The sequence below is a fragment of the Delphinapterus leucas genome, chromosome 4, assembly GCF_059928025.1.
Source record: "Delphinapterus leucas isolate spDelLeu-1000000601 "Yukka" chromosome 4, BTC_Dleu_Yukka2, whole genome shotgun sequence".
NCBI lineage: Eukaryota > Metazoa > Chordata > Mammalia > Artiodactyla > Monodontidae > Delphinapterus > Delphinapterus leucas.
The window spans coordinates 136,465,993-136,754,350 of record NC_143132.1 but is presented as its reverse complement, the minus strand read 5'-3'; the positions used below and the strand labels follow the sequence as shown (position 1 = coordinate 136,754,350).

The window sequence follows — 288,358 nt, the reverse complement described above, 5'->3', positions numbered from 1 at the left end:
TCTCTCTCTCTCGCTCGCTCGCTCGCTCTGCCAAGCAGAAGGTTGACTTCAGAGGCAGCCTGACAAATGTGCAATTTGCCCCTGAACGCTACCCCGGGTTTCGTAAGACACAAGGACAGTTTGGCCCATCCCCGGGAATTACGTCGTTGAGGCCATTCAGCCCACGCAGGACCACCCTGGTGCCAAAGTCTTATCAGCGAAGGTCCAGGGTGCTGCTTGAGTCTCTTTTTGTTGGTCAGAAAGTACAAGTGCATGTGCTGGGTTCAATTTTGATATTGGTTACCTAAAGCCAAGAGCATTATTTTCGCGGCGGGAGAGCTGAAAGTGCGGCCTCAGAGTGTCCTGAGAAACAGTGCGGTTCCTCGTGTTCTCTTCACAAGTAGAATGGCTACGTGCGGGGAAAGGGAGTTTGCCTAGAGAAACACTCTGTTTACTACGCCGTGCAGGAGGCCTCCCGGCGCCCTCTATACATCAAGGGAACACTCTACTGTTCCACAATGACCCAAGTGAGGTTCCGGTATTCCCTCCACGAATTGACGCGTGCAGAGGTTTGCCAGGAAACCTTGGGCGAGTAGTGCATTGATGTTAGTATGCCTTTCCTAGGGTCCCCGCTGCCTCACCACGTCCCTTGGAAGAACACTGTGTACCGAAACTCTTCTTAGCCCCCCGAGCACCTTTCCGCTGTCAAAGTCCTCCGGATCACCTCTTTGAATGCAGAGTGAGAAGCGACAAAGTCTCCTCTTTGCTGTACAGCTAGATAGGCACGACATTCAAAAGTGCCCCTGAACAGAGGTGTAGAAGGTCCTAGGGGGCATGCCAGGGGCTCCCACTGCTGACGCTGAGGAGCCATGTGAGACACGGTGCGTAGTGTACTTCCCTACCGGCTCTTCCTGGCAAGCGGTAACTCGACCTTTGCTGCAGTCTGGGAAATGGACAGTTTCCCCCCTGAACACTGCTAGGCTTTTGGCAGGTTCAGGGAGCACCTAAGTCTGATACCTAGCACCTTTAAGAGTTCATGCCATTCGCACAGTGCACAACTCCCTGGCTACAAAATTACTCAGAGAAGGTGCCACAGTCCTCCTCGGGTCCCCTTTGGTTCCTGAGAAACTATACGCACGTGGGCTGTGTGCCACTCTGAGACTGGGACCCTTAGAGAACTGTAGTACCTCCCAACGGGAAAGAAGGATCGTTCAGCGTGAAAGCTGCCTGAAATACAGTGCTCTGTCAGTCCATTCTTGCATGCTGGAATGTCTTTGGAAGGAAAGTGGAATGTTCTTGAGAGCAGTAGTGGGTTTCCACTTCCATTCCTGGGGCATCCCAGAGCCGCCTTTACATAAAAGGAACACGACACTGAGCGCCAAGCTGAAGGCAAGGTCCAGGGATTGCACCCACAAATGCCAGGCAGGCGTGCAGCATTTCCCAGGGAGCCCTACTCAAAGCAGTGGCTAAACGCTAGTGGGCTTTTCAGGACTCCTGGGACTCCCACGTCCTCGCCACGTCTCACGGAAACACCACGTGTACCGGTTGTCACGTCTTAGGCGACCTACCAACATACAGGCACCTAGGCCCTTCGCATCGTCTCTTGGAACGAAGAGTGAACTCAAGGCAAAACACTGCTCTCTTTGTTGCACCGTGGCATTGCCCGTCTTTCAGAAGTCCTCCCGAACACGGCTCTGGCAGGTCTCAGGTGGACCGCAAGCGGTCCCCGCTGCTGAACCAGGACCGCAACGAAAACACCCTCTGCTTAGCGTTCGCACTGGGAACACGAAGCTGCCCTCGCTTGCCAAGCAGACCGTCGACTTTAGGCGCAGCCTGACAAACGGACTTGTTGCCCCTGCAACACTGCCTGAGCTCTGGTAGGATAAAAGGACACTTTTTGGCCTCACCTAAGGAATTACGTCGGTCACGCCTTTCAGCTCCCTGCGTGCCAAAGTTTTATCAGGGAAGGTCCAGGGTGCTCCTTGAGTCTCTTTTCGCCGGTCAGAAGCTACACGTACGTGTGCTGCGTCAAGTCTGGCCTAGGGGCCTAATGAGAAAAGCATTATTTTCCCAACGGGAAAGCAGGACCCTTGCGGCCTCAGATTCGAGTGAAAAACAGCCCTCTTCACAGTGGTAATGCCGGTTGATTGAACGGCAGGTTTCCTAGGCTAACAGACAGTCTCCTACTCGTTACAGGAGGCCTCCAGCAGCCCTTGTTCACATAACGGGAAAGCCAGACCTGTCCCCCAGGCTCAACGGAATGTCAGGGTTTCCACGCACGCCTTGACGTGTACAAACGATTTCCATGAACGCTTAGGGAAAGTAGCGCATTAACGCTGGACTGCTTCTCCTAGGACTCCCTCTGCCCCACCATGTCCCTTTGGAGGAACACTGTGCACTCAATGACTCCTGTTGACCGATTGAGCACCGTTCGGCTACCCAGGTACCTCCGGATCATCTCTTGGAACGCAGTGTGAAAGGCAGCAAACTGTTGCCTTCGTTGGCTAGAGAGATTGACGAGCCTTTCAACTGTGCCCCGACCCGAGTTCTGGAAAGTCTTCGGTGTATTGCCAGTGGCTCTCAGGGCTGACCCTGAGCTGCAATGTAACAAACTCTGTGCTGACTGTTCATTCTCGGTTTACATACCTGCCCTCTCTCTCCCTGCCCAGCAGAAGCTCGACTTTAGATGCCGTCTGGAAAATGAACGGTTTCCTCCCGAACCCTGCTAGTCTTTTGGCAGGTTCAAGGACACCCAGATCCAGCTAGCGCCTTAAAACGCCTATGTCGCTCGGACAGTGCTCATCTCCCTGCGCAAGGTGTTATTCTGAGAAGGTACCACGGTGCTTCTTGTGTCTCTTCTGGTGCTTGAGAAACGACACGTACGTGGGGGCTGCGTTCCACCTTGATGCCGGGACCTTAGGAGAAACGTTGGCTTGTCCCTAGTTGAACGAAGAATCCTCGTAGCCTCAAAGGTGCCTAAACACAGCGTTCCGCTAGTCTTTCCTTGCATGCTGGAACGTGTCTCAAGGGAAAGGGTGCTATACAAGAAAGAAGAAAGGTCTTTCCACTTCCTTGCCTGAGGCGTGCCAGAGCCCCCTTCGCATAAAGGGCAGACCACACTGGTCACGAAGATCAAAACAGGGTCCAGGAACGGCATGCACAGTGCCTGCGGGCATGCAGCATTTGCCCAGAAGCCTTAGTCAAAGCAGTGGCTTGACGCTAGGGTGCTGGTTCAGGACTCCTAGGACTCCTGGGTCCTCACCACCTCGCATGGAAAAACACTGTGTACCCAACGTGTACCCAATTCTTAGGGGACCCAACCAAATACAGGTACCTAGGCCCTTCGGATCGTTTCTCTGCGAGAAGAATGAAAGGCAACACTCTGCTCCCTTCGCTGCCCGTCTAGACTGCCGAGCTTTCAAAAGTCCTCCCGAACACAGGCCTAGCAGGTCTTCGGTGTTATGCCAATGGTCCCCAACTGCTGAACAACTGCTGCAATGAAGAAACACAGTGTTTACGGTTCATGCTGGGAACACTTCCCTGCCGCCTCTCTCTCTCTCTCTCTCTCTCTCTCTCTCTCTCTCTGTCCCTCTCTCTCTGTCTCTCTCTCTCTGTCCCTCTCTCTCTGTCTCTCTCTCTCTGTCCCTCTCTCTCTGTCTCTCTGTCTCTCTCTGTCTCTCTCTCTCTCGCTCGCTCGCTCGCTCTGCCAAGCAGAAGGTTGACTTCAGAGGCAGCCTGACAAATGTGCAATTTGCCCCTGAACGCTACCCCGGGTTTCGTAAGACACAAGGACAGTTTGGCCCATCCCCGGGAATTACGTCGTTGAGGCCATTCAGCCCACGCAGGACCACCCTGGTGCCAAAGTCTTATCAGCGAAGGTCCAGGGTGCTGCTTGAGTCTCTTTTTGTTGGTCAGAAAGTACAAGTGCATGTGCTGGGTTCAATTTTGATATTGGTTACCTAAAGCCAAGAGCATTATTTTCGCGGCGGGAGAGCTGAAAGTGCGGCCTCAGAGTGTCCTGAGAAACAGTGCGGTTCCTCGTGTTCTCTTCACAAGTAGAATGGCTACGTGCGGGGAAAGGGAGTTTGCCTAGAGAAACACTCTGTTTACTACGCCGTGCAGGAGGCCTCCCGGCGCCCTCTATACATCAAGGGAACACTCTACTGTTCCACAATGACCCAAGTGAGGTTCCGGTATTCCCTCCACGAATTGACGCGTGCAGAGGTTTGCCAGGAAACCTTGGGCGAGTAGTGCATTGATGTTAGTATGCCTTTCCTAGGGTCCCCGCTGCCTCACCACGTCCCTTGGAAGAACACTGTGTACCGAAACTCTTCTTAGCCCCCCGAGCACCTTTCCGCTGTCAAAGTCCTCCGGATCACCTCTTTGAATGCAGAGTGAGAAGCGACAAAGTCTCCTCTTTGCTGTACAGCTAGATAGGCACGACATTCAAAAGTGCCCCTGAACAGAGGTGTAGAAGGTCCTAGGGGGCATGCCAGGGGCTCCCACTGCTGACGCTGAGGAGCCATGTGAGACACGGTGCGTAGTGTACTTCCCTACCGGCTCTTCCTGGCAAGCGGTAACTCGACCTTTGCTGCAGTCTGGGAAATGGACAGTTTCCCCCCTGAACACTGCTAGGCTTTTGGCAGGTTCAGGGAGCACCTAAGTCTGATACCTAGCACCTTTAAGAGTTCATGCCATTCGCACAGTGCACAACTCCCTGGCTACAAAATTACTCAGAGAAGGTGCCACAGTCCTCCTCGGGTCCCCTTTGGTTCCTGAGAAACTATACGCACGTGGGCTGTGTGCCACTCTGAGACTGGGACCCTTAGAGAACTGTAGTACCTCCCAACGGGAAAGAAGGATCGTTCAGCGTGAAAGCTGCCTGAAATACAGTGCTCTGTCAGTCCATTCTTGCATGCTGGAATGTCTTTGGAAGGAAAGTGGAATGTTCTTGAGAGCAGTAGTGGGTTTCCACTTCCATTCCTGGGGCATCCCAGAGCCGCCTTTACATAAAAGGAACACGACACTGAGCGCCAAGCTGAAGGCAAGGTCCAGGGATTGCACCCACAAATGCCAGGCAGGCGTGCAGCATTTCCCAGGGAGCCCTACTCAAAGCAGTGGCTAAACGCTAGTGGGCTTTTCAGGACTCCTGGGACTCCCACGTCCTCGCCACGTCTCACGGAAACACCACGTGTACCGGTTGTCACGTCTTAGGCGACCTACCAACATACAGGCACCTAGGCCCTTCGCATCGTCTCTTGGAACGAAGAGTGAATTCAAGGCAAAACACTGCTCTCTTTGTTGCACCGTGGCATTGCCCGTCTTTCAGAAGTCCTCCCGAACACGGCTCTGGCAGGTCTCAGGTGGACCGCAAGCGGTCCCCGCTGCTGAACCAGGACCGCAACGAAAACACCCTCTGCTTAGCGTTCGCACTGGGAACACGAAGCTGCCCTCGCTTGCCAAGCAGACCGTCGACTTTAGGCGCAGCCTGACAAACGGACTTGTTGCCCCTGCAACACTGCCTGAGCTCTGGTAGGATAAAAGGACACTTTTTGGCCTCACCTAAGGAATTACGTCGGTCACGCCTTTCAGCTCCCTGCGTGCCAAAGTTTTATCAGGGAAGGTCCAGGGTGCTCCTTGAGTCTCTTTTCGCCGGTCAGAAGCTACACGTACGTGTGCTGCGTCAAGTCTGGCCTAGGGGCCTAATGAGAAAAGCATTATTTTCCCAACGGGAAAGCAGGACCCTTGCGGCCTCAGATTCGAGTGAAAAACAGCCCTCTTCACAGTGGTAATGCCGGTTGATTGAACGGCAGGTTTCCTAGGCTAACAGACAGTCTCCTACTCGTTACAGGAGGCCTCCAGCAGCCCTTGTTCACATAACGGGAAAGCCAGACCTGTCCCCCAGGCTCAACGGAATGTCAGGGTTTCCACGCACGACTTGACGTGTACAAACGATTTCCATGAACGCTTAGGGAAAGTAGCGCATTAACGCTGGACTGCTTCTCCTAGGACTCCCTCTGCCCCACCATGTCCCTTTGGAGGAACACTGTGCACTCAATGACTCCTGTTGACCGATTGAGCACCGTTCGGCTACCCAGGTACCTCCGGATCATCTCTTGGAACGCAGTGTGAAAGGCAGCAAACTGTTGCCTTCGTTGGCTAGAGAGATTGACGAGCCTTTCAACTGTGCCCCGACCCGAGTTCTGGAAAGTCTTCGGTGTATTGCCAGTGGCTCTCAGGGCTGACCCTGAGCTGCAATGTAACAAACTCTGTGCTGACTGTTCATTCTCGGTTTACATACCTGCCCTCTCTCTCCCTGCCCAGCAGAAGCTCGACTTTAGATGCCGTCTGGAAAATGAACGGTTTCCTCCCGAACCCTGCTAGTCTTTTGGCAGGTTCAAGGACACCCAGATCCAGCTAGCGCCTTAAAACGCCTATGTCGCTCGGACAGTGCTCATCTCCCTGCGCAAGGTGTTATTCTGAGAAGGTACCACGGTGCTTCTTGTGTCTCTTCTGGTGCTTGAGAAACGACACGTACGTGGGGGCTGCGTTCCACCTTGATGCCGGGACCTTAGGAGAAACGTTGGCTTGTCCCTAGTTGAACGAAGAATCCTCGTAGCCTCAAAGGTGCCTAAACACAGCGTTCCGCTAGTCTTTCCTTGCATGCTGGAACGTGTCTCAAGGGAAAGGGTGCTATACAAGAAAGAAGAAAGGTCTTTCCACTTCCTTGCCTGAGGCGTGCCAGAGCCCCCTTCGCATAAAGGGCAGACCACACTGGTCACGAAGATCAAAACAGGGTCCAGGAACGGCATGCACAGTGCCTGCGGGCATGCAGCATTTGCCCAGAAGCCTTAGTCAAAGCAGTGGCTTGACGCTAGGGTGCTGGTTCAGGACTCCTAGGACTCCTGGGTCCTCACCACCTCGCATGGAAAAACACTGTGTACCCAACGTGTACCCAATTCTTAGGGGACCCAACCAAATACAGGTACCTAGGCCCTTCGGATCGTTTCTCTGCGAGAAGAATGAAAGGCAACACTCTGCTCCCTTCGCTGCCCGTCTAGACTGCCGAGCTTTCAAAAGTCCTCCCGAACACAGGCCTAGCAGGTCTTCGGTGTTATGCCAATGGTCCCCAACTGCTGAACAACTGCTGCAATGAAGAAACACAGTGTTTACGGTTCATGCTGGGAACACTTCCCTGCCGCCTCTCTCTCTCTCTCTCTCTCTCTCTCTCTCTCTCTCTCTCTCTGTCCCTCTCTCTCTGTCTCTCTCTCTCTGTCCCTCTCTCTCTGTCTCTCTCTCTCTGTCCCTCTCTCTCTGTCTCTCTGTCTCTCTCTGTCTCTCTCTCTCTCGCTCGCTCGCTCGCTCTGCCAAGCAGAAGGTTGACTTCAGAGGCAGCCTGACAAATGTGCAATTTGCCCCTGAACGCTACCCCGGGTTTCGTAAGACACAAGGACAGTTTGGCCCATCCCCGGGAATTACGTCGTTGAGGCCATTCAGCCCACGCAGGACCACCCTGGTGCCAAAGTCTTATCAGCGAAGGTCCAGGGTGCTGCTTGAGTCTCTTTTTGTTGGTCAGAAAGTACAAGTGCATGTGCTGGGTTCAATTTTGATATTGGTTACCTAAAGCCAAGAGCATTATTTTCGCGGCGGGAGAGCTGAAAGTGCGGCCTCAGAGTGTCCTGAGAAACAGTGCGGTTCCTCGTGTTCTCTTCACAAGTAGAATGGCTACGTGCGGGGAAAGGGAGTTTGCCTAGAGAAACACTCTGTTTACTACGCCGTGCAGGAGGCCTCCCGGCGCCCTCTATACATCAAGGGAACACTCTACTGTTCCACAATGACCCAAGTGAGGTTCCGGTATTCCCTCCACGAATTGACGCGTGCAGAGGTTTGCCAGGAAACCTTGGGCGAGTAGTGCATTGATGTTAGTATGCCTTTCCTAGGGTCCCCGCTGCCTCACCACGTCCCTTGGAAGAACACTGTGTACCGAAACTCTTCTTAGCCCCCCGAGCACCTTTCCGCTGTCAAAGTCCTCCGGATCACCTCTTTGAATGCAGAGTGAGAAGCGACAAAGTCTCCTCTTTGCTGTACAGCTAGATAGGCACGACATTCAAAAGTGCCCCTGAACAGAGGTGTAGAAGGTCCTAGGGGGCATGCCAGGGGCTCCCACTGCTGACGCTGAGGAGCCATGTGAGACACGGTGCGTAGTGTACTTCCCTACCGGCTCTTCCTGGCAAGCGGTAACTCGACCTTTGCTGCAGTCTGGGAAATGGACAGTTTCCCCCCTGAACACTGCTAGGCTTTTGGCAGGTTCAGGGAGCACCTAAGTCTGATACCTAGCACCTTTAAGAGTTCATGCCATTCGCACAGTGCACAACTCCCTGGCTACAAAATTACTCAGAGAAGGTGCCACAGTCCTCCTCGGGTCCCCTTTGGTTCCTGAGAAACTATACGCACGTGGGCTGTGTGCCACTCTGAGACTGGGACCCTTAGAGAACTGTAGTACCTCCCAACGGGAAAGAAGGATCGTTCAGCGTGAAAGCTGCCTGAAATACAGTGCTCTGTCAGTCCATTCTTGCATGCTGGAATGTCTTTGGAAGGAAAGTGGAATGTTCTTGAGAGCAGTAGTGGGTTTCCACTTCCATTCCTGGGGCATCCCAGAGCCGCCTTTACATAAAAGGAACACGACACTGAGCGCCAAGCTGAAGGCAAGGTCCAGGGATTGCACCCACAAATGCCAGGCAGGCGTGCAGCATTTCCCAGGGAGCCCTACTCAAAGCAGTGGCTAAACGCTAGTGGGCTTTTCAGGACTCCTGGGACTCCCACGTCCTCGCCACGTCTCACGGAAACACCACGTGTACCGGTTGTCACGTCTTAGGCGACCTACCAACATACAGGCACCTAGGCCCTTCGCATCGTCTCTTGGAACGAAGAGTGAATTCAAGGCAAAACACTGCTCTCTTTGTTGCACCGTGGCATTGCCCGTCTTTCAGAAGTCCTCCCGAACACGGCTCTGGCAGGTCTCAGGTGGACCGCAAGCGGTCCCCGCTGCTGAACCAGGACCGCAACGAAAACACCCTCTGCTTAGCGTTCGCACTGGGAACACGAAGCTGCCCTCGCTTGCCAAGCAGACCGTCGACTTTAGGCGCAGCCTGACAAACGGACTTGTTGCCCCTGCAACACTGCCTGAGCTCTGGTAGGATAAAAGGACACTTTTTGGCCTCACCTAAGGAATTACGTCGGTCACGCCTTTCAGCTCCCTGCGTGCCAAAGTTTTATCAGGGAAGGTCCAGGGTGCTCCTTGAGTCTCTTTTCGCCGGTCAGAAGCTACACGTACGTGTGCTGCGTCAAGTCTGGCCTAGGGGCCTAATGAGAAAAGCATTATTTTCCCAACGGGAAAGCAGGACCCTTGCGGCCTCAGATTCGAGTGAAAAACAGCCCTCTTCACAGTGGTAATGCCGGTTGATTGAACGGCAGGTTTCCTAGGCTAACAGACAGTCTCCTACTCGTTACAGGAGGCCTCCAGCAGCCCTTGTTCACATAACGGGAAAGCCAGACCTGTCCCCCAGGCTCAACGGAATGTCAGGGTTTCCACGCACGACTTGACGTGTACAAACGATTTCCATGAACGCTTAGGGAAAGTAGCGCATTAACGCTGGACTGCTTCTCCTAGGACTCCCTCTGCCCCACCATGTCCCTTTGGAGGAACACTGTGCACTCAATGACTCCTGTTGACCGATTGAGCACCGTTCGGCTACCCAGGTACCTCCGGATCATCTCTTGGAACGCAGTGTGAAAGGCAGCAAACTGTTGCCTTCGTTGGCTAGAGAGATTGACGAGCCTTTCAACTGTGCCCCGACCCGAGTTCTGGAAAGTCTTCGGTGTATTGCCAGTGGCTCTCAGGGCTGACCCTGAGCTGCAATGTAACAAACTCTGTGCTGACTGTTCATTCTCGGTTTACATACCTGCCCTCTCTCTCCCTGCCCAGCAGAAGCTCGACTTTAGATGCCGTCTGGAAAATGAACGGTTTCCTCCCGAACCCTGCTAGTCTTTTGGCAGGTTCAAGGACACCCAGATCCAGCTAGCGCCTTAAAACGCCTATGTCGCTCGGACAGTGCTCATCTCCCTGCGCAAGGTGTTATTCTGAGAAGGTACCACGGTGCTTCTTGTGTCTCTTCTGGTGCTTGAGAAACGACACGTACGTGGGGGCTGCGTTCCACCTTGATGCCGGGACCTTAGGAGAAACGTTGGCTTGTCCCTAGTTGAACGAAGAATCCTCGTAGCCTCAAAGGTGCCTAAACACAGCGTTCCGCTAGTCTTTCCTTGCATGCTGGAACGTGTCTCAAGGGAAAGGGTGCTATACAAGAAAGAAGAAAGGTCTTTCCACTTCCTTGCCTGAGGCGTGCCAGAGCCCCCTTCGCATAAAGGGCAGACCACACTGGTCACGAAGATCAAAACAGGGTCCAGGAACGGCATGCACAGTGCCTGCGGGCATGCAGCATTTGCCCAGAAGCCTTAGTCAAAGCAGTGGCTTGACGCTAGGGTGCTGGTTCAGGACTCCTAGGACTCCTGGGTCCTCACCACCTCGCATGGAAAAACACTGTGTACCCAACGTGTACCCAATTCTTAGGGGACCCAACCAAATACAGGTACCTAGGCCCTTCGGATCGTTTCTCTGCGAGAAGAATGAAAGGCAACACTCTGCTCCCTTCGCTGCCCGTCTAGACTGCCGAGCTTTCAAAAGTCCTCCCGAACACAGGCCTAGCAGGTCTTCGGTGTTATGCCAATGGTCCCCAACTGCTGAACAACTGCTGCAATGAAGAAACACAGTGTTTACGGTTCATGCTGGGAACACTTCCCTGCCGCCTCTCTCTCTCTCTCTCTCTCTCTCTCTCTCTCTCTCTCTCTCTCTCTGTCCCTCTCTCTCTGTCTCTCTCTCTCTGTCCCTCTCTCTCTGTCTCTCTCTCTCTGTCCCTCTCTCTCTGTCTCTCTGTCTCTCTCTGTCTCTCTCTCTCTCGCTCGCTCGCTCGCTCTGCCAAGCAGAAGGTCGACTTCAGAGGCAGCCTGACAAATGTGCAATTTGCCCCTGAACGCTACCCCGGGTTTCGTAAGACACAAGGACAGTTTGGCCCATCCCCGGGAATTACGTCGTTGAGGCCATTCAGCCCACGCAGGACCACCCTGGTGCCAAAGTCTTATCAGCGAAGGTCCAGGGTGCTGCTTGAGTCTCTTTTTGTTGGTCAGAAAGTACAAGTGCATGTGCTGGGTTCAATTTTGATATTGGTTACCTAAAGCCAAGAGCATTATTTTCGCGGCGGGAGAGCTGAAAGTGCGGCCTCAGAGTGTCCTGAGAAACAGTGCGGTTCCTCGTGTTCTCTTCACAAGTAGAATGGCTACGTGCGGGGAAAGGGAGTTTGCCTAGAGAAACACTCTGTTTACTACGCCGTGCAGGAGGCCTCCCGGCGCCCTCTATACATCAAGGGAACACTCTACTGTTCCACAATGACCCAAGTGAGGTTCCGGTATTCCCTCCACGAATTGACGCGTGCAGAGGTTTGCCAGGAAACCTTGGGCGAGTAGTGCATTGATGTTAGTATGCCTTTCCTAGGGTCCCCGCTGCCTCACCACGTCCCTTGGAAGAACACTGTGTACCGAAACTCTTCTTAGCCCCCCGAGCACCTTTCCGCTGTCAAAGTCCTCCGGATCACCTCTTTGAATGCAGAGTGAGAAGCGACAAAGTCTCCTCTTTGCTGTACAGCTAGATAGGCACGACATTCAAAAGTGCCCCTGAACAGAGGTGTAGAAGGTCCTAGGGGGCATGCCAGGGGCTCCCACTGCTGACGCTGAGGAGCCATGTGAGACACGGTGCGTAGTGTACTTCCCTACCGGCTCTTCCTGGCAAGCGGTAACTCGACCTTTGCTGCAGTCTGGGAAATGGACAGTTTCCCCCCTGAACACTGCTAGGCTTTTGGCAGGTTCAGGGAGCACCTAAGTCTGATACCTAGCACCTTTAAGAGTTCATGCCATTCGCACAGTGCACAACTCCCTGGCTACAAAATTACTCAGAGAAGGTGCCACAGTCCTCCTCGGGTCCCCTTTGGTTCCTGAGAAACTATACGCACGTGGGCTGTGTGCCACTCTGAGACTGGGACCCTTAGAGAACTGTAGTACCTCCCAACGGGAAAGAAGGATCGTTCAGCGTGAAAGCTGCCTGAAATACAGTGCTCTGTCAGTCCATTCTTGCATGCTGGAATGTCTTTGGAAGGAAAGTGGAATGTTCTTGAGAGCAGTAGTGGGTTTCCACTTCCATTCCTGGGGCATCCCAGAGCCGCCTTTACATAAAAGGAACACGACACTGAGCGCCAAGCTGAAGGCAAGGTCCAGGGATTGCACCCACAAATGCCAGGCAGGCGTGCAGCATTTCCCAGGGAGCCCTACTCAAAGCAGTGGCTAAACGCTAGTGGGCTTTTCAGGACTCCTGGGACTCCCACGTCCTCGCCACGTCTCACGGAAACACCACGTGTACCGGTTGTCACGTCTTAGGCGACCTACCAACATACAGGCACCTAGGCCCTTCGCATCGTCTCTTGGAACGAAGAGTGAACTCAAGGCAAAACACTGCTCTCTTTGTTGCACCGTGGCATTGCCCGTCTTTCAGAAGTCCTCCCGAACACGGCTCTGGCAGGTCTCAGGTGGACCGCAAGCGGTCCCCGCTGCTGAACCAGGACCGCAACGAAAACACCCTCTGCTTAGCGTTCGCACTGGGAACACGAAGCTGCCCTCGCTTGCCAAGCAGACCGTCGACTTTAGGCGCAGCCTGACAAACGGACTTGTTGCCCCTGCAACACTGCCTGAGCTCTGGTAGGATAAAAGGACACTTTTTGGCCTCACCTAAGGAATTACGTCGGTCACGCCTTTCAGCTCCCTGCGTGCCAAAGTTTTATCAGGGAAGGTCCAGGGTGCTCCTTGAGTCTCTTTTCGCCGGTCAGAAGCTACACGTACGTGTGCTGCGTCAAGTCTGGCCTAGGGGCCTAATGAGAAAAGCATTATTTTCCCAACGGGAAAGCAGGACCCTTGCGGCCTCAGATTCGAGTGAAAAACAGCCCTCTTCACAGTGGTAATGCCGGTTGATTGAACGGCAGGTTTCCTAGGCTAACAGACAGTCTCCTACTCGTTACAGGAGGCCTCCAGCAGCCCTTGTTCACATAACGGGAAAGCCAGACCTGTCCCCCAGGCTCAACGGAATGTCAGGGTTTCCACGCACGCCTTGACGTGTACAAACGATTTCCATGAACGCTTAGGGAAAGTAGCGCATTAACGCTGGACTGCTTCTCCTAGGACTCCCTCTGCCCCACCATGTCCCTTTGGAGGAACACTGTGCACTCAATGACTCCTGTTGACCGATTGAGCACCGTTCGGCTACCCAGGTACCTCCGGATCATCTCTTGGAACGCAGTGTGAAAGGCAGCAAACTGTTGCCTTCGTTGGCTAGAGAGATTGACGAGCCTTTCAACTGTGCCCCGACCCGAGTTCTGGAAAGTCTTCGGTGTATTGCCAGTGGCTCTCAGGGCTGACCCTGAGCTGCAATGTAACAAACTCTGTGCTGACTGTTCATTCTCGGTTTACATACCTGCCCTCTCTCTCCCTGCCCAGCAGAAGCTCGACTTTAGATGCCGTCTGGAAAATGAACGGTTTCCTCCCGAACCCTGCTAGTCTTTTGGCAGGTTCAAGGACACCCAGATCCAGCTAGCGCCTTAAAACGCCTATGTCGCTCGGACAGTGCTCATCTCCCTGCGCAAGGTGTTATTCTGAGAAGGTACCACGGTGCTTCTTGTGTCTCTTCTGGTGCTTGAGAAACGACACGTACGTGGGGGCTGCGTTCCACCTTGATGCCGGGACCTTAGGAGAAACGTTGGCTTGTCCCTAGTTGAACGAAGAATCCTCGTAGCCTCAAAGGTGCCTAAACACAGCGTTCCGCTAGTCTTTCCTTGCATGCTGGAACGTGTCTCAAGGGAAAGGGTGCTATACAAGAAAGAAGAAAGGTCTTTCCACTTCCTTGCCTGAGGCGTGCCAGAGCCCCCTTCGCATAAAGGGCAGACCACACTGGTCACGAAGATCAAAACAGGGTCCAGGAACGGCATGCACAGTGCCTGCGGGCATGCAGCATTTGCCCAGAAGCCTTAGTCAAAGCAGTGGCTTGACGCTAGGGTGCTGGTTCAGGACTCCTAGGACTCCTGGGTCCTCACCACCTCGCATGGAAAAACACTGTGTACCCAACGTGTACCCAATTCTTAGGGGACCCAACCAAATACAGGTACCTAGGCCCTTCGGATCGTTTCTCTGCGAGAAGAATGAAAGGCAACACTCTGCTCCCTTCGCTGCCCGTCTAGACTGCCGAGCTTTCAAAAGTCCTCCCGAACACAGGCCTAGCAGGTCTTCGGTGTTATGCCAATGGTCCCCAACTGCTGAACAACTGCTGCAATGAAGAAACACAGTGTTTACGGTTCATGCTGGGAACACTTCCCTGCCGCCTCTCTCTCTCTCTCTCTCTCTCTCTCTCTTCTCTCTCTCTCTCTCTCTGTCCCTCTCTCTCTGTCTCTCTCTCTCTGTCCCTCTCTCTCTGTCTCTCTCTCTCTGTCCCTCTCTCTCTGTCTCTCTGTCTCTCTCTGTCTCTCTCTCTCTCGCTCGCTCGCTCGCTCTGCCAAGCAGAAGGTTGACTTCAGAGGCAGCCTGACAAATGTGCAATTTGCCCCTGAACGCTACCCCGGGTTTCGTAAGACACAAGGACAGTTTGGCCCATCCCCGGGAATTACGTCGTTGAGGCCATTCAGCCCACGCAGGACCACCCTGGTGCCAAAGTCTTATCAGCGAAGGTCCAGGGTGCTGCTTGAGTCTCTTTTTGTTGGTCAGAAAGTACAAGTGCATGTGCTGGGTTCAATTTTGATATTGGTTACCTAAAGCCAAGAGCATTATTTTCGCGGCGGGAGAGCTGAAAGTGCGGCCTCAGAGTGTCCTGAGAAACAGTGCGGTTCCTCGTGTTCTCTTCACAAGTAGAATGGCTACGTGCGGGGAAAGGGAGTTTGCCTAGAGAAACACTCTGTTTACTACGCCGTGCAGGAGGCCTCCCGGCGCCCTCTATACATCAAGGGAACACTCTACTGTTCCACAATGACCCAAGTGAGGTTCCGGTATTCCCTCCACGAATTGACGCGTGCAGAGGTTTGCCAGGAAACCTTGGGCGAGTAGTGCATTGATGTTAGTATGCCTTTCCTAGGGTCCCCGCTGCCTCACCACGTCCCTTGGAAGAACACTGTGTACCGAAACTCTTCTTAGCCCCCCGAGCACCTTTCCGCTGTCAAAGTCCTCCGGATCACCTCTTTGAATGCAGAGTGAGAAGCGACAAAGTCTCCTCTTTGCTGTACAGCTAGATAGGCACGACATTCAAAAGTGCCCCTGAACAGAGGTGTAGAAGGTCCTAGGGGGCATGCCAGGGGCTCCCACTGCTGACGCTGAGGAGCCATGTGAGACACGGTGCGTAGTGTACTTCCCTACCGGCTCTTCCTGGCAAGCGGTAACTCGACCTTTGCTGCAGTCTGGGAAATGGACAGTTTCCCCCCTGAACACTGCTAGGCTTTTGGCAGGTTCAGGGAGCACCTAAGTCTGATACCTAGCACCTTTAAGAGTTCATGCCATTCGCACAGTGCACAACTCCCTGGCTACAAAATTACTCAGAGAAGGTGCCACAGTCCTCCTCGGGTCCCCTTTGGTTCCTGAGAAACTATACGCACGTGGGCTGTGTGCCACTCTGAGACTGGGACCCTTAGAGAACTGTAGTACCTCCCAACGGGAAAGAAGGATCGTTCAGCGTGAAAGCTGCCTGAAATACAGTGCTCTGTCAGTCCATTCTTGCATGCTGGAATGTCTTTGGAAGGAAAGTGGAATGTTCTTGAGAGCAGTAGTGGGTTTCCACTTCCATTCCTGGGGCATCCCAGAGCCGCCTTTACATAAAAGGAACACGACACTGAGCGCCAAGCTGAAGGCAAGGTCCAGGGATTGCACCCACAAATGCCAGGCAGGCGTGCAGCATTTCCCAGGGAGCCCTACTCAAAGCAGTGGCTAAACGCTAGTGGGCTTTTCAGGACTCCTGGGACTCCCACGTCCTCGCCACGTCTCACGGAAACACCACGTGTACCGGTTGTCACGTCTTAGGCGACCTACCAACATACAGGCACCTAGGCCCTTCGCATCGTCTCTTGGAACGAAGAGTGAACTCAAGGCAAAACACTGCTCTCTTTGTTGCACCGTGGCATTGCCCGTCTTTCAGAAGTCCTCCCGAACACGGCTCTGGCAGGTCTCAGGTGGACCGCAAGCGGTCCCCGCTGCTGAACCAGGACCGCAACGAAAACACCCTCTGCTTAGCGTTCGCACTGGGAACACGAAGCTGCCCTCGCTTGCCAAGCAGACCGTCGACTTTAGGCGCAGCCTGACAAACGGACTTGTTGCCCCTGCAACACTGCCTGAGCTCTGGTAGGATAAAAGGACACTTTTTGGCCTCACCTAAGGAATTACGTCGGTCACGCCTTTCAGCTCCCTGCGTGCCAAAGTTTTATCAGGGAAGGTCCAGGGTGCTCCTTGAGTCTCTTTTCGCCGGTCAGAAGCTACACGTACGTGTGCTGCGTCAAGTCTGGCCTAGGGGCCTAATGAGAAAAGCATTATTTTCCCAACGGGAAAGCAGGACCCTTGCGGCCTCAGATTCGAGTGAAAAACAGCCCTCTTCACAGTGGTAATGCCGGTTGATTGAACGGCAGGTTTCCTAGGCTAACAGACAGTCTCCTACTCGTTACAGGAGGCCTCCAGCAGCCCTTGTTCACATAACGGGAAAGCCAGACCTGTCCCCCAGGCTCAACGGAATGTCAGGGTTTCCACGCACGCCTTGACGTGTACAAACGATTTCCATGAACGCTTAGGGAAAGTAGCGCATTAACGCTGGACTGCTTCTCCTAGGACTCCCTCTGCCCCACCATGTCCCTTTGGAGGAACACTGTGCACTCAATGACTCCTGTTGACCGATTGAGCACCGTTCGGCTACCCAGGTACCTCCGGATCATCTCTTGGAACGCAGTGTGAAAGGCAGCAAACTGTTGCCTTCGTTGGCTAGAGAGATTGACGAGCCTTTCAACTGTGCCCCGACCCGAGTTCTGGAAAGTCTTCGGTGTATTGCCAGTGGCTCTCAGGGCTGACCCTGAGCTGCAATGTAACAAACTCTGTGCTGACTGTTCATTCTCGGTTTACATACCTGCCCTCTCTCTCCCTGCCCAGCAGAAGCTCGACTTTAGATGCCGTCTGGAAAATGAACGGTTTCCTCCCGAACCCTGCTAGTCTTTTGGCAGGTTCAAGGACACCCAGATCCAGCTAGCGCCTTAAAACGCCTATGTCGCTCGGACAGTGCTCATCTCCCTGCGCAAGGTGTTATTCTGAGAAGGTACCACGGTGCTTCTTGTGTCTCTTCTGGTGCTTGAGAAACGACACGTACGTGGGGGCTGCGTTCCACCTTGATGCCGGGACCTTAGGAGAAACGTTGGCTTGTCCCTAGTTGAACGAAGAATCCTCGTAGCCTCAAAGGTGCCTAAACACAGCGTTCCGCTAGTCTTTCCTTGCATGCTGGAACGTGTCTCAAGGGAAAGGGTGCTATACAAGAAAGAAGAAAGGTCTTTCCACTTCCTTGCCTGAGGCGTGCCAGAGCCCCCTTCGCATAAAGGGCAGACCACACTGGTCACGAAGATCAAAACAGGGTCCAGGAACGGCATGCACAGTGCCTGCGGGCATGCAGCATTTGCCCAGAAGCCTTAGTCAAAGCAGTGGCTTGACGCTAGGGTGCTGGTTCAGGACTCCTAGGACTCCTGGGTCCTCACCACCTCGCATGGAAAAACACTGTGTACCCAACGTGTACCCAATTCTTAGGGGACCCAACCAAATACAGGTACCTAGGCCCTTCGGATCGTTTCTCTGCGAGAAGAATGAAAGGCAACACTCTGCTCCCTTCGCTGCCCGTCTAGACTGCCGAGCTTTCAAAAGTCCTCCCGAACACAGGCCTAGCAGGTCTTCGGTGTTATGCCAATGGTCCCCAACTGCTGAACAACTGCTGCAATGAAGAAACACAGTGTTTACGGTTCATGCTGGGAACACTTCCCTGCCGCCTCTCTCTCTCTCTCTCTCTCTCTCTCTCTCTCTCTCTCTGTCCCTCTCTCTCTGTCTCTCTCTCTCTGTCCCTCTCTCTCTGTCTCTCTCTCTCTGTCCCTCTCTCTCTGTCTCTCTGTCTCTCTCTGTCTCTCTCTCTCTCGCTCGCTCGCTCGCTCTGCCAAGCAGAAGGTCGACTTCAGAGGCAGCCTGACAAATGTGCAATTTGCCCCTGAACGCTACCCCGGGTTTCGTAAGACACAAGGACAGTTTGGCCCATCCCCGGGAATTACGTCGTTGAGGCCATTCAGCCCACGCAGGACCACCCTGGTGCCAAAGTCTTATCAGCGAAGGTCCAGGGTGCTGCTTGAGTCTCTTTTTGTTGGTCAGAAAGTACAAGTGCATGTGCTGGGTTCAATTTTGATATTGGTTACCTAAAGCCAAGAGCATTATTTTCGCGGCGGGAGAGCTGAAAGTGCGGCCTCAGAGTGTCCTGAGAAACAGTGCGGTTCCTCGTGTTCTCTTCACAAGTAGAATGGCTACGTGCGGGGAAAGGGAGTTTGCCTAGAGAAACACTCTGTTTACTACGCCGTGCAGGAGGCCTCCCGGCGCCCTCTATACATCAAGGGAACACTCTACTGTTCCACAACGACCCAAGTGAGGTTCCGGTATTCCCTCCACGAATTGACGCGTGCAGAGGTTTGCCAGGAAACCTTGGGCGAGTAGTGCATTGATGTTAGTATGCCTTTCCTAGGGTCCCCGCTGCCTCACCACGTCCCTTGGAAGAACACTGTGTACCGAAACTCTTCTTAGCCCCCCGAGCACCTTTCCGCTGTCAAAGTCCTCCGGATCACCTCTTTGAATGCAGAGTGAGAAGCGACAAAGTCTCCTCTTTGCTGTACAGCTAGATAGGCACGACATTCAAAAGTGCCCCTGAACAGAGGTGTAGAAGGTCCTAGGGGGCATGCCAGGGGCTCCCACTGCTGACGCTGAGGAGCCATGTGAGACACGGTGCGTAGTGTACTTCCCTACCGGCTCTTCCTGGCAAGCGGTAACTCGACCTTTGCTGCAGTCTGGGAAATGGACAGTTTCCCCCCTGAACACTGCTAGGCTTTTGGCAGGTTCAGGGAGCACCTAAGTCTGATACCTAGCACCTTTAAGAGTTCATGCCATTCGCACAGTGCACAACTCCCTGGCTACAAAATTACTCAGAGAAGGTGCCACAGTCCTCCTCGGGTCCCCTTTGGTTCCTGAGAAACTATACGCACGTGGGCTGTGTGCCACTCTGAGACTGGGACCCTTAGAGAACTGTAGTACCTCCCAACGGGAAAGAAGGATCGTTCAGCGTGAAAGCTGCCTGAAATACAGTGCTCTGTCAGTCCATTCTTGCATGCTGGAATGTCTTTGGAAGGAAAGTGGAATGTTCTTGAGAGCAGTAGTGGGTTTCCACTTCCATTCCTGGGGCATCCCAGAGCCGCCTTTACATAAAAGGAACACGACACTGAGCGCCAAGCTGAAGGCAAGGTCCAGGGATTGCACCCACAAATGCCAGGCAGGCGTGCAGCATTTCCCAGGGAGCCCTACTCAAAGCAGTGGCTAAACGCTAGTGGGCTTTTCAGGACTCCTGGGACTCCCACGTCCTCGCCACGTCTCACGGAAACACCACGTGTACCGGTTGTCACGTCTTAGGCGACCTACCAACATACAGGCACCTAGGCCCTTCGCATCGTCTCTTGGAACGAAGAGTGAACTCAAGGCAAAACACTGCTCTCTTTGTTGCACCGTGGCATTGCCCGTCTTTCAGAAGTCCTCCCGAACACGGCTCTGGCAGGTCTCAGGTGGACCGCAAGCGGTCCCCGCTGCTGAACCAGGACCGCAACGAAAACACCCTCTGCTTAGCGTTCGCACTGGGAACACGAAGCTGCCCTCGCTTGCCAAGCAGACCGTCGACTTTAGGCGCAGCCTGACAAACGGACTTGTTGCCCCTGCAACACTGCCTGAGCTCTGGTAGGATAAAAGGACACTTTTTGGCCTCACCTAAGGAATTACGTCGGTCACGCCTTTCAGCTCCCTGCGTGCCAAAGTTTTATCAGGGAAGGTCCAGGGTGCTCCTTGAGTCTCTTTTCGCCGGTCAGAAGCTACACGTACGTGTGCTGCGTCAAGTCTGGCCTAGGGGCCTAATGAGAAAAGCATTATTTTCCCAACGGGAAAGCAGGACCCTTGCGGCCTCAGATTCGAGTGAAAAACAGCCCTCTTCACAGTGGTAATGCCGGTTGATTGAACGGCAGGTTTCCTAGGCTAACAGACAGTCTCCTACTCGTTACAGGAGGCCTCCAGCAGCCCTTGTTCACATAACGGGAAAGCCAGACCTGTCCCCCAGGCTCAACGGAATGTCAGGGTTTCCACGCACGCCTTGACGTGTACAAACGATTTCCATGAACGCTTAGGGAAAGTAGCGCATTAACGCTGGACTGCTTCTCCTAGGACTCCCTCTGCCCCACCATGTCCCTTTGGAGGAACACTGTGCACTCAATGACTCCTGTTGACCGATTGAGCACCGTTCGGCTACCCAGGTACCTCCGGATCATCTCTTGGAACGCAGTGTGAAAGGCAGCAAACTGTTGCCTTCGTTGGCTAGAGAGATTGACGAGCCTTTCAACTGTGCCCCGACCCGAGTTCTGGAAAGTCTTCGGTGTATTGCCAGTGGCTCTCAGGGCTGACCCTGAGCTGCAATGTAACAAACTCTGTGCTGACTGTTCATTCTCGGTTTACATACCTGCCCTCTCTCTCCCTGCCCAGCAGAAGCTCGACTTTAGATGCCGTCTGGAAAATGAACGGTTTCCTCCCGAACCCTGCTAGTCTTTTGGCAGGTTCAAGGACACCCAGATCCAGCTAGCGCCTTAAAACGCCTATGTCGCTCGGACAGTGCTCATCTCCCTGCGCAAGGTGTTATTCTGAGAAGGTACCACGGTGCTTCTTGTGTCTCTTCTGGTGCTTGAGAAACGACACGTACGTGGGGGCTGCGTTCCACCTTGATGCCGGGACCTTAGGAGAAACGTTGGCTTGTCCCTAGTTGAACGAAGAATCCTCGTAGCCTCAAAGGTGCCTAAACACAGCGTTCCGCTAGTCTTTCCTTGCATGCTGGAACGTGTCTCAAGGGAAAGGGTGCTATACAAGAAAGAAGAAAGGTCTTTCCACTTCCTTGCCTGAGGCGTGCCAGAGCCCCCTTCGCATAAAGGGCAGACCACACTGGTCACGAAGATCAAAACAGGGTCCAGGAACGGCATGCACAGTGCCTGCGGGCATGCAGCATTTGCCCAGAAGCCTTAGTCAAAGCAGTGGCTTGACGCTAGGGTGCTGGTTCAGGACTCCTAGGACTCCTGGGTCCTCACCACCTCGCATGGAAAAACACTGTGTACCCAACGTGTACCCAATTCTTAGGGGACCCAACCAAATACAGGTACCTAGGCCCTTCGGATCGTTTCTCTGCGAGAAGAATGAAAGGCAACACTCTGCTCCCTTCGCTGCCCGTCTAGACTGCCGAGCTTTCAAAAGTCCTCCCGAACACAGGCCTAGCAGGTCTTCGGTGTTATGCCAATGGTCCCCAACTGCTGAACAACTGCTGCAATGAAGAAACACAGTGTTTACGGTTCATGCTGGGAACACTTCCCTGCCGCCTCTCTCTCTCTCTCTCTCTCTCTCTCTCTCTCTCTCTCTCTCTCTCTCGTCCCTCTCTCTCTGTCTCTCTCTCTCTGTCCCTCTCTCTCTGTCTCTCTCTCTCTGTCCCTCTCTCTCTGTCTCTCTGTCTCTCTCTGTCTCTCTCTCTCTCGCTCGCTCGCTCGCTCTGCCAAGCAGAAGGTCGACTTCAGAGGCAGCCTGACAAATGTGCAATTTGCCCCTGAACGCTACCCCGGGTTTCGTAAGACACAAGGACAGTTTGGCCCATCCCCGGGAATTACGTCGTTGAGGCCATTCAGCCCACGCAGGACCACCCTGGTGCCAAAGTCTTATCAGCGAAGGTCCAGGGTGCTGCTTGAGTCTCTTTTTGTTGGTCAGAAAGTACAAGTGCATGTGCTGGGTTCAATTTTGATATTGGTTACCTAAAGCCAAGAGCATTATTTTCGCGGCGGGAGAGCTGAAAGTGCGGCCTCAGAGTGTCCTGAGAAACAGTGCGGTTCCTCGTGTTCTCTTCACAAGTAGAATGGCTACGTGCGGGGAAAGGGAGTTTGCCTAGAGAAACACTCTGTTTACTACGCCGTGCAGGAGGCCTCCCGGCGCCCTCTATACATCAAGGGAACACTCTACTGTTCCACAACGACCCAAGTGAGGTTCCGGTATTCCCTCCACGAATTGACGCGTGCAGAGGTTTGCCAGGAAACCTTGGGCGAGTAGTGCATTGATGTTAGTATGCCTTTCCTAGGGTCCCCGCTGCCTCACCACGTCCCTTGGAAGAACACTGTGTACCGAAACTCTTCTTAGCCCCCCGAGCACCTTTCCGCTGTCAAAGTCCTCCGGATCACCTCTTTGAATGCAGAGTGAGAAGCGACAAAGTCTCCTCTTTGCTGTACAGCTAGATAGGCACGACATTCAAAAGTGCCCCTGAACAGAGGTGTAGAAGGTCCTAGGGGGCATGCCAGGGGCTCCCACTGCTGACGCTGAGGAGCCATGTGAGACACGGTGCGTAGTGTACTTCCCTACCGGCTCTTCCTGGCAAGCGGTAACTCGACCTTTGCTGCAGTCTGGGAAATGGACAGTTTCCCCCCTGAACACTGCTAGGCTTTTGGCAGGTTCAGGGAGCACCTAAGTCTGATACCTAGCACCTTTAAGAGTTCATGCCATTCGCACAGTGCACAACTCCCTGGCTACAAAATTACTCAGAGAAGGTGCCACAGTCCTCCTCGGGTCCCCTTTGGTTCCTGAGAAACTATACGCACGTGGGCTGTGTGCCACTCTGAGACTGGGACCCTTAGAGAACTGTAGTACCTCCCAACGGGAAAGAAGGATCGTTCAGCGTGAAAGCTGCCTGAAATACAGTGCTCTGTCAGTCCATTCTTGCATGCTGGAATGTCTTTGGAAGGAAAGTGGAATGTTCTTGAGAGCAGTAGTGGGTTTCCACTTCCATTCCTGGGGCATCCCAGAGCCGCCTTTACATAAAAGGAACACGACACTGAGCGCCAAGCTGAAGGCAAGGTCCAGGGATTGCACCCACAAATGCCAGGCAGGCGTGCAGCATTTCCCAGGGAGCCCTACTCAAAGCAGTGGCTAAACGCTAGTGGGCTTTTCAGGACTCCTGGGACTCCCACGTCCTCGCCACGTCTCACGGAAACACCACGTGTACCGGTTGTCACGTCTTAGGCGACCTACCAACATACAGGCACCTAGGCCCTTCGCATCGTCTCTTGGAACGAAGAGTGAACTCAAGGCAAAACACTGCTCTCTTTGTTGCACCGTGGCATTGCCCGTCTTTCAGAAGTCCTCCCGAACACGGCTCTGGCAGGTCTCAGGTGGACCGCAAGCGGTCCCCGCTGCTGAACCAGGACCGCAACGAAAACACCCTCTGCTTAGCGTTCGCACTGGGAACACGAAGCTGCCCTCGCTTGCCAAGCAGACCGTCGACTTTAGGCGCAGCCTGACAAACGGACTTGTTGCCCCTGCAACACTGCCTGAGCTCTGGTAGGATAAAAGGACACTTTTTGGCCTCACCTAAGGAATTACGTCGGTCACGCCTTTCAGCTCCCTGCGTGCCAAAGTTTTATCAGGGAAGGTCCAGGGTGCTCCTTGAGTCTCTTTTCGCCGGTCAGAAGCTACACGTACGTGTGCTGCGTCAAGTCTGGCCTAGGGGCCTAATGAGAAAAGCATTATTTTCCCAACGGGAAAGCAGGACCCTTGCGGCCTCAGATTCGAGTGAAAAACAGCCCTCTTCACAGTGGTAATGCCGGTTGATTGAACGGCAGGTTTCCTAGGCTAACAGACAGTCTCCTACTCGTTACAGGAGGCCTCCAGCAGCCCTTGTTCACATAACGGGAAAGCCAGACCTGTCCCCCAGGCTCAACGGAATGTCAGGGTTTCCACGCACGCCTTGACGTGTACAAACGATTTCCATGAACGCTTAGGGAAAGTAGCGCATTAACGCTGGACTGCTTCTCCTAGGACTCCCTCTGCCCCACCATGTCCCTTTGGAGGAACACTGTGCACTCAATGACTCCTGTTGACCGATTGAGCACCGTTCGGCTACCCAGGTACCTCCGGATCATCTCTTGGAACGCAGTGTGAAAGGCAGCAAACTGTTGCCTTCGTTGGCTAGAGAGATTGACGAGCCTTTCAACTGTGCCCCGACCCGAGTTCTGGAAAGTCTTCGGTGTATTGCCAGTGGCTCTCAGGGCTGACCCTGAGCTGCAATGTAACAAACTCTGTGCTGACTGTTCATTCTCGGTTTACATACCTGCCCTCTCTCTCCCTGCCCAGCAGAAGCTCGACTTTAGATGCCGTCTGGAAAATGAACGGTTTCCTCCCGAACCCTGCTAGTCTTTTGGCAGGTTCAAGGACACCCAGATCCAGCTAGCGCCTTAAAACGCCTATGTCGCTCGGACAGTGCTCATCTCCCTGCGCAAGGTGTTATTCTGAGAAGGTACCACGGTGCTTCTTGTGTCTCTTCTGGTGCTTGAGAAACGACACGTACGTGGGGGCTGCGTTCCACCTTGATGCCGGGACCTTAGGAGAAACGTTGGCTTGTCCCTAGTTGAACGAAGAATCCTCGTAGCCTCAAAGGTGCCTAAACACAGCGTTCCGCTAGTCTTTCCTTGCATGCTGGAACGTGTCTCAAGGGAAAGGGTGCTATACAAGAAAGAAGAAAGGTCTTTCCACTTCCTTGCCTGAGGCGTGCCAGAGCCCCCTTCGCATAAAGGGCAGACCACACTGGTCACGAAGATCAAAACAGGGTCCAGGAACGGCATGCACAGTGCCTGCGGGCATGCAGCATTTGCCCAGAAGCCTTAGTCAAAGCAGTGGCTTGACGCTAGGGTGCTGGTTCAGGACTCCTAGGACTCCTGGGTCCTCACCACCTCGCATGGAAAAACACTGTGTACCCAACGTGTACCCAATTCTTAGGGGACCCAACCAAATACAGGTACCTAGGCCCTTCGGATCGTTTCTCTGCGAGAAGAATGAAAGGCAACACTCTGCTCCCTTCGCTGCCCGTCTAGACTGCCGAGCTTTCAAAAGTCCTCCCGAACACAGGCCTAGCAGGTCTTCGGTGTTATGCCAATGGTCCCCAACTGCTGAACAACTGCTGCAATGAAGAAACACAGTGTTTACGGTTCATGCTGGGAACACTTCCCTGCCGCCTCTCTCTCTCTCTCTCTCTCTCTCTCTCTCTCTCTCTCTCTCTCTCTCGTCCCTCTCTCTCTGTCTCTCTCTCTCTGTCCCTCTCTCTCTGTCTCTCTCTCTCTGTCCCTCTCTCTCTGTCTCTCTGTCTCTCTCTGTCTCTCTCTCTCTCGCTCGCTCGCTCGCTCTGCCAAGCAGAAGGTCGACTTCAGAGGCAGCCTGACAAATGTGCAATTTGCCCCTGAACGCTACCCCGGGTTTCGTAAGACACAAGGACAGTTTGGCCCATCCCCGGGAATTACGTCGTTGAGGCCATTCAGCCCACGCAGGACCACCCTGGTGCCAAAGTCTTATCAGCGAAGGTCCAGGGTGCTGCTTGAGTCTCTTTTTGTTGGTCAGAAAGTACAAGTGCATGTGCTGGGTTCAATTTTGATATTGGTTACCTAAAGCCAAGAGCATTATTTTCGCGGCGGGAGAGCTGAAAGTGCGGCCTCAGAGTGTCCTGAGAAACAGTGCGGTTCCTCGTGTTCTCTTCACAAGTAGAATGGCTACGTGCGGGGAAAGGGAGTTTGCCTAGAGAAACACTCTGTTTACTACGCCGTGCAGGAGGCCTCCCGGCGCCCTCTATACATCAAGGGAACACTCTACTGTTCCACAACGACCCAAGTGAGGTTCCGGTATTCCCTCCACGAATTGACGCGTGCAGAGGTTTGCCAGGAAACCTTGGGCGAGTAGTGCATTGATGTTAGTATGCCTTTCCTAGGGTCCCCGCTGCCTCACCACGTCCCTTGGAAGAACACTGTGTACCGAAACTCTTCTTAGCCCCCCGAGCACCTTTCCGCTGTCAAAGTCCTCCGGATCACCTCTTTGAATGCAGAGTGAGAAGCGACAAAGTCTCCTCTTTGCTGTACAGCTAGATAGGCACGACATTCAAAAGTGCCCCTGAACAGAGGTGTAGAAGGTCCTAGGGGGCATGCCAGGGGCTCCCACTGCTGACGCTGAGGAGCCATGTGAGACACGGTGCGTAGTGTACTTCCCTACCGGCTCTTCCTGGCAAGCGGTAACTCGACCTTTGCTGCAGTCTGGGAAATGGACAGTTTCCCCCCTGAACACTGCTAGGCTTTTGGCAGGTTCAGGGAGCACCTAAGTCTGATACCTAGCACCTTTAAGAGTTCATGCCATTCGCACAGTGCACAACTCCCTGGCTACAAAATTACTCAGAGAAGGTGCCACAGTCCTCCTCGGGTCCCCTTTGGTTCCTGAGAAACTATACGCACGTGGGCTGTGTGCCACTCTGAGACTGGGACCCTTAGAGAACTGTAGTACCTCCCAACGGGAAAGAAGGATCGTTCAGCGTGAAAGCTGCCTGAAATACAGTGCTCTGTCAGTCCATTCTTGCATGCTGGAATGTCTTTGGAAGGAAAGTGGAATGTTCTTGAGAGCAGTAGTGGGTTTCCACTTCCATTCCTGGGGCATCCCAGAGCCGCCTTTACATAAAAGGAACACGACACTGAGCGCCAAGCTGAAGGCAAGGTCCAGGGATTGCACCCACAAATGCCAGGCAGGCGTGCAGCATTTCCCAGGGAGCCCTACTCAAAGCAGTGGCTAAACGCTAGTGGGCTTTTCAGGACTCCTGGGACTCCCACGTCCTCGCCACGTCTCACGGAAACACCACGTGTACCGGTTGTCACGTCTTAGGCGACCTACCAACATACAGGCACCTAGGCCCTTCGCATCGTCTCTTGGAACGAAGAGTGAATTCAAGGCAAAACACTGCTCTCTTTGTTGCACCGTGGCATTGCCCGTCTTTCAGAAGTCCTCCCGAACACGGCTCTGGCAGGTCTCAGGTGGACCGCAAGCGGTCCCCGCTGCTGAACCAGGACCGCAACGAAAACACCCTCTGCTTAGCGTTCGCACTGGGAACACGAAGCTGCCCTCGCTTGCCAAGCAGACCGTCGACTTTAGGCGCAGCCTGACAAACGGACTTGTTGCCCCTGCAACACTGCCTGAGCTCTGGTAGGATAAAAGGACACTTTTTGGCCTCACCTAAGGAATTACGTCGGTCACGCCTTTCAGCTCCCTGCGTGCCAAAGTTTTATCAGGGAAGGTCCAGGGTGCTCCTTGAGTCTCTTTTCGCCGGTCAGAAGCTACACGTACGTGTGCTGCGTCAAGTCTGGCCTAGGGGCCTAATGAGAAAAGCATTATTTTCCCAACGGGAAAGCAGGACCCTTGCGGCCTCAGATTCGAGTGAAAAACAGCCCTCTTCACAGTGGTAATGCCGGTTGATTGAACGGCAGGTTTCCTAGGCTAACAGACAGTCTCCTACTCGTTACAGGAGGCCTCCAGCAGCCCTTGTTCACATAACGGGAAAGCCAGACCTGTCCCCCAGGCTCAACGGAATGTCAGGGTTTCCACGCACGACTTGACGTGTACAAACGATTTCCATGAACGCTTAGGGAAAGTAGCGCATTAACGCTGGACTGCTTCTCCTAGGACTCCCTCTGCCCCACCATGTCCCTTTGGAGGAACACTGTGCACTCAATGACTCCTGTTGACCGATTGAGCACCGTTCGGCTACCCAGGTACCTCCGGATCATCTCTTGGAACGCAGTGTGAAAGGCAGCAAACTGTTGCCTTCGTTGGCTAGAGAGATTGACGAGCCTTTCAACTGTGCCCCGACCCGAGTTCTGGAAAGTCTTCGGTGTATTGCCAGTGGCTCTCAGGGCTGACCCTGAGCTGCAATGTAACAAACTCTGTGCTGACTGTTCATTCTCGGTTTACATACCTGCCCTCTCTCTCCCTGCCCAGCAGAAGCTCGACTTTAGATGCCGTCTGGAAAATGAACGGTTTCCTCCCGAACCCTGCTAGTCTTTTGGCAGGTTCAAGGACACCCAGATCCAGCTAGCGCCTTAAAACGCCTATGTCGCTCGGACAGTGCTCATCTCCCTGCGCAAGGTGTTATTCTGAGAAGGTACCACGGTGCTTCTTGTGTCTCTTCTGGTGCTTGAGAAACGACACGTACGTGGGGGCTGCGTTCCACCTTGATGCCGGGACCTTAGGAGAAACGTTGGCTTGTCCCTAGTTGAACGAAGAATCCTCGTAGCCTCAAAGGTGCCTAAACACAGCGTTCCGCTAGTCTTTCCTTGCATGCTGGAACGTGTCTCAAGGGAAAGGGTGCTATACAAGAAAGAAGAAAGGTCTTTCCACTTCCTTGCCTGAGGCGTGCCAGAGCCCCCTTCGCATAAAGGGCAGACCACACTGGTCACGAAGATCAAAACAGGGTCCAGGAACGGCATGCACAGTGCCTGCGGGCATGCAGCATTTGCCCAGAAGCCTTAGTCAAAGCAGTGGCTTGACGCTAGGGTGCTGGTTCAGGACTCCTAGGACTCCTGGGTCCTCACCACCTCGCATGGAAAAACACTGTGTACCCAACGTGTACCCAATTCTTAGGGGACCCAACCAAATACAGGTACCTAGGCCCTTCGGATCGTTTCTCTGCGAGAAGAATGAAAGGCAACACTCTGCTCCCTTCGCTGCCCGTCTAGACTGCCGAGCTTTCAAAAGTCCTCCCGAACACAGGCCTAGCAGGTCTTCGGTGTTATGCCAATGGTCCCCAACTGCTGAACAACTGCTGCAATGAAGAAACACAGTGTTTACGGTTCATGCTGGGAACACTTCCCTGCCGCCTCTCTCTCTCTCTCTCTCTCTCTCTCTCTCTCTCTCTCTCTCTCTCTCTGTCCCTCTCTCTCTGTCTCTCTCTCTCTGTCCCTCTCTCTCTGTCTCTCTCTCTCTGTCCCTCTCTCTCTGTCTCTCTGTCTCTCTCTGTCTCTCTCTCTCTCGCTCGCTCGCTCGCTCTGCCAAGCAGAAGGTCGACTTCAGAGGCAGCCTGACAAATGTGCAATTTGCCCCTGAACGCTACCCCGGGTTTCGTAAGACACAAGGACAGTTTGGCCCATCCCCGGGAATTACGTCGTTGAGGCCATTCAGCCCACGCAGGACCACCCTGGTGCCAAAGTCTTATCAGCGAAGGTCCAGGGTGCTGCTTGAGTCTCTTTTTGTTGGTCAGAAAGTACAAGTGCATGTGCTGGGTTCAATTTTGATATTGGTTACCTAAAGCCAAGAGCATTATTTTCGCGGCGGGAGAGCTGAAAGTGCGGCCTCAGAGTGTCCTGAGAAACAGTGCGGTTCCTCGTGTTCTCTTCACAAGTAGAATGGCTACGTGCGGGGAAAGGGAGTTTGCCTAGAGAAACACTCTGTTTACTACGCCGTGCAGGAGGCCTCCCGGCGCCCTCTATACATCAAGGGAACACTCTACTGTTCCACAACGACCCAAGTGAGGTTCCGGTATTCCCTCCACGAATTGACGCGTGCAGAGGTTTGCCAGGAAACCTTGGGCGAGTAGTGCATTGATGTTAGTATGCCTTTCCTAGGGTCCCCGCTGCCTCACCACGTCCCTTGGAAGAACACTGTGTACCGAAACTCTTCTTAGCCCCCCGAGCACCTTTCCGCTGTCAAAGTCCTCCGGATCACCTCTTTGAATGCAGAGTGAGAAGCGACAAAGTCTCCTCTTTGCTGTACAGCTAGATAGGCACGACATTCAAAAGTGCCCCTGAACAGAGGTGTAGAAGGTCCTAGGGGGCATGCCAGGGGCTCCCACTGCTGACGCTGAGGAGCCATGTGAGACACGGTGCGTAGTGTACTTCCCTACCGGCTCTTCCTGGCAAGCGGTAACTCGACCTTTGCTGCAGTCTGGGAAATGGACAGTTTCCCCCCTGAACACTGCTAGGCTTTTGGCAGGTTCAGGGAGCACCTAAGTCTGATACCTAGCACCTTTAAGAGTTCATGCCATTCGCACAGTGCACAACTCCCTGGCTACAAAATTACTCAGAGAAGGTGCCACAGTCCTCCTCGGGTCCCCTTTGGTTCCTGAGAAACTATACGCACGTGGGCTGTGTGCCACTCTGAGACTGGGACCCTTAGAGAACTGTAGTACCTCCCAACGGGAAAGAAGGATCGTTCAGCGTGAAAGCTGCCTGAAATACAGTGCTCTGTCAGTCCATTCTTGCATGCTGGAATGTCTTTGGAAGGAAAGTGGAATGTTCTTGAGAGCAGTAGTGGGTTTCCACTTCCATTCCTGGGGCATCCCAGAGCCGCCTTTACATAAAAGGAACACGACACTGAGCGCCAAGCTGAAGGCAAGGTCCAGGGATTGCACCCACAAATGCCAGGCAGGCGTGCAGCATTTCCCAGGGAGCCCTACTCAAAGCAGTGGCTAAACGCTAGTGGGCTTTTCAGGACTCCTGGGACTCCCACGTCCTCGCCACGTCTCACGGAAACACCACGTGTACCGGTTGTCACGTCTTAGGCGACCTACCAACATACAGGCACCTAGGCCCTTCGCATCGTCTCTTGGAACGAAGAGTGAATTCAAGGCAAAACACTGCTCTCTTTGTTGCACCGTGGCATTGCCCGTCTTTCAGAAGTCCTCCCGAACACGGCTCTGGCAGGTCTCAGGTGGACCGCAAGCGGTCCCCGCTGCTGAACCAGGACCGCAACGAAAACACCCTCTGCTTAGCGTTCGCACTGGGAACACGAAGCTGCCCTCGCTTGCCAAGCAGACCGTCGACTTTAGGCGCAGCCTGACAAACGGACTTGTTGCCCCTGCAACACTGCCTGAGCTCTGGTAGGATAAAAGGACACTTTTTGGCCTCACCTAAGGAATTACGTCGGTCACGCCTTTCAGCTCCCTGCGTGCCAAAGTTTTATCAGGGAAGGTCCAGGGTGCTCCTTGAGTCTCTTTTCGCCGGTCAGAAGCTACACGTACGTGTGCTGCGTCAAGTCTGGCCTAGGGGCCTAATGAGAAAAGCATTATTTTCCCAACGGGAAAGCAGGACCCTTGCGGCCTCAGATTCGAGTGAAAAACAGCCCTCTTCACAGTGGTAATGCCGGTTGATTGAACGGCAGGTTTCCTAGGCTAACAGACAGTCTCCTACTCGTTACAGGAGGCCTCCAGCAGCCCTTGTTCACATAACGGGAAAGCCAGACCTGTCCCCCAGGCTCAACGGAATGTCAGGGTTTCCACGCACGACTTGACGTGTACAAACGATTTCCATGAACGCTTAGGGAAAGTAGCGCATTAACGCTGGACTGCTTCTCCTAGGACTCCCTCTGCCCCACCATGTCCCTTTGGAGGAACACTGTGCACTCAATGACTCCTGTTGACCGATTGAGCACCGTTCGGCTACCCAGGTACCTCCGGATCATCTCTTGGAACGCAGTGTGAAAGGCAGCAAACTGTTGCCTTCGTTGGCTAGAGAGATTGACGAGCCTTTCAACTGTGCCCCGACCCGAGTTCTGGAAAGTCTTCGGTGTATTGCCAGTGGCTCTCAGGGCTGACCCTGAGCTGCAATGTAACAAACTCTGTGCTGACTGTTCATTCTCGGTTTACATACCTGCCCTCTCTCTCCCTGCCCAGCAGAAGCTCGACTTTAGATGCCGTCTGGAAAATGAACGGTTTCCTCCCGAACCCTGCTAGTCTTTTGGCAGGTTCAAAGACACCCAGATCCAGCTAGCGCCTTAAAACGCCTATGTCGCTCGGACAGTGCTCATCTCCCTGCGCAAGGTGTTATTCTGAGAAGGTACCACGGTGCTTCTTGTGTCTCTTCTGGTGCTTGAGAAACGACACGTACGTGGGGGCTGCGTTCCACCTTGATGCCGGGACCTTAGGAGAAACGTTGGCTTGTCCCTAGTTGAACGAAGAATCCTCGTAGCCTCAAAGGTGCCTAAACACAGCGTTCCGCTAGTCTTTCCTTGCATGCTGGAACGTGTCTCAAGGGAAAGGGTGCTATACAAGAAAGAAGAAAGGTCTTTCCACTTCCTTGCCTGAGGCGTGCCAGAGCCCCCTTCGCATAAAGGGCAGACCACACTGGTCACGAAGATCAAAACAGGGTCCAGGAACGGCATGCACAGTGCCTGCGGGCATGCAGCATTTGCCCAGAAGCCTTAGTCAAAGCAGTGGCTTGACGCTAGGGTGCTGGTTCAGGACTCCTAGGACTCCTGGGTCCTCACCACCTCGCATGGAAAAACACTGTGTACCCAACGTGTACCCAATTCTTAGGGGACCCAACCAAATACAGGTACCTAGGCCCTTCGGATCGTTTCTCTGCGAGAAGAATGAAAGGCAACACTCTGCTCCCTTCGCTGCCCGTCTAGACTGCCGAGCTTTCAAAAGTCCTCCCGAACACAGGCCTAGCAGGTCTTCGGTGTTATGCCAATGGTCCCCAACTGCTGAACAACTGCTGCAATGAAGAAACACAGTGTTTACGGTTCATGCTGGGAACACTTCCCTGCCGCCTCTCTCTCTCTCTCTCTCTCTCTCTCTCTCTCTCTCTCTCTCTCTCTGTCCCTCTCTCTCTGTCTCTCTCTCTCTGTCCCTCTCTCTCTGTCTCTCTCTCTCTGTCCCTCTCTCTCTGTCTCTCTGTCTCTCTCTGTCTCTCTCTCTCTCGCTCGCTCGCTCGCTCTGCCAAGCAGAAGGTCGACTTCAGAGGCAGCCTGACAAATGTGCAATTTGCCCCTGAACGCTACCCCGGGTTTCGTAAGACACAAGGACAGTTTGGCCCATCCCCGGGAATTACGTCGTTGAGGCCATTCAGCCCACGCAGGACCACCCTGGTGCCAAAGTCTTATCAGCGAAGGTCCAGGGTGCTGCTTGAGTCTCTTTTTGTTGGTCAGAAAGTACAAGTGCATGTGCTGGGTTCAATTTTGATATTGGTTACCTAAAGCCAAGAGCATTATTTTCGCGGCGGGAGAGCTGAAAGTGCGGCCTCAGAGTGTCCTGAGAAACAGTGCGGTTCCTCGTGTTCTCTTCACAAGTAGAATGGCTACGTGCGGGGAAAGGGAGTTTGCCTAGAGAAACACTCTGTTTACTACGCCGTGCAGGAGGCCTCCCGGCGCCCTCTATACATCAAGGGAACACTCTACTGTTCCACAACGACCCAAGTGAGGTTCCGGTATTCCCTCCACGAATTGACGCGTGCAGAGGTTTGCCAGGAAACCTTGGGCGAGTAGTGCATTGATGTTAGTATGCCTTTCCTAGGGTCCCCGCTGCCTCACCACGTCCCTTGGAAGAACACTGTGTACCGAAACTCTTCTTAGCCCCCCGAGCACCTTTCCGCTGTCAAAGTCCTCCGGATCACCTCTTTGAATGCAGAGTGAGAAGCGACAAAGTCTCCTCTTTGCTGTACAGCTAGATAGGCACGACATTCAAAAGTGCCCCTGAACAGAGGTGTAGAAGGTCCTAGGGGGCATGCCAGGGGCTCCCACTGCTGACGCTGAGGAGCCATGTGAGACACGGTGCGTAGTGTACTTCCCTACCGGCTCTTCCTGGCAAGCGGTAACTCGACCTTTGCTGCAGTCTGGGAAATGGACAGTTTCCCCCCTGAACACTGCTAGGCTTTTGGCAGGTTCAGGGAGCACCTAAGTCTGATACCTAGCACCTTTAAGAGTTCATGCCATTCGCACAGTGCACAACTCCCTGGCTACAAAATTACTCAGAGAAGGTGCCACAGTCCTCCTCGGGTCCCCTTTGGTTCCTGAGAAACTATACGCACGTGGGCTGTGTGCCACTCTGAGACTGGGACCCTTAGAGAACTGTAGTACCTCCCAACGGGAAAGAAGGATCGTTCAGCGTGAAAGCTGCCTGAAATACAGTGCTCTGTCAGTCCATTCTTGCATGCTGGAATGTCTTTGGAAGGAAAGTGGAATGTTCTTGAGAGCAGTAGTGGGTTTCCACTTCCATTCCTGGGGCATCCCAGAGCCGCCTTTACATAAAAGGAACACGACACTGAGCGCCAAGCTGAAGGCAAGGTCCAGGGATTGCACCCACAAATGCCAGGCAGGCGTGCAGCATTTCCCAGGGAGCCCTACTCAAAGCAGTGGCTAAACGCTAGTGGGCTTTTCAGGACTCCTGGGACTCCCACGTCCTCGCCACGTCTCACGGAAACACCACGTGTACCGGTTGTCACGTCTTAGGCGACCTACCAACATACAGGCACCTAGGCCCTTCGCATCGTCTCTTGGAACGAAGAGTGAATTCAAGGCAAAACACTGCTCTCTTTGTTGCACCGTGGCATTGCCCGTCTTTCAGAAGTCCTCCCGAACACGGCTCTGGCAGGTCTCAGGTGGACCGCAAGCGGTCCCCGCTGCTGAACCAGGACCGCAACGAAAACACCCTCTGCTTAGCGTTCGCACTGGGAACACGAAGCTGCCCTCGCTTGCCAAGCAGACCGTCGACTTTAGGCGCAGCCTGACAAACGGACTTGTTGCCCCTGCAACACTGCCTGAGCTCTGGTAGGATAAAAGGACACTTTTTGGCCTCACCTAAGGAATTACGTCGGTCACGCCTTTCAGCTCCCTGCGTGCCAAAGTTTTATCAGGGAAGGTCCAGGGTGCTCCTTGAGTCTCTTTTCGCCGGTCAGAAGCTACACGTACGTGTGCTGCGTCAAGTCTGGCCTAGGGGCCTAATGAGAAAAGCATTATTTTCCCAACGGGAAAGCAGGACCCTTGCGGCCTCAGATTCGAGTGAAAAACAGCCCTCTTCACAGTGGTAATGCCGGTTGATTGAACGGCAGGTTTCCTAGGCTAACAGACAGTCTCCTACTCGTTACAGGAGGCCTCCAGCAGCCCTTGTTCACATAACGGGAAAGCCAGACCTGTCCCCCAGGCTCAACGGAATGTCAGGGTTTCCACGCACGACTTGACGTGTACAAACGATTTCCATGAACGCTTAGGGAAAGTAGCGCATTAACGCTGGACTGCTTCTCCTAGGACTCCCTCTGCCCCACCATGTCCCTTTGGAGGAACACTGTGCACTCAATGACTCCTGTTGACCGATTGAGCACCGTTCGGCTACCCAGGTACCTCCGGATCATCTCTTGGAACGCAGTGTGAAAGGCAGCAAACTGTTGCCTTCGTTGGCTAGAGAGATTGACGAGCCTTTCAACTGTGCCCCGACCCGAGTTCTGGAAAGTCTTCGGTGTATTGCCAGTGGCTCTCAGGGCTGACCCTGAGCTGCAATGTAACAAACTCTGTGCTGACTGTTCATTCTCGGTTTACATACCTGCCCTCTCTCTCCCTGCCCAGCAGAAGCTCGACTTTAGATGCCGTCTGGAAAATGAACGGTTTCCTCCCGAACCCTGCTAGTCTTTTGGCAGGTTCAAGGACACCCAGATCCAGCTAGCGCCTTAAAACGCCTATGTCGCTCGGACAGTGCTCATCTCCCTGCGCAAGGTGTTATTCTGAGAAGGTACCACGGTGCTTCTTGTGTCTCTTCTGGTGCTTGAGAAACGACACGTACGTGGGGGCTGCGTTCCACCTTGATGCCGGGACCTTAGGAGAAACGTTGGCTTGTCCCTAGTTGAACGAAGAATCCTCGTAGCCTCAAAGGTGCCTAAACACAGCGTTCCGCTAGTCTTTCCTTGCATGCTGGAACGTGTCTCAAGGGAAAGGGTGCTATACAAGAAAGAAGAAAGGTCTTTCCACTTCCTTGCCTGAGGCGTGCCAGAGCCCCCTTCGCATAAAGGGCAGACCACACTGGTCACGAAGATCAAAACAGGGTCCAGGAACGGCATGCACAGTGCCTGCGGGCATGCAGCATTTGCCCAGAAGCCTTAGTCAAAGCAGTGGCTTGACGCTAGGGTGCTGGTTCAGGACTCCTAGGACTCCTGGGTCCTCACCACCTCGCATGGAAAAACACTGTGTACCCAACGTGTACCCAATTCTTAGGGGACCCAACCAAATACAGGTACCTAGGCCCTTCGGATCGTTTCTCTGCGAGAAGAATGAAAGGCAACACTCTGCTCCCTTCGCTGCCCGTCTAGACTGCCGAGCTTTCAAAAGTCCTCCCGAACACAGGCCTAGCAGGTCTTCGGTGTTATGCCAATGGTCCCCAACTGCTGAACAACTGCTGCAATGAAGAAACACAGTGTTTACGGTTCATGCTGGGAACACTTCCCTGCCGCCTCTCTCTCTCTCTCTCTCTCTCTCTCTCTCTCTCTCTCTCTCTCTGTCCCTCTCTCTCTGTCTCTCTCTCTCTGTCCCTCTCTCTCTGTCTCTCTCTCTCTGTCCCTCTCTCTCTGTCTCTCTGTCTCTCTCTGTCTCTCTCTCTCTCGCTCGCTCGCTCGCTCTGCCAAGCAGAAGGTCGACTTCAGAGGCAGCCTGACAAATGTGCAATTTGCCCCTGAACGCTACCCCGGGTTTCGTAAGACACAAGGACAGTTTGGCCCATCCCCGGGAATTACGTCGTTGAGGCCATTCAGCCCACGCAGGACCACCCTGGTGCCAAAGTCTTATCAGCGAAGGTCCAGGGTGCTGCTTGAGTCTCTTTTTGTTGGTCAGAAAGTACAAGTGCATGTGCTGGGTTCAATTTTGATATTGGTTACCTAAAGCCAAGAGCATTATTTTCGCGGCGGGAGAGCTGAAAGTGCGGCCTCAGAGTGTCCTGAGAAACAGTGCGGTTCCTCGTGTTCTCTTCACAAGTAGAATGGCTACGTGCGGGGAAAGGGAGTTTGCCTAGAGAAACACTCTGTTTACTACGCCGTGCAGGAGGCCTCCCGGCGCCCTCTATACATCAAGGGAACACTCTACTGTTCCACAACGACCCAAGTGAGGTTCCGGTATTCCCTCCACGAATTGACGCGTGCAGAGGTTTGCCAGGAAACCTTGGGCGAGTAGTGCATTGATGTTAGTATGCCTTTCCTAGGGTCCCCGCTGCCTCACCACGTCCCTTGGAAGAACACTGTGTACCGAAACTCTTCTTAGCCCCCCGAGCACCTTTCCGCTGTCAAAGTCCTCCGGATCACCTCTTTGAATGCAGAGTGAGAAGCGACAAAGTCTCCTCTTTGCTGTACAGCTAGATAGGCACGACATTCAAAAGTGCCCCTGAACAGAGGTGTAGAAGGTCCTAGGGGGCATGCCAGGGGCTCCCACTGCTGACGCTGAGGAGCCATGTGAGACACGGTGCGTAGTGTACTTCCCTACCGGCTCTTCCTGGCAAGCGGTAACTCGACCTTTGCTGCAGTCTGGGAAATGGACAGTTTCCCCCCTGAACACTGCTAGGCTTTTGGCAGGTTCAGGGAGCACCTAAGTCTGATACCTAGCACCTTTAAGAGTTCATGCCATTCGCACAGTGCACAACTCCCTGGCTACAAAATTACTCAGAGAAGGTGCCACAGTCCTCCTCGGGTCCCCTTTGGTTCCTGAGAAACTATACGCACGTGGGCTGTGTGCCACTCTGAGACTGGGACCCTTAGAGAACTGTAGTACCTCCCAACGGGAAAGAAGGATCGTTCAGCGTGAAAGCTGCCTGAAATACAGTGCTCTGTCAGTCCATTCTTGCATGCTGGAATGTCTTTGGAAGGAAAGTGGAATGTTCTTGAGAGCAGTAGTGGGTTTCCACTTCCATTCCTGGGGCATCCCAGAGCCGCCTTTACATAAAAGGAACACGACACTGAGCGCCAAGCTGAAGGCAAGGTCCAGGGATTGCACCCACAAATGCCAGGCAGGCGTGCAGCATTTCCCAGGGAGCCCTACTCAAAGCAGTGGCTAAACGCTAGTGGGCTTTTCAGGACTCCTGGGACTCCCACGTCCTCGCCACGTCTCACGGAAACACCACGTGTACCGGTTGTCACGTCTTAGGCGACCTACCAACATACAGGCACCTAGGCCCTTCGCATCGTCTCTTGGAACGAAGAGTGAATTCAAGGCAAAACACTGCTCTCTTTGTTGCACCGTGGCATTGCCCGTCTTTCAGAAGTCCTCCCGAACACGGCTCTGGCAGGTCTCAGGTGGACCGCAAGCGGTCCCCGCTGCTGAACCAGGACCGCAACGAAAACACCCTCTGCTTAGCGTTCGCACTGGGAACACGAAGCTGCCCTCGCTTGCCAAGCAGACCGTCGACTTTAGGCGCAGCCTGACAAACGGACTTGTTGCCCCTGCAACACTGCCTGAGCTCTGGTAGGATAAAAGGACACTTTTTGGCCTCACCTAAGGAATTACGTCGGTCACGCCTTTCAGCTCCCTGCGTGCCAAAGTTTTATCAGGGAAGGTCCAGGGTGCTCCTTGAGTCTCTTTTCGCCGGTCAGAAGCTACACGTACGTGTGCTGCGTCAAGTCTGGCCTAGGGGCCTAATGAGAAAAGCATTATTTTCCCAACGGGAAAGCAGGACCCTTGCGGCCTCAGATTCGAGTGAAAAACAGCCCTCTTCACAGTGGTAATGCCGGTTGATTGAACGGCAGGTTTCCTAGGCTAACAGACAGTCTCCTACTCGTTACAGGAGGCCTCCAGCAGCCCTTGTTCACATAACGGGAAAGCCAGACCTGTCCCCCAGGCTCAACGGAATGTCAGGGTTTCCACGCACGACTTGACGTGTACAAACGATTTCCATGAACGCTTAGGGAAAGTAGCGCATTAACGCTGGACTGCTTCTCCTAGGACTCCCTCTGCCCCACCATGTCCCTTTGGAGGAACACTGTGCACTCAATGACTCCTGTTGACCGATTGAGCACCGTTCGGCTACCCAGGTACCTCCGGATCATCTCTTGGAACGCAGTGTGAAAGGCAGCAAACTGTTGCCTTCGTTGGCTAGAGAGATTGACGAGCCTTTCAACTGTGCCCCGACCCGAGTTCTGGAAAGTCTTCGGTGTATTGCCAGTGGCTCTCAGGGCTGACCCTGAGCTGCAATGTAACAAACTCTGTGCTGACTGTTCATTCTCGGTTTACATACCTGCCCTCTCTCTCCCTGCCCAGCAGAAGCTCGACTTTAGATGCCGTCTGGAAAATGAACGGTTTCCTCCCGAACCCTGCTAGTCTTTTGGCAGGTTCAAGGACACCCAGATCCAGCTAGCGCCTTAAAACGCCTATGTCGCTCGGACAGTGCTCATCTCCCTGCGCAAGGTGTTATTCTGAGAAGGTACCACGGTGCTTCTTGTGTCTCTTCTGGTGCTTGAGAAACGACACGTACGTGGGGGCTGCGTTCCACCTTGATGCCGGGACCTTAGGAGAAACGTTGGCTTGTCCCTAGTTGAACGAAGAATCCTCGTAGCCTCAAAGGTGCCTAAACACAGCGTTCCGCTAGTCTTTCCTTGCATGCTGGAACGTGTCTCAAGGGAAAGGGTGCTATACAAGAAAGAAGAAAGGTCTTTCCACTTCCTTGCCTGAGGCGTGCCAGAGCCCCCTTCGCATAAAGGGCAGACCACACTGGTCACGAAGATCAAAACAGGGTCCAGGAACGGCATGCACAGTGCCTGCGGGCATGCAGCATTTGCCCAGAAGCCTTAGTCAAAGCAGTGGCTTGACGCTAGGGTGCTGGTTCAGGACTCCTAGGACTCCTGGGTCCTCACCACCTCGCATGGAAAAACACTGTGTACCCAACGTGTACCCAATTCTTAGGGGACCCAACCAAATACAGGTACCTAGGCCCTTCGGATCGTTTCTCTGCGAGAAGAATGAAAGGCAACACTCTGCTCCCTTCGCTGCCCGTCTAGACTGCCGAGCTTTCAAAAGTCCTCCCGAACACAGGCCTAGCAGGTCTTCGGTGTTATGCCAATGGTCCCCAACTGCTGAACAACTGCTGCAATGAAGAAACACAGTGTTTACGGTTCATGCTGGGAACACTTCCCTGCCGCCTCTCTCTCTCTCTCTCTCTCTCTCTCTCTCCGTCTCTCTCTCTGTCCCTCTCTCTCTGTCTCTCTCTCTCTGTCCCTCTCTCTCTGTCTCTCTCTCTCTGTCCTTCTCTCTCTGTCTCTCTGTCTCTCTCTGTCTCTCTCTCTCTCGCTCGCTCGCTCGCTCTGCCAAGCAGAAGGTCGACTTCAGAGGCAGCCTGACAAATGTGCAATTTGCCCCTGAACGCTACCCCGGGTTTCGTAAGACACAAGGACAGTTTGGCCCATCCCCGGGAATTACGTCGTTGAGGCCATTCAGCCCACGCAGGACCACCCTGGTGCCAAAGTCTTATCAGCGAAGGTCCAGGGTGCTGCTTGAGTCTCTTTTTGTTGGTCAGAAAGTACAAGTGCATGTGCTGGGTTCAATTTTGATATTGGTTACCTAAAGCCAAGAGCATTATTTTCGCGGCGGGAGAGCTGAAAGTGCGGCCTCAGAGTGTCCTGAGAAACAGTGCGGTTCCTCGTGTTCTCTTCACAAGTAGAATGGCTACGTGCGGGGAAAGGGAGTTTGCCTAGAGAAACACTCTGTTTACTACGCCGTGCAGGAGGCCTCCCGGCGCCCTCTATACATCAAGGGAACACTCTACTGTTCCACAATGACCCAAGTGAGGTTCCGGTATTCCCTCCACGAATTGACGCGTGCAGAGGTTTGCCAGGAAACCTTGGGCGAGTAGTGCATTGATGTTAGTATGCCTTTCCTAGGGTCCCCGCTGCCTCACCACGTCCCTTGGAAGAACACTGTGTACCGAAACTCTTCTTAGCCCCCCGAGCACCTTTCCGCTGTCAAAGTCCTCCGGATCACCTCTTTGAATGCAGAGTGAGAAGCGACAAAGTCTCCTCTTTGCTGTACAGCTAGATAGGCACGACATTCAAAAGTGCCCCTGAACAGAGGTGTAGAAGGTCCTAGGGGGCATGCCAGGGGCTCCCACTGCTGACGCTGAGGAGCCATGTGAGACACGGTGCGTAGTGTACTTCCCTACCGGCTCTTCCTGGCAAGCGGTAACTCGACCTTTGCTGCAGTCTGGGAAATGGACAGTTTCCCCCCTGAACACTGCTAGGCTTTTGGCAGGTTCAGGGAGCACCTAAGTCTGATACCTAGCACCTTTAAGAGTTCATGCCATTCGCACAGTGCACAACTCCCTGGCTACAAAATTACTCAGAGAAGGTGCCACAGTCCTCCTCGGGTCCCCTTTGGTTCCTGAGAAACTATACGCACGTGGGCTGTGTGCCACTCTGAGACTGGGACCCTTAGAGAACTGTAGTACCTCCCAACGGGAAAGAAGGATCGTTCAGCGTGAAAGCTGCCTGAAATACAGTGCTCTGTCAGTCCATTCTTGCATGCTGGAATGTCTTTGGAAGGAAAGTGGAATGTTCTTGAGAGCAGTAGTGGGTTTCCACTTCCATTCCTGGGGCATCCCAGAGCCGCCTTTACATAAAAGGAACACGACACTGAGCGCCAAGCTGAAGGCAAGGTCCAGGGATTGCACCCACAAATGCCAGGCAGGCGTGCAGCATTTCCCAGGGAGCCCTACTCAAAGCAGTGGCTAAACGCTAGTGGGCTTTTCAGGACTCCTGGGACTCCCACGTCCTCGCCACGTCTCACGGAAACACCACGTGTACCGGTTGTCACGTCTTAGGCGACCTACCAACATACAGGCACCTAGGCCCTTCGCATCGTCTCTTGGAACGAAGAGTGAATTCAAGGCAAAACACTGCTCTCTTTGTTGCACCGTGGCATTGCCCGTCTTTCAGAAGTCCTCCCGAACACGGCTCTGGCAGGTCTCAGGTGGACCGCAAGCGGTCCCCGCTGCTGAACCAGGACCGCAACGAAAACACCCTCTGCTTAGCGTTCGCACTGGGAACACGAAGCTGCCCTCGCTTGCCAAGCAGACCATCGACTTTAGGCGCAGCCTGACAAACGGACTTGTTGCCCCTGCAACACTGCCTGAGCTCTGGTAGGATAAAAGGACACTTTTTGGCCTCACCTAAGGAATTACGTCGGTCACGCCTTTCAGCTCCCTGCGTGCCAAAGTTTTATCAGGGAAGGTCCAGGGTGCTCCTTGAGTCTCTTTTCGCCGGTCAGAAGCTACACGTACGTGTGCTGCGTCAAGTCTGGCCTAGGGGCCTAATGAGAAAAGCATTATTTTCCCAACGGGAAAGCAGGACCCTTGCGGCCTCAGATTCGAGTGAAAAACAGCCCTCTTCACAGTGGTAATGCCGGTTGATTGAACGGCAGGTTTCCTAGGCTAACAGACAGTCTCCTACTCGTTACAGGAGGCCTCCAGCAGCCCTTGTTCACATAACGGGAAAGCCAGACCTGTCCCCCAGGCTCAACGGAATGTCAGGGTTTCCACGCACGACTTGACGTGTACAAACGATTTCCATGAACGCTTAGGGAAAGTAGCGCATTAACGCTGGACTGCTTCTCCTAGGACTCCCTCTGCCCCACCATGTCCCTTTGGAGGAACACTGTGCACTCAATGACTCCTGTTGACCGATTGAGCACCGTTCGGCTACCCAGGTACCTCCGGATCATCTCTTGGAACGCAGTGTGAAAGGCAGCAAACTGTTGCCTTCGTTGGCTAGAGAGATTGACGAGCCTTTCAACTGTGCCCCGACCCGAGTTCTGGAAAGTCTTCGGTGTATTGCCAGTGGCTCTCAGGGCTGACCCTGAGCTGCAATGTAACAAACTCTGTGCTGACTGTTCATTCTCGGTTTACATACCTGCCCTCTCTCTCCCTGCCCAGCAGAAGCTCGACTTTAGATGCCGTCTGGAAAATGAACGGTTTCCTCCCGAACCCTGCTAGTCTTTTGGCAGGTTCAAGGACACCCAGATCCAGCTAGCGCCTTAAAACGCCTATGTCGCTCGGACAGTGCTCATCTCCCTGCGCAAGGTGTTATTCTGAGAAGGTACCACGGTGCTTCTTGTGTCTCTTCTGGTGCTTGAGAAACGACACGTACGTGGGGGCTGCGTTCCACCTTGATGCCGGGACCTTAGGAGAAACGTTGGCTTGTCCCTAGTTGAACGAAGAATCCTCGTAGCCTCAAAGGTGCCTAAACACAGCGTTCCGCTAGTCTTTCCTTGCATGCTGGAACGTGTCTCAAGGGAAAGGGTGCTATACAAGAAAGAAGAAAGGTCTTTCCACTTCCTTGCCTGAGGCGTGCCAGAGCCCCCTTCGCATAAAGGGCAGACCACACTGGTCACGAAGATCAAAACAGGGTCCAGGAACGGCATGCACAGTGCCTGCGGGCATGCAGCATTTGCCCAGAAGCCTTAGTCAAAGCAGTGGCTTGACGCTAGGGTGCTGGTTCAGGACTCCTAGGACTCCTGGGTCCTCACCACCTCGCATGGAAAAACACTGTGTACCCAACGTGTACCCAATTCTTAGGGGACCCAACCAAATACAGGTACCTAGGCCCTTCGGATCGTTTCTCTGCGAGAAGAATGAAAGGCAACACTCTGCTCCCTTCGCTGCCCGTCTAGACTGCCGAGCTTTCAAAAGTCCTCCCGAACACAGGCCTAGCAGGTCTTCGGTGTTATGCCAATGGTCCCCAACTGCTGAACAACTGCTGCAATGAAGAAACACAGTGTTTACGGTTCATGCTGGGAACACTTCCCTGCCGCCTCTCTCTCTCTCTCTCTCTCTCTCTCTCTCTCTCTCTCTGTCCCTCTCTCTCTGTCTCTCTCTCTCTGTCCCTCTCTCTCTGTCTCTCTCTCTCTGTCCCTCTCTCTCTGTCTCTCTGTCTCTCTCTGTCTCTCTCTCTCTCGCTCGCTCGCTCGCTCTGCCAAGCAGAAGGTCGACTTCAGAGGCAGCCTGACAAATGTGCAATTTGCCCCTGAACGCTACCCCGGGTTTCGTAAGACACAAGGACAGTTTGGCCCATCCCCGGGAATTACGTCGTTGAGGCCATTCAGCCCACGCAGGACCACCCTGGTGCCAAAGTCTTATCAGCGAAGGTCCAGGGTGCTGCTTGAGTCTCTTTTTGTTGGTCAGAAAGTACAAGTGCATGTGCTGGGTTCAATTTTGATATTGGTTACCTAAAGCCAAGAGCATTATTTTCGCGGCGGGAGAGCTGAAAGTGCGGCCTCAGAGTGTCCTGAGAAACAGTGCGGTTCCTCGTGTTCTCTTCACAAGTAGAATGGCTACGTGCGGGGAAAGGGAGTTTGCCTAGAGAAACACTCTGTTTACTACGCCGTGCAGGAGGCCTCCCGGCGCCCTCTATACATCAAGGGAACACTCTACTGTTCCACAACGACCCAAGTGAGGTTCCGGTATTCCCTCCACGAATTGACGCGTGCAGAGGTTTGCCAGGAAACCTTGGGCGAGTAGTGCATTGATGTTAGTATGCCTTTCCTAGGGTCCCCGCTGCCTCACCACGTCCCTTGGAAGAACACTGTGTACCGAAACTCTTCTTAGCCCCCCGAGCACCTTTCCGCTGTCAAAGTCCTCCGGATCACCTCTTTGAATGCAGAGTGAGAAGCGACAAAGTCTCCTCTTTGCTGTACAGCTAGATAGGCACGACATTCAAAAGTGCCCCTGAACAGAGGTGTAGAAGGTCCTAGGGGGCATGCCAGGGGCTCCCACTGCTGACGCTGAGGAGCCATGTGAGACACGGTGCGTAGTGTACTTCCCTACCGGCTCTTCCTGGCAAGCGGTAACTCGACCTTTGCTGCAGTCTGGGAAATGGACAGTTTCCCCCCTGAACACTGCTAGGCTTTTGGCAGGTTCAGGGAGCACCTAAGTCTGATACCTAGCACCTTTAAGAGTTCATGCCATTCGCACAGTGCACAACTCCCTGGCTACAAAATTACTCAGAGAAGGTGCCACAGTCCTCCTCGGGTCCCCTTTGGTTCCTGAGAAACTATACGCACGTGGGCTGTGTGCCACTCTGAGACTGGGACCCTTAGAGAACTGTAGTACCTCCCAACGGGAAAGAAGGATCGTTCAGCGTGAAAGCTGCCTGAAATACAGTGCTCTGTCAGTCCATTCTTGCATGCTGGAATGTCTTTGGAAGGAAAGTGGAATGTTCTTGAGAGCAGTAGTGGGTTTCCACTTCCATTCCTGGGGCATCCCAGAGCCGCCTTTACATAAAAGGAACACGACACTGAGCGCCAAGCTGAAGGCAAGGTCCAGGGATTGCACCCACAAATGCCAGGCAGGCGTGCAGCATTTCCCAGGGAGCCCTACTCAAAGCAGTGGCTGAACGCTAGTGGGCTTTTCAGGACTCCTGGGACTCCCACGTCCTCGCCACGTCTCACGGAAACACCACGTGTACCGGTTGTCACGTCTTAGGCGACCTACCAACATACAGGCACCTAGGCCCTTCGCATCGTCTCTTGGAACGAAGAGTGAATTCAAGGCAAAACACTGCTCTCTTTGTTGCACCGTGGCATTGCCCGTCTTTCAGAAGTCCTCCCGAACACGGCTCTGGCAGGTCTCAGGTGGACCGCAAGCGGTCCCCGCTGCTGAACCAGGACCGCAACGAAAACACCCTCTGCTTAGCGTTCGCACTGGGAACACGAAGCTGCCCTCGCTTGCCAAGCAGACCGTCGACTTTAGGCGCAGCCTGACAAACGGACTTGTTGCCCCTGCAACACTGCCTGAGCTCTGGTAGGATAAAAGGACACTTTTTGGCCTCACCTAAGGAATTACGTCGGTCACGCCTTTCAGCTCCCTGCGTGCCAAAGTTTTATCAGGGAAGGTCCAGGGTGCTCCTTGAGTCTCTTTTCGCCGGTCAGAAGCTACACGTACGTGTGCTGCGTCAAGTCTGGCCTAGGGGCCTAATGAGAAAAGCATTATTTTCCCAACGGGAAAGCAGGACCCTTGCGGCCTCAGATTCGAGTGAAAAACAGCCCTCTTCACAGTGGTAATGCCGGTTGATTGAACGGCAGGTTTCCTAGGCTAACAGACAGTCTCCTACTCGTTACAGGAGGCCTCCAGCAGCCCTTGTTCACATAACGGGAAAGCCAGACCTGTCCCCCAGGCTCAACGGAATGTCAGGGTTTCCACGCACGACTTGACGTGTACAAACGATTTCCATGAACGCTTAGGGAAAGTAGCGCATTAACGCTGGACTGCTTCTCCTAGGACTCCCTCTGCCCCACCATGTCCCTTTGGAGGAACACTGTGCACTCAATGACTCCTGTTGACCGATTGAGCACCGTTCGGCTACCCAGGTACCTCCGGATCATCTCTTGGAACGCAGTGTGAAAGGCAGCAAACTGTTGCCTTCGTTGGCTAGAGAGATTGACGAGCCTTTCAACTGTGCCCCGACCCGAGTTCTGGAAAGTCTTCGGTGTATTGCCAGTGGCTCTCAGGGCTGACCCTGAGCTGCAATGTAACAAACTCTGTGCTGACTGTTCATTCTCGGTTTACATACCTGCCCTCTCTCTCCCTGCCCAGCAGAAGCTCGACTTTAGATGCCGTCTGGAAAATGAACGGTTTCCTCCCGAACCCTGCTAGTCTTTTGGCAGGTTCAAGGACACCCAGATCCAGCTAGCGCCTTAAAACGCCTATGTCGCTCGGACAGTGCTCATCTCCCTGCGCAAGGTGTTATTCTGAGAAGGTACCACGGTGCTTCTTGTGTCTCTTCTGGTGCTTGAGAAACGACACGTACGTGGGGGCTGCGTTCCACCTTGATGCCGGGACCTTAGGAGAAACGTTGGCTTGTCCCTAGTTGAACGAAGAATCCTCGTAGCCTCAAAGGTGCCTAAACACAGCGTTCCGCTAGTCTTTCCTTGCATGCTGGAACGTGTCTCAAGGGAAAGGGTGCTATACAAGAAAGAAGAAAGGTCTTTCCACTTCCTTGCCTGAGGCGTGCCAGAGCCCCCTTCGCATAAAGGGCAGACCACACTGGTCACGAAGATCAAAACAGGGTCCAGGAACGGCATGCACAGTGCCTGCGGGCATGCAGCATTTGCCCAGAAGCCTTAGTCAAAGCAGTGGCTTGACGCTAGGGTGCTGGTTCAGGACTCCTAGGACTCCTGGGTCCTCACCACCTCGCATGGAAAAACACTGTGTACCCAACGTGTACCCAATTCTTAGGGGACCCAACCAAATACAGGTACCTAGGCCCTTCGGATCGTTTCTCTGTGAGAAGAATGAAAGGCAACACTTGCTCCCTTCGCTGCCCGTCTAGACTGCCGAGCTTTCAAAAGTCCTCCCGAACACAGGCCTAGCAGGTCTTCGGTGTTATGCCAATGGTCCCCAACTGCTGAACAACTGCTGCAATGAAGAAACACAGTGTTTACGGTTCATGCTGGGAACACTTCCCTGCCGCCTCTCTCTCTCTCTCTCTCTCTCTCTCTCTCTCTCTCTCTCTGTCCCTCTCTCTCTGTCTCTCTCTCTCTGTCCCCCTCTCTCTGTCTCTCTCTCTCTGTCCCTCTCTCTCTGTCTCTCTGTCTCTCTCTGTCTCTCTCTCTCTCGCTCGCTCGCTCGCTCTGCCAAGCAGAAGGTCGACTTCAGAGGCAGCCTGACAAATGTGCAATTTGCCCCTGAACGCTACCCCGGGTTTCGTAAGACACAAGGACAGTTTGGCCCATCCCCGGGAATTACGTCGTTGAGGCCATTCAGCCCACGCAGGACCACCCTGGTGCCAAAGTCTTATCAGCGAAGGTCCAGGGTGCTGCTTGAGTCTCTTTTTGTTGGTCAGAAAGTACAAGTGCATGTGCTGGGTTCAATTTTGATATTGGTTACCTAAAGCCAAGAGCATTATTTTCGCGGCGGGAGAGCTGAAAGTGCGGCCTCAGAGTGTCCTGAGAAACAGTGCGGTTCCTCGTGTTCTCTTCACAAGTAGAATGGCTACGTGCGGGGAAAGGGAGTTTGCCTAGAGAAACACTCTGTTTACTACGCCGTGCAGGAGGCCTCCCGGCGCCCTCTATACATCAAGGGAACACTCTACTGTTCCACAACGACCCAAGTGAGGTTCCGGTATTCCCTCCACGAATTGACGCGTGCAGAGGTTTGCCAGGAAACCTTGGGCGAGTAGTGCATTGATGTTAGTATGCCTTTCCTAGGGTCCCCGCTGCCTCACCACGTCCCTTGGAAGAACACTGTGTACCGAAACTCTTCTTAGCCCCCCGAGCACCTTTCCGCTGTCAAAGTCCTCCGGATCACCTCTTTGAATGCAGAGTGAGAAGCGATAAAGTCTCCTCTTTGCTGTACAGCTAGATAGGCACGACATTCAAAAGTGCCCCTGAACAGAGGTGTAGAAGGTCCTAGGGGGCATGCCAGGGGCTCCCACTGCTGACGCTGAGGAGCCATGTGAGACACGGTGCGTAGTGTACTTCCCTACCGGCTCTTCCTGGCAAGCGGTAACTCGACCTTTGCTGCAGTCTGGGAAATGGACAGTTTCCCCCCTGAACACTGCTAGGCTTTTGGCAGGTTCAGGGAGCACCTAAGTCTGATACCTAGCACCTTTAAGAGTTCATGCCATTCGCACAGTGCACAACTCCCTGGCTACAAAATTACTCAGAGAAGGTGCCACAGTCCTCCTCGGGTCCCCTTTGGTTCCTGAGAAACTATACGCACGTGGGCTGTGTGCCACTCTGAGACTGGGACCCTTAGAGAACTGTAGTACCTCCCAACGGGAAAGAAGGATCGTTCAGCGTGAAAGCTGCCTGAAATACAGTGCTCTGTCAGTCCATTCTTGCATGCTGGAATGTCTTTGGAAGGAAAGTGGAATGTTCTTGAGAGCAGTAGTGGGTTTCCACTTCCATTCCTGGGGCATCCCAGAGCCGCCTTTACATAAAAGGAACACGACACTGAGCGCCAAGCTGAAGGCAAGGTCCAGGGATTGCACCCACAAATGCCAGGCAGGCGTGCAGCATTTCCCAGGGAGCCCTACTCAAAGCAGTGGCTAAACGCTAGTGGGCTTTTCAGGACTCCTGGGACTCCCACGTCCTCGCCACGTCTCACGGAAACACCACGTGTACCGGTTGTCACGTCTTAGGCGACCTACCAACATACAGGCACCTAGGCCCTTCGCATCGTCTCTTGGAACGAAGAGTGAATTCAAGGCAAAACACTGCTCTCTTTGTTGCACCGTGGCATTGCCCGTCTTTCAGAAGTCCTCCCGAACACGGCTCTGGCAGGTCTCAGGTGGACCGCAAGCGGTCCCCGCTGCTGAACCAGGACCGCAACGAAAACACCCTCTGCTTAGCGTTCGCACTGGGAACACGAAGCTGCCCTCGCTTGCCAAGCAGACCGTCGACTTTAGGCGCAGCCTGACAAACGGACTTGTTGCCCCTGCAACACTGCCTGAGCTCTGGTAGGATAAAAGGACACTTTTTGGCCTCACCTAAGGAATTACGTCGGTCACGCCTTTCAGCTCCCTGCGTGCCAAAGTTTTATCAGGGAAGGTCCAGGGTGCTCCTTGAGTCTCTTTTCGCCGGTCAGAAGCTACACGTACGTGTGCTGCGTCAAGTCTGGCCTAGGGGCCTAATGAGAAAAGCATTATTTTCCCAACGGGAAAGCAGGACCCTTGCGGCCTCAGATTCGAGTGAAAAACAGCCCTCTTCACAGTGGTAATGCCGGTTGATTGAACGGCAGGTTTCCTAGGCTAACAGACAGTCTCCTACTCGTTACAGGAGGCCTCCAGCAGCCCTTGTTCACATAACGGGAAAGCCAGACCTGTCCCCCAGGCTCAACGGAATGTCAGGGTTTCCACGCACGACTTGACGTGTACAAACGATTTCCATGAACGCTTAGGGAAAGTAGCGCATTAACGCTGGACTGCTTCTCCTAGGACTCCCTCTGCCCCACCATGTCCCTTTGGAGGAACACTGTGCACTCAATGACTCCTGTTGACCGATTGAGCACCGTTCGGCTACCCAGGTACCTCCGGATCATCTCTTGGAACGCAGTGTGAAAGGCAGCAAACTGTTGCCTTCGTTGGCTAGAGAGATTGACGAGCCTTTCAACTGTGCCCCGACCCGAGTTCTGGAAAGTCTTCGGTGTATTGCCAGTGGCTCTCAGGGCTGACCCTGAGCTGCAATGTAACAAACTCTGTGCTGACTGTTCATTCTCGGTTTACATACCTGCCCTCTCTCTCCCTGCCCAGCAGAAGCTCGACTTTAGATGCCGTCTGGAAAATGAACGGTTTCCTCCCGAACCCTGCTAGTCTTTTGGCAGGTTCAAGGACACCCAGATCCAGCTAGCGCCTTAAAACGCCTATGTCGCTCGGACAGTGCTCATCTCCCTGCGCAAGGTGTTATTCTGAGAAGGTACCACGGTGCTTCTTGTGTCTCTTCTGGTGCTTGAGAAACGACACGTACGTGGGGGCTGCGTTCCACCTTGATGCCGGGACCTTAGGAGAAACGTTGGCTTGTCCCTAGTTGAACGAAGAATCCTCGTAGCCTCAAAGGTGCCTAAACACAGCGTTCCGCTAGTCTTTCCTTGCATGCTGGAACGTGTCTCAAGGGAAAGGGTGCTATACAAGAAAGAAGAAAGGTCTTTCCACTTCCTTGCCTGAGGCGTGCCAGAGCCCCCTTCGCATAAAGGGCAGACCACACTGGTCACGAAGATCAAAACAGGGTCCAGGAACGGCATGCACAGTGCCTGCGGGCATGCAGCATTTGCCCAGAAGCCTTAGTCAAAGCAGTGGCTTGACGCCAGGGTGCTGGTTCAGGACTCCTAGGACTCCTGGGTCCTCACCACCTCGCATGGAAAAACACTGTGTACCCAACGTGTACCCAATTCTTAGGGGACCCAACCAAATACAGGTACCTAGGCCCTTCGGATCGTTTCTCTGTGAGAAGAATGAAAGGCAACACTCTGCTCCCTTCGCTGCCCGTCTAGACTGCCGAGCTTTCAAAAGTCCTCCCGAACACAGGCCTAGCAGGTCTTCGGTGTTATGCCAATGGTCCCCAACTGCTGAACAACTGCTGCAATGAAGAAACACAGTGTTTACGGTTCATGCTGGGAACACTTCCCTGCCGCCTCTCTCTCTCTCTCTCTCTCTCTCTCTCTCTCTCTCTCTCTCTGTCCCTCTCTCTCTGTCTCTCTCTCTCTGTCCCCCTCTCTCTGTCTCTCTCTCTCTGTCCCTCTCTCTCTGTCTCTCTGTCTCTCTCTGTCTCTCTCTCTCTCGCTCGCTCGCTCGCTCTGCCAAGCAGAAGGTCGACTTCAGAGGCAGCCTGACAAATGTGCAATTTGCCCCTGAACGCTACCCCGGGTTTCGTAAGACACAAGGACAGTTTGGCCCATCCCCGGGAATTACGTCGCTGAGGCCATTCAGCCCACGCAGGACCACCCTGGTGCCAAAGTCTTATCAGCGAAGGTCCAGGGTGCTGCTTGAGTCTCTTTTTGTTGGTCAGAAAGTACAAGTGCATGTGCTGGGTTCAATTTTGATATTGGTTACCTAAAGCCAAGAGCATTATTTTCGCGGCGGGAGAGCTGAAAGTGGGGCCTCAGAGTGTCCTGAGAAACAGTGCGGTTCCTCGTGTTCTCTTCACAAGTAGAATGGCTACGTGCGGGGAAAGGGAGTTTGCCTAGAGAAACACTCTGTTTACTACGCCGTGCAGGAGGCCTCCCGGCGCCCTCTATACATCAAGGGAACACTCTACTGTTCCACAACGACCCAAGTGAGGTTCCGGTATTCCCTCCACGAATTGACGCGTGCAGAGGTTTGCCAGGAAACCTTGGGCGAGTAGTGCATTGATGTTAGTATGCCTTTCCTAGGGTCCCCGCTGCCTCACCACGTCCCTTGGAAGAACACTGTGTACCGAAACTCTTCTTAGCCCCCCGAGCACCTTTCCGCTGTCAAAGTCCTCCGGATCACCTCTTTGAATGCAGAGTGAGAAGCGACAAAGTCTCCTCTTTGCTGTACAGCTAGATAGGCACGACATTCAAAAGTGCCCCTGAACAGAGGTGTAGAAGGTCCTAGGGGGCATGCCAGGGGCTCCCACTGCTGACGCTGAGGAGCCATGTGAGACACGGTGCGTAGTGTACTTCCCTACCGGCTCTTCCTGGCAAGCGGTAACTCGACCTTTGCTGCAGTCTGGGAAATGGACAGTTTCCCCCCTGAACACTGCTAGGCTTTTGGCAGGTTCAGGGAGCACCTAAGTCTGATACCTAGCACCTTTAAGAGTTCATGCCATTCGCACAGTGCACAACTCCCTGGCTACAAAATTACTCAGAGAAGGTGCCACAGTCCTCCTCGGGTCCCCTTTGGTTCCTGAGAAACTATACGCACGTGGGCTGTGTGCCACTCTGAGACTGGGACCCTTAGAGAACTGTAGTACCTCCCAACGGGAAAGAAGGATCGTTCAGCGTGAAAGCTGCCTGAAATACAGTGCTCTGTCAGTCCATTCTTGCATGCTGGAATGTCTTTGGAAGGAAAGTGGAATGTTCTTGAGAGCAGTAGTGGGTTTCCACTTCCATTCCTGGGGCATCCCAGAGCCGCCTTTACATAAAAGGAACACGACACTGAGCGCCAAGCTGAAGGCAAGGTCCAGGGATTGCACCCACAAATGCCAGGCAGGCGTGCAGCATTTCCCAGGGAGCCCTACTCAAAGCAGTGGCTAAACGCTAGTGGGCTTTTCAGGACTCCTGGGACTCCCACGTCCTCGCCACGTCTCACGGAAACACCACGTGTACCGGTTGTCACGTCTTAGGCGACCTACCAACATACAGGCACCTAGGCCCTTCGCATCGTCTCTTGGAACGAAGAGTGAATTCAAGGCAAAACACTGCTCTCTTTGTTGCACCGTGGCATTGCCCGTCTTTCAGAAGTCCTCCCGAACACGGCTCTGGCAGGTCTCAGGTGGACCGCAAGCGGTCCCCGCTGCTGAACCAGGACCGCAACGAAAACACCCTCTGCTTAGCGTTCGCACTGGGAACACGAAGCTGCCCTCGCTTGCCAAGCAGACCGTCGACTTTAGGCGCAGCCTGACAAACGGACTTGTTGCCCCTGCAACACTGCCTGAGCTCTGGTAGGATAAAAGGACACTTTTTGGCCTCACCTAAGGAATTACGTCGGTCACGCCTTTCAGCTCCCTGCGTGCCAAAGTTTTATCAGGGAAGGTCCAGGGTGCTCCTTGAGTCTCTTTTCGCCGGTCAGAAGCTACACGTACGTGTGCTGCGTCAAGTCTGGCCTAGGGGCCTAATGAGAAAAGCATTATTTTCCCAACGGGAAAGCAGGACCCTTGCGGCCTCAGATTCGAGTGAAAAACAGCCCTCTTCACAGTGGTAATGCCGGTTGATTGAACGGCAGGTTTCCTAGGCTAACAGACAGTCTCCTACTCGTTACAGGAGGCCTCCAGCAGCCCTTGTTCACATAACGGGAAAGCCAGACCTGTCCCCCAGGCTCAACGGAATGTCAGGGTTTCCACGCACGACTTGACGTGTACAAACGATTTCCATGAACGCTTAGGGAAAGTAGCGCATTAACGCTGGACTGCTTCTCCTAGGACTCCCTCTGCCCCACCATGTCCCTTTGGAGGAACACTGTGCACTCAATGACTCCTGTTGACCGATTGAGCACCGTTCGGCTACCCAGGTACCTCCGGATCATCTCTTGGAACGCAGTGTGAAAGGCAGCAAACTGTTGCCTTCGTTGGCTAGAGAGATTGACGAGCCTTTCAACTGTGCCCCGACCCGAGTTCTGGAAAGTCTTCGGTGTATTGCCAGTGGCTCTCAGGGCTGACCCTGAGCTGCAATGTAACAAACTCTGTGCTGACTGTTCATTCTCGGTTTACATACCTGCCCTCTCTCTCCCTGCCCAGCAGAAGCTCGACTTTAGATGCCGTCTGGAAAATGAACGGTTTCCTCCCGAACCCTGCTAGTCTTTTGGCAGGTTCAAGGACACCCAGATCCAGCTAGCGCCTTAAAACGCCTATGTCGCTCGGACAGTGCTCATCTCCCTGCGCAAGGTGTTATTCTGAGAAGGTACCACGGTGCTTCTTGTGTCTCTTCTGGTGCTTGAGAAACGACACGTACGTGGGGGCTGCGTTCCACCTTGATGCCGGGACCTTAGGAGAAACGTTGGCTTGTCCCTAGTTGAACGAAGAATCCTCGTAGCCTCAAAGGTGCCTAAACACAGCGTTCCGCTAGTCTTTCCTTGCATGCTGGAACGTGTCTCAAGGGAAAGGGTGCTATACAAGAAAGAAGAAAGGTCTTTCCACTTCCTTGCCTGAGGCGTGCCAGAGCCCCCTTCGCATAAAGGGCAGACCACACTGGTCACGAAGATCAAAACAGGGTCCAGGAACGGCATGCACAGTGCCTGCGGGCATGCAGCATTTGCCCAGAAGCCTTAGTCAAAGCAGTGGCTTGACGCCAGGGTGCTGGTTCAGGACTCCTAGGACTCCTGGGTCCTCACCACCTCGCATGGAAAAACACTGTGTACCCAACGTGTACCCAATTCTTAGGGGACCCAACCAAATACAGGTACCTAGGCCCTTCGGATCGTTTCTCTGCGAGAAGAATGAAAGGCAACACTCTGCTCCCTTCGCTGCCCGTCTAGACTGCCGAGCTTTCAAAAGTCCTCCCGAACACAGGCCTAGCAGGTCTTCGGTGTTATGCCAATGGTCCCCAACTGCTGAACAACTGCTGCAATGAAGAAACACAGTGTTTACGGTTCATGCTGGGAACACTTCCCTGCCGCCTCTCTCTCTCTCTCTCTCTCTCTCTCTCTCTCTCTCTCTCTGTCCCTCTCTCTCTGTCTCTCTCTCTCTGTCCCTCTCTCTCTGTCTCTCTCTCTCTGTCCCTCTCTCTCTGTCTCTCTGTCTCTCTCTGTCTCTCTCTCTCTCGCTCGCTCGCTCGCTCTGCCAAGCAGAAGGTCGACTTCAGAGGCAGCCTGACAAATGTGCAATTTGCCCCTGAACGCTACCCCGGGTTTCGTAAGACACAAGGACAGTTTGGCCCATCCCCGGGAATTACGTCGCTGAGGCCATTCAGCCCACGCAGGACCACCCTGGTGCCAAAGTCTTATCAGCGAAGGTCCAGGGTGCTGCTTGAGTCTCTTTTTGTTGGTCAGAAAGTACAAGTGCATGTGCTGGGTTCAATTTTGATATTGGTTACCTAAAGCCAAGAGCATTATTTTCGCGGCGGGAGAGCTGAAAGTGCGGCCTCAGAGTGTCCTGAGAAACAGTGCGGTTCCTCGTGTTCTCTTCAAAAGTAGAATGGCTACGTGCGGGGAAAGGGAGTTTGCCTAGAGAAACACTCTGTTTACTACGCCGTGCAGGAGGCCTCCCGGCGCCCTCTATACATCAAGGGAACACTCTACTGTTCCACAACGACCCAAGTGAGGTTCCGGTATTCCCTCCACGAATTGACGCGTGCAGAGGTTTGCCAGGAAACCTTGGGCGAGTAGTGCATTGATGTTAGTATGCCTTTCCTAGGGTCCCCGCTGCCTCACCACGTCCCTTGGAAGAACACTGTGTACCGAAACTCTTCTTAGCCCCCCGAGCACCTTTCCGCTGTCAAAGTCCTCCGGATCACCTCTTTGAATGCAGAGTGAGAAGCGACAAAGTCTCCTCTTTGCTGTACAGCTAGATAGGCACGACATTCAAAAGTGCCCCTGAACAGAGGTGTAGAAGGTCCTAGGGGGCATGCCAGGGGCTCCCACTGCTGACGCTGAGGAGCCATGTGAGACACGGTGCGTAGTGTACTTCCCTACCGGCTCTTCCTGGCAAGCGGTAACTCGACCTTTGCTGCAGTCTGGGAAATGGACAGTTTCCCCCCTGAACACTGCTAGGCTTTTGGCAGGTTCAGGGAGCACCTAAGTCTGATACCTAGCACCTTTAAGAGTTCATGCCATTCGCACAGTGCACAACTCCCTGGCTACAAAATTACTCAGAGAAGGTGCCACAGTCCTCCTCGGGTCCCCTTTGGTTCCTGAGAAACTATACGCACGTGGGCTGTGTGCCACTCTGAGACTGGGACCCTTAGAGAACTGTAGTACCTCCCAACGGGAAAGAAGGATCGTTCAGCGTGAAAGCTGCCTGAAATACAGTGCTCTGTCAGTCCATTCTTGCGTGCTGGAATGTCTTTGGAAGGAAAGTGGAATGTTCTTGAGAGCAGTAGTGGGTTTCCACTTCCATTCCTGGGGCATCCCAGAGCCGCCTTTACATAAAAGGAACACGACACTGAGCGCCAAGCTGAAGGCAAGGTCCAGGGATTGCACCCACAAATGCCAGGCAGGCGTGCAGCATTTCCCAGGGAGCCCTACTCAAAGCAGTGGCTAAACGCTAGTGGGCTTTTCAGGACTCCTGGGACTCCCACGTCCTCGCCACGTCTCACGGAAACACCACGTGTACCGGTTGTCACGTCTTAGGCGACCTACCAACATACAGGCACCTAGGCCCTTCGCATCGTCTCTTGGAACGAAGAGTGAATTCAAGGCAAAACACTGCTCTCTTTGTTGCACCGTGGCATTGCCCGTCTTTCAGAAGTCCTCCCGAACACGGCTCTGGCAGGTCTCAGGTGGACCGCAAGCGGTCCCCGCTGCTGAACCAGGACCGCAACGAAAACACCCTCTGCTTAGCGTTCGCACTGGGAACACGAAGCTGCCCTCGCTTGCCAAGCAGACCGTCGACTTTAGGCGCAGCCTGACAAACGGACTTGTTGCCCCTGCAACACTGCCTGAGCTCTGGTAGGATAAAAGGACACTTTTTGGCCTCACCTAAGGAATTACGTCGGTCACGCCTTTCAGCTCCCTGCGTGCCAAAGTTTTATCAGGGAAGGTCCAGGGTGCTCCTTGAGTCTCTTTTCGCCGGTCAGAAGCTACACGTACGTGTGCTGCGTCAAGTCTGGCCTAGGGGCCTAATGAGAAAAGCATTATTTTCCCAACGGGAAAGCAGGACCCTTGCGGCCTCAGATTCGAGTGAAAAACAGCCCTCTTCACAGTGGTAATGCCGGTTGATTGAACGGCAGGTTTCCTAGGCTAACAGACAGTCTCCTACTCGTTACAGGAGGCCTCCAGCAGCCCTTGTTCACATAACGGGAAAGCCAGACCTGTCCCCCAGGCTCAACGGAATGTCAGGGTTTCCACGCACGACTTGACGTGTACAAACGATTTCCATGAACGCTTAGGGAAAGTAGCGCATTAACGCTGGACTGCTTCTCCTAGGACTCCCTCTGCCCCACCATGTCCCTTTGGAGGAACACTGTGCACTCAATGACTCCTGTTGACCGATTGAGCACCGTTCGGCTACCCAGGTACCTCCGGATCATCTCTTGGAACGCAGTGTGAAAGGCAGCAAACTGTTGCCTTCGTTGGCTAGAGAGATTGACGAGCCTTTCAACTGTGCCCCGACCCGAGTTCTGGAAAGTCTTCGGTGTATTGCCAGTGGCTCTCAGGGCTGACCCTGAGCTGCAATGTAACAAACTCTGTGCTGACTGTTCATTCTCGGTTTACATACCTGCCCTCTCTCTCCCTGCCCAGCAGAAGCTCGACTTTAGATGCCGTCTGGAAAATGAACGGTTTCCTCCCGAACCCTGCTAGTCTTTTGGCAGGTTCAAGGACACCCAGATCCAGCTAGCGCCTTAAAACGCCTATGTCGCTCGGACAGTGCTCATCTCCCTGCGCAAGGTGTTATTCTGAGAAGGTACCACGGTGCTTCTTGTGTCTCTTCTGGTGCTTGAGAAACGACACGTACGTGGGGGCTGCGTTCCACCTTGATGCCGGGACCTTAGGAGAAACGTTGGCTTGTCCCTAGTTGAACGAAGAATCCTCGTAGCCTCAAAGGTGCCTAAACACAGCGTTCCGCTAGTCTTTCCTTGCATGCTGGAACGTGTCTCAAGGGAAAGGGTGCTATACAAGAAAGAAGAAAGGTCTTTCCACTTCCTTGCCTGAGGCGTGCCAGAGCCCCCTTCGCATAAAGGGCAGACCACACTGGTCACGAAGATCAAAACAGGGTCCAGGAACGGCATGCACAGTGCCTGCGGGCATGCAGCATTTGCCCAGAAGCCTTAGTCAAAGCAGTGGCTTGACGCTAGGGTGCTGGTTCAGGACTCCTAGGACTCCTGGGTCCTCACCACCTCGCATGGAAAAACACTGTGTACCCAACGTGTACCCAATTCTTAGGGGACCCAACCAAATACAGGTACCTAGGCCCTTCGGATCGTTTCTCTGCGAGAAGAATGAAAGGCAACACTCTGCTCCCTTCGCTGCCCGTCTAGACTGCCGAGCTTTCAAAAGTCCTCCCGAACACAGGCCTAGCAGGTCTTCGGTGTTATGCCAATGGTCCCCAACTGCTGAACAACTGCTGCAATGAAGAAACACAGTGTTTACGGTTCATGCTGGGAACACTTCCCTGCCGCCTCTCTCTCTCTCTCTCTCTCTCTCTCTCTCGTCCCTCTCTCTCTGTCTCTCTCTCTCTGTCCCTCTCTCTCTGTCTCTCTCTCTCTGTCCCTCTCTCTCTGTCTCTCTGTCTCTCTCTGTCTCTCTCTCTCTCGCTCACTCGCTCGCTCTGCCAAGCAGAAGGTCGACTTCAGAGGCAGCCTGACAAATGTGCAATTTGCCCCTGAACGCTACCCCGGGTTTCGTAAGACACAAGGACAGTTTGGCCCATCCCCGGGAATTACGTCGTTGAGGCCATTCAGCCCACGCAGGACCACCCTGGTGCCAAAGTCTTATCAGCGAAGGTCCAGGGTGCTGCTTGAGTCTCTTTTTGTTGGTCAGAAAGTACAAGTGCATGTGCTGGGTTCAATTTTGATATTGGTTACCTAAAGCCAAGAGCATTATTTTCGCGGCGGGAGAGCTGAAAGTGCGGCCTCAGAGTGTCCTGAGAAACAGTGCGGTTCCTCGTGTTCTCTTCACAAGTAGAATGGCTACGTGCGGGGAAAGGGAGTTTGCCTAGAGAAACACTCTGTTTACTACGCCGTGCAGGAGGCCTCCCGGCGCCCTCTATACATCAAGGGAACACTCTACTGTTCCACAACGACCCAAGTGAGGTTCCGGTATTCCCTCCACGAATTGACGCGTGCAGAGGTTTGCCAGGAAACCTTGGGCGAGTAGTGCATTGATGTTAGTATGCCTTTCCTAGGGTCCCCGCTGCCTCACCACGTCCCTTGGAAGAACACTGTGTACCGAAACTCTTCTTAGCCCCCCGAGCACCTTTCCGCTGTCAAAGTCCTCCGGATCACCTCTTTGAATGCAGAGTGAGAAGCGACAAAGTCTCCTCTTTGCTGTACAGCTAGATAGGCACGACATTCAAAAGTGCCCCTGAACAGAGGTGTAGAAGGTCCTAGGGGGCATGCCAGGGGCTCCCACTGCTGACGCTGAGGAGCCATGTGAGACACGGTGCGTAGTGTACTTCCCTACCGGCTCTTCCTGGCAAGCGGTAACTCGACCTTTGCTGCAGTCTGGGAAATGGACAGTTTCCCCCCTGAACACTGCTAGGCTTTTGGCAGGTTCAGGGAGCACCTAAGTCTGATACCTAGCACCTTTAAGAGTTCATGCCATTCGCACAGTGCACAACTCCCTGGCTACAAAATTACTCAGAGAAGGTGCCACAGTCCTCCTCGGGTCCCCTTTGGTTCCTGAGAAACTATACGCACGTGGGCTGTGTGCCACTCTGAGACTGGGACCCTTAGAGAACTGTAGTACCTCCCAACGGGAAAGAAGGATCGTTCAGCGTGAAAGCTGCCTGAAATACAGTGCTCTGTCAGTCCATTCTTGCATGCTGGAATGTCTTTGGAAGGAAAGTGGAATGTTCTTGAGAGCAGTAGTGGGTTTCCACTTCCATTCCTGGGGCATCCCAGAGCCGCCTTTACATAAAAGGAACACGACACTGAGCGCCAAGCTGAAGGCAAGGTCCAGGGATTGCACCCACAAATGCCAGGCAGGCGTGCAGCATTTCCCAGGGAGCCCTACTCAAAGCAGTGGCTAAACGCTAGTGGGCTTTTCAGGACTCCTGGGACTCCCACGTCCTCGCCACGTCTCACGGAAACACCACGTGTACCGGTTGTCACGTCTTAGGCGACCTACCAACATACAGGCACCTAGGCCCTTCGCATCGTCTCTTGGAACGAAGAGTGAATTCAAGGCAAAACACTGCTCTCTTTGTTGCACCGTGGCATTGCCCGTCTTTCAGAAGTCCTCCCGAACACGGCTCTGGCAGGTCTCAGGTGGACCGCAAGCGGTCCCCGCTGCTGAACCAGGACCGCAACGAAAACACCCTCTGCTTTGCGTTCGCACTGGGAACACGAAGCTGCCCTCGCTTGCCAAGCAGACCGTCGACTTTAGGCGCAGCCTGACAAACGGACTTGTTGCCCCTGCAACACTGCCTGAGCTCTGGTAGGATAAAAGGACACTTTTTGGCCTCACCTAAGGAATTACGTCGGTCACGCCTTTCAGCTCCCTGCGTGCCAAAGTTTTATCAGGGAAGGTCCAGGGTGCTCCTTGAGTCTCTTTTCGCCAGTCAGAAGCTACACGTACGTGTGCTGCGTCAAGTCTGGCCTAGGGGCCTAATGAGAAAAGCATTATTTTCCCAACGGGAAAGCAGGACCCTTGCGGCCTCAGATTCGAGTGAAAAACAGCCCTCTTCACAGTGGTAATGCCGGTTGATTGAACGGCAGGTTTCCTAGGCTAACAGACAGTCTCCTACTCGTTACAGGAGGCCTCCAGCAGCCCTTGTTCACATAACGGGAAAGCCAGACCTGTCCCCCAGGCTCAACGGAATGTCAGGGTTTCCACGCACGACTTGACGTGTACAAACGATTTCCATGAACGCTTAGGGAAAGTAGCGCATTAACGCTGGACTGCTTCTCCTAGGACTCCCTCTGCCCCACCATGTCCCTTTGGAGGAACACTGTGCACTCAATGACTCCTGTTGACCGATTGAGCACCGTTCGGCTACCCAGGTACCTCCGGATCATCTCTTGGAACGCAGTGTGAAAGGCAGCAAACTGTTGCCTTCGTTGGCTAGAGAGATTGACGAGCCTTTCAACTGTGCCCCGACCCGAGTTCTGGAAAGTCTTCGGTGTATTGCCAGTGGCTCTCAGGGCTGACCCTGAGCTGCAATGTAACAAACTCTGTGCTGACTGTTCATTCTCGGTTTACATACCTGCCCTCTCTCTCCCTGCCCAGCAGAAGCTCGACTTTAGATGCCGTCTGGAAAATGAACGGTTTCCTCCCGAACCCTGCTAGTCTTTTGGCAGGTTCAAGGACACCCAGATCCAGCTAGCGCCTTAAAACGCCTATGTCGCTCGGACAGTGCTCATCTCCCTGCGCAAGGTGTTATTCTGAGAAGGTACCACGGTGCTTCTTGTGTCTCTTCTGGTGCTTGAGAAACGACACGTACGTGGGGGCTGCGTTCCACCTTGATGCCGGGACCTTAGGAGAAACGTTGGCTTGTCCCTAGTTGAACGAAGAATCCTCGTAGCCTCAAAGGTGCCTAAACACAGCGTTCCGCTAGTCTTTCCTTGCATGCTGGAACGTGTCTCAAGGGAAAGGGTGCTATACAAGAAAGAAGAAAGGTCTTTCCACTTCCTTGCCTGAGGCGTGCCAGAGCCCCCTTCGCATAAAGGGCAGACCACACTGGTCACGAAGATCAAAACAGGGTCCAGGAACGGCATGCACAGTGCCTGCGGGCATGCAGCATTTGCCCAGAAGCCTTAGTCAAAGCAGTGGCTTGACGCCAGGGTGCTGGTTCAGGACTCCTAGGACGCCTGGGTCCTCACCACCTCGCATGGAAAAACACTGTGTACCCAACGTGTACCCAATTCTTAGGGGACCCCACCAAATACAGGTACCTAGGCCCTTCGGATCGTTTCTCTGCGAGAAGAATGAAAGGCAACACTCTGCTCCCTTCGCTGCCCGTCTAGACTGCCGAGCTTTCAAAAGTCCTCCCGAACACAGGCCTAGCAGGTCTTCGGTGTTATGCCAATGGTCCCCAACTGCTGAACAACTGCTGCAATGAAGAAACACAGTGTTTACGGTTCATGCTGGGAACACTTCCCTGCCGCCTCTCTCTCTCTCTCTCTCTCTCTCTCTCTCTCTCTCTCTGTCTCTCTCTCTCTGTCCCTCTCTCTCTGTGTCTCTCTCTCTGTCCCTCTCTCTCTGTCTCTCTGTCTCTCTCTGTCTCTCTCTCTCTCGCTCGCTCGCTCGCTCTGCCAAGCAGAAGGTCGACTTCAGAGGCAGCCTGACAAATGTGCAAATTGCCCCTGAACGCTACCCCGGGTTTCGTAAGACACAAGGACAGTTTGGCCCATCCCCATGAATTACGTCGTTGAGGCCATTCAGCCCACGCAGGACCACCCTGGTGCCAAAGTCTTATCAGCGAAGGTCCAGGGTGCTGCTTGAGTCTCTTTTTGTTGGTCAGAAAGTACAAGTGCATGTGCTGGGTTCAATTTTGATATTGGTTACCTAAAGCCAAGAGCATTATTTTCCCGGTGGGAGAGCTGAAAGTGCGGCCTCAGAGTGTCCTGAGAAACAGTGCGGTTCCTCGTGTTCTCTTCACAAGTAGAATGGCTACGTGCGGGGAAAGGGAGTTTGCCTAGAGAAACACTCTGTTTACTACGCCATGCAGGAGGCCTCCCGGCGCCCTCTATACATCAAGGGAACACTCTACTGTTCCACAACGACCCAAGTGAGGTTCCGGTATTCCCTCCACAAATTGACGCGTGCAGAGGTTTGCCAGGAAACCTTGGGTGAGTAGTGCATTGATGTTAGTATGCCGAATCTGGTCTCTGTACCCTGAGACTGAATTAATTCTTGGAGACAGAGTTTTGGGTGAAGTAGAAAAGAATAGCTTTATTGCTTTGCCAGGCAAAGGGGGCCACAACAGGCTAATGCCCACAAAGCTGTGTCCTTACCTGGAGCGGGTAGTGAGGAGTTTTATAGTAATGACTCAAAGAGGGGATGATCAGCTTATGGACATTCTTCTGATTGGTTAGTGGTGAGGTAAGTGGGAGTCAGCATCTTCAACCTTCTGGTTCCAACTGGTCTGGTGTCTACTCCCGGCTTGTGGGCAGCATACAGTTAACTTCTCCCACCTGGTGGGGGGTTTCAAGTGTCTGCAAAACAACTCAAAGACATTGTACTGTATATCCCTTGAGGGGGAAACTGGACCCTGCCCCAAGGCTGCACTATTGTTACTTTTGACTGTTTCTCCCTTATCTCATATCCCCTCCCTTCCCTAATTAACATCTCTTTGAACCTGCCGTCAGGGAAGATCATGGAGGCTACATGAAGCTTATTTCCTATAATCAAGAAATGGGGGACAGGGGACTTTCCTGGAGGCACAGTGGATAAGTCTCTGTACTCCCAATGTAGGGAGCCCAGGTTTGATCTCTGGTCAGAGAACTAGATCTCACGTGCATGCCGCAACTAATGCATGCCACAAATGAGGAGTGTGCCTGCTGCAACTAAGACCCAGTGCAACCAAATAAATATTTTTTTTAAAGAAAAGAAATGGGGGACACAGAAAGACTTTTGTGCCCAGCAGCCCCACAGGGTTCTGTTTGTATCAATATCACCTCACGTCCATTAGGATAGCCACTATCAAAAAATAGAAGATAAGAAATGTTGGTGAGGATGCAGAGAAGTTAGGACCCTTGTACATCCCCCTGCTAGTGGGAATGTAAAATGGTGCAGCCATTATGGAAAACAGTGTGGAGATTCCTCAAAAATTTAAAAATGAAATTAGCATATGATACAGCAATCCCACTTCTGGTTATATATCCAAAAGAATTCAAAGCAGGATCTTGAAAAGATATTTTCACACTCGTGTGCACTACAGCATTATTTACAATAGTTAAAAAATGGAAGCAACCCAAAGGTCCATTGACGAATGGCTAAAGGTAATGTGATATATATATATATATACATATATATACATGGAATATTATTCAGCCTTTAAAAAGAAGGATATCCTACCTTTTGCGGCAAGGCAGATGGGCCTGGAGGACATTATGTTAAGTGAAATAAGCCAGACACAGAAGGACAAATACTGTATGATCCCACTTTTATGAGGAATCTAATAAACTCACAGAATAGGATAGTAGATAGAATAGTGGTTACCTGGGCCTGGACAGACAGGGAAATGGGAAGGTATTGGTCAAAGTGTACAAAGTTCCAGTTAGAGCAGAAGAATAAATTCTGGAGACCTCCTGTACAACATAAGGCCTATATGTAGTTGACAGTACTGTACTGTATACTTGAAAATTTGCTAGGTCAGTAGATCTTATGTTCAGTGCTCTTACCACAAAAGAAAAATTATATTAAAATAAAAATTTAAAAATATAAAGGGGGTAGGAGGGAGCTTTTGGAGGTGAGATGTTGGATGGCTTTGAATGTAGTAGAAGTTTCATGAGTGTATACTTATTTTCTAACTGATCAAATTATTGTTTCTTTTTTATAGATATGCACAGTTTTTTATGACAATCATACCTCAATAAAATGGCTTAAAAAAATGAAAGAAAAAGGAGTACTTGTCAAGGGCTGAGGGGAGGAAGGAATTGGTTTTTAATTAATGTAGAGTTTCATATACTTAATACTAATGAACTGTACACTTAAAAATGATTACAATGATAAAATTAATGTTATGTACTTTTTACCAAAAATGCAAACCAACGTCTATGTTCTGATATTAGAAAATATTCATTAATGAAGCATGCCACCTCAAAAAACCAAACGTATATTGTAGAAATGGCAGGAACATGTAAGCACTTGTCTCACTGGATGGTAAACTCCTCAGCCTCCAACTAAGTGAACAGACGTTGCCTGATTCACAGACCAAGATAAACTCTACCTCTATAGCAAACCCAATGCCTCTCACTGCTCCCAACAGGGCACAGCACCAGGTGATGCTGTTCATTCCCTAGATGGTCACTGGGACATTGATTTTAGTCCCTTTTTAGTATCCACCTAACAACAAAGCAAAATAAAGCTAATATTAGCCTCTGTTTTTCTGTTCTGGAAGAAATGGCCTCTGGATTTAGCCCCGTGAGCAAAGCTGCAAATCCACCTGTCCCGTGCCCAGAATTTCTCTTCTGTGGCATGTGGTCTAGGGAAGTCTTTCAAGTTTTGTTAAGCCTGCAGACGGATAAGAAAGTCGGGAACTGTGCATGTTAACTTTATTAAGAGCAAGGGTGGCGGTGTGGGGTGGTGTGGAGAATGTCCCAGTCAAAGGGCACCCAAGTGAATTGTCAAGCGGAAGATTAACCAAACGGTACTTTTAGTAATTGCCTTTGCAGTTCATATCTCAAGAACCTTCAAGGGAAATTTGTCTGCTCTACTTAGCCCTGAGGTCACAGTAAGTGCTGTATTTTATTTTCAAACTCTCTTTCTCCCTTTCTCTTTTCCTTTCCCTCTCTATTTCTATCAAATCTAGGTTTTCCCAAGGTTCAGTTTATTGTCTAAGTGAAACAAGAGCTCTTCTACAAAATACTTTCAAGTTATTCAGATTGCAGTGTCCTAGTTCAGAAGTTACAATTTCAGGTAGAGATGTGCCTCATTTATGTGAAAGTTTGGTCCTTAAAAGTTACTGTGTACACCGCTTTCAGTGTGGCCTTCCACGAATGCCTCTGCTAATTTCTTTCATGAAATATTGTCTTTGCTGACATACATGCCCCCCTCTAAGCGTTCCTAAAAATCTCCAAAAAATAGCCAACCTGCGAACCCTTTGGCTAGCACACTGAATATGACGTTTTTGGGAGGATAAGGAGGATAATTTAATTCATAGAGGTGGTGGTGGGTATGAAGTCTCTTTAGCTAAGATGGAACTACATCTCCCAGAATTCCCTTCCCTGCATGGTTCTGGGTTAGGGCTGCACTCACAGGAAAGGTGCAGGAGGCGTGAAAGTGTAAGTGACGTATTTCAGGGCAGGTGCAGCTACAGTCCACTCACACTCACCAATCTCATGGCCCACCTTGGCTTTGGGCAGCCCCAGGCTCACAACTCTGTCCACTTCCCACTGGAGCTTCTCCTTAACTTTCTGAATTCTGGGCCAAGTTCATGAGCAGCGTTAGAGTGTAGTGTGCCAGCAGGTCACCCACATTGTTGAGGTTGGAGGTTTGGAGACATTGACTGCTGTGGGTTCCAGTTTGTCTTTGTGATTCTAGTTTGTCCTTTATTGCCCCTGCTTCACATTCATCTTCCCTTCTGGACTGCAGGCCTCAGTGACCTCAGGCCCAGCACAGACACAGGGCAGCAGACTCACATACACTGCTCAACCAGCTCCCACAATTGCATGAGGTCTTGTCCCCTGCAATAAATCCTTTATATCACTTACATGGTCCTATCTTTCTGCTTGAATCCTAACTAGTTACTGGAGGAAATGTCAGCAAACAACATGTAGAAGCTGAAATTCTTTTTTATTTTTTTTTAATAAGCGCAAGCTCTTGCACGGCAATCCAAATTTATTGAACTACTGATGCTAAGTTACACAAAATTGTACCACTTTTTTTTTTGTGTGGTACGCGGGCCTCTCACTAAGGCTTTTAGTTTACATTTGGCCACCTCAAAGTAGTTGTAACATTAGGTTGGTCAGTTTAAATACTGTGGCTACCTGTTGGATTAGACACACAATCTGTACACCCAAATGTTAATGCATACAAGGCAACAAGTATTGTTAAATAAAATAGCAATCGTGACTGCAGCTTAGGCCTTGTGACCAATTACACATGATTAAAATTACTTCCCACATTCACATCCACAGTACTCGCTCACCATTTAACATCTCAACCAAAACATTACACATGTGAAACAATCACTAACAGGCAAAAATACTAAACCTGTTTATTTGGTATTGCAAATACACTTATGCATGAGCAAGCAGGGGAGTCACAGTGAAAATCTCCAGCTGCAGAAGCCTGAACATTATTTACAAAAATTAAAAAATTGTTTGAATATATACACTTGTTGTAGACCCCCACTGTACACACAACTATAAATGTTGTTCCCTATGTAAACAAAAGAAGAAACATATAATAAAAGATTTGGAAAGTCTGGACATTTTCTTCCCAACAGATATTGAAGGCAACGTCTTTAATCTAAGACATTTTCCTGAAAGGACTATCATATTTTAAAGACAAGATCGCTATCTCCACAGTTCTTTTAATTAAAAAAACTGTATAGCTGTGTTTAAGCGATTACAATACAAGGTAAGTGAGTAAAATACAATGATAATGACCTTGAATTTCTTAAAAAAGATTACAATAAACTACAAGTATCAAAGAAGCAAAGTTATCTGGAGTGGTCTATATAGGAGCTCTTTGGGCTTTCTTTTATCATGGTAAAATAGTGGTGCTTTTAGGATTTATATCATTATACTCTCCAATACAAAGTGTGTTCACCATTTTCATACATATACAACATTGGTGGATGAAAAATGTCTCTTAGCAGTAATACTGGATTGTAGCCTCTGGTTTTACCAGCTGCATACTCTAGGACTATTATATAAGTAAAAATCTCTCTTGTGATACTGGAAAGTGATTAGAATGTGCAAACTGATGTAGTAGCTTTCACCTGCCTCTTAAAGTGCTCCGCCACAGAAAATTTAACATGTTGGTAGGTTTAACAAAGTTGGAATGCTGGCACCGTTGAAGTGAGCAACAGTTCTTCAGACCTGGCTCAGAGCTGCAATGCATTTATCAATAGTATATTAAAGCAGCTGACATGATGACTTTTTGCGGTCCTTCCTAGGCACTGGAGTTTTTCGGTAAATTTGCTGCACTAGGTCATAAAAGATCTCATTAGCATTTATTTTATTTTGCAGAGGATTCTAAGATGGCATATTGTCTTGCTAGATGTTGACCTTGTTTCTTTCTACAACTCTTTCATCTATAATCATTGGAACATCATCAGTGTGTTTAACTCGAAGAATCTGTTCTCTCAGACATTGTAAATCATTAAATGTGGACTCTGCTGTGATGGAATAAACTAATGTAAAGTTCTGTCCGTTTTTCTTGTTTTTTTTTTTTGCGGTACGAGGGCCTCTCACTGCTGTGGCCTCACCCCTTGCGGAGCACCGGCTCCGGACGCGCAGGCCCAGTGGCCATGGCCCACAGACCCACCCGCTCTGCGGAATGTGGGATCTTTCCGGACCAGGGCACGGACCCGTGTCCCCTGCTTCGGCAGGCGGACTCTCAACAACTGCGCCACCAGGGAAGCCCTTTTTTTTTTGGCTTTGTCCGTCTTTCATGTACAAATCCCTCATTGCTGTAAATTGTTGCATTCCCACAGTATCCCAGATTTCAAGCATACACTGTTGTGCATCTACTTCAGCTTGCTTTCTATAAAAATCTATCATAGGACCATATTTTTCAACAAAAATTTCTTGAACAAATTGTACAGTCAGAGCAGATTTTTCAACTCCTCCCGAGCCAAGAACGACTAGCTTATACTCATGCATGTTGCAAACTTGTAAAACCTAGTACCTCTTGTGCTGTCACCGGGTCCCTGCAGCCAGCGTCGCCTCCTGCTCCCTCCGGGTCGCTGCTCCCAGAGCCACGCGGTCCTGCTGCTACTGCTGCCGCCGCAGATCCAGCTGGTTTACCGAAGCTGAAATTCTTGGACCTGATCAAATTCTGCTTTGTAAAGCCCTTCACCTCAGTGGAGGGTAGTGGCATCCAGACTCAATCTCTCATTCTCTCTGGAGCGTCCCTGCAAGGCAGTGACCAGAAGAATGACTTCTGGCTTCCTTGGGGCCTCCCTGCACAATCTCACCCTTATTGCTCTCTCTCGATTCCGCTACCTCAGTCCCCTGGTACTCACCACTGTCCAGCCATGCTGGTTCATGTTTCTTTAGAGTCCCTTTATATCTGAAATAAGACCAGTGTATAACAAAACATAACTTCTCACTGCAAATATATAGTTTTAATTTTTTTCTCGTTAAACTTTATTTAGAAGTAACTCTGAAAACTTCAGAGGTAAGAATCTCTCCTCTATGGTATAAGGGGAAGAATATGGAGCTAGCAGTCAACCCCAGCTCTGCTCAATCAGTCTGACCTATGAGCAAAGCCCTGAATCTCTTTAGATCTTCCAACCTTCATCTGTAGACAGAAAGAACCAAAATTGATGACCTCTCAACACCTCTCTAACTTCAAACATTCTATTCAGAATAAACTAAACAATGCTCTATATACACTAAGAGAAATTTCATCTTTAAAGGAACTGGAAGTAAATATTTCCAGAAGCAAATAGCTGTTTGTACATTTTCAAAGATATGTCAGACATAGCTGTGTTAAAGCTTTTTCTGGAATGAAGCTCAGAGCAAATTTAATATTTAATCACTAATGATAAATTAACTCTAATTTTTAGCATACAGTTTACATAGTTTTTGATCTTTTATTTTTATTTTGATAATCTTAGTTTTCTTTTAAGTATCCTGCCTCAATACTATTTAGGAGTATGTGAAATATAAACTGTAAGGAGGTAACTAAAATATCCTACTAGCTCTGAAGGAAAACTACCTCAGGTTAAAGCTCCTTTACTGTGTGACTTGGAAACAGCAAGTTAATGCATTATTTTAATATTACTGTGAAGAATACAGCCCTCAAAGGGCCCTGATTAACTTTTAGGAAGCAAAATAAGTTTGGGGAAAAAAGCAAGCATAAAGTTTTTGCTGATTTAACCTACTTCATATGGATTGAAATAGCTTCACTCTTTGTCTTATAATAATATTCTGCCATCGACCTGGATCCTCCACTCTACCTCACTTTGTGTGAGGGATGTTGGACACTAATTTCTATCTAGTCCCCTGAAGAAGGACCAGGGCTGAATGTCTCACTGTATCTCCAGTCTCTATGCCCAGGAATGGCCAGATCCCTGCTCCAAAACCAAACCCAGGGGCCAAAGTTCTGCTCCCTATGGACAAGTAGCCCAGGTGTCAGCTGCCTCCCTTCTCCAAACTCCTTGTGTTACCTGTGAGTCTATTTCTTGAGGACAAGGAAACGTAACTCTGAGGGTAAAACTAAGAGCCCAGAGAGCAGAGTCAAGGGCCACGGAATTAATATTCCCAGATAGTAGTATTGAGCTCTGATAAGAAACTAGTCAAATGTGCCTTGTTGGATTGCAGAATTTGAGAATTTCAGTGGCTGCTGTGTGCAACCTGTTTTCCCTCTTTTGGAATGGGAGTGTCAATTGCAGTTACCCCATGCCTATCCCACTACAGTGGGACAGATAATCTCTTCAGTTCACAGGTCTTCAGATTGAGATTAGTACTCAAGGAGCCGGATTTGAGGAACCAGACCCAGGGAACCTCATTTGCACTTAGACCTTGAGGCTGAACCTGATTTCATAATGGGGTGAGACTTCTGTAGGGACTTGGGAGGAGTAAATATATTTTGCACATGGAAGGAATGTAAACAACTGTGGTCAGAGGATATTGTGTTTTAAAACATGACCCCAAATTTCTTTATCACTCCTCCCATGGAAAAGTGGTGTCTGTGTCCCCGCTACATGATTCTGACCAGGGACTTGGAATTTCTACAGGAGAGTAGAGGTATCCAGGAGAGTATGGCAGAAGTAATGATGTGTTACTCCCAAGGTTAGGTCAGAAAGGGATATGCAGCTTCCACCTGCTTCTCTTGGTATTCTTGCTTTTGGATCCCAGCCACCGTGCTGTGAGGAAGCCCAAGCTGCCACGTGTAGGTATTCAGGCCAACAGTCCCAGCTAAAGTCTAACTACAAGATGTGAGGGATCAAGTCTTTAAGTCATTCTAGCTCTAGCTGTCAAGTCATCCTCAGCCTTCAAATCCTCCCAGCTGAGGCCCCAGACAATGTAGACAGAGACAAGCCATCTCCGTCATGCTCCTTCCAAATTCCTGACACACAGAATTCCTGAGCATAACAACTTTGGTTTTACACCATTAACTTTGGGATGGTTCAATTTACTACAGTACATAACCGGAACCACCTATCTATATTTGTAGTCACTGTTGTAGCTGCTGGGGCATTCCACCACTTCATGTTTCAACCAGGACTGGAGTTTGCAGTGCCATTGGGTCCTGTTCCTTTCCTGTCTTGCTATCTCCAACCACCATCACAACATATGAAGCTAAGATCCAGACCTTGTCCCTCCCCTTACTGGCTCTGATTTTACATGTTAAAATGCACTGCCTTATGGATGAAACCCAAGATAGCACAGAAACATTATCATGAGTAACATGATTATGAGTAGGCAGTAAATAAGGCAAAGGAAGAGTCTAATAGTAGACACTTGGCAATATGGGATGATGGGCTGAGCCTGAGACTTCCGAATTTTTTGTTTTGTTTTTATTTATCCTGGCATCTATATTTAGAAAGTTATTACATCTCCAGTTTCCATTTCATCCAGGACAAGGACCAATGACCAGTAGATGGTGAGTTTCTGGCAAATCACCAGCTTCATTTGACAGAACTCCACGCCAGATGCCATTGCCTCAGACTCCTCTAGACAAACTAGGATTCCCCATGAGGGAAAGAGAGCAGCTAGTAGCAATACTTTCTCACACTTTCAAATTTCCTTGTCAGCACCCACCATCCCTTCTACACAGTCTCAGTCTCCTTTGGGTCTGAGATATCAAGACTTCAAGGAAAGTGAGATGTTCTTCTCAAAATGGAATCTGGCACATAGCCCCTACACCAGTGCCATCAGTTCCTGTCACAGTAATACATGTCACACATGTACTACAAAGTCTTCAAAATAATGACAGCAATGCCAACAAGAAGACCTATGTTTCGGGGAGGTCTGCAGGATTAGATGAAATAACCACTAGATTCACTAGATTACCAGCTGCTAAATGTGACAGCAACTCCTTCCCACCGGCCTGAGACCTTGGATAGCATATCATAGAACCAGGTAACAAGGTCTGTGGAGGGCAATGTGGAAAACTGGGCAGCGGGTAGTGAGACTAAGGAGAAAAAGTGGAAATTGACAGGTGGTGGATCCTGCAGCTGAGAGCTGATTCTTCAGTTTGACATGGTTGACATATAGATTTCAAATGGAACTTGGTAAAGGTCAAGTTGTTTGACCATAGACCAAACCCTTGCTCTCCATAAGGTCTTGAATTTTTATTTGCTTTGCTCTCACTACTGTTTCTTTACTTCCCAAGAACTTCAGAAGGAGCTTAGGCAGTTGGGGGAGGAAGAAAGTGGGAGATCAAAGAGAATTTAGTTCCTAGATCTAAACTTTGGGACCCTAAAATATTGTGTTATTTTAAAAAAAGTGCCACTTCCAGGAACCCAGTTCTGTAAATAGTTTTCAGAAGTGAAGAGACTCACAGAGATTGGCTGATGAAATTTTCATTTGCCTCTAGCAAATATAATCAGAGCTGTCCTGCCACCACCAATTTGCAACCATAAAACCAAAAGAAGAAAAAGAAGGAGTAAACAAGAACAACTCAGCACAGCTTCCAGGAACAAGAACATTTCCCAACTAACCATCTTTAATCAGCCCCATCCTGCCTCCTCCCACTGTGTCTCAATCTAATGTCATAATTCAACTGCAAATATACTTAATAGGAAACATCAGTCCTAATCCTATTTGTTCTGGAATCACTCAAAAACCACCAAGGTTTGGTCAGAATAGAAAAGAAAAACAATGAAAACTACAACTTTGTGCACATAAAACTACACTCAAGGATTCTGTACATCCCCAACCATTTCAGCCACACATGCTTCTAATGAGGAGAATCTAACTCCTTCTGGGCAGGCTGGCACCTGGCTTCTGGCCTGATGGTAATTATTTGGTCTCCCTGACATGGCTTTGACTCTAAGCCAGAGCTGTTCATTGGAAATGTAATGTGAACTGCAAATGTGAGCTCCATATAAAATTTTAGATTTTCCTACAGCCACATTTAAAAAGTAAAAAGAAACAGGTGAAATTAATTTGCATAATACATTTTAATCCTATATATGAAAAATATTGTCATTTCAATATTTAATCAATATGTGACTAGTGTGCAGGTAAGCCCGTCCTTATTTTTGTTCCTTTCTGATAGGAAGTGACTCTCCTGAGTTAAGCAAATGAAATGGGAACCCCTGATCCCTGGAAGTAAGCTTGCCAGGTAAAATTTAAGACACGTAGTTAAATTTGAATTTCAGATAAACAATGAATACTTTTTTAGTATAAGTATGTCCCAAGTATTACATGGGACATACTTACACTACAAAAAATATTTCATTATTTATTTGAAATTCAATTTAACTGGGCTTCCTGTATTTCTATTTGGTAAATCTAGCAACCTGAAAGGCATTATTAGAATTGAGTCCTTCTTTAGCTAAAAGAGAGTATGTAAGTGGTGAGTGAAGATAGCTCTCTCTTATGAGAACCACAATTAAGGTAATGGGCGGGGGACATGTCTTCAGGTGGCCAGTAGAGGTAGGAAGGGCCAAGATGTGTTCTACCTTGGCCCAGCATAGACAGGAAGGTACTGGCAATCCCACAAAAGAAGGAGGAAATGGAGGCAAAGAGAGAAAATATGACCAGTACTTGGGGCAACAGAAGATGATGGAGCACAAGGAAGTCAGAGGCAGGCGTGCTGGGAGAGTCCTTGTGCTCAGGATGAGAAGCACCCTTATCAAGAATGAGTAATGAGGGCACCTGCTAGGAATGTACACAGGCTGAGCAGCTGGTGGTGCTGACTCTCTGGAGCCTACTCCTCTCTACCCTGTTTTCTTCTCTTTCCATGAATTTGACAAAATATCTGTATATCCCATAAGGATATACCTTTTGCAAGATGTTGATCTTAATGTGGCATCTGCTGCTTTCCAATTTGCTATGGATTTTCTTTAATAAAAAAAAGTCTTTTATTTTCATTTTATGTGCTAAGAGCTCTAAAAATAGGTGAGGAGAGAAACACTGAGGTTGTTCAATTTATTCCTTTGTATGCTACGTGAGAGGGGTGAAATATGCCCCCCCCAAATTCCTAAAAATTCTAAAAGGGTAACCTGGTTAAAGCTAAGGGGCATAGGGATTACAGAACTTTGAGGGTGATGTGTTTTCAATTGCTAGGTGTTGAGCACTTATAAGACTCAGAGTTAAGATCCAGAGTGTCTGATACAGTAGATTGGGGCTGGGTCTCGAGAATTTGCATTTCTAACCATTTCTCGGGTGATGCTAACACTGCTGGTCCAGGGACCACACTTTAAGAACCATTGCCTTAAACAATGAGAGAGTCTCCACAGGAATTTAAATAATACCTGTTGAGAGTTTTTGTTTTTTCATTAGAGACCAAAAGAATATAAACTGCATCAGCAGTGGTCCTGCAGAGCCAGTGGTCTCTGTTGCTGCTGTTGATGGTGCAGCTGAATTATGTGGGTTTTCACATCATGAGTCAGATGGTTTAATTGAAGCTCTGGAGGTTGGAGGAGGAAGTGTCTAAAAGGTGATCCTTTGCAATCCAAACCAGATGCTTACCACTCCTGGTCACGTCTGCTCTTTCTGCCCTATGTTGTTCATTGTGCTCCCTTCTAATTAGCCCTAAATTTCCCTAGTCTATCCCGCTGCCTCAGCCTCCAGCCAGTCCTACCCTGGGTCAGAGGAAGGTTATCTTCCTTAGCCAATATTCAAGATGATTGGCACCCAAAAATTTGCTTCTGGGTATAGGAAGCCTTCCATGCTCTTTTCCTGAGCATGGTGGTTAGAGGACCCACTTGGTAGTGACATCTTCCATTCCCTTGTTACATTTTTGTCTAGAAGGAGAGAGCCCATCAGTCCCAGACAAATGTGGAAGATGGAACTCTACATAAGGCCACTAACAATGAGACTCAGTGAGATTTTCAGCACTTACAAAAAGCATTTCCTTCTAACCTCTCCTGAGCCTATCCACTTCCTTCCCAGTAGGCTTCTGGGATGCAAGCCTATTCTCTCTTTCTCTTTAGGAATTTCGTCCTCTTAGAACTGTCTCCAAGACTTCCTGTCAACCCAGGTCCCCCGTGTCCATCCATGTTTAATTTAAGAACTTAGTAACTAAGTTAAATGGAGTTTTAAGGGATGTCCAAGATCAAACATAAAGAAACCACAAAGAAGCAGGGGAACAAGGCCTACACAAGGTCCCACCAGCTTGGAAAAGAAAGTCACACGTGTCCACCAAGATGATTGGACTCAATGTAAGCTTCCTGATTCCTTGGAATGGAGACCCCAAGAAGAAAGAGAAGTCTTCAAAAAGAGACAAGACTGGTTTCCCCCCTTCCTGTTAGGGAAGGCTCTGTGACCCGTCCTGGCCACTGCGGTGTCTTCTGCTGAGACTTCTGATTTCTTTGCTGAGGTTTTCCATTTTTCATCTGTTTCAAGTGTGTTCATGGGCAGTTGCTAGTTGGAACATTTTTTTTTTTTGCTTCAAAATCATTGTTAGGGGAGACCTTCAAGATGGCTGCGCGTAAGACGTGGAGATCAACTTCCTCCCCACAAATACATCTGAAATACATCTATATATGGAACAACTCCTAAAGAACACCTACTGAATACTGGCAGAACACCTCAGACTTCCCAAAAGGCAAGAAACACCCCACGGACCTGGGTAGGCCAAAAGAAAAAAGAAAAAACAGAGACAAAAGAATAGGGATGGGACCTGCACCAGGGGGAGGGACCTGTGAAGGAGGAAAAGTTTCCACACACTAGGAAGCCCCTTCATTGGCGGAGATGGGGGGGGGTGGCAAGGGGGAAGCTTTGGAGCCACAGAGGAGAGAGCAGCAACAGGGGTGCAGAGGACAAAGCGGAGAGATTGCCTCACAGAGGATCAGTGCCGACTAGGACTCACTGGCCCAAGAGGCTTGTCTGCTCACCTGCCGGGGCGGGTGGGGGGTGGTGGGAATTGAGGCTCAAGCTTCGGAGGTCAGATCCCAGGGAGAGGACTAGGGTTGGCTGCATGAACACAGCCTGAAGTAGACTAGTAGCCACAGCTAACCGGGAGGGAGACCAGGAAAACCTCTGACCTGCCTAAGAAGGAAGAGATCATTGTTTTGGGATGCGTGAGGAAAGGGGATTCAGAGCACTGCCTAAATGACCTCCAGAGATAGGCATGAGCCGTGGCTATCAGCGCGGACACCAGTGACAGGTATGAAATGCTAAGTTTGCTGCTGCAGCCACCAAGAAGCCTGTGTGCAAGCATAGGTCACTATCGGCACCTCCCCTCCTGGGAGCCTGTTCAGCGCAACACTGTGGGACAGTGACAATTTCTCCAGGAGAACACACTGTGTGTCTCAGGCTGTTGCAATGTCACGCTGGCCTCTGCTGCCACAGGCTCACCCTGCAGTCCGTAACAATCCCTCCCCCTGGCCTGAGTGAGCCAGAACCCCCTAATCAGCTGCCACTTTAACCCCATCCTGTCTGATCGAAGAACAGAGACACTTAGGCGACCTACACACAGAGGCGAGGCCAAATCAAAAACTGAGCTCTGCGAACAAAGGAGAGAAAGGGAAATCTCTCCCAGCAGTCTCAGAAGCAGCAGATTAAATTTCCAAAATCAACTTGATTTACCCTGCATCAGTGGAATACCTGAATAGACAATGAATCATCCGAAAATTGAGGCAATGGACTTTGGGAACAACAACATATGTATATTATTACTTTATCTCTTTCTGTGAGTGTGTATGTATATGCTTCTTTGGGTGATTTTGTCTGTATAGCTTTGCTTTTACCATTTGTCCTAGGGTGCCGTCTGTCCTTTTTTTTTTTTTTTAGTATAGTTACACTTCGTATCATTGGTGGATTTGCTTTTTGGTTTGGTTGCTCCCTTCTTTCTTTCTTTCCTTTTTAAAAATTTTTAAAATTACTTTAAAATTTTTTTATTTTTAATAATTATTTTTATTTTCTATTTTAATAACTTTTATATATATATATTTTTTCCCCCTTTTATTCTGAGCCATGTGGCAGACAGGGCCTTAGTGCTCTGGCCAGGTGTCAGGCCTGTGCCTCTGAGGTGGGATAGCCAGGTTCAGGACATTGGTCCACCAGAGACCTCCCAGCTCCACGTAATTATCAAACGATGTAAATATCCCAGAGATCTCCATCTGAACGCCAAGACCCAGCTCCACTCAACGACCAGCAAGCTACAGTGCTGGACACCCTATGCCAAACAACTACCAAGACAGGAACACAATCCCACCCATTAGCAGAGATGCTGCCTACAATCATGATAAGGTTACAGAAATCCTATAACACACCACCAGACGCAGACCTAACCACAAGAAAAGCAAGATACAGCCTCATCCGTCAGAACACAAGCAGTACTCCCCTCAACCAGGAAGCGTACACAACCCACTGAGCCAACCTTAGCCATTGCAGGCAGACACCAAAAACAATGGGAACTATGAACTGGCATCCTGTGAAAAGGGACCCCCAAACACAGTAAGATAAGCAAAATGAGAAGACAGAGAAACACACAGCACATGAAGGAGCAAGGTAAACACCCACCAGACCAAACAAATGAAGAGGAAATAGGCAATCTACCTGAAAAAGAATTCAGAATAATGATAGTAAAGATGATCCAAAATCTTAGAAATAGAATGGAGAAAATACAAGAAACGTTAAACAAGGACCTAAAAGAACAAAAAAGCAAGCAATGATGAACAACACAGCAAATGAATTTAAAATTCTCTGGAAAGAAAAAAAAAAGCAAGAATAAAAATAGAAAAAAAAATTCTCTGGAAGGAATCAATAGTAGAATAACTGAAGCCAAAGAATGGATAAGTGACTTGGAAGATAAAATAGTGGAAATAACTACAACAGAGCAGAATAAAGAAAAAAGATGAAAATAATTGAGGACAGTCTCAGAGACCTCTGGGACAATATTAAAAGCACCAACATTCGAAATATAGGGGTCCCAGAAGAAGAAGAGAAAAAGAAGGGACTGAGAAAATATTTGAAGAGATTATAGTTGAAAACTTCCCCAATATAGGAAAGGAAGGAATTAATCAACTCCAGGAAGAGCAGAGAGTCCCATACAGGATAAATCCAAGGAGAAACATGCCACGACCCATATTAATCAAACTATCAAAATATTAAAAGCAGCAAGGGAAAAACCACAAATAATATACAAGAGAATCCCCATAAGGTTAACAACAGATCTTTCAGCAGAAACTCTGCAAGCCAGTGGGCGTGGCAGGACATATTTAAAGTGATGAAAGGGAAAAACCTACAACAAAGATTATTCGACCCAGCAAGGTTCTCATTCACATTCGACAGAGAAATTAAAATCTTTACAGACAAGCAAAAGCTGAGAGAATTCAGCACCACCAAACCAACTTTACAACAAATGCTCAAGGAACTTCTCGAGGCAGGAAACACAAGAGAAGGAAAAGACTTACAATAATACACACAAAACAATTAAGAAAATCGTAATAGGAACATACATATTGATAATTACCTTAAATGTAAATGGATTAAATCCTCCCACCAAAAGACACAGACTGGTTGAATGGATAAAAAAAACAAGACCCATATATATGCTGTGTACAAGAGACCCACTTCAGACCTAGGGACACATATGGACTGAAAGTGAGGGGATGGAAAAAGATATGCCATGCAAATGGAAATCAAAAGAAAGCTGGAGTAGCAATTCTCATATCAAACAAAATAAACTTTAAACAAAGACTATTATAGGAGACAAGGAAGGACACTACATAACGATCAAGGTATCAATCCAAGAAGAAGGTACAACAATTGTAAATATTTATGCACCAAACATAGGAGCACCTCAATACATAAGGCAGGATGATAAATTTCGTCATTGGCAAAAGTAGAGAGATTACAAAAAGGAAATTGTTAAAAATGAAGAAGTGGAGTTCAGGTTTGTACATGTCAAATTTGAGGATGAAGAGAACATCCAACTGGTGATATCCACCAAAGGCTGAAAATACAGGACTAGCTCAGATGGAAAGTAAGAGCAACAAAATGAACTTGGGAGTCACCAGCCTATAGATTATAATTAAAACTACAAAAGATTGTCAAATTTAAACTCATTTTTGGATGATTATTTTGTCCTCATAATAGGTTTTCAAATATATTTTTCTATGTGTTTATTATGTTCCCTTATTTTAACAGTCTGCAAATTTGCAAGAACGTATTTCAGTGAATCGATCTCTTAAGATTCTTTCTGGAACCTCTAATTCACTTCTCTGTACTTGTGTTTGTGTTTGTGTGTGTGTATGTGTGTGCACGCATGCACATAGATGTACATCTAGTGCTAGAAATGAAAGAGGTCTGGAAGGAAGCAAGATAATTGTTATCATTTCCCAGGAAAAACTGGGAAGTGTGAATATTTACCAATAGCACAGTTCTATTTAGGCAAGTTCATGAAATGAAAAAGATAGATTTTGAGTTCTGGGTATATATCCTACTATTTAAGACCAGCCGATCATTGATCTCTTTTTCCTCAATTTTAGAATTCCATTCAGCTCAAAACACATTTGAATCTTTTACTCAGGTCACTTTATACCTAATGGCTGCAGCTTCTTTAGTTCTTTTGACTAATACAAAATTTACGATTTCTCTTTTTCCTCAGTTGCTATACCTGCCTTTCAGGAACTGCTCTCGTTTTCAAGAACTTGAGAGGAAGACTTTGAAATCAGAGGAATTCCAAAAGAGGCTGCATCCTTATAAGGTTAAAAAATGTGTTATTTAGTGGTATGCAGAAATAGTGGAAATTCTGCGACAATTTGAATATTATCAAATTACCCTTCAATCAGGTTATACCAATTTGTACTCCCATCAGAAATACATAAGAGTGCCTGTTTCTCCACAGCCTTCCGAACAGTGTGTAGACAACTATGAGGATATTTGCCAATCTGTAAGTGAAAGATGGTATCACTAGAAGCATTCCCTCCAAAATCAGGAATGAGACAAGAAAGACCAGTATCATCACTATTATAGAACACTGTGCTGTAGTACTTTTCTCTTACGATGAGTGAGCTTTGGGTATCTTCGTCTAGTTAAAAGCCATTTGTATTTCCTATTCTGTTCATATCCCTTCACCATTTTTCTTTTGGGTTATTGGTTTTCTTCTTTTTATAAAGTTTTAGGAGCTTTCTCTCTTAACTTTTTTTTTCCTGGGATACAAATGGCCCTCTTTTTATTGTTTGCCTATTGACTTGTTTACAGCGTTTTTGCCACATGGTTGTAAGTGTGTTGATATAGCCATCTATGGTTTGTATATTTGTAGTCATATTTAGAAAAGCCTTAGCCACTCCTTGGTTATAAAGGAAGTCTGCAATGCTTTCTTATAATTCTACTATAGCTTCATTTTTACATTTAGGACCCATTTACAGTTTATACTGGTGTTAGGTGTGAGGTATGTATCCTGCTGAAGTTTTTTCCAGAATATTACCTAATTGCTCTATCACTGTTTATTGAGTAGTTCATCTTTTCCCCACTAATTTGAGCTGTTACATATTAAAATTCCCATATGTATAAGGTCTATTTCTAGAATTTTTATTCTTTTTAATTATTCTTTCATTTTATTAGCCAAAACCACACTGTTATAATTATTAAAAATTTTATATGCTTTAATATTTAAAGCATATTACATATTCTCTCCCTCATTCTCTACTTTTTCTGAGTTTTCATGGGTATGTTTTCATTTAACTTTTCAGTGTTTCTGTTGGGGTTATATTAAATATATAAATTAACTTAGGGAGAATTTGCAACTTTGTTGCAAATTTGTTGAGTCTTCCTTTCCAAGAACATGATACATTTTCCTATTTGTTCTTATCGTCAAGATTGTTTTAAGGTTTTCTTCATATAGGTCTTTATATTTTTTGTTAAGTTTGTTCCAGGCTTATAAGATCTGCAAAAAAATCATGGCTTATGTCTACTTTTCCAATATTTATACCTCTTATTTATTTTGCCTATTTGTACTGGCCAGTACTTACAGTCCATTATTACATAATAGTATTGGTAGTGGGTATCCTTGTCTTACTCCTGATTTTAGAAGTATTTCCCTATTAAGCATTCTGGCTTTTGGACCAAATAGACATACTTTTATCAAGTTAAGGAATTAGCTATCTTTCCTATTTTCTTGAGTGTTTTTGTCAATATTGGTGTTTAATTTTTTTAAAGGTCTTTTCAACATTTTTAGTAAAATCAAGTTATTTTTCTCTTGGATCAATTACTAAGATTAATTATATTTATAGATTTACTATTATTGAACTATCTTTACATGTCTAGATTCAAGCCCCCCTTTTTTTAGTATGATATTGAATTATCTGTTAATATTTTACCTAGACTTTTTACACTGATATTCAAAGTAACTTTGGACAATAGTTTTCTTTTCTGGTAATTCTTTGTCAGTATCAATGCTTATACAAATTTTTTGGAAGTTTTCTTTCTTTTATTATGCTCCAGGTCAGTTAAAATAGCACAAAGCTTGGTAGAATTTCCCAATAAAATTACCTGGCCATGGAGCTTTTGTTTTGTTTTGTTCTGTTTTGTTGGGGGAAGTTGTGGGCTCTTTAATAATTATTTCTGTTTATTTTATGGAAATCCATTTGGGTTAATATTAGCAAATTATATTTTCCTAGAAAATTTATTCATCAGACAAACAGTATCTTCCAAAGGCTTCCCAGAAATTGCTACCAATTCATCATGCAGACAGCTGACCAATGGGTCTCATTACAATGACAATCCAAAAATAATACAGAACCTAGAGAAATGTTTGCATCCCATCCAAATCCCACATTTATAGCCAGATACCAGACCCAGTTTCTGTTGTGTCTTCCTGGGGTGCTTTGGTCTGAGACATGCTTTCCCTTCTCACCTTCCACTCATTTACATGTGAGTTATACTTCACCTACTTCCAAGATGAATTTGATGCAGTGCACTTCAGTCTGATTCCAGGACAAACCAGGAACATGTGGCAGTAAGCCAGCAGGTGCCCACATTTTTAATGTAATAATAAGAAATGATCAATTAGCATTTGTAAAAATCTTTGGTGCACTTAGCCAGTATTACTGGCGCACTTTCATGTGAAGAACAGCAGTTCTCAATGGGGGCAAGTTTGCCTCACAGGGACCCTTTGTCAATGCCTGGAGACATTTTGGGTTGTTGCAACTGAGGGACTAGGGATGATGTGGCATCTAGTTGGTAGAGGCCAGGGTTGCTGCTGAGCATCCTACAGTGCACAGGGTAGCCCCACAGCAAAGAATTATCCAGCCCAAATATCAATAATGCCCAAGTCGAGAAACCCTGGTGTAAAAATTTCTTCCCTCTGTGTGTGTTTCAGGATTTTATAGAAATCTTGCCAAAATTTACAGGATACCATGACCAGGACCTTTTTGGAATTTGGAGTAAAGTCTACGACCCTTTATTTTGTGAGGTAAAAGAAAAAATATCAAAGATTAACTTACCATCTGATTTTATGATTTATGTATTTTGAAACAGATGAATACATTTTCTTTTGCTTTTATACAGATGTATTATTTAGACTTCCTTTGACATTGAAACATAAGTCAAGACTTCTTTATATTAACTTGAAAATTCTGACTTCTTCTCTCTCTGATTTATGTATACACCCTTTAGAAAATTATTAGCAGTGACTTCCCTGGTGGTCCAGTGGTTAAGACTTTGCCTTCCAATGCAGGAAGTGTGGGTTTTATCCCTGGTTGGAGAAGTAAGATCCCACATGACTCATGGCCAAAAAACCAAAACATAAAACAGAAGCAATATTGTAAGAAATTCAATAAAGACTTTAAAACTGGTTCACATCAAGAAAAAAATCTTTAAAAAAAAAGAAATTTTAGACAAAATTGCTTTTTCTGTGCCTTACCACTTAACTTATTTTTCAGTTACTCAGGAACGCTGGGCTCCATTTCATTAAATAGACTTTAATGAAAAAAGCAATACTGTTGTACAGAAAGAAGAAGAAAAAAAATTACCTGATTTCTGTATGTAGAAATAAGCAAGCCAACTTTAAGCCAGGCTATTAAAATTGCTTTATCAGGAAAGAATTTCTCTTTTGCTATACAATGCATGTGAAATAACCTTTTTAGCTAGATAAATTACTATTTTTTCAGGCTTCATGATGTTTTTCTCAATCACCATTCTACACCTGCTGGCCAAAAGGAAAACTCTATAATCCTGTTTTCCCAGCCAGTTCACTGAATCTTGGGGCAAAATTCTGACCAGCCACAAGACTCCTATACACCTCTGATTTTGAGGTCATTGTGAGTGTCTGGGGATGACAATTACTTTCATAGTTCCATATTGATAGCAAATGACACAGTTTGCACCCCTCTATGTTAGAGTTCATTGACCCAAGCACACGCGACATTCCCAATATTTTCACTTTATCATCAGCATCTGTTTCAAGGAAGATTTGTTAGTCTTATAAAAGAGTCTTCAATAAAATCAATAACTCACTTTCTGGTTCAAGTCTTGGGTTTTTTTTTCCCTTACTACAGTTTGATCTGAGCTATTCCAAGTTGTGGCCACATTACTTTTTTTTTTTTTTTTTTTTTTTTACTTCTCTCTCACTTAATTCTTCTGTAGGCTACTTCACTTTGATCTCCTCTTTCATGAAATCTCCCTCTCTCCCAAGAAAGGCTGGACCCAGTACTTTTTGGGGGGAAGGGGGATTAAAAAGTCAGTAAAGAGGACAGTCAGAAATAAAAATATACATTTTCTTCCTTTGTCTTTGCTACAGGGTGTTCACAATTTCACTTTACCCTCCTGGGCCACAGAGGACACCATGACTAAGTTGGAGAAATATCAGAATTGTCCCTCCTGTCCCTCTATGGAATTCACAGGCAGAAAGAGAAATCTAGACTGCAGGGGGGTAAGTATTTTAAAAATGAGAGAAGCATTGTGGTTAAGTGATCTGTGTCTGAGTCCTGGTCCCACCGTTAATAAGTTATGTGACCTTGAATTAGACACGTAATCACCCCTGTACCAGTTTCCATTCTGCAAATTGGGGACAATAATAATACCCACTTCTTTAGTAGTAAGGATTAAAATGAATGTATGTATTCCAAAGGCTTACCACAAATAGTACCTGATACATAATACACTATCAAACATTATGTGTTTTTATGATCATTAATATTACCCACTCTGAGCCTTAGTTTTCCCATCTGGAAAACAGAAGCTTTGGGCTAAAGCTAAATGATACTTTTCATCCTTTCCAGATCAAAGAATCATGGATTTTATATCTGAGGCACATAAAAATCAATTGTGCCTGGTGGCCTATAGGGTGAATTTTTCAAGTGGGAGGTATAGCAAAAGTGGCCTGTTTTCCTAAAACCCTTGGTGGTAGCCACTGTTAAAGTTAATACAGTAATACAGTTAATACAGTTAATACAAAGTAAACTTTGCAGGCTAATTATGCCCTGTAGATTAATACCTATTGCAATTGACAAGCTAATGACACAGCTTAAATTTTTCCATTGGTGTTGAAAGATGTTTGCTTCTCAGTGATGCCTCTTCTCAGCTGGATTTGGCCCTCTGTAGAACAGGACCTCTAATCATAATGAAGGAGCCCAGCTCTTGTAATCAGGATAGATGGGTCGAAGAAAGAAGCCAAGATCAGGCAGGATGGGGATAAATGCTGAGGCTCTGAGGGCAGCTGAGTGGCAGGCCAAGACCCCTGAAGATATGACAGGTCTGAACCTGTGTTGTTAATGTAGACATTAAAACTAAAGATGGAGAGAAAGACATCTATTATGTCAGGCTGTCATAACAATGAAGAAAATTTAAGTCACAGGAGATGCTCTGAGTCATATACTCTAGAGACTTTGAAGAAAACAGTACAATCACATTAGGACTCCAACAATTGCCGGACACTATTCACCATGAGGTTGGACAAGTTCAGCAGACCCCCAGGAGAATACAGAGACAAAGCATCCTGGGGGTTGGACCAGACTGGGAGGATGTTCACTCAGGGCTGCAGAGCTAGAGAAAGAATTCAAGTCACCAGCCAGGAGAGGAGTCAATTATAGCTGCAAAAGCTCATATAAAGAGTGAAGTAAGCTGTACTAGAACAGCTAATGAGGTATGAAGTCAGGATGGTTGGGAGTAATTTCATATGAGGTGAACAAAGTACCTTGGGACAAATAATTTAGGGCAGTGGTCATGAATGATGTGATAGTGTTGCAGACCTGCTGTTACAGAGCCCTGGTTGCACAGTGCAGAGAGAGACTTGATGAGAATGTACAAGTCCTCACTCCGTGCTGAGGGCATGAACCACAAGACCCAGACCCTGGGGATGGGAGAGCATCCAGATATGAGTCATAGATGGAATCTAGTGTCTTAGGAAAAATTAGCAGGCAGGACACAGACTGTGTGTAGGAACAGAGCCCAAGACCCAACTCAATCTTACGTACCAAACAACAAAGGATGCGGAGGGTGAAAGTTGGGCCTCATTGGCCACATAAGCACCAGATCTCATTCCTGAACCAGCAGGAACCAGCAGTATGGTGGCCAAATGCATCAGATGGTAGAGACAAGAGTCTTCATTTCCCCAACCTAGTCATGATGGGCTCAGGAATTCATCCCCTCACTACTAAAGATGCAGTCCATGGACCAGCAACGTCAGCATCGCCAAGCCCCTAGAAAGAAATGCAGAATCCTAGGCCCCACCTCAGACTAGCTGAATCTGAATCTGCATTTTAATGAAATCCCTAGATACCTCACATGTACAATAAAGTTTCAGAAGCACTTCTCTAGATGTAAGAGATGGTGAAGAAAAGGGCAGGGAAAGCCAGGTAGGGGTTGACTAGAATCTGTTAATAAATGCAGGGGCCTGTATCCGAATATAAGATGGGTGTTTTCCCAGCAGCTTGCTTCATATTTCCTTTACTTATTTCCCTTGGCTACTAGAGATTGCATTTTGAGGAAGTCACTTCCCCTCTCTGGGTCTCAGTTTCCCCATCTGATGAGTTCACTAAACTAGATTTGTCTATCAGAGTCCTTCCCTAAGGTGGTCTCTGGGTCTTGGACTCTATAAGGACTGGCACTCATATGCATACACCTGTCCCATTTTCTACAGGAAGCCCAGTGCTATTGATAAGCCAGGAAATTGTTTCCTTAGTGATTTCTGCCAAGACACAAGCTCAGCATATTGTTCAGATCTGGCAAGGCAAGAGAGATTTGTCAACTACACGCTTGTTATGAAGCACCTGAACCCAACCCTGCAGAGAAAGCATGTACAGTCTGGGAGACAGAGACACAAGGGAACATCAGGACTTTGACTGGCATCTTCTTACCTTTGCCAAAACTTCTGTTCCATCACTTGGTTTCAAGGGTGACACTGTTCAGTAATATCCTGCTCCCATTGCCTTCCCCCACAACACATCCCCATACACACAAGAAAATCTCTAGGCTAATTCCTAAGGCGAATTTAGGGATATATGGCTGGTCCTGTTTGTGTTAATGCAAATTGTTTCTTGCTATAGATCAGATGTCGGCAGGCAACAGCCTGCAGGCCAAATCCAGGCTGCTGCCTATTTTTTGTAAATAAAATGCTGTTGAAGCTCAGCCACACTCATGCATTTAGGTAGTATCTTTGGCTGCTTTGGTGCTTCCACTTGAGAATTAATGGTTGTGACAGAACACCTGGCCCACGGAGCCTAAAGCATGTACTACTGGCCCTTTATAGAACAAGTTTGCCAACTCCTGATATAGCCCAATAGTGAGAGAAGTGAAGTTTATGTCTTCAAATCAATAGTATTCTGTCTAATGTATGCAGATTTAATAAATGATGCACCAGGGAACTTAGAAGCTAGCTACAGTGAGGCCTAATAATTAAGACCAAGGTTTTGAAGCTGGACAGACTGAGTTCAGTGAAACTCAGCCCCTCTACTTACAAGTTGTATGATCTTGGACAAGTTGCTGAACCTCTCTGAGCCTCAGTTTCCCCTCCTATAAAACATGACTAGTGGGCTTCCCTGGTGGCGCAGTGGTTGAGAGTCCACCTGCCGATGCAGGGGACACGGGTTCGTGCCCCGGTCCAGGAAGATCCCACATGCCACGGAGGAGCTGGGCCCGTGAGCCATGGCCGCTGAGCCTGCGTGTCTGGAGCCTGTGGCTCCACAATGGGAGAGGCCACAACAGTGGCCCACATACCGCAAAAAACCCAAAAAACAAAAAAACCAAAAAAACACCATGACTATTGGCATGCCAGAGCCTGTGGATTATTATGATAGTTACCCCTATTTTCTCCTGGGACAAGTTGCACAAGCACCCCAGAACCAAGAGCTGATCTATTCCGTCATCAACACTGAAAGCTGCTGCAAAGGCACCTGCTGACAAGGGACAAGTTGCTGATTGAAGGTGGCTGTCATGACTCCCAGAAACTCGGCCACAGAGTTTAGTTCCATCATGGCCCGAAGATCAAGCCTAAGCTCTGAAGGGCTCCCAGAAGGCAACCTTCCCTGAAGCAGAAAGGTGCAGACCTGTGGGAAGTGCAGCCTATAGTTCCCTCTATTCCTAGTCAAGGAAGCCCTAGCACCCACGGAAAGAGCAGATCACCTCCCTCTTTTATTGTGCTTATTGGTACACGACCAATAGACAGTCTCTTCTCACTGTTTTATGAGCTTTTTGAGGACAGGGACCATGTCTGATTCACCCATCGTAGCTGCTCAGTACGTGATTTGCTGAGTGGACCACAGAGTCTGGTATCATAATCTTCTGTTAACATCAATGCCCTGCTCATTACAAAAGAAAACTGGTCATCCTTAAGTGAGGACACCACATGCACTGTAGAGAGATGACCAACAGAGACACAAGGAGTCCTCGGTGGATGGTGTGGAAGCCCCTGGGGCAGCACGTCCTCAGGACAGCACCTGCACCACGAGGTATCCTCAGCCTCAGTGTCTGCTGATGGGATGGAGACTCTGTGCTGTGTCTGTGTGCCTTTTACCACCTCAGGAGCAACAAATGCAAAGGGCAAGAGCTTTCCTCTATTGATGACAGATGGAGCCCTCAGATGAAAACTAAAAGTGCTGGCTGCCCCCCTAATAGTGACACCCAGAGTAACCTGGAGCAATGGTCCACAGAAGACAGTCTGCACCCTTGCAGACATCCAGAGAGCTGCTTTCTCCCTTGGCCTCTCACAGGTGTGGCTGCCAGAGGGATGAAGACAGAGAGGTGCGTGCCACCCTGTGATTTCAGACCTGCCCTGGACAAGAGCAATGGCTAACAACTATCTGTAAAAACCTGTCTGAAATTCCAAGTTCATCAACCTCCTAACTTGAGTTTTAACAAAATCTGGTATACTAAAGTCCTAACATGCCAATCCAGCTCTCCTTCCCCAGCTGAGTAAGTCACTTAATGGCTCTGAGCCTCAGCTTCCTCACTTATGAATGGGGATAGAAGTCAGGATTCAGTGAAATAATGTATACAAATCATACTATTAGCACACAGCAGATGCTCCACCAAAATGAGTTCTTGCCCTCTCTTCTTAAGTCTTAAGAATCCTGGCAGAGAGAATCTCTGTATGAATGAGCAAAAAGCTTATGAACTAAAATATAAGCCCATATTTGGTTCAGCTCAATTGTTGATCTATCTTCTTTAAGGTGTCCTGGTCAAAGAAATCCTCTATCACATGAAGAGTGCAACTCAGCCATTGAACCACAGAAAACTCATTATATATTCTGCAGTATTTTGTTCCCATTCAGCATCTGTTTATTCAAGTGTGTGAGTTCTTTCAGGAGGGGCCTTCATCTTCTTCATCATCATTTCGCTGTTCAAATTCTTTAAAATTAAATACATAATTCTGGCTCTCAAGGAATTTACAGTTCAATACTGACAAGAAGAAAAGTAAGCACATAAATACCATGCAAAGCAGAATCGCAGTGTCATACAAGCCAGTGCTTTGGTGCCTCAGAGAAGGGAAACATCACTTCTGTTCCAAACTAAAACCAGAACAGAAACAGGAGAGGGAAAGTGATAGGAGAATTACAAGGAAAGCTGAGTGTACAGACTTGGTGATGAATTGGAATGTGGGCGGAGGGCAATTATCTGGAAGGTAAGCCACAGATGAAGGTAAATGTTTCAAGTCTCAACGACTGGAAGGAAGGTGGAACCATTAATAGAGGTGGTCATGGGTCAGGTGAATGTACCATTAGGCAATTGGGTTTGAAATGCCAGCTGCATCCAAGAGGAAACTTCAGATAGTAAAGGGGATATAAGAAGGAAAGGGAAGGAAAGCTACAACTTGAAGTCAGAGCTACAGTTGGGTATAGAAAGGAAAGAGAGAGAGATCTTGGAGAAGGCATCCATCTCGGAGCAGGAGCCAGGGAAAGAGGCATTGTTGGGGGAGAAGTCTAGAGATGTACTATGCACTGAAATGGGTGTCCCTTGAGTCTGGGATGAGCAGGGAAACAGGACATGGAGGGCTAAGTCGGTCTCCCATCCACTTCTGCAGGACAGAGGATTTCTCAGATGTGGTCTGGCTGGAGAAAGCCATGGTTTCATTCTGCAAGAAGATGGAAGAGATTATTAAGGATACAGGGAGTCTATCATCTGGGGTTCTAAATGGTATAGACTAGAGAACGAGCTCACGGAGGGAACAGAATGCAGTGCTTCTTTGATAAAGGCAGGCCTGAAATTAATTGATTCTGTCAGTGTTTCTAGTTTCTAATCTGGTTTCCAGTTCTAACTTGTGTGACTTTTGGCAAGTCATAAATCTGTCACTCCTTTTTTTTCTTTTTCTCTAGTAAATCAGTTCTAATCCCTTTGAGTATGTATATTTTGCCATAGAGTTTAGGCAACCAAATGTTATGCCCATTTTGTAGATATGAAAATTGAGGATTTCTTAAGATTAGATAACTAATAGGTGGCAAAACTGGGGCTGAAAACCAGTCTCCTATGCCTTCCAGCTATTCCGAGATAAACCTTTGACAATTCTTTTTAAGCTACACACTCTACTTCCTTACATTTTATTCTGTCTAAACATTTGTAACTTCATATATTCTTCCCCAACTTTAAAATCACAGATGATGCTAATCTGTAAAAAATATATAATCTAGCATTAATGTATGCCAAATTATTTTAAAATTTAATGAAAATCAATGAAACAGGCTAAAAGAGAGAGATGTTCTACTGGGGAAGGCATAGGACAAAATCAGAAGACTTGGCTCGGATTTTACTTTCTGTCACTTTGGAGATATATGACATAAAGCCAGTTACTAAATTTCTTTTTTTTTTTCTTTTTTTTTGGACATGCCATGAGGTTTGTGGGATCTTAGTTCCCCTACCAGGGATTGAACCCGGGCCCTCAGCAGTGAAAGTGCACAGTCCTAACCACTGGAAAGCCAGGGAATTCCACCCAAGTAACTTAATTCCTTTGGGTTTCAGTTTCTTCATCTTTTGAAAGGAAATAATTATATGTATGTAAATCTCACTGCCTAGCACCCAGTAGATGCACAATCAAAATTTGTCCTTTACCTCTCTACTTCTTAAGTCATTGGAGGTATGGATAATTTAATTGAATCAGAAACCATCATGGTGCTCTACAAATGCTTGATACACGTCTGTTGACTGTAAATTTGAACCAGAGATAAAGATCAAAAATGTTTGTTTCAAATCTCTGTAGCATGACACTACTGTGAGTGCCCTACAGATGGCGCTAGATGTTTACAACGGAATCCTTCCTCCCCATGCGTCTTGCCACTTGACGGAATTGTACTTTGAGAAGGGGTAAGTGTCTAAGAGGTGTTTTTCAAAATTAATATCAGTGGACCCTAGGTTTTGTTATCATTATTGTTGTTACTGACTTAAGATTTGTTTTGTCTGTCTGGTTGGTTTGGTTTTATATTCAGAGGGAAGAATGGTGGTGAGTAACACTTTGCTTAGTCATGACTTCCATTTTCTTTGTTTTCATGACGACTTTTATTGGGAAATAATGTACAGACACAGTAGACGAAAAATTTGAAAGAACCACCCTAAGTGACAGAAATTACATTTTTTAAAAAAGATTAAGGTATTCTAAGAAGGATGAGGACATTACACTGTTCTCTTGGAAAACACAGGCTGGTAAAAGATGCCAAGAGAAAAATTAAGTTTGTTGATGGTTATAAATAATGTTCTTTCAATTAAAGATGTCAAACATATCCATGCAGCTTCTGGCAATACATATCCATCAGGTAGGATTCTTAAAGTACAACCTCTGCTCAGTGTTCACCACTTTGCAATCTGGTGTGGCCCTCCCCAGCTGACCAAGGCTTGGCTCAAGCCCACTAGAAAGGCCAAGTTTAGAGAGACCAAGTGTCCTAGTATACCCAGAACTGGAGAGGTTCCCAGAACATGTAAGTTTCATTGTTAAAACCAGGAAACCCCTGGGCAAACCAGGAAGAGTTGGTCACTATAGCCAAGGTCATACCAAAAATTTGTACCTGCTGTGACACCGGCATTCTCGTTGGGATGAAGAGACCTCTTGAATATTATTGATGGAATAAGAACAAGGCAGGGGCTAAGTTAGGGCAGGGACCCCAAATTTTTGTTTCAGGGTTAGCTGGGGAGGTGCATTTTGCTCTCCCCTTACGGCATTCACCATAGCCGCAGTCAGGACGATCTTGACTGCAATTACACAGGGCCCTGAGCTCAGAAGAGCCCGTGCTTGGTTTAATGACCCAGTGTCACCATTCTGAAATTCTTAATAATTTTTAAACAAGGCACCCTGCATTTCTTTTTGCAAATTATAGTCCTGGCTATAGGTTTCTGGCCACCTGAATTTGTAGAGTAGGAAAATAGCAACACAGAGGCCTATTCTCTACCAAGATCTTCACTGCTTACAAAGAAAGTGAGTTCTGCACAGTTAGGGAGAGGTAAGTTCATCCTTTGTTGAACCTCTAACTGGGTGCCAAGCACAATGAAATAGAACTGAAATGTGGTCTTAGCAAGTTCTGCTCTCAAATATCTAGAGTCAGAATGGAGAGACAAATCCCATAACATGGAGAAAATCCAAACAGAGCTGAAAATGGGAATGAGAAGACTGTGGACAAGTGCTCTGTCAATACTGGCTTCAGGCACAGAGTCAATAAATCCAGTGAAAATTCCAGGATCAGCTCTAGGAGTAGGCTCTGTCTCTTTGGGATAAGACAAAAGAAACTACCCACTTTCCTCGAGCCTCCCTCCTCTCTGATTTCTGTACCCGGTAGTCCTGAGCCTGCTTTTATTTAGGTCACTGCAGCATTTTGTCCCACTGAATCGTTCTCTCACCACCTTGAATAAATCCATATTATGAATTAAGTGTGGGGTATTTTTCAACTAAGAGACACTGAACAACAGAAAAAAAAGTAACCAACTGTCACTCACAGGCAGAAGTCAAGTTTGTTGTTATATTAAGATTTTTTTTAACACTCCAGAGGAGTATCAAAAGTTAAACTTGCTTGCTTATAGATTAGGAACAAGGAGAACCCAAGTTAACAAATATAGGCATATGTATATACCAGCAAATTAGGGGATCCTCCGTGTAAGGTGATCCCACTTTATCCCTATGAGAAAATAGAGAAAAAGAGAATTTTTAGATTTTTATCCACCTTAAACATACAAACTTTTAAGTTTGTAGATAAGATAGCTAAATATATTCTAAAACTATTCCATTTTTGGTTACGTACATAAACTTAAAATCATATACTATATAAAATAATTCACTAAGTTAAATAGTGCTTCTCACTTTCATATTTTATGAAACACTTTTATTCAAACTCTTTGTATGCACCTTTACTTGTGTCTTTACCACTGGAGCCAATTTTGAGTCCCCTAAAAATGTTTTCCAAATATATTAATTAATAAGGGTAATTTTGGCTGCTGTACAGATGAACCTCAAATCTCAGAAGCTTAACTCAATGGAGATTTCTTTCTCGTTCATCTAACAGTCCAATGCAGATGTTCCTGGCCAATAGGAAGTGACTCATCCATGGTGTGATTCACACATGGTGATTTGGGGACCCAGGATTCCATCTTTTGGACCTACAGTCTTCAAGAGTGCTGTGCTCACCTGCAGAGAGCTTGTAGGAAAGAATGAGAGGGTGGAGAAGACAATCTGCTTAGCAAGCACCTCAGCCCTGAAGGGGCATATGTCACTTCTACTTACATTCTACGATACTAGCTAAAATTAGTCACTTGGTGCCTCCTGACTGCAAGGGAGTCTGGGAAGTGTACTCACTTCTCAGCTGTAACTTTATTCTATGTAAAGAGAATCATGAATTTTGATGGACTATTAGTCATCTTTGCCATATTATCATGATATAAAGGATACTGCCACTGAAAAAGTTATTCCAAGATATAAGTGCTCATTCATATAATATTAGGGAAGTTTTTAGAAACATATAAATGAATATTTGTGGTTACTACTGTTTATATGGTTTCTTAAAGTGATTTATTTGAAAGGCTTGTTTATAACAACATCCAAAAGTTGCAGTTGTGAGGTTACTGTACTTGAATTTCTCTCCTGTCTCTTTGGCAAATGACTTCCATAGGCAGCTTGTACTAGCTTTACAAGGTTGGTTTGGGCCAGTGGTCCTTCCCTAAACAGTGTATTTTTTTTAAAAAATAAAGTGGTGAGAGAGCCCTCCTCAACACGAGCAAATGTAAGGACTCGAATACACACCCACCCCCTCCTTCTGAGGTATCATTTTTATAAGTCTTGCTGTATATTCAAGCACATATGTTATATATTATTCAGTTCCATGTTTCTGGCCTGGTTAAGGAGAGGGAAGATACATTCATTCAGGGGGAAGACTGAAAGAAATATTGAGAGAGGAAAAAGAAAAGGAAAGAGCAAATGTGAAGCATGAAAGAGAGAGAATAGGAGAAAGAAAACCCAACAACCCACCTGCGCCCCACTTCTTACTTGAAGGTTCACCAAATCACCCCCAACTCCCCCAACCATTGCCCCTCAGCTCCTTCTCTGACTAAGCATCCCAGTCCCTGCCTCGCATGCCCCTGGTCATCTAACAAACCAGGCCTCCCATTTCCACCCTCCCAATCTGGCCCACCTGCCCCAGTCCCCCTCTTCCCACAGCTAAATTGGCTAATATGTACTCATTCCCATAAATTCTTCCACTAGTCCTTCAGCTGACATGGTACAGGCTAAGTAGAAAGAAATTCAATGGCAGTCCAACAACACAGAACTAACAGAGGTCTTTCCTCCTGTTCCTCTACCTTCCTCCACCAGGGAGTACTTCATAGAGATGTACTATCGGAATGAGACGCAGCATGAACCACATCCCCTCACGCTGCCTGGCTGCACCCCCAGCTGCCCTCTGACAAAGTTTGCTGAGCTGGTTGCCCCTGTGATCCCCCAAGACTGGTCCACAGAGTGTGCCATGAGCAACCATGAAGGTACTGAGGACGCTATGGATTAGGGTGCACACAGAGCTCTGCAGAGAGGGCAGAATACCCTTTCTCCAGACGGTTGGTGCTTTGAGCATATAAACTGGCTTCAACCCCATCTTTGGGGGAAATAGGTTTGGGGCAATAATTGTATGTTTCAGAGACCTCAAGTTCAGGCAACTCCTACCTCTTTATCTGGCCCTGCCCCTACTTGCCATAAACCTTGTCAACCTACATAAACCCAGGAGGCAGTAATGAAGCAGAAAACATTTACTTGGGATCAAAGAATTGCAATTCAAGGAACACGTATCAAACTGGAACAAAATTAGAAATGTAAGAATGGGGGCTTCCCTGGTGGTGCAGTGGTTGGGAGTCCACCTGCCAATGCAGGGGACATGGGTTCAGGCCCTGGCCCAGGAAGATCCCACGTGCTACTGAGCAACTAAGCCCATGCACCACAGCTACTGAACCTGCGCTCTACAGCCCACGTGCCACAACTACTGAGCCCACGTGCCACAACTACTGAAGCCCACTTGCTTAGAGCCCATGCTCCACAACGGGAGAAGCCACAGCAATGAGAAGCCCACACACCATAATGAAGATTAGCCCCGGCTCTCCGCAACTAGAGGAAGCCCGCGCACAGCAATGAAAACCCAAGGCAGACAAAAATAAATTAATAAAATAAATAAATTTTTAAAAAAGAAATGTAAGAATGTTCTATCTCCCAGGAAAAACTTATTGAATATTTAGGAATAAACCTACCTAAGGACACAAAAGACCTGTATGCAGAAAATTATAAGGCACTGATGAAAGAAATTAAAGATGATACAAATAGATGGAGAGATATACCATGTTCTTGGATTGGAAGAATCAACATTGTGAAAATGACTCTACTACCCAAAGCAATCTACAGATTCAATGCAATCCCTATCAAACTACCACTGGCATTTTTCACAGAACTAAAACAAAAGATTTCACAATTTCTATGGAAACACAAAAGACCCCGAATAGCCAAAGCAATCTTGAGAACGAAAAATGGAGCTGGAAGAATCAGGCTCCCTGACTTCAGACTATACTACAAAGCTCCAGTAAACAAGACAGTATGGTACTGGCACAAAAACAGAAATATAGATCAATGGAACAGTATAGAAAGCCCAGAGATAAACCCACGCACATATGGTAACCTTATCTTTGATAAAGGAAGCAAGAATATATAGTGGAGAAAAGATAGCCTCTTCAGTAAGTGGTGCTGGGAAAACTGTACAGGTACATGTAAAAGTATGAAATTAGAACACTCCCTAACACCATACACAAAAGTAAGCTCAAAATTGATTAAAGGCCTAAATGTAAGGCCAAAAACTATCAAACTATTAGAGGAAAACATAGGCAGAACACTCTATGACATAAATCACAGCAAGATCCTTTTTGACTCACCTCCTAGAGAAATGGAAATAAAAACAAAACTAAACAAATGGGACCTAATGAAACTTAAAAGCTTTTGCACAGTGAAAGAAACCATAAATAAGACCAAAGTACAACCCTCAGAATGGGAGAAAATATTTGCAAATGAAGAAACTGACAAAAGATTAATCTCCAAAATTTACAAGCAGCTCATGCAGCTCAATAACAAAAAAACAAACAACCCAATCCAAAAATGGGCAGAAGACCTAAATAGACATTTCTCCAAAGAAGATATACACATGGCCAACAAACACGTGAAAGAATGCTCAACATCATTAATCATTAGAGAAATGCAAATCAAAACTACAATGAGATATCATCTCACACCAGTCAGAATGGCTAGTGGGAAGCAACCACATAGCACAGGGAGATCAGCTCGGTGCTTTGTGACCACCTAGAGGGGTGGTATATAGAGGGTGGGAGAGAGGGAGACGCAAGAGGGACGAGATATGGGAACATGTATATATGTATAACTGATTCACCTTGTTATAAAGCAGAAACTAACACACCATTGTAAAGCAATTATACTCCAATAAAGATGTTTTAAAAAAAGAAATAAAATATTAAAATAAAAAAACTTATTGGAATGTTGAAAGTGTGGGTGTGATATCTGTTCTGAGGACAAAAGGAATGTATAAGGCTTCCATTCTGGTATCTTCAGAAAACCTAAGCAAACTCACAGGTCCTACTGAAGCCACTCACTATAAACGAAGAAATCATATTCAAATAACCCCCTTTAGAGTCCTGTAGATTTGCCATGTGCAGATGCAACTTGCCTAGAGAACACCATGCTACATTACCAGCAGGAATAAAGATGAAACAGTTTCTAGAGATGATTTCTACTGGATGCCAGAGTCTAGAGCAAAGCCATTCTCTCTCCTAGTTGGTCATGGGATGACTGACATGCGACATCAATTGATGTGTTTGTGTTCTTTCTTTTCCAAGTAAATATTTGGCCTTGGGGCCATCATTTAATTATCATTTCTCCTCCATGCATGTAAGCCAAATGAAAAATAATGAATAAAGTCATTTTAGGAAGTTCAAAAGCACTACTTTTATAATGCTTTTTAAAAAAATGTGTGTGTATGTACTTAGAATTAAATTCCTGAAGGACAGATTTTAGGGGCTATATTTTTATTTGGGGTTTTATTTTAATGTAACAAGAGGGAAAATATTAATGTAAAGTAAAATTACTTTGGTTTAAATGAATGTTCTAAATTAAAAGTATATTTAGTTTGGACTTTGCTACTTCAGATAAAGGCTAAGCTGATGGATGGCTCTGCTTCATCTATTTAAGATGGAACTGGCTAAGAAAGCAACCTCTGGAAATTTACAATGTAGTGGGGAAGTAAAGAGATACATATTACAAGGTATGTCTAATGACTCCAGGGGTTGCTATGGGAATAGAGTTACCTGGATTTGGAGGGAAGGAGGAAGCAAGAAGCGTCAGGGAAGGCTTCCTACAAGGGTTGACAGCATATGGAATCAATTTGGAAGGAGGTTTCTTCTAATGGTGTGGTACAAGGTGCTCAAAAGGCCTTTATCAAATGTACTAGTGGCTTGAAGTTGGAAAGGATAGGGGAGTTACTTGGCAGAAGATTCAGGATCCAAAGAGATTTCCACAGGTTTCCTTCAAGGGGCCAATTTTAATGAGATAAAATGTCATCTCCACAGGAGCAAGGATTTTTATTTGTGGTATTCTCTCTTGTATTGGTTCTCAGCACCCAGAAGTGCCTGTGCCTGGCATGGATTAGTGCTCAATAAATATTTGCTCATGATGGTATAAATTAGTTACCTTTCCTCCCTGAACCTACTCTTTCTATCTCGATTAGTAGCAATACCCAGTAACCTGGGAGTTATCTGGTTATCACTCTCTCCTTCATTCTCCACAGCCATCTGTCACCTCTTCTTATCAAATCTACCTGTAGTATGTTTGTAGAATTCTTTTCCTCAAAAGACCAACATCAACAATCCAATGTCCAAGTAGAGTGAAATATAATTAAGCAGAAGAATATATTAATAAAAAGAAAACTTAGGGATTGGTGTGCTGGATCTAGTTCATACAGATCTCAAGTGTAGAAAGTATGTATCACTTCCCAACTCTGAGATCAATGACTTCACTTTGGCAGTTTGAAATTGGTCATGATGTCATATAGGAGTATTTTCACCACAGAAAACAGCATATGCCACAAATTAGAGTTTTGTTTTGGGTTTTTTTTTTAAATCCAGTTTACCAGCACACCACTGGTTTTAGTTCATAGGAAATTTGTAACACAAAGTGGTCTCCAACAAAGTGAATTCAATATTTGAACTTCTTTAAGGAAAAAAGGATTCGATTTGTTCTATATGGTCTCAAAGAGTGATGTGAGAGGTAGCAGGTAAACATTTCAGGAAGACAGATTGTGTTCAATGCTGGGAAATCCCTGGGACCAGATATGTCCATTGGGGTGGATGCTCACTTGCCTTGGCAGAGACTCTACAGAGCAGGCTGAAGAATGGAAGGTGGTAGGGGTTGAATGACTCTTTAGTAGGGCCACCAAATATAGCAAATAAAAGTACAGGATGCCCAGATAAATAGCTCTAACTGCTGAATTTTTATAATTTATTGAAAAAAAGCTGAATTTGAGACACTAACAGTGCCTGAGAAAGCCAGTAGAGGAAGCAGTGCAAAACCATTAACAGGACATATCCTGTATATACAGAATGCCTGACCACCCTACTCCTTAGGGTATTTCCATCCATGAAATTCTCCTTATACCTATGAGCAGTGTTTTCACCTAGTGCTGGTAGGCCCAATTAACTTCATTCTCATATCAATTAAATTAACCAGAGGCTTTGCTGGGAAATTCATAAGTCTAAGTTTCATACTATGTTACTTGAAAATAATAAAATTCTTGTTTTAGAAAATGCTTCTTTAATTCCAAAATTTTACTAACATAGTCAGACTTTCTTCACTTGCATTCTCCCAACCCTACCTCAATCTCCAACTCCAGTTATTTGGTAGGAAAGAGATTTACTCTTAGGAGGTTCCAGTTTCCCCTCATAATCTTTGTAAAGCTGAGAATCTATAGCACATAAACACATGCCCAAGATTTAACCATGAGCTTCTTACAGGCAGGATCCATACTTTTTTCCTCCTTGAATCTTCAGCCAGTAGGCAATGCTGAGAACCTGGTGCCTTTAATCAATATTTGCTAATTGAACAAATGTTCCACCCTCCATACCTAGCCTGATTTCCTCATGGCTGGGCCCGGATGTCAGAAGCCTGGATGTCAGTTGTTCAATAAATGGGGGAGAGAAGCTATGAATGAGCCTTGAATGTAACTGTACTGTAAAGACCCACTCATTGACTATATATCTGTATAGTTATACCACTGTGTCTGTGTCTTTGGCCTCTGTTTCCAGCATAGTCACTTTGGCATTCTCCTGTTCTCCCATTTCTATTTAAAGCCCCTGTTCAATAATATCCCTTCCAGTACCCCTACTTCCTCAGAGATGAGACCATCTGATTACTATACCTTTTTCACATCCTTGTTATTATCATGAATTTCCCAGGAGATGTCTCATCATTCATTAGTGACATTGGTAACTTGCTTTGGTAAACCCCAACTCACTCATCACCCCCACTCCTGTCCTCAACCTAGGCAATTCTGACAGTCATAATAATGGCCTTCCCCATACCCTGACTGCTTCACTGATACCCACCCCTAGATCAAATCAACCACACAGCTTCTGCGTTCTGATCTGCTGAGTGGAGCTGAATGAAACCAACTATCACCATTTCAAACTATGAATGTGGACATTTCTAGTCCAACCTCAGCTGGATCTTTCAACACAGCATGATAAATGTATTCACCCTTACTGGACTCTTTCCCTGTTTTCTACAGGAAGGTCTTGTTGATTTTCCCAAACTTCTAATTCCATCTTTTCTTTAATTCTCATGAGGTGTCCTGAGAAAATCAAAATAATCCACTGAAAACTCTTTCAGTTCTCCTGTCACTGCCTCAAAATATCTCAGTAGCTTTCACCTGTCTTTCCTGCTGTCCCTCAGGAAAACATGCTCCTCCTTGAATAACTTAATTCCTCTCCTCAGGCATATGATCCCATCTCTACAGTCTCCTTGGACCTCGATGAATCTCCTAGTTAGCTTCATTTTCTTCCTCTTCTCTGGCTATGTCCCCTCTGCTAAGAAAATATTCAAGTCTCTTATCAAGAGCACCTTCAAGTGCCTGCTCCGTCTCATTCTCGTCAATCCCGATTTTCTCAAACTAAAACTTTACATTCTCCAACTCTATTTCCTCCTCTCCTTCTCACTCCTGAACTATTCTGTAAAATCATATTCGCCCTTCCTTCATCTCTTTTTTGAAACTTCCCTTTTGAAAGTCATCCATGCCTAATTCAGTGGCCTCTTTCCCTTTTCCTGTCAAAATCACACATCCCCATTTTATAGGGAAGAAGACTGAACGTCACAAAAGAACCATGAGTGGTAGTGTCGAGATTCAAGCCTATAACACTCTCCAGGCATTAAGTTTGATAAGGAAACAGCAGCAAGACCAGCAAAATCTCCCTATGTGACTTGTAGACTTTGTTACAGATGTGGGGAGGCAGGCAAGGAGGACAGAGAGATAGAGAATTTGACAAGCTCAAACAATCCAGCATAATGAGTACTATAATGAAGAACACACAGGTAACTATAAAAACATATAGCAGAGGCAACTAGCCTAATTCTAAGGGGTCAGAAAAGTCTTTTCAAAGTGGGAGATGTTTAAACACAAATCTGAAGGAGACAAGGAATTAACTAGGTGAGTGGAAATGAGGAGAGAGGAGAATGTTATAGACAAACAGGGAAAATACATAAAGGCCAAGAGGCTAAAGACAGCATGGGGCATTTTAGGTACTGGAAAAAGTATCTCTAGTGAGAGTGCAAAGATGCTAGAGAGGCAGGCATTAAGTGTCTCGTAGGTCAAGTTGAGTAGTTCTGGTCATTAAAAGATTTTAGGCAGCGGACAGATGATGTGACTGGCCTCTTGTTTTAGACAGACCTCTTTGGGTCCAGTGGGGAGAATGGATTGAACAAAAGTGGGTGGGAGAAGAACAGTTGGGAAGCTGTTGAAATAATCAAAAAAATTGGTAAAAGTGAAGGAGAAAAGCAAAAATATTCAAAGAGAGAAAAGTAGAGTAGACTGGACTTGGGGATTAATGGCACCAGGAAGAGGCTTTTGACACATATTGCCAAAATAGTTTTCCAAAAAGTAGTACCAATTCACACTGCCTTCAGCAGCTTTCATGTGTCCCCATGTAGTAGGACATCTTGTCAGTCATTACCCACATTAGACCTCTTTGAAATAAGATACAATTAATCACTCTCTTTTCTCAGATTCCAGGACATTCCTCTAACAAACTCACAAAATCTTTTACAGTACAAGGGAGCATATAATTTTTAAAAATAAGCATGAAGGAGAAGGAAAGAGAGAAAAAACCTCTTCTGAGTCTTCTCTTTGTTCTCAGAATTTTTTTGAGTTTCTGTTGGATTGGTAACTTCTATCAACCCCCTAAATGATGGTGTCCCTTGTTTTCTTATTCCAGTCACCATGCATCAGTATTACCCAGGACTCTATCTTCTACTTCTCTAATCCTTATTTTCATATCTATATATAGAATTCTAGACCTGTTTTTTTCCAGCTGTCTACTGATCATCTCTACCAGGATAATAACCCATCTCAATCCTACATTTGAAACAAATTTTATTATCTCCTCTACTCCAAATGGATCCTTTCTAATGTGCTTCCAATCTCACTTCACAGCTTAATCATCTTCTCATTCACCCAACCTGGAACCTATGGGTTGGCCTTGACCACAACCTCTCCTTTACCAGTATATTTAGTCCATGGCAAAGCCTTTCAATTATACTTTAGCAGTATCTCTTGAATTCCCTCATCTGCATTCTCAGGGCCACACTTCCAGTGCTGAGCCCTCAGTATCTTGTCAAAGGCATTTTAATAGCTATCAGGCCAAGAATATCTCCACCATCTTTTCTTTTTCCAGTTTTGCTGGGCCATGTCACTTCCATGTGTAATAATTGCTGATGATTTCCATTTGCCCCATGATAAACCAGACCTTCTAAAGCCTGAGCCTCAACCTACATATCTGGTCTCACCTCGCCACAACCTATATTCCAGGCACAGGCAATTGCTCATTATTGCCCAAAGACACTCTTGTGCAATTCATTCTGTCTCATGACAAAAGTTTATTTACGTCAAAGGCCAGCTCAAATCTTATCATTTTCTCAGAAGACTTTCCAAACTCTCTTCCAAATAGAACACTTTTTGTTCATTTCAACTTTCTCTCTGTTCCAATGGCATATCTTTTACACCTCTACTTTACTATTTATCACATCACCTCATAATTATCTATCTGGTTCTCACATTAGATATTTATCTCCTCACGAGCAAGGATCATGAAACCCCAGAACCCAACACACAGCTGGCCTGCCATATGGTGTGTGCTCACTGCATATCTAGGAAGGAAAAAAGGAAGAAAAAAGATTCGGAAAGCATATTACAACATAGACCAAAAAAAATTGAAAATAAATTTCCAAATACAGAAAGTCAGCCATGGCCATTAATTTTAAAGAATCATTAGTCTCTTGCCTTCTTCCCTCATTTTAATTTAGTCCTTTCCTTTCTTCCTCAATTCTGTTTATTTCCCTCCAACTTTACATTAACTCCATCTGCGGTGCTAATGGCACTGTTCCACCAAGATCTAATTTGATTAATATTCACCTTCTCACGGTACCAAGAGGCATCCTGACATCATGAGAAAAACACTGAACTAAGAATTGAGAACCTATGAGTTCTAGATCATTAATTCTTTCCACAAATATTTACTGAGTTCCTGCTATGTGTGAGGTACTGTTCTAAGTGCTTGGGGTATGTTCATGAACAAAAAAGACAAATGTTCCTCCCTTCATGAAGCATACATTCTGTTAGAGGGAAGGAGAGATGGATAATAAATAATAAACATAATAAATATTTTGGAAGGTGAGGATCACAAGTGTTAAGTGGGGATAGGTGCAGGGAGAGGACATATAGGTTGAGAAGATAAGATTTGAGCAAGGAAGGTGATGGAGTTACCTGGTGCAGGGATTTGTGAGAAGAGCATCTAGGCAATGGTAACAACTATAGCAAAGGTGGTAAGGGGGAGAATGCCTGGCGTGTTTGAGGAACAAGAAGGCCTGTGTTGCCAAAAGAGAGTAAGTGAAGGAAGAGTGTAGGAGAGGAAATCCAAGAGGTTAATAAGGCAAGATGATATAGAGCCTCGTAAACTGTTATCAGGATTTTGGCTTTCATTCTGAGTGAGATGAGCATTCATTGCAGACTTTGTTTTAAGTAGAGGAGTGGCATGATTTGACTTGAAGCCATTTGGCTACTGTGTTGAAAATAGATTGTAGGGAGAAAGGATAGAGGCTAGGAACAAGTAGGAGGGCATGGTACTGATCCCATAAAAAGATGATGGTGGTTGGGAATTTCCCTGGTGGTCCAGTGGTTAAGGCTGTACCTTCCAATGCAGGGGGTGTGGGTTCAATCCCAGGTCGGGGAGCTAAGATCCCCCATGACTTGTGACCAAAAAACCAAAACATAAAACAGAAGCAGTATTGTAACAAATTCAATAAAGACTTTAAAAATGGTCCACATCAAAAAAAAAAAATGATGGTGGTTCAAACCAGACTGGTGGCTGAATCATTGGTTTCTGGATATAGTTTTTGGTAGAACCAACAGGATTTCCTGAGAGATTAGGTATAGGATGTGAGAGAAAGGGAGGAATCAAGGGAGACTCCAAGATTTGGGGGCTGAGATTCTAGAAGTAGGAAGTTTCCATCAACTGAGATGGGGGAGGCTGTGGGAAGAACAGATTTGGCAGGGGAGGGTGGTGGGGAGCAAGGGGTCTAGGAGCTCAGTTTTGGACTTGTTGAGATTGAAGTGCCTATTAGATGTCCCAGGGAATGAGTCGAATAAACAGTTGGATATCTGAGCCTTGAGTTTGGGGAAGATTTAAATTTGGCAGTCATTAGTGAATAGATGGTTTTAAACTCATGAGACTTATAAGACCCCATGTATTTCAACCCAAATGCAATTATCTGCTTAATCTTAGCCAAATTATCTAGTCTCTCTGCTTCTCATTTTTTTCATCTCTACAATGATAAGGTTAGGCTAAATATGTGATTTTCAACTGTGTTCCATGGAGCAGTAGGGTTCTGTAGACAGGGCTGCCAGGATCAGAAATATGTTTCCTCTCCTATTGCCTAAACCAACTAGCAATCCCATATTTTTACAATGAAAATCAGACATACATTTAGAGATAGTGCAAGCTGATATTTATGGTGTATATACTATAGTGGACTAGGGTGTGTGTTGGGTGGGAGAAGTATCTTTCCAGATGAAATAATGAATAGCATCTCATAAAAAACAACCCCATAGATCTGCTTCATGACTGGTCAGCTATCAAAGGGATATGTGTAAATAAAGGTACAAAATAGCAATAATACACAGTTATCCTAAAAATTCTTACCATAGTCAACATGCGCTCAGGTTTCTTCTCTAAAAGATATTTACTGAAAATTAAATTCAAAGAGTATTGATATTCCATTTATTTTAGACCCAATTAACGATGGCAGTATTCAGAATTCCCTTTGACCCTGACACCATGAACAATTGATACTTTTTAAAAATAAATTTATTTATTTATTTTTGTCTGCATCAGGTCTTTGTTGCTGCACATGGGCTTTCTCTAGTTGCGGTGATCGGGCACTACTCTTCATTACCACGCAAAAGTTTCTCATTGTGGTGGCTTCTCTTGTTGCAGAGCACGGGCTCTAGGCACGTGGGCTTCAGTAGTTGTGGCACATAGGCTCAGTAGTTGTGGCTCACGGGCTCTAGAATGCAGACTCAGTAGTTGTGGCACACGGGCTTTGTTGCTCTGTGGCATGTGGGATCTTCCCGGACCAGGGCTCGAACCCATGTCCCCTGCATTGGCAGGCGGATTCCTAACCACTGAGCCACCAGGGAGGCCCAATAATTTTAACTGTAGAAAAATGCATGAAGTTATTGCTGAAAGAGGACCTTAGAAATACTTCAGTCAATTACCTTTACTTTATAGTGGAAGAGCTGAGGCCCAAAGGTCAAAAGTCATGCTGGAACTGGAACCTAGGTCATTTCCTATTTCTTAGTCCAGTGCTCTTTTCACCACACTGTGCTGATTTCATGGCTGTTTCAGAAATGGCACTGAAATTTTACATGAAAGCAGAAATCAGCACTGATATGTGATCTTCATATTTTCCTAATCAGTTAATTTTATTATCTTCATGTTTTCCTAATCCATTATTTTACAATAATGTTCTTCGTATTTTCTCACAGTTGTAAGGATCATCCTTGCCATTGTCTTTTGCCTGGTGTCTGGTGTCCTAATCGTGCTGCTGTTTATCCTCATCCGCCACAGGCCCTGCTGACAGAGAGACTCTGTGGAAACATCTGAACAGATGGCTGAATAAGGGCGGACATGCCAGGCCAATCCCCTGTGCTGCAGCATTCCTCAGTGATGCAGCATTCAAAGGACAGGTTTTCACCTTGTGGGCATCACCCCACCTTTTGAGCCTGCCTAGAGAAGGGTCTGAACTCACAGTGACCCAGGGACAGCTGCCAGACTGACTGATGAATGAACACCAGGTCATCCTGGTGTGGGCTTCTCATTCAGCTGGAAGGAAACTGTTCTGCAAAGGATAGTCATATTCTCTGGCACAAATGTCCAGAGAAAAGAAGTCAAATTCCAATCAGCCTTTTGCCTTCAAAGGGCAAAAGCTTACAAGGGGTGACAAAGACATAGATTAAAGAGGTCTGGATAATGGGAAAAATTAGACTAGAAGTAGTATGATATAGGATGATTCTTAAGAAATAGGACTCAATCAGAAGGTATAAATAAATCTCTTCTTTAACTCTTAAGTAGGTTTAATGCAAACATGCACACTAATTTTTCTTCTTATTAAATGTTTGAAGAAGGAATTTGACAACACATGTAGAAAATAAGTACTGCTATATTGCAAAGGGAGGGGGTGACTTTTTAAAGTTTTATTAAATTTTTATTACCAGTAATTGTATCCAAAACAAAAATAAATGCAGATAATAAAGAAGAGTATAAAATACAAAATAAAAGGTCTTCTTATCCACTTCCAATCATCAGAGGCAATGTTGTCAAGAATGTCTGGTTTTAGTTCTCCTAGCGATTAGCATGAATTTTATGAATTACTTTTATTTTATGAAATTTTTACATGTTTTACTGCTCTTATAACCCATGGAGTCCTCTTTCTTGTATTCTTTTTTCCCTTCCTTGAAGTTTGTTTGACTTTTTTTTTTTTATGGGTGCATGGGCTCTAAGTGTTCTGGTTCTAATATGTCTATATTATGCCCTCCCGCTTACCTATCAGTCAGCTGGGTATAAATTTTCCTATTGAAAAATCATTTCCCTCAGAATTTGAATTCAGTATTCTGTTGTCTTCTAGCATACAGGCTTGCTGACAAGAAGTCTGATATCAAGGAAACTCTATGTAGAACTTGAATTTCTTGGTATTCTCCATGCCTCAATTTTCTCTCACATTTTCCAGATTTTTGTCTTATTTTCTGCATTCTAAGAAATTTCATTTTTCAGAACACCAACTTGGTCTTCAGCAAAAATTATTTCTTTTTTATTTCCAAGAATTATTCCCTATTCATTGATTGTTCATTTTTCATTGTGGCCCCTTCTTATTTTAGGAATGCAATCTATTCTTGAATGTCTTCAAGAATGCTACTTAGAATTTTTTCAAGTTCTCCTCTGCTCCCTAAATTATCTCTGTTTTCTCCGGGTTCAGTTGTTTGAATTAATTAATCTTGGACCTTCTCTTTCATGCTCCAGGTTTGTCTCAAATTCTTGTGAATCATAATCCACAAATAAAGAACTTTGTAGATTAGTAGGGATGGCTGGTGTTGGTTTCCTAGTTTTGTATATCTATTTTCCCGACAAACATCTTTAACAACTGCTTTAAAATTCTCTTTTGCTAATTGCACCATCTTGGTTCTCTCATGACCAGTCTTAATTCATTGCCTTTTTAGGTTACATTTTCCTGTTTCTTTGTATATAGAATAATCTTGGATTGTGTTTTAAACATTGTAAATGATATGTTATAGAGGATCTGGATTCTAGTATGTTCCTCTAGAAAGTTGTGGGTATTTTTTAAGCAGTTAGTTAAATTGGTTGAATTCAAGATGCACACTATCTCCCCTGCAATGGATATCAACTAAAAGATAGGGACAGGGACAAGTTTCCAAACACCAGAACTCATGAAAATAAAATTAGTCCATCCAATGAAAACTTTCTTTTACCAAATTAACACAATAATTTTGTAGATCAGTGTTCTGTAGACCACAATTAATGATCTTTTCCAGGGAAACATGCTGAAATGAAAATATTACAGCTTTCCCCATTAAAGATACATTGCTCTTTTGGAAGGCAGATCTAGGCTTTAAATAGTGTGCCCATTATAGAGTGGTCAAATGTGAAATAAATAGACTGAGGCAAAGAACTGATGGCATTTGATGCTGGTTCATTGCACATGAATAAATGACTTCATTTCTCTGTTCCTCTCTCCTTTGCAGACTCCCAGATTTGCAGCTCCCACATGCCAATTTCAAGCATTTCAGTTTCATCTTTACCATTTGGGCCTTAGCTATACTATTTATGGCTTAATATATTTTATAATGTTATCCTATCCTATATATGAACTCAGAAATGCTGGCTATAAATTTTCTAATATAGATTAAACTAAATATAGACTACCATTATCATAAAAAGTTGATATGTGCAGTATCTAAAAACCACATGTGGCATTTAGGAACCACCTAAATAATTTAGGAACCACCTAAATAATTCAAGAGTCACTGAAAGTATTCAAGAGAGGTCCATTTGGTTTTCAGTGGGAGCTATATGTGCCAACCAAATGTATTAACTCATTTGAATCTCACTATACACCTATGAGGAGGATACTGTTTTATATACATTTTACAGATGTGTAAACTGAGACACAGAAAGACTTGCATGTCCTAGTCACAGAGCAGGCTCTACGGCTGACCCAGATTTCCACCATGACACACTGACTTCAGAGCCTGTGCTCATAGCCATGATACAATAGTGCCCCTTGAGGTCTGTTTCCAGACCTAGACCAAGTTTTCAGATGCACAGAGATTGCTTCCAGTACAACTACACCATTCTAATGTGCATTTTCATTATGTGCTCTTTAATCATCCTATATATACTCTTCCATGAAGAGACTGTAACCTTTGGAGACCAACCGAGGAGTCAGCACTTGGGAAGGATTTGGCTAACCTGAGGTCTTGGAAATGGGGCTGAGGTACCTTCGAACCATAGGCCATCTATTAGACAATATACTTTCATCACATTATATTACTCCCTGTGGTTCCTACTGACACCAAAATGCCACGCAAGTCTCAATTTGTCAACCATTCCTGAGCCCCTCATTTATGCCTGTCAGTTCGCTAATCAATGTGAAGGATACATGATTGCCCATTACCTATCACTGCCAAACTAACTACCCCAAAATTTAGTGGCTTAAAACAGGCAATTTATTTTGCCCACAATTTTATGGGTCAGGAATCCTGGAAGAGCCTAGAGGGACAGTTCACCTCTGATCCATGTGGCAGCAAGTAGGGTGGCAAGAACTAAAGGACCCACTTCCAAGATGGCTTCTTCACTTGGGGGTCTGATACTTGTGTTTCTTGGTCACCTTTTTCCTCCATATGGTATTTTATCCTCCAGGGCCTCTTCATATAGCTTGGGCTTTTTGCAGCATGGTGATCTAGGATAACTGCACATCTTACATGGTGTCTTGCTTCTATGAGGAAGGAAGCAGAAGTTGACAGCTCAGTTAAGAGTTATGCTCAGACTGGTATAGCATCACTTCTAACATATGCTGTTGTTCAAAAGTGTCATGGGCTCACCCAGATTCAAGGGGGTGGAAAAATATTCTACCTGCTGATGGGAGAGTATCAAGGTCATATAGTGAAAGAGCATGAGGGGGTGGGAAATATTATTGCTGTCATCTTTGGAACATACGTCTTCCACACCTCAAAAAGCTTTTACTCTAACTCACGGGTTCATCAATAAAAGTCCATGGATAAAATTTAGGAGGTCTGTGAACTTGGAAGGAAATAAATCATATTTTTATTTTCTCTAATCTCTAAACTTTAGCATTTCTATCCATTCTGAATGTAGGCACAAACTACAGGAGTTATAGCAATACCTGTGATTTTGTTACCAATAAAAATCACAGATATTTTTACAGCACATTCAGTTGGGTATCAGGGGCCTGATCCTGGCCTATGGGAGCTTCGATGGGGCTATATCCCTACTGACCTATTCCATGTTGGGCCAGTGGGAAGTGAAGAAGATCAATAATGCTCACACTACTGGCTTCAAAGCAGTGAGCTGGGCCCCTGCTGTCATGCCTGGAAGCTTCATAGACCAGCCATCTGGGCAGAAGTCCAACTACGTCAAGAAATATGCATCAGGCGGCTGTGACAACCTCATCAAACTGTGGAAGGAGGAGGAGGACGGCCAGTGGAAGGAAGAGCAGAAGTTGAAAGCACACAGTGACTGGGTTTGAGACATGGCCTGGGCCAGCTCCATTGGCCTGCCTACCAGCACCATTGCCAGCTGCTCCCAGGATGGTCGAGTGTTCAGTTGTACCTGTGATGATGCCACGGGCAATACATGGTCTCCCAAACTGTTGCACAAGTTCAATGATGTTGTATGGCATGTGAGCTTGTCCATCACAGCCAACATCCTGGCTATCTCAGGCAGAGACAATAACGTGACCCTGTGGAAGGAGTCAGTCAACTGACAGTGGGTGTGCATCAGTGATGCCAACAAGGGCCAGGGTTCCATGTCCACTTCAGTCACAGAAAAGTGACTGAGAATGAGGAGCGACAAGACAGGCAGGGCCTGGCTCTCTACCTGCTGCCTCCAGGACTGCCCTTTCCTGGGCCAACTGACCACACAGCTGGGAGGAAGAATGCCCAACTCCCACAATATCACTTGCTCCTGGGAGTCATAACAAATGCAACCAGATTCATCATCTGCCTTAACATGATTTGATAAGGTTTGTAATATACTGTCCAGCTGAATGCACTCTTGTTAAGAGGGAAAAACTACAAATGACCTTCAAATCTATTATTTTAAAATATTTTGGGTCATTTTTATGTAACTTTTAGGTGCAGGCATCATTTGTGGGGGCAGGGGGGTGTTTCCAAAGTATTTAAATAAATTCATATTACTTATAAACAACAAAACCAAAAATGCCTGGATGCTATAGCTTCAATTCTGAGAAAAAAAAATTATGAACTTAATATTATATATCCAGTAAACATGTCAATCAAATGAGAGGGAAAATTAAGTCACTTTCAGACTTTTAAAAATTCAGCAGGCTTATTCCTCATGCATCCTTTTAAGAAAATTACTTTTGAAGATATTCTTTAGCCAAAACAAGAATAAAATTCAAGAAAGGTAAAGACTGGAGATCCAAGATAACTGACTCCAATCCAGGACAAGAAGTCAGGATGACAGGTTGGCATCCATCCCAGAGAGCACCTGGTCCAGATTGAAATAAAAATTCAGAGGGTTCTGGGAAATGTATCTACAATAATTACATTGCATCCCTTACCATGAATAGAATATGTTTAGGAAGATAGATAATATTAGTGACTTGAAGACACATGATTAAAAATTAAATTAAAGACACTTTGAAATCAATATTAACACAATCACAATAATGAAAACAATGTGTATTGATATTTTCAATTTTAGACTCAACCAATGGACACACCATGAAAGGATTAATTATGCTTACAGAAGAGATGATAAAACCTCACAAAAGTTGGCAGAAGGGCATGAAGATAGAAGAGTGGTAAAAGAGGTAGAGAGAAGTATAGGAGTCCTAATTTACTCATTTTTAAAAATAATAGCTAACACTGGGTACTTACTATATGCCCACTCTAAGAGATAAACATGAATTAATTCATCTAATTTCCCAGTATAAGGAAAGCAAGGCACAGAGAAGCATCTAAATTTCTATCATATATTACTTCTTACTTCATGGAAAGTCAAAGAGATGCAAAAGTTATTTTGTGAATGACTAAGAAAATAAAAGATTTTTCTATATTATTTCTAAAAATAATAATATATCTACTAAAGGCACAAAAATAGGTATATATATTAACTTGGTGATTTTTATAGCTCTTCAGGAATTAAATCAGTTTTGTATAGTTCATGAATAGAGAGATCAATGAGGGGAAATAATATAAATTCCAGAAACATGCACACATGCATATAGAAAATTAATATATGGTAAAGTTGGTTTCAGTGAATAAGAGATATGGTTAAGAAAATGGCTAGTTTCTCCCTCCTGAAGCCACAAGCTCTCCCATGGGACCCGTCCCCACCAGGGCTCCCATGACCCCAGTGGCCACCACCTCCTCCTCTGTACCCAGTCCCCCCCATGGGGAGCACTCTCGTAACCCTGGCTGCCACCACCTCCATGCCCCCTCCTCACTGGGGCGGGCTCATGTGCTACAGGGAAGCCTCTGGAGCAGACCCCTGTTGGTGACCCACATGCAGAGGTGGGGCTGAAACCACAGCTGAGCCCCAGGGGCCATGTAGCTAAGGAAGAAAAGCTGACATCTCTCCTCACAGCTGCACAAACAGCAAATTGACACTCTCACGACTGGCTTTGTAAACTCAGCACCTACAGAACATCTAAATGGACAACGAATGCTCCCAGCCAAGGCAGGTCTATCTTTAGCAGCTGTAGACTTCGTGGGCACATACATATGGGTGTTAGGTCAGGCCACAGTCTGAGCTGCTCACATAGCACCCACAGCAGGTCCAAATCCATGATTACTGCAATCCTGGGACCTGACTTTAGTGGATCTATGCTGGTGGCATGGTGAAAACGATGTCTGAGAGACACCAGGGCCAATTGCCAGCATACCTATGGTTAAGGTGAGGCCAAGAGTGGGGCCAACAGTAGTGTAATCTGAGAGCTCACACAATGGGTGAAAGGTGACATGACAGAGCACACCTACAGGTGAACAGCTCCAGAAGAGGAATACTGAGTGGCTTCCCTCCCAGTGGGAGTGCTCCAATCCTGCCTACCTTGCACCACAGATCAGAAACACAGCTAAGGAACAGATCTTGGGGCCTATACTATGACAACTAAGGAACAGACCCCACCTCTGTCAGGGCAGTGACAACCACAGAGCAAAGGGGATGCCCTGTTCAATATCCAGTGCAGGCTCTGGTCACCATAACATCAGTTACACCTCCTAACAAGGGGATAATGACCAGCATACACTGAGGAAAGAGGTGGCAGACATCTGTACTAAAAATAGCCCTTGCATCAAAAAATATTAAACCTACTCAGGCTATACAGGGATGTTCCCACATAAAAATAGCCCGCCAAGACAGTCTAAGTGTCTGGCATTGAGAAGAAGAACCCCCAGAGCATTAAGCCTTGAAGCCCAGCAGGGCTTGAGTGCAGGAGCTCCACAGGGCTAGGGGAAACAGAGACTCAACTCTGCGAGGGTGCACACAAGGCCTCACATGAACTGGGACCCAGCACAAAGAAGTACCTCCATAGGACCCTGGGTGACACCTACATAGGAGTCTTGGTGGATCTCCTGGGGAGGCGAAGGTGGACTATAGTTCACTGTGGGCTCAAGGACACTGGTAGCAGAAGCCCCAGGGAATATTGATCAGCATGAGCTCTTCCAGAGGTCCCCATTTCAGCACCAAGACCTGACTCCACCCAACAACCTGTAGGCCTCAGTGGTGGAAAGCCTCAGGCCAAACAACAAGACAGGAACACAGCCACACCAATCAGGAGACAGGCTGCCTAAAGTCATACTGAGCTCACAGCCACCTCAAAACACACTCTTTGACAGGGCCCTGCCCATCAGAGGGACAAGGCCCAGGTCCACACACCACAGGGCAGGCACAAGTCCCTTCCACCAGTAAGCCTGCATAAATTCCTGGACCAACCTCAACTACCAGGAGCAGACATCCAAAGCAAGAGGAACTATGATCCTGCAGCCTGTGGAAAGAATATCAGAAACACAGAAAGTTAGACACATGAGATAACAGAGAAATATGAAGGAACAAGATAAAACCCCACAAGAACAAGATAAAAACCCATAAGAACACTAAATGAAGAGGAGACAGGCAATGTACCTGAAAAACAATTCAGAGTAATGATAGTAAAGATGATACAAAGGGCTTCCCTGGTGGTGCAGTGGTTGAGAGTCCACCTACTGATGCAGGGGACACGGGTTTGTGCCCTGGTCTGGGAAGATCCCACATGCTGCAGAGCAGCTGTACCCGTGAGCCATGGCTGCTGAGCCTGCGTGTCTGGAGCCTGTGCTCTGCAACGGGAGAGGCCACAACAGTGAGAGGCCCGCGTACCACAAAAAAAAAAAAAAAATCCAAAATCTCAGAAAAAGATAGGAGCACAGATTGAGAACATACAAGAAATGTTTAACAAGGAGCTAGAAGATTTAAAGAAAAACAAAGATGAAGAATACAATAGCTGAAATGAAAAATACACTAGAAGGAATCAATAGCAGAATATCTGAGGCAGAAGAATGGATACGTGACCTGGAAGACAGAATGGTGGAAATCACTGCCTCAGAACAGAATAAACAAAAAAGAATGAAAAGAAATGAAGACAGCCTCAGAGAATTCTGGGACAACATTAAACACACCAACATTTGTACTATAGGGGTCCCAGAAGGAGAAGAGATAAAGAAAAGGCCTGAGAAAATATTTGAAGATATTATAGCCAAAAACTTCCCTAACATGAGAAAGGAAACACTCACTCAAGTCCAGGAAGTGTAGAGTCCCATACAGGCTGAATCCAAGGAGGAACACACGAAAACACATATTAATCAAACTGACAAAAATTAAAGACAAAGAAAAAATATTAAAAACCACAAGGGGAAAGCAACAAATAACATACAACAGAATCCCCATAAGGTTATCAGATGATTTTTCAGCAGAAAGTCTGCATGCCAAAAGGGAGTGATTGATATATTTCCAGTGATGAAAGGGAAAAATCTACAACCAAGAATACTCTACCCAGTAAGGCTCTTATACAGATTTGACAGAGAAATCAAAAGTTTTAGACAAGCAAAAGCTAAAAGAATCCAGCAACACCAAATCAGCTTTACAACAAACGCTAAAGGAGCTTCACTACGTGGGAAAGAGACCAGCAACTTAAAACAACCTTGTACATGTATAGACTGCTATATCAAAACCTCATGGGAGCAGCAAACCAAAAACCTAAAATAGATATACATATACAAAAGAAAAAGCAAACCAGAAGCAAAACTAAAGATGTTCATCGAAAAAAAAAAAGATGTTCATCAAACCACAAGAGAAGAGAACAAAAGAGGAAGAGAAGAAGAAAGACCTACAAAAACAAACCCAAAGAAATTAAGAAAATGGTAATAGGAACATACATAACGATAATTACCTTCAATATGGATGGATTAAATGCTCCAACCAAAACACACAGACGGGCAGAATGGATACAAAAACAAGACCCATATACATGCTGTCTACAAGAGACCACTTTAGACGTAGGGACACATACAGACTGAAAGTGAGGGAATAGAAAAAGATATTCCATGCAAATGGAAATCAAAAGAAAAATGGAGTAACAATACTCATATCAGACAAAATAGATGTTAAAATAAATACTGTTACAAGTGACAAGGAAGGATACTACATAATGATCAAGGGATCAATTCAAAAAGAAGATATGGGCTTCCCTGGTGGTGCAGTGGATGAGAGTCCACCTGCCAATGCAGGGGACACGGGTTCATGCCCTAGTCCAGGAAGATCCCACATGCCATGGAGCGGCTGGGCCTGTGAGCCATGGCCACTGAGCCTGCACGTCCAGAGCCTGTTCTCCACAACGGGAGAGGCCACAACAGTGAGAGACCCACGTACCGCAAAAAAAAAAAAAAGAAGATATAACAATAATAAATATATGTGCACCCAACATAGGAGCACCTCAGTACATAAGGCAACAGCTAACAGCTATAAAAGAGGAAATTGACAGTAACATAATAATAGTGGGGGATGCTAACACCTCACTTACACCAATGGACAGATCATCCAAACCAAAAATTAATAAGGTAACACAATCTTTAAATGACACAAGCGACCAGGTAGATTTAATTGATGTTTATAGGACATTCCATCCAAAAACAGCAGATTACACTTTCTTCTCAAGTGCACACAGAACATTCTCCAGGATAGATCACATCTTGGGTCACAAATCAAGCCTCAGTAATTTAAGAAGATTGAAATCCTATGAATCATCTTTTCTGACCACAACACTATGAGATTAGAGATGAATTACAGGGGAAAAAATGTAAAAAGCACAAACACATGGAGACTAAACAATATGTTACTAAATATGCAAGAGATCACTGAAGATATTCAAAGAGGAAATCAAAAAATACCTAGAGACAAATGACAATGAAAACACGATGATCCAAAGCCTATGGCATGCAGCAAAAGCAGTTCAAAGAGGGAAGTTTATAGCTATACAAACTTGCCTCAAGAAACAAGAAAAATCTCAAATAAACAATCTAAACTTACACCTAAAGGAACTAGAGAAAGAAGAACAAACAAAACCCAAAGTTAGCAGAAGGAAAGAAATCATAAAGATCAGAGCAGAAATAAATGAAATAGAAACAAAGAAATAGCAAAGATCAATAAAACTAAAAGCTGGTTCTTTGAGAAGATAAACAAAACTGATAAACCATTAGCCAGACTCATCAAGAAAAAGAGGGAGAGGACTCAAATCAATAAAATTAGAAATGAAAAAGGGGAAGTTACAACAGACAAAGCATCCTAAGAGAATACTACAACAACTCTATGCCAATAAAATGGACAACTTGGAAGAAATGGACAAATTTCTCAAAAGGTATAACCTTCCAAGACTGAACCAGGAAGAAATAGAAAATATGAACAGACCAATCACAAGTAATGAAATTGAAACTGTGATTAAAAATCTTCCAACAAAATAAGTCCATGACCAGATGGCTTCACAGGTGAATTCTATCAAACATTTAAAGAAGAGCTAACACCCATCCTTCTCAAACTCTTCCAAAAAATTGCAGAGGAAGGAACACTCCCAAACTCATTTTATGAGGCCACCATCACACTAATATCAAAAACAGACAAAGATACTACGAAACAAGAAAATACAGGCTGATATCACTGATTAATAGAGATGCAAAAATCCTCAACAAAATACTAGCAAACAGAATCCAACAACACATTAAAAGGATCATACACCATGATCAAGTGGGATTTATCCCAGGGATGCAAGGATTCTTCAATATACGCAAATCAATCAATGTGATGCACCATATTGACAAATTGAGGAAGAAAAACCATATGATCTTCTCAATAGATGCAGACAAAGCTTTTGGACAAAATTCAACACCCATTTATGATAAAAACTCTCCAGAAAGTGGGCATAGAGGGAACCTACCTCAACATAATAAAGGCCATATACCACAAACCCAGAGCAAACATCATTCTCAATGGTGAAAAACTGAAAGCATTTCCTCTAAGATCAGGAACAAGGCAAGGATGTCCACTCTCACAACTATTATTCAACATAGTTTTGGAAGGCCTACCACAGCAATCAGGGAAGAAAAAGCAACAAAAGGAATATAAATTGGAAAAGAAGAAGTAAAACTGTCACTGTTTGCAGATGACATGATACTATACATAGAGAATACTGAAGATGCCACCAGAAAACTACTAGAGCTAGTCAATGAATTTGGTAACGTTGCAGAATACAAAATTAATGCACAGAAATCTCTTGCATTCCTATACACTAATGATGAAAAATTTGAAAGAGAAATTAAGGAAACACTCCCATTTACCATTGTAACAAAAAGAATAAAATACCTAGGAATAAACCTACCTAGGGAGACAAAGGTTTCTGTATGCAGAAAACTATAAGACACTGATGAAAGAAATTAAGTGATACCAACAGATGGAGAGATATACCATGTTCTTGCTTTGGAAGAAGCAACAATGTGAAAATGGCTATACTACCCAAAGCAATCTACAGATTCAGTGCAATCCCTATCAAATTACCAATGGCAATTTTTTTTTACAGAACTAGAACAAAAAAATCTTAAAATTTGTATGGAGACACAAAAGACCCTGAATAGCCAAAGCAGACTTCAGGAGAAAAAACAGAGCTGGAGGAATCAGACTCCCTGACTTCAGACTATACTACAAAGCTATAGTAATCAAGACAATATGGTACTGGCACAAAAACAGAAACATAGATCAATGGAACAAGATAGAAAGCCCAGAGATAAATCCATGCACCTATGGTCAACAAATATATGACCAAGGAGGCAAGGATATACAATGGAGAAAAACAGTCTCTTCAATAAGTGGTGCTGGGAAAACTGGACAGCTACATGTAAGAGAATGAAATTAGAACACTCCCTAACACCATACACAAAAATAAACTAAAAATGGATTAGAGACCTCAATGTAAGACCGGACACTATAAAACTCTTAGAGGAAAACATAGGAAGAAGACTCTTTGACATAAATCACAGCAAGATCTTTTTTGATCCATCTCCTAGAGTAATGGAAATAAAAATAAACAAATGGGACTAATGAAACTTCAAAGATTTTGTACAGCAAGGGAAACCATAAAAAATATGAAAAGACAACCCTCAGAATGGGAGAAAATATTTGCAAACAAATCAATGGACAAAGGATTAATCTCCAAAATATATAAACAGCCCATGCAGCTCAATATTAAAAAAACAAACAACCCTATCAAAAATGGGCAGAAGACCTAAATAGACATTTCTTCAAAGAAGACACACAGATGGTCAAGAATCACATGAAAAGCTGCTCAACATCAATAATTATTAGAGAAATGCAAATCAAAACTACAATGAGGTATCACCTCACACCAGTTAGAATGGGCATCATCAGAAAATCTACAAACAAAAAATGCTGGAGAGGGTGTGGAGAAAAGGGAACCCTCCGGTCCTGTTGGTGGGAATGTAAATTAATGCAGCCACTATGGAGAACAGTATGGAGGTTCCTTAAAAAACTAAAAGTAGAATTACCATATGATCCAGCAATCCCACTACTGGGCATATACCCAGAGAAAACCATAATTCAAAATGACACATGCACCCCAATGTTCATTGCACCAGTATTTACAATAGCCATGTCATGGAAACAACCTTAAAGCTCATCAACAGACCAATGGATAAAGAAGATCTGGTACATATATACCATGGAATATTAGCCATGAAAAGTAACGAAATTGGGTCATTTGTTGAGACGTGCATGAATCTAGATACTGTCATACAGAGTGAAGTAAGTCAGAAAGAGAAAAACAAATAACGTATATTAACACATACATGTGGAACCTAGAAAAATAGTACAGATGAACTGGTGTTCAGGGTAGAAATTGAGACACAGATGTAGAGAACATACGTATGGACACAAAGGGGGGAAAGCTGCAGGGGGTGGGGGGGGTGGTGTGATGAATTTGGCAATTGGGATTGACATGTATACACTGATGTGTATAAACTTGATGACTAACAAGAACCTGCTCTATAATAAAATAAATAAAATTAAATTTAAAAAAAAGAAAGAAAACACAATGATCCAAAACCTATGGGATGCAGCAAAAATAGTTCTAAGAGGGAAGTTTATAGCTATACAATGTTACCTCAAGAAACAAGAAAACTCTCAAATAATAAAACCTGACCTTACACCTAAAGCAACTAGAGAAAGAAGAACAAACAGAACCTAAAGTTAGTAGAAGGAAAGAAATCATAAACAGCAGCAATAGATGAAATAGAGATGAAAAAAACAATAGCAAAGATCAATGAAACTAAAAACTTGTTTTTGAGAAGGTAAACAAAATTGATAAACCTTTAGCCAGACTCATCAAGAAAAAAAGGGAGCAGACTCGAGTCAATAAATTTAGAAATGAAAAAAAAAGAAGTTACAATGGACACCACAGAAATACAAAGGATCACAAGAGAATACTACAAGCAATTATATGTCAATAAAATGGACAACCTAGAAGATAAGGAAAAATTCTTAGAAAGCTACAACCTTCCAAGACTGAACCAGGAAGAAATAGAAAATATGAACAATCACAATTAATGAAACTGAAACTGTGATTTAAAAATCTTCCAACAAAAAAAGTCCAGGACCAGATGGCTTCACAGGCAAATTGTATCAAACATTTAGAGAAGAGTTAATGCCTATCCTTCTGAAACTCTTCCAAAAAGTTGCAGAGGAAGGAACACTCACAAGCTCATTCTATAAGGCCGCCATCACCCTGATACCAAAACCAGACAAAGATATCACCAAAAAAGGAAACTACAGGCCAATATCACTGATGAAAATAGATGCAAATATCCTCAACAAAATACCAGCAATTTGAATCCAACAATACATTAAAAGGATCATACACCATGATCAAGTGGGATTTATCGCAGGGATGTGAGGATTTTTCAATATCTGCAAACAAATCAGTGTGATACACCACATCAACAAATTGAAGAATAAAAACCATATGATCATCACAATAGATATAGAAAAAGCTTGTGACAAAATTCAACACCCATTTTTGATAAAACCTCTCCAGAAAGTGGGCATAGAAGTAACATACCTGAACCTGATAAAGGGCATATATGACAAACCCACAGCAAACATCATTCTCAATGGTGAAAAACTGAAAGCATTTCCTCTAAGATCTGGAACAAGACAAGGATGTCCACTCTTGTCACTTTTATTCAACATAGTTTTGGAAGTCCTAGCCACGGCAATCAGAGAAGAAAAAGAAATAAAAGGAATCCAAATTGGAAAAGACTAAAACTGTCACTGTTTGCAGATGACATGATACTATACATAGAAAATCCTAAAGATGCTACCAGAAAATTATTAGAGCTCATCAATGAATTTGGTAAAGTTGAGGATACAAATTTAATGCACAGAAATCTCTTGCATTCCTATACACTAACAATGAAAGATCACAAAGAGGAGTTAAGGAAACAATCCCACTTATCATCACATCAAAAAGAATAAAACACCTAGGAATAAACCTACCTAAGGAGGCAAAAGACCTGTACTCAGAAAACTGTAAGATACTGATGAAAGAAATCAAAGATGACACAAACAGATGGAGAGATATATCATGTCCTTGGATTGGAAGAATCAACATTGTAAAAATGACTATACTACACAAGTAATCTACACATTCAATGTAATCCGTACCAAATTACCAATAGCATTTTTCACAGAATAAAAACAAAATTTTTACAATTTGTATGGAAACCCAAAAGACCCCAAATAGCCAAAGCAATCTTGAGAAAGGAAACCGGAGCTGGAGGAATCAGGCTCCCTGACCTCAGACTACACTACAAAGCCTACACTAATCAAAACTGTATGGTACTGGCACAAAAACAGAAATATAAATCAATGGAACAGGATAGAAAGTCCATAGATAAACCCACACACCTATGGTCACCTAATCTATCACAAAGGAGGTCAGAATATACAATGGAGCAAAGACAGTTTCTTCAATAATTGGTGGTGGGAAAACTGGACAGCTTTATGTAGAAGAATGAAATTAGAACATTCTCTAACACCATACACAAAAGTAAACTTAAAATGGATTAGAGACCTAAATGTAAGACTGCATACTATAAAACTCTTAGAGGAAAACATAGGCAGAACACTCTCTGACATCAATCAGAGCAAGATCTTTTTTGATCCACCTCCTAGAGTAATGAAAATGAAAACAAACAAAAAAAACAAATGAGACCTGATGAAACTTAAAAGCTTTTGCACAGCAAAGGAAACCATAAACAAAACAAAAAGGCAACCCACAGATTAGGAGAAAATATTTGCAAATGAAGTGACCCACAAGGGATTAATCTCCAAAATATACAAACTTTTTTTAAGCATTTTTGCCTCTATGTTCATCAGTGATATTGCCTTTAATTTTCTTTTTTTTCCTGATACCTTTGTCTGGTTTTGGTATCAGGGTGATGGTGGCCTCGTAGAATGAGCTTGGGAGTGTTCCTCCCTCTGCAATTTTTTGGAAGAGTTTGAGGTAACTAATGGGAACCTACTGTACAGCACAGGGACCTCTACCTAATGCTCTATGGTGACCTAAGTGGGAAGGAAATACAAAAGAGGCAAAATACATATAGCTGATTCACTTTGTTGTATGGCAGAAACTAACCCCACATTGTAAAGCAACTATATTCCAATAAAAATTAATTTAAAAAAACCCAAAACAAAATATACAAACAGCTCACACAGTTCAATATCAAAAAAAACCCCAATCATAAAATGGAAAGAAGATATAAAATAGACATTTCTCCAAAGAAGACATTCAGATGGCCAAAAAGCACATGAAAAGATGATCAACATCACTAATTATTAGCAAAATGCAAATCAAAATTACAATGAGATATCACCTCACACCAGTCAGAATGGCCATCATAAAAAAATCTATAAACTATAAATGCTGAAGAGGGTCTGAAGAAAAGGAAGAATGTAAATTACTACAGCCACTATGGAGAACAGTATGGAGGTTCCTTAAAAAACTAAAAATAGAATTACCCAGCAATCCCAGTACTGGGCATATACCCAGAGAAAACCATATTTCAAAAAGACACATGCACCACCAGGGAAGCCCAAACATTTCCTTTTACTGAAGTAGAGTTGATTTACAATGTTTTGTTAATGTCCAGTGCATACCAAAGTGATAGGTTTATATATATATATATATATATGTATGTATATTCTTTTCCTGTTTTAGATTCCACATGTAAGTGATATCCTATGATATTTGCTTTTCTCTGTCAGACTTACTTCATTTAGTGTGATAATCTCTAGGTCCATCCATGTTGCTGCAAATGACATTATTTCATTCTTTTTTATGGCTTAGTAGTATTCCAGTGTGTGTGTGTGTGTGTGTGTGTGTGTGTGTATCTCGCATCTTCTTTATCCATTCATCTTTCCATGGACATTTAGGTTGCTTCTGTGCCTTGGCTATTATAAACAGTCCTGCTATGAACATTGGGGTGCATTATTATTTTGAATTAGAGTCTTCTCCAGATGTATGTCCAGGAGTGTGGTTGCTGGATCATATGGTAATTCTATTTTTAGTTTTTTAAGGAACCTCCATACTGTTCTCCATGGTCTCTGCACCAACTTATATTCCCGCCAACAGTGTAGAAGGGTTCCTCCCCTCTTCTACACACCCTCTCCAGCATTTATTGTTTGCGGACTTTTTAATGATCGCCATTTTGACTGGTGTGATGGTATACCTCATTGTATTGATTTGCATTTCTCTAATAATTAGTGATGTGGAGCATCTTTTCACATGCCTGTTGTCCATCTGCATGTCTCCTTTGGAGAGATGTCTATTTAGGTTTTCTGCCCATTTTTTGATTAGGTTTTTTGTTTTTATTGTTATTGAGTTGTATGAGCCGTTTCTATATTTTAGAAATTAATCCCTTGTCGATCCCATAGTTTGTAAATATTTTCTCCCAGTTTGCAGGTTGCCATTTCATTTTGTTTATGGTTTCCTTTGCTGTGCAAAAGCTTATAAATTTGATTAGGTTCCATTAGTTTATTTTTCCTTTTATTTCTTTTGCCTTGGGAGACTGACCTAAGAAAACATTGCTACAATTTATGTCAGAGAATGTTTTGCCTAGGAGTTTTACGGTGTCCTGTCTTATATTTAGCTCTCTAAGCCATTTTGAAATTATTTTTGTGTATGGCATGAGGGAGTATTCTAACCTCATTGATTTATATGCAGTTGTCCAGCTTTCCCAATATCACTTGCTGAAGAGACTTTTTCTCCATTGTATATTCTTGCATCCTTTGTTGATTAATTGACTGTAGGTGTGTGGGTTTATTTCTGGGCTCTCTACTCTGTTCCATTGATCCTATGTCTGTTTTTGTGCCAATACCAGGCTGTTTTGATTACTGTAGATTTGTAGTATTGTCTGAAGTCTGGGAAAGTTATGCCTCCCTGTCTGTCTAGCTATTTAGAAAGAATATACCAGAACTTCAACCAAAAATAATTTTCAGATAAATAATACTTTATATTTCTAAATGAAATCATATAGAGTATACCAAGAAAACATGTAAGATTATACAGATAAATGTATGTATGTGTACATATGTATGTACAATTTTGGAATAGGAAAAGCTGAATTTCAAGCTTTTTAAAATTAGAAATGATAATTTATGAGATTAATAAATAAAACTACATATTTATTAAAAATTAGAGCACAGAAAAAGATGGCATAAACGAAGTTAACAAATGACAAATCTGAAGGGAAAATGGCAACATTTATGATAGTGGGCTTTTTACCTTCCATTTACAGTTAAGTAGCTCTTAGAAATTAAAAGAAGGTGGCCAAGAATCCAATAGAAAAACTAGCAAAGCACAATGCACAAAAAAGAAAATACAAATCTCTTCTGAATAGAAACCTTTTGAATGATCTACAGTTTGAAATGCAGCAGAACTATTCAGGAAATTAAGATATTTTGTGTGCATTAAATTTTGGAGTTGAACCAACCTTAACAACCCTCCTGAAAGCAATATATTGACTTGGCAGGATAAAAAGAATCAGTGAGGGATGAATTAATGGGGCATAAGGAAGTAAAAATGAAGAATGTAAAAAGGAAAAGGGAGTGGGACTGGACAGAACTGAAGGTCACTGGTCAAGGGAAGAAGAAGCTCACCCAAGAAACATTTTTAAATATGAAAGAAGAAAAAAGAGGGGCTGGTGTTTAAAAAAGTCAAATGATTAATCATGAACTTTAAGCTGGACAAGCAAAGAAGAGAAGTGGGAGAAGAGTGCAGAGCCAACTCAAAAGGGAAATGGAGAGATCAAGGGTACCAGAGGTTTTTATGAGGCTAAATGGAGTTTGAGCAGGAAAGAGCTAGAAGAATCAATCTAGTCAGTAACTGAGATTTTAGACTTTGATTTTTAAGCTGGATCAGCTTAAAATACAAAATATACAAATACAAAATATGACCCAATAAATGGGTCAACAAATACAAAATACAAAATATACAAATACAAAATATGACCCAATAAATGGGTAATTAAATTGATGTGAAAGTACTCATTGGAGCTGAATTCAAGCAAGACCTCATTGTAGTTTCGAGTTCCATTTCTCTAATAATTAGCAATGTTTAGCATCTTTTCATGTGCCTAGTGGCCACCCATATGTCTTCTTTGGAGAGACGTCTATTTAGGTCTTCTGCACATTTTTTGATTGGGCCAACTTCCTTCTTTTATTTAAGGACTTTTCAAAGGGAAGGGACATTATTATGGAGAATAATATTATAATATATAATTATATATTATGATAACATAATACTATTTATGTTATTTTTGAAAAATGTTATTGCCCTTTTCCTTTTGGTATACAGTCATATAGGTTTTAACACATGTATAAATCCATGTATCCACCACCATAATCAGGACACAAAATTATTCCAGATCCCCAGAAAAATCACTTAGAGCTATCTTTTTTTTTAAACATCTTTATTGGAGTACAATTGCTTGACAATGTTGTGATAGCTTCTGCTGTATAACAAAGTGAATCAGCTATACGTATACATATATCCCCATACCCCCTCCCTCTTGCATCTCCTTCCAACCCTCCCTATCCCACTGCTCTAGGTGGACACAAAGCATGGAACTGATCTCCCTGTGCTATGCGGCTGCTTCCCACTATCTATTTTACATTTGGTAGTGTATATGTGTCAATATCAATCTCTCACTTCGTCCCAGCTTATCCTTCCCCCTCCCTGTGTCCTCAAGTCTATTCTCTACGTCTGCGTCTTTATTCCTGTCCTGCCCATAGGTTCTTCAGAACCTTTTTTTTTTTTTTTTAGATTCCATATATTTGCGTTAGCATACGGTACTCTTTCTGACTTACTTCACTCTGTATGACAGACTCTACGTCCATCCACCTCACCGTAAAAAACTCAATTTCATTTCTTTTTATGGCTGAGTAATATACCATTGTATATATGTGCCACATCTTCTTTATCCATTCATCTGTCGATGGACACTTAGGTTGCTTCCATGTCCTGGCTATTGTAAATAGTGCTGCAATGAACACTGTGGTACATGACTCTTTTTGAATTATGGTTTTCTCAGGGTATATGCCCAGTAGTGGGATTGCTGGGTCATATGGTAGTTCTATTTCTATTTTTTTAAGGAACCTCCATACTGTTTTCCATAGTGGCTGTATCAATTTACATTCCCACCAACAGTGCAAGAGGGTTCCCTTTTCTCCACACCCTCTCCAGCATTTATTGTTCATAGATTTTTTTCATCTAGTTTATGGTTTCTTTTGCTGTGCAAAAGCTTTTAAGTTTCAATAGGCCCCATTTGTTTATTTTTGTTTTCATTTTCATTACTCTAGAAGGTGGATCAAAAAAGATCTTGCTCTGATTGATGTCAGAGAGTGTTCTGCCTATGTTTTCCTCTAAGTTTTATAGTACCTAGTCTTACATTTAGGTCTTTAATCCATTTTGAGTTTACTTTTATGTATGGTGTTAGAGAATGTTCTAATTTCATTCTTTTACATGTAGCTGTCCAGTTTTCCTGCACCATTTATTGAAGAGACTGTCTTTGGCCCATTGTACATTCTGACCTCCTTTGTGATAGATTAGGTGACCATAGCTGTGTGGGTTTATCTCTGACTTCCTATCGTGTTCCATTAATCTATATTTCTGTTTTTGTGTCAGTACTATACTGTCTTGATTACTGTAGCCTTGCAGTATAGTCTGAGGTCAGGGAGTTTGATTGCTCCAGCTCCGGTTTTCTTTCTCAAGATTGCTTTGGCTATTCGGGGTCTTTTGCGTTTCCATACAAACTGTGAAATTTTTTGTTATAGTTCTGTGAAAAATGCCAGTGGTAGTTTGATAGGGATTGCATTGAATCTGTAGATTGCTTTGGGTAGTAGAGTCATTTTCACAATGTTGATTCTTCCAAAACAAGAACATGGTATATCTCTCTATCTGTTTGTATCATCTTTAATTTCTCTCATCAGTGTCTTATAGTTTTCTGCATACAGGTCTTCTGTCTCCTTGGGTAGGTTTATTCCTAGGTATTTTATTCTTTTTGTTGCAATGGTAAATGGGAGTGTTTCCTTAATTTCCATTTCAGATTTTTCATCATTAGTGTGTAGGAATGCCAGAGATTTCTGTGCATTAATTTTGTATCCTGCTACTTTACCAATTCATTGATTAGCTCTAGTAGTTTTCTGGTAGCATCTTTAGGATTCTCTATGGATAGTATCATGTCATCTGCAAACGTGACAGTTTTACTTCTTTCCTGATTTGGATTCCTTTTATTTCCTTTTCTTCTCTGATTGCTCTGGCTAAAACTTCCAAAACTATGTTGAATAAGAGTGGTGAGAGTGGGCAACCTTGTCTTGTTCCTGATCTTAGTGGAAATGTTTTCAGTTTTTCACCATTGAGAACAATGAGGACTGTGGGTTTGTCATATATGCCCTTTATTATGTTGAGGTAAGTTCCCTCTATGCCTACTTTCTGGAGAGTTTTTTATCAGAAACGGGTGTTGAATTTTGTCAAAAGCTTTCTCTGCATCTATTGAGATGATCATATGGTTTTTCTCCTTCAATTTGTTAATATCGTGTATCACACTGATTTGTATATATTGAAGAATCCTTGCATTCCTGGGATAAACCCCACTTGATCACGGTGTATGATCCTTTTAAATGTGTTGTTAGATTCTCTTTGCTATTATTTTGTTGAGGATTTTTGCATCTATGTTCATCAGTGATATTGGCCTGTAGTTTTCTTTTTTTGTGACATCTTTGTCTGGTTTTGGTATCAGGGTGATGGCGGCCTTTTAGAATGAGTATGTGAGTGTTCCTCCCTCTACTATATTTTGGAAGAGTTTGAGGAGGATAGGTGTTAGCTCTTCTCTAAATGTTTGATAGAATTCGCCTGTGAAGCCATCTGTTCCTGGGCTTTTGTTTGTTGGAAGATTTTTAATCGCAGTTTCAATTTCAGTGCTTGTGATTGGTCTTTTCATATTTTCTATTTCTTCCTGGTTCAGTCTTGAAGGTTGTGCTTTTGTAAGAATTTGTCCATTTCCTCCAGGTTGTACATTTTATTGGCATATAGTTTCTTGTAGTAATCTCTCATGATCCTTTGTATTTCTGCAGTGTCAGTTGTTATTTCTCCTTTTTAATTTCTAGTTCTATAGATTTGAGTCTTCTCCCTTTTTTTCTTGATGAGTCTGGCTAATGGTTTATCAATACTGTTTATCTTCTCATAGAACGAGCTTTTGGTTTTATTGATGTTTACTATTGCGTCCTTCTTTCCATTTTCATTTATTTCTGATCTGATCTTTATGATTTCTTTCTTTCTGCTAACTTTGGGGCTTTTTTCTGATTTCTCTAATTGCTTTTTGTGTAAGGTTTGGTTGTTTATTTGAGATGTTTCATGTTTCTTGAAGTAGGATTTTATTGCTATAAACTTCCCTCTTAGAACTGCTTTTGCTGCATCCCATAGGTTTTGGGTCGTCCTGTTTCCATTGTCATTTGTTTCTAGGTATTTGTGGATTTCCTCTTTGATTTCTTCAGTGATATCTTGGTTATCAAGTAGTGTATTGTATAGCCTCCATGTCTCTGTATTCTTTACAGTTATTTCCCTGTAATTGGTATCTAGTTTCATAGCATTGTGGTCAGAAAAAATATTTGATAAAATTTCAATTTTCTTAAATTTACTATGGCTTGATTTGTGACTCAAGATATGATCTATCCTGGAGAATGTTCCATGAGCACTTGAGAAGAAAGTCTATTCTGTTGTTTTTGGATGGAATGTCCTATAAATATCAGTGAAGTCCATCTTGTTTATTGTATCATTTAAAGCTTCTGTTTCCCTCTTTTTTCATTTTGGATGATCTGTCCCTTGGTGAAAGTGGGGTATTAAAGTCCCCTACTATTATTGAGTTACTATCAATTTCCCCTTTTATGGCTGTTAGCATCTGCCTTATGTATGGAGCTGCTCTTATGTTGGGTTCATAAATATTTACAATTGTTATATCTTCTTCTTGGATTGATCCCTTGATCATTATGTAGTGTCCTTCTTTATCTCTTGTAATAGTCTTGAGAATTGCTACCCCAGCTTTCTTTTGATTTTCATTTGCATGGAATATCTTTTTCCATCCCCTTATTTTCAGTTTGTATGTATCCCTAAGTCTGAAGTTGGTCTCTTGTAGACAGCATATATATGGGTCTTGTTTTTGTATCCATTCCGCCAGTCTATGTCTTTTGGTTGGAGCATTTAATCCATTTACATTTAAGGTAATTGTTGATGTGTATGTTTCTGTTACGATTTTCTTAATTGTTTTGGTTTTTTATTGTAGGCCTTTTCCTTCTCTTGTGTTTCCTGCCTAGAGAAGTTCCTTTAGTATTTATTGTAAAGCTGGTTTTGTGGTGCTGAATTCTGTTAGCTTTTGCTTGTCTGTAAAGGTTTTAACTTCTCTGTTAATTCTGAATCAGATACTTGCTGGGTAGAGTAATCTTGGTCATAGGTTTTTCCCTTTCATAACTTTCAATATGTCCTGGCACTCCCTTCTGGCTTGCAGAGTTTCTACTGAAATTTCAGCTGGTAACCTTATGGGGATTCCATTGTATGTTATTTGTTGCTTTTCCCTTGCTGCTTTTAATATTTTTTCTCTGTATTTAATTTTTGATAGTTTGATTAATATGTGTCTTGGCATGTTTCTGCTTGAATTTATCCGGTATGGGACTCTCTGTGCTTCCTGGACTTGATTGACTATTTTCTTTCCCACATTAGGGAAGTTTTCAACTATAATCTCTTCAAATATTTTCTCAGTCCCTTCCTTTTTCTCTTCGTCTTCTGGGACCCCTATAATTCAAATGTTGGTGCATTTAATATTGTCCCAGAGGTCTCTATGAGTGTCCTCTATTCTTTTCATTCTTGTTTCTTTATTCTGCTCTGCAGTAGTTATTTCCACTATTTTATCTTCCAGGTCACTCTTCCGTTCTTCTGCCTCAGTTATTCTGCTATTGATTCCTTCTAGTGAATTTTTAATTTCATGTATTGTGTTGTTCACCATTGTCTGTTTGCTCTTTAGTTCTTCTAGGTTGTTGTTAAACATTTCTTGTATTTTCTCCATTCTATTTCCAAGATTTAGATCATCTTTACTATCATTACTCTGAATTCTTTTTCAGGTAGACTGCCTATTTCCTCTTCATTTATTTGATCTGGTGGGTTTTTACTTTGCTCCTTTATCTGCTTCATATTTCTCTGTCTTCTCATTTTGCTTAACTTACTGTGTTTGGGGGTCTCCTTTTCACAGGCTGCAGGTTTGTAGTTCCCGTTGTTTTTGGTGTCTGCCCCCAGTGGGTAATGTTGGTTCAGCAGGTTGTGTAGGCTTCCTGGTGGAGGGAACTGGTGCCTGTGTTCTGGTGGATGAGGCTGGATCTTGTCTTTCTGGTGGTCAGAACCATGTCCGTTGGTGTGTTTTGGGGTGTTTGTGACCTTATCATGATTTTAGGCAGCCTCTCTGCTAATTGGTAGGGTTTTGTTCCTGTCTTGCTAGTTGTTTGGCATGGGTTGTTCAACACTGGAGCTTGCTGGTCGTTGAGTGGAGCTGGGTGTTAGCGTGGACATGGAGATCTCTGGGAAAGCTCTCACCGATTGATAGTACGTGGGGCCAGGATGTGTCTGTGGTCCAATGTCCTGAATTCGGCTCTCCCACCTCAGAGGCTGAGGCCTGACACCCAGCTGGAGCACCAAGACTCTGTCAGCTGAATTTGCATTCCTTTTGTTGATGAGTTTTTCGTCTCCTTCCCCCGGTTCTCCGTTCCTTGTCACTCCCACCTTCTGGGTTTCTCTTAGCACCGTTTGGACTATCTATGGGATAAAGTCAGAGGTGCTTTCCCCCTGGGGTGTAAATATAGTTGTGGTAGGAGTTGGGGGTGAGGTTTTAGAACCGTTTCCCTTCACACTAAGACTTTTCTTTCACAGTTTTTGATAGTCTCTTCCCAGCCGCCCTGATTTAAAGGGGAAATGGATCATGGTCAAATTAGCCCTAATGCCTTCTAATGCATTTCTTAACCTTCTGAGCTATCTTTTAATAGTCACTACCTCCCCCTAACCATAAACCCTGACATCTAATCTGGTCTTCATCTTTGTCTTTTCAAGACAGTCATATAAATGAAACCACACAGTATGTAACCTTCTGTGACCAACTTCTTGCATTCAGCATGCTTCTGAGATTCATCCACATTGTTATGTGTATCAAGAGTTTGTTATGTGTTACTACTAAGTAGTATTCGTTAATATAGATTACCACACTTAGCTTACTCACTCACTGAAGGAAATTGTGTCATTTCCAATTGTGGACAATTATGAATAGAGCTATGATAAACATTTGTGTATAGGATTTTTTGTGGATATACATTTTCAATTGTTAAATCAGTTACCATGAGTGAAGTTTATGTTTAATTTTATAAGAAACAATCAAACAGTTTTACAGAATGTCAGTACCATTTTGCATTACCATGGAGGTTTTCATTTCTTTTAAAATATTTATTTAGTTGGCTGCACTGTGTCTTGGTTGCAGCTCACGGGATCATAAGTTGCAGCATGCGGGATCTAGCTCCCTGAGCAGGGATCGAACCTGGGCCCCCTGCATTTGGTGCATGGATTCTTAACCACTGGACCAGCAGTGAAGTCCCTACCATGGAGTTCTGATTGCTTCACATCCTCACCAGCACTTGGTGGCCTTGGCAATTCTTAAAAAACTACTCAGAAATGTAGTGCTATCTCATTGATTATTTTCATTTCCCTAATAGCTAATTATATTGAATGTTTTCTCACGTGCCTATTTGCTACCCATTTTATCTCTTTGGTGAAGTGTCCACGTCTTTGGTGGATTTTTAATTAGGTGTTTGCTTTCTTATTGTTGCCTTTTGAGAGTTCTTTATATAACGTGAATAGAAGTTCTTTGTCAATATGTAATTTGTAAACATTTTCATTCTCCTAGCAGTGTATTTGCAAAGAAAAAGATTTTTATTGTAATGAGGCTCAATTTATCATTTTTTATTTCATTAAGAATCATATTTTTGATTCCATGTATAAGAATTCATCACTAAATCCAAGATCTCTTATTTTTTTCTAAAAATTTTATAGTTTAACATTTTACATTTAGTTCTATGATCTATTTTGAATTAATTTTTGTGTACTGTGTGAGGTTTAGTTCAAGATATATATATTTTTAATCTATGGATGAATAATTGATATATATGTCTATCCCTTTAACAATACCACACTGTCTTAATTACTGTAGCTTTATAGTGAGTATATAAATCAGGTAGTATATGTTAAAACATTAAAAAATGTAAAAGTATGACTCTCATACAGGTATAAAAATGAACATATGTGAAATTCACTTGCTAGTAAGGGAACCAAACGGATGTTAAAATCAATCAAAGGGAAGGTCAAAAGAGCACACTGGAGTAAAGGAATATTGAAATGAGTCGCAAATGGAAACGAAACTGGTTTTTCCATAGGGTGTGAGAGAAGACATTTGAACCTCTACCAGATGAAAGAGAATGCCTCTCTATCTTACAGAGTAAAATAGTTCCCCTAGAATCAAAATCTGATAAAATGGAAAGATATGTTATAGACAATGCATGGTTTTCCATTGGAGTACATGGTTTTTTTCTACGGATTGCTCCAAATTTATTCTTCCCTTTAAAAACTTGCTTTACTTCCTTTTTTTTTTTTTTTTTTGCTTTTTCATATAAATGTTAGAATCAGCTTTTCTAATATCTACAAAAAAATCTTTCTTGTGTTTGTATTGGCATTGCATTAAATCTATAGTTCAATTTAGGAGGAATTTATATCTTTCCTTTGTTGAGCCTTGCAATTCAAGAATACAGTATATTTTTCCATTACTTAGGCCTTCTTTCATTTGTTTTATCTGCATTTTGTAGTTTTCAGTAGGCAGATCCTGTATATCTTTTGTTAGATTGAAACCAAGCATTAGATCTTTTGAGCTACTGTAAGTTGTATTTTAAAAATATTTTGCCTTCTAGTTTACATTGTTAGTATATAGAAATATGATTGGTTTTTGAGTGGTCGTGACCTTGTCCCACACATTTATTAGTTCTGGGAGTTCTGTAGATTGCTTGACATTTTCTACATAGAAAATTATGTTATCTGAGAATAGGATAACTAACAGGATAATTGTTTCTTCCTTTCAACGTGTATATGTTCTCCTTTTCCTTGCCTCATCGCACCAGCTAAAATTTCCAATACAATGTTGAATAAGAGTGGTGAGAAGACAACTGTGACTTATTCTTGAGCTTAGGGAGAAAGCATTTTACCATTAAGTATGATACTAGCTGTAGATTTTTAAAAAAAATAGATACTCTTTAGCAAGTTGAGGAAATTCCCTTCTATTCCTAGTTTGCTGGGAGTTTTTATACAGAATAGTTGCTGGATTCTCTCAAATAATTTTCTGCATTAATTGATATGCTCATAAAGTTTTTCTTCTTTAGATTAATTAGTAATTAATTAATTAGTTAATATGGTAGATTACATTGATTTATTTCTGAATAATGAGTTAGCCTTTCATCCTGGGATAAACTCCACTTAGTGTCTTGTATTATTCTTTTTTACATATTCCTCAATTCAATTTGGTAATTTTTGTTGAACATTTTTCCATCCATGTTCATGAGAAATATTCATCTGTAGTTATCTTTTCTTATAGTGCCTTTGCCTGCTTTTGGCATCAGAGTAATTCTGGCCTCATAAAATGACTTGAATGTGTTCCCTCTCCTATTTGACAGAAGTGTAGAACTGTGCTCTATTTCTCCTTTAAACATTCCTAGAATTCACCTGTGGAAGCATCTGGACTAGGAAATTTCTTTTTGGAAGATTATAAACTACAAATTTAATTTCTTTAATATTTATAGAACAATTCAAGTTACATATTTCATCATGGTTGAGTTTGCATAGTTTATGATTTTTAAGAAAATGGTCCATTTCATCTAAGGTATTGAATTTCTGAGCGTGGAATTGTTCATAGTATTTCCTTATATTATCCTTTTAACATCTACAGAGTCTATAGGGATCTCTCCTCTTTCAATCTAATATTGGTAATTTGCATCTTCTGTCTGTTTTTCTTTGTCAGTCTTGCTAGAAGTTAATCAATTTTATTGACCTCAAAACAAGCTTTAAGTTTGATTTTCTTTATTAATTTTCTATTTTTCAATTTTAATGATTTCTATTCTTATTTTTCCTTCCTACCTTGCCTTTGGTTTAGTTTGCTCTTCTTTTTCTATTTTCTAAGGTAAAAGCAACTGATTGATTTGATTACATTCTTCTTTTCTAACATAGCATTTTAATGCTATAAAATTTCCTCTAAGCACTATGTTAGTTGCACCCCACAAATTTTGATGTTATATTCATTCTCATTTTATTCAAAATATTTTATATAATTTATCCTGAGACTTCCTTTTTGACACACAGATTAATTAAAAGTATGTTGATTAACTTCAAGTGCTTGGATATTTTTCTGCTATATTTCTTTTACTGATTTCTAGTTTAATTCCGTTATGTTCTGAAATACACACTTTGTATATTTTGAATTCTTTTAAATTTTTTAAGGTTTGCTTTATGACTTTGGGTATGGTCTATCTTGGTAGATGTTCCATATGAACTGAAAAGAATGTATTTCTGCTATTGTTAGGTGAAGTGTTTTTCAAATGTCAGGTTCAGTTGGTTGATAGTATTGTTCAGTTATTCTATATTCTTGATTTTTTATCTATTATCTATACTACTGAGAAAGGAGTATCGATGTCTCTAATTCTAATTATGGATTTCTCCTACTTTCAGCTCCATCAGTTTTTGTTTACTGTATTTTGAAGCTCTGTTGTTGTATACACAGTTAGAATTGTTATGACTTCTTGGTGAATTAACAGTACTTATCCTCAGTAATTTTATTTTCTCTCAAGCCAGCTAGCTCTGATATCAATATAGCCACTCAGCTCTCTTTTGACTAGTGTCTGCATGGTATATTGTTTCCATCCATTTAATGTATACATATCACTATATCTGAACTGAGTTTCTTATAGATGGCATAAATTTAGATCATGGTTTTTTTAAATCCATTTTCACAATTCCTGTTTTTAAACTAGTATATTCAGATCATTCATATTAATATTATTGTTGATATGTTTGGATTTAGACTGATGGTACTCCAAATCCTGGTGTTCTTCCCCAATCTGCCTGTTGCTATTTACTTTCCAGAGTCTTCAAGTAGTTGTTCCATGCATTCTGTCCAGGTTTAGTAGTTATATTCAGTGAAAGAGAAGATATGAAATGTGCTTACTCCATCCTACGTATATGTGGAATTCTGGGAATAATTATTTTTAGAGCTTCTCTGAATCTGAGGATCAGATTCCAAGTTTCTGACTGTCATGCTAAAGTTCCTATCAATGCTAAACATCACTAATTATTAGAGAAATGCAAATCAAAACTACAATGAGATATCACCTCATGCTAGTCAGAATGGCCATCATCAGAATATGTACAAACAATAACTGCTGGAGAGGGTATAGAGAAAAAAGAACCCTCTTGCACTGGTGGTGGGAATGTAAATTGGTACAGCCACTATGGAGAACAGTATGGAGGTTCCTTAAAAATCTAAAAGCAGAGCTACCATAAGACCCAGCAATCCCACTTCTGGGCATATACCCAAGAAAACCATAATTCGAAAAGATACATGCACCCCAATGTTCATTGCAGCACTATTCACAATAGCCAGGATGTGGAAGCAACCTAAATGTCCATCGACAGATGAATGAATAAAGAAGATGTGGTACATACATACATACAATGGAATATTACTCAGTCATAAAAAAGAACAAAATAATGCCACTTGCAGCAACATGGATGGACCTAGAGATTGTCATATTGAGTGAAGTAAGTCAGACAGAGAAAGGCAAATATCATATGATATCACTTACATGTGGAATCTAAAGGAATGGTAAAAATAAACTTATTTGCAAAACAGAGTCACAGTAGAGAACAAACTTGTGGTTACCAAGGGGGAAAGGGGGGAGGGAGGGATAAGTTGGGAGATTGGGATTGACATATACACACTACTATATATAAAATAGATAGCACAGGGAACTCTATTCAATACTCCGTAATGACCTATGTGGGAAAAGAATCTAAAAGAGAGTGGATATATATATTTGTAGAACTGATTCACTTTGTTGTACACAGCAAAGTAACAAAACATTGTAAATCAGCTATACTCCAATAAAATTTTGTTTAAAAAGTTCCTATCAGATCACAAAATCTCAAAGTTGCTATTAAATCAACATATTTAAATAAACATTTTCCTTTAACAATTAAAAAAATAATTCTCGAGCACTTCTGGAATGGGCAGCTCATAAAGCTCTTCCCAGTTTGCTGCTGCAGCCTCAGAATTTCCCCACGGTTCAGAGATGCTTGGGGTGAGCATCCACAGTGATGCAGACATTTCTAAGACCAAACCAAACAAAATCTCTGGATTAGCAGATGACTGATGTCACAAAATCATGCCATTTATGAAAGTACCATTTTTGACGGTTTTACTGCCTTTTCCCACTGTAGTGCTTGAGTATATTACCTATTTTCTTTCAACCTAGAGAGTGAAAAATATTATTTCTCAGGACCCAGAGCCTCTGTCTACTGTGAGGAAGTAATTTCAGTGGTATCAGACTATAGAAACTTCCAAATTCTTTCAAAGTTTGTATATATCCTTGATATATACCCTTTGAATGGTCTAATCATTGTATGCAAGAAGCTGGGGCCCATCTCCTTTACCAAATATTTGTGAGGTTGCACAGAATCACCCACTAGTTTGTAGACACAGTCTGCCATCTATTGTCTATACGTGGTCTTTGCATGCTAACTTTCATAGTTTAAAAATATAACTCAAAATGCAAATTATGTTTTGGTGTTTCTTATGAATGGATGAGACTGCAAATCTGGATCTTTTATCCACAATCCAATGGTCTGTCTCCTTCATCCTAAACATCATATCTAGCTAAAATTTACCATTCTTAATTCCTTGATATTGGGCCAGAACTTGGGCTTTCAAAAAATATTATTGAGGGAATGGGTTGTATCAATCAAATTCCGGGGTGGCTTTTATTACCTATGCATAGTTTGAGGTTCAATAAGGTCTCCAGCTGCTGCAGGAAAAAATAACACAAATTTTCCTTATCTATATTTAAATTCTGTGGTCAGAAATGAAGAAGAGAATGTAGAAAAGGGTAGACCAAGGCTAGGCAATTCATTTCTCTCTTCTTGGAAACTTCTGTCCCCCAAATCTTCCCAGGTTCCCTCCTTATCAACATTCAGATCCCAAATGATCTCAAACGTCATTTCCTAGAGAGCCTTTCCCAACCACCTGGGTAAAGTAGTCACTCTGCCCCTCTCTCCAGCCCCATTACTCTCTAGACCATTATCCTGTTTTTATTCTTCAGAGAACTACCATTAACAAACCATTCGATGCATTTATTTGTCAATGTGTTTATTGACTTTCTTCCTCTCCCCGCCACCTCCCACTAGAGGTAAAGGCCATTTTCTTGTTCACTATTACATCCCCAACACTTAGAACAGGATCTGACCCATAATATTTGTTGAAAAAATTAATAAATATAATTATTTTGTGACATCAGCCATCTCCTAGCTTAGAGATTGTTTGATTTGGTCTTAGAAAAGTCTGCATCATTGTGGACACTCACCCCAACGATCTCTGAACTGTGGGGAACTTCTGAGGCTACAGCAGCAAACTGGAAAGCGCTTTATGAGCAGCACATTCTGGGAGTGCTTAGGATTTTTCTTTTAATTGCTAAAGGAAAATACTTATTTAAGTATATTGGATTAATGGCAACTTCAAGATTCTGTGATCTGATAGAAACTTTAACATGACAGCCAGAGACTTGGGATCTGATCCTCAGATTCAGAGAAGCTCTAAAAATAATTATTCCCAGAGTTCCACTTATAGGTAAGATGGAGTAAGCACATTTCATATCTTCTCTCTCACTGAATATAACTACCAAACCTGGACAGAATGCATGGAACAACTACTTGAAGACTCTGGAAAGTAAATAGCAACAGGCAGATTGGGGAAGAACACCAGGATTTGGAGCACCATCAATCTAAATCCAAACATATCAACAATAACATTAATGTGAATGATCTGAACATACTAATTTAAAGACAGGAATTTTCAGAATGGATAAAAAAAAACAAACATGGCCTAAATTTATGCCATCTATAAGAAACTCAGTTCAAATATAATGATATACGTACATTAAAAGTAAAAGGACAGAAACAATGTACATAATCCCAATAGGAGAGTATCATATCATATCAAGCACATATATCATTCATTTGTACTTTTAGTCATCAAATATTTATTGGAAATACACTAGACTTAAGACATTATGCTGCATACTTCTAAGTACTAACTCATCACCTTAGGAGCCATGTTTAAGAATTAATTATGTTGAAGAGTAGTCCCCGCTCACCACAGCTAGAGAAAGCCTGCACACTGCAACAAAGACCCAATGCAGCCATAAATAAATAAATAAATTTGAAAGAAAAGACACATCCTTAAAAAGAAAAGAAAAGAAAAATACACCATATTCCTACCACATGACATTTTATGTATATCTTTCCAGATATTTTCTGATGTGCATATATGTGGGTTTGTGTGTGTCTGTGTGTGTGTGTTGTGTATATACCAGTGCCTGTCTAAACTATTTTACTTGAAAATAGATGTATGACTACCTTATGTGAAATACTACACTCTGGGACTGTGTTTCTGGAGCTCTAACAAAGAATATTACATTAGATCAAATCAATTTGTTCAATAGAGAAACGTATATAATAAATTGAGAAGCTAAAAAAAAGAATTAATTATGTTGGTCAGGAAACTAGATGATGGTAGCTGGATCAGAGTGGGATAGGGTAGAAATGGCAAACAAATAAACAAAGAACCTACAACCCAATACCTGAGATAGCTTTTGATTCATAAAGGCAAAGTTTCCACCCATTAACCAAGATTACCAGGCAAAGTAAAGTGGAAATAAAATGGAAAGGGCAAAATCAGTTGAATAAAGGATACAAATATATCTTTATTGGGTTGTACACTTCCTTTTAACTAAGCATGGTAAACAAAACTAAACTAGAATACACATTAGTTAGTCCACCATTGTCGCCTAGAAAATAGTATTACAATTCGGAAGGAAGTTAAGACAAAGCTGGGAATCCTCACTGATGGGGGATATTATGTATATTTTCTATTTTGTTTAAACCAATACTCTTTACTTTAATGTAGGATTTTTTTTAAAACCATTTCTATCCTTCCCATCCTGATCCAGTATCATTATCTGGTCTACTGACTAATATAATGCATCTTAAGTGTGTCTTTTAAGATTATGAGTTAGTACCTTAAAAGTGCAGAACATAGGGCTTCCCTGGTGGCGCAGTGGTTGAGAGTCCGCCTGCCGATGCAGGGGACGCGGGTTCGTGCCCCGGTCCGCGAAGATCCCACATGCCGCGGAGCGGCTGGGCCCGTGAGCCATGGCCGCTGAGCCTGCGCGTCCGGAGCCTGTGCTCCACAACGGGAGAGGCCACAACACTGTGAGGCCCGCGTACCGCAAAAAAAGAAAAAAAAAAAGTGCAGAACATAAAATCATATCTTAAACTTAGTAAATTTTCAATAATGTTTGATAAATGAATGCATAAATAAATATGATACTTGTTTGATGTGAGATAAATGTTTGCTCCCCTACTGGGATTTGTAGATTCCAGTAACATTAAGTAGGATATTCTGACAATCCTAGAAGAATAGCAATAGGAAATACTTTCAGGGTATTTATTATGTGCCATAGACTGTTTCAAGGGCTTCATAAATATTAACTGCTTTGTAGTCTCAACAAACATGAAAAGAATATTATTAGCCCCATTTTTCAGATAAGAAAACTGAGGTACAGAGAGGTTTAATAACTTGCCTAAATTCAGCTTCCTTAATGAGCTAGTAAATGATAGAAATGAGTTTCACAACTATGTAGTGCGACTCCAAAGTTCATGCTCTAAACTGCTACCATGTGGTGGGCCAGTAGTTCTCAAAGTTAAGTGTACATCAGAATCACCTGAAAGGCTTGTTACACCATATTGTTGGGCTCAACCTACAGAGACTCTAATTTAGTAGGTCTAGGGTAAGAGCCTAGAAATGTGCTGCTCTAACACATACTCAGGTGATACTTGATTTGGTTGAGAAGGAAAAAAATTGCACCTGTGGACATTTCCTCTCTTTAATCCACTCTGGCTGAGGAAGTTCCTGATTCTGGCTGAACATTACTGAAACTTTTGATACCAACTGTGAAAGCCTAGTGGATTCGGGTAAACTAAAGTATAATTCAGTATTCCTTCTCCCTACTACTTGACCTTAAAAAGTATTTTCTTCTTTGTGGCGATAACAATGTCAATCCTAGATTCTAGCAATTACCCAAATGAAATGATACCATTGGCTGATGACCATTGGGACTTTGGGTTGATTTCTCCCTCATTACTCACCCCCTCCAATTTTACCTAAGGAATGCAGCAACTAGAAAATGACAGTATTCTGAAAAAATATTTCTTGCTGTTTTTCTTTGTTTAAGATAAAAATGTTTGAAAATATAGAAAAGCACAATGAAATTAAGAAACATTTCTTATAGTACCACCAGCAAATGTTAACTGATTTTGATGTATTTACTTTGTCATTTTCCCATTCATATCTTTTTTTAAAAAAATCAAGAATTGGGATCATCTTATTAAAGAATCTCAGCAAATAGTGTTTGAAGAGACTCCCTGATACAGGTGAGCTAACCTGGAGCAGTCCCATGCTGGTCTATAATCTCTTTACAGGTTGCTTCATTCAGGGTATAGCTGAGCAAAGAGGTACATCACCAGAGACACTGATCTAACCCTCATCAACAAAAGCCCAAGCTGCCTTAATGTGACTTTAGGTATTTGCTCATTGTTAAGAGGACAAGAATTAGGTGATTATATCTAGTTATGCTTTCGATCACAAAGAATTTCTCCCATTTTCATTGCTCAGATTATGTCACTAAACTCTGATCAAAAAATGAAACAAGGAACATTTAATGGAGACATGAGTGTTCCTATTAATATATGTCTAATACCTGGGTATTTTATTACTTTAAGCATCCAAACTGTAGTCCTGTATTACCTAATTAAGCTACTTATAGTGATTAACTTAATGGGCAAATTTCCATTTCATTTCATAGTGACAAGTAGAAAATATGAATCCTTCTGACATGCTGGTCAAGAGTCATGCTCTTCAAAGTTTTTTCACTGCTCTTGGTGTAGTTAATGAAAATTACTTGCTAGCTGGGGTTTCCCTGGTGGTGCAGCGGTTAAGAATCCACCTGCTAATGCAGGGGACACGGGTTCGATCCTTGGCCCAGGAAGATCCCACATGCCGCGGAGCAACTAAGCCCATGTGCCACAACTACTGAGCCTGTGCTCTAGAGCCCACGAGCCACAACTATTGAAGCCCACGTGCCAGAGTAGCCCCTGCTTGCTGCAACTAGAGAAAGCCCCCGCACAGCAGCAAAGACCCAACACAGCCAAAATAAAAACAAATTAATTAATTAATTTTAAAAAATTTCTTGCTAGCTAACGAAACTTGGACAATCTCTCTAATCTGTTTCCTCATCTGTAAAATGGGGATGATAGCATTATTTATTTCACAGAATTGGTTAAAGATTCTTATGAGTTGACTCATGCAAAGCACCTAACAAAATATCTGGCACTTGGTAAACACTCAGTAAATAGTAACTAATAGCTATTATTAACAATAAGGATTATATAATTCCTAACCTGTTTTCAGACAATCTCTGAGAAACAATGTTAGAGTTCATAATCATGTGATGGGTTCGGTAATGTGTAAAAATGGATGTAACAGCTACTTCAGTGGGTAAGTGTAATAGGATACTTAAGCAGAAGTGCTGTAATGAGCTGTGAGTTAAATGTACATGAAGAAATGTGCTTTGCTAAGAACATGAGGACATGCAGGACATAGGTCACTTCCTTTTTCAGAGTATTGTCTCTAAGCCTGGGTTCCACACCTTTAAAATGCCCAGAATAACAGAGAAGTTACAAAAATGAAATACAAAATAATTTATGTGTAGTATGTATAAATTATATCTGTTATATATAATAATATGTTAAATTATATGCAAATAATAAAGTTGACTTTAAAAATAATCTTTGGCACTTTACCATACAACTGAACAATTCCGCATTTAGGTATCTACCCCCCAAAAATGAAAAGATACCCAACCCAAATTTTGTACATCAATGTTCATAGCAACATTATTCAAAATCACCAAAAACTGGAAACAAGAGACTTCACTGGTGGCGCAGTGGTTAAGAATCTGCCTGCCAGTGCAGGGGATATGGATTTGATCCCTGGCCTGAGAAGATCCCACATGCCACGGAGCAACTAGGTCAGTGCACCACAACTACTGAGCCTGCACTCTAGAGCTTGTGAGCCACAACTACTGAAGCCCACATGCCTAGAGCCTGTGCTCTGAAACAAGAGAAGCCACCGCAAATAGAAGCCCTTGCACCACAATGAAGAGTAGCCACTGCTGGCCGCAACTAGAGAGAAAACCTGCGTGCAGAAACAAAGACCCAATGCAGCAAAAAAAAACAAAAAACAAAAAACAAAAAACCTGGAAACAATCCAAATGTCCATCAACTAGTAAAAGGACAAATAAATCGTGGTACATTCATACAATGGAATACTACTAGGAGATGATCAAGGGGTATAGCCAATGAGTCCAACTCCAAGATAGCCTGCAGATCTAGGATAAAACATGACTGGAGGCTATAGTCATTAAAGGGATTAAACACCTGGATTACAGGGTTGAAACTTAAAAGAATCAACATCAGAATTGGAAATCTTTTCATAGGAAATCTTTATAGACATTACCCATGTGTTTATGTACTTTATTTTTGCTACATGTTTGGCATATGTAATATATAATATAATATATAATATATTTAACATACTGTATATACATATTACAAAATAAAATAACTGTAGGAATACTCTAAACAATAAGGAAGGCTACAATTTACTGCAAAATGAGGAAGAACTGTACCAAATTGAATAATAAGAAAGTCAAGAGATATTCTTGCACATTTATTTGAAATGACCTATGTCCAAGGATGTTTATTCCAGCCTTGTTTTCAAAAAAGCAAAAAAATGGAAAGAACCTACATTTCCATCAATAGGAGAGAAGTTAAATTATGATTCATCTATATAATGGAATAATTTTCAGCCTTTACAATGAATGAGACAAATTATATAGACCAATCTTGAAGATATATTGTTAATAAAAAACATAAGATACTGAACTGTAGGTGTGGTTTGCCCATTTGTGTAAAAATCAACTATACATACATATATGTGTGTGTATATATGTATATATGTGTATATACATATATATCAATTTTTCATGTATATATATTTATGTATGCATATAAGATACTGAGAATCATGGAATGGTTGATGATTTCTAGTTCTGATTCTTATAACATCCTAGAATGGCTGGGATTTTAAAAAACTAAAGAAAAATTTAAATGCTATTAGTTAAAAAAAATTTATTTATTTATTTGGCTGCGCCGGGTCTTAGTTGTGGCACATGGTATCTTCATTGCCACATGAGGGATCTTTTAGTTGTAGCATGCAGGCTCTTAGTTGAGGCATGCAGGATGTAGTTCCCTGACCAGGGATCGAACCCAGGCCCCCAGCATTGGGAGTGGGGAGTCTTAACCACTGGACCATCATGAAAGTCCCTATCAGTTTTGTAAGTGTCATATTTTTTAGGGATCTGAGTTTAGACTCAGACTCACTGGTGCCTCAATGAAACAAATTATAATTTCATTAGTAGTACTAGTAGTTGCAGCAGCATTCACTGAACTCTTGCTATGTTCTAGGTACTTTTCCATGTACTTTAGATGTGCATGGAAACCTTCACAATAACTCTATGAAATATGTATTCCTTTTTTTAAATTCATTTTAAGATGAGGAAACTGAGGCACAGAGAGACTGGGTAATTTGCCTAACCCTCTCTCTCTCTTTCGTCTCTTAAGTGTACACTATGACTGGGTTCCTCACTCATCAAGGACAAGGGACAGTCAGAATCATTTTTATCATCAAAGTTCTCATCTGATTTCAGCAGGACCGCTGCCAGGATGAATTCCTTGATCACTCTGTGAACATAGTACTTGAAATGCTTGGCTCACCCTACCTCAGACAGATTTAATGAGCACTGAGAGGTGAACATATGTGAAATATGTTAACATTTTAAAGAAATATACAAAGAAAAAATACATTCTATGACTGTATGATTCTAAAATGCTTGAGACAGACAAGGTTTTACAACCTCAATACAGGTGATATTACTATTTACCAAGCTGGTAATTTCTTTAACAAGAAAAATCCTTTTTCTCTTTGGATCTCATGCATTTTAGGAAAACTATTATATTTCCCTTTTAAAATAAGTCTAAAGAAACTTGCAATTGAAGGGAAATCGCAGCAGAAATTCCTAAGAGAGGGCATGGGGACAACAGATGATAAGGAGACACTAAAGAAAAAGAAAAACATGGTAAAGGAAACAAAAAATAATAGCTCCCACTGACAAGCAATAAGAAAAAAAATCTGTCCAAACCAAACTGTTTAATAGCCCTCTACTCTTAATAAGAGCAGAACAGGCTCAAAACAGGCATAATTCAGAAATTATAAAGTATTATAATCTGATAGTGTCTTTCTTTTATAGGAGATTATCAAAATATTTTACCCAAAGAGCAAATTGACAACCTCCTTATTCTCTAGAGGAAATCTCTTGCCCAGAGTACTGGAGGTTTACTAGAGATGGTACAAAGCCTGAGAGAGATTTCTGCCCTTTGATATTACACTCAAACTCCCTCTCCTGTAGAAAACTGGGCTTGTGAAATATGCAGCATTCATACTTTAGCAAAACATAAGCAAGAAAACGGTAGACTGTATTGTGAGAGGGCATTGTGACTTATTCACGGAAAGCCTTTTCTCAGCACTGGCAGCTCTGAACTGTAAGCCAGAACACGGCTTATGGCAGCAGGAAGGTTACAAAGCAGTAAACATCTTTCCTCCCTAAATAGTCTGGCTTATAAAGAGAGTAATTATACTGAGCAGATAACAACGTGGAACACAGTGGGAAGAGAAGAGAGTCTGGAGCAGAACAGAGTTGGAACTGAAGAGCTGGAAGGAAGATGATTATTTACCTTTTTTTTTTTTACATCTTTATTGGAGTAAAATTGCTTTACAATGGTGTGTTAGTTTCTGCTTTATAACAAAGTGAATCAGTCATACATACACATATGTTCCCATATCTCTTCCCTCTTGCGTCTCCCTCCCTCCCACCCTCCCTATCCCACCCCTCTAGGGGGTTATATAGCACCGAGCTGACCTCCCTGTGCTATGTGGCTGCTTCCCACTAGCTATCTATTTTACGTTTGGTATATATGTCCATGCCACTCTCTCACTTTGTCACAGCTTACCCTACCCCCTCCCCATATCCTCAAGTCCATTCTCTAGTAGGTCTGTGTCTTTACTCCCGTCTTGCCCCTAGGTTCTTCATGACATTTTTTTTTCATAGATTCCATATATATGTGTTAGCATACGGTATTTGTCTTTCTCTTTCTGACTTACTTCACTCTGTATGACAGACTCTAGGTCCATCCACCTCACTACAAATAACTCAATTTCGTTTCTTTTTATGGCGAGTAATATTCCATTTTATATATGTGCCACATCTTCTTTATCCATTCATCTGTCGATGGACACTTAGGTTGTTTCCATCTAATGGCTATTGTAAAAAGAGCTGCAATGAACATTTTGGTACATGACTCTTTTTGAATTATGTTTTTCTCAGGGTATATGCCCAGTAGTGAGGTTGCTGGGTCATATGGTAGTTCTATTTGTAGTTTTTAAAGGAACCTCCATACTGTTTTCCATAGTGGCTGTACCAATTCACATTCCCACCAGCAGTGCAAGAATGTTCTCTTTTCTTCACACCCTCTCCAGCATTTATTGTTTCTAGATATTTTGATGATGGCCATTCTGACCGGTGTGAGATGATATCTCATTATAGTTTTGATTTACATTTCTCTAATGATTAATGATGTTGAGCATTCTTTCATGTGTTTGTTGGCAGTCTGTATATCTTCTTTGGAGAAATGTCTATTTAGGTCTTCTGCCCATTTTCGGATTCGTTTGTTTGTTTTTTTGTTATTGAGCTGCATGAGCTGCCTGTAAATTTTGGAGATTAATCCTTTGTCAGTTGCTTCATTTGCAAATATTTTCTCCCATTCTGAGGGCTGTCTTTTGGTCTTGTTTATGGTTTCCTTTGCTGTGCAAAAGCTTTGCAGTTTCATTAGGTCCCATTTGTTTAGTTTTGTTTTTATTTCCATTTCTCTAGGAGATGGGTCAAAAAGGATCTTGCCGTGATTTATGTCATAGAGTATTCTGTCTATGTTTTCCTCTAAGAGTTTGATAGTTTCTGGCCTTACATTTAGGCCTTTAATCCATTTTGAGCTTATTTTTGTGTATGGTGTTATGGAGTGTTCTAATCTCATACTTTTACATGTAGCTGTCCAGTTTGCCCAGCACCACTTATTGAAGAGGCTGTCCTTTCTCCACTGTACATTCCTGCCTCCTTTATCAAAGATAAGGTGTCCATATGTGCGTGGGTTTATCTCTGGGCTTTCTATCCTCTTCCATTGATCCATATTTCTGTTTTTGTGCCAGTACCATACTGTCTTGATTACTGTAGCTTTGTAGTATAGTCTGAAGTCAGGGAGCCTGATTCCTCCAGCTTCATTTTTTGTTATCAAGATTGCTTTGGTGATTCGGGATCTTTTGTGTTTCCCTACAAATTGTGAAATTATTTTGTTCTAGTTCTGTCAAAAATGCCAGTGGTAGTTTGATAGGGATTGCATTGAATTTGTAGATTGCTTTGGGTGGTAGAGTCATTTTCACAATATGATTCTTCCAATCCAGGACCATTTTATATGTCTCCATCTATTTGTATCATCTTTAACTTCTTTCATCAGTGTCTTATAATTTTCTGCATACAAGTCTTTTGTCTCCTTAGGTAGGTTTATTCCTAGATATTTTATTCTTTTTGTTGCAATGGTAAATGGGAGTGTTTTCTTGATTTCACTTTCAGATTTCTCATCATTAGTGTATAGGAATGCCAGAGATTTCTGTGCATTAATTTTGTATCCTGCTACTTTACCAAATTCATTGATTAGCTTTAGTAGTTTTGTGGTAGCATCTTTAGGATTCTCTATGTATAGTATCATGTCATCTGCAAACAGTGACAGCTTTACTTCTTTTCCGACTTGGATTCCTTTTATTTCCTTTTCTTCTCTGATTGCTGTGGCTAAAACTTCCAAAACTATGTTGAATAAGAATGGTGAGAGGGCTTCCCTGGTGGCGTGGTTGTTGAGAGTCTGCCTGCTGATGTGGGGGACACGGGTTCATGCCCTGGTCTGGGAGGATCCCACATGCTGTGGAGCGGCTGGGCCTGTGAGCCGTGACCACTGGGCCTGCGCGTCCAGAGCCTGTGCTCCGCAACGGGAGAGGCCACAACAGTGAGAGGCCTGCGTACCGCAAAAAAAAAAAAAGAAAAAAAAAGAGTGGTGAGAGTGGGCAACCTTGTCTTGTTCCTGATCTTAGTGGAAATGTTTTCAGTTTTTCACCACTGAGGACGATGTTCGCTGTGGGTTTGTCGTATATGGCCTTTATTATGTTCAGGAAAGTTCCTTCTATGCCTACTTTCTGCAGGGTTTTTATCATAAATGCGTGTTGAATTTTGTCGAAAGCTTTCTCTGTATCTATTGAGATGATCATATGGTTTTTCTCCTTCAATTTGTTAACATGGTGTATCACGTTGATTGATTTGCGTATATTGAAGAATCCCTGCATTCCTGGAATATACCCCACTTGATCATGGTGTATCATCCTTTTCATGTGCTGCTGGATTCTGTTTGCTAGTATTTTGTTGAGGATTTTTGCATCTATGTTCATCAGTTATATTTGGCCTGTAGTTTTCTTTCATTGTGACATCCTTGTCTGGTTTTGGTATCAGGGTGATGGTGGACTCGTAGAATGAGTTTGGGAGTGTTACTCCCTCTGCTATATTTTGGAAGAGTTTGAGAAGGATAGGTGTTAGATCTTCTCTAAATGTGTGATAGAATTCGCCTGTGAAGCCATCTGGTCCTGGGCTTTTGTTTGTTGGAAGATTTTTAATCACAGTTTCAATTGCAGTGCTTGTGATTGGTCTGTTCATATTTTCTATTTCTTCCTGATTCAGTCTTGGCAGGTTGTGCATTTCTAAGAATTTGTCCATGTCTTCCAGGTTGTCCATTTTATTGGCATAGAGTTGCTTGTAGTAATCTCTCATGATCTTTTGTATTTCTGCAGTGTCAGTTGTTATTTCTCCTTTTTCATTTCTAATTCTATTGATTTGAGACTTCTCCCTTTTTCTTTTGATGAGGTCTGGCTAATAGTTTATCAATTTTGTTTATCTTCTCAAAGAGCCAGCTTTTAGTTTTATTGATCTTTGCTATCGTTTCCTTCCTTTCTTTTTCATTTATTTCTGATCTGATATTTATGAGTTCTTTTTTTCTGCTAACTTTGGGGTTTTTGTTCTTCTTTCTCTAATTGCTTTAGGTACAAGGTTAGTTTGTTTATTCGAGATGTTTCCTGTTTCTTAAGGTAGGATTGTATTGCTATAAACTTCCCTCTTAGAAGTGCTTTTGCTGCATCCCATAGGTTTTAGGTCGTCATGTCTCCATTGTCATTTGTTTCCAGGTATTTTTTGATTTCCTCCTTGATTTATTCAGTGATCACTTCGTTATTAAGTAGTGTATTGTTTAGCCTCCATGGGCTTGTATTTTTTACAGATGTTTTCCTGTAATTGATATCTAGTCTCAAGCATTGTGTTCGGAAAAGATATTTGATACAATTTCAATTTTCTTAAATTTACCAAGGCTTGATTTGTGACCCAAGATATGATCTATCCTGGAGAATGTTCCATGAATACTTGAGAAAAATGTTTATTCTGTTGTTTTTGGATGGAATGTCCAATAAATATCAATAAAGTCCATCTTGTTTAATGTATCATTTAAAGCTTGTGTTTCCTTATTTATTTTCATTTTGGATGATCTGTCCATTGGTTAAAGTGGGGTGTTAAAGTCCCCTACTATGAATGTGTTACTGTTGATTTCCCCTTTTATGGTTGTTAGTATTTGCCTTATGTATTGAGGTGCTCCTATGTTGGGTGCATAAATATTTACAATTGTTATATCTTCTTCTTGGATCGATCACTTGATCATTATATGTAGTGTCCTTCTTTGTCTCTTCTAATAGTCTTTATTTTAAAGTCTATTTTGTCTGATAGGAGAATTGCTACTCCAGCTTTCTTTTGCTTTCCATTTGCATGGAATATCTTTTTCCATCCCCTCACTTTCAGTCTGTATGTGTCCCTGGGTCTGAAGTGGGTCTCTTGTAGACAGCATATATATGGGTCTTGCTCTTGTATCCATTCAGCCAGTCTGTGTCTTTTGGTGGGAGCACTTAATCCATTTATATTTAAGGTAATTATCAATATGTATGTTCCTATTCCCATTGTCTTGTTTTGGGTTTGTTATTGTAGGTCTTTTCCTTCTCTTGTGTTTCTTGCCTAGAGAAGTTCCTTTAGCATTTGTTGTAAAGCTGGTTTGGTGGTGCTGAACTCTCTCAGCTTTTGCTTGTCTGTAAAGGTTTTAATTTCTCCATCAAATCTGAATGAGTTCCTTGCTGGGTAAAGTAATCTTGGTTGTAGGTTTTTCTCCTTCATCACTTTAAATATGTCTTGCCAGTCCCTTCTGTGTTGCAGAGTTTCTGCTGAAAGATCAGCTGTTAACCTTATGGGGATTCCCTTTTGTGTTATTTGTTTTTTTTCCCTTGCTGCTTTTAATATGCTTCCTTTGTATTTAATTTTTGAAAGTTTGATTAATATGTGTCTTGGCATGTTTCTCCTTGAATTTATCCTGTATGGGACTCTCTGTGCTTCCTGAACTTGATTAACTATTTCCTTTCCCATATTAGGGAAGTTTTCTCCTATAATCTCTTCAAATATTTTCTCAGTCCCTTTCTTTTTCTCTTCTTCTTCTGGGACCCCTATAAGTCGAATGTTGGTGCATTTAATGTTGTCCCAGAGTTCTCTGAGACTGTCCTCAGTTCTTTTCATTCTTTTCTCTTTATCTGCTCTGCAGTAGTTATTTCCACTATTTTATCTTCCAGGTCACTTCTCCGTTCTTCTGCCTCAGTTATTCTGCTATTGATCCCATCTAGAGTCTTTTTAATTTCATTTATTGTGTTCTTCATCACTGCTTGTTTCACCTTTAGTTCTTCTAGGTCCTTGTTAAATGTTTCTTGCATTTTCTCTATTCTATTTCCAAGATTTTGGATCATCTTTACTATCATTATTCTGAATTCTTTTTCAGGTAGACTGCCTATTTCCTCTTCATTTGTTAGGTCTGGTGGTTTTTTATCTTGCTCCTTCATCTGCTGTGTGTTTTTCTGTCTTCTCATTTTGCTTATCTTAGTGTGTTTGGGGTCTCCTTTTTGCAGGCTGCAGGTTCATAGTTCCCGTTGTTTTTGGTGTCTGTCCCCAGTGGCTAAAGTTGGTTCAGTGGGTTGTGTAGGCTTCCTGGTGGAGGGGACTAGTGCCTGTGTTCTGGTGGATGAGGCTGGATCTTGTCTTTTTGGTGTCAGGTCCACGTCTGGTGGTGTGTTTTGGGGTGTCTGTGGCCTTATTATGATTTTAGGCAGCCTCTCTGCTAATGGGTCCGTTTGTGTTCCTGTCTTGCTAGTTGTTTGGCATAGGGTGTCCAGCACTGTAGCTTGCTGGTCGTTGAGTGAAGCTGGGTGTTGGTGTTGAGATGGAGATCTCTGGGAGATTTTCGCCATTTAATATTATGTGCAGGTGGGAGGTCTCTTGTGGACCAATGTCCTGAAGTTGGCTCTCTCACCTCAGAGGCACAGCACTGACTCCTGGCTGCAGCACCAAGAGCCTTTCATCCACACGGCTCAGAATAAAAGGGAGAAAAAGTAGAAAGAAAGAAAAAGGATAAGATAAAATAAAATAAAGTTATTAAAATAATTATTAAGAAAAAAAATTTTTTTTCAAGTAAAAACAAACAAAAAAAGGGCGTATAGAACCCTAGGACATATGGTGAAAGCAAAGCTATACAGAGAAAATCTCACACAGAAGCATACATACACACACTCACAAAAATAGGAAAAGGGGAAAGAATAATAAATCTTGCTCTCAAAGTCCACCTCCTCAATTTGGGATGATTCATTGTCTATTCAGGTATTCCACAGATGCAGGGTACATCAAGTTGATTGTGGAGATTTAATCTGCTGCTCCTGAGGTTGCTGGGAGAGATTTCCCTTTCTCTTCTTTGTTCGCGCAGCTCCTGGGGTTCAGCTTTGGATTTGGTCCCGCCTCTGCGTGTAGGTCGCCGGAGGGAGTCTGTTCTTCGCTCAGACAGGACGGGGTTAAAGGAGCCGCTGATTCGGGGGCTCTGGCTCACTCAGGCCGGCGGGAGGGAGGGGCACAGAGTGCGGGGCGAGCCTGCAGCGGCAGAGGCCTGCGGGACGTTGCACCAGCCTGAGGCGAGCCGTGCGTTCTCCTGGGGAACTTGTCCCTGGATCACGGGACCCTGGCAGTGGTGGGCTGCACAGGCTCCTGGGAGGGGAGGTGTGTAGAGTGACCTGTGCTTGCACACAGTCTTCTTGGTGGCGGCAGCAGCAGCATTAGCGTCTCACGCCCGTCTCTGCGGTCCGCGCTGTTAGCCGCGGCTCGCGCCAGTCTCTGGAGCTCCTTTAAGCAGCGCTCTTAATCCCCTCTCCTCACGCACCAGGAAACACAGAGGGAAGAAAAAGTCTCTTGCCTCTTCAGCAGCTCCAGAGTTTTTCCCGGACTCCCTCCCCGCTAGCCGTGGCGCACTAATCCCTTCAGGCTGTGTTCACTCCGCCAGTCCTCTCCCTGCGATCCCACCGAAACCCGAGCCTCAGCTCCCAGCCCCCACCCGCCCCAGCGGATGAGCAGGCAAGCCTCTCGGGCTGGTGAGTGCCGGTCGGCACCGATGCTCTGTGCGGGAATCTCCCCGCTTTGCCCTCCGCACCCCTGTTGCTGTGCTCTCCTCCGCGGCCCCAAAGCTTCCCCCCACTCCGCCACCCGCAGTATCCACCCGCGAATGTGCTCCTGGTGTGTGGAAACCTTTCCTCCTTCACAGCTCCCTCCCACTGGTGCAGGTTCCGTCCCTATTCTTTTGTCTCTGTTTATTCTTTTTCCTTTTGCCCTACCCAGGTAGATGGGGAGTTTCTTGCCTTTTGGGAGGTCTGAGGTCTTCTGCCAGCATTCAGTAGGTGTTCTGTAGGAGTTGTTCCACCTGTAGATGTAGTTCTGATGTATCTGTAGGGAGGAAGGTGATCTCCGCGTCTTACTCTTCCACCATCTTCCCCGTCTCTCCTCAATTTCATATTTACTTTTAAGGATTTTGTTTTTAAGCCTTTACTCAGAGATGGACCAAGTTCTTGGTCTTAAAACTTCCCGATGCCAGAAAAGGATGGAAAAGAGAGAAAATTCCTCGCCTTTTTGCAATAGAATTGGAAATGTCAGCAAAAGGTATTGGTTTGTTTTCTTTGTTCTTTTTATCAGCAAAGCCAGTGTGTTGCTATTGTTTGCTGGCCTGACAGAAAAGGAATCAAAGCTTTCACTGTACAGCCTTCTATTCTTCAGCCAAATGCTGAATCAACAGCCCAGATTCTGTAACAGCTTGGTTTACAGCCTAGACAGCTTCTGTTTGTGTCATGTACTGGGTCACAAAAAGGATAAAGGGAGAACAGAAAGGAACATGAGAGAGAAGTGAAATGAGCACTTTGAAGGTTATTTGGGCTGGTATTAAATTAGCTCCTCGGGAAGGCAGGACTGGAATTATTAGCTTCCTACTACATATGTTTTTAGTTATTTCATGTGTTGTGGTAAAAATTAATGTTTTGTAAAATCTCTAACCTCATTCAACAGAGTGCATTCAACTATTCTCAACAAATCCTTTTATGATCTTCATAACTCTTTTGGGAATTTTGATTTATTGATTTTTAAAACTGTTAGTGAAGGACTTCCCTGGTGGCGCAGTGGTTAAGAATCCTCCTGCCAATGCAGGGGACACGGGTTCGATCTGGGAAGATCCCACGTGCTGTGGAGCAACTAAGCCCATGCGCCACAACTACTGAGCCCACGTGCTGCAACTACTGAAGCCCACGTGCCTAGAGCCTGTGCTCCGCAACAAGAGAAGCCACTGCAATGAGGAGCCCGTGCACTGCAACGAAGAGTAGCCCCCACTCACTGCAACTAGAGAGAAAGCCTGTGCGCAGCAACAAAGACCCAATGCAGCCAAAAAAACAAACAAACAAAACTGTAACTGACTCTACCTAACAAGCACAGTCAAGGTTTTGATGCAAAATCAGATAAGCAGCCTCCAATCCAGAGGTTTGTTAGGGTCTCGGGGTGCCCTCACAGCAGCTCTCACAGTACAAGTTGCTAGAGGGGTTCAGTGACCCCAGGGCTATGAGTTAAAAATGATGACTTTTAATAATGATGGTTGCATTCTGAGCTAGAGGGAGTCAGGCTTTCTTTTGGGACATTCAAGTCACCACACCCTCCCATCTGGTTTGTGGCACTGAATTCCCCATCTTCCAGGAAACTTGCAGTAGAAGAGATGTTCAAGACCACAGTTATGAAAAAAGCAGCAGCAAGGAATGGTTGGCTGCCCTTTTCTACAAAAACCACTCTAATAATCTGAAATTGCATAATTGAAATGCCTCAAGTCAATGAGGACTCTTTTGAGCAACATTAATTAGGGTGTTTTTGTGATCAGTGTTGACTAAGTAGTGAGCTATGTAGGAGTCCTCTTTAACTCCCTTGATGACAGAATGCCTTCTGGTCATTTTTTATGTAAAAGTCCCCTTGACGGAAGTTGGGGGACTGATAAAAAGTGAAGAAAAAAGAAAAAATTAGAGCTGGAGAGAGTAAAAAAAGAGAGAGAGAGAGAGATCACTTAAACATGTTTGGAGATAAAACCACCTATCCTTGCTCATCCTTTGTATGGGTCACCACTGTTAACTGCTCATGTATATCCACCTGCTCACTTCTTAAAATATTGGGTGAGTGTTCCCAAAGTTGAACTAGGTTTTCCCCTTTTCCCAAGACATCTTTTACCAAATGGAAGAATAGGTGAATGAGTTAAGGAATGAAATTGAGGAAGGCAAAGGAAAGAACCAACAGCTTCTAGGACCTGATTTCTTAATCTACCTGATATACCATGTATACTTGGACTCTGGGCACAAGTCAACTGATAATGTGATAAATTAACTCAGACACTAAAATACTGCCATTTTACCGTTATAAAAGAAAAATATGAAAATTCCCTCTTTACTCCAACCATATGCAGCTTAATTTTAGTTGATTTTGGGTTATTTTGCAGTTTCACTTCACTCTTGTCATTTATATGATTTCATTAGAAACAGACTATTTACTTTCCGTTTCTTTTATTCCTAATTTAGGCTACAAATGGGCTGTAACTGAGGGAAACTGCAGATGAGGGTAAATCACATTTGCTGTTAATTTGAAATTACAGACCCTTGATCTTTTTGAGGAGGTAATTTATCTATAGGTAATTTTTTTTTTTTTGGTACGTGGGCCTCTCACTGTTGTGGCCTCTCCCGCTGCGGGGCACAGGCTCCGGCCGCGCAGGCTCAGCGGCCATGGCTCACGGGCCCAGCCGCTCCGCGGCATGTGGGATCTTCCCAGACAGGGGCACGAACCCGTGTCCCCTGCATCGGCAGGTGGACTCTCAACCACTGCGCCACCAGGGAAGCCCTAGGTCAAATTTTAATTTAAAAAATACAGTTTTATAAAATTGATGTTGATAAGAATAAAAAACATAGTCATAGGCATTCTATATTATTCTGAGAAAATGTTCTATAAAGTGTGAAAGAGTTGCACTATTTGTCTTTCCTTCATTTAAAAATTGCTAATATAAATTTTTAGTAGAATTATAACTAGAAGTAACTTCTGAATGAGCAAGGAAGGAGGTGATCATGGCTAGTAGAGCTTGTGTGTTAAATGATATGTAAGCAGTTTAGAGCATGGACTTTAAAATCCAAGAGACCTTTAAAGGCTTTGTGGCTTTCTGGTGAAAAGACGCTGGGAAAGCTAAATAACTTCTCTAAAGTCTTGGGCTCCTTGTCTATAAAATAGGGATAATAATAGCATCTTACTTTACATGGTTGTGATGAAAATTAAATGAGATGATGCATTAAAGTCCTTAGCACAGTACACAAAGTAACTACTCAATAAACAATAGACATAAGATAGGATGATATATGATATGAGATTTCTCTGAAACTGGCACAAAATTAATCAGAATTTTGAATTAACTAGAATATCTTTTCCTTGGTCATTTGAGAGAGTATAGAAACCCCTAAAATAAATTAATAACTTTTTTGGGAAGGTGCTAAAAATAATGATTTACTACATTTTGTTTGTTCTATTTGTTCTATTTCAATGTTTCACTATTATTATTATTCATCAGGGGTACTTTTGCAAAACCTGGTTGCTTTAGAACCAGTTTGGTTGGTGACAGAGATTTAAATTCAGGAATAAAAACGATTTCATTTTAATATTTGTAAAAAAATCTCAAATTGTTTAACATATGGAAATATAGAAAAAAACAGTTTTCTAATAGTTACATACTTTTCCAGTAATCAATACTGACATGCAGTCACATAGGTTAAAGAAATCCACATTAGAGAAAATATATGTCTCTAAGATTATATAGAAAAAAAAAGGGGGTAAGAAGGACATTAAACGTAATAATCTGGTGAATTTTTAAAGACTTCTTTAATCCAAGCTATCCATATGACTTTTGGAAGATTCTGTTATCAGACCATAAATGATACAACTAAGCCTACAGATGAGGCTATATGTTGGAAATTCCTCAGTGTGGAAATGTTAATAACTCTCAGGAAAAGCCTAACTCTCATACTTCTAAATAACTATTACTATATATATTTTCTCTCTGGTGGAAATCAGTGTTAATCATATTGTAATTCTCCTAAAACCACCTGTGACCCCCCTTAGGCATCTTTTCCTCCACCTGCTGATAGTAATAGTAATCACTACACAGTTTGTGTTCTGGTCATGGCAGAACATCTGAAATTTCCTAAGGAATACAGAGGAAGGACCAAAAGAAAATCTAACTTGTCTATTCCATTTGCTCAAAGTGTACCATTTCACCTATAAGTAAAAACAGTCATTGATTACTCTTAGAAAGTCCTGGGCTTTGGAACCAGGCAGATGTGGGTTCCAATTTAAATTCTAAGTAGGACTTACTTAATTGGGAGGTTTTGGGCAGGTCCTATAAGCTCTCTGAAACTTGAGGAGTTTCCTCATCTGTAGAAAACAGGTAACAGTATGTTGTAGCACAGGGCAGGGCTTATGGTAAACCCCTGATACACAGGAATGCCCTCCATTTGTAACTCTCCTCTGACCTCTCATGCCTATCTTCAACTCCTCTATTTTCCACATAGTTATATAAACAAATATGTATCCACAGATTAAAAAAAAAACTCCCCAACTCAGAGTTGTATTTAGCTCATTAGAGATTAGAGGTCCTCAATTTTACACCCATGAAAAAAATCAAGAAAACTCAACAAAATTCTGATTTTCCCCATGATTATTATTTTGATGTTTTTTTTATAAAACATTGACTAACAAATCCTTTCCAAGGTTTTTTTTTTTTTCTTTTTAAATTTGGCGGGGGTGGGGGTGGGGGCGTGCGTCTTTCCTTTGCTGGTGCCCTAAATACTTGTTTAAACTGCCTACTGTACAATCCAGCACTGCCCCAAATGTTGCATTATTTGCTTTTAGAATTAAGGAGAAAGAGAATAAAAACTACATAAGGAAGAGTGGAAGTTACCACTTTTGGAACATCAGTGGTGCTTACTAAATGACCTATAAAAGTTAGTTTCCAACAAACGTAAGGTAGATAGCTAGTGGGAAGCAGCCGCATGGCACAGGGATATCGGCTCAGTGCTTTGTGACTGTCTGGAGGGGTGGGATAGGGAGGGTGGGAGGGAGGGAGACACAAGAGGGAAGAGATATGGGAACATATGTATATGTATAACTGATTCACTTTGTTATAAAGCAGAAACTAACACACCATTGTAAAGCAATTATACCCCAATAAAGATGTTAAAAAAAAAAAGTTAGTTTCCTTTTGCTCTTCTTTCAGGGTTTTTAAATAGTATTAATTTACTCCTATTATGAAAGTTAAAGATTTGGCTCATTTAGACCATCTCCCTCTCCCTTACCCCATTTTTGAGAGTTTATGAGCTTTACTCTTCTATTATATACGTTTATAATATTAAATAATATTTAATAATATTTCTATCATTAGATAGAATATTTTGATTCTTCTCAAAACAACTGTAGTTGATATGTATATTACCTTTATCTCATTGATAAGGAATTAAGATTCAAAGGTTAAGTAGCTACCAAGTGGTAGAATTCAGATTTGAACATTTACAAGATAGAGCCAAGATAAAAGAAAAAATATATGCTCCCAAGTGAGTGAATACACTGTCAGAAGTGAATACAAATAGGAAAAAACTGGTACCTTACTTGCTGTAACTAAACTATTGTTACTTCCTAGCACAGTGTATTCTTTCTACTTTCAAAGGCTGTCTGACAGGCAGATCTATAATAGATCCAAAGTAACTATAACAGTTTTTGAAATTGGGTGGCTGCAATGACTAGTATATGTGAGTTACTTTTGTATCAGTAAGCTTTTTTCCAAATTGTATTTATTAGTTGCCTTTTATTTTGCTTTACATTGATTTACTATTTATCTTTTTGCCAAATCCACAGTATGGATTTGAGAACCAGTAACTTAATAAGCTAACTAGTTGAGCTTGAAATACTACTTCCAATATTAGTTTTATTTTCCTTCATGCTAAGTAGGTGGCTGCCACCTCATTTACAGCTGCTTACAAGAAAAATAAAGTTTTACATGAAATAGCAGTCATATCATCTCTATATGGTCAAAGTCAGCAAGAATTTGAGTAATTAAGTTTTATGTTCTTAGGTGAACATAATATGAATAAGTTATTATTCAATATTAATGAATAGACATCCTTTCCTTCTCGTTTCAATGAACTTTGACAAAATTCATGGGAAGTAAAAGCTTCTATTGCACCTAGTTAACTTTAGAGGATGTTTTCTCACCTTGATTTAGGTATGAGTGAGCCATTGGCATTCTAAGAACTTCTTCGTGGTCAAATCTTGGCTCCTTATTTCTCAAATATTATGTTGTACAGACAAAAAAACTGTATGCATCTACGTACTTTTTGCATTGTTAACATTCATGTATATGACTTCAGCAAGTTGACTCTCTCTGTGTTCTCTTGTAAGCAAAGAAATAACGACACCTTTTTTGCATGAACTATTTTACAATTTTTCATGATATATATATTCAAATATGGTTGTCAAGAATGAACACAAACTTCCCCCCTTTTCTGAATAATAGAATAGTCTAAATGTCTCTTTATATTGTCATGGTGAGTCCAAAGAAACTCATCACAAGGATAATACATATCAGTTGGAAACCCTGAGATTAGCTACATAGGGTGAGGAAATTAACAGTTATTGAGTGGTGAGTAAGCAAATGTTCTGCATATGTTACTTAACTCTCACTACTGTCTCTCAAGGAGCATATCAATATCCCTAGTTTACAGATAAGGGAACTGGGGCTCAAAGAGGTGTAGACTTGAAATAAATGGACTGGTAGGTATTTCTCCAGCAAAGACGGGCTTATTTGGGATCAGTAGAGAATTGCATTTCTGGGTCTGCAACCATGGTGAGCCATGTGCAAGTCCTCCACACAGCAAGGGATGGAGAATGCTTTTATACAGGGAAAAAAGAAGTTGGGAGGGCTATAGTAAACAATGTGTCTGTTAGGGAAACCACTGTCTGAAACCACCCACTCTGGCCAGGCCCGATAGCAACCACTTGCATGAGTTATCTTCAACAGGAGGTTCTGGCAAGGAACGTGGAACCAACAAGCTACCACCAACCAGAAGAATTCGGGAAAGGTCAAAAGGAGAGAGGAGACTCCAGTCCATATGTCCTATCAACCTCCCAGAATCCTTCTCGCTGAAATCCATCTTGGCTGAGTGATGCATGTGCCACCAAGAAGGACCCTGAGTCAGAATGATTGGCCAGAGACAACCCGGAAACTAATCCCATCACCATAAAACCCAAGACTGCGAGTCACATGGCAGAGCAGTCCTCCTGGGTTCCTTTACCATCCTGCTCTCCACCCAGGTGCCCCTTCCCAATAGAGTCTCTTGCTTTGTCAGCACGTGTATCTCTTCAGACAATTCATTTTGGAGTGTTAGACAAGAGCCCATCTCGGGCCCTGGAAGGGGTCCCCCTTCCTGCAACATGTCCATGGCTTTTCATTGGCTGAGTCCTTGCCAGGAAAAAAAAGGACTCTTACTTCCTCTTGAGCTTGGCTATCATCACAGGGTGAGAGAGCTCCCCCTTCTGGTCTCCTAACTCTATTTAACTGAGGTTTCTGTTTATTATCTTTTACAGAGGATAAGGGGCTTGCCTCAGTTCTTTTTACCACCTTTTATTTCCTTCAAGTGCTGATGGCTAAAAACGTCTGAATGTAATAATTTCACAATGGATTGGAAAACTTGTTCACTTCAAAACCCTCTATAGGAAAAATATGTAAGTTTCTAGATTTTTCTCAAATCTGGTAATACTGGAAGTGTTTGGATTAACTAGTAAGAATACGAACTGGAAAATCTTCATATTGAAATTGAGCAGGAACCTGAGGGGGCCTCCTGGGTACAAAAGCCTGTCCATGTCCTCCCTTTCTTGTTTGTAGAAAAAGGCTTTTGTCTCCTAGCCCTTCCCTGAGTTCCAAAGAACAGACCCAAGCAGTTACTAATTAGAGAATGAAGGAATGCAGAAACAAAGGAAAATCAGCCAAGCAAGAAAAGTAATGATAGCTTAAACTATAGTTCAGCAATAAAACAGAATCCTAGTTCCTCCCCAAGAAATATGCATAACAATCAGATGCATATCTTTGAGTTTTTCTGCAGAAACTAAGACCACCACACAGCTGGAGGATGGTGACTGCATGCTGACCACAAGCACGTAGACCCCAGACTGGTTGGAACCAGCAGGTCAATGATTAAGACTCCTGAAACGTCACACTGTTACCTCACCACCAACCAACCAGAAGAAAGTCATGCACCCTGCAGCTCTACAACAAATGTTTCCTTTAAAAGCATTTCCCTGAAAACCATTAGGAAGTTTGGGTCTTTTGAGCATTAGCTGCCCATGCTCCTTGCTTGGCACCCTGCAATAAAGGCTGTACTTTCCTTCACCACAACCCAGAGTCAGTAGATTGGCTTTATTGCACAGCAGTGAGTGAACCCAAGTTAAGTTCGGTAACCATTTTTTGCAAAAATAGCAGTTAAGGTTAATTTTATTAAGAGAGATGGACACAGAAAGGCCTTTTCCTTAATCAGTTAATATTTCAATAACAGTTTCAAATTGTTAAACCACAGAAAAGGTATTTCATTTTCCCTCTTTATCCAACTCTGATAATATAGTCAGAACTAAATAATTTCCTGTAATTGATTGGAAGTATTGGGGGGGAAGAAATTTTCCCCTTCCCTTCTAGATTCTTCTGGATGGTCTAAGCATTAAATGGACATGAGACAAATTAACAGGAGAAGATCAGAGTTTAATAACATGTTTACATGGGAGAGACCTAGGAAAACTGAGTAACCTGTCAAAATGGCTGAAGCCCTTACCTTAAATACCATCCTCAGCTAAAGATAAAAGTAAGTCGAGAATGAAGAGAGCCAGTTAAGAGAGGTTGCAGGAAAAGCACAGTAAACAAGGATGATTTTGTTACAGATTTAAGTCATCGCCTATTCCATTGATAAGAGTTTCTAGAGATTTGGTCATCCTCCTCTTCCAGAGTCAGAGAGGGGGATGCCCTTACAAATGGAGATTTCCCTTACAAATGTAATGTTTCTTACAAAAGTGCAAGTCCTACTTGGTTTTTAGAGCACTTCTAATGTGTGCTGTTTCTCAGAAAATAACCAGCTTAAAACAATTAATATGCCAAGGAACATATTTTAGGGTGGCAAATTCTGCTCTGGAAACTACATACATATATACAGATACATATGTATATATGTCAAGGGATTCTCATGTCAATTTGCCAAATGTTGTCAATAATTTCAAGTCTATATATTAGTAAGGTATAGAGAAACACAAAAACTAAATATATGTGGTGAGATAAACCTTGAGACAAACTACAGGAGACAAATAACAACCACATAAGAAATTAAAATGAAGTCCACTAGAGATCATGCTAAGTGAAGTAAGTCAGAAAGAGAAAGACAAATACCATATGATATAACTTATATGTGGAATCTAAAATATGACACAAATGAACTTATCTACGAAACAGAAACAAATTCACAGATATAGAGAACAAAGTTGTGGTTGTCAAGGACGGGGGTGAGGAAGGGATGGATTGGGAGTTTGGGATTAGCAGATGCAAACTATTATATGTAGAATGGATAAACAACAAGGTCCTAGTGTATAGCACAGGGAACTATTTCAATATCCTGTAATAAACCATAATGGAAAACAATATGAAAAAGAATATATACACACACACACACACATATAACTGAATCACTGAGTACAGCAGAAATTAACACAGCATTGTAAATCAACTATACTTCAATAAAATAAAATTTTCTAAAACAATAACAAAAAAATGAAGTCCAATAGAAAATGATTCTGTGGGAACTTCAAGCTTGCCAGCTCAACTGGAAAGTATTTTCTAACAGTATGTGTCTGCACAAGACCCTCTAATCAGCACCATCCAAGAGAAGTTTAACAGGAACCACATATACAATTTTACATTTTCTAGTAGCTACATTTTAAAAAAAGAAACCAGTGGGGGCTTCCCTGGTGGTGCAGTGGTTGAGAGTCCACCTGCCGATGCAGGGGACACGGGTTCGTGCCCCGGTCCGGGAGGATCCCACATGCTGCGGAGTGGCTGGGCCCGTGAGCCATGGCCGCTGAGCATGCGCGTCCGGAGCCTGTGCTCCGCAACGGGAGAGGCCACAACAGTGAGAGGCCCACGTACCGCAAAAAAAAAAAAAAAAGAAAAGAAACAAGTGAAGTTAATTTTAATAATGTCTTTTATTTAACTGAATATATATCTAAAATATTTTTTCAACATGTAATCAATATAAAAATTTTAATGCAATATTTTAGATTTTTTCATATTTGGTATTTTAACTTTAAAGTATTCGGTAGTATGGGGTTAGTGGTTACCATACTTGAAACAGTTCAAATCCTGCTGAATTATGCAGAGTTCTTAGGGATTCATTTAGGATCTGGGCTTTGATATAATTAGGCAGGTCCATTTAACAACAATAGGGAGCTTGACACGCAGGTGTTTGTCTTACGTCTAAAATCTTAAACCTCTCCTGTCTTTTATACTAACGTATGCCACTGATAAAAGCTATTGATATCTAAAAAGCTGTGAAATGTTGTAAATATATATCACATACTTTGTAAATTTGATATGTGTGCACTATGAAAGTATCAGAAAAGCTAATGCAAACTCGGATTCTGAATAAAAAGATAAATCCAGAAAGAGAAATTTGAGGGTCATGCCTTGTATTTGTCACTCTTTTTAAAGAGGCGGGGGCTTCCCTGGTGGCGCAGTCGTTGAGAGTCCACCTGCCGATGCAGGGGACACGGGTTCGTGCCCCGGTCCAGGAAGATCCCACATGCTGCGGAGCGGCTAGGCCCCTGAGCCATGGCTGCTGAGCCTGCGCGTCCGGAGCCTGTGCTCCGCAACGGGAGAGGCCACAACAGTGAGAGGCCCGCGTACCACAAAATAAATAAATAAATAATAAATAAAATAAAAAAAATTAAAAGGCGGGCAAAGACTAGGGAAAGAAGAGACAAGTCCTCCTACCCTTCCTGACTCTCATGCTTAGTGCTAGTCTTTTTTGGTTTTTTTTTTTTAACATCTTTATTGGAGTGTAATTGTTTTACAATGGTGTGTTAGTTTCTGCTGTATAACCAAGTGAATCAGCTATACATATCCATAGTGCTAGTGTTTTGAGAAGGATACTAACATGTGCAAATCAATTAACAGCAACCAGAGGAACTGTGAAAAGGCTTGAAACCACATCCTGTAAGCAACAGTGGAAAGCACTAGGAATATGGCTTCTGAAGACGGAGGGTGTGGCCAGGGTGGTTAAGCAGAGAGATAATAAGCAGAGGAGAGTGGGGTAGATACGAGGATTTGCTGTATTGGCAAATACTTAAAAGGGGTGTCACAGAAGAGGAATAGGCAAAAATAAATAAATAAATAAATAAAACTCGTGAAATAGAGGGCAAGTTGGCTGAATACAAAGAAAGTGGTTTCTAAAACTGCAATGAAAAAAATGCCTTGGAAGCCAGGGAATATCCCACTTTAGTGGAATTTAGGAGGGGTGGGTCAAGGCGGGGGAGGAGGGGAAATTCATGACTCCTAAGGCTCTTCCTAACTCCAAGTATGGATTTTATTTTTCCCAAATATTGAACAGAGAGGTAGTGTGGAGGTTTAATAGTTCACTGGCCTTGATGTTACAAGTCCTGTAGCTAAATCTCAGCTCAACTTTTAGGAGTTAGGTTACCCTGGGTAAGTTTCTTAGACTCTCTCGGTTTGTTTCCTCTATAAAATAAAAATAATACGTCCCATATCTACTTCTGGGATTACTGAAAGGCTTTGTAAGCTATAAAATGCTACATAAACACAAATTTCTGTTTCCCTGGGATAAACCAAAGAAGGCCCCTTAACTCAGCCCTCCTATTTCTTTTTCCTTCTCCTCCCTTTATACTGTATTTCAGGTCCTGTTGTGACCAAGCAGGACCCTATGGGGCCTTCCTGGGACATTACTTGCCCCCTCAAGTCCTCTGCCTGCCTCTTGTTTGTGAAAAAAAAACTTTAGCCTCCTAGGCCTTCCCACAGTTTCAAAGAATAAATTTAATCAAAGAAGTGAGAAGCTGCAGAAACAAAGGAAAACAGTCAACCAAGACAAAATAATAATAGTTTAGCCATTAAACAAAGTCAAGGACCTTTAGTTCCTTCTCAAGGGCTATAGATAATATTCTGAGACATATCCTTTAAGCTGTTTTGCAGATACTGAAACCCCCACCAGGTGGAAGAGGTTAACTGTACACTGCCTACAAGCATGCAGACCCCAGATGGATTGGAACCAGAAGGTTGATGATGTTGACTCCTGATTACCTCACCACCAAACAATCAGAAGAATGTCCCTGAGCTGATCACACACTCCACAACCCTCTCCCTCACCCTGCCTTTAAAAACCTTTCCCTGAAAGCCACAGGGGAGTTCAGGTCTTTTGAGCATTAGGGGCCTGCACTCCTTATTTGACACCTACAATAAACACTGCACTTTCCTTCCCCACAACCTGGTGTCAGTACATTGGCTTTACTATGCACCGCAGCCAGCGGGTCCAAGTTTGTTTCCGAAACAGTATTCCCACACCCAGCTATTCCTGGTGCCACCCCTTAGATGTACCTTATCTTACTGATGGAATACAGGAAAGTCTACTGTAAGGATAAATGCAGTCTTTTTCTACCTCAAGGTAGGGCAAAGGGTCAAAACAGTCAGGAAACAAAATCTGTAACAGCCATTGTCTACATTCTTCATCCTGCAATTGCCATCTCTAAAAACGAGCCAACCAGTGCAAGGACCGCCAAAGAAAATATTATACTATTTCAGGATTGCTCTACTGAGGATTAAACCTCTTACCAGAGACCTTTAACCCTCATTAAAAAAATGAATTCATGCCAGCCACCTACACCACCCATGTTTTGAAGTTTGCAGCAGAATTTTAAAGTTTGCACTGTTAAAACCAAAAAGAACTGGATTAACTTCAAATTATTTCTGAACTGTGGTCTTTAGATTTCAGGTCTGAGAGTGGAGACTGAACTTAATTAAACCCTTACCCACAGGTAACACATACTATCACGTCTTTTCTGTAACGTGATTCCCCTCCCCCAGCTTCCATATACGTTCAAGGAGATAGCATCGAAGGTACAGGTCCTAGAGTGAGATTGCTTGGGTCCACTGCTGTGGAGAGGGGCCTCAATTTATCTGCAACACAAAGATAATTCCTACTTCACAGAGTTTAGGATTAACTAAGTAAACCCCTTGACACGTGATCAGCAATAAAAGGGAGCTATCAGTACTATTCTGACACTCCCACCAGCAAAAGGCTGTCGGTATTTCCGAAGCTTTGGTCTCCGTGACTTCCCAAACCAACCGATATTTAAACCCTTTTCAGCTGTCTTCTGGGAGTGTCAACAGCAAGTGAAACTGCCGGCTCGCGATCCACCAAACCGGGTATAGACTGCCTCGAGGATACTCCATGGCACTTTAAGTCAAGACTAGGTAAATGCTTTAAAACAAGACCTCAGGGGATTAGGAGTGCAAAACCCGTGCCGCGTGACGACCACTGGCGGGACTCAGCCACACGCTGAAAGACGGGTTCCCTTCCCGCGCTGCAGGGACTGCAAATCCCACTGCCGGCCTCGACGTTCTGCGCATGCCTAACTGCATTGCGTGAGGGCGGGCGAAGCAGCTAGCAGAGTAGCGGGCGGAACGCGGAATTTCATTGAAAGTGGGCGAATAAGACGCGGAGGGCTGGATGCGAGAGGGCGAAGCAGAAAGCGGAAGAATTGAAATCAGCTGACCGGGTCTTGTGACCAGCCTGGGCGGGGGCGACGCAGGCGTATTGAAACGCGGTCGCTCAAAGCCTGTGCGAAGATGGCGGCCTCCAGAGTGAGCTTCTGAGAGGCAGAGGGAGGAGGCGGAGGGGGCGAAGGGGGCGAAGGGGGCGGAGGGGGCGGGGAGGCAGCGCCGCCGCGGCATCAGGACCCCGCGGGAGCAGAGCTACAGGGCCCTCGCGGGGGAAAGGGGAAGTGGCGAGGGGGAGGAGGCCGGAGGGCGCCTCATCCCACTCTGGACGTTGAGCCGGCGGCGGGAGGAGCTCGGGCTGGAGCCTCTCCAGCCTCCCGCGAAGGTAAATCACTACGGGCACCGAACTCTGGAGCTCTGCTTTACCCCCTTGCCACGCCGCGGGACTTGGGGGACCAACAGCAGGGAGAAGGAGGGGTGGTGTCTAGGCCGCAACTTCCTTCAGTTAAGGAAAGCAGATTACCTTCCCCCCAGACTGCTGGTCTGGTTCCTGCCCTCCGACCCCGCCCGCCCCCCGCGGTTCTGAGTGACAGTCGCCCAGGGCCCTGCCTTGTTCAGCCCCACCCCTCTTTTTGCCTCGTTTTCTGATTTTCTACCCACCACGGTCCCCCACTCCACTCTGCACATCTTTACCCCGCACAGCCCTTATTCCTTTCTGGGCTCCGCCCTCGGGATTCCCTTCCAGCTTCCTAGTCTGAGCACTCTTCCCGCTGGAGGCCGGGAACTCTTGTTTCCTTGGGTGGGCGACCCTCCTTCCTCCCACGCCCTGCATAGACTTTATTTGCTTAGCTTTGTTTCGTTTTGTTAGGAACTGGGGAGCATCCGCGTGGTTTCTTCTCTAGTCCCTCCCTTATCCAAAATGAAGTTTTCGTCCACAGCTTTTCCTTTTTGCAAGGTAGCTTATTCACAGGGGCCTTTCCTTCGCTGCTGTGATTTTGCCTCTGAATGCGGCCTTTGGAGTGGATGAAATAGGACTTAGACGCTTAGTTAAGAGGCTGTTAAACGCGGATTTTACTTAGGGCACGTAAGAAGAGTGTATTCCCTTAAATTGTCTCCTTACTATAGGATGTTAAGTTAACCACTCTTGTCTTGAGATTGTTACCTTTATCATTTGCTTAGGGGAGAAAATTAGAAATCTTCCCCAGATGTGGCGATGGTTTCCTGAAGTAATGATTTCTCAATTCCCCTCTCTGCTTTTCCCTTTGACCCGACCTTGATTTCTCTCAGGGCCTCTACCTGATGCTGTTGCCTCACTGTGAAGGACTTTATACTGTAGGGTTATTTTGAGCGTCTTGGAATATAGTGTCTTGGGTAAAAAGTTAAATTTCAGAATATTCTTCAGAACCTGTCCCGAGGATTGTCTTACTGTGTTTTCTTTCTTGCTTGATGGATCTGGTAGATTTCTAGGTTTGAAAGTACTGTCAGCAGAGGTTAAGGAAATTACTCACGGTGGTCAGGTTTTGTAGTTATGTTACCAGTACTCTGTGAGTTTATGGGAATATGAAACAGAACTTGCCTTTAAAAAAAAAAAAGGAAATTTAGAAAATTACTTGTCAGTAATTGGGTATCTCCAAAAGACTTGATTTCACTAGTCTTCAGAAAGTGCTTTATTGTTTGACTTAATTTAGGATATAACGTAAGATCTTGTTAACATTTTAAATGTAATGTGAAACAGTTTAAGCAGCTATGTCTCAAACTTGGCTTTTGCGATTAATATCACAATGGAACATAAGTCCATCCTTGTTTAGAAATATTACATTATACTCCTTGTTTGAAAACAGGAAGTAGAACATATTAAGGGAGGAAAAGAGGAGTCAGAAGGTTAAGAGAGAGGAATGTAAAGCTGTAGTGCAGTTCATGGAAAATACCACAATTTGTATTCCACTGGGAGGTAATGGATATTCCTGTTTTTCTAAAGTGGCAGTAGTAAATAGTCTAAAATATATGAATGGTATGAGAGGGAAAGTTATGGAATTATGGAAAGCATAAATTCTTATTTGTAAGAATTAACTTTATCCACAAAATGGAAGCTGGTTGCTTAGGTGGACCGAAACAATACTGGCTATATTACTGAATTTGTAAAAAGGTTGGTAGTGGAGTCAGGTTCTCAGTAGCTGTTAAATTCTGGTTGAAATAAAATGTTTTAACTAATTTGGCTCCATTCCTCAACCAGTTCTATTTACACAGGTGAATTTGAGGTTTCCTTCGCACATACCTTTCCCCTTCTTTTCTGATTGAAATACTTAAAATTGGTAAAATAGAAGTAAGGCTAAGCAGATAAAGTAGCAAAAATTTTGTTGCTACTAATACTGTAGTTTTAGGCCTAAATGTTAACTGTAATACTTATTAGTGGTTAAAGGGGAGTTGTTTTGAAAGAGATCCTTTAAGACAGTGTATCTCAACTTTATCAAACCCAATAAAGGCCAACTTTTTATTTCAAATAATTAGTAACAGCCCCTTTACTATCCTGAAATAATAGTTTATAAATAATATAACCACCTTCTGGCTTTGGCCCTGGGACAAAAAGAAGCTTTGCTTCCACTGTTAGAACAAAAAAGAACTGGACTAACTTCAAATTCATGACTTTTTTTTTGAAACCTATTAAAAAGCTGAGGCCACAGAGCAAACCACTGGCCCAAAGTTTAAGGAGAGAAAGAGTATGTATGAACTGACATTCACCTTCAGTAGACACAGCTGGACACTGTTAAGAAGTGTTCAGCTAGAATAGCTGACAAGAAAAGGAAGCCTGGGTGCACCTTCTTCCAATCTCTTTACCTACAAACCTCACTGGGTACTCCTAGAAAAGACTGGGTTGAGCTCTGGGGAGTGTCTGCTGTGGTGCTGACCTAAAGGAGGAGAAGAGCAGCAGAACTCTCTGGAGGGGCAAGAAAACTGTGCTCTGAGTCTTCCCCTCTGTCTGTTCTATGGAACAAAAGCCTTAATCTGTGGAGGGAAGGGCATCTCTGCTAGCAGGCCCTGCTGGTGAGCATTCATTGAGCTGGGGGAAGACAAAAGTAGGGGGAAAGAATCTTCTCTTGGGGGAGGGGCACTGAGCCCCAAACTGCAGCCTGGGGAAACAGGAAGATCACACCCCTGTGATCCAGAGACACAGTGTATGTCTAAGAGTAAACCTTAATCAGAACAACAGAGACTGTACCCCCAACTCACTGCCATCAAGCTAAGAAGCTGTGAATAATAAGCAACTGCAAAATAGTACAAGGTGAAGAACAAGATTATGCAAAGAGGCTCAGGGCAAAGAATCAAATAGACATTGCTTTAGTAAACCACCCCCCACCGTAGGCACAAGCTATTGTTTAGATATTCGAAGGCTGTGGTACACTGAGGATAACTGTAGCAACAGCAAAATCATAAACCCAGCCCAACTCCTAACACCCAGCACTAAAGACCTAGCAAAGAAAAGGTGTGCCCATTTCCTGTCACAAGAATTATTTACCTCTATCTCTACTGTCTTATACATGTCCAGCTTTCAACAAAAAATTACAAGTCATACAAAAGGCAAAAAAAAGTTCCCAAGAGAAAGAGCAATCATCAGAAATACTCTTTGATTAACGCAGATGCTACTATCTGGTAAGGAATTTAAAATGACTATAATTAATATGTTAAAGGTATGAAAAGTGGACAATGTACAAGATCAGGTGGGTAATTTCAGCTGAGAGACAGAAACTATAAGAAAGAATCAAAAGGAAATGTTAGAAGTTTCATTACATAGTAAAGAGCTGCAGAATGCCTTTGGGCTCATCAATAGATTTGACACAACCAAGGAAAGAATCAGTGAACTTGTAGATGTCAGAAATTATCCAACTGAAACACAAAAAAGAGTTCAAAAAAAGAACAAGATCTTGGGGATAATATCAAACATTTATTATAAATACATGCATAGTTAGAATCCCAGAAGAGAACAGAGCAGAAGAAATATTGAAATATTTGAGGAAATAATAGAAAATTTCCCCAAATTAATATCAGGCATTAAACCACAGGTGCAAGAAGCTTAGAGAACACCAAGCAGGATAAATACCTGCCCCTTAAAAAACCAACACAAAACATACCTAGACATAGCAAATTCAAGCTGATGTAAGCAAAGGACAAAGAGAAACTCTTGAAGGTAGCCAAAGAGAAGCATTACAGAGGAACAAAGGTAAGAGTTACAGCAGAGAAACCATGCAAGCAAGAAGACAGCTGAGTGACAACTTTAAAGTACTGAAAGAAAAAACAATAAGAAATATAAAAAATGAAGACAAAATATACTCTGAAAAGCCATGAGAATTCAAAGTATAATCTCTCAGTTTATATGATATATGTATTCCTGGAAAATTATGTGCATATTAAACTGCAAAACATACTTTGTGATTTGTATTTTAACATAAAACTAAATTCTGGGGTTAACTATAAATAGGCTTTTATCTATGTGAATGACCACTTGGATATTTGAAAGTCACTTGAGGACAATTCTTCAATCTATGGGACTGTCTTATACATTAAGGGGTATCTAGCCCCATCCAGTAAATCCTAGTAGTGTTTCTAATCATAGTGTCTCAAGGATCAGCATTCCCCCCCCACCTCCACCCCCACAACCATTACTTTAATTCAGAATTTTAATCAGTGTTTTCAGCACGTTTTTCTGCTTCAGCAGTGTTCACACATGCTTAGCACATGCCAGTCAGTAACGTCTCTTGTCATATGGTGTGATTCTTAGTTCTGGGAACTCCTTTGAGAATCACTGATTTAGGGGATATCTTTGTAGCAAGTAACTTAAGCCAACATGGTTGTGATCATTTTTGCAAACTTAAGACACAGTTACCTGTGCAAAGTTACATTTAAGTATGGTTCAGTCAATAAAGCTGAGCATAATTTGCTAGTAGTTCTTTTCAGATGCTCTTAAGTTTATTCAGCAGCCTACATATTTGAGTTTTACTTGTACTTTTATGGACAACTTAAGAGGAAGAGTGATCTCTAAAATAAAGTCTGAAATCAGTGGGGTTTTTATAGTTTCAGAACTTAAGTTGCCGGTAGAAGTAGGCCACACTGCTTAAGCAGTGTTCACATATTTAGCACATGCCCATTGGTAATATCTTTTTTGCAGTTGATCAATAAGAATTTGACCTTTTGATGAACAAATTGAAAACAAAATCCCTAAAGCAATCTAAATTATTTTAATGTTCTGATTTTGCCAAGTATAGTTGTGAAACATAATGCAAGGATTGATAAGGTTATGATTAGACTTTCTCTAATGTGTAATAAATTCTGTACTAATTATATTAAAATTTAAATTCTCTTACTAGTGCTGTGGGGTTTCTCTCTCCCTCAGACTTGTACAGAATGTATTTTGGATGTTTATCAAATCTTAGAGTAGATAAGCCATTTCTCTTGATAAGCCATTTCTCTCCCCAAACTAATAGGACTGAGTTTAATTTTAAAAGTAGAATTTTCCTTTTTTTTTTTTTTTTTAAGATAACTGGTAGATTTGGGAGTGTTCTGTAAACTGTGAAGCACTATGGCAGAGTTAGGAATAATAGGGATTTTTCGGAAAGAGCCAAACTAGAAGCCTACTGTTGTTGCTATTTTGTATTGGGTGAAAGAAAGGGAAATTGCAGCCACTTAAACTGTTTGTCTTTTACTAGTATAAAGAGCACAGGGTTTGGGTATTAAGATGCTTACTGTAAAACTTTATTCAAGTTATATTTGTTATATGCTTAGGAAATTTAGTCCCCCATTATGCGTTTATTGTTAAGAAAAACAAGCTAAAATGTGGAATTTTTTACCATTAGGGTCTATTTAGCATATTAGAGCAAGATTATTAAGTGCCTGTTTGTGAGCTGAAGAACAGTTTATTGAACTAGTACATTTTGTTCTTGCATAAGCCAAGTTAGCTTCAAAGATGAAATGAAATAGAAATTGTGTCTAGAAAGTTTTAAGAATGTGTGCAAACTAAAAATGTGTAAGTGATCAGTACCACTGATTTCACAGAATTGCTTAAGTGAACACATTTCTTAGTTGTTTTTTTGTTTTTCTCCAGGTGAATATTTTAAGGCATTTTTAAGTTTTGGAAAGGGAAGAGTAATAACCATGCATCTTTCCTGGCAAAAACATTAATTTTTTTTTTTTTACAACAGATAGACGTCTATTTTGTGAGAAATAAGAATTATTCCCTCAGATTGAATCTAAAATATGAAGAGATAGGTATCTTTTTCAATATCTGATTTACATTGAAGAGAAAAAGCCAGCAAAATTAACTGCTGTGGTATATATGCTTGCTTCTCCCCCCATTGAGATCATACTAAGTGTTTCTTCAGATTTAGGGGTTGCTTTTGAATTTCTCTTGCCCTTTTATTTCATGAATATATATTCAGTTTCTAATTGGAGAGGAATGGATTTTTTTAAAGAGAATGAGGGGATCTTAGATTATCTTGCCCTATGGTGGCAGAAGTATTTGAAAGTTTATTTTAATGTGGCAGACAATTCAGAGGTTTCAATATTGTAACTTCTGGGCAATTATTTGGAGATGTGATTGTCAGCTGAAATTTGGTGTTACCACTGGCTTTCTTACCACATTTATTTCTGGAGTTATCGGGTTCTTCAGCAAGTTAAGAAAGCTAAGATAGGGTGTACTAAAACCTTACTTTGTGATCTATTTTATAGTTATTTAAAGATCCCTGTATGGTAGGTGTCATACACATTACATATTACTGATTTGTTGTTTATTTAGAAGGAAATGCTTTTGCCTATACTTGAGTTATATATTAAAACATGAAAATTAAAAATTAAAAAAGAGGGTTAAGGTTCATATCAGTTTTCTTTCATACACAGCACATTCTAAGACAGTCTAGTTGTAGCTTTTTAATGTGGGTAAAAATTAATGTTCTGTTAACCATTTATATTTTTTACCTTTTATTTGAAACTGAACTAACCTAGTGATATAATTCACTTAGGTTTTGAATCTAGCTACAAATAAAACTAGGTGTTTAAGGGCTTCCCTGATGGCGCAGTGGTTGAGAGTCCGCCTGCCGATGTAGGGGACACGGGTTCGCACCGCGGTCGGGGAAGATCCCACATGCCGCGGAGCGGCATCCCACGGATCCCACGGCCCGTGAGCCATGGCCGCTGAGCCTGCGCGTCCGGAGCCTGTGCTCCGCAACGGGAGAGGCCACAACAGTGAGAGGCCCGCATACCACACACACACACACAAAAAAGTAATCAGTCCTAAAAAAAAAAAAAAAAAAAAAAAAAACTAGGTCTTTAAGGAGCCAGTAATAAGGGATTCTCTCTTCCGTCATTACTAAGGATTAGCCTTTGCCTTAGCAATCGTTCTCCTTCCTCCTGCATTTTCAGTAGGATATAGATGTATGAGGAAGTATTAAGTTCATAAATTAGCTTCTATCATGTGAATGTCTACCATATTTTCAGGTGTAGTTTTACAATGTAGCAGAAAAACTGTGTTTCTTTTGTAGGCGAGTTTGGTCAGAAAATAAAGGCAAATGTAGTTTTCCCCCAATTTAAAAGTTTTCACCTATAGCCAAGTTGAAAGAAATTTACATTAGGCTCCCATATATTCATCTCCAAGATTTACACATTAATATCTTGCTATACTTGATTTATCACGTATCTATCCATCTTTCTATTCACCTTATTTTTTGATGCATTTCAAGACAACCTCATGTTTTTAATTCATTATTTGAGAGCAGAGTTAATAATGAAAGAGTTCATTCTTTCATTTTATAGAGTCAAGCTGGAAAGTTAATATCTGCTCTCTGGAAGTTGTCATATTTGTGTAAAAATCATTTCCAGTTGGTCATGCAAAATGTATGCTTTGAAGGCAAGTAGCCTTGATTAAAGCCAATTCCTTCATTCATTCACTAGTGTATTATTTTTCTGAGCATACTCATTCAGCCCTGGCTAAGTGCTCTGTTTGAGTTTTTAATTAACACAAGCCATGCACATAGACTTAATTTTGCTATGTGTGCAAATTATTTTGCTTATTGCCTGGCCGTAATCTGCTTGGGTGCTTGTGGTGTTGAGTCCCTTCATTCTGCTTTTTGTTCTTAGTGTCATTTTGATGTAGTCTTCTCTCATTGGACTCTCAAATCCTGCAATTTTTTGTCAAAATCATACCATCCAAAAGATTGTTCTCATTTTATCCATAAATGATCTTAAATGGATTGTCAGTTTTGCTGCCAGTAATAAATTAAAGAATGTGAGAACGTTAAGTGTTGTTTGAAAGCATGAAGCAAGGGAGCTCATTGAAAAAGGTGAATCTAGCCAAAATGCCAGTTAACTTGAATTTGACTTTTTAACCCTTAGTATAGTTCTCTCAAAAGAACAAACTGAGAAGTTGCAGAAAAGCTCTGTTGGTGGTATAATATTAGGATATAGAATAAGAATAAGTAAAGCCAACTTTAGAGTTTAAGTGAAGCAGAATTACAGGGACTTCCCTGGTGGTGCAGTGGTTAAGAATCTGCCTGCCAATGCAGGGAACATGGGTTCGAGCCCTGGTCCGGGAAGATCCCACATGCCACGGAGCAGCTAAGCCCGTGTGCCACAACTACTGAGCCTGCACTCTAGAGGCTGCGAGTCACAACTACTGAAGCCTGCATGCCCTAGAGCCCGCGTACTGCAACAAAGAGAAGCCACCGCAGTGAGGAGCCTGCACACCACAATGAAGAGTAGCCCCCGCTCGCCGCAACTAGAGAAAAGCCCCTGCGCAGCAATGAAGACCTAACGCAGCCAAAAATAAATAAAACTAAAAAAAAATTAGAGATACTTTCAATATGATTTAGTTACAAAGGGCATGTAAACTTGAGTTTTTCTCATCAAAAAGGTCTTTGAGAATTTGAAGTGGGACAGTCCTGCAGGGAAGGAGATGAAATTTAAGCGGTAATTAGTTTGAACAGATAAATTCTTGTTAATTTGAATAGCACCTTAGCAACTGGCAGGATGGCAAATGCTGATGATACAGCTGCTACCAAGATCTCATCCAACAATTTTTACACTTTTTTAGCTGGACAATTTGTTGTTTTTTTAATCGAATATGCCTATAAATGACTTACGCTATTTTGCTTGATGCTAGAAATTCTGCAGATTTTTCATCACTATTAATGCGAATTATGGTTGCTTATGAGTTTTTGCCTGTAAGCAACAGTTCTAGAACCACTTCTAGAGCTTATTTAAGAACTATACAGAGGAGATAATTGAATGGGGATTAAATTATTTTTATGGAGTTTTATGGAAACTTTTTTTCCAACAGTTTCATAAGCTGTAACTTATAGGCATCAAACATAAATTTTAAAACATTAGGTTGGTTTCAGGTAAAGAAGCATTTCTAAGAGCTGAAATTCTAAATGCCTAAGTGGGAGATATTTTAAATGTAGTAAATAAGATGGACTTGCAAAGTAATAGTATTTTGTAGGAATAAAGTTGAAATAAAGAGAAGCTTATAGTTAAGATGATTTTTTTTTTTTTTTTTTTTTTGCGGTACGCGGGCCTCTCACTGTTGTGGCCTCTCCCGTTGTGCAATACAGGCTCCGGACGCGCAGGCTCAGCGGCCATGGCTCATGGGCCTAGCCGCTCCACGGCATGTGGGATCTTCCCGGACCGGGACACGAACCCGTGTCCCCTGCATCGGCAGGTGGACTCTCAACCACTGCGCCACCAGGGAAGCCCCTAAGATGATTTTTTTAAAATGTCATCTATCGTGGTTATCTTGGCTTTTATATTTTTTCTTTTTAAAAACACTTTAGGAAAGAAATTGTAAAGAATAAAATAATAATAATGATAATACCCTGATGTACTCCATCCAGTTTAAGAAATACGATATATTGGTATAGTTATTTTTGAATGAGCACATTAAAAACTATGAATACTGATTAAATCAATAGAACACTATTTTTGAAGGTAGAAGTTCTATGTGACACATATTGATGATATACATTGAATAGTACAAGGGCTGAAGTTAATAGATAAAAGATTTAGGATCAAGTAATTTAATAACAACTTTCCCTCCATAATGCCTTAAAAAGTACAGGGGCCTGTAGGTAATCTTGAAAATGAAATAATAATGCTCCAAAGAACTATTGCATATCTGGGGTAGTATATTTAAAGTACAGTAGTAATTATTATGATTGCTAACAAAAATATTAAGTATATTTTTGAGTGCTTACTCTGATCCAGACATCACACTGACCCGTTTATTCAAGTTATCTCACTTGGTCCTCACTATGGCCTTTTGAGACAGGTACTGTCATCCCTATTTTATAGATAAACTGATTCTGAGAAGATAGGAAACTTGTTCAAGGTCATGCAGCCAGTAAATGGCAGTTATCACTAGTTTGTCTTTGACCATAAGTAATATTTTTAAAACTCACTACTTTTATTTTGGTGATAGCTTATTAAAACTACTTCAGCTTGTGTCTTATTAACACTAGCTTCTTGTGCTCATCATTAGTTAATGTTTAGTGTGTGCAATAGCAACTCTAGTTATCTGTGCTACAGGGAGGTATTCCAAGTGGGTCTTCCCAGATTGAATTAACACTTGACCACGGCACTTGGGGGACCTCTAGACTTGCTTTTACTCATTTTCCAATGGTTCTTTTGAAGTTGTTCCAACTGTCACTTTAAATGATACATAGTCAAGCACAGAATATTTTTGTCTTAATTTTTCTGCATTTTTCTGATATCTGTGCATTACCATTATCCACTAGTGAATTATCTGTGTGTCTAGAAATATCCTCATGGTCTGAAAGAGTTAATGCAGTTTCCACACCAATTACCTTCATTAGATGAAATGACTTTATCGCAAAGTGATTGAGGTTTTATTGAGCATATAAAATAGATTTACTTGAAAATGGAGAGGTTAATATTGCACCATTGGGAAGTAGGTCCCAACCTATCTCATTAATCTGATTGTTTTAAAAGCTCATTGTTTGGGCTTCCCTGGTGGCGCAGTGGTTGAGAGTCCGCCTGCCGATGTAGGGGATGCGGGTTCGTGCCCCGGTCCGGGAAGATCCCACATACCGCGGAGCGGCTGGGCCCGTGAGCCATGGCCGCTGAGCCTGCGCTCCGCAGCGGGAGAGGCCACAACAGTGAGAGGGCCGCGTAACGGAAAAAAAAAAAAAAAAAAAAAGCTCATTGTTTGTTAGAATAGTATTTTTCTGTTGAATTCTCCTTAAAAATTATCCTGAAACCACATATTGGTAGCAGATTTCTGTTGTCATGTATTTGTTTTGAACACTTTGTTTTTTTAAAAATATGTAAGCTTATCTATAGATGGAAACGTTTAAAATGTTTATTTTTACATAGTAGAGTATTTCAGCATTGGCAACATCTTTTTTGTTTTATTTCTTTTGCCCTGTGTTAAGTACTGTAATTTGTTTCACTGCTTGAAATTGTGAGAAAGTTTCCAACAATTGCCTAATCATATTTCCAGGTGAAGATAATAATTGGAACTAGTTTTGAATTAATCTAGGAATGTGCTGTCAATGATAAGTCTGTAATTACATGGTCAGAATGAATTTATTTTGATTTTCTAAATTTGAAGGAAGGTATTATAGTTAAGCTTAAGTTCATAGAATGTGGAGTTAAGCAGGTTGAGTTCAAAAGCCTGGCCCAATCACTTACCAGTTGTTGTGACCTTAGAGAAGTGGTTTAATTTCTCTAATTCTGTTTTCTTGTCAATAAAACGGGGATCATCATTCCTGTATCTTAGTGTTGTTATGGGGACAGTGAGATACATAAATGGGTGGTAAATGCCCAGTGTCATCATTAACACATGATGAATACTTAATAAAAGTTGCATAATTTCAGGACATGTCATAATTTTTTGGTTAGGGTCACCTACCCTCCCCAATTTTAGGATAATCTTTACTGAGGATTCAGAATAGAAAAACATTATCCTAATTTCCATTTTGAGGCTGCGCAGGCACTAACATTAGCTTTGAATTATCCCATCATTTCTGGGGTTGACTTGGCTACTTAGGTAAGTATTTCCTGCCTTCATTATCTCTCCGGTATATCCTTACCTAAATATAACATGGCTGAAGGTGAGCTTTTCAGGTAGAGGAGTGATTTTCTTCCATAAAGAGCACTTCCATTTTACTAGCCTTAGCCTTTTTTGGATTGTTGTCATTCAGGGTTGGATGCAGAATAGCAATATCACTTGTTATCAAGTGTGCTGATTTTGGCCATAGGAACTTGTATGTCCAGAGAATCCTTTAATCCTACATTATATTTTTCTGTTAGCATTGTCATCTGCATCAGGAATACAGTATTTTTTTCCTGACAGGCCAGCTAGTGGTATACTTCTTAAATTTTTAAAATTTAATTTTTTGGGACTTCCCTGGTGGCACAGTGGTTAAGAATCCACCTGCCAGTGCAGGGGACATGGGTTCGATCCCTGGTTCAGGAAGATCCCACACGCCACGGAGCAACCAAGCCCATGCGCCACAACTACTGAGCCTGAGCTGTAGAGCCTGCGAGCCGCAACTGCTGAAGCCCACGTGGCCTAGAGCCCATGCGCTGCAGCTACTGAGCCCGCGTGCCTAGAGCCTGTGCTCCACAACAAGAGAAGCCTGCGCACCGGAATGAAGAGTAGCTCCTGCTCGCCACAACTAGAGAAAGCCCGTGCGCAGCAACAAAGACCCAAGGCAGCCAAAAAAAAAAAAAATTTAATTTTTTGAGGGTAAGAACACTTAACATGACATCTACCCTCTTAACAGATTTTTAAGTGTACAATACATTATTGTTAACTATAGGCACAGTACTGTACAGCAGACTCTAGAACTTACTCATCTTGCATAACTGAAACTTTATACCCGTTAATTAGCAACTCCCCATTTCCCCCTCACCCCGGTCCCTGGCAACCACCATTCTACCTTTCTGCTTCTGTGAGTTGGACTATTATAGATAACTCGTGTCAGTGGAATGATGCAGTATTTGTCTTTCTGTGACTGGCTTATTTCAGTTAGCATTATGTCCTCAAGTTTCACTGGTGGTGTTGAATATTGCAGGATATCCTTTTTTAAGACTGAATAATATTTCATTGTGTGTGTATACAACATTTTCTTTATCCATTCATCTGTTGATGGACATTTAGGTTGTTTACACATCTTGGCTTTTATAAATAATGTTGCAGTGAATATGGCCATGCTGTCTCTTAGTGGTCCTAATTTCAGTTCTTTTGGTTAAATACTCAGAAGTTTGATTGCTGGATTATATGATAATTCTTTTTTTTTTGGCCGTGCCATGCGGTTTGTGGAATCCTAGTTCCCTGACCAGGGATCAAACCCAGGCCCACGGCACTGAAAGCGCTGAGTCCTAACCACTGGACCGCCAGGGAATTCCCTAATCTATTTTTTAATTTTCTGAGCAACTTCCATACTGTTTTCCGTAGCGCACCATTTTACATTCCCATCAACAGTGTACAAGGGTTTTAGTTTCTGTACATCCTCACCAAAACTTGTTGTCTTTTATCTTTTTGATAATAGCCATTGAACAGGTGTGAGGCAGTATCTTGTAGTTTTGAGTTGCATCTCCCTGATAGTGACATTGAATATCTTTTCATATACCTGTTGGCCATCTGTATGTCTTCTAGTAGTTTAATTTTATATTAATGTGTTTTATCTTCTCTCCCTTTATCCTAACCTTGGAACTCTCTGGAGTCTAGTATTTTCATCACCCCCGAGTTCATAGGTCTCCAAAAAGTTGTAGATAAGCCTTCTTGATGTAAACTTGTTTTAATTCATTCCCCTCCTAAAAAATCCTTTTGAGTTACATATTCCCCCAAACCAGTGATACTTATGAGATCATTCTTTATGGTTTTTTTTTTAATTCTTAAATTTGCTTTGTTATTGTGAGATTTCCCCCTCCCCTTTGATTTATTAGGGATCTTTACTCCTGGGTCATGCCATAAGTTCTCTGTGGCTGTCATTTTAGACTCATATTATTTTTTCTCTCACTTTCCTTTTAAAGTCCCTTGATGAGGTCAGCCAGTCTTCACTCAAACACATTTTCTTTCTTGTCAGTTTTCTCTAGATAGGCCTTTGGTTCAGTCAGTCATTCTGATGTAAGAAATTGTGGACTCAGAATCCAAACTCCACTCTTCAATGTCAGCCATTTACCTGTTCTGTCCTCCTTTTTCTTACATTTTTCCAATCTTCAGTTACAGTATGTAAGGGGAAAATATCATCTGTAGACCTATAGTTTTTCACTTTTTTGGCACCTTTTCAGAGATCCAACCTAAGTTTCTTTTCAGCAATATCGTTTACTACAAGTAATTCAGGAGGCAGGGATGATGTGTGCTGGTGTAGTAATTCTTGGTTGGCTGCCTGTGTCATTTCAGATACACAATCCAGAAAAAACAAAACAGCACACCAAATGACAGGACTATATTTAACTTTCTCCATGCACACTAGTAGGAAGATGTCATTGACTGTTGAGAGATATTTCCTCTCTGGTAACAATAATGGTTTCTCTAAACTTGCTGTTACTTGTGGTTCTCCTATTATTCCTCAGAGCATGAATTGCTGTTTTTCTGGAAGGTTTGCCAAAACCTTATTTGGGAGTACCTGTTAGAATATCAAGTTTGAAGTGGCCATCAGAATTACTCATGGGGTTGCTGAATTTCATTCATTCACTCAGATACTCATTGAGCACCTGTTTTGTGTTAGGTACTCTTGCCAGCTCTGGAGAGCCTAGAGAAAATGAGCATAACAGACAAAAATACCTCTCTGGATATTCTAGTAGGATTAGATAAATAATAAATAGACTAAATTGCACGTTAGACTCTGAAAGGTACCCTAGAGAAAATATGAGCAGGAGTTAAGATAGAGAGTGTAGAATGAGGAGGGTAATCACAATTTAAAACAAGATAGTTAGGCTAGGCCTCATTGTAAAGGTGACATTTGGACAGAGTTGAAGGAGCTGAAGGTGTTAGCCATGTAGATATCTAGGGGAAGAGCGTTCTACAATACATAGAGTACAGAGGCCCTTGCTGATTTGCTGATAGAAAAACAAGAAGAATGAAGAAAGCAATGTCAAAATAGAGGTACCTTTAAAAATGTGTTTGCCTCTCAGATACATATCCAAGAGAAATGAAAACATTCACACAAAATGATTGTTCATAGCAGCATGATTGATAATAGCCAAAAAGTAGAAACAACACAAATGCCCATCAACTGATGATAAAATGTGTTGCATCTATACAATAGAAGGAAACTGATCCATGCCACAACATGGATAAACTTTGAAAATGTTATGCTAAGTGAAAGAAGCCAGTCACAAAGACCACATATTGTATGATTCTATTTGTATGGGATTCCAAAATAGGCAAGTGCGTAGTGACAGGAAGTAGATTAGTGGATGCCAGGTGGTGGGAGTGAGGGGGACTGGGGAGTGGCTCCTAGCAGGGGTTTCTTTTTGGGGTGATAAAAATACTGTGTTGGTTGTAGAACTCTGTGGATATGCTAAAAACCCATGAATTGTACACTTTTAAAAGGGTGAATTTTATAGTGTGTGAATTGTGTCTCAAAAAGCTGTTATAAAAATGTTTTTGGGGCTTCCCTGGTGGCGCAGTGGTTGAGAGTCCGCCTGCCGATGCAGGGGACACGGGTTCGTGCCCCGGTCGATCTGGGAAGATCCCACATGCCGCGGAGCGGCTGGGCCCGTGAGTCATGGCCGCTGAGCCTGCGCGTCCGGAGCCTGTGCTCCGCAACGGGAGAGGCCACAGCAGTGAGAGGCCCGCGTACCGCAAAAAAAAAAAAAAAAAAAAAAAAAATGTTTTTGGATAAAAATGGTTTTATTCTAATTATGAAAAGAATACTTGTTGACTAAAAAAAGTTTAGACATATAAAGATGTAAAGAAAGCTAAGTGAACCATACTTCTAACCATACTTCTAACCAGTTTGCATTATTGACCCTTTGGTATGTACCTTACAGTATTTTTTAGAGAGCATTTCTAATTATTAAGGGTAGGAAGCAATAGCCAAGTGACACAAGAAATAAATAACCATATTCATTTTTAACTTTTATTCAGTGTGAAGCAAATGATGCAGAATTTTCAAAATTTATCATCAGTCTTTCATTAGTAGCCAGTTTATGCAATTATTCTGTAAAATTAGCTAAATTGAAATTTTTTCATGAGATAAATGGATTCTGGATTTTTTACACCTCAAGGGTTATAGTCAACAAACTAATCTTGAAATATTGCACATAACATGGTCCCTCTGCCTGTGGCTGTTAGGAAGTTCAACAATCTTCAACTGTCCTGTTTAACTAGAGAGTTCACTAACCAAACTGTAACAAACATTTCTAAACAATTTCTGCACTCATCTTGATGTTTGCAACTACACTTTGAGTAGCATTGTTCTAGTATGGAATACCATGTGACTTAAAAATTATTTTCTCAAAGTATAATCCTGTGGAAAATGGTTAATATTCTGTAAAAACAGGTTAAGTGGTATGAATGACAATCTCAATTTTGTTTAAAAAGTTATTTTTTCTAGATAGAAGAAGGGAAGCTAGATTATCTTTGGATGCTAGGATGAAAGATGCTTTACTTTATGAACATTAAAATTTTTTTATTATATACTTGAATTACTTTTATAATGAGACTATTAAATTAAACCTTACTTACTTACAATAGGTTCCCTTTAAAGTGACAGGGACAGCAAGATGGCTGACACTTAGCAGCTAAGTGTTTAGCTAAGTGTTTTGTCTAATAGACAAAAACCTATTAGAATTGGTTTGACCCTTGGGTGCCCATCATGTGTTAAGACATTGTTTGGCAATGTGAGATTTAAAGATTCATTTACTTTAACATTTTTTTAATTAGGTTCTCTGCAATCGAGATGTTGATAGAGGGCGATTCTTGTCCTCAAGAAACCCAGTGTAGTGGAAGAGAGCTGTGACAATATGCTGTGCTAAAGGCTGTAATAGAGAGGTGAACAGACCATCCTTATCCTTTAATACCTTATGGTCGTGTAGAAAAATTGGTGTCTTAAAATCAGTGACATATGGCAGGCTATGAAATTATGGTATGGGAGATTCAGGGAAAACTCTTAAGGATAGCACTATTATGAAATTTATCCATATTTTTATCTTTCAGGTTTCAGCACAAAATGAACATAATTAGGGAAAATAAGGATTTAGCATGTTTCTACACAACAAAACATTCATGGAGGGGAAAGTAAGTATTTCTGTTGGCTTTACTTTTCTCTGCCTCTATAAAGTATTTTAAACATTACTTTTTTAGTGTCTTGAATAGTACTGCACAACTCAATAATGTCATTCAGCCCTTCTCTTCTGAAAAGCATATGTACATATTTTAAATGCAAATGCTACATTTAGAATAAATTATTGTTCTTTTTTCTTTTGATATGTCTGGTTTTCTCTGTCTGTCTTGGGAAGGAATTTGGTAGGAATTAAAAGGAATATAAACCAGTTATCCACTGTCTTGAATGCTATCAATTAACGATGAGGTTATGTAGTAGTGGAGTGTTAACTTCACAACTCTGTCGCTTAAAGATAAGCCTGTGTTATCAATACATATTCATTTCCATTTGACTCTCAGGGAAAATATGCCAATATTGTATTTTGTAATCTTTTTTTAAACCTGTAATGAAACGTAAAAATTGGGTTTGGTCTTTTCCTTGGGAGGGGATGATGACACTTTTCAGTAACTTGTGTGGTCAAAGCAAGGTGTACATGCTTATGTATCCTTTTGTAAAATGGATAGTAATTCCTACCCCTCAGACTGATACAAGGATTAAATGAATTGATATGGAGTATGTGAAGGTTTTAAAATTATACCTTAAATACATTGAGTATTCAGTGAATGGCACCTTTTGACCATTACAAAAAAGTTTAGTCTATGGTCATTTCGAGTAGTAATAAGTAAAATGAGTGTGCCACACTTTGACAGATAGGTAACCACATTATTCCAGATCAGACCTCAGACAGATAAAACATGACGTGTACAAAGCCAATAACTTTAGTTCTTATTCTTTTTTTTTTTTTTCCTCTGGAGGATGAGGAGAGAGGTTGGGGTAGTTCTTATTTTTAACTTTCCATTTTTTAGGTAATAGTGTTGTAACTTAGAATGGTGCAACATCTGAATTCTGTAGTGTTTCTGGTTTGCATTAAGAAACTGACTATAATTTTGAAAGATTTGAGTGTTTAATTTTGTTTCCTTTTAGTAGCTCAGTTGTATGAGCTACTTAATTGTTATCCTGTGGAATACTTGTCTTGAAATTTTTTTCTTCAGGTAATTTCATAGAGCAAAGTTAGAATATTGGCACATCCAGAATAGTATGAGTCTCTTTAGTTCTTTTAGCCTTAAAAAAAGTTGTATATTTAAATGATCTTTATTTTTTCCTCAAGAGTTAAATTGCTCTAATCATCATAATATAGCTTTTGTTTTTTAATACAATTATAGCATACTGTTGAATTAATTCTAAAGAACAAACTTCCAGTAATACTTTTTGCTTCGTGAGCTTATCAGTAACTGTGATCACCTGGAAAAACTTTTAATGTTCTTAGTAATGACTGTGACTTAAAACAATCCTTTTTTTTCTTTCCTTTTTTGTAATTATTTGGAGCAGAACTATTTCTGTGCTCCAAGCACAGTTCCTTACCTCCATCATTCACACCTTGAAACTTTTTTGTTTTGTTTTTATAACAGCTTTATTGATATAATTTACTTAACATAAAACTCACTCTTTTTAAGTGTACAATTCCGTGGTTTTTTTAGTATATTTGTAGAGTTGTGAACCATCACCACTAACTATTTATAGAACACTTTCCTCACCCCCCAAAAATACTCCTCTAAATATATTAGCAATTCCTCCCCTCTCCCCTCTTCCCTGTATCTGGCACCCACTAATCTATTTTTTGTCTCTGTATTGCTTATTTAGGACATCACATATAAATGGGCTCATCCAATATGTGATCTTTTCTGACTATCTTCTTTCACTTAGCATGTTTTCAAGGTTTATCCACATTGTAGCATGTGTTAGTACTTCATTTCTTTTTATTGCCAAATCTATTGTATGGATATTGCCACATTTTGCTTATCCATTCATCTGTTGATGGACACTTATAGTGTTTCTACGTTTTTACTGTTATGAATAGAATAGTGCTACTATAACACAAGTTTTTGGGTGAATCTATATTTCCAGTTCTCTTGGCTATATACCTAGGAGTGGAATTGATGGTATTGGGTTGGCCAGAGTTCATTGGGGTTTTTCCGTAACATCTTACCAAACACCCAAACGAACTTTTTGGCCAATCCAGTATATGGAGTTACATAGAATTATATGGTAACTATGTTTAACTTTTTGAGGAATAGCCAAACTGTTTTCCAAAGTGGCTGCAGCATTTTATAATCCTCTCATCAATGTATGAGGATTCCAATTTCTCCACATCCTTACCAACACTTGTTATTGTCTTTCTTTTCATTTTAGCCATCCTAGTGCACATGAAGTGGTATCTCATTGTGGTTTTGGTTTGCATTTCCCTAATAACTAAAATGTTGAGTATCTTTTCATGTGCTTATTGGCCATTTTTTGTATATTTCATGAAATGTCTTCAGATCATTTACCCAGTTTTTAATTGAGTTGTTTATTCTTCTGTTGTTGAGTTGCATAAGTTCTTTATGTATTATGAATACAATTTCCTTATACAGGTTTGATTTGCAACCCTCCTGCTCAGTGGGTTGTCTTTTCACTTTCTTGATGGTATGCTTTGAAGCACAAAGGTTTTAATTTTGATGAAATTTTGATGAATCCAATCTATTTTTTTCTATTGCCATTTGTGCTTTTGGTGTCACATCTAAGAAGCCATTACCTAATCCAAGGTCTCAAAGATTTATTCCTATGTTTTCTTCTAAGAGTTTTATAATTTTGATTTTGGGTTAATTTTTGTGTGCAGTGGGAAGTAGGGATCCAGCTTTATTCTTTTGCATGTGGATATCTAGTTATCCCAGCACCATTTGTTGAAAAAACTATTCTTTCCCCATTGAACTGTTTTGACAACCTTGTCAAAAATCAATTGACCATAAAAGTTTATTCCTGAATTCTCAGTTCTATTCCATTGATCTATATGCCTTGCCTACCGTTATGGCAGAACCATAGTCTTTTTTTTTTTTTTTGGCCGTGCCACACGGCTTGCGGGGTTTTAGTTCCCCTGACCAGGGATCAAACCTGGGCCCATGGCAGTGAAAGCGCCGAGTCCTAACCACTGGACTGCCAGGGAATTCCCAGAACCATATTGTCTTAATTACTGTAGCTTTGTACTAGGTTTCAAAACTAGAAAGTTTCAGGTTCCAACTTTGTTTATTTTCAAATTATGTTGCCTTTTCTGGGTCTCTTGCATTTCCAAATGAATCTTAGAGTCAGTAGTCAATTTTACAAAAAAGGCAACTGGAATTTTGATACGGATTGCATTGAATCTATAGATCAATTGGAGTATCGCCACCTTAAGAATGTTAAGTCTTCTGATCCACAAACATAGGATGTCTTAACATTGAAATCTTTTAAAATTTCTTTCAACAGTATTTTGCTTTCAGTGTACACACCTTGAAACTTTTAACTTCTTCTTGAAAGGTACTACATTTTCCAGATAATGAATCATTTCATTAGGTTATATACATTATTATGTGGCGCTGAATCTTTTATTATATTACCTATTTTATGTAGCCAATTCTAATCTAAGTTTAAAGTATTTCTCATTGGTCTTATGAAAAAAGTAAATGGTCAATATTAAAAATTTTCTGTTGTTTCAGAGTTGCTATTTGAACCCTCTCTCTAGCAACATATCTATATGCAACAAATTTTGTGTGTGATTTTGGGGTTTTAGGGCCTCAGTTTTAAGAGATTCCAACTCAACCCCAACATTTTAGAAAATGTTATTGATAGTGACAGTAAAGATGGACAAATATTTTTCTTTATCTTAATATACCTAAATTAAAGATAACCTTTCCAGACATTTCCCTTGGGGATATTCATGTGACCTATTTCATTCTACCGTTGTAATAGTTTTCATATGTTTACATTGCAGCCGCTACTCATGTTTTTAATGATTAAGGTCTCTTCACCCCTTGGCTAGCAGAAATGCTGTGTTTGTCATTTTCCCACTTGTAAAGTACACAGTTAAATTATATCTTTGTCTGGAAGGAGCAGGAAGGGGGAGGAGATTTCAGTGGTAAAAAGCACTTTTCTTTCATGAAAGAACAAAGTTTCCTTTTTGACCTGGCAAGTCATTTCTGATAGGAAGGAAGATGCATACATTTCAGTTAAAGCAGAAATGCAGATTCACTATGGAAAACTTCACAGTAATGTTGAAAATTAGATGCTTAATTTTTTTCTGGATGGAAATTACATGTAAAATCTACCTGTGGATCACTTTAATATTTGCATACATTAATTGTAGCAAATGCTCTGAATTTAAAAGTAGCATTTTAGTATCTGAACAGGATTTTAACTGCAGTACATTGGGATATATCATAATCAGTCTATGAAATTCATTGGCAGTTGCCCACTACATTCATAGGCAGCCTGTGTAATGACTAGATACAGGAAATTGAGAGAAGAGTTGAGGGAAAGGGAAGCTAGTGAATTTCTCATACCTTTCTTATAATGTAGGAATAGAGTCCTACAAGAGAAGAGAGACTCTTCTCTTTAGCTGCCTGGCATTTACACATCTCACCAACTCTGATAACTCTAGGAAACCTGGGGCTTTTTTCCCCTGCTTTGTTGATTTTAGTCCTTGTATCTGCCAGCCTCTAAACCTCACATGCGTCCATCCTGAATTCTCTTTGTGTTTTCTTTGTACATCTCTTTGTGCGTATTATCAAGCAGTCTGGTATTTGAATATCTTTCAAATGCAAATAGGATCACATCTGCTAGGAATTTTATATTTTACACACAATGCTCTATTAAAAGCTAGTTTTAGGAGCAGAGTCTTTCCAACAAATGATACTTGAACACCTGGACATCCACATGCAACAAAATGAATCTAGGCATGGATTCTACATCCTTCACAAAATTAACTCAAAGTGGATCACAGACCTAAGTGTGAAATGTAAAATTATAAAATTCCAAGAAGATAACATGGGAGAAAATCTAGATGACCTTGGGTTTGGTGATGACTTTTTAGATACAATACCAAATACATTAGCCATGAAAAAAATGAATTGATAAGTTGGACTGCATTAAAGTTGAAAACTTCTGCTTTGTGAAAGACACGATCAAGAGAATGTAAAGACAAGCTGGGAGAAAATATTTGCAAAAGACATATTTTATAAAGCACTGTTATACAAAGAATCCTTAAAACTCAACAATAAGAAGACAAACAACTCGATTAAAAAATGAGCCGCAGATCTTAACAGAGACCTCACCAAAGAAAATATTCAGGAAATTCCCTGGCGGTCCAGTGGTTAGGACTTCACACTTCCACTGCAGGGGGCACAGGTTTGATCCTTGGTCGGGGAACTAAGATCCCACATGCTGTGCGGTGCAGCCAAAAAAAAAAAAGGAAAGAAAATATACAGATGGCACATAATTCAGAGAAATGCATGCAAATGTAGAGATACCACTACACATCTACTAGAATGGCCAAAATCCAGAACACTGACAACTCCAAATGCTGGTGAGGATGTGAAACAACAGGAACTCACATTTATTGCTGGTGGAAATACAAAATGGTATAGCCGCTTTGGAAAATAGTTTGGTGGTTTCTTACAACACTCAACGTTCTCTTACCATATGATCCAGCAGTTACACTCAGTTTACCCAAAGGAGTTGAAAACTTATGCCCACACAGAAACCTGCACAAAGATGTTGATAGCAGCTTTATTCATGATTACCGAAACTTGAAAACAACCAAGATGTCTTTCAGTAGGTGAATGAGTAAACTGTAGTACATGCAGACAATGAATATTATTCAGCACTAAAAAAAATGAACCATCAAGTCATGAAAAGACATGGAGGAAATTTAAATGCATAATAATATTAAATGAAAGAAGCCCATCTGAAAAGGTCACGTGCTATATGATTCCAACTGCAGTATATGACATTGTGGAAAAGGCAAAACTTTGGAGACAGTAGAAAGATCATGGCTTTCAAGGTTTAGCAGGGAGGAAAGGATGAATAGGCAGAGTTCAGAGGATTTTTAGGACAGTGAAACTACTCTATGATACTGTAATGGTGGATACACGTCATTATACTTTGGTCCAAACCATAAGGCACCAAGAGTGAACTCTAATGTAAACTGTGGATTTTGTTGGATAATGATGTGTCAGTGTAGGTTCACCAGTTTTAACAAATGTATCACTATGGTGGGGCTTGTTGATAACGGGGGAGGCTGTGCATGGGTGTGAACAGGGAGTATACTGGGAATCTTTGGACCTTCTGCTTAATATTATTGTGAACCTAAAACTGCTCTAAAAAAGCCTGTTTAAAAGAAAGCTCCATCTGAGCTGGAAAAAATATGGACCCTGCATCACAGAAAATAAGTCCTTAAAATACTACGTTTCGGGCTTCCCTGGTGGCACAGTGGTTGAGAGTCCGCCTACCGATGCAGGGGACACGGGTTCGTGCCCTGGTCCGGGAAGATCCCACATGCCGCGGAGCGGCTGGGCCCGTGAGCCATGGCCGCTGAGCCTGTGCGTCCGGAGCCTGTGCTCCGCAACGGGAGAGGCCACAACAGTGAGAGGCCTGCGTACCGCAAAAAAAAAAAAAATACTACATTTCATGTGGGACATTTTCTCACTGAGTTACCGCAGAATGTTTCCTATACATTTCTTTTTTCTCTTTTCTGAGGAATACAACTTCTAATGTAAATGAGCCCTCTCAGGTGAAACTCATCTTTCAAGTGGAGTTTGACCAGAATGGAGCATCTCGGTAATATAATGAGATGAATGATCAATTAATTTTGTTCTGTATTTTAAATATGAATTCAGCAGTCATGGATACTTGAAACATAATGATAGTGATAATAATTAGTTCAGTGACTAGTGGAGTGTTGAACCCTCCCCCCCCATTATTCAGTCAACAGAATAAGAACAATAAGAATAACATTTATTGATTATAAACACTAAGTGACAAGCACTTTACATGGATTATTTAATTCTCACATTATGAGCTAAGTATGCATATTATCCACATCTTTCAGATGCGGAAACTGAAGCTTAGCGAGGTTAAGCAAGTTATCAGAGGATACACAGTAAGTGAACAGTTTAGGCAGTATTTGAACCCAGGCAGTGTGACTCCAGAGCTGATGGGCTTAACTGTCAGAGTGCTTACCATTGATCTCTTAACTCTTTGAGAAAACTTGCACTTCAGTTATCCCTAGTTATGTTATCTGATGGACTAAAATTTAGTTCAAGTAACTAGATTCTCAAGCTTTTAATAATAAAAGGAAAAACTCTAGATTCTGTGAGAATCCTAAAGCCTCCTAGAAATTGGTGTCCAAATCTTTTTGTTTATTTATTTTATTTTATTTTTGGCTGTGTTGGGTCTTTGTTGCTGCACGCAGGCTTTCTCTAGTTGCGGCCATTGCTGTGCGTGGGCTTCTCATTGTGGTGGCTTTTCTTGTTGCGGAGCACAGGCTCTAGGCACGCGGGCTTCAGTAGTTGTGGCACACGGGCTCAGTAGTGGCTCGTGGGCTCTAGAGCACAGGCTCAGTAGTTGTGGCGCACGGGCTGAGTTGCTCCGCGGCATGTGGGATCTTCCCTGGCCAGGGCTCAAACCCATGTCCGCTGCATTGGCAGGCAGATTCTTAGCCACCGCTCCACCAGGGAAGCCCCCAGATCTTACTTTTAAATGGTTGAGGCACCTAGGTATTCAACCTAGGAAAGAATTCGCACTGAAAGTCTGATTGGCAGAAAAATTAGGTATGCTTCATGTGAAGCTGAAAGACAGAACTTGGACGAGAGGGTGAAATTTGTGGAGAAGTATATATTGGCTTAGAACTAAGGGACAATAGTCAATATCTGCAGTACTGGAAAACAAATAGAAGGTTAGTTGGTTCTCTCGTACTGGTAGTCGTCAACTACTAAAAGTAGCCAACTTTACTCAAGGTACTATAAGGGTTCGAGCTGTATGTTATGAGGACTAGATGAGGTAACATAAAAGCTGTCTTCCAACTCTGATTAGATGTGTTTGGCTTATTTGAGACCTGTTGCATAGACTGTCCACTGAAAGGATTGAGGATCTTAACTTTAAAAGTAACACACAAAGGTTTTATTATCCCAAGAAATTTGAGAACCATTATTTTATAATAAACACAAGCTTTTTCTATACCTTACAAAAAAGTAATGTTTAATTTTCTCTATTTTGAGAGAACTGAATAATATGAATTTCTGTGCAGAAGGGTATGACATTGTGATGGTGGCCAATATTTTTGTAATATCTCTTGATACTATTGTACATGCCTAATTGATATAAGCTAGTTAAGAAATTCAAATCCGAAATAAACTTTCATACAATGACCGACAGGTATCTTAGCTATTACTACTTTGAAGTTTATCTCAGATGTCTGAATTAGTTAACTAAATAACAAACAAAATATCTGCCCAGAGGAAACCAGGTCTTTAAGGGACTCTTATTCACTGCCACACCATTCAACCCAGCACACTATGCTCATTTAATATTGGATCAATCCATGATAATATTTAATATGCAATATCTGACCTAATGTATTAGTTTTTTCTCTCCCCCCCCCAAAAAAATTTGCCATATGGAAAAAAATCGTGATATAAAAAGTTGTTTCAAAGAAGAAAGCAATATTCATAAGGACTAGAAAGTTTAAGAATAGCATAACATTTTTATTTGCAGGAATTAATACAGGAGTGTGTTTGTTTTCATGTAAGTTAATATAAATTTAATCTGTCTGTTAAAAAATCTGAACATCACTTATCAAGATCCAAAACTGGAGTACATCCCCAGTTTTTGCTTCAGCGGTCTTGCTTTGCTGTCAGATGATCTTTCGTATCTTATCAGCACTATTGTTAGCACATCTTTTGTTCTTATCACCCAGTTCTTTATCACCGATTGCTATGGGAGCAAAATGCCCCAACATAGAAAGCAGTTGTCTCAAATACTTTGTAATTTATTTGAGTATCATTAGTTTCCTGATTCTAAATAACCTTATAGTTAATGGGTAATGTAAATCATTTCTTAATAGGCTATCACATTGGAATAAATCTGTGAGTTAAGAAAACTTAAGGAGTGGAAGAAATGCCTACTCCCTACAGGCATTTAATGATGTGTGTGGCTTTAGTTCCTGAAGAAAAGGAAACAAGTGCAGTAAATATATTGAATATTATATATTTACTAATGAATATTAATTTCATTAATATTAATAATGAATATTAATTTCATTGGGGGCAAAGGTGTTTGCTTTCACATTTCATCATGTGTATGTCATCATCTGTCATATATTTCTCATTTTGTCTACTTTAGTCTTTATTCCTTTTGTAGTTGATTTTATGTAGCTGTATATTTTGTAATAAGAACTTGTTTTTAGTATGATAATTTTTAAGAATTAGCCAAGAGATTCATCTCAGACCCATAGAACTGCAAATTAAATTATTATGATTTAAAAACTGGCAATTTCATAGACTTCCCTGATGGTGCAGTGGTTAAGAATCCGCCTGCCAATGCAGGGGACACGGGTTCGAGCCCTGGTTCAGAAAGGTCCCACATGCTGCAGAGCAACTAAGCCCGTGTGCCACAACTACTGAGCCTGTGCTCTAGAGCCCGCGAGCCACAACTACTGAGCCGGCACACCACAACTACTGAGCCGGCGCACCACAACAACTGAAGCCCGCGTGCCTAGAGCCCGTGCTCCACAACAAGAGAAGCCACTGCAATGAGAAGCCCGCGCACCACAACGAAGAGTAGTCGCTGCTCGCCTCCACTAGAGAAAGGCCTCGTGCAGCAATGAAGACCCGATGCAGCCAAAAGAACAAACAAAAACCCCACAACATTGCAAATCAGCTATATTTCAATAAAAATTATTTTAAAAAAATGGCAATTTCTCATTACAGATAATGAATAAAATGTATTTTCTTCCTAAAGATATGAACTTAGTCTTTTCCTGGTGTCACAATGGTTATGAAGAAAAAAATTGGTGTGCTGTTAATTGCTATCTGATTTATATTGTGTTTTAAAAGCAAGAGTAAACTCATGGGTCATATAGATCTGAATGCATGGATTGGTCTATTTAGCTATTGGATAAACATTTATTGAGTACCTGGCTTTATGCAGTGCTGGGTACTATGCTAGGAGTTAGAGTTTCAAAGATAAGGAAGACATGTACCTCCTTGAATATATAGAGTATTTGTCTATTCTTTATGATTTAAGACACCAGTGACTTGGTGAAAGTAAAATTTAAGAGAAAAACCTTAAATTGCAGGTGTAACTAACATACCATACATGTGAGCTCATTCAGATTTTAATCTCTAAATCTGATCTCCAAGGGGCTTTTTAGATACTCTTTGAAGGTTTAGGGCTGCTTATAAAGGTTTTAAATGACCTAGAAGTATTTGCCCTAACGTTAAAGAGTAGTCCAGCAGCCATTCTAGAGGAGAGAGGCATGGGGAGCTCTTAGAAGAAAGGAAGGGGAAGAAAGGGGAATGGAAGGGAATTCTCCTGAGAATTTTCTTACAGCTCTCTTCTTAGGAAGGCTTTAGAGCTCTGTATTTATCTGAAAGATAGCTCTGAGTTTACCAGTCATGACAGTACTTTGGGCCTAATGAGCACCTCACTCCAGCATCCTTTTGCTGCAGGATCTAGACTGTGTTCTCTCCCATATGGTAGCCACTAAACATGCATGGCTATTTAAGTTTAAATAAAATTTAAAATTCAGTTGCTCATTAGCCACATTTCAAGTGCTCAATAGAGCTACCTAATTGGACAGTGTAGATACAGAATGTTTCCATCATTTTGGAAAGTTCTTTTGCACGGCACTAATCAGGATGAAAAAGTTACATGAGAAAAATGTTAGAAATTAGAAAGGGCTTCGTTGTGTGGAGATTAGTATAGAATTGAAAAGTATATTTTCTTAACTGAGATCCTCTAAGATTTTGAATATGACAACATTAGTTGACATTTGGAACATTTCAGGCATTTAATTCTTACACTTTTGCTCCCAGAGTAAAATAAGTAAGTTCTGTAGTTTTATTTCAGGATTATAAAAATTGGCATGTTTGAAATGAACTCATGTACAAAACAGAAATAGAGTCAAAGATGTAGAAAACAAACATGTTTACCGGGGGTTAAGGGGGGGGAGGGATAAATTGGAAGATTGGGATTGACATGTACACGCTACTATATATAAAATAGATAACTAATAAGGACCTATTGTATAGCACAGGGAATTCTACTCAGTACTCTGTAATGGCCTATATGGGAAAAGAATCTTTAAAAAAGTGGGTATAGGGCTTCCCTGGTGGCGCAGTGGTTGAGAGTCCGCCTGCCAGTGCAGGGGACGCGGGTTCGTGCCCCGGTCCGGGAGGATTCCGCGTGCCACGGAGCGGCTGGGCCCGTGAGCCATGGCCGCTGGGCTTGCGTATCTGGAGTCTGTGCTTCGCAACGGTAGAGGCCACAACAGTGGGAGGCCTGCGTACCGCAAAAAAAAAAAAAAAAAAAAGTGGATATATGTATAACTGATTCACTTTGCTGTACACCTGCAACTAACAACATTGTAAATCAACTATACTCCAATAAAAATTAAAAAAAACAAAAAGTGGCATGTTTGACTCTCAAGATGATTCTAAAAGTTAGAATTTGTGAATTCATATTTCTGTCATACATTTGATTTCATTATGCAATCTTCTGAGGCAAATATTGCTTTAATAAGATTTTCTTTGTTCCCATTAATTGATTAAGCTTCTGAAGTTTTGAGACTTTTTATCTGTTTAGATAAATCCTCATCCACTTCACCAATCCTTCAACTTCTCCCCACTTTAGAAAGCAGCAAATGAATGTTTTTATGTAAAAAGGAAGGGCTCTCATTCTTTAGTTTCCCATTCCACTTTAGACATATGAAATTAGGGAGAAAAATTTGTAATATAGCAATATGGAAGATTAATACAATCTATCGTTTTTCCCCAAAATGGAAATTTCATCATTTTTATTATATAATATTATGATTAGAAGAAATAATAGGGAAATTAAAATGTGAAAGAGAGCTCTCTTGATCTTAATGGGAATACTCCTAGTGTGTGACCCTTGAGTCAGCTAGTGGCTGCTGGATTAAGGTGCCTTTTTACTGTATTAGTAGTTTAAAGCAGAAAAGCACAGTCTTTTCCATACATTTAAAAAAGACATCTGGGGGGCTTCCCTGGTGGCGCAGTGGTTGAGAGTCTGCCTGCCGATGCAGGGGATGCGGGTTCGTGCCCCGGTCTGGGAGGATCCCGCGTGCCGCAGAGCGGCTGGGCCCGTGAGCCATGGCCACTGGGCCTGCACGTCTGGAGCCTGTGCTCTGTGACAGGAGAGGCCACAACAGTGAGAGACCCGTGTACCGCAAAAAAAAAAAAAAAAAAAAAAAGGCATCTGATTGTGTTTAACATACATTTTTGATCATTTAAAAATCTCTTATTAAAATACAAATAGATATTTCAATAAATATTATCAATTAATACATTCTTTTGATATTCAGCTGTTTTCCTAAAATGACTGTCTTTGGTCATGGTGTATTACTATTTGAATATGCCATTTGATTCATACTGATAGTATTTATTTAAAAATAGATTGGTGTATTTTTTTTCTTTTTTGTATTTACTTACCAGATTTTAGTATCACTGAAAGAATTGAGAGGCTGTCCTTAGTCTGTTTCTTGGAACAATTTAAGAAGCATAGGATTTACCTGTTCCTTTAAGATTTCATCTCCTTGTTTGAGCCTTGGTACTTTTTTAGGGTGTAATTGTTTGCAGCTTTCTTAAATTCTTCTATATAGGGGTTGATTTATTCGTAATTTTCAAATTTATCAGCACAGACTTACATCATTTTTTTCTTCTGTGTTTATGGTTATAAATTCTTTCCTAATTTTGTTTTTGTATTTTCTTAGACCTATTTTATTATTTTATTTCCAAAGAGCTAATTCTTCAGTTTTAAATAAATTTTTCTAATTCAGTTTCCACTTTTATCATTATGAATTGCTCTCTCTTCTAAAGGATTACTGATACCCAAATGGTTTTTCTCCTTCATATATGTTGCGTTAAGTGAAGGAAGTGAAGTGAGAAGTGAAAATTGCTTGTCTGTGATGTAGCCTTCCTACTTTTATAAAATTGCAGCACTTAAATGTAATAGGTAGTTGCTTAAATAGAAATTATTTAGATTCCAGAATAGTAGTGTGACAGACCAGTTGTAGGCCATAGCTTTTCCTTCATTTGCATCATGTTCTTGTCGAAAGGATATTTTGAAACAATTAGTAGTGTACAGTGTCTTTTTTATTTTAATAAAATTTTCCCATTTAGAATCTTTTGGCATCCTCTGGCAGTGATTTGCTAACTTCATGTATACTAACAGCACAAGATTGCTTGCATAGGTTTTACTTTTCTACTTAAGGATCTTACTGTTTCACAGTAAAATGAGTGATGGGTGGGTCTTAATACTAGTAGCATTTCAGAACATTAAAAATGTGAGAATATAAAACGAAGATATATTTAGTCACATTAATCAGTTAACACATTTCTGTTTATTTATTGAAATGTTCCTTTTGTGTTATATGTATTTTGTTATAAAATGTTTCTTTTATTTAAGACTAAACTTAAGTACTTCCTTTGTAGGTATAAGCGTGTCTTTTCAGTTGGAACCCATGCGATTACTACATATAATCCCAATACCCTAGAAGTAACAAATCAGGTAATTATGTTAGAAGCTATTAGGTGTTTGAACTCCATTTGAATTTTAAAAGCCAGGTTAAAACCTGACCCATGACTCCCTGTCTGAAATCAGTACTTTAGGGTAGAAGTGTCAAATCTGAAAAAGATTAATATGCTTATATAATGCTAAGTGCTCAGGACCAAGCATAAATAAAGGGGGCGTGTGTGTGCTTATTTCTAGGCTCTAAGGTGTATAACATTTTAATATGTTACTATTGATTACAGCAGTCTTTTTAATGTAAAATTTGTAAATTCTTTATAATTTTAAAGGTAGCCTTGTTACTGTAATACAGGCATACATAAGTCAGAAGTGCAGTGGTTGGAAAATACTTGTAATGAAAGTAAGGTTACTATCTATAAAGGCAAGACTAATGTGAATATGGATAAGTAAACATAAATATATTCTAGTTTATTTTAATTCTAAATTAGGTATGTTTTACAGATTCTTCTTTTTGTTGCTGTTTTTAACACATTTGTAGGTAATCATAAAATGCTATTCCCCAGTTCTTTTCACATCTATGTATTTTAATTGTTTTGGATTAATGTCATCAATCATTGAAGTTGGAAAACGGATAGGACTTCTTTATTGTCTCTGATGACTGAAAACTTTTAGAAGTTTGTTTTATAGAATTATTGTAAGACAAAACCGTTTCTAGACCTCAGTACTGTTTTATAAAATTTTCTCATTTAATCAGTGATTGTGAAATTAAAGTAGTAAAAATAAGTGTTGCATTTCCCCATAGTATAGCACAAGTTGAAAGAATTCCTTTCTTTTTGTTAGTGGCCTTATGGAGACATTTGCAGCATCAGCCCTGTTGGAAAAGGACAAGGAACAGAGTTCAACCTCACATTTCGTAAAGGCAGTGGAAAAAAGTCAGAAACATTAAAATTTTCTACAGAGCACAGAACAGAACTTCTTACAGAAGCATTGGTAAGAACCATTTCATGTTAATAAACTAAATTTCTCTCTTCTTTTTCTTTCTTTTTTTTTCTTCTTCTTCTTCTTTTTCTTAATGAAACAGTTACATTAAACTACAAATATTAATGTTCTGAGTCCCTGTTCCCACTATGCTTATTTTTTTCTTATTGACCCTTAACTTGACACTGTGAAACTTTCACTTTTTTCTTACTGACAGGCTGGTTAATCCCTTATATTTGATAGTTTTTAAATACATTATACAGAACAAAGCAGTTTTACGTTTAATTAATCTATCCTGTTTTTCAGTAAAATTTCACACTTTATTGAATATCCTTAAACTATAACTTTAATAACGTTTTTTGTAATAGATTTATTTATTTTGGCTGCATTGGGTCTTTGTTGCTGCACACAGGCTTTTTCTAGTTGCGGCGAGTGGGGGCTACTATTTGCTGCGGTGCGGTGGCTTCTCTTGTTGTGGAACACGGGCTTTAGGCGCACGGGCTTCAGTAGTTGTGGCACGTGGGCTCAGTAGTTGTGGCATACGGGCTTAGTTGCTCCGCGGCATGTGGGATCATCCTGGACCAGGGCTCGAACCTGTGTCCCCTGCATTGGCAGGCACATTCTTAACCACTGCGCCACCAGGGATGTCCCTAATAACATTTTTTAATATCAGGGTTACCAAGTTGGGATTTTAACTTTGGATAGAAAGTACTGAATTGAAATATGAGTCTTTCTTACCAATCTGTGGTTATAAACTATGCTTATATCTTCTCTTTCAGAGATTTAGAACTGATTTTTCAGAAGGAAAAATCACAGGAAGGGCAAGTATTTAACATTTATTAATATCTATCTTTATTATTTCAAATGTTGTGCTTTAGAAATCATTCCATGAACTGTGTGTTCCCTTTATGGCAAAGTTAAAGGGGAAAAAAATGAAACAACTTTAATGTCTCCTGATATCATGTGATAGACAGATGAGTGTAATTTAACAGGAAACTCAAATATGAATAATTAGACTTATGACTGTTACTGCTGATAGTTGGGAAAAAATCTTCAGCTAGAACTCAGCATTAAAAACAATGCTTCATTCACGAAGTCTTTATTCAGTATTCTAAAACAGCAAGAGAAAGCTTCACGCTGCTGATAATGTTAGACCATGCAATAGTTGTTTGGTGTAGGAGATTCCTATTTCAGAAGTATTAAAGTTTTAAGAATGTCTATGTATTGAAACTGTCTTATTACATGTTCTTGCACTGGATCTGGCCAATAATGAAGCTTTGCAGGGTGCACTGACAGCTTTCAGGAAGTCATGGTTACTCATTAGAATTTAACTTTTCCAGGCCTTCTCTAGTCATGTTACAGCAGCATTTAAACTAAATCAGAGTCTTCTGGGGACGGTAAATGGGTGTTGATACTTTTTTCACTCCCTTGAAATAGGGGGGATGTAGAGTAATGTGTAAACTCATAGCACTGTCCAGAACGCTAGCTTCTGGCAGAAGGCAGGATCTGAACTCTCATATGCTGGCAGCACTGTTCCCCTGTTTTTTTTGAAAGCCCTCATCCTGTATATAGATGTTCTATTCCTGTTTTAGTGTCCCAAAAGCCTCACTGATCTCAACTCAAGCAATTGACTGGTTGCCCAGGAGCCATTTAAAATAGCTTAATGGCGTTTGGTGAGCTGCTTGTTTCTTATACGTGATGAGGCACAATCAGATTTATATAAATCATAATTTGGTATGCTTATTATAGTTATTTTATGTTAGTGGGTGAGTTTTCTGTATATCTCATCTGTTTGGAAAACAACTGCTTCCAGAAGCATACTTAGAGATTTTGTTTATAAGCTTCCTTTTATATCCGTTAACTTCAGCAACTTAATACTTTTCAAAATTTTGTGGTGAAAACAGTATCCCTAGAAGATTGCCTGAAGGACAGCAATTTTACATAAGTTGAATTTGGCCTCAGGCCTCTCATTGCCCCTGGATGTACTCTAAATCAAGGTCTCTCAAGACTGTCTTGGCCTCCACAGTCCTGAAGGACAATGATTTGTTTCCCTTGGCAAATCTCTTTACTTGACAGTTGATTATCAGCTGGAGGAATGGAGAGTATCCTGTGCGAGTGGGCTGTGGGGCATGTAAACGAGCATAGTTGGGAAAAGCACCACTTTTTGTGGCCTCCCTTCTACCCCCACTTCTGCTGGAAAGGTGTGGCACTGCTCCATCCTTTAGTTCAGAATCAAGGCTCTAAATATATTCTTGGGTTAATGCAGGCCTTTTTGTCTTTCAGCAGAATTCCTTTTATGAAACCATAATGTGCATGATGCCATAGATCAGTAATGCTGAGGGGATTGATGTGGTATGATCCTATGAACTTCATTGCTGGGTTTAATGTTGGGGTATTAGCGGAGGTGTTTATTATCTAATGCCTTACTGTCTTTTCTGAACACCTGCAAGAGAATTTTTCTCTTATTTTAGTATTAGAAATAGTTGTACTCTTGAGCAGCAACCAGTTTATTTTTACCTTAAGAATCATGTAACTGACCATGCGTTCCTCTTCATATTGATGGGTAGAAAACTTTGTGGTCTTTTTGGGTAGACAAGGGAATGTTCACTACACATCTGACATTTTGTTATCCTTATTTTCTCTTTACCTCATTTTGCCTTTATTTTAAATTATTCTATACACATCATTTTAGTTAGCAGCCTCGATTAAACATTTTTTTCTTTTTAAGAGTAAAACTGGGTAGTAAATGGATGTTGACCATTGTAATTATTCCTGATACTAGGTACTTTAATTTACAAAGGAATGTTCTCTAAATGGAATTTTACTTGCTAATGAGATCAAACTTCTAAAGATAAGTTTCCAATGGTGTGATTAGAAAAGACTATGGTGTTTAAATTGAATACTGTAACAGCCCTGAAATGTGACTTAGCTCTTTTCTATATCTAACTTGGTTAAAAGAAGCATAGGGACCTCAGCTCAGTGCTCTGTGATGACCTAGATGGGTGGGATGGGGTCGGGGGGTGGGGGGTGGGGGGAGATCCAAGAGGGAGGGGATATATGTATAAATATAGCTGATTCACGTCGTTGTACAGCAGAAACTAACACAACATTGTAAAGCAACTATAATCTAATTTTTTTCTAAAATCCATTAACAAAAGTTGAAATCTTTTCTCCAATAGAACTCTTGAAGAATAACATTTCTATTTAGGATTTCCCTAAAAAAATTTTTTTATAGATTTGCATAAAGGTGACTTAAAATTGTTTCACAAAATATTGTAACCCAAACCTTCGTTAATTGTAAAAGGACATACTGTCTTCAGTTAGCATGAACATTCTTAATTGAATAAACATAAACCTCCAAATGTCTAAAATAAAAATGATTTTAACAATTTGGATAGTATCTCTACATATTTATAATTTTTGGTTGTTTCAGTAGTGACTGGTAAGTTAAATGTAACTGTGTTTTATGGTAAACTTAAATATGAATCTAAAAGTATTATTATCTTTCTCTCTAGAGATATAACTGCTATAAGCATCACTGGAGTGATATAAGAAAACCTGTCATTTTGGAAGTAACACCAGGAGGCTTTGACCAAATTAATCCTGCAACCAACAGAGTCCTCTGTTCCTATGACTATAGAAATATTGAAGGCTTTGTAGATCTCTCTGATTATCAAGGAGGGTTTTGTATACTTTATGGCGGATTTAGTAGATTGGTAAGTAGTGTTTTTAAAAAGCCATTTTAAAAGGGACATGACCATTTGAAGGACAGCAGAGTTAATTTTGAAATTTCCTGAGTCCTCAGGGAGGAAGTATGATATGTATTATGAGTGCAGGCTTTGGTATCAAAGAGACCTGAGCTTGAATCCCAATTTGCAGCTCTATAAAATGAGGAGAGTAATAGGTATGTTAATAGGTTTTTGTTTTTTGGATCGAATCAGATAATCTATGTAAAATGCTTAGCACAGTGTGTGGCTTAATATTCAATAAATGGTAGTTACAGTTTTATTTTCATTACTATTAATGTCTTACCTGAAGGTTTCTAAGCTTTCTTTGAAAAGGTATTTTAAAATCTTTTTTTTATAGTCTTCTTTCCTTTGCCCAGCTATTTGTAATCTGAAATCTGAATATTCATTGAAACTTCAAATTTGGAATTTATTGCATGTTTTTGTCTTGAAATTCTGAATTATATGTAAATTTTGGGGGTATGGCAGAATGCCCTGTATGTTGGCAGTAGAAGCTGAGCTGTAGAAGATGACCATCTTTTTTTATAAGAAACGTCCTGCCTTAATTAAACCCCACATCTCAAAGATGAGCATTAAGAGGGTCCACATGGAGAGGCTCAGCTGAACTTACTCTCAAGAATCCTTTCTCTTGAGAATTTTAATTCCCATAGCTACCTTAATGTCCTGGGAACACTACTCCAAGATTTAATGTTCTGTAGATAAATTATCCATCCCTGGGTAACAGGGCCAGGGCAAGTCTTTTGGATATACAAGAGGCTAGAGGGTAGCAAAAGGGAAGTAAAAAGAATGGTGGGGCTTCCCTGGTGGCGCAGTGGTTGAGAGTCCGCCTGCCGATGCAGGGGACACAGGTTCGTGCCCCGGTCCAGGAAGATCCCACATGCCGCGGAGCAGCTGCGCCCGTGAGCCATGGCCGCTGAGCCTGCGCGTCTGGAGCCTGTGCTCCGCAACCGGAGAGGCCACAACAGTGAGAGGCCCGCGTACCGCAAAAAAAAAAAAAAAAAAAAAAGTGGTGGATGGGGTGAACAATCTGACTTACAAAATATGTTAACTCTTCAGAGTTACAGGCCTTTACTCATCCTAGATTTCACTGCTTACCCAGATGATGGGTACCATCCTAGTGTCCCTCATCTAGGAATGTACATGTAGACATTTTGTTACCTCTGAGTCTAGACCCAAAAGGTGAAGGCCCAAAGAGAAAATTAGTTCCTTCTCCCACACTAAAGCAGCCTAAAGCCTGCTGTCATAGTGCTGTCCAAAGGTCTTTCTCTTCCCTGGGTGGTGGAAATTTATAATTAACACCTTGGTGGAAAACATACCTAATTACAGGAATATGGCCTCACAGACCTTAACAGAATCACAGTAATTCACCAAGCCTTACAATGCATAAGGTAAACATTAAGGATAAGAATTGCCAACATTTTTTATTGCTTGATGGCATCAAGCACTTTTAAATTTTAATCATCCACTTTCTGAGCATACTGTCTGCCTTTTAAAAGACACTAGCTAAGATGAGACATTCACTACAAATATGAGACCATGACAGATCCATTCAGCAAACCTTCATCTGGTACCTGTTGCATCCATAGTGACTAGATATGCTGCTGGGAATAAAATGAGGTTTTAAAACATGATCTGATCCAGTGTTTCTCAGCGGGGTAGTTAGTGACATTCTGGGCAGGACAGGTCTTTCTTGTGTGGGATTCTCCTGCCCTGCCCTTCACGGGATATTAAGCATTTCTGGCCTCCAGGTACCAAATGCAAGTAGCAATATATCCTTAACCTTTGTAATACACTCTGGAGGTTGGTTTGTAATATTCATAGGCCAATGACTTGTAAACATTTAAACATTCTTCAAGGTAATCTTGCAAGAAAGTCCACCATATAAAAACAGACGAAGTCAGAGCTACCTTAGTTGAAACTGGGAATCCTGTCCACATAGTACCCACACCCTGACTGGACTTAGCTGGGGTCCCTGGGGCCTCTTTTGGAAGTCCCAGAGCACTGTTTTCCACACGGTGATGAGAACCAGACTCTGAGAAGTTAGGAGATAATTTCTATTCAGTGATTATTTTGCCAGGCTCTCTATCTCAGACTTTGTGATTTTAATTTAATAATAGTATTTCAGCCACAGCACACTGCTTATTTACTTCTGATAAGATCTACCTTTTTTTGCTAGAAGTGCCCCTTCAGTCACTTTCCTATGAGTTGATTTCACTATGGTCACATTTTAGTTATTTCAACGCTGACTTTTTAAATTTCAAAATTTGTGCAGCATTTATTTGCATCAGAACAAAGAGAAGAAATTATCAAAAGTGCAATAGATCATGCTGGCAACTATATAGGTATTTCATTGCGGATCAGAAAAGAACCTTTAGAATTTGAGCAATATTTGAATCTTCGCTTTGGGAAATACAGCACTGATGAATCCATCACATCTTTAGCAGAGTTTGTAGTCCAAAAAATATCACCTAGACATTCGGTAAGCCCATATGTTAAAAGTAAAAATTTGTTCATCTGATTTTGACATTTTTCTTCAATAATTTTTTAATATGTATCAATTTTGTTTGAAGGAACCTATAAAAAGAATTCTAGCACTTACAGAAACATGTTTAGTGGAACGTGATCCAGCAACCTATAATATTGCAACATTGAAGCCCTTAGGAGAAGTAAGTTTCAACAATATTAGCTTCAATGAGATTTCTCCTTATTGATAAATTAGAATAATTTTCTTTCTATTTTAATATTTTTTAATGCCTAAAGAATAGGAAACAGGAAGAATCTGTATTCTTCATTGTATTTACTGATCTTAGAACAATGAATATTGCAAAATTTATTTTCCAAGTATACAATGAAAACTTTTTATTTGATATTGTGTGAAAATTTGAATGAGACTTTTAAGTGGCTCTTAAAGTCTGATATTATAAACAAGTTACATCTTTAAATATTGACTTCTGTTAGCTAAATGATGTGTAGTTTTTCTAATGAAATACTGTAAAACTAAATGTCTTTCGTGGAACTTGTGTTTTATTTTCCTTAGGTATTTGCATTGGTTTGTGACTCAGAAAACCCACAACTTTTTACCATTGAGTTTATAAAAGGCCAAATACGGAAATACTCTTCAACAGAGAGGTATTTTTTTAAATTCCTCTAGCTTTTAAGATCCTAGTATGTGCAAGGCAAAGTGCTTCATTAAAGTGCTTCATTACATAAGTTACATTAAAATTATGTAACTTAGGAAAAGACAACTCTATTTTGTTGCATATGTAAAATGTCCTTCATTTAGTTTTCAAGTTTCTAAAGAGTATAAAAATGGTGACTTGATTTTAAATGAAAGGATGAAAAATAAAGTGTATTTCTGAAACTTACACTTTTAAAGTATTTAAAAAATAGCACCTTTCACTTTCATTCTTAAATTGTTTGGATAATGGCAGCAAGTTACTTTAATATAAATATACTCAATGAAACTAACACAGCATTGTAAATCAGCTATAATTTTGTGCAGGTTTTGTGTGGATGTAAGTTTTAAACTCCTTTAGGTGAATACAAAGGAATGTAATCACTGGATCATAGGGTAAGAGGATGTTGAGTTTTGTAAGAACTGCCAAACTATCTTCCAAAAGTGGCTGTACCATTGTGCATTCCAACCATTTTGCATTCCAGCCAGCAGTGAATGAGAGTTCCTGTTGTTCCACATCCTCATCAGCATTTGGTGGTGTCAGTGTTCCAGATTTTGGCCATTCTAATATTGGTGTTGTGGTATCTTGTTGTTTTAATTAGTATTTTCCTGATGTCATATGATGTAGAGCACCTTTTCATGTGTTTATTTGCTGTCTGTATATCTTCTTTGGTGACGTCTCTGTTAAGGACTTTGGATCATTTTTTAATTGGATTGTTTTTCTTATTGTTGAATTTTAAGAGTTCTTTGTATATTTTGGGTAATAGTCCTTTATCAGATATGTCTTTTGTAAATATTTTCTCCCAAACGTGGCTTGTCTTTTCATTCTCTTGATGAAGTTTCTTGAAAAAGTAAAACTGTAGAGACAGAAGGAGATGAATGGTTGCCTTGGGGTGATGGAAGTGTACAAAAACTGGTTTGTGATAATGATTGCACAACTGTACAAATTTACTAAAAATTACCAGACTGTATGATTTAATTGAATGAATTTTGTGATTTGTAAGTTATACCTCAGCAAAACTGTTAAAAATCTTAAAAAACGAGGAAAACGTTAACACTCCATGCCTTTAGTAACTCATACATGGTATGTAACAGCAAACTGAAGAGCTAGTATTGGAATGTCAGGTTCTCTCCTAATGCCACTGCTCTTTTTAGCTTCCCTTGTACCCAGAGTGCCCCCCTGAGCAGGTAACCTGCTAAAGGGCCTATGCTTCCTTCTAAATCAAAATTTTCCTAAATTATCAATCCTAAAACCTTTTTATTTTTAACTTTGCTTAGAGATTCCTTATTAGCAAGTTTGCTGGATGGAGTAAGAGCCTCTGGTAACAGAGATGTTTGTGTAAAAATGACATCAACTCATAAAGGTCAACGATGGGGGTTACTCAGCATGCCCGTCGATGAAGAAGTAGAGAGCCTTCATCTCAGATTCTTGGCTACACCTCCAAGTAAGTATTGATTTAAACGTAATTGCATTTCCATCCATCTACTTAACAATAATTTAAGAAATATAATGCAGATCTCTAAATCTTTTTGAACATTTCATCTCCTTACAGATGGCAACTTTGCAGATGCTGTATTCAGGTTCAACGCTAATATTTCATATAGTGGAGTTCTCCATGCTGTAACGCAGGATGTAAGATAAATTGTATCATAATATGTTCATTGTCATTAACTTTTGGTATGGAAACTTCTTTGAACTATTCTTCCTTACCTAGGGTCTCTTCTCAGAAAACAAAGAAAAACTGATCAATAATGCCATAACGGCATTATTGTCCCAAGAGGGGGATGTTGTTGCTTCCAATGCAGAACTTGAGAGTCAGTTCCAGGCTGTGAGGAGGCTTGTGGCTTCCAAAGCTGGTTTTCTAGCCTTTACTCAGCTTCCAAAGTAAGTTGCCTTAATTTTTTTCTTCAGAGAATTTGAACAACTCAAAATAGCAAATAATCAACAGTTTACCTCTTTATATCTGAGTAAAACCTGATACCTTTTAATATGGTGATATAGTAGTTTCTATTCATGAGAAATAAAAAAGGAAGGTGAATGGAAATGATATTTCTGACTTATTTATTCATTCACCCGTGATATTACTGACTCTGTTTTAGTGAATTTGAATGGGAAATTTTATGCCTTTTAGTTTTAATTAACCTTAAAAAAAATCTTCCCCTTGAAAGAAAAAAATTATTGTGATAACTCATATGTTCCACAGATGGGATTCAGAATATGTAATTGCTATAGTAATGCAATAGAAACTTAAGATGATTTATGTTATATTTTAATAATAGAATAATAGAATAATGCTCAGGCATTGCTACTATATGCTGTTGTTTTATTCTACAAGGTTTCGGGAGCGTCTAGGAGTGAAGGTAGTAAAAGCACTCAAGAGGAGCAACAATGGAGTAATCCACGCAGCCGTTGATATGCTCTGTGCCCTCATGTGTGTAAGTACTAGTGTTTTTCTTAAGTAAACTGATTTTGTTTAAGTTGACTGATGGTTTAAACTTCCACAAATCCAGATTTTCATTGTACCAATCAAATTCAGTGTTTCTATATTTCCTAACTTGCTCTCATAGCAATCTACTTATTCAAATAAACATTTGTTTAGCATAAACTAGGCACCATGCTATGTACTAGAAATACAAAGATGTTAAGGCAAAGTTACTTCCTTGAAATTGCTAACAGTTTAGTAAGGTAGGCATACGTATACAATATAAAATAGTAGCAGCCATGGGATCCGTAAAAAGCAGCACTTAATTTTGGTTTTGTGATGAAGAGAAGATAAAAGATTCTAAGCCAGTCTTTCTGGAAGACATTACCTTGATCTGAATTTTGAGAGGCAGGCAGGTATTTTCTAGCTGTGAGAAGACTTTCCTAGGAAGAAGGAATAGCATGTGCAAAAGCATATTTGGGAAGCAGCAAATAATTGAATATGACTGGATCATAACATATGTATGGGGGCACATGGGATTAGGAGTTATAGCTAGAGATGTATGCAGAGACAGCCATAAAAAGCCTTTTGTATCAGACAGAGAAGCAAGATTTGTATGCTTTAGTAAGGAACAACTGAAGGATTTTTCAACAGGAGTGATAACATACCATGTTTGAATTTTAGAAAGCTCATGGATGGTATGTGGAGTGTAGATTAGAGGTCAAGTTAAGAGGCGGGTAGAGCAAATTATCATGTAAGACATGAGATGCTGAGGTAGGATGGGCTAAAGAAGGCACATTTGAAAGCTGTTTGAGAGGTAAAAATCTAACTTGATGACAGCTTGTTGGGGGGGAAAAGCAGCTGTTCAATATAACTTTCAAGTTTCTGATTTATCTCAATTTTGTGTAGAGTATATGAGACTTTATTCCTTATATTAAGTGTTTTTAGGCAGACTTAGTGGTATACAGTAAACATAAGTAATCACTTGTTTAAAACCTTGCATTTATTCCCCAAAGTGGATTTTATTATCTTTACTACAAATAATTCCATTAAAGAATTAGTGAGGGACTTCTCTGGTGATCCAGTGGTTAAGACTTCGTACTCCCAATTCAGGGGGTCTGGGGTTGATCCCTGGTCAGGGAACTAGATCCCACACACCGCAACTAAGAGTTCGCATGCCGCAACCAAAGATCCCGCATGCCACAATGAAGACCCTGCACACAGCAACGAAGATCCCGCATGCTGCAACTAAGACCCCCCATGCTGCAACTAAGATCCCGCATGCTGCAACTAAGATCCCGCATGCTGTAACTAAGACCCGATACAGCCAAATAAATTAATATTAAAATAATAAAAAGAATTAGTGGAATAACTAGAACATAAAATAACAGTAGTGTGAAGTAAACACACTGAGACCTCATTAAAAATTAGGTGTTTGCTGTGTATTTTACATGAATTATCTCATTTGAACTTCATAATAGTCCAGTGAGGTAAGTACTGTTATTCCCACTTTGTAGCTGAGGAAAATGAAACTAAGAGAGTTAAAATAATTTAACTGTATCTAAGCTTGGTTATAGTCAGTAGCAGAATTAGGATTTGATCTTTACTCTTAACTGTCATGCTGGAATCCTTTTTATGCTCTTAGTTTACTCCAGCAGTCAAAAGATAATCATCTTGAGACAGGAAGTATTTACTGCTAATACTTACTTACTTACTTTTTTTTTTTTTTTTTTTTACAAACCCTTGTGTCGAGGGCTGACTTTCAATAGATCGCAGCGAGGGAACTGCTCAGTACTTACTTTTAAATGCTAAGTTTTATCATTTCAAATTTATATTACAAAATTGGAGGAGGAAGAATGGATGTCATTTGCTTTTTAAGAAGGAGATCTGTGACTTTTTCTCTCAAAATTACCTTGTGCAGTACTACCTACAGTTACTTGTTAGGCAGATCATCCACGAAGTCTCATCAGACCCAGGAGAAATGATCACTTCTGCCCTCTTATCACGAGATTCCTTTCTGCCTTAAATTTTAAAGGCTATGGTTTTTAGTTCTTTCAGTGTTCAATGAGTACTCTTTATAAATGACTTTTGTGTGATGCCACTGCTTATGAATTATCACTGTTTTTAATCAATAGCCCATGCATGATGACTATGACTTAAGACAAGAACAGCTAAACAAAGCTTCTCTTCTCTCTTCAAAGAAGTTTCTGGAAAACTTACTGGAGAAATTTAATTCCCATGTGGTAAGTTATAATTAAATTTGTCTTAATGAGAGATACCATACATATTTAAAGGTATTGTGTAAGTACAGCATGGAGAGTTTTTTGTTTTGTTTTTAAATTGTGGCCCTCAACTTTTGGTCAGTATTGGTTTAGCTTGGACATTAATAATAAAATAATCTGTTTTAGGACTATATCCATTTATCTGGAAAGGGTAAGTTGCAAAGCCTTTAAATTTTTACAGTTATATCACAGATTTTTGCTTTTTTTCTCTCTCTTTAAAAATGTCATTATGAAATAAGTTGCTTAAAAAAAAACTAAGCCAAATCTTTGTTCCTCAGTCATTAGTAACAGTTTTGGAGATAGGCAGTATATAACATCTAGAAGGAATATGAACAAATTGCCAGAGTTTTGCAAGTGTTGTCAAAGATTGCTTATTATACAAATACACATTAACCTTAGTTATATATGTTTGAGGAGTCTTGGTTCTCTAGAAATTTGACAGAATTTTAATTATTTTCCCTTTGAGATATGGTAAGCACTGTGGATTTGATACATTAGTAAAACAAGTATTGCTTCCAGTAGTACTCAAGTTAAGAGTACTTTGAAACTCATGTAGGGAAATTAAGTGTTTACTTCTAACATATAGAATAACAGAAAGAAACCCATTACTGCTATGTTTTAAGTGAAGCTCTCTGTACTAAGCCAAGGCAATATGTTACTTTGTTTCAGGATCATGGGACTGGTGCCCTAGTTATTAGTTCACTCTTGGACTTCCTTACTTTTGCCCTCTGTGCTCCATATAGTGAGACAACAGAAGGGCAGCAGTTTGATATGCTCTTGGAGATGGTAGCATCCAATGGAAGAACACTTTTTAAACTCTTTCAGGTGAGAGCTTATACTTTTATCAGATCACAACTAATCTAAGAGAAACACTTTTTGGGTCAGTTTGTTTTTAAAATAGTACATGTATGCTTCTGTGGTAATATAAATAAATATAGCCTAAGTACATTATCATTTTAGGACATTTAATTCCATGAATTTCATTGTGTTTCACATAGAGCTCTGTTGATAGCCTTTGACCACTATTTGACACTGTTGCCCATCTTTTCCATCTTAGAAGTAGTGAAAAACTCATTTTTTTCTGTGGTAGACCCAAAGTTCCCTTTTGTAGTTTTTTGTAGTTCCCTACAAAATTTCCAAATAATAAGATGAGCTTTAGCAGGGCTGTTCGTAAGCAATTGAAAATATTTATTTCATATAATACCATAATATTTATTATGTACATGTGTGTATATGATATTTATATTTTATGTTTATATTATAAATGTTGATTTCTATTATCTCAATACCATAGTTATTTGATATCATTCCAGTAAGTAGAATATATATTCAAATAAGTGCCAGCTGTTTTCTACTACTATAAACTCTTTGTTTTAAGTATGTGTGAAGCTATATTGTAAGAATACCTAACATTTTTAAACCAAACTGTGAACTGACTTTGAGATGTAGCCTTTACTAATTTTATGGCTTTTATACCTTGCATAAAATTGTGTATCCCTCTTAAGAGCAACAGCTAAATATGTTGGGATAAGATTCTTTTATTCTATGATACTTTTCTCTCCCTATTTTGAAGCATCCTTCCATGGCAATTATAAAGGGAGCTGGATTGGTTATGAAGGCAATAATAGAGGTGAGAGAACAATTTTGAAATGTTAAACTTACTTGAATGTTGATTGGCTATTTTAACTTGGGCTGACAAAATTACCTTTCAGTCTTTTATGGAAAATATGCAGTTTTTCTGGGTAAGAAAAGTAATTTTAAATCCTTAGATTAGTTTTAAACTAGTTGCAGAAACAGTCCTCAATAATAAACTAAGAATTTAAAGTTCTTAAGTGGATTTAGAGCAAATGAATCTTTCTGGTCCTCCATTATTTGTTTGGTTTACTTTAAAAGAAAAGTTAGCATTTTTTCTCTCTTCCTCTTATTTTGGGGATGGTGGTGGTGATGGTATCGAAACTTTAGGTACTGAGTTTATATGGAAATCTGTTAATGGAGTTAGTTTGTAGCCAAGTAGTATCAAATAAGTATGGTAACAAAAAGTTCCTCATGTTAACCTGCATATGTAATTAAGCTCTAGAGATCAGGACATACTATTGGTGGACATGAGCTGTTGCTTCTCCAGGATAGATGCTTTAGCCTTATATGTTTTCTGGAAGATGAGATGGGGCTATGAATGTGAACTTACATACTGGATATTTACAATATCAGTCTAATGGCTTTTGAATTCTTGTATTCTTCTGTTGTCTTAGTAATAATTTGGTTAAAATGTAAGAGTGTTTGCTTCTTTTATCAAAAAATTCTGCCATTATAGCTCATAAATATAACAAGTAGCTAAATAATAAGCACAGAATTAGTATACTCATAAGCAGCTATTAAAAAAATTATAGACATTAGATTGATTGGAACATCAAGGTTTATTTGCATTTTTAGTGTATACATGCAGCTAAAGGCTAATTTTCCCCCTCCAGCTAATGGGTTCTATGCTCAATATTAGCTTCCAAAGTAAGAACCACATCTCTCACTTACAGAGCTTGAAGTAACCAAGGACAGTTAGGACCGTGAGACCATACAAAATTATCTTCCTGACCTTGATCCACTAATATATTGCCATTCATTCAGAAATATTTAATGAGTGGCAGGTATAACCAAAAAACCAACTTTGACTTCAGTGCAAGCCACATGTATCAGATTTGTAGCCAGTGACTACAGCCAGTGTCTGTGTAAGGAAGGCTTTATTTACACTGAAATCCTGGCAGGTATCTTAAATTATTGTTTTCTGATTGCGAAAGCAGTATATGATCTTTTAAGAAACATTGGGTTGTTCAGAAAAAAACAAGAAATAAATAAATCACCTGTATTTTTACCATCCAGAGACACCTGCTATTAGTATTTTGGTAAATTTCCTCTTAGACCATGTTCAAAATTATATATGTACATATACATACTATGTATATTTTATATACATACTACATGTTCATTTGTGTCAAAATGATATATGTACATATTCATACTGTGTATATTTGTATACTTCCTGCATATTCAGTTATTCTATTTACTTGTACTTTTTTTCAATAACGTGAGCATTTTTACTTTTTGACAGGTTGTCTTAAATATCACACTGCTTGCTTAATTCATAATTCTATGATTACCTTTGATTAATAGTTCTATCTGTCCTACCCTTTTGTCAAAGTGGGTCTAAATATGCAGAGTGACATCAGAATAGAAAGAACTACCTCAACATCACATCATTCTTTAAAAAAGATAAAGAATTGTATTCACCATGAAAATGAATATATCTTTAATAACAAAAGCAAACCAGGTTTGCAGATGTCTTTGGTAGGAATTGCTGATTTCTGTGAGTCACCTCTCCCCTTCGTTGGCTGATATTATATATACTAAGGGAATGAACCTAATTTTAATATTAAGCAAAGTATAATTCATAAGATAAATTTATCTGGGAACATTTAAACCTCATTCCAAAGGCAAATAATATTTTTTAAGTGACTTAGACTACTATTTGCTTATGTTATTTTTGGATAATTGAAGTGGCATTTTTAATTTTTATTATATTGTATACTGAATAATTTTATCTAGAGATGTAAAATTAGTTTTACAAAATCAGGATAGCTTGCTTTAGATTGTTGCTTTAGGGATCATCTTACCCTTTTTCCAAAGGAAGGTGACAAAGAAATTGCTACAAAAATGCAGGAGCTTGCCCTAAGTGAAGGTGCCTTACCTCGACATTTGCATACTGCGATGTTCACAATAAGCTCAGATCAAAGGATGCTTACAAATAGGTAGGTTAAATTTAATTTGCTATAAGTTAACTTGCTGTTTAGAGAAGGGGTTCAGATATTATGTAAAACAAACAGAATAAGTCTTTGAATTACACAAATGTTTCATTTTCTTTTGATTCACCCAGTTCTTTTCCTTTCCTTATGGAAGGATTTTACCTAAATGATCATTGTCCCTATCCCTGCATAACTTGGGAGGAAAAAAATAAAACTGCTTTTTTTCCCCCCACTCTCTGCTCATCAGGCTCTATACCCATAGTCATGGGACTGGAACATGGAAAAGAGTGCCTAGCAGCTTATGGAACTAGAGCCACATGTCCCCAGGGTTTTTCTCCTTTTATTTCTTCCTGACCATCTTGCATGTAGATGACCCACCTAGTCAATTTTCAAATAATTTTGGTCAGGTACTCTAAGAATAAAGAAAACTTTAATATCTAACCAGCCTAATCTAAGCCTATCCTAAATCTCTTGTAGTTAAACAGTTTTCCCTTTGGCAAGTCTTTTTTTTTAAATAATAATCCTTCAAATATGAGGAAACACATAAATCTGTTTACTCCAGGCTATATGAATTCCAGCCCTTTTAATTTTCTTTATAATTCCTGACATGTGATCCTTTCCTATATCCTTAGCATACCATATTATTACTCATGACTCATATTAGTTAAAAATATATATATAATAAATGTTTTAATCATGTTCTTTTTGGCCTTTTGAAATAACAAATTGCTGACTTAGGCTTACTTTGTTATGGAAATATAAATTTCATTTTTTTTATCACCTATGTTCGGTTATTGGATGTTGTAGTATGCTGCCCTGCCAATAGTTTTCTGCTGTTTATACTATTATAAGAAGCTATCTGCATCCCTCACTTGTAAATGTTAGTCAGAAAAGTAGTCTTCTGTGTTGCTTGTGAGGATAAAAAATATAAAAGGAAGGTTATTTCCTTGGTCTACTGCCTTATTAGCAATGCTAAGCACCATCTTTCGTTACACTAGAAACTATTTGATGTCTAATTCTATTAAACCCCTTCATGTTAGCCCTTTGCTTCTTGTGTTCCTTTTTATTATAATCAATTGCGTTCCCTACTGTGATCAATCACAATATTGAAAAGCTGTCAAATTATAATAGAAATACTACATTTCATTTGCATTGCTTTATCTTTTACAAATTGCTGCTATAAAATGTTATCTCTTATCCCTAATTAAAACCTTTTTAGGAATCATTGATATGATACCTACCAAATGCCAGTGAAGGAAATTACAAGTGTCATTACTTCAATATGTTAGCTTCCAAATAGGCATAAGAGTGAACAGTTTTAGTAGTTTTGTGTGTGTGTGTGTGTGTTTGTGTGTGTCAGAACAAAGCACAATTTGGGTTTTCCTATTGAACTTTTTTCTTTTGGGAATATAACATATAAATACATAAGCCTGTAGATGGTTATTTGGTTATTCCCCTCACAGGTTTCATGCTCATTCTTATTGCAAATGGCAGTTGAATCCTTATCAAAGCACAGAATGGTCTGTGGTGAATAAAATATATACCCTGTTTGTGAGGAGCTTCCAGTTTGTGTAGCAGATATCATCGTGGGGATTAAGATTAATAAATGACTAAGTCATAGCTTCAACGTGAATCTTAGATTTTCACTTTGAACCGAAATGTGCTTTTAGCTCAAAAATGCTTCAAGTCTTTGTTCAGACTCCAAAACTGAAAATATTTTCTATCTCTGACCTTGTCAAAAAGTATATATTAGGACATAGTTGACTTTTGCTCATGTTCAGAATTCCAAAGAATTCCAGAATGCTCTGGTCACTATAGCAGGATTTGTTATACAAACTTAATTATATTATCAAGTCTAATTGTTTCCCTATCTTTAAAAGTGGTAAGAACCTACTTCTTCATGTTCAGGTCCATTGAAAATTAGTGAGTTCATCAAGGAAGCATTTTAGTTTGGAGAAAATACTAAAACGTTAGTAGTATTTGAATTAACTATCTCATACATCTCTCCAAATTAAAATATTAATTTTTAGTATTTAACATCAGAATGATTTTTAAAACTTTTTATTGGAGTATAGTTGATTTACAGTGTTGTGTTAGATTCAGGTGTACAGCAAAGTGAATCAGTTATACATATATCCACTCTTTTTTAGATTCTTTTCCCATATAGGTTATTACAGAGTGATAGAATGTTTTTTTGATCCTTTTTTTTGTTTTACTGTAGTCTTATTTCTTATATTTTGTTCTTAAAAATTCCTTTTTGTTCTACCTGAGATAAAGAAGCAAACCTTTCTCAACGTCTGCTTTTTTCAGACAGCTGAGTAGACATTTAGTGGGACTCTGGACAGCTGATAATGTAACTGCAACAAACTTGTTGAAACGCATTTTGGTAAGTCAGTTGAGTAACTGGAGAAATGTATATATTCTTGCCCAATAAAATTTCATTGATAAGTTGTTTATACTGTTAAGGGTTTTTTTAGCTTATCTGTTTGTTTTTAATGTAAAAGATACTTATCAAAGGAGTTGTCATATAATAAATGCTATGCTTAATAGCTAAATCATAGTATTAATTTATTTGGGTTTTGAAGGCTAGGTTTTTTTTGTGTGTGTGTGCAGTTGTTTTGAAAATGGACTTTATATCTTGTTTTTGATTGTTGTTTTTAGCCACCAGGCTTGCTAGCTTACTTGGACAGCTCAGATCCAGTTCCTGAGAAGGATGCTGATCGGATGCATGTTAGAGATAATGTGAAAATAGCAATGGTAAATATGCTTGCCCTGAGTATCTTTTCGGGATGAAAGAGTACTTTTTTCTGAAACACATGTTAAATAGTAGTGTTCTTTTTAAATTATTATTATTAACAGCTTTATTGAGGTAAAATTTACATCCCCCAAATTTTAACCTGTTTTTACTGTCCAATTCTATAATCATTACATTTATGCAATTATCACCACAATCTAATTTTATGAATAATAGTAATCTTGTATTTCTTTTCTCTAACTCAGCATATTGGTATATTCACGAATGGATTTTTTAAAAAATTTCAAATGTATAAGGTGATATTTTGCACATAATATGTAATTGATAAATGTTGGTGAAGGTGATAATGTTGGTGATAAACGTTACTGAAAAAAATAATTTATGTACGGCTTTTTTTCTTTACAGAGCTATCTTAATTATTAATGTTGGGCTATCTTTGAGAAAATTACTTAACATCTTTCAAGATATGCTATTATAATAATGTCTTATATGTGTTCTTTTCCTGTCTTCACCCCACTTCTGTCTGCACCCATCTCCCACTTATATCTTGCCATCCCTCTAAAAGGATTCATCTTGAAAACTAGGTAGAAAAGTTTAAGATTTCTTGGACAAAATGTATAATTTGTTGTAGAAATTTTCACCTTGTTCTTTCACTATTTTTTTTCAGTATTCATTTAATCATGTAAAATAGTGCAACTTGGCTTTAATTAGATTTTTAAAATAAATTTGAAATTATAGGACTGTAATGGAATTCAACGTTATTTTATAGGATCAGTATGGAAAATTTAATAAAGTTCCAGAGTGGCAAAGACTAGCTGGTAAAGCTGCTAAAGAAGTTGAAAAATTTGCCAAAGAAAAAGTGGATCTTGTGTTAATGCATTGGAGGGATAGAATGGGCATTGCACAAAAAGAGGTAAAAATAAAGTCTTCTTCCGAATTTCTAGCACTTCCATATATCCTAGATTACTTCAATTGTTGCTGTTCACAAAAATGGTACAGATACTTTTGACCGAACACCTGAAGAAATGTCACTTAATTCTGATTATATTTTTATATAAATTTTTCTTAATTCATAGTTTTATGAGTCAGTGGTTAGGATTTTAGTTAGTTAATATAAAATTCCACTCTTTCTTACATAAGTTTCTCCCCATAACTTCCAGTTTCCAGACTTTTAAATTCATATGTATCTTTTTCCTTCCTTCTCTGAACTTTGTTTTGTAGCTAGACAAATAAAGTTGCCCTTCTTGTTTAGCTTTTTTATTGAGAGCTAGCTAGACAAGTATTTTGAAAATAAGATTCACATTGTTAAAATTAAATTTACTATATGTACTTAAATTTCAGTATTATTAGCTCCTCAAATCAAAATCAGATCTGAAACAGTTTTAGTCTCATTTTTCAGCATGTAGTATGTGCTACAGAACCTAATTCCAGTAATATTCATCCTTCTATCTAGGATGGAATGTGCAGTGGTTAAGAATGATTTAAGGTTTCATGGAGAAGTTGACTTGATCTCAGTTTTTGTTGACCACACTTATATTCTTTCCCTTTAACCATCTCTTTATTTATGGTAGCTATTTTCTTATTCAAGGAAAGTAATATAAGTAACTTTCTGAAACAAACATGTTTCTTTTGAATTTCCAGAATGTCTAAACATAAGGCATCAGGTGCAACAGAACAGAAATATTATTGTCTTGTGTATCCATCTGAAATTGATACCAAAATTGAGTTCTTTAGAAGTTGAGCATAATGAATTAATGCTAATTTGTATGAGTGACATATGCACTATAAAGAATCATTAAACAGGCTTTCAGAGGTCTAGGCTAGTAAAGAGAATACTGAACTTTGAATTGGTTAACCTACATCTGAGCCTGGTTCTGTCACTTACTACTAACCCATATGGCAAGTTACGGGTTTTCAGAATTTCACTTTCCTCTTTCATAAAATCAGAATTAACAGTACCTCCCTTCTCTGTCCTTTGGGGTTGCTTTGATGTACAAGGAAGTCAATAATAAAAGCACCTATAATAAAAGACAGTGCATGTCTTGTCATGATAATATTGCTATAGCATTTGAAAATTGAAAGTCTATAGATATGAAATGAATGATTTTCACAGTTGTTAAAAATTACAAGCTTTTGACTTCAGGAAGTTAAACCCATTTCTGAAATAACAATTGTTTCAAGCTGTTGGGTATAATTATACTGAAAATAAGTTTTTGGCATCAGATTTCATATATAACATTTATCCAGCATACACTTGAACACAAAGCTATTTTAGCTAGAAATGTGGATAGCACCTGTTATTTAAAGATAAAAAATTCAGAGGGAAAAGAATGTATTTTTAATATCAATAATGTTTTATTGGTCTGTTGGTTTCATTTACACGAGGTGTTATCTAAAGTGCTGAGCAATTATTTCTGCCAGGATACTGTTTTCAACATTAATTTCTTTATGAAACAGTGAATAATCTTTGTGACTATTTTATTCGTAGAAATATTAACACCAAAATATCTAATTAATGAACCTGTGCTTTAGCTAAAGTCTGAAAATTAACCATTGTCTAGATTAACTGTTTAGTCTTAAAATGAACTGCATTTCTTATATAATCAGAATGTTTAGGGAATCAGTTCCATTTGTAGCTAATGTTCTTTGTTGGATTAATAATAACCTTTGGCTAATGTATAAAATTGCTTTTTTTTAATTATGTTATTTTCAGTTTATGGATTTGTTTAGCCAGTTAGAACTTTTAACCTAAGTTTCTAAATCAGTCAGCTTAGTTTATGGAGAGCTGGTTGTCCTTTTTCTGTATAGTGTTTACATTTTCATAACTCTAGACTCCCAGCTTTTTGTCTTGAAGGCAGAGGAAATTGAAGAAAGTAGTACTTGATTAGAGGTTTTAAGGAAGGGTTTGTCATTAAAACCAAAAATATGAATTATTTATATACTTTGTTCAAGTCACCTAACATTAGTTTTCATGATAGTGTACAGAATTAAAATTTGTAGGGAATATTTCCTTAATTAATCAATATGTTTTACATTTCAAACAGCATTTACTTTTTAAAATTTACTTTACCTTTTTTCTTTCTGTGATATCTAGTCTGTTTTCTTGCTTTATTTTATATGATTTGCCACTTCCTTAATGAAGTTACAGACTTTCATGTTTTAATCTATAAATACTTTCTACTTTTTGCTTCTGTCACATTGAGGATTAGAATTTTCATGACTGAAATATCTACACATTTTACTCGGAGCAAAGATTCTTAACCTCCAGTCCGTATATAGACTTCCAAGAAATCTTTGAAATCTTCCCCTCCATTTGTAAACCTTATGTATGTGTCTTTCTCTGGAATAGGACCATAGCTTTCTTTGAATTCTCAAATGGGTTTATGACTGCCTAAAATTTGAGTCATAGAATTCAGAGAAGCAGGTGGGCCTTTTTCTGTCTTAAAGATGATTTATACTGGTGACATCCTTGTGGAATTTGTATAATAGAGATAGCATAGCAGATGTAGGCTCACTCTCTTATTTTTATTTCATTTAAAATTTTTTTTCCTTTTTTACAATTAAATTCAGGACAGAAACAATATGGTGAGTTTAAGTCCCTGCTACATGTGTGAAATGCATTAAACTGCCTGCATGTGGAGTTGTCTTTGATATTCTTTGTCTAGTAAATTAAAGTCTCACTTCACATGTGTCTGTAGATACTTATTTCTTGTGCATTAGCTATTTCAATTTATACTTGCTCCTCTTGGCTTTGGTAGCAATTTAATAACCTATAATCTTTTGTGTTTATTGTTTTGCCATGATTTTTGTATTAACTGCATGTAAATGTTTAAAATAAGTCACCTCTTTTTGACTGTTACAAATTTTATTAGTCATCACTGTAAACTTTAACAAAATTTGGATTTAAAACAATAACTTTAGGCTACATGGAAAATATTTCAGCTACACTATAGAAATATATGCTGGCAAAGTATTATATTGTGATATAACCTAATATTCTGTATTCATATTTTATAGATTTTGTTTCATTAATTTTGTCTCTGCCAAAATTTGATGAAGGAAATGTTTCTCATCACTTACAAAGTGATGATATTCTGACTGAGCTTGTTTGGTAGCTCCAGATTGAGCACTATGAAGTTTTTTTCTTTTCCAGAATATAAGTCAAAAGCCAGTAGTTCTTCGAAAGAGAAGACAGAGAATAAAAATAGAAGCAAACTGGGATCTCTTCTATTATAGGTAAACTTTAGGCCTCTCTTCCAATTAATTAAATTTGGTATTGCCAAATTTAATTTTTGGACAGTTGTTTTTTTGTTTTTGCCTGAATCTAGTGCTTTATGCTACAGGTATTTTTATGCTCTCAGGGTCAAGAATTATAACTGTTAAGATTGGTATGATTAGTGATGCTTTCATAAAATTAAGACCTTTTATAGAGTGTTGGTAGTCTGATGAGCCAAAGGTACTTTTAGCATTTTATTAAAGGCTTAGAGATGGTTACTTTAAAACACTTTATCATGACTTAGAAACAACTGTATTATAACTTCTTTCAGCCTTGTTGGAAATAGAGTCTTTAAAGAGTTGGATGATGAAACCATAAGGAGACTTGTGGGAAATGGGTATCCAAGTTAGCTGACCTGATATACTTTTCCAGCCTTTCTAATATGGTAACCCTTCCTCCCCATCTACTGCTCCCACCACCTCCCCAGCACCCTCCACCTCAACACCCGCCCCCCCCCCCCACAGTCATACACACATAGAAGGACTTTGGAACATTCTGGGCAGTTTGCAAAAACTTTTTTGAGATAACTCACAATACTCAGTCTGGAAGCTGACCTATTGATTATACCTTGGTTAATAAGGGAAAATATATGCTTTGGGAACTTCCCACAGTACTTTAAAAGTGTAGTATATATATAATACAGCCTTAAGAATATGCCTTGGTTTTCTTCCTCTGGAATCCCTCAGTTGTGTTGTCCTCCCTAGAATTCCCTTGGAATTCTGGCATCAGACTTTTTAGAAGGATTGCAGTTTGAAAGTGAATGGGTATAAAGCCCACCCACCCCAGTTTAGACTTGAATTCAAATTTATTATGATAGTTAAATAATTTCATGAATAAAAGGAAGGTATTTTGAAAATATCAATCAGAGCTTGACAGTTTAGCAGTATTTTTTCTTGGGTAGTTTGTAAGGTTCTAATCTAGAATGTTGCTCATCCCACACATTTCATACTCAATTATCCAGAAATTCTTATCCCCAATATGTAATTTGATATCTGTTTGTAATTCTTTTCTGACTAGAACTTATATTAGTAATAAATATTAAAATTGAAATATCAGTTCCTTGTTTTAAAATCCACACAGATTTGTCTTATAGTTTGGCTTCATTTTTTCCCCCATTTTATAATGAAAACTTTTAAACATACAGAAAAGGTGAAAGAATTTTACAATGAGCACCTATATACCTGTGACTAAAATTCTACCATTAACCTTTTACTATACTTACTTTACACAGTAGATTTTATTTTCTTTCTATGCTTGCTAAAGTTAATTAATTCCACTGTTTTGTTACTTATTATAAGTTGTAGTAGGGGAGATTTATAGATTTTTAAAACTGTTTATTGCTTCCCACTATTTTCTGATTACATGTGTATCTAGGTTTGGTCAGGACCATGCCAGGTCAAACTTAATTTGGAATTTCAAAACACGAGAAGAATTGAGAGATAGTCTTGAATCTGAAATGAGAGCATTTAATATTGATAGAGAGCTTGGTAGTGCTAATGTGATCTCCTGGAACCACCATGAATTTGAGGTAAATTTTAATTTTCGTAGTATAGTAGTTTTTTTTTGAAGCATGTATTAGTTTTGGAGTTTTTCTTTTTTTTTTAATTTGTAGTTGTTTGACATATATCTTTACCTTTCACTCATAATTTTATGAAGGAAATATTAGAAAACTTTCACTTTGCCTGAGACAAATGAAAAATTAATTTTGTTTAGTACCTCAGCTTTGTATGTGAAAATCATGTAGGAGTCAATAAATTTGATCCTATGCATTCTAGATCTGTTCCTTGCTTTTTTTTCCCCTTTAAATTCTTTATTGAAACATAGCCTGTTCTTATTTCTTTTAGCTTGTTTAATAGACTTTTCGTGGTAATTTGATTCTGAATGTAGCCTTTTTTTTGCTGCTTAATTAAAATACTGATGTGAAGAATGACAAAGTAAGAACAAGAAACATGTTGGTGGTAGATAATCTTGTGTGTGTGTGTAAATTTTTATTACAGGTGTAAATTTGAGCATGTTTGTGACCCTGCCGGCTTTGCTGTTTAACCCAACTGCATTTCTTAAACATGTTAATGATTTGTTTTTGCTCATTCCCACCTCTTTGTGAAAACTTTCTTTACTTTGGTTTTGGGAGTCTGTATTCTCTGGGATTTTCTCCTTCACTGTCCATTCCTCCTCCTTTGCTCATTTTTCCTTATTGCCCCAACTGCTAAATGCTGGTTGACCCTGAAGGACCAGTTCTTGGGCTTCTTTTCATTTATATTTATTGCCTCAGTTATCTCATCCATTCTCATGGCTTAAATGTTTTTTATTTGCTGATGGCTTCAAGATTTTTATCTCCTGCTTAGACTTTCTTTCCTAGACTTCATACTTTTACCTTATAAATTGGATATCTAATAAGCTTCTAGAACTTCGCTGTAAAACTCTGCTCTGGTTCTTCCCTCAAACCTACTTCACTTTCAGTCTTTCTGATCTTAGATAATGGCTATTCCTTATTTTCTAGTCAAAACCTTTGACATCATCTTTTTTTCTTATGCCCCAAATTCGGTTTGTCAGCAAGTCCTATTCAGTGCACCTTGAAAATTTACCCAGAACCCAGCCCTCTTCTCTCTATGGGATTGTAGCAGTTTCCCTGCTTCCACCATTGCCTTTCTGTAATCTGTTATCAACATAGTAGCAGTGTGATCTTGTTATAATGTAAGTAGATCTTGTTGCTTCTCTGCTCCAAGCCCTCCCTGGTGCTCTTATTGCTTCCCAACTCACTTAGTAAAAAGCCTGGGTCTTTAAAATAACTTACAAGGCAAGATCTGTAGCCCCTAAATCCAACCATTGTTTCTTTGATCTCATCTCCTAATATTCTCACCATTGCCTGTAGCCACACTGGCTTCCCTGAAAACACCAAATTCATGTTCTTAATTCAAGGTCTTTCTACTTGACGTTCCTTCTGCCTAAAATACTCTTTTCTACAGAGAGCCTCATTTTCTTCAGTTCTTTTCCCGAAGGTTGTCATCTGAGTGGGCCTTCCCTGGCCACCCTGTTTAAAAATATAGCCCTCCTCTCTCTCTCTCTCTCTCTCAATCTCTCTCTCTCTCTCTCTCTCTCTCTCTCTCTCTCACACACACACACACACACACACACACACACACCTGGCCACCCTGTTTAAAAATATAGCCCTTTTCTCACACACACACACACATCTGGCCACCCTGTATAAAAAATAGCCCTCTTCATACACACACACTTACACTCTCTCTCTTTCTCTCTCTCTCTCTTCCCCCCCTCCCCGCTTTATTTTACTCCATAGCACTTACTGTCATCCAACTACCATATGTATTTTACTTTTTTATCTGCTACGTCTGTAAGGATAGAACTTTTTACGTTTGCTTAATGCTATATCCCTGATGACTAGAACAGTGCACGGCACATACCTTATATTCTTAATAAATGGAGTTGAACAAATTAAAACTCAGAATTTATAGGAAAAAAATGAAATGGATATACATATATATTTGATTTTGTATAGTTTATATTTTTAGAAAACAGCCGTTTTAGGCTTTGGAAAGAGTTTTGATAATCTAGTCAAGAAATTCCTTTTTACAGCTGCTTGCAAATCTTTGCTTGAGACAAACCCCAGTTCCCAATCAGGGGCTACTCCCTCACATATCACTTCCAGTGTGTAACCTGGAGTAATTGTACATACAGAGAGTGCATAATGTATAAAAATGTACCATAAAACGTAGTTGATGTGTTGGGAGATCAGGGAAGACCTGAAGTGCCTTGTGTGAGTTTGGCAAACTGTGTGTAGTGTGGGATCATTTACTTCTTGCTAGATTGTAGCCAGCTGAGAAGGGAAGGAAGCACGTTATCCTTTAATGGTGTTTTTAGTGTTTTCTTCCCTTAAGTCTTCATGGACACCATATAGTCTTGTGACAGTTTTTATCAGCAAGTTTTACATTCATAAAATTAGTGTGTAATTCTGACTCTTGACATTTAACTAATGAATTACCAGATATTTTAAGAAATGACAAACTTTTTTGTTAAAGGCTGTCTCATCAAGAAAAGAAAAACACTCTGAACAGAAAGGATTTAAGAAGTGATTATGTGAAAATTGCCAATAAAAGTATTGTAAACTAAAATAATGTAATTTGCTTTTATTAATAAAGGTTAAATATGAGTGCTTGGCAGAGGAAATCAAAATAGGAGATTATTACCTGAGATTACTATTGGAGGAAGATGAGAGTGAAGACAGTGGATCAATTAAGAGATCGTAAGCTACTCTTCATATCTTGTTATGTTTGTTTTCACTGTTGGTTTCATGGCTAATTCTATTGTGAACTTTTTTTTTAATCTAGGTATGAATTTTTCAATGAGCTTTATCATCGTTTCCTGCTCACCCCAAAAGTAAACATGAAGTGTTTATGTTTACAAGCCCTTGCTATTGTTTATGGCAGATGTCATGAAGAAATAGGACCTTTTACAGATACAAGATATATCATTGGAATGTTAGAGAGGGTAAGGATATCATTAAAAAATAACTGCTACTTGATAGTGTCATTGGAGTATATGTTAAATTTTCAAAGCTAAATTTAAGTTCTGTTTGATCACATTGCTGCCATAACTTTCTACATGAGTTTTTCTGTAATTTACATTATACTTCTTTAAATAAAAGTTATATGAACAGGAAAATGACTAATGGGTTAGCGTTTGTCCATGTTGGTTTATTTTTTTCAGTTGCTGCTTTTGAACATCTTTAGTGACCTATTTGCCAATCTTTAATTTAAGTATGGATGAGCTGGACAGGTGTGTAAAAGAAATAGTGACTTTTAGAGTTGAATGTTCTTTTGCAATGGACATTTTGGAAAAATCTTAAATGATGCTAGCACACTAAACTTCAAAGTGAAAATAGAACTTTTTAGGACTACAATGATAAAGAAGGGGAACCTTGAGTTAGCACAGTTTTTTGGTGGGGGGGGGGTTGTTTTTTTTTTTAATTTAATAAAGTTTGTCATTGAACATTTCAGCAAGGTGGGAGAAGAACAAACAGATCAATTCATCCATTATGCAGCTCAAATTTGAGTGTTCCTTACCTGTATACACTTTATTCTTTCATTTGTATTTACATTCCTCTTACATTTAACAATTTAAATTTCAGTGAACTGACAGAATCATTTCACCAATTTTTAAAATGGTCATCAGTGCTTGCTATAATTGCCTTAACTGTCAGTCATGCTTTGTGGATTAGAAAACTGGTTCTGAATAAGTTTACAAAACACACCCAGGAAGTAACCAGATGAAAACCCTTATTTTTTGCTGTTACACGAGATTTCTCTATTGAATTCTAATTCACTCTTACTCCAGTGAACTGAGTACTTGTGGCATAGCATGTGTATTTTAGGCAGTTACATTTTTTCCTTCTTTTGTTCATGATGATGTGATTTATGTGAAACATCACTTACCAATTCTTTAGAATTTTTAACTTGGGAGTATCATTTGGGCCAATTCTTTCATTTACTTCAATTTTTATGTACATTCTTAAAGCTATGTATTAATCTGTTTGTGACTTAAAATATCTGCCTTTCTAGGGAAATTAAATAAGGTTTATCAAATTGCAGAGAATGTAAGACATTGAGGAATTGCAATAATTGACAGTTTTCTCTGATTTTCTTTGTTTACAAGATGACTTTATTTCTTTTTGGCTGTTGGTTGATTTTGTCCAGTGATGGTAATGTCTTAATTTCTGTTTCTATTTACTTCTGACTAAATTCTCATTTATTTCAATAGTGCACAGATAAACTTGAACGAGATAGGTTGATCCTCTTCCTTAACAAATTGATCCTTAATAAGGTACAGTATTTTGCATAAATATGCTATTATTTCCAAGTTAAGTCATATGTATGTAACAAAGTAAATGATTACAGTTTGACTTAATTATCAAGACATGGTTCTTATCTTCTCCTTTTGCTCTCAACTCTTGAAGGGAAAAGTTTTTGCCAAATATTCATTTTTGAAACCAACACTGACTTGCTTAATTTTATTCTCACTTTTAGTAAATAATGCAGATGTTTTTAAATGAAATAAAATGAGTAAGCCCTAGGAAAATTTAATTTGAATTATAATCTCTTACAAACTTCTAAGAAATTACCAGTTTTTATCTTGCTTACAAAAACAAACTGGAACTTTAAAAAGTTTTTTAATGTACTGGATTCTATTTCTGAGTACAGAATATTTATTAACAAAAAGACATTGGAAAAATGCAGGATAATTGTAGAGCCAGAGAGTTTATCCTGGGTGTTATTCCCGCCAGGCTTTAATTTGTTTATTTTATTTTGTTTTGCTCAGAATATATTTAAGTAAAAATTCTTTTTATTCTTTTTTAATTAATTAAATTAATTAATTAATTAATTTTCGGCTGCATTGGGTCTTCATTGCTGCGCATGGGCTTTCTCTATTTGTGGCAAGCAGGGGCTACTCTTCGTTACAGTGTGTGGGCTTCTCATTGTGGTGGCTTCCCTTGTTGGGGAGCATGGGCTATAGGCGTGCAGGCTTCAGTAGTTGTGGCACGTGGGCTCAGTAGCTGTGGCTCATGGGCTCTAGAGCGCAGACTCAGTAGTTGTGGCGCATGAGCTTAGTTGCTCCGCAGCATGTGGGATCTTCCCAGACCAGGGCTTGAACCTGTATCCCCTGCATTGGCAGGCAGATTCTTAACCACTGCACCACCAGGGAAGCCCAAGTAAAAATTATTTATATGATCTCTCTGTAGTATAGTTTTGCCTTTTTAATTTTTATCTAAATTTATATTTCCTTGAACACAAAATCCTGAAAATACTGAGTAATACCAGTTATGTGCCAGTTTTTCCAAAGAGATTCCAAATATTCTCTTCTTTGAGAGCCTTTTAGGTAGTAATATCTATTGGAGAGAAAGATTTTAAATTATGTAAACATGTTTCTGTCTTTCAGAAAAATGTTAAGGACCTCATGGATTCAAATGGAATTAGAATCCTTGTGGACTTGCTTACCCTTGCACATCTCCATGTAAACCGAGCTACAGTACCACTGCAAGTATGTATGCTTATCTAGATTTTATAAGTTTAACATTCTTTGAGTACAAATTTAGGATCAAAAGAATCATACAAATCTGAAAATATGTCAGGGTGTCTGGCCGTGAATCTCCTTCTCTAATAACTATGATAGTACTAATGCCTGGGAGATTAAGTCACACACACAAAAAGTGAAATAACCAAAATGGACAATGATGATCCAGTTTTATTTTTCTGATGTCTCTTTTGTCTTTTAAAGTAACTGCATCTCTAATGTGGCTTATTTTGAGGCAGTATGTCCTTTAGGATTTAAACTGAATCCATCAGTTATGTAACTAGAACATTCAGCATTGACATCCACTGAGAGTATACTTTGCCTTGAGGAATCTGGAGGCCTTATTGAAACCAGCCAGTAAGAGGACAGAGCTGCAGGTCTCTACCTAAAGGCCTCTTCTGATACCTAACTTATAGAAGGGATCTATACTTGGCTCATTGGTGTTAATGTTAAATTTTTGTTTAATCTCCTTGTTTGAGGAGATGTGTCATGTTTTGGCAGAATTGTGTACAGCAGTGCTATCTGAATATTAGGACATGGCGTTTTCTATTATCAGGTACAAATAATAGTAATCATAATGCTTGCATCGTATTATAGTGTACCAGGTACTGTTCTGGTCCACATAATATATTAACTCTTTAAACCCCACAACAGCCCTCCCATTTTACAGATGAGGAAAGTGAGGAACAGAGAGACTAAGTTTGTTGTCCAGGGTCACCTAATAAAGGACAGAGCCAGAGTTAGAACTCGGAAGTCTGTGCTCTTAACCACTTTCCTATAGCTGTCTATATGAATCTAACTGAAAGCTGATGGTAATGAGGGTATTTAAAATCATGTTTTAATAAAATATACTAAGTACATAAAAATTCTATCCTAGATTCTTATAAACATCGATATATGAAATTATAGGAATTATCTGTCATGAGGGTAGTAAATTGAAAGTAAGTGTTTAAAACCACTAAAAACTTTCCTGTTAGCATTTTAACTCTTTGATCTCAGGTATTTATTGAAACTTTTAGTTGGAGTGAGTTTTTTTCTTTCAAAAGAACTTTAGTATTTTTGAGCATTGTGGTTTTGGTTAATGGTATATGTTTGATTATATAGCTATTTGCAGTATTCTTTGCTACGAAAATTTTAGTGTCCTGAGAATTTATTAATGACCATCTGGAATATAGATGCCTTTGAGTTTAGCTTAGATTGCCAAGTGAATTTAGGAAACTGTTTACTTCAAATGCATAACAAGGAAGTAGCATTTTTGGACTATTAGTATAGGCATCTAATCCTTAACTCTTAAAATTGGGTCACTTAAAATTTTAGATGGATTTCTAAAGAAATATAAACTCAAGAAATTAGTACTGTACAACTTTTTATGACATCTGCCTCCTTAGATTTCTGCCTTGAAAAATAACTAAATATTTTTAAAACTTAGAGCAATGTAATCGAAGCTGCTCCAGATATGAAAAGAGAGAGTGAAAAGGAATGGTACTTTGGCAATGCAGACAAAGAAAGGAGTGGCCCATATGGATTTCATGAGGTATGTGTTTGGGAGAAACTTTTCATGGAAGTCTTAGTCATTTTTTATATCCTCCTGATAGCACATATAGAGATGTGGAATATTTTAAATCTATGATTTGATTTACTGTCATCAGCTCCAAGGACTCTGCCATTCTATTTCCACATAAAGGATGAGATGACTTGTATTTCTAGACACACATACACACAAAATCATGTCTTCAAATCTTACTGGTTAAAAGCTATTGTTATGACACTGCTAATTATTAGAGAAATACAAATCAAAACTGCAATGAGATACCACTTCATACCAGTCAGAACGGCCATCATTAAAAAGTCTACAAATAACATTTGCTAGAGAGGGTGTGGAGAAAAGGGAACACTCCTGCACTGTTGGTGGGAATGTAAGCTGGTACAGCCACTGTGGAAAACAGTGTGGAGGTTCCTCAAAAAACTAAAAACAGAGTTGCCGTATGATCCAGCAATCCCACTCCTGGGCATATATCTGGACAAAACTATAATTCAAATAGATATGTGCACCCCTATGTTTATAGCAGCACTATTCACAATAGCCAAGACATGGAAACAACCTAAATGTCCACCGACAGTTGAATGGATAAAGTAGATGTGGTACATATATACAATGGAATATTACTCAGCCATAAAAAAGAACAAAATAATGTCATTTGCAGCAACATGGATGCAACTAGAGATTATCATACTAAGTGAAGTTCATACTAAGTGAAGTAAGTCAGAAAGAGAAAGATACCGTATGATATCACTTATATGTGGAATCTAAAATATGATATAAATGAACTTATTTATGAAACAGAAACAGATTCACGGGCATAGAAAACAGACTTGTAATTGCCAAGGGGGAGGGGGAATGAGGGGAGGGTTGGAGTGGGAGTTTGGCATTATCAGATGCAAACTAGTATATGTAGAATGGATAAACAAGGTCCTACTGTATAGCACAGGAAACTATATTCAATGTTCTGGGATAAACCATAATGGAAAAGAATATAAAAAGAATGTATATATGTATAACTGAATCACTTTGCAGTATAGCAGAAATTAACACATTATAAACAACTATACTTCAATTAAAAATAATTTTAAAAATTAAAAATAAAAGTTATGGAAGTAGCACTCAGGTTTTTAATGACTTTTGTATAATAATTATGTTAAGCTATAATGCTTCTTTATGGTATGAACAGGTAAGTTTTAATATACAGTCTTAAATTCATTGAAAATTGCCTATACACTCCAAGGGCAACTTCCATCTTAATTAACATCTGGTGATGTTTGGTCCTGCCAACTTGGCTTCCAATTCTTGGCTTCCCAGGCTCAGTCGGAATTTAGTCAAAGATAGTTTTATAGAAGACCAGCCTTCCACTTATATATAATTTGGTTGCTTTATACTCTGCCTATGGTGTTTATTCTTTCCAGTGTTCCTTATGCTCTGCAGTTTGGCCAACTAAATGGTTATTCTCTGATATTAGCAGCCAAATTTGAGTTCCTGAAGGCCTGTCAACAGAAGTCTTTTGCTTTCTAATAGTGAATTTGTATGTGTATTTCATAGTTCAGTTTATATTTTCTGTAAAATAGAAAACATTAGCAAACCTTTTCATTTTGTTTGGTCTGCTTGTAATAATGATGCCTTCCATTCATTTAGATGCAAGAATTGTGGACCAAAGGAATGTTAAATGCAAAAACCAGATGCTGGGCTCAAGGCATGGATGGATGGCGACCACTTCAGGCAATACCCCAGCTTAAGTGGTGTCTGTTAGCCAGTGGACAGGCTGTACTAAATGAAACTGACCTTGCTACCCTTATATTGAACATGTTGATCACAATGTGTGGATATTTTCCAAGCAGGTAAAATGTAATTGAACATTTCCGTGGTTAACAAGGACTCTAAAACATCTTGTTCTCCCCATTTGTATGGGTGCTTGCTAAGGCATGGGATTGTTCTAGTGACTTAGAGCAAAGGTTTTCTATTTGTGGCTTTGGGGGAATGCTGCTTTGGATTTTGGAGCTTTTTGAAGCAAGATATAAAGAAATAATTTGCAAATTTTATTGATAAAGTAAGCTAAAAAGCAACTTTCTCTGGGAAACTTCAAATAATGTTACAAAATTGAGGCTTACTAGCAGCTCTCTGGCAACAGTAACAATTGTCATATTCATTGAATCAGGTATGAAAGTTTTGAAGTGAACACTCTGTGGTTCATAGACCAGGGGTGAGTGCCTAGTGACTGCTCCTGATCTGTCAGGTTAGCCTCTCCTGGTTTAAGAACATGAGTCTAGGCCCACATCTTGCCCCGCTTGACTAGTGAAGGTGAGACTTTGTTATCCAGTGATAGTCATAATTATAACCCTTGCATGGAATTTTTCAATCTTTCAAACTTTTCAATCAAAATTTGCATATATATCATCTTGTTTTATTACTATAGTAAAGATACTTTGTGATGGAATTTAATGAGTAATTGTTAATTTTATAGCATTTGAGGCTTTTATAGTTCCAGTTCTCTTTAAAATTCAGATCAGGCTTAAAAACATACAATTAGTATTTAGAAGTAATGTAGCACTAAAATTGAGGCTACACTTGGAAAATACTGAGAGTAGTTAAATTAAGGTTTACATTTATTGAAAAAGTTTGATATGCCCTTTGGGGGGAATATCCACTGACAGTGTGTTGGAAAACACCAAGTTTAAATAATAAATAAGAGTCTCTGGCTGTTCTAGGGTACTGTTTTTCAAGGAAATCTTTTGGAAGGAAATGAAGTCATATTAAGCAGCCAAATAGATTTAAACCAAAATACCTAATCATGTTCCCAGCTGTATGAGAGCTTAGTCTTCATTAACAAAAATGTAAGGTAACATGCTTCATGCCTAGTAGAATGTCATATGCTCTGAACATACAAATTTTAATAAATATATTAAATGTTGACCATAAAAAAATGTTTTTCTAGGGATCAAGATAATGCCATCATTCGACCTTTACCTAGAGTGAAAAGGCTGCTGTCAGACAATGCTTGCCTTCCCCATATTATTCAGGTAAGTTACTTTTATGTTATAAACTAGGAACAATATTTTAAGAATCATTTTCCCTTATTTAAGTTTATTGTGAGCCCCAGTCTTTGTCTTATTGTAGTATGTTCCATTTTCAAAAGGCCTGAATTATACTTACCTCACTTACTCCTAATTGAGTTGATATTCTGAATATACTGTGGAAGGTTGTGTATCCAAGAGCCTAGACATGGGAAGCTTCCATGCTCCAGAATTATTCTCATAAGGTTTTATTTATTATCTATTCTTAAAATCACAACATTGTAATAACTGAAAGGTGACAGTTTGTGGTGCATGTTGGTGTTGTTAGGGGTACTGGGAAGCACACCAGCATCCCACAGATGTGGGCATGGTGGGTTATATCTTAAGAAATAGTTACAGCAGTCTTGTCAGCTTGCCTCAGAGTATTTGAGTCTTCTCAGTTATATGTTATCATGGATAACAACTAATCCAAAGCATTGAGTTGAAATTATGTAGGATATACTAAGTATCTTTTCTTTCTTTCTTATTGTTATTCTGCTCTTTGGGAATTAAGCTACTTAAACTCCAGATGAGCCCTAAGTCAGGTCGCAGAGATGTCAGGTCACTGTTTCTCTCCTGTCTATAGATTATTCTGTCAAATCTAATTTTTTTATATTAACCACACATGGTGTGGCTTTAAAATATGTCAGTAACTTGTGCCATTTGTATCTCTCAGTTGTACATTGGTGTGAAAAGGGAGAGGAGAGTTACTCAGTATATTTTTACATTCACCAATAGTGAAAGTCACTGGTAATGAAAAAGGCTTCTGAATATGACAGTACCTTATCAACTTTTAAAAGAATTTTCCCCAACTTCTGTTATTTAAGCATACCAGCATTTCAACATTTGTGCGCTTTTCTGTTGTGGGCATTTCTTTTCAGAGCTTAATTGAAAGCCACTACCACCCTGGCCTATGTGTGTTTGCAGCTGCATATGTGAAGTGGTACAGGGAGAGGGATTTGTTCTCTATCCCGGCCTCTCTCCTGTAGAGAAAGGACCATGCCTAGAAAATCTGCCTCTCCCAAACATTTTCCCAAGACTTATGAAACTGAAAGGAAAGAAGCAAGGTTGAATTTCAGGCCAGGGAGGATTGACTGAAAAACAGATTTTAAGAGATGTGGTCAGTGTAACATGAAACTTTGGGGGGAAGATCTGTTTTAATTAACAAAAATTTTTAATAGTAACTGAACAAGTAGGAAGATTGAAGAAATTTATTGATAAACCTAGCTGCTTTTAACAGTATATGCCTCCCATATTTTTTTGTACTGAGCTCAAAAAAACATTTCTTAGAAGCTGTTTTTGTTTTCACTTAATTTTCTATATTCTGGGAGGCCTTATTCTTGCTAAGCACAGTTAGGCAGTTGTAGTGGTTTTTAGGAACATTATCTATCTACATTGCTTGGTACGGATTACTGTACATCATTTGACTGTAAGAGCAATCACCAGTTTTACCATCTGATACAGCTTCAGAATTTTTGGAGTCGTCTAAGATACAGTGAATGAATGTCCTAGGTTTTCTGATATAGTCACAATTTCAAATATTCTAGGTTGTTGCCTGTTAATTCCCGTATTTTTGTTAGAGTGATGTCGAATCTTAAACACAAACACCATTAACACTAGGGAAAATCCTGTGTTATTATATCTCAGTTTTTCTTTTGTAAAGTATATCATAGTACTGTTTTACTATGTATAATCTAAATACCTTGTTGAATAGGTAAGACACCAAAAACAGAGAAATTTAAATTACTTACTTAAAAGACATATGGCTATTCAGTCCCATACACTGAATCTAGAACTTTGACCCCTAATCTGAGCTAGTACTTATTCTTGTTATTGTAATTTTTTACTGGTAGCATTTGACTCCAAATTGGGAATTCTTCAGAAGTAAGTGTTTATAGGAAATTGAAATGCCACTTTTATTAAAGAAATTTAATAAGTTTTATCTTATCAGGTGTTTAGTCATAGCAATACTGTATGCTTTTTTTTATTAGCTCAGATTCATTCCAGTGATCCCAGATAGTTCCTTCAGTATTGCTAGCTCAGATTTCTGTAAACCACATATCTTGGTACTTTCTGGTAGTGGCACTACTGGTATTTGGTTACCCTCTTGCCTTGTACTTGCACTTGTAGATCTGTTTTTTAGTGCTGTTTCACTGAAAGCTGTTCTTTGCTCAGCTCTTTTGAGTTCTCAGATAGTCTTCAGAGGATGCTTCCTTTCAAATCAACTGACCTGAAACTAACCCAAAGGGTAGCTACTTTTTTTTTTCTTCTTTTGTCATTAACAGAGAAATCCATTCAGGAAGATTCCTGCACAGGAAATAATTTTATCTATAATCATGACAAAGCAGCTTCAGGCATGTTTGCACTTTTTATGAATAAGTTTTGATCAATTCTTTATTAATATTTTACTATCTCTGCATTAAATGCTATAAAATATTTTTCAAATCTGTTTAGAACCTGGTAGACAAGCATACGGAGTCTGATTTTTATTTTGTTACACTACTTATGAGAAACTGTAACCCCAGCACATGAAATGCATAAACCTAAGATGAATGGTGATGTTGCAAGTTTTTTACAGCCCAATAACCAGACATTTTATTTCGTTTTTTTTTAGCTATTGCTGACCTTTGACCCTATCCTTGTTGAGAAGGTTGCAGTTTTGTTATATCGTATTATGCAAGATAACCCACAGTTACCTCGACTTTATCTTAGTGGAGTATTTTTCTTTATCATGATGTATACAGGTTCCAATGTGCTTCCTGTTGCTCGGTAAGAGCTCTAGTGATAATCTATTTGAAATTACTTGAATTGTACACGGACAGATTTATTAAATTAGTTTTTTGTGAGCATATCATTGTATTTATTAAATTTTTCATTATAAGAGCTGTTTATATATGTCTGAAAATTTGAAAGTTAGAAGAATAGGGGAGGACTTCCCTGGTGGCGCAGTGGTTAAGAATCCGCCTGCCAATGCAGGGGACACGGGTTCGAGCCCTGGTCCGGGAAGATCCCACATGCCACAGCGCAACTAAGCCCGTGCACCACAACTGCTGAGCTTGCGCTGTAGAGCACACGTGCCACAACTACTGAAGCCGTGTGCCTAGAGCCCATGCTCTGCAACAAGAGAAGCCACTGCAATGAGAAGCCTGCTCACAGCAACAAAGAGTAGCCCCTGCTCACCACAGCTAGAGAAAGCCCGCGCACAGCAACCAAGACCCAACGCGGCCAAAAATAAATAAATTAAAAAAAAAGAATAGGGGAAAAATTATTCAGAATTACACCATTTTACCACATCTAACATAAGAATTGTATCATCTAGCATTTTAATCATACAGATTTAACTATATTCATATTATATACAGTTTTACATTTTGCTTTTTTCTTAAAATTGAGTAATTTTTTAATATTATTACATAACTGTAATATGACCATAATTTAAATTTTTTTCTAATTCATTTAAGTTCTTGCCTTAATTAGAAATTAAACTGTTTGGGAATATGGATTTACAAGTTGCCTTTTGTGGCTCTTATTTACATATAAAAGATGTGGTCTTAAACAACAAGGTCCTACTGTATAGCACAGGGCACTGTATTCAATATCCTTTGATAAAACATAATGGAAAAGAATATTAAAAAAAGAATGTCTATATGTGTATGAGTCACTTTGCTGTACAGCAGAGACTGGCACAACATTATAAATCAACTATACTTAAAAAAAATCTGGTCTTAGAAAACTAAGGTTACTAAATCTAAATCAGTTCCTATACCTGATAAGTAATTTTCTTTTTCCTAGATTTTTGAAGTACACACATACCAAACAGGCTTTCAAGTCAGAGGAGGTAAGGCAAATTAATCCTCTGAATACGTGACTTAATACTGGGGAAGCTGTCTTGGCACTAAAGTTTACTTAGCTGTGAATTTTCCTTCCTTCCTTTCCTTATAAGCACTTGAGGGCAGGTATTGTTTTATTTTTTGCATTCCTTGTGGTACCTTGCACATAGAAAGTCTAAGCTAATATTTTTAAAATGAAAATAAATGTTGCCTATTAGAATTAATAATTAAATTGTAGATATGAATTATAACCTGACATTGCTATGAATATAATTTGTTCCCTTAGTATAAAATTTACATTAGTAATGTTCATAAATAATTCAGTATATACCTGAGTCTCATATAGTCAGCTCAGATTCAGTAAGACTTCCACCTTCTTTTTGTTCATATCCCAACATGTTAGAAGTGCTAAGTTTCTTTTTTGAAGCTACTTAATTTTTCAGGTGCTCTCAAGTATTATTGCCATTTTACTGGGGAGGAAAAGTAGGAATCCAAAAAAAAGATAAGACTTATCCAGGTAGCTCTGACAAAATGTAGCTTTATACCTGCATTTTACAGAGATATTTATTGTAAACACATAACTGAATTGTGTTTGAAATTTTGTTAGGCTTTTCATGGAACATTGATTTTCATATTTTATTGAGAGCAGAATAAACCAAAACTAGACCACTGTTTAAGAGACTAACCAAGGAATGTCACACCAGTCTGACAACAGACACAAGACCAAAACTGCATGTTTTATAGAGAAGCCAGTAAAGCCCTAGAAAGTAATCTGTCTACAGTCTAATAATACTAAAGCGATACCCATGGAAGCATGATTTCCATAGCTTAATGCAAACAGAAAATGAGAATATAAAGTTTTTAAAAAATTTGCCCCTATTGTTACCACCTTAATGTAACATTAGGCACTTTTAATCATTCTTTTTTTTTCCTTTTTTTCTGTGAAGTTATGCATATGTAATCTTTTTCTTCAAATTTTATGAGAAACTATATACATCATTTTCCCTAACAATATTTTGAATTACAGCCAAACAATATTTGTTTATAGCAGAACTCTAGATGTAGGAATTATGAAATAATAGTATTCTAAAGAAGAAGCAATTCTTCACCCCAAAGTATAACAGATAGTCAGTTTATGGCTTTTATTAGTAAAAAGCCTGAAAATATTCATCATCTAATTTGTCTTTGCACTAAGTGGTAAAACCATGTCTGGGTTTTTTCCCCCCTGTCTCTCTGTCAGATCCTAGAAGAATAAAACATCCTCAGTTTGCCTAGAAGGAAATAAGAAAAGTATTCATAGTCTTTAGGAATTTTTTCCATCAGGTAAAGAAATGAGTTTAAAATTTTAGCATGATAAATATGAACATTACCCTGACTTCATTTGGCCAGTCAGAGAATATGGAGTTCTGAGTACACTTAATTATAATTACTTTGTATAGAAATACTCCATCTAAATTCTAGCCACATTTCATGAGGATAGGCTCTTTAAGATCTCAATTTTTCTGGACTTATTTTTGAAAACAGAAGCAGGTGCAGGTGGGAACTACAGCCAACAATGTAACACAGAATAATTGATGTAAATCTTTGCAGAGCCTTCCTTGTGTTGTTCATTACTGTTATACATGGTCAAAGGCTAATTGTGCTAAATAATGTTGGCAACACCTGACCGATGAGGAGGCTACTGCAGGGTTAGAGCGGGTAGTTCCACCTTGGAGTTCATGCCAAGCCAGTTTATTCCAGACACCTTGCACTTCTCATTTTGCCATTTTTCCATCTAAATTTCAAAAGCATAAAAGCAGTATGTTCCAGTTATTCTCCTTTCTTAAAATGTTCTCTAACCCCAATTCATTTATTAGAAAACTGAAAGATAACTTTAGTGTTTCTGATTACATTTTGTTTTTTTTTTTTTTTAAAGACGAAAGGACAAGATATTTTTCAGAGAAGTATACTTGGGCACATTCTACCAGAAGCAATGGTTTGTTACTTAGAAAATTACGAGCCTGAAAAGTTTGCTGAGATTTTTTTAGGAGAATTTGATACTCCAGAAGCAATCTGGAGCAGTGAAATGAGGTAAATAGCCAGCTGATTGTATTTTATACACAGAATCTTTGCCTCTTCCCATCTGGTTTGACTTCTGTGAAAAGATTTCCTTTCACTAGTTACATAATCTAAAGCTACAGTAGTCATTGGTGCCAAATCAGGTGACTGCTGTTGACAAGGGCTTTTTTCTGTTTTAAGATGATTTGACAAAATTACTGTTACCTTAATAGAGCTTTATATAAGGGTGGAGCCTATTACCACTGGTGCTTTTAGACAATGAATTAATATCTATGTAAGAGATATATAGGAATAAAATCAGGACACTCCTTCTGGGTATTTGGAAATAGAACTGTACCCCACTAATTAAAAACTATGCCCACATGGAATGGATCAGTCTAGAGATACCCACAATCATTTTAGAATGAGGGCTCCCTAGCCAGCATATATTGACCATAATCTGGAGGTTAGCAGGAGAATGCCATAGGAAAAGCCTGTTTCCACCAAGAAAAAGGAGAGGCCCAGAAGCAGATGTCAGTGTCCAGGCAGGCACTGTCCAGGAAAGACTCGGCAGTTAATGGCTCCAGTGTCAAGTCTGGCTCTCTGGAGAACCCCTTGGTCTTCTTAGCTGGATGGCAGTTGATCTTCTGAGTCAGTTACTCACTCTTCTTTGGCTGACTCATACTCACAATGCCACCTGCTCGTCATCATTTGGCTTCTCTGATAGGTTGACCTACAGGCTTGGCATATGCTAGCCATCAATTTGAATATATTCTGTATGAATATTCATGTGGAAAATTGAAAATTTTCAATTTGAAAATTGAAATTTCATATTGAAAATATTCATATTTTTCATTGGGAACAAATGTATAGGAACATGAATACGTTTATTACAGTTATTCTGTATAATATTTTTCTCCAGAGATTAGTTAGTATGAGTCTCTCATCTAAAAGATGTAGCTCTCTGTATACTGAGCAAATCAATTTTCTCCTTAGCTGAGGGCCGGATCCCAGGTTGTGCTACGTTAACTAAAATAAAGACCAGGCAGTGAGCTTCTTTGGGGTGATAGCTAACTTGATTCTGTGGCTGTGCCCTCATGCATGCAGATTCCATACCATTTGACTTTCTAATGACTGAATTTTCAATAAGAAGGGCTGATATTGTCAGCCTTTTTCTCTATGGTCTTCTTTATAGATCATATTACAAATAAGTTTATATCCATGGAGTGTTTTTACATAGTAAGTTTAGAATACTCTGAGTAACATTCTTACAAGCTCTCATTTTAGGCCAATAACTAAGTTATTCTGAAGAAAATCCATTTAATTACCTTGAATGATTACCTGTCTTAACCTTTTCTTTAAAATAGAATAAAATAATGCCTTCATAATGCTTGGAGACTTTTCTAATTGTAGGCGCCTTATGATAGAGAAGATTGCTGCCCATCTTGCTGATTTCACACCTCGTCTTCAGAGTAACACGAGAGCACTTTATCAATATTGTCCTATCCCAGTTATCAACTACCCACAGCTAGAAAATGAACTATTTTGTAATATTTATTACCTCAAACAACTTTGTGATACACTCCGGTTTCCAGATTGGCCAATTAAAGACCCGGTAAGTCAGCAGATTAATTTTTGCCGCCTTAAACCATAAAAAAACCCTCTAATCACTTCTGGGTATTTCTTCTTTCTGTGATAAGAAGGATAATAGCTTTCTTAAATATTCCTCCTTACTTAAGCACTGTGTAATTCTGAGTGTAGTTCAGTACATTTGGGTAAATCACAAACTGAAAGACAGTTTTTTCAGGGAGCATAAAAGGACTTTACAATCTTGATCTTTTGTGACAAAAACAAAACAAACTCAATTTCATGTATATAATACAATTACATACTATAATAGCTTGGTGGGAGCTCATCTTTATAGGAGATTCATTAAGCTCACAGATGCTGGAGTTAGGCAGTCTGGGGTTGAGTTTCAGTTTGGCCATTAATGGCTCTGTATGTACATTCAGTGTACCGCTTGACTTCTCTAAGCCTCAGTTATGGTAATAGTACTAGTACTACCAATAGCAACTGTTTCATGTGGTGGTTGGTAAGATTAAGTGAGAATTCACATAAAAAAACACAGCATATTCCTGGCACACACTGGAGGCAGTAAGTGTGACTTGCACATTTGTATAGTAGTATCTGCTGTCGCAGTGCCCTTAGGACCCGTCCAACTTGAGCCCCTGGATACCTAGTGAGCCTGGAATAAAGTAGGCCTGGGTGCCCCTGTTGGTCTGTTACTATAGCAGAGGTTTTACCATTACCCTTACCATCAGAAGACTTAAGAACAATTGCCATTTGTACCACCAGGCACTGCCTCTTTACAGTGCAATGACCAAATGAAGGCAGATAGACACTGCTGCTTGTTCCGGATTCAACATGAGATAGTAGAAAAAGTGTGGGCTTTTTAGTCAGACCTAGGTTTGAATCCAGCTCCATCACTTATTAACTGGGAAGTATGCAGCTGTCTCTCAGAACCTCAATGTTTTCATGTATTACTGAAATTTTATACAAGAATTAAATCTGCAGTCTGTAAAGCACATACCTTCTTGGCACATAGGCATGCAGCAAATATTAGCCCTCTTCTTCTCACCCCTACCCAGACTCCCTTGTGTTCACTATCCCTTATGTTTGTTTGAATACCAGTATACCAGTAATTATGTTAGATCACCTTGAGAAGCATGCCATCATATACTGCTTCCTCTCTTACTACAGTGAATGCTAATTCCAAAGTTTTCCGTACTTTCTGAACGTTTCTTTAACAATTAAAAGTAGAGACAGGGCTTCCCTGGTGGCGCAGTGGTTGAGAGTCCATCTGCCGATGGAGGGGACACGGGTTTGTGCCCCGGTCCGGGAAGATCCCACATGCCGCGGAGCGGCTGGGCCCGTGAGCCATGGCTGCTGAGCCTGCGCGTCCGGAGCCTGTGCTCCACAACGGGAGAGGCCACAACAGTGAGAGGCCCGTGTACTGAAAAAAAAAAAAAAAAAAAAAAAAAGTAGAGACAAAAAGTGGCAGAGAATTAAAATATCACTTTAGGGACTTCCCTGGTGGTCCAGCGGTAAAAGAATCTGCCTTACAATGCAGGGGACGCGAGTTCAATCTCTGGTCAGGGAACTAAGATCCCACATGCCATGGGGCAACTAAGCCCGGGCGCCACAAGTACTGAGCTCTTGCGCCTCAAGTAGAGCTCACGTGCTCTGGAACCCGCACACCACAACTACAGAGCCCATGTGCTCTGGAGCCGCCTGTCACAACTAGAGAAGCGAGAAACCCGCACACCACAACTAGAGAGAAGCCTGCGTGCTGCAGCAAAGGATCCCGCATGCCTCAACGAAGATCCTGTGTGCAGCAACTAAGACCCAACACGGCCAAAAATAAATTAAAAGAAAAAAAATTAAAATTAATAAATAAATAATAAAATATTACTTTTTAAAAAATATAGCCCCATAACAAATACCTTGCTATCTGACCATTTAACAGTGCTAGAAGGTGATTTTGGTTATTTGTATTTTAGAAAGCTGTTAATTGGTTAGCCTAGAAATGTCAGTTGAAATAAATACAGCACAAAAATTCTGTAATTTAAAAATTTTATTCTGAAATAGTTTTACTTTAATAGATATAAATTTTAATTCTCTGTCTTTAAGGTTAAGCTTCTAAAAGATACCCTTGATGCCTGGAAGAAGGAAGTAGAAAAGAAGCCACCTACAATGTCAATAGATGATGCTTATGAAGTGCTTAATCTCCCTCAAGGACAGGGACCGTGAGTCATTTTCAGTATCATCTTCCTCCTTCTTGCAGTTTGTGTTATACATGAGGAAGAGATTTGACAACAGTGTGTCTAGGGTAGTAAATGACAAACGTATAGGAAAGAATGCAGATTTAATTTATCATCAGTGAAGTTTTATAGTAGAATAGATACGTTAGAGAAAAAGTTTAAAAGACATTTTAAGTATAGACTGAATTTGTTCATTTTTGACAAGGCTGATAGTTAAAATAACTTAGAAGTATAGCTTGAAGTGACAATTTGAAAAGTTAGTTTAAAATACTTAGTTCTTCAAAACCCAAATATAGTTTTGTAATTTGAAGTGAATATGGTAACCTTGCATAGGGAATGTTTAGGTTTTATCTTTTATGTGTAAAGATAACACATAGGAATCATCTTACTTAAATCTTACTGGGTTTAATTTGATATCTACTATATGATCATACACAGTAAAAGTAAGGTTCTTAAAATATCATTTTAGATGATTGTGTAAGTACTTTCTTGCACCTTAAGCACTTTTAGATGATTTTAGATGATTGTGTAAGTATTTTCTTGCACCTTACTTAATTCATGAAACAGTTTTCCTATTTTGTAGACATGATGAGAGCAAGATTAGAAAAGCTTACTTCAGACTTGCACAGAAGTACCACCCTGATAAGAATCCAGAAGGGAGGGTATGTACTGCCTTTGGAATTAGGGCTTTGGGGTTGACTTGCTTTTGCTTTATTACTATTTCAGGCAGAGGAAAGATACGCTCATCTTATGCACCAGTGTCTGCCTCATAATATATGTCCAGTATATGTTTAATTAACCTCTGACCCACGTGCCCAAGTTTTAAGCATAAATGATCTTCTCTCATTTTATCAAAAGGACTACCCTGTGACTAGTAACTTTTGGGTTTTATTCTCTTTCCTTACCCATGTCGGTTTGAGAATTAACTCTAATGGGCAGTCACATGAATAACTGAAAATTAGGATATGGGTGAACTGAATTCATTTGTAGGTGATGCCATTGCCACCCAGATTGCTTTGGGTAATTTATTTTTTTCTAATGACATCCAACTTCATATCACTCTTAATGAAAAAGTAGAAAATTTGCTTCAGACTTAAAGTCATCTGCTGCCAGCATTCCCTGATCTTGTCTTTTCCAGCTTCCTACTACAGTGCCAATGGAGATTCATTAAAGATAAAATCAGACAAGGACCAATAAAAACAGTACTCATAGTTTGTTGCTAGAAACTTGGAGTAATTTCCACTGATTCAGGGCTAGTGTTTTTTATTAGAGACAGGCAGTATTCCTGAATAGGAAGACAGCATTGAAAAAATGTCACTTTTATATGTTTAAGACATTTTTAATCAAAAGCCTGGGACGTTTTTTGAGAAATCTAAAGCAATTCAGATTCATCTGGGAAAGAAAACAATCAATATAGGAAGAAATTTTGAAATTAGAATTAAGTTGCTAGACTTAAACTACCAGATATTAAAATACTCTATAAAACTGCAATAGTAAAATAGTATTATACTGGCACAAGGATCAACATATAGATAAGGAACATTATAGTATAGTAGTTTAAGAGCACAGATAGAGTCAGACCTGGGTGTGCGTCTTAGCTCTGTCAGCAATGGGCTTTGTGACTTTAGGCAAGCTAACATCTTTAAGATGAGGTTAATAAGGGTACACACCTCACAAGGCTGTTTTGAGGATTAAGTGAGATAATGTATGTAAAGCATTTAGCACAGTGCCTGCCATAGTGCTCAAAAAACAGTTCTTATCATAACTATTTTTATAACAACTTAGAAACTATCTCTGGTGTGTATGAGTTTAATATGACATATATGGTATAAGCTACTGAAGAAAAATTTTCAGTAAATGGTACTGAGATCATTGAATAAGTATTTGGAAAAAAAAATTGTTTCACCTTAAAAGTATACCACCTATATTACAGTTGGAATGAATTCCTTTATGTAAAAAACAAAACAAAATAGTAACCAAAGAATTTACTGGCAAAATACAAATCATCTGTGTTCTAAGGTGTAATTCGAGATGTTAACAAAAGTTAATTGTCTTTGGTTACATACAGGATATGTTTGAAAAGGTAAATAAAGCCTATGAATTTTTATGTACCAAATCAGCAAAAATAACAGATGGACCAGATCCAGAGAATATAATTTTAATTCTGAAAACGCAGAGCATCCTCTTCAACCGTCATAAAGAAGGTAAGGCATGTGTTATTCTCAAATTTTGATTTACCCTCCAGCTAATTCTACCATGCTCCTTGTTTTTGCAGCCTATTTCTAATTATTATTGCAAAAGACTCTTAGAATTGCATTTTAAATATAGTAAAAGAGTAGTTTTCTGTAGTTAGAGTAGTTTACATTTCCAACCAGATTTCATTTTTCCATCCTAAAGTACATTTCTGTTCTCTGGAGGTACTTGGTTAGCTTTTGTCTTTAGCCATTTAGCAGTAAACATATTAACTGAGATATAAAATGGACCTGGCATTTAAGGATCATTAAATATCTTTTATAAGACCGTACCTATCCATAAACCTCTAAAGGCTGAAAACACCAACAGTGTTCTGGTTTTTAAAAAGCAACAGAAACTTTTCAAATGATCCTATATATCCCTTCACACCTCATTTCCTGTGGTAGCTTTCGAAACCCTCTGATCCTGTGGGACAGTTTGAAAAATTTATAGATAAAATAGGTGTGATTTTGTAACCAAAAGTGGGATCCAGCTGCTCGCCATTCAAAAGCCAATAACGAGGCAAGGTTGGTGGAAAGGAAAGTTTGCTTTATTTTGGATGCCAGCAATCAAGGGGTTGGGGTGGACGAAGGGCAGCTGCCTGTTCAAAGGCTGATTCCCCCCACCCCAAACCAGTGGGCAAGAGCTTTTATAGGCTGAGGGAAGGGGCTACATGCAGAAACAGTCCAGTCAGCTCTGACAGTCATCTTAAAATTGGTCATGTGGTGGTCTGACCAGTGTCATCTTGATTGCTTTAAGTACAGTTAGTCTTCAGTTCCAGGGTCAGTTTGTTCCCATTTCCTTGAGGCCACATCTCAGAATTGTGGCAGCTTATGTCATGGCTATAGTCTGGCCATCATGTAGTTAACTTCTTCCACCTGGTAGGAGTTTTCAGTATCTATAAGACAGCTCACAGGATATGGCTCAGAACATTATCTGTAGCCTTTGAGGAGGAACTAAAGGTCCTTGACTTTGCTTAATGACTAAACTATTATTTGGTCTCCTTTGACTGTTTGCCTTTGTTTCTGTATTTCCTCACTTCTCTGATTAAACTTATTCTTTGGCTAAAGTTTTTGCACAGGTGGAGGACATGGAGGGCAAGGACCATAGGGTCCTGCTGTGTTTCAATTTCAGGATACAGGTTATTGGAAATCTCCAGCATGTTTTCAGGGCTATTTAGTAGCAACCAGAAAGCTAGGAGCACGTTGAGAATTTTTAAGACTCTGTTGAGGGTGGGAGTTGGGTTCAATATGGCATGTGTCCATTGGCTTGGGAACTAAACTTGTCTCACACACAAAGTGGGAGACCCATTTGCTCTATAGGATGATGGGAGAAAAGAGAGGACAGTGGGGATCTGAGATAAGCAGGAGTGTTGGGTAATTGAAGACAAGTAGGGCTCCAGTTTAAGTATTGGAGGGGACAGCATAGGGATTGAGCAGCTTGGTCATTAGAGAACAGTGATTAATTGATTCACTTTTGCATATGAACTCAACAGAAAACATTTGTAAAGCATTTAGTTATATGGCATTTATCACTAATCAGAATGAGTTTAAAGAAGTCTTTTTCAAACCATTGGTTGTTTTTTGATGGCTGGTAAATCTATATTAGCCACAAGGTGCAGTTGTAGCTCATCATTGGTATATTATCAAGGTCAGAATGTTTTTTCAGGCTGTCTTCCACTTTTCCCAAAGGGGGTTTATACTCAGTAAGTTGGGATGGGGGTCCTGATCTGATAGAACTTAACATTAATTCACTCTTCTTCTTATGTATGTATGTGTTAGGACTACTGGGACCAGTTCCAAGGGACTTTTTTTTTTTTTAAGCCATCTTATAAATGAGTTAATTTAAAGCAGATTATTTGTCATCCTCAAAAGGCAAAAAGCTTTATGCTGATTTCAGGTGGGATGACAGAGATACTTATAAAGTCAAAGCCAATTAATTTACATATTTCTGCCTCGTAGGTTAGTTTAAAAAAAAAAAGAATGAAAAGAACAGGAATTGAGCACCAGTATATTTCAGATTTCACTTTTAAATTTGCTTATCAAAATATGGAATTAGCCAAATACAGTTAATAAATTAACTTTCTATTTTGTATTCATAGTAACAAATTATATTCAGTATTTTCAAACATTTATTTTATGATAACTGGTAAAATAGGAAAGTACTCCTGTATTCAGAAAGCAGAATATAAAATATTCACTCATTTAAATCAAATGTTTCTATCTCTTTATAAAGAAGTATGGGTCTCTGGTGCATTGGCTATGTCTTGCTGTCTGTGATCAGGTGAAAAGTTATAAAGATCACATGGACAACATAGAAAACAGATATTCTGCAAAGGATCAAAACCACTATGCACAAAGTTCAGTTTTAATCTACCAGAAAATACTCTTTTTCTAGTGGAAACATTTTAGAAAAGTGAACCAAACAAGTTTGCTAGTTGAAAAGATCCAGGGGATTTGTACTTGGTTTAATTTCTTTTTATAAACTAGAATTAGGAAACATTTAAGATGTTGCATATTTTATTCTTTTTTTTTTTGGCAACATAATTGAAAGTAGTGTCAAAATTAACTTAGAACCATGATTATTTCAGATTTACAGCCTTATAAATATGCAGGCTACCCCATGCTAATTAGGACAATAACAATGGAAACTTCAGATGACCTCCTTTTCTCAAAAGAATCACCATTGTTGCCTGCTGCTGCAGAGCTGGCTTTCCATACTGTTAACTGCTCAGCCCTCAATGCTGAAGAGCTCAGAAGGGAGAATGGAATTGAGGTAATATGGAATGACCTTTGTCCTTGTCTTCAAGCTAGTTTAGGCAAACTGTATGTCTCTTAGCAATAAATAATTCACCAAGTACAAATACAGTTGATACAGTTTCTTTAATTTTTTGCAACAGATAACAATATTCTGTATATTATAATACCAAAATTAAAATAAATGGAGCTTTATTTCATAACGTGAATTGGAGAATATTGGATTCAAAATTGGTGAGCTTAATATTACTTGCAAAATAGCATAGTGGGATGCTTAAAAAAACTTCAGGGTCCTTTGTTTACTTGTTTATTTAACAAATGTTAATTGAGCAAATATTTCTTTGCCAAGTTTCAGATATTAAAAGGTTATTAAGGTTTTATCCCTACCAGAAAAGGCTTTTCAGACTCCAACTCAAAATGGAGAGTTAATGGCTGACTTCTTTTTCTGCAGGTGTTACAAGAGGCATTTAGTCGCTGTGTGGCTGTCTTGAATCATTCTAGTAAACCAAGTGACATGTCTGTACAGGTAAGACTAAAACATATGGTTCCAAGAAAGTTACGCTAGACTAGTAGTTCAGACTTTAACATCTGTAAGAATCACTTGGAGGGCTCATTAAAACCTGGGTTGCGGGCTTCCCTGGTGGCGCAGTGGTTGGGAGTCCACCTGCCGATGCAGGGGACGCGGGTTCGTGTCCGATCCGGGAGGATCCCACGTGCCGCGGAGCAGCTGGGCCCGTGGGCCATGGCCGCTGAGCCTGCGCGTCCAGAGCCTGTGCCCCGCAGCGGGAGAGGCCACAGCAGTGAGAGACCCGCGTACAGCAAAAACAAACAAACAAACAAACAAAAAACCTGGGTTGCTGAGCTCTGCCTCCCAGGTCCCCTGCCCACAGAGTTTCTGATTCAGTATGTCTCTGGGGTGGGGCGTGAGAATATGCTTTTCTAACAGAATTCCCAAGTGATACTGATGCTGTTGGTCTGTGTATCACACTTTAAGAACCACTGTGCTAAATCATACGTAATCTGTTGGCTTAATTTTTTTTTACCCAGTTTCAAATATTTGTCATTTTGCCATTTTTGTTTCACTTATCTTCTATCCCCTTCCTTAATTTCCTTCTCTACCTCCCTCTCCCATCCCTAGTGTTTTCATTGGCTTCTTTTCTGTTGAATTCTTTAATAGAAAATCCATCAGGAGTTCATTAAGATCACTGTAGATGCATCTTTTTATGTGGCCTTTTGTTTATGCCAGCAAAATTTAGAATATAAAACAATCGAGTACAGGCTTTTGAGTTTCATCCTTATTTTTAAGTACAGTACATTATTAGAATTCTGGACAAAAATACTTTATTCCAGAGGTTGGCAAACTTCTTTTTATAAAGGGCCAGAGAGTAAATATTTGAGGCTTTCACGTTATGTACAGTCTGTTGCATATTTTTATTTGTGATTTTTGCAACTCTTTCAAAATGTAAAAACCATTCTTAGCTTTCTGGCCATACAAGAACAGGGTTGACTTGGCCTGTTAGCCTTAGCGGCCATGGTTTGCCAACCCTGCATCTATAGGGAATCTTAACCAGAAATACTAATAATTCAATAGAAATGTTCTGTTTAATTTTGGAGTGTCATATGTACCATTAAGCATTATTCACGAATCTCCAGTGATTTGATTTCCACTGTCTTAAATAAGGAATGCACATGTGACTTTTTTTTTCTTCTCTCTTATGTTGTCTGCAGGTGTGTGGACACATAAGCAAATGCTATAGTGTGGCCGCTCAGTTTGAAGAATGCCGAGAGAAGATCACAGAAATACCTGGCATCATCAGGGATCTCTGTCGGGTGCTCTATTTTGGCAAGGTAGAGGTCATCTTTACCACTTTCTGCATTCAGTCAGCAGTGGGTTTTCTTGTCAAGTAGCCAGTCCCCAATTTATTAACTAGTTGTTTTCCTAAAATTATTTTCAAGTAAATTACATTTTTCACTGAAGCCTTGCTGTAAATGGTGGCTTTTGTTCCTGGGCTGGCCCACAAAGAGTAAGACTAGAGTGACATATCTAGAGGGAAGTTGGTCTCATGTGAATATTTGAACAGAGGCAGGGAAGCAAGAGAGAAGACTAGACTAAATCAATCTAATGAAAGTAAAGGACCATGTAAAACCTGAAACTTAAGAGTTGAGTCATTGCCTGGTGGAAAAGCTATAGGGATCTGAGAGCTTGCTGTTTCCTCCCAGTCTAGTACTGCCAAGGGAAGTTGTCTGTGGTTGATGTGATAGGTGGCTGGGAAGGAGAGTGATTTCTCAGGTAACTGGGCAGAGTGACAGTTGTGTTGGAATAGAACAGGATTAGGGTGCTGATCCAAGGCTAAGGTTCCTAGAAATAAGGAATCTGATGAAAGTAATGTCCTCAACTATATTTACTTGATGTCCTTAGAAGTGTTTAATGAGAATGCAAAGTCTGGTATAAAGAAGTAAATCTGTACACCTGCACTAAAGATATCATTGATACACTTAAGATCACTAGCACGTGCGTTACTATTAATGCCTTATCAGTATTTTTAAAAATTAAAAATACAAGAATTGAAACAAAGAAAACTGTATTCCCAAGTCTTTGACACTAACTAGCCTCAAAGATAGTAATTCTGATACAAATCAAAACCACAATGAGCTATCACCTCACATTAGTGAGACTGGCTATCACCAAAAAGTCTACAAATAATAAATGCTGGAGAGGATGTGGAAAAAAGAGAACCCTCATACACTGTTCACGGGAATGTGAATTGGTACAGTACAGCCACTATGGAAAACAGCATGGAGGTTCCTTAAAAAAACTGAAAATAGAGCTACCATATTATCCAGCAGTTCCACACCCGGGTACATATCTGGAAAAATGAAAACACTAATTTGAAAAGATACATGTACCCAACGTTCATAGCACTATTTACAATAGCCAAGACATGGAAACAGCCCAGGTGCCCATCAACAGACAATTGGCTTAAGATGTGTATACACATACACACACACACACACACACACACACACACACACACACACACACACGCAACAGAATGTTATTCAGCCATAAAAAAGAATGAAATACTGCCATTTGCAGCAACATGAATGGACCTTGAGAATATTAGCTTAATATAATAAGTCAGAGAAAGACAAACACTGTATATCACTTATATTTGGAATCTAAAACATAATACAAATGAATGTGTATACAAAACAGAAACAGACTCAGACATAGAAAATAAACTTATGGTTACCAAAGAGAAAAGGGAGAGAGAGGTGAGAAGGGATAAATTAGGAGTATGGGATTAACAAATAAAACTACTATACATAAAATAGATAATAAGGATCTACTGTATAGCACAAGGATTTATATGCAGTATTTTGTAATAACCTATAATGGAATATAATCTGCAAAAAAATCAAATCTCTATGCTCTACACCTGAAACTAACACAATATTGTCAATCAACTATACTTCAATTTAAAAATTAACTAATTTTCTAAAAATAGGAATTCTGTGTCTTTTCACAGGGTTACTTTTAATTTTAGGCTTTAAAAGATATAGGATTCAGATATAAACTGGTATTGAAAATATAAGAGGAGGTAAACACACAATAAGTTAGCTAGCTTGACATACATTGACAGCCTGTTTCTCTTGGGAGCTTTTTTTTAATCCTGTAATTAATTCCATTATTCTTATTCTCAGAGTATTCCACGGGTGGCAGCTCTTGGGGTAGAATGTGTCAGCTCTTTTGCTGTGGATTTCTGGCTACAGACACACCTATTGCAAGCTGGAATTTTGTGGCATCTGCTTGGTTATCTGTTTAATTATGACTACACACTAGAAGAGAGTGGTATTCAGAAAAGTGAAGAAACAAACCAGCAGGTAACCTTAACACTACTTTAACATTGAATTTGAACCCATACCGTAGGTTAATGCAAAGCAAAGCCCTAGCTCAAAGCCTCAAAGGCATAAACTGTTTTTCAAGATTATTAAGTTTATTGCTCTTTAAGCCCCCAAACTTTTTTTTTGTTGTTGTTGTTGTGGTACGCGGGCCCTCTCACTGTTGTGGCCTCTCCCGTTGCGGAGCACAGGCTCCGGACGCGCAGGCTCAGCGGCCATGGCTCACGGGCCCAGCCGCTCCCCGGCATGTGGGATCTTCCCGGACCGGAGCACGAACCCATGTCCCCGGCATCAGCAGGCGGACTCTCAGCCACTGCGCCACCAGGGAAGCCCTAAGCCCCAAAACTTTTTATCTTAACCACTTATCCCGGAAAGATTCAAGGCAAGGGAATTTGCAATAGCATATTCTGCACATAACTTAATCTTTTCTTGATTACTCAGAGTCACCTTTATTTTTGCAAAATTATGGTTGTGTATCACAGGGAGATCCTAACAGTGCTGTTGGGGCTAGCTCCCCTAAACACTTGAGAACTTACCTGATTTTTACAGATTTTTTTTTCTGTCCTTTCCTGTTCACTGTCATTCATTACTCATTGTGATATGTGCCTGTAGCGATCAGATCTACCTACCCATCCCTATTCCCCACCCTATCCCCCAATGTGCTTCTTCCAGTTATCTACAACATACCGTATTAGGTATAAATGAGTACATAGATTCTGATGGCCTTTCATATAAATAAAAGAATAAGCTCTGACGTCAGTGTTGGGGACTTTTTTGTTTCTTTTTTTTTGCTTTCTGTTCTTAATATGTTCCATACTGTTTTGATTCCATAAAGGTACTGTTGCCTGTGTAAGATAACAGATCTATTTTAATGTCTTAATGTCTTAATTTTTTTATAACAGGAAGTAGCCAACAGTCTTGCCAAACTGAGTGTCCGTGCTCTGAGTCGCCTTGGAGGGTATCTGCCTGAAGAACAAGCAACACCAGAAAATCCAACCATAAGGAAAAGTGTAGCTGGCATGCTGACCCCATATGTTGCTAGAAAACTTGCTGTAGTTAGTGCTACTGAGGTATGTGCTTCAGAAGTAGCCTGGGTTTTTGATAAATACTGCACGATTCTTTAGATAGTAGAGGAATATAACAATGTTGATTGCTCTCGGAAACCTAAAAATTGAAAATGCTCACATGCTTGTTCTCTCAACTAAGAAATTTGGTTTGTTGTTGTGGCTTGATGCTGATGTTATCATATCAGCTCTACAAGTCCAGTCTCTCTGTAAGGGTAGATTAACTTCATGTTTCTCAGCTGTAGAGCTCCCCATAATTCTTGATAATATTGAATCAGAAAGGAACAGGACAAGAGAGTGAACTTGGAATGGACAGACGACTGGGAGTCAGGAGACCCAGATTCTATTTTTAGCTGTTTGTTATAAGCTATAACTTACTTACACTCAGCATGGAAATCCTAAAAGTCAGTATATACACACATATGCATTCATGACAAAAATAAGTATGATCGTGGCAGATCGCCCAACCTCTTCTGTGAGAATCATTGAGAAACAATCTAAGCTTTAGAGAATTGACCTGTAGAAATCCCTTAAATAGAATATCCCTTAAATAGAATATCTTGAAGAATATCTAGAATATATTGTAAAGGTATATGGGAAGACATTAGAAGATGTTTAAAGTATTTTAAGTGAAAAGGTTAAATCCCATTTTTGGTATTAAAAAGTTGAATGGATGGATCTGTATCAATATGTTAACTGTAGTTATCCCTGAATTGTAGGCTATTTTATTTCATTTTCTCTGATAATCATCTAATAGTTTTAGAAGAAAAAAAGCCTCAGTGTTCCAAATGTAAAATATTTTTAGAATTTATAAACAACTTATTTGTTTTTTTAATCTAATCTGATTGAGTCTGTTTTCTGGTGCAAGACACTGCCTTTCAGATCCCCTGAGTAAGAGAGAAGAGCTTTAGATGCCAATCTTGATCTTGGTTCTTTTTCCGGACTTTGTGTTCACCAGTGTGAAGTATTTTGCTGACTGAAAACATTCTTTCCAGAAATACTAACAAGTTGTTGATTAACTACTACAGGAAAGAAAAAAAAAAAGTAACACTTCAAATTTTTGGCCTGGACTCCATCTGGATTTAATAAAATACTTATTTTAAACTGCCACTTCTCAGAGTTTTAAAATTTTCTTCATGATAAATTTTTTCAGTCATTTTACTTAACTGGTAGTTCATGTTTTGAAAACAAGGGTTGGATGTCTTTTTGTAAGATGGAGATAATAACCCACTGCTTTCCTCCTAGCACAGAGCTCTGTAAATGTAAAGTGTAAAAAGTTCTTATTAAAACATTTAGAGAATTCCTGGTATCCCAATGGTTAGGACTCTGCTCTTTCACTGCCAAGGGCCCGGGTTCAACCCCTAGTCAGGGAACTGATATCCCACAAGCCACAAGGCACAGCCAAAAAACAAAAAATAACAACAAAAAACATTTAAAGGAGAGTTAAATGTCTATGTGTACACTTAAAATTGAGGAGAGCTAAACAAAGGGAAAGCACCCTGGATGGCTAAGCAGGCATAAGCTATGTCTGCAGAACTACAAGGTTTGGCCAAGAAAACCGGAACTGAGTCTCTGCCCATAAATTTTACTTCCCTTCCTAGGAGTATGCTTCATAAAGACTTAGATTTTGTTTTCAAATATATGTATGTAAAGGCAGTCTGGTATGATTCTTTTTAAGCTTACATTTACTGAGTTTATAAAATGCTTTAACACAGGATATCGTATGTAATTTTCACAAAGCAGAGCAAATGTTAAGAATGTGAAGTCAAAACAGACTCAAATTTGAATCCCAGTTTCACCACTTAAGGGTTGTGAGACCTGGGGCAAATAATTTGATCTTTCTCAGTCTTGATTTTTCTCAGCTGCAAAATGGAAAATATTAACATACTTGGTAGAATTACTGAGATCTGTTATACTTAAGGCACCTATTACGGTGCTTGGCATGTCATAGACAATTTTAATGAATGGTAATTTCAATATATTTCCTAAATATTATAAAACAGTAATGTTCTTTCTCCTAGATTTTGAAGATGCTTAACAGTAACACAGAGAACCCCTATTTGATATGGAACAATTCTACAAGAGCAGAGCTACTTGAATTTCTTGAATCCCAACAAGAAAACATGATTAAAAAAGTATGTTATTATTTTATAAATTACTTACTCTAATGGAATCTCTGGAAATATAACTTAGTATTGATGAAACAGAAACCCATTATTTTTCTATTGGGTGTTGATCAAGCCTATAGGTTTTGCTACCTAATATTTGGCCGATTTAATAATAGCATTCTTATTGTATTTAATATACATTAGGATTTTTTGTTGTGTTTTTAGTTACCATTTACATATTGCTGTCTTCTATTTTAACCAGTTTTTGTGCCCAGAAGCTCTGTTTTAATTGTTCTCTTTAGCCTCTTTTCCCCAGTAAATTAAAATTGCTTTCTGGTATCAAAATTGAATAATTTCTCCTGTCCTGCCACCTTCTAGAGGACAAACTATTAAGCCATGAGAAAAACAAAAGACAGTAAGTAGAATGGGAGATAAGGAGAAGGCCTGGATAAAACATACATTAGATGGTTGAGTCTTGATTGTTTAGAAGAAGTTGTGTTTTGGGGTTTGGACTTCATTAAAGAGTAACCATCACTGGGTGTCCTGAATTATTCAAAATTTAGTTTTGAATACATTTCATGATAGTCACTCAGAGCTCTTCATTGATAGAAGTTTTGAGAATTACAGAGCTAGGGAGAACAAGTCTCAGATTTCTATATATCATCTATTCTTTTTTTTTTTTAACATCATTATTGGAGTATAATTGCTTTACAATGGTGTGTTAGTTTCTGCTTTATAACAAAGTGAATCAGTTATACATATACATGTTCCCATATCTCTTCCCTCCTGCGTCTCCCACCCTCCCTATCCCACCCCTCCAGGCGGTCACAAAGCACCAAGCTGATCTCCCTGTGCTATGCGGCTGCTTCCCACTAGCTATCTACCTTATGTTTGGTAGTGTATATATGTCCATGCCTCTCTCTCACTTTGTCACAGCTTACCCTTCCCCCTCGCCATATCCTCAAGTCCATTCTCTACTAGGTCTGTGTCTTTATTCCTGTCTTACCCCTAGGTTCTTATGACATTTTTTTTCTTAAATTCCATATATGTGTTAGCATACGGTATTTGTCTTTCTCTTTCTGACTGACTTCACTCTGTATGACAGACTCTAGGTCCATCCACCTCACTACAAATAACTCAATTTTGTTTCTTTTTATGGCTGAGTAATATTCCATTGTATATATGTGCTACATCTTCTTTATCCATTCATCCAATAATGGACACTTAGGTTGCTTCCATCTCCTGGCTATTGTAAATAGAGCTGCAATGAACATTGTGGTACATGACTCTTTTTGAATTATGGTTTTCTCAGGGTATATGCCCAGTAGTGGGATTGCTGAGTCATATGGTAGTTCTATTTGCAGTTTTGTTTTGTTTTTTTGCGGTACGCGGGCCTCTCACTGCTGTAGCCTCTCCTGCTGCGGAGCACAGGTTCCAGACGCACAGGCCCAGTGGCCATGGCTCACGGGCCTAGCCGCCCCGCGGCATGCAGGATCTTCCCGGACCGGGGCACAAACCCGTGTCCCCTGCATCGGCAGGCGGACTCTCAACCACTGCGCCACCAGGGAAGCTATTTGTAGTTTTTTAAGGAACCTCCATACTGATCTCCATAGTGGCTGTACCAATTCACATTCCCACCAGCAGTGCAAGAGTGTTCCCTTTTCTCCACACCCTCTCCAGCATTTATTGTTTCTAGATTTTTTGATGATGGCCATTCTGACTGGTGTGAGAGGATATCTCATTGTAGTTTTGATTTGCATTTCTCTAATGATTAATGATGTTGAGCATTCTTTCATGTGTTTGTTGGCAGTCTGTATATCTTCTTTGGAGAAATGTCTATTTAGGTCTTCTGCCCATTTTCGGATTCATTTGTTTGTTTTTTTGTTATTGAGCTGCATGAGCTGCTTGTAAATTTTGGAGATTAATCCTTTGTCAGTTACTTCATTTGCAAATATTTTCTCCCATTCTCAGGGTTGTCTTTTGCTCTTGTTTATGGTTTCCTTTGCTGTGCAAAAGCTTTGACGTTTCATTAGGTCCCATTTGTTTAGTTTTGTTTTTATTTCCATTTCTCTAGGAGGTGGGCCAAAAAGGATCTTGCTGTGATTTATGTCATAGAGTGTTCTGCCTATGTTTTCCTCTAAGAGTTTGATAGTTTCTGGCCTTACATTTAGGCCTTTAATCCATTTTGAGCTTATTTTTGTGTATGGTGTTAAGGAGTGTTCTAATCTCATACTTTTACATGTACCTGTCCAGTTTTCCCAGCACCACTTATTGAAGAGGCTGTCCTTTCTCCACTGTACATTCCTGCCTCCTTTATCAAAGATAAGGTGACCATATGTGCGTGGGTTTATCTCTGGGCTGTCTATCCTGTTCCATTGATCTATCTTTCTGTTTTTGTGCCAGTACCATCCTGTCTTGATTACTGTAGCTTTGTAGTATAGTCTGAAGTCAGGGAGCCTGATTCTTCCAGCTGCATTTTTCGTTCTCAAGATTGCTTTGGCTATTCGGGGTCTTTTGTGTTTCCATACAAATTGTGGAATTTTTTGTTCTAGTTCTGTGAAGAATGCCAGTGGTAGTTTGATAGGGATTGCATTGAATCTGTAGATTGCTTTGGGTAGTACAGTCATTTTCACAATTGGATTCTTCCAATCCAAGAACATGGTATATCTCTCCATCTATTTGTATCATCTTTTAACTTCTTTCATCAGTGTTTTATAATTTTCTGCATACAGGTCTTTTGTCTCCTTAGGTAGGTTTATTCCTAGGTATTTTATTCTTTTGGTTGCAATGGTAAATGGGAGTGTTTTCTTAATTTCACTTTCAGATTTTTCATCATTAGTGTATAGGAATGCCAGAGATTTCTGTGCATTGATTTTGTATCCTGCTACTTTACCAAATTCATTGATTAGCTCTAGTTGGTCTCTGGTAGCATCTTTAGAATTCGCTATGTATAGTATCATGTCATCTGCAAACAGTGACAGCTTTACTTCTTCTTTTCCAATTTGGATTCCTTTTATTTCCTTTTCTTCTCTGATTGCTGTGGCTAAAACTTCCAAAACTATGTTGAATAAGCATGGTGAGAGTGGGCAACCTTGTCTTGTTCCTGATCTTAGTGGAAATGGTTTCAGTTTTTCACCATTGAGGACAATGTTGGCTGTGGGTTTGTCATATATGGCCTTTCTTATGTTGAGGAAAGTTCCCTCTATGCCTACTTTCTTCAGAGTTTTTATCATAAGTGGGTGTTGAATTTTGTCGAAAGCTTTCTCTGCATCTATTGAGATCATATGGTTTTTCTCCTTCAATTTGTTAATATGGTGTATCATGTTGATTGATTTGCGTATATTGAAGAATCCTTGCATTCCTGGAATAAACCCCACTTGATCATGGTGTATGATCTTTTTAATGTGCTGTTGGATTCTGTTTGCTAGTATTTTGTTGAGGATTTTTGCATCCATGTTCATCAGTTATATTTGGCCTGTAGTTTTCTTTCATTGTGACATCCTTGTCTGGTTTTGGTATCAGGGTGATGGTGGCCTCGTAGAATGAGTTTGGGAGTGTTCCTCCCTCTGCTATATTTTGGAAGAGTTTCAGAAGGATAGGTGTTAGCTCTTCTCTAAATGTTTGATGGAATTTGCCTGTGAAGCCACCTGGTCCTGGGCTTTTGTTTGTTGGAAGATTTTTAATCACAGTTTCAATTTCAGTGCTTGTGATTGTTCTGTTCATATTTTCTATTTCTTCCTGATTCAGTCTTGGCAGGTTGTGCATTGGTAAGAATATGTCCATTTCTTCCAGGTTGTCCATTTTATTGGCATAGAGTTGCTTGTAGTAATCTCTCATGATCTTTTGTATTTCTGCAGTGTCAGTTGTTACTTCTCCTTTTTCATTTCTAATTCTATTGATTTGAGTCTTCTCCCTTTTTTTCTTGATGAGTATGGCTAATGATTTATCAATTTTGTATATCTTCTCAAAGAGCCAGCTTTTAGTTTTATTGATCTTTGCTATCGTTTCCTTCCTTTCTTTTTCATTAATTTCTGATCTGATCTTTATGATTTCTTTTTTTCTGCTAACTTTGGGGTTTTTGTTCTTCTTTCTCCAGTTGCTTTAGGTGCAAGGTTAGATTGTTTATTTGAGATATTTCCTGTTTCTTAAGGTAGGATTGCATTGCTATAAACTTCCCTCTTAGAACTGCTTTTGCTGCATCCCGTAGGTTTTGGGTCATCGTGTCTCCATTGTCATTTGTTTCTAGGTATTTTTTGATTTCCTCTTTGATTTCTTCACTGATCAGTTCGCTATTAAGTAGTGTATTGTTTAGCCTCCTTGTGTTTGTATTTTTTACAGATCTTTTTTGTAATTAATATCTAGTCTCATAGCGTTGTGGTCGGAAAAGATACTTGATACAATTTCAATTTTCTTAAATTTACCAAGGCTTGATTTGTGACCCAAGGTATGATCTGTCTTGAAGAATGTTCCATGAGCACTTGAGAAAAATGTGTATTCTGTTGTTCTTGGATGGAATGTCCTATAAATATCAATTAAGTCCATCTTGTTTAATGTATCATTTAAAGCTTGTGTTTCCTTATTTATTTTCATTTTGGATGATCTGTCCATTTGTGAAAGTGGGGTGTTAAAGTCCCCTACTATCAATGTGTTACTGTCGATTTCCCCTTTTATGGCTGTTAGTATTTGCCTTATGTATTGAGGTGCTCCTATGTTGGGTGCATAAATACTTACAATTGTTATATCTTCTTCTTGGATTGATCCCTTGATCATTATATAGTGTCCTTCTTTGTCTCTTGTAATAGTCTTTATTTTAAAGTCTATTTTGTCTGATATGAGAATTGCTACTCCAGCTTCTTCTGATTTCCATTTGCATGGAATATCTTTTTCCATCCCCTCACTTTCAGTCTGTATGTGTCTCTACGTCTGAAGTGGGTCTCTTGTAGACAGCATATATATGGGTCTTGTTTTTGTATCCATTCAGCCAGTCTGTGTCTTTTGGTGGGAGCATTTAATCCATTTACATTTAAGGTAATTATCAATATGTATTTTCCTATTATCATTTTCTTAATTGTTTTGGGTTTGTTATTGTAGGTCTTTTCCTTCTCTTGTGTTTCTTGCCTAGAGAAGTTCCTTTAGCATTTGTTGTAAAGCTTGTTTGGTGGTGCTGAACTCTCTCAGCTTTTGCTTGTCTGTAAAGGTTTTAATTTCTCCATCAAATCTGAATGAGATCCTTGCTGGGTAAAGTAATCTTGGTTGTAGGTTTTTCTCCTTCTTCACTTTAAATATGTCCTGCCAGTCCCTTCTGGCTTGCAGAGTTTCGCTGAAGGATCAGCTGTTAACCTTATGGGGATTCCCTTGTGTGTTATTTGTTGTTTTTCCCTTGCTTCTTTTAATATGTTTTCTTTGTATTTAATTTTTGATAGTTTGATTAATCTGTGTCTTGGCGTGTTTCTCCTTGGATTTATCCTGTGTGGGACTCTCTGTGCTTCCTGGACTTGATTAACTATTTCCTTTCCCATATCAGGGAAGTTTTCAACTATAATCTCTTCAAATATTTTCTCAGTCCCTTTCTTTTTCTCTTCTTCTTCTGGAACCCCTATAATTCGAATGTTGGTGTGTTTAATGTTGTCCCAGAGGTCTCTGAGACTGTCCTCAGTTCTTTTCATTCTTGTTTCTTTATTCTGCTCTGCAGTAGTTATTTCCACTATTTTATCTTCCAGGTCACTCATCTGTTCTTCTGCCTCAGTTATTCTGCTATTGATCCCATCTAGAGTATTTTAATTTCATTTATTGTGTTGTTCATCATTGCTTGTTTCATCTTTAGTTCTTCTAGTTCCTTGTTAAATATGTCTTGCATTTTCTGTATTCTATTTCCAGGATTTTGGACCATCTTTGCTATCCTTATTCTGAATTCTTTTTCAGGTAGACTGCCTATTTCCTCTTCATCTGTTAGGTCTGGTGGGTTTTTATCCTGCTTCTTCATGTGCTGTGTGTTCTTCTGTCTTCCCATTTTGCTTATTTTACTGTGTTTCCGGTCTCCTTTTTTGCAGGCTGCAGGTTCATAGTTCCCATTGTTTTTGGTATCTGTCCCCAGTGGCTGAAGTTGGTTCAGTGTGTTGTTTAGGCTTCCTCGTGGAGGGGACTAGTTTCCATGTTCTGGTGGATGAGGCTGGATCTTGTCTTTCTGCTGGGCAGGTCCACTCCTGGTGGTGTGTTTTTGGATGTTCGTGGCCTTATTATGATTTTAGGCAGCCTCTCTGCTAATGGGTCCATTTGTGTTCCTGTCTTGCTAGTTGTTTGGCATAGGGTGTCCAGCACTGTAGCTTGCTGGTCGTTGAGTGAAGCTGGGTGGTGGTGTTGAGATGGAGATCTCTGGGTGATTTTCGCAGTTTGATATTACAAGGAGCTGGGAGGTCTCTTGTGGACCAGTGTCCTGAAGTTGGCTCTCCCACGTCAGAGGCACAGAACTGACTCCTGGCTGCAGCACCAAGAGCCTTTCATCCACACAGCTCAGAATAAAAGGGGGAAAAAGTAAGTAAGTAAGAAAGAAAGAAAGAAAAGAAAGAAAGAATGAAAGAAGATAAAATAAAGTAAGATAAAATAAAATAGAGTTATTAAAATAAAAAATAATTATTAAGAAAAAAAATTTTTTTAATTAAAAAAAAAATGGGCGGACAGAACCCTAGGACAAATGGTGAAAGCAAAGCTATACAGACCGAATCTCACACAGAAGCATACACATACACACTCACAAAAAGAGGAAAAGGGGAAAAAATAATATGTCTTGCTCTCAAAGTCCACCTCCTCAATTTGGGATGATTCGTTGTCTATTCAGGTATTCTACCGATGCAGGGTACATCAGGTTGATATTGGAGATTTAATCCACTGCTCCTGAGGCTGCTGGGAGAAATATCCCTTTCTCTTCTTTGTTCGCACAGCTCCCGGGGTTCAGCTTTGGATTTGGCCCCGCCTCTGCGTGTAGGTCGTCGGAGGGCGTCTGTTGTTCGCTCAGACAGGATGGGGTTAAAGGAGCAGCTGATTCGGGGGCTCTGGCTCACTCAGGCCTGGGGGAGGGAGGGTTACGGATGCGGGGTGAGTCTGTGGCGGCAGAGGCCAGTGGGATGTTGCACCAGCCTGAGGTGCGCCGTGCGTTCTCCCGGGGAAGTTGTCCCTGGATCACGGGACCCTGGCAGTGGCAGGCTGCACAGGCTCCCGGGAGGAGAGGTGTGGATAGTGACCTGTGCTCGCACACAGGCTTCTTGGTGGAGGCAGCAGCGGCCTTAGCGTCTCATGCCCGGCTCTGGGGTCTGCGCTGATAGCCATGGCTCGCGCCCTTCTCTGGAGCTCCTTTAAGCAGCTCTCTTAATCCCCTCTCCTCGCGCACCAGGAAACAAAGAGGGAAGGAAAAGTCTCTTGCCTCTTCGGCAGCTCCAGACTTTTTCCCGGACTCCCTTCCCGGCTAGTCGTGGTGCACTAACCCCTTCAGGCTGTGTTCACGCCGCCAACCCCAGTCCTCTCCCTGCGCTCCGACCAAAGCCCGAGCCTCAGTTCGCAGCCCCGCCGTCCCCGGTGGGTGAGCAGACAAGCCTCTTGGGCTGGTGAGTGCCGGTCGGCACCGATCCTCTGTGTGGGAATCTTTCCGCTTTGCCCTTCTACCCTTGTTGCTGTGCTCTCCTCCGCGTCTCCGAAGCTCCCTCCCCCCCCGCCACCCGCACTCCCCACCCGCGAAGGGGCTTGCTAGTGTGTGGAAACCTTTCCTCCTTCACAGCTCCTTCCCACGGGTGCAGGTCCCGTCCCTATTCTTTTGTCTCTGTTTATTCTTTTTTCTTTTGCCCTACCCAGGTACGTGGGGAGTTTCTTGCCTTTTGGGAGGTCTGAGGTCTTCTGCCAGCGTTCAGTAGGTGTTCTGTAGGAGCAGTTCCACGTGTAGATGTATTTCTGATGTATCTAGTTTTAAGGTTTTCTAATAATTTCAAGGATACAAATAATCATGAGGCACAAGCAAAGCAGGGAGAGGTCCTGGGTCACCAGTGCAGCTCCTGTAGTGCTTTCTTGCAATCTTCTCTTCACAAAGACAAATCCACGCAAAATGGAACGATAAGCCTCGAGCCCACAGATGGAGACAAGGGGTCTTTGAAGGCGATTCTAAGGCAGCTTCGCATGGAGCAGCATAAGTCGGGATCCTGTAAAGTGTTGTCTCCCTGAGTCACCAGGGAAACCACAGACTTAATCTTGTCGCCCTCAAAGACCTGCAGTGGGATGACCTCCACATCTTTGCCATGTCTGACAGCCTGCTAGTGTTGGAGGGTCTGCTGCAGAGGTGGGGGTGGCTGTGGCTCACCGTGGGGACCTCATGTATTCTTTTACCAGGAGAGAACATCATTCTCGCTTCATTTATTAGCCCTTTACAACTTACTATACACTTTTACATATTATTTTAGTCCAACCTAAATTTTGAGTGATTTCCACCTAAATCTTCTTGGGGCTATTTTTTTCCCATTCCTCTTTCCTATCATTTTCTTTGTCCTTGAATGGAAATTCTTCTTGATTTGTCAACCCCTCTACTATTACCTTGCCTTTTTATTCAGAGACCCTGTTTTCCAGCACTTTTCACTTAATGTATTACTTTTTAAAACCAGTCCAAATGTGTTCATTTCTTAGCTCTATCACCCTATATCTGACTGGGCCAAATGTTTGCTGAGTGGATGGAGAAGAGCCACGTGTCATACTTGCTTATGAACACTTCATTGGCTGACCTCAGTGATCTTTTGAAATATTAAAATGAGTTACAATATTGATATTTGGATTAAGAAATAATGTAATTCTATGCCTTTTCCAGAGTCTATATTACTGATTACAAACATTAAAATTGCATCGAGTGCTGTGATGTGTATCCCACCACATTTTTCCCTCTGGAAAATGAATGGATCTTTCAAGTTATTTATCTGCTAAGTTATTAAACTGAATATGGATAGATTAATAAACCAGACACTAATGATTCCAATTTACCTCTAAGAATCTGTTTTCTTTTTTAAAAAGGGTGACTGTGACAAAACCTATGGATCAGAATTTGTCTACAGTGATCATGCCAAAGAACTTATTGTAGGGGAGATTTTTGTTAGGGTCTATAATGAAGTCCCTACTTTCCCACTCGAGGTAAGCTCTCTACTTTTAATTTTGTCTGACACCTTTGATCATTTGTTATGGAAAGCTACTAGTTTATTCACACTGTATACATTGAAATAATACCTGTTTTTTGCCACATGCTTTATACTAACTTGGGTATGTGATGGGGTGACCATTGATAACTTATGATCCTCTTTATTTTGAATGTTAAGGAATTTAATTTTGTGGATTCATGAATAAGAATTTATTCCTTTCCCAGCTGTTTCTGATATTTTATGCATAATGCTACCCCACTGTATCATGTATATATGCCTTCAGCTTTACTGTTCTCTCATGGAAGTGTAAGGCCATTTACATACTCATTCCATCATGTTGAATATCAGACCACCAGACAGTAGTCCGTCTCTGTCCCATTTTTAGAAGAAAATAAGAAAATAGAGGTGGAAAGCAAAGAGAAGTTTTAGAAGATGACTGGGGTCACACCAGGTCATCTCTTGTGATGATCCCAAATCACTTCTGGAAGCAAATGATCTTCTTTTCCTTCTGTAGTGCTTGGAAATCATGTAGGAAATTTTTGTTGTAGTTTTTTTTGGAGGGGTGGCAAAGAGAATTTGTTGGTTTATTGGTTTGTAAGGAAGAAAGAAGTGAGGCTATTTCTCTAAAGCAAAGAGTTTGCTCTTGGAAAAAAAAGAATTTACTAAACTGTAACATTTACTATTTATCACAGAATAATATCTATAAATAGCTGCTAAGCAGAATGAGTTCAGTGATTTGTGAAATGTCTTTGAAAACTGTCTTTTGAATTTATAATCTAAATATATATAATTTTTAAATATAAAACTATAACCAAATTGTAGAAGTTACATATCATACTATCAATACCTTGGTAAAGGGAAGACATACTCATCTCAGAATTGTTATACTGAGATACTGATGGGAGTATATCAAATCTCTAATGGATTTGGACAAAAATGTTAAACACTTCCTAATGCAATTGGGTTTTGTCCCCTTTCTCCCCCTCTCCCCACTTAATCCATAGGTATATTCATGTGTATGTATAATTTAATCACTTTCATGGCTTGAAGTATTTTGTTGTTTTCTCTGCTGTGGAGTCTTTGTTATAGGTTATTTCTAAGGGCACACTCGTTTTTAAATATTTTTCCACTCAACTTAGGTTCCAAAAGCATTTGCTGCAAGTCTCTTGGATTATATAGGCTCCCAGGCCCAGTACCTCCACACATTCATGGCTATCACTCATTCTGCAAAAGTGGAGTCAGAGCAACATGGAGACCGCTTGCCAAGAGTGGAAATGGCTTTGGAGGCTCTGAGAAATGTTATAAAATATAATCCAGGTGTGTGACTATACCCTTGATGAATAAGATCCTACAATGGAAGAGCCCAAAAATTCCAGTTCTCAATTTTACCAGGGAAATGCAGGAAAAATTGTACTTGGTTATAATGTTATACTTTGTATAACATTAAGAGGAATTGACCCCATAGTATTTTTACCTCTAAATAATAGTCTGGAAAGAGGTCAGGTCACCATGCTTAGAATAATTCGTATCTTTAAGAGCATATGACTTTCAATGAGTTGAAAAGGCAGAGTAGCTTGCTAGTGTAAAATATCACATTGATGACATAAATTGACATACCAAGTATCAATATAAGGGCTTAAATTAGATTTATTTATTAGGTGATCTCATTTTTGTGTCTTCTGGTCCCTAACACAATGCCATGTTTTTGAAAAACTGCCTGAAGTTTTTGGTGTATAAAAACTGAAATAGTAAAGTGAGAATTGTCATTTTTAAAACATCTTTAAGAAGGACATTTCCAAGAACATTATCACTCTTGCCTGATTTCAGGGAGATGGATGGGTGAAAATCTGAAAGCTTCTTCCAATTCTAACTTTGATAACAAGTATAGAATATAAAACCTAAAACAATATATATTCAGTTTAAGTTACATGAAGACCTCACATCTTTTTTATTAACACTTAATATTATCTTTCATGTACTTCTTTGCTCTTTTCACTATGTATTACAGTAATACATTATTCAAATAAAATAACCAACAATAATTAAATATTTAAGAAAATAAGTCATTCCCATGGTATATATACATGGGGATGTTTTTAAAGGCAGTATTATAAAATCTGAAGAAAACTTCATTTCTTATTTTTTGGAGTTGACATATTAGGTACAAAGGAATTGCAGTAAAGCTGACTATTGATTTGGCACCTTCTTGTTATAATGTAGTTCTCAAGTGGCAGGGTTCTAACTCAGTCTTAATTAAAAGCCAGATGCTGTCACACTCTCCCCAAATGTAATTAGGCTGACTCTAATTACTGTAGCTCTACAGTCTTGAGGTAAAGAGTAAAAATACCACCTTACACTTAATTTTTGAGTTGTATTTGGATTGTGTGTTTGATAAATTTCTTGTTTTTAGCCTGTGGGTTAACTAGGGGTGGGGATGGAAATGAAGACAAAACAAACCTAAGATAGTCTAATATCATTTAACTTCTTAAGATTTACTGCTCCTTGTGATACTTCACTCACTTTGTGTCACAAACGTTAAGAAAAGTTTACCAGAGACTTATAATTGACAGTAAACAAAATGTATATCAGTTTCCTAAAGGTGGATAATTTAGAACATCTCTTGGAAATAAAAATTAAACATTTTATTTTTACTTCCTAGGCTCTGAAAGTGAATGCATTGGGCACTTTAAGTTAATATTTTCTCTTCTTCGAGTCCATGGAGCTGGTCAAGTCCAGCAGTTGGCTTTAGAGGTAAAAGAATTTTGTACTAAAGCATGTTGTCTTTCCTACAACTTACTATACATGGTTTGATCCTTCATTAATCATCATCTAAAGTTGAATGGAAGTTTGCATGTGGTTTTTTTCATTTTTCCTATTAAGCCAAGTGAATATGTTTTTAAAATTTGAATTAATATGCTCATTTTGAAGAGCAAGTATTGTACAGTGTTCAAGGTACTTTCCCTCTGTGGTCATCGTCTGTCATGCATTAGAACTTGGGATGCATTTGTACAGTGTCATGTGGCGTGAGTTAAAGAATGGGCTTTACTTGGGAAGCTTGGAAGCCACAGATCAACAAGAAAAGGAGGCAGGATTTCCCAGATCTCTCAGTGTCCCCACAGAGAGACATGTTGAGACCAGGGCACTGTGCTGGCTGCACACTGTGGGCTTGTGTTCCCTCCCCCTAAGTTGCTCTCCCTTCTTATGGTCTGGTACAAAAGCAACCTTTCCAGTGAGGGTGACAGACAGACACCTGGTATGTTACGCTGTTTACAGGAGCTGTCTAGGAAAGGCAGCTGCCCAGAACCTGTGGGCCTTGACGGTCCAAGAGTGGTTGGAGGCCCCTCCTTCAGGAGAATGAAATCATTGGTCCCACAGGAAGCTGTTTGGGTGGAGCCTTTTCCTCTGGGAGAAGCAGGAAGACCCTGGTCACAGGGGGCTCCTTGTCCAGGCAACCCAGAGTGAGCTCCCAGGGTCTTTTTTCAGATGATCCTGCCTATTATAACACACGATTTATTATGAAGAACACCAAATTCAACACTGTGGTAACAGGTTAATGAGTACTTTATGAATGATTAAGTGTTCTTAGATTGCAGTTTGGTTTAAAAAAGATGTTTAATAAAATAATAAATGTTAAATTGTTCAAAAACCTTAACAAGCATGTTCTTTAAATTGAAAAGTATGCTTCTCCACTTAATTCCTTCAAGTATCTTGTAACTCTTTAAATAAGCATTATTAAATCTAGGATATTTTGCTTTGAGATGCTGACCACATAGTTCAAGTTAAGTGACATTGATCTTTAGATCAATGTATATAATAAGTTAGACTTAAAAGGTCATCCTCTTTGAAAGAAAAACATGCATATTTCTGTATAATGGAAAGATAGACCTAATCTGTTGTGCTGGGCACTGAAGACATTTACTTTCTCCCTCTAAAAGAAAAAGTCCCAGTAGTAAAGATGATTATCTTCCTAATCACTTGCCACCCCAAATCTACAATTGGAAAGCACTAGTTCTAGAGCATGAACTGGTGTAGAATTGAAGCCTTCTTATAAGCCTCAAGATTGTGAATGGGTGCTAAAATATTTGTTTAGATGATTATATTTAATTCTTACCTCTAAATTAATAGAAAGCTAATGTATATAATATATGCATTAGCATTAACATTTTTTATTCTCAAAAGAACAGGCCAATCTTTTAAAATTAAACCCTTGCCTAAAAACTAAATATATTGTCCTCCAAACATTTTTCTCACTTTGGTAAAGCCTTTAAGTTTATTTAGGTCTGACTAATTTGACTTAATTTGTTTAGGTCCAAAATTATTTCCAGAACTTTTAACATCCTATTGATTAATTTTCAGGTTGTGAATATAGTGACGTCTAACCATGACTGTGTCAACAATATTGCTGAATCAATGGTTTTGTCCAATTTATTGGCTCTTCTACATTCTTTGCCATCAAGTACGTATATTCACTGGAATTTTTGAAACAACAGTACAGTCAACCCATTGAGGGGAGCAGTTACACAGATGATACAAAACCTCTGACACAGTGTTATCCGTGTTTTGTTTTGGAATATTTTAAGTGGTATTCTTTTTTTTTTTTTTTTTTTTTTGTGGTACGCGGGCCTCTCACCGTTGTGGCCTCTCCCATTGCGGAGCACAGGCTCCGGATACGCAGGCTCAGCGGCCATGGCTCATGGGCCCAGCCACTCTGCGGCACGTGGGATCCTCCCGGACCGGGGCATGAACCTGTGTCCCCTGCATCGGCAGGCGGACTCTCAACCACTGCGCCACCAGGGAAGCCCTAAGTGGTATTCTTTATATTAGATGTGTCTTTCTAATTATATTTTTACATAAGTTAATTATTTTGCATTTCTCATATCAAAAGTTGAAAGAGGTAAGAGAGATCCAAAAGGAAAATAATCTAGGATTTTCAATTTGGTGAGTATAAGCTACACATGAGTAATTGAGAATTGACTAATATTCCATGGTTTATTAAAAAAAAAACACACACACACAGTTGATCTTGGATGATAGGAAAAAAGGCTTAAGATAAAAATCACCTTGTGTTAGCTTAAAGTTCAATCCTGCATTATTTGTCCTTTACTGATTTGATGCTGATAGCGACTGTTACCATCAAATGATATCAGTTTTTTAAAATACACCAACCTGATTTCTTGAATACAGCCTGAAATAATATAGACTCCTTACAAACTGTACAGTCTTCTAGCATAAGTGCTAGCTAGGATCAACCTTGAGATTGCTTTTCAAAGGCAATTGGCGATACTAAGTCCAACTTTGCCACTTAACTGTCAGCAGACATTGCTCAGTTGGCTTTGCTAGCCCCTTGGAAGTTATGTTAATCTTGACTTCACACCTGTTCACCTCCTTGAGAGCAGCAACCTGTCACATTCGTTTTATGCCCCATTGCCTTGCACGTGTTAGGGTCAGTGAATTGAGTGGAGTTCAGTTTCCATTGAATATTTTTGTTTTCTTTAATAAACGACGTTTGAAATAGCTCTTTAAAATGACAACTTTTAAAAGTCATTCACAGATTATTTTTATCATCCCTACAACCTTAGTTGGTTTTTCTTTTTTTTTAGTTTTTAACAGCTTTACGAGGCTTCAAACAATGCAAAATTAAACTGATTGATGAAGTGAAGAATGTTACAGAAGTCATAACTTGAAAGTTATTTTATATTCATATCGGATTTATATAGTCCAGTCATTATTTTAATCTTACCGGTAAAATAGCTGACATCAAGATATCTCAGCCTACTCTGCTATCATTTATATTTTAGACTAAATTATCTTTAACTGTTTGCTAAGGGACATTAAAAACATAAAATGTTAACTTCCTCTAACCCCTCCAAAGACTTGTTTTCCTTTGAAACTATGGTTAGAAGCAGTGGTAGGTTTTCAATGAAGTACTGTTGCTTCTCTTAAAAATCTGCTTTTGAGTGTTTTTTCTCCTGCCTGTTAACTTAGCTCAGTCTGGCTACCATCCTTTGTTGTTTTAGTCTCAGCCTAATACTTGGCAGCCTTCACCCTCTTTGCCAACTCTTTACTCCTTTGGTCACCTGTCTGTTGTTGCCATTTTGACTTTAGAAAAGTCCAGTAGTTGAGTCTACTTCAATGACAAGGGTGAGAAGCGCACAGACTATGTGCAGAAGGATGCTATTGTGTCTTAGATTGGAACAGTGTCTTGCAACTGCTACTTCCTACTCATTTCTCTAAGATACTAGCACCACATAAAAATTGTAGATCCCTGAATAGAGTGTTCTCAGGGTGTCAGGAGGTGAGAAGATTTTGTTTGCACAGTGAACAGTGAGGCAGCAAGACAGTATGGCATAGTGGTTATGAGTGTGGATTTTGGAAGTCAGACTTCTATAAACTTCTATATACCTCAGTGGTATAGTGAGCTGTATCTCTCACTAGCTATGAATCCGTGGGTTGGTCAAACTGGGTCTCAGCTTCCTCACTCATGGAGGCCACAATTCCTGTCTTGCTGGTTATTGTGAAGATGTAAGTATAATACCCTGTGTAGAACACCTAGTTCAGTGCCTGGCACTGGTGCCCAGTAAATGTAAGCTAATGTGATGATACATTCCTTGAAATGTCTTTTACTTTGCAGGTCGTCAGCTTGTTCTGGAAACTCTTTATGCTTTGACATCAAGTACAAAAATAATCAAAGAAGCAATGGCAAAAGGTAATGTATGGAGTGCTTTCTCATCCAGTCATGCTCAGTAATGGTGAGGCTTATTTTGAGCTGCTTTGTGTAGTCTGATAAACTAGAAGAATGCTTTGGAAGGCTTACAGTTTAAAAAAAAACCAAACTGCATTGAGTTGGAACAAGGTTGAAAATGAATTCTACTATGATTCTATGATTAGAAAAGTCATTTTTTTTTAATTTAGAGTATAAACACTAATTCCTTCTTTCCTTCATAGGAGCTTTGATTTATTTACTAGACATGTTCTGCAATTCAACACATCCACAGGTTCGAGCCCAGACAGCTGAACTTTTTGCTAAAATGACAGCAGATAAACTAATAGGTCCAAAGGTGAGCACAAAATGGGTTCTTAGAAAGAAATTACTAAAGCTCTGTAACTTTGATAACGGATTTCATGAGGGTTACCAAAGTCTGAGATGGTGAGGAAATAACTTAATGTGAAAGTTGGAAGATCGACATATCTGAAATTATTCCTATATATTACTAGTTAGAGAAAAATTATAGTCGGCGAAGCCTGCACTAGAATTGAGAAGTCTTAAGAGAGTATTTGAATTATGGTGATAAAACTGTTCATCTCCCTTGAAGAAAGAACAAAAGTATATTTAAGTTATGACGGATGATACGTTAGGTTAGACTTTCACACTTCGAGGATTGGCCTGTGGAGGTAGCTTGTGAAGGAGATACACCCCACACCTGTATTAGTTAAAGCCATATAGCACGTGAGTGTAAGGCACCTTTGCTTCCCCTCTCTGCAGGGAGATCTCTCATTAAGAATCTGGAGCTAATAAGATGATCTCTGGAACCATGGTCCAATTTGCAGAGCAGGAACCTGTTAGAACAGCACTTCTAAATAGAATTGTATTCAGACACAGGTGTAATCAAAGTCCCCTTCTTCTGTTATTAAATCAGTTTCACATGAAGTAATGCTCACTGAAGCCAGCCCAGATATGAAATGAAGGCTCCTGAGCCCCCACTTCCAGAGTGTTAGGTTTTACTTTACCTCAGTAAAACACATTAGATTCAGTTGTTTTTTTTCCTTGTCTGATCTCCCGAGAATCTGTCACAGGACCTGGAACAGTTTTACTTTGGGAATATGGTTAATAGTCTGTCATCAACAGGGTTGATGGGATAAGGGCGATTGCATTTGGATACCTATAGCAAGGGTCCATAAAATCATGAACACTGATTTTTAAAAAAAAATTTTTGGCCACACCATGCACGGCATTTGGGATCTTAGTTCCCCGACCAGGGATCTAACCCGTGCCCTCTGCATTGGAAGGCAGAATCTTAACCACTGGACTGCCAGGGAAGTCCATGAATATTGATATTTAATATTGAGTTTTCTTAAAGCTAGAGTTGGGTAGCACATAATTATAATGTCTAATATTACATGTTTTAAATAATGTTTTAGATATTTAAAATAAATATGTACTAGAATTGATTTTTGAGCGCTTCAGTAATTTTTTGACCTTTGAAATACATGAGGGACAAATTTTACCAAGGTGAATATATTTACACTTAAATTTTCTGTATAGGAAAAATACAAGTGTCAGCTCCTTAATTGAATGATTTGCAGCAAGAGATTCTAGAACTGGGGTCAGTAAACTTATTTTCCTTTTTGGTAACAGCTTTATTGAGATATAATTGACATGCCATACAAGTCACACATATGAAGTATACAGTTCATTGGTTTGGGCAACAACAATCAATTTTAGAAACATTTTCATCAACCCAGGAAAAAAACCCATTCCCTTTAGCAGTCACTTCCCATTCACCTTCCCCTTAGCACCTGGCAACCACTAACCTACTTTCTGTCTCTATAGATTTGCCTATTCTGAGCATTTCACGTAAATGGAATCATATGTGTCTTCTGTGTCTGGCTTCTGTCACTTAGCATAATGTTTTCAAGATTCCTCCATGTTGTAGCATGTGTCAGTACTTCCTTCCTTTTTATTGCCAAATAATATTCCATTGTATACATATACCACATTTTGTTTTTCCATTTGAAAATGGACATGTGGATTATTGCTTTTTGGCTATTCTGAGTGAGGCTACTGTGAACACATGTATACAAGTTTTTGTGTGGCTATGTATTTTATTTCTCTGAGAGTAGAATTTCTGGATGATATGGTAACACTATTTTAAACTTTTCAAGGAATTATCAGACTGTTTTCCACAGTGGCTGCACCATTTTACATTCCCACCAGTGATGTGTGAGGATTCTGATTTCTCCACCTCTTCTCTGACACTTGTTATACTGGGTGGGCCAAAAGGTTCGTTCAATTTTTTCCATAAGATGGCTCTAGTAGCACTTAGCTGTCTTTAACTTCATTCAAAACAATTTTGTTAGATTGAATGTGACAGCTGTCATATCAGCGTGCATTTAAAAAAAGACTTAATCAATATTGGTTAAGTTTTGTGTAGCCATTTTAATATTGAACATTTTCGGCATATTATGCTTTATTATTTCAAGAAAGGTAAAAATGCAACTGAAACGCACAAAAAGATTTTTGCAGTGTATGGAGAAGGTGCTGTGACTGCGGGAACGTGTCAAAAATGGTTTGAGAAGTTTTGTGCTGGAGATTTCTCGCTGAACGATGCTCCATGGTCAGGTAGACCAGTTGAAGTTGATAGCGATCAAATCGAAACAATAATTGAGAACAATCAATGTTATTACCACGCAGGAGATAGCCGACATACTCAAAATATCCAAATCAAGCACTGAAAATCATTTGCACCAGCTTGGTTATGTGAATTGCTTTGATGCTTGGATTCCACATTAAGTTAAGCAAGAAAAGCCTTCTTGGGGCTTCCCTGGTGGCGCAGTGGTTGAGAGTCTGCCTGCCAATGCAGGGGACGTGGGCTCGTGCCCCGGTCCGGGAAGATCCCACATGCTGCGGAGCGGCTGGGCCCGTGGGCCATGGCCGCTGGGCTTGCGCATCCGGAGCCTGTGCTCCACAGCGGGAGAGGCCACAGCAGTGAGAAGCCCGCATACTGCAAGGAAAGAAAAAAAAAAAAAAGCCCTCTTGACCATATTTTCTCATGCAATTCTCTGTTGAAACGTAATGAAAACGTTTCGTTTTTAAAACAAGTTGTGACGGGCAACAAAAAGTGGATACTGTAGAACAGTGTGGAATGGAAGAGATTGTGGGGCAAGCGAAATGAACCACCAGCAACCACACCAAAGGCCAGTCTTCATCCAAAGAAGGTGATGTTGTGTAAATGGTGGGATTGGGGAGTTCTCTATTATGAGCTCCTTCCAGAAAACCAAACAATTAATTCCAACAAGTACTGCTCCCAGTTAGACCAACTGAAAGCAGTACTCTATGGAAAGCGTCCAGAATTAGTCAACAGAAAACACATAATCTTCCATCAGGATAACGTAAGACCACATGTGTCTTTGACGACCCGGCAAAAACTGTTACAGCTTGGCTGGGAAGTTCTGATTTATCTGCCATATGCACCAGACATTGCACCTTAGGATTTCCGTTTATTTCAGTCTTTACAAAGTTCTCTTAATGGAAAAAATTTCATTTCCCTGGAAGACTGAAAAAGGTACCTGGAACAGTTATTTGCTCAAAAAGATAAGTTTTGGGAAGATGGAATTATGAAGTTGCCTGAAAAATGGCAGAAGGTAGTGGAATAAAAGGGTGAATATGTTGTTCGATAAAGTTCTTGGTGAAAATGAAAAATGTGTCTTTTATTTTTACTTAAAAAACCGAAGGCACTTTTTGGCCCACCCAAATATATCTTTGTTGAGTATAGTCATCCTAGTGGGTATGAAGTGTTATCTCAGGGTTTTGGTTTGCATTTTCCTGGTGCCTAATGATGTTGAATGTCTTTTCATGTGCTTAAGTGGCCATTTGTACATCTCTTTTAGAGAAATGTCTGTTCACATCCTTTGCTCATTTTTTAATTGGGTTGTCTTTTTATTATTGAGTTGTAATTGTCCTTTATATATTTTGGATACCAGTGCCTTATCAGATATATGATTTCAAATATTTTCTCCCTTTTTGTGGATGTCTTTCCACTTTACTGATGGGGTCTTTTTTTAATTTTGATGAAGTCCATACTATCCTTGTTGTTATTGTAGCTTGTGCTTTTAATGTCATATATAAGAAGCCATTATCTAATCCAAGTTTACAAAGATCTATGCCTGTATTTTTTCCCAAGAGTTTTATAGTTTTAACTCTTGTATTTATGTCTTAGATCCATTTGACCCAGAAAAGCGACACACATCCTGTTTTGTGGATGCTCTCAATCATGTAACTGACACTGTTTCCTTTAGTTCATTGGCTGCTAGGAGTTCAGGGCTAAATTTGTAATATATTGCTTGCAATTTTACAGAGCTTTTGATGTTTCCTTTGTGTACTGACTTCCTATTAGTCTCATTCATTCAAGTAAGACTCTGAATGAGTATACTCAGAGTATACACTGAATGAGATATTCGTTCAAGTATCTGTTTGTGCCAGGGGCTGAAAATACAGCGACAGCAAGACAGACTTGGCCAGGGAAGTTTTCTATAAGATGAGATTTGAAACAGACTTGAATGACACAAAGGAGGGAAAACTATGTGAGGACCTGAGGGAAAAACTTATCTTTCCAACCTTCATTTTCCCTTTGTCCTTATGCCTCAGACTAATTTTCAGTTTGTGTGTATGTGTGTGTTGGATATATTTTTTTGAGCTGTTTTTTAAATCCTTTCTGGAAAAAGGCACAGTATAATGTAAAACATAATATAGCAAAATAAATGCACTAAAAAATACTTGTACGACACAAAGGTAGCATGAGAAAAATTTGTGAGGGTGTGGGGTGTGGGAGGGGTGGAGGGACAGGGCAGCTAAGGGCCTTCTGGGAAGAGGGAACAGCATGTGCAGGGCAGGATCTGGCAGAGTGGTGTGCTCTGGGAACTTCACACACCACTGGTGCTGAATTTCTTAATGTTTCTTAAATTTGAGGAGGAGAGAGGAAATGAACCTGGATAGGTAAGTAGTAGCAGGTCGTAGTGAGTCTTGTTACCTTTGCATAAACCAAGGTTTATCTGTTCTCTCAGTCCAGAATTTTTGGATGATAGTTGTGGCCCATATCAGCCATAACACAAATTACAGCAACATTCTATCTTAGAGAAATGTAAAGCAGACCAAATATTGAGATGTTTCCAATAGGTCTTTTTTCTTTCTCAAACCTCATCTAGGTTCGAATTACATTGATGAAATTTCTCCCGAGCGTTTTTATGGATGCCATGAGAGACAACCCTGAAGCTGCCGTCCATATTTTTGAAGGAACTCATGAAAATCCTGAGTTAATTTGGAATGACAGCTCCAGAGATAAAGTGTCCATGACAGTTAGAGAAATGGTGCTCGAGTAAGTCAAGAGACACGCAGTAACTTAGGGCCTTCAGGTGGGGTCACCGGGCAGGCAGGCATGCCTCACGTCTGTCACCTCTCTAAGGCTTACTCTGCATGCATGAAAGTGTGTCTCGTGACTGAAGTTTGATGTCCTTTCCCCTTTTTTTTTCCCAAGGCACTTTAAAAATCAGCAAGACAACCCTGATGTAAACTGGAAGGTAAAGTATACTTTTATTCAGAGGAAGGAATTCTACATTTTACTGTAAATTTTTGTTGTTTTTTTAAATTCCTGATGAGTGAGTTTAAAGCCAACCTTTTAGATACTTTGTCATTAAGAAACTTAGGTCTTCCCCTTGAAAATAAGGTTTTAAACATAAAAGTAGGAATACTCACTTTCAGAGTAAGTAATTTAATCAAAGGACTTTTTCTGAATTTTGTTAAGAGAAAATAAAACAATAATTTTGATTTGATTATATTAATGACTATTTAAGGACTAGTTAATTTCATAACGATTTCTTTAATAGGGTTTTTATTTCTTGCTTAATGTACAACTAATGATGAGTAAGTGACTTGACTATTCTCTCTCTATTTAAAGTTGCCTGAGGATTTTGCTGTGGTGTTTGCAGAAGCAGAAGGTGAACTTGCTGTTGGAGGAGTTTTCTTGAGAATCTTTATTGCACAGCCAGCTTGGGTTCTAAGAAAGCCTAGAGAATTTCTTATTGCACTGCTAGAAAAGTTAACTGAGCTCCTGGAGAAGAACAATCCTCATGTAAGCTTTAGCTGTCAGCCAGACATTTCGTATAGTTTGCTAAACATGTTGATAGTGTTTCTGTTAAAACACCATCCTCATTGACCATACATTAAGAATTGGCTACCTCTTTCAATGTAGCAGCCACCCTTAAATTCACATATGCCTTGTCAAAAGTGAAACTTCTTGGTAAAAGTTGGAGTTATGTATATTGAGAGGATGCTATTTCTAACAATTATAGTAGCTCTGAAAGGTTTCTGCCGTCCCATTTCCAGTGATTGTATGGTTTTAAGGAGAAACCTAAATGTGCAGTGTAGAAACCTAAATGGAAGTGTGTCCTGCTAGGGCATGTTCTTCACTTAGCTTGCCATAGATGGCAGGAATGACCCTACTTAAAAAAATTGACAGGCGAGTCTTAACTACATGGGTGAACCCTGTACCTATGCTCAAAGCCAAAGGCTAGCAGGAAAGCAGGAGTGAGTAGGAAAGTAGACTTGGTCTTGGCTTGGCAAGTCATACGCCCTGATGTAATATAAGGTTTTGTTATTTGAACTCGTATATTGAAAATAATTGAGGTACATAATTAATTAAACAAGCTGGCTATAGAGGTGATTAAGAGCCCGATCTGTGTTGTTAGATGGTCCTGGACCCCAGTACCAGCCCCACCAGTGACTAGCTCTGTGACCTGGAGTAATGCCTCCTGATTCTGCCTCAGTTACCTCATAGAAAGGTAACAGCATCTGCCCCAAAGGCTGAAGTTTTCATGAGTTTTGATAAATGTGGAGTACTTAGTATAATGTCAAGTACTTAGAAATCATTAGTTACTATCATTAGCTTTGCAAGACTTAAAAAAAAACTTAACATTACGTTAGATATTTACATATGTCTTTCTATAGTCACATTTTCTCTTTACTAGGATTTTTACTACATATATAGTTTGCTTAAAAAATGAAATCCTCAGAAAGGAGAAACTTGGAAACAGAAAAACGTATAACATTTTCCTTCTATATTGCTTTCTTTTTCGGTGCATCCCAGCTTCCATGTTTATTTAAGACATGTTATGTTATGGATATATATGTTTGCATATAATGGTATAAGCTACAGGTCTTTGCAATCCATTTTCCACAATAGAAAGTGCATTATGGCAGCCAGACATGTTAATTAGTAGGATTTTTAATAGAACTGGGGAAAACATTTTCGCTAGTTCTTCATTCTCCTGAATTACTGATGTTCTTTGATATTGGCATTTCTATAACATTATCTGAAAATTTCTAGTAATATCTTTTGAGAGATGATTTCTTAATAGACATCTCTTTTATCTGCAGTAGAAATGAGATGTGGAATAGAAATGCCCAGAGAAAGGCTGCTTAGATTAATGTATCACATTCTTAAAGTCTTTTAAATTCATGCCTTTGTCAAGATGGGGAAGTTTGTTGTTCTTTTAGGATTTAGGGATCACTTTTAAGTATCAGCACTTAGAACTTGTGGGCCCTTAGTAACACCAAATAATTACCAAGGATGTTTAGGACTTCATCAGTATTTTACAGTTTGCTTGTTTGTTTGTTTTATACCCTCTCCAGGGAGAAACTCTGGAAACTTTGACAATGGCAACAGTATGCCTCTTCAATGCACAGCCTCAGCTGGCTGATCAGGTCCCACCATTGGGCCATCTTCCCAAAGTTATCCAGGCGATGAATCATAGGAACAATGCCATTCCTAAGAGTGCCATTCGAGTTATTCATGCCCTGTCTGAAAACGAGGTATTGATGAATCCATTTAGTAGCTTATAGCTCTAGAATTTATCTGTGCTCCCTCTTCCTGACTAATGTACATTGAAGTATAAATCCCCTTCCTACCATGTGCCTTAATCCATACGAGCCTCATGGTCTTGTAACAATTCTTAAACTGGTTTAAATGATCTGATTAATAGGAGACTGAATTTGACTTAGTTCATTATTAAACTTGAGCTGAAGGGACTTCCCTGGTGGTCCAGTGGTTAAGACTTGGCGCTTCCACTGCAGGGAACATGGGTTCAATCCCTGGTCGGGGAACTAAGGGATTTTTGGCATGGCGCGGCCCAAAAGAAAAAAAAAAACTTGAACTGAATGTAGGTTTTTCATATATTATTGTGGTATTTACCTTGTTACATAAAATATTGCTAGTCTACAAGTAACCTTCTCTTTTTGGGCACTTAGCTGTGTGTTCGAGCCATGGCATCTTTGGAGACGATTGGCCCACTGATAAATGGAATGAAAAAGAGACCAGATACTGTTGGTCTAGCCTGTGAAGCAATTAACCGAATGTTTCAGAAGGAGCAGAGTGAATTAGTAGCACAAGTAAGTGACTTTCTAGATTTCTATTTTAGGGAAGGCAACATACCAAACAAATAGATTTTCACTTACTTAGCACTGATTTTGGTTTCCCTGACTTGGCAGAGAGGTAACTTGTGAATTTGTGCATGTGTAATTTTATATTTTATACACACACACACACACACAGGCACATGTATATATACACAAAGAAAAGGTGGGCCAGCTACCCAAAATCCTACCAATATCAAAGTACTTTTGTGATGTCTGAATTTTAAATTTTGGTTATTTACTAAGCATTTATCCTTAACTTGCTTTGTAAAATTTATTTTATCCTTTTTGGAAAGATTCATTCTGTTTATTCATTCCTTTGTTTCTTTTAAGTCATGTTCAGAAAACATGCCAACGTTTTTATAGTCCTTTTCAAAGAGACTACCCATCTAATGAAAAGAAGACTTAGTGGGTACCAATGTTGTAGACATCAAGGGAACAAAAAAACATATAATAAATTTAGAAGGCATTGAGAAAGTGATCTTTCTAAAATACAACTCTTAAAAGTGTAACTTATTCTTCACTTAAAAATCCTTCAGTGGTTTCCCATTACCTGCCAGATGACAAAGTGACATTTGACATCCTTAGCCTGAATACAAGGCCCTTGCATCCTTATTACCTGGCCCTCCTATTTCCCAGCCCCTTTTCCTCTCACATCTTCTCTCCCCGTCCACCCCCACTTCCATCCCTGTTCCTTGTTCAGTCAGGTTAGAAGTACTGAGTACATTTCAAGGAGATAATTGGATGCTCTGAGGTTCAAACTTATAATTGGCTAGGAGGGTTGTTGTATTGGAAAGAACATGAGTTAGTTCTACCACTTGATGGCTCTGTGACCTCAGGCATGATATTTACCCTTACAGTACTCAGATTACTCATCTGTAAAATAAAGTTATGACTTCTCACAGGGTTGTTCCAAGAATAATATCTGTAAAAAAGAGGTAGACTGACTTAGTTACTTCCACCTCTTTCCTTTGAATCTCAGAGTGGGCAGTGAAAATTGTGTGGTAGCAGAGTATTATTTAGCTTTTATTAGGCTGATAGAAAATGTATGGTGAATGCAAAGGTTGATGTTTTAAGAAAATGTGAAAAAAAACTAATATACTGCCAATATTGTTGCCCATCAGTACATGTCCTTAGAGGAAGCAGACCAGTATACTCGCTGAAGCTCAGGTTCTGTACTTTATCGGTCCAGACACAGATTCCGTTACTGTCTAGCTCTGTGACTGTCAACATGTTTTACCCTCCATGCGTTGATTTTTCCATCGGCAATATTATAGTTATGCCTACATCATTAGGTGTTGGGAGGATTAAGTAAAATAATCAGCATATAGCATTTAAAATAGTTGATGGAACAGAATAAGATCTCATTAAGTAAAAATGTCATTATTATTAGATACCCTCACCCCCAAAATTCTGCATCTGGCATTAAAATAAAATAAAGCAGAGTGTCCTCTTCCAGATATGGTTCTGGGGGTGAAATTATTTCCTCAGTGGATGGCTTACATTTTTTAAAGCATATATATTTGTGTTTGTGTCTCTCTCTCTATATATAGACACACAGACACATATATACACACATGTACACACATATGTATACTTAATATTCTCTTCTAGGCCCTGAAAGCAGATTTGGTCCCATACCTCTTAAAATTACTTGAAGGCATTGGCCTTGAAAATCTGGACAGCCCAGCAGCCACAAAGGCTCAGATTGTTAAAGCTCTCAAGGCAATGACTCGAAGCCTGCAGCATGGAGAACAGGTGAGTCTACACAGAGGTAACTTTGATCTGCCGATTACAAGGCATTTTCAAAGCCAGGTGTCTTGGCCATTGGTGATCTATGCACCTCAGCTCAGGTTCCACCTACAGGTGTGGTTCTTGACCGTAACTGGAGCAGATCCCAAGACCAGGGATGGACTAGCATAGCTGCCTCATAAAACACAAACTATATACTCAAATAGTCACTGGGAGGATTCTTTCTCTGGATAGTGGTAACATGTTGCACATTCTTCAGCATAGAAGAATACTGAGCATTTAGTTGCCGGTTAAGATTAACTTTCAGTTCTAGGAGTTACTGTGGAGTAGTGATAACCGCATTCATTAACCATCCCATAATACCATTTTAAAAGATACAGAACATCATTTTAGTTTCATCTCCTTCCGTTATTAGCACTTACAAAGTGTTGGCTTCCTTTTTGTTGTAACTTAGATTCTATTAATGTGTTTCAGCCGCATGCATATGCTGAGTTCAAACCAGTTCAGTAATTTAATTTTCCTCATTGGTTTTATTCTTAATGTTGCTTCTGAGGAGTTCCTTATTCAGTATTATTATATAGCCCTATCTAGTAACGCTCTCTTTTTTTAAGGTGAGGTGAAATTTACATAACAAAATTAACCATTTTAAATTGAACAATTTACTGGTATTTAGTGCATTAACAATGTTGTATAACCACCACTTTATCTAGTCCCCAAAACTCTGTACCAATTAAGCAGTTATTTCCCATTTCTTCTTCCCCTCAGCTTCTGGCAGTCACCACTCTGTTTTCTAGGAATTCACCAATTCTGGACATTTCACATAAGTGGAATCATACAATATGTGACCTTTTGTGTCTGGCTTCTGTCACTTACCATGTTTTCAAGGTTAATCTGCGTTATAGTGTGTTTCAACACTTCATTCCTTTTTAAGGCTGAATAATGTTCCATTGTGTGTATATGCCACGATTTGTTTACCCATTCATCCGTTCATAGATGTTTGGACTATTTCTACCTACTAATATTCTTCGGTAGGTTTAAATTGACTTAAAGCTCTCCTTTAGTGAATCCACTGTGTTTGTGTGTTCCAAATAAAGAAACATTTTTTATGCTGTTGTCCCTCCTAGCAGTATTATCATTTGAACTGTTTAAGGTGATAATAAAGAAGAGAGACAGCATGTGCTGCCGCAGTCATTAACTATATGTTGAATAAAGTTACCTGTGGGTGTTCTGAATGCCAAGCAAAGGCACTCCTGTGTACCACGCACCGGCAATTGTCCTCCCCTCCAGATTCCTGTTGATGAACATTAGCAGAGCAACCTTGACACCCACCTTCCACTCCCAAGGGAAGGAAAGAATTATGATAGTTTCCAAAATAGGAACTTTAGCACCTTCACAACTAATCACTTCCACCATTGCATCTCCCCAAGGTTGGGACAAAGAGTCTTTTGGACTCACACAGTCCCCGTGTATATCTCTACTTTAATGCTTACCACTAAGTTATCTGGCATTGTCTGTCTCCCCTACTAAACTGTAGGCACTTCAGGGACAGAGAAAGTCTTTCTCATCTTTGTGTCCACTGTGCAACCTACATATGAGGTGCTCAATAAATATTTGATCTGAACTTTGATATGCGAGAGATATCCTCTACATTGGAATTTCCTAAACTTTTTTTTTATCTATGTCACAGAAAGAAACATGTCTTCCATCTTAGTCCAGTACACATTTACACACGTTATTTATACTCATATGTGTATATATATCACAGAACAGTTTTGCCCACTTTACATGTGATACTCTGATGCTTTCTATATTAATCTATTTTATTTTCTCAAGCATGTTGATCACAACTGTCTTAATAGATTTCTTAAACTTCTAACAGGTCACATCCATAGTTTGAAAAAGTGCTTTAAATTGTAGTTTGAGGGACTTCCCTGGAGGTCCAGCAGTTAAGACTCCGCACTCCCAATGCAGGGGGCCCAGATTTGATCCCTGGTCAGAGAACCCGAATGCCGCAACTAAGAGCCTTAATGCCACAATGAAGATCCCATGTGTCGCAACTAAGACCCGGTGCAGCCAAATAAATAAATAGATGTTAAAAAAAAAAAAAAAAAAGTTGTAGCTTGAGTTTTGCAGTAGCTCCTCCCCAAACCCCTTCCTCAGGAATACTTCATGAACCCACACCACACTGTCAGCCAGTTGTTACTATCACAAGAACAGCTTCATGCCAAAATTACATACAAGTCAGTAAGTTCAAATAGTAGAGTCCAAGTTTAGAGGGAAGACTGATTTAGGGACTTCTTTGCGTCTGGCTTAGTGAGATGTGCCTGGTGTAGAGTGTCTGATGAATGTGAGGTCTTGGTTCATCTTTGGTTCTTTCTTCAGCTGGCCTCTTCCTTTTGTCTTGGAAGTTTGTTTTTTCTCTTTAATTTCATCTACCAACATCTAGCACTTAGTTTGTGCACTTAAGTTCTTAAGCACTTAAGTTCAAAGAGTTTGTTTTACTTCCCTAGGTGAATGAAATCCTGTCTCGTTCTTCAGTCTGGAGTGCCTTCAAAGATCAGAAACATGACTTGTTTATTTCTGAGTCACAAACAGCAGGATACCTCACAGGTAAACCACACCCAATTCTCTTCCCTAAGACACATGGCAGAAGCCACTTGGACCTTTCTTTTGCCCTGTCTAGACTAAAAATGGCATTTAGAGGGTTTTCCTAGGTTCCTAGCTACCTGTCTTGGAGATGCTGTGGGCATGCAGTGGACCTCTGGTTCTAGCCCAGACAGCACGCGAACTGCTGTGGTGTTGAATGTGTGCTGACTGCAACGCGGACTCTGCTTAGTTTTGATCCAGTAAATCCATGGTGTCATATGTTGTATTTGGAGTATGGCTGTATTAAAATGTTTATCTTGAACATGTAACGAAAGAGTAGAGAAATACCTACTCAGAAATATCAGTATCAGAAACATGATAGCATCGTTCCATTCTGTCAGAATACTAGGTTGAAATTCCAAATATGCATACTCACATGTGAAATATTTTTTCTTCGAAGTTACCAGTGATTAATCTGAAGTTTTACTAAATATTTAGGGTTTATCTTTTCGTGGGAGGAAATATGTGGGTATCATAAAGGAAAGGATGTTTTACTGCCTAGGGATCAGAAGATAAAACACTTCAGAAGCTTGGGACATTTGTCCATTTGACAGACTTATTTTAGTAAGTCTGAAAATGAAATATAGTCTTTGGTATAAAAGTTTTTAGTTTGAAATTAACCTTAGGAATATTAAGTGGTTCTTGCAGTCTGCCTGAAATTATAATATTTTAAAAAATGTCAGCCCTGCGTCCTCCTCTAACCAGAGATGATGTAGGTAAATTGAGAGAAAAAATTAATTACCCAGCGTTTCTCACACCAGTGTAACTGTTTTAATAATCTTGATCGCTAGTATAGAAATTTATAAATCCTGAAGACCAAATCTTAAATATTCAGAAGTGAGGACTTTGGAGAAAGTTTTACATGGTTTTAATTTTAGACGTGGTTGTGACATTACTGTTTTTTCCTCCACTGTGACCTCTTTAATATTAATCCACTAAAATTTATAATCAGACTTCTAGAGTTTATGAACATGTGGTACATGTGTGTACATTAAGAGTAGAGTGCCATGGGTTTCCCTTCTACCTTTCCCATCCCCTGCCCTATGATTTCTATGGAGAGAAATACCTAGAATATAGTCTTAGTCTCTTCCATATCTGTTTCAAATTCGGGGTAAAGCTGTAGCTTCTAAGTAGGAGTATGTTCTTATAGACACACTAAAAACTTTACCTCTTTAGACTCTTTTCCCAAAAAGTTTACACAATACCACTTTTTCATGGTATTATATTTATTACTTTGTATGTAAGAATGGTATGATTGGAAAATCTGCTGTATTTTTTCTGGCTGAGAGTAAACTTATTTAAAATTTTACCTTGAAGAATAGGAAGATGTAGATTACAAGCAGGGACAGGAAGCCCTCTTCTAATTCTTTTTGTTCTTGAGTGTACTTCACATTCATTGCATTCACTGACTTGACTGGATGGAATAAAAGACTGCAGGTGATCCTTGACGTACTAACAGCTATGGGTCAAAAGGTCTGTCGTTGGAATACAGAAGAGAGAAGAATTTATCTTCAGAGACCTACAGTTCCTTTAGAAATCACTTGGTCCTCACCCCCACCCAGATTCCCTGATAACTATAGGAAAAGTTCAGGGAGCCAAAAGGTTTCTGTCTGTGCCTTTCCTTTTACTTGGATCCCTGGGGTGGCTTCTGAATGAGTTATGAGAAGCAGCTTTGATGGGCTGCAGAAGGTTAGGGAAATAAAAAGGCTGGGGTTTATAAATTTCTTCACATCCTTGGTCTGGCTCAGGGGGCAGCAAGTTCCATATAAAGCCATCGAGGGGTAGGTGGTATAAATCCCAGCCTGGAAAGGGCCTGGAGTTTTACTGTGGCCATTCTGAAGGTCATTGTTGAAGCCCAAGGGCACATCAGTTGATGTGGGACAATCTGGACTAGCTCTGAGCTGTGTTGGCCCCCAAATTGTCCAGTTCTTAGCACATCATCAGTCTGGGATGTTCTTTTGTTGTGAAAGTACTACCGGTTGAACCGATGTATATTTATCGCTTGGGTTGCCAAATGTTTTCTATTTTGTGTTTGAGCTTTTCCATTGAATTGTGTGTCATTGTTTGATAAAAGAGGCTAGTACTTCTAATAATGATAAAATCCCGTTATGTGGAACTCCATGGAATGTATACAGTGTTGTGTTGAATTGGAATTTTAAATTTACCCCACCCTGCCTTCAGTCTTGAGAAGATTCAGTTTGTACCAGCCTCTGTCTAATCAATTTGCAAATGAAATAAGGTGCTGTGAGAACATAAGTCGTCACCAGCCTTTTCTTCCAATAAGTCGATTTTGTTTAGGAGATGGGGAGAGATGAGAGAACGCTAATTACTATTTCAAAATAAGATGGGAATGACTAATCACATTTATAATTTTCTTCTTCTTGGCTGCTGAGCAAATGTCACTCAGTCACATGTTCAGGATTTGGGGTAAAAATTCAAATGTCCTGGGCAGGATTACTCAATGTTGATAAATTGGGATGAGACTGACCCTCTAGCCTGGCATATTGTTTTGTTTTATGATAAATGTTCATCTAAAAGTGCCTCAATGGGACTTTACCCATGGTGCAGTTAAGCTGTAACTGCTCATTGTGTAGGGCCTTGGGTTACTTAGCCATTTATTTTGTTTTAGAAGAGCTTGGTGCTAACAAGCTCAAAGCCCTATAAAAATAATTTCAGCAGTGAAAATCCTCAGATTTCCTCACCTAGAAAATCAATAGAGAAAGAAGGAGCAACAGGGAAAGAAAGAGTAGTGGGCCAAGGCAAAGATGCTTTTAGGAGCTAGAATTGGAGATGAAGAACTTTGTACTATATACTTATTTACTTCTATTTAATTAGAGGCATGTGAAATAGTTATCTTGTTTTCCTAAGGTCATCAAAGGGAGCAAGGGTGCATTTCTTGGGCCTCTCATCAAACTGGTCCATTAGTTCTTTGCAGAGTTGGTTTTTATTACCTTTTGGTTTTCTTTTTACACATGTCCAAGACTACACAGTGGGAGCCATGTTAAGAAAGATTCCCTAAGGTCAGTGTCGGTTTATTGTAGGACATTGCTGCTAAGACAGGGCTTCTTTTTTTTTCCCCCCACTGAGAATCCCATGTTCATTTTCACCAAAGGCCGTGCTCCTTCCACTACTCCATCATGGCAGCCAATTCCGTTCTGTGGGATTCTTGGTTTTCACATCCCTCTTAAAGAGTCCAGCTGCCTTACACAGTGTGCCATGTGCCCCGTTTCTGGCAGCCCCTACTCTTTCCTGCCATGTTTCTCTGGAGAACACAGTGTCGTATCCTAGCAGACTGTAGCTTCCAGCCCCTAGAAACCAGACATGTCTGGAAGAGGCCAGGAGTGTGAGGGAGAGAGTATCTCAGACTTCATTTAGAGAAATACCAGGAATTGACTTGTCTTTCCTAAAGAGGCAAATGGTGGGGCTAGAATTTGGTCTCTTCTGAATAATCCTTCTAGGCCCATCATTCACAATTTAGATTTTAGCCCAGAGGTTCCTAAACTTTCTCAGTTCACAGTGCCTTACTATCTTAGTCTTTTTTTTTTTTTTTTTTTTTGGCGCTACACGGGCCTTTCACTGTTGTGGCCTCTCTCATTGCGGAGCACAGGCTCTGGACACGCAGGCTCAGCGGCCATGGCTCACGGGCCCAGCCACTCCGCGGCATGTGGGATCTTCCCGGACCCAGGCACGAACCCGTGTCCCCTGCATCAGCAGGCGGACTCTCAACCACTGCGCCACCAGGGAAGCCCTATCTTAGTCATTTTTTTTTCTTGATCTACCCCTAAGCCAAAAGAAATGCTTAATAATTAAGTTTATTAAGTAGTTATATCCAAACAACTTGCAAGTAGTTGTTTGTATGGTATCCAACAGATGTCACTTGTCTCTCAAATTTAAAATAGCCCATGTGAATTTGCCCCTGGGTGCCTCAGCGTGTAGTCTGAGAACCACATCCTTAGTCCTTTCTCTATATATAGCATTCATGATTTGGTCTCATAATCTATTCATTTGATGTGAACTAAGTTGAGCCCACATCAGAAGTGCTCAGGAACTGTACCAATCTGGAGTGTTTAGGGGTTTATTCTTAAGGGTTGCATCCTTGGCGTGTGCCCTAGCAATCTTGCTGCTGCCTGAAGTTCAGAGTGGCAGGTTGGTGGGAAGTGATGTAACCGTGTGGTGCTATTGCTCTGAACCGCTGTCAGAGGGGTATGGTCTCTTTCCTGAGCAGTCTGTGGAAGGCCTGGTGTCCTGATTGGTGGAAAGCAGGGGTTGATAGATGCAGGCCCACCTTGCCTTAGAAAAGGGAAAATCCTTTTTCTAGGTTTTCTAAGTTCCCGGGCACTCCAGGTGGCAAGCGGCACCTCACGTGAGCTGAGTTGTCTCTGGCCACTGTGTAACCACGTGCTGCATACACAGTGTCTGCTTTCTTCACGTCCTCAGTACAAATGCTCATGAGGTTAAAAACAAGATGAATCTGAATTGTCCCCCTTTTGTCCTGCTTCAGTCCCTGTTATACCTTAGCCTTCATCAAACTGCTCTGCTGTTTGCACTTCCTTATGACTTCCCTTGCTGCTTATGTTTCTTTTTTCCCCTCAGGTGTCTCTCCTTCCCTTCTAACTGGCAGCAGTCCCCTTCACCTCAAGAGCGGGCTTTAGATCCGCTCTGCCAGGCAGCTTGCTAACTTCTGTGTAGCTCTCTGAAGCAGGTAGAGAACCATTTTGCTAAATGCATGCCGCTTCCACTGCTTTTCTAGTCCTAACCCTTCAATGTTCCTTAGCTGTTTGCCTTGTTTCCTATGATCTCAGCTAAAAGTATTGTTCAATATGCAGTATTATGCTACAGTACGGTGTCTCTTGCAAGTACTCTGTACAGTTGTGCAGTGCTTCTGAGGTGTAATTAAATGTCTCTGCAGTTCATGATAAACTAGAGGGCTAAAGCCATTATATGCTCATAGGCCACATCTTCATAAATGCTGGCATAGATAGTGGCATTTTTGTGCACTAGAGATTGTTAGAATCAAGACATATAAAACTAAAATATTGATACCTTTTCCATAGCACTCTTATTTTTACCTATGAGCGATGTCCAGAGCTTGCGTTTTCTTTCTCAGAGACCTTGGTGTAGCAACCCTTGTTCATTTGGTGTTACTTGTTATAGTAGCATTTCTTTGCACCAAATGAAAATAGGTTATCTCGAATGTGGATAGAAGTGTTTTTTGTTGGGAATTCATCATGTATGACTTTCGAATGGACTGACCCAAGTACAGAGTTTCTTTCCTCTGTTCCTATTTTTTCTCATTTGACGTTAGCTATATCCTTCAGCGTCCAGGATTTTTTGAAAGATCGAACTTCCCAGATGTGAGAAGGGAAATTTTTTTCCATATTTCCACACCCGTGTTACTGTCCAGCATAAATTTTGAAATGATTTTTAACTTTGTCATATAGTAAAGGCAAACCATGAAAATGGTGCTGTGTAGCTGTTTTAAAGGTTTCGTTGTATGCTTAGGTAATCCTAATAGATTGTATCAGTTCCTTGTGATGGGGTGCTTGACCTGGTTCTGACATTTTTATAAAGGTCAGTGTTCTCACATGACTCTGCTCTTTAGAAGGTGTGTATTTTCCTTTCTCTCTTGCAGGACCTGGAGTTGCTGGCTACCTTACTGCAGGGACATCGTCATCAGTCATGTCTAACCTGCCGCCTCCCGTAGACCATGAGGCAGGCGACCTTGGCTATCAGACTTGAAACTTTCTTGAGAGACAATAAACGCTGAAAGGCCAGTGCCCCGTCCACATTCCTCCAGCTGATACGTTGAAGAAAACTCTTAACTGCCTTCCTCCTGGTTTCATGACAGTGTTATTCCTTTTTCTATAAGTATATTTTTATTTAGGAAAAAAGTCAGTGATTCTAATTGTATCACGTTATAAGAAAGCACTCTGTGGATCAACCTAAGCAGGTACACAAGAATTTTTTTTCTTGATGTATGTAAGCACATTTTGTTCCTTTATATCTGTTTACAAGACTGTGAATCAAAAAGACAAAACTTTCTTCCTAGTTTTTATAATGTTTTTTTGAACTAGTGTGACTGTGGGGTTGAACTGTAGTCTACAGAAATTGGGAAATCTAAGTCACCCCTAAGAAGGGCATTTCCCTCTCCTGCATCGAGTCTGTGTGGCTGTTCTCCTACCGTCGAACACTATTAGGTTTTGTCCTTGCACCTGTTCGCTGGTATCCTCTCCTCAATTATTAACCTTCTGAGAGCTCACAGCATACGTCAGTATGTATAACTGGCTTTACCAAACTGAATGAAAAAGGAGTTGTGCAAAAAAATTTAAAAATGGATGTCAAGATGTTATGTAAGAGATTAGCGTAATTGTGAAATGTTCTATACATTATCAAATATATAAAGCTTTCTATATTGAATGTACATTATACAGATCATTCTTACGTGTACATAAAATTTTAAAAATAAAGGGAATTGACTGCTTTGTTAATGAGATATATTTGTTCTCGTTTCATTTTTCCCTTTGAAGACCTTGTATATCTTTATTTCTAAGACAGATTTAGTAGTAGTAGCAGTAAACAGACTTTGTCTCACATTTCTAGTATCTCATACAGCTACATTGAAATATATGTTCATTCCTAAATCCCTTCATTAGTATTTCAACCACATCTAAATTTCAAGACACAGACAGCATCTCATTTATTTTCCATACAATATTCAGGAATGGGTCAGGCTGTTAATAA

General features: G+C 41.2%; 2 protein-coding genes and 2 pseudogenes across 7 annotated transcripts; 3 read left to right on the top strand and 1 right to left on the bottom strand.

Moving 5' to 3' along the window:
* Positions 1–67,660: 67,660 nt before the first annotated feature.
* LOC111179138 (ras-related protein Rap-1b pseudogene) lies at positions 67,661–68,510 on the bottom strand (annotated as a pseudogene).
* An 8,873-nt stretch (positions 68,511–77,383) lies between these two features.
* ACP3 (acid phosphatase 3) lies at positions 77,384–105,338 on the top strand. Its single transcript, XM_022582471.2, is given in 8 exon segments — positions 77,384–79,664; positions 82,281–82,373; positions 83,700–83,754; positions 83,757–83,831; positions 88,567–88,649; positions 90,588–90,691; positions 94,173–94,339; positions 105,205–105,338. Coding segments are annotated over 8 exon segments (1,014 nt in total). The 5' UTR covers positions 77,384–79,361.
* Positions 105,339–105,346: 8 nt separating this feature from the next.
* Positions 105,347–109,864, top strand: LOC111179137 (protein SEC13 homolog pseudogene; annotated as a pseudogene).
* Positions 109,865–165,130: 55,266 nt separating this feature from the next.
* On the top strand, positions 165,131–288,110 carry DNAJC13 (DnaJ heat shock protein family (Hsp40) member C13). 6 transcript variants are annotated; one of them, XM_089911138.1, is made up of 56 exons: positions 165,131–165,257; positions 182,284–182,364; positions 195,970–196,045; positions 196,847–196,996; positions 197,764–197,805; positions 200,500–200,700; positions 203,003–203,209; positions 203,301–203,396; positions 203,768–203,859; positions 205,184–205,350; positions 205,459–205,538; positions 205,621–205,790; positions 206,242–206,341; positions 208,464–208,571; positions 209,280–209,435; positions 210,184–210,240; positions 212,286–212,407; positions 214,712–214,787; positions 215,063–215,158; positions 215,926–216,069; positions 219,310–219,392; positions 220,807–220,960; positions 223,593–223,696; positions 223,782–223,941; positions 225,211–225,273; positions 226,387–226,488; positions 227,951–228,055; positions 229,709–229,911; positions 231,006–231,090; positions 233,738–233,892; positions 234,916–234,961; positions 236,869–237,023; positions 238,404–238,605; positions 240,681–240,796; positions 241,395–241,473; positions 242,880–243,015; positions 245,634–245,818; positions 246,251–246,325; positions 247,528–247,647; positions 249,505–249,684; positions 250,605–250,772; positions 252,788–252,901; positions 261,914–262,030; positions 263,175–263,352; positions 264,695–264,786; positions 266,392–266,491; positions 268,667–268,741; positions 268,981–269,093; positions 273,958–274,127; positions 274,287–274,329; positions 274,707–274,880; positions 276,440–276,619; positions 277,055–277,195; positions 278,834–278,977; positions 281,482–281,581; positions 287,250–288,110. In XM_089911138.1, exons 2-56 carry the CDS (start codon positions 182,297–182,299, stop codon positions 287,354–287,356), a joined length of 6,732 nt encoding a protein of 2,243 aa, XP_089767264.1. In that variant the 5' UTR covers positions 165,131–165,257; positions 182,284–182,296; the 3' UTR covers positions 287,357–288,110. The 6 variants fall into 6 exon arrangements, with proteins under 6 accessions (XP_089767264.1, XP_089767267.1, XP_089767268.1 ...); XM_022582504.3 differs by lacking the exon at positions 165,131–165,257 and adding an exon at positions 165,320–165,498; XM_089911139.1 differs by lacking the exon at positions 165,131–165,257 and adding an exon at positions 180,948–182,118.
* The last annotated feature ends 248 nt before the right edge of the window (positions 288,111–288,358 follow it).

What these genes read in the sequence shown, in the direction of transcription:
- DNAJC13 (XM_089911138.1), top strand. Translation starts at nt 182,297, where the DNA reads ATGAACATAATTAGGGAAAATAAGGATTTAGCATGTTTCTACACAACA. An exon ending in CATTGAAGCCCTTAGGAGAA is followed by an intron (nt 203,397 to 203,767) that starts GTAAGTTTCAAC and finishes TATTTTCCTTAG; the next exon opens with GTATTTGCATTGGTTTGTGA. An exon ending in AGGCTTTCAAGTCAGAGGAG is followed by an intron (nt 234,962 to 236,868) that starts GTAAGGCAAATT and finishes TTTTTTTTAAAG; the next exon opens with ACGAAAGGACAAGATATTTT.